This window comes from Larimichthys crocea, chromosome XXI (genome assembly GCF_000972845.2).
Source record: "Larimichthys crocea isolate SSNF chromosome XXI, L_crocea_2.0, whole genome shotgun sequence".
In the NCBI taxonomy this organism is placed as follows: domain Eukaryota; kingdom Metazoa; phylum Chordata; class Actinopteri; family Sciaenidae; genus Larimichthys; species Larimichthys crocea.
The window spans coordinates 16,689,403-16,943,111 of NC_040031.1; the positions used below are offsets into that span (position 1 = coordinate 16,689,403).

At 40.9% G+C, this 253,709-nt stretch overlaps 3 protein-coding genes across 5 annotated transcripts; all 3 read right to left on the bottom strand.

The window, feature by feature from the left end:
- Positions 1 to 24,144: 24,144 nt before the first annotated feature.
- Positions 24,145 to 28,792, bottom strand: LOC104917853 (annexin A2). The gene is made up of 13 exons (XM_010729420.3): positions 28,648 to 28,792; positions 28,009 to 28,061; positions 27,820 to 27,913; positions 26,691 to 26,785; positions 26,465 to 26,578; positions 26,192 to 26,282; positions 26,014 to 26,093; positions 25,865 to 25,924; positions 25,336 to 25,429; positions 25,132 to 25,227; positions 24,910 to 24,968; positions 24,505 to 24,627; positions 24,145 to 24,407 (listed from the first exon to the last, which is right to left on the bottom strand). Exons 2-13 carry the CDS (start codon positions 28,054 to 28,056, stop codon positions 24,348 to 24,350), a joined length of 1,014 nt encoding a protein of 337 aa, XP_010727722.1. The 5' UTR covers positions 28,057 to 28,061; positions 28,648 to 28,792; the 3' UTR covers positions 24,145 to 24,347.
- A 164-nt stretch (positions 28,793 to 28,956) lies between these two features.
- Positions 28,957 to 37,832, bottom strand: ice2 (interactor of little elongator complex ELL subunit 2). Of its 2 annotated transcripts, none has more exons than XM_019272278.2 (15): positions 37,534 to 37,832; positions 36,102 to 36,203; positions 35,635 to 35,992; positions 35,432 to 35,551; positions 35,207 to 35,341; positions 34,925 to 35,041; positions 34,466 to 34,625; positions 33,672 to 33,853; positions 32,762 to 33,572; positions 32,504 to 32,673; positions 32,282 to 32,411; positions 30,956 to 31,040; positions 30,685 to 30,735; positions 29,937 to 30,174; positions 28,957 to 29,327 (listed from the first exon to the last, which is right to left on the bottom strand). In XM_019272278.2, exons 1-15 carry the CDS (start codon positions 37,545 to 37,547, stop codon positions 29,178 to 29,180), a joined length of 2,823 nt encoding a protein of 940 aa, XP_019127823.1. In that variant the 5' UTR covers positions 37,548 to 37,832; the 3' UTR covers positions 28,957 to 29,177. The 2 variants fall into 2 exon arrangements, with proteins under 2 accessions (XP_019127823.1, XP_019127822.1); XM_019272277.2 differs by having other exon boundaries at positions 32,762 to 33,575.
- Positions 37,833 to 39,234: 1,402 nt separating this feature from the next.
- roraa (RAR-related orphan receptor A, paralog a) lies at positions 39,235 to 216,962 on the bottom strand. 2 transcript variants are annotated; one of them, XM_019272285.2, is made up of 11 exons: positions 216,002 to 216,962; positions 100,355 to 100,384; positions 53,615 to 53,700; positions 52,005 to 52,146; positions 49,252 to 49,647; positions 48,493 to 48,614; positions 48,253 to 48,385; positions 47,155 to 47,262; positions 46,026 to 46,136; positions 45,709 to 45,821; positions 39,235 to 45,319 (listed from the first exon to the last, which is right to left on the bottom strand). In XM_019272285.2, the coding sequence occupies exons 1-11, from the start codon at positions 216,153 to 216,155 to the stop codon at positions 45,155 to 45,157; spliced, it is 1,560 nt and encodes a 519-aa protein (XP_019127830.1). In that variant the 5' UTR covers positions 216,156 to 216,962; the 3' UTR covers positions 39,235 to 45,154. The 2 variants fall into 2 exon arrangements, with proteins under 2 accessions (XP_019127830.1, XP_010727720.1); XM_010729418.3 differs by lacking the exons at positions 100,355 to 100,384; positions 216,002 to 216,962 and adding an exon at positions 85,797 to 88,245.
- Between the last annotated feature and the right edge of the window lie 36,747 nt (positions 216,963 to 253,709).

Here is a 253,709-nt window from a genome sequence, read left to right on the forward strand (position 1 = left end):
CAAGTCCATGGGGCAGTTTCCTAAGAATGAGTGGACTTCTTAGGGGGTTCCACTGCAATCCAGTTTCTCTTGTGAAGCAAGTAATTAATTCAAATCTCAGGAAGTCAATAGCTGCTTGGATCAGAGGCACGTAGCACACAGCTGCTGATACCTCCGAACACACTGCTTGTCTTCTCAGGAAGTTGCCAAACAAAAAGGTTACAATGGGCCACACACCCATACACGGCTCAGATAACACTCATTTTAAACTGTGATTTTTGTGTATTCTTATCATGCGCTGCACAGTTCATTAATCCAAATTGTAGTGATGATAAGTGTCGCCAATGCTCGTGGGAAATTGGTTCTTTACGAATGATGTAATACAGCGTCATTAAACAAGCTTTCAAGGCTCTGTAGTTCCTCTAGCCACAATTACTTCATCTCAAGGTGATTATAATTTGCACTTTAAATTAAAGTTAAGAAAACAACCTTCCACCGAAATATCTTGCCATTATGCAAAACTTTAATTAAACTTGGCAGGGTCTCGGTATCCCTCACACTTGATACCAACTTCATATGGAGTTGAGTTTCTCAAAAATGTGTGCAAAGAAGCCCCAGTTTGTCTGGCAGTTTTTGTGATGATGCATTGAAAAAGTGGTGTTTCTCTCATTTTCTACTTTTACTTTTTTTTTTTTTTTTTTTTTTTTTTTTTGGGTCATTAAATTCATTAGCAAAAGTGCAGAATGATGAAATGTGATGAAAGAGCCAGGGCAGCACTTTAAGAACCACAAATGAACATCACTTGGTTGCTGCATTCATCTTCCTTTTTCTGTAAACTGTAAAGTAGAGCGGATGAGAAGAATGAGACACTTCCAGTTATTTATTCTTAAAGTTAGACCGGTTAGGGTTTGGTGCCACCATTTTGGAGAAATTTTAAGAGAAATTTTTGAAGGTGCTGGACCTGAATTGGAGTCTCTTCCACTTGACCGTATGACATCCAAGCTGTTGAGCAGAGATCAGCAGGACAGGAAGGTGCAATGTGTGGAGAGTGAAAGTCTCTGATTCACAGGCAGTAAACTCTCCTCTCCCCTCTTTTCTCGAGACGGGGCAGGGCTGGGATAAATGCCTCGCTGGGCTGCTCCCTACAGCTCATTGTTATCCAACCCATGGAGGAAGCCACTGCTGTGCTTCCAGCCTGTCTCTGACAACAAGTGTAAATAAGGATCTAAATAACAAACAGAGGAATGCAAGCCTGTGTGTCACAGTGAGCATCACAGGGCTCAGCTTTAGCGCCACACTGGCCACCTTAATGACTCAGTCAAAGGGAGCGTGCGATGGTCGGCTAATTTCTTTTCTTTGGCATCATTAGATGGCACTGTAATGGACAAATGAAAAGCAAGGCTTGTGCGTGCGCATGTGTGTGTCATGGATTACAGGCTTTGGCCTTGTTGTAAAGACCAAACAGCTGCAAAGAGAATAAGTCTTTTTAAACATGTGATCTGATATATTAAACGCAGTTTACGCTGTGAATAGGTTTAACATACACCTTTAATTTGAGTTTCCAACATTTAGGTCATTTAAATTCCTTGGCTCCAACAGTGCAACTTGTTCCCACGTTGTTTGCTCATGCCAGTTTGGTGGTGAACGTCTCCTGGAAAATGCAGAATGATTGACACTAAGTTAGGGCCCTGCAGCAGTGAATGAATTACATGCCGTATTTATGATTCAGGTGTTAAGTATCTCAAGTAAGGATGCAGTTTAAAGGTCAAGCTAGACTCACAGCTCTGTCTCATGTTTCATTCTTTACTTGCAAAAAGTGAGTTGCGTTGTGTTTTTGCCGTCTCCAAAAGTTCTTCTTTCTGCAACTCAACAGTTCCCAACACACGTCACTATTGATCTTTCTCGTAAGAGGTAAGTAAACATTTTTATTTGCATATGATTTTTCCGTCTGTGGCTAAATCCCCATGATGTCTCCCTCCACTTGACCTTTGACAGACAGGAGTCCTGCTTCTTACTGCATGGAGTGTGTGTTGTGCAGCTTGATTGAGAGTCCTCCAGCATATCAGCGAGTTATGAGTCTAGCTCTTTCTGACACCCTCTCCAGTTTGGCGAGAGCGTTGTGCAGGGCTGGAAAAGGGCTTGCCCTTCTGGCCACAAATCAGCCGGGAAAGCAAGCTTGTATCTTCAAAGGGTGGGCTCCCCCCTCCTGTGATTTACAGCCCCCACAGAGACGAAGTTAGGCATGGCCACTGTCTCTGCACCTGGGCCTTTATCAAGCGGCCAGGATGAGCCCTTTGCAGAAGACATTCAAATGTACAAGGAGCAGATTAGGCTGACTCAATCTTCTTTTGCTCGGAGAGAGAAAAAAAAAGAAAGAGAACCGGCTGACTTCAAAAAGACCTCTTTCCCTCTGCTTCTTGAATGAGTGAAAGGATTGGGGAATGAAAACAGCCTTGTGTATTCAAAGTGCTAATTCACAACTTATTCCTCTAATACACTCATGAAGCACTTTTAATTGTGTTAGTTCGCATTCCAAAGACATGTTTGTAGCTTTTAATTGGAGGTCTCTTTGAAATCATTGAAATGTATGACTTGTGGGGCCAACTTAAACAGTTCTCATGTGCTTGGCGTGGAGGTTGGTTGGCTTTCATTCCCAGGCTTGGGTGGCACTCAGATATTGGCTTTTTAAGTGGTCCTGAAATATATCTAAATATAATGCTTGTGTTTTTCATCATCATCATCATAGGTACATTTCTGAGAGACAAGTAATTACTGATGAACTGAAAAATAAGTGTGCAACATTTTGTCTATTTTCACCTTTGATTGTTTCATTTAATGTTGATTTAAAAGTTAAGAAAGTATGGTAAAGTCACTTTTGCTGCTTGATTATTGACCCTGTGCTTTTTAAGAACCCGAAACATCACTGCAGCTTTTGTAAACGTGAAACCAGAGTAGTAGTTTAATATAATTTAACTGGATACAAGTGTAATATAATCAATAAACTACATTTTCTAACTGAAAAAAAAGAACTAAAATTAATAGCTTAGATACAAATTTAGCATTGTCATGTTCACAGATTTTTAAAAAAACTTTCATTTAATTGTATTTTATTTTGGAATATTTTAATGTATGTGTGAACTGGAACGGGTGTGTGTCCTGTGGTGGTGTATAGGAAAGGAGGGAGGACTACTGCATATTTCTCTGTCAATCTTCACACATGTCTACAGTGTTCAATACACTTTGGCAACCTCTGCAGGTCTCAGTTACTTTTTTCAGATAAACTGTGGACTTCTTTCCCCCTGAGTGAATTCTTTCTTTAAGCCATTCTGCCTTCCTCTCCTGAATCATCCTTTAATCCAGAGAAAAGGCCCCGAGAACTGGCTGTCATTTAATGCGGCCACTGCCAGGACTCTTAGCTTAAATAAAGTCAGTGTAGCATGAATCTAATTCTGTGGATGTATGGGCCTGGGACGGTGAATGTTGCGTCTGGAGAGCCAGTCTTCCTCAAAACCTCCGTGCGAATGCCTGGCGACTGCAGTTACCCACAGTGAAAGGACCACCCACTTAGGGTTGAGAGGGGATTTGAAGCTTCCCTGCCTGCTCATTCCTTTCCAGGCCTTTCTGATACTGTTTGCAGCTCATCCAATTGTGGCACTCTTAACGTTACTCTATAGCCCTCTGAAAGCAAGCTCCAACTGTCAATCTTGCTTTTAGGATGATATCCGTGCGTATGTTGATACATCTTGAGGGATTTCCTGAGTATACTTTATTCGATCTTGTTAATAGTTAAGTTAATAACAAACAGAGACTTAGCAAATATTGAGTTTAGACTCGGCTCTGACTTTGACTCTTACAAAACAAGTTCTGTCAGGTAAACCTGATTATTGTTGTTTTAAGGGTCAAATACAGAGGGATAAATGTCTTAAAAGAAAAGAAGGTTTAGTAAAAAAATATTTGTTAAAATCAAACAGCACGTGTTAATTTACTGGATCATTTTCTCTAGTTTGAATTTCAATGCTTTCTACACAACGTCCCAGGGGCTTCTTGCTCTGCTTTTGCCAGTTTTCTTTGAGGTCTTGTATATTTGGATTTCCCGCTTCACTGCTCCACCCCAACATGTTCATTTCCAACTGCCCATCTCCATTTACAACCTGTTTTTATCAACTTTTTTCACAAAGCACAACAAAACAGAGGGAGGAGAGCTTCGCTGCTTGTGGGGGGGCTAACACAGCTAGGAACATTGTCCATGAACTTCTCCTCATCTCCATCCCCCAGTGTTATAGACAAACAATCCTTTCCATATGCAGAGGAAGGGGTCATGGCGTTAACACAAGGAGGAATGCTTTGGGGAGAAAATATTGTTCAGCAATGACACAGAAGTAATTTGGGTCTCACTGAGTGATTTCATCAGGGCCTTTTGTTGCCTCAAAGTGTTTGACCCAGAGGTCCCTGTCAGCCCTGTTGTTAATGGGAGCCAGAGCAGAATGACAGCCCTAGAAAGTAAAACATTTTACTACTAATAGTGGGCCTCCAGAGGCTTAGGCATAAATATTTAAGCTCTTCTCCCTTGTCCCAAATACTGGGGGGTCTCCATGGTGCATTTATCTATAATGCAAGAAAAAGAGCAAATATATCCGCTAAATGTTACTATACTGGCTTGTTGGCATTGTTTTTCCCTCAGACTCATTAAACGGAGTAAGAGGACATGTTAACTAACTTTAAGTAGGAAATGCATGAACAGTGCTGTATGTTGTTTTTTAAGCCTCATTCAACTTCTCACGCCCCGCATAACTAAAAACATAAAAATCATCATCGCGGTTTGAGAAGATTTCCCTAATATAGTCCAGCATGAGGAGAAGGTGCCTTCAGGCCTATTTCTCAAAGTAAACTTCATTAAAAAGGCTATGTGGCTTGTGAAGGTGGTCTGACGTGCCTTGAATGATGGTCTCCACAAACAAAGCTGCTACACAAGCCATCGAATTATCTCTGTCAAACTTTGGCGTAATCTGAGCTGATCCTCTTAAAAATATTTAAATGAAAACATTTGCACATCAATGGGCTCCATGGCAACACTGTGTGTATTCTTCTTTGGGGTGCCTCTTTAACACTGAGCTTTAGAAAAGCACATCTCCTCTGTTGTGTTGACAAACAACAAAACAAACAATATTAAATGGAGGAGCTGAAGTTTTTCACATCACTGATGGATAGAGGAATCTGAAAGGCTGAAGGAAACCTGAGTTGAATGAACACTCAAGTTTGAGACACTGGTAATTATATGATTGGTGCTTGGGATGTGTCGTTATACATGGGCTATAAACCAGAGTGAGAGCATTTTGAATAAGATGACCAAGGTTGTGAGAGTGAATCTAATGCAGGACTCTTCATAAGTATTCACTGAGCCGCCTCATCAGTACTTTATAGCTGCATATTATTGCTCTCCATGGTGAGACCTGCGAGGAGGACCTCTCCCCCTAGTGGCAGGAAATAAATCAGCCTGCATGAACTTAAAATCATCTCAGGACTGACTCCTTTACCCAAACAGCGCAGACGCCTTCTGAATACATTATTACATGAACTCGGGCCATTTTTCGTGGGTGCAACTGTTGCAACAAAAATGTGATTATGTTTGTGAAAATCACAGCGCTTCCGTGCTACTTCCTCTGCATTCTGGGAAATGGTATTAATATAGCTTGTGGCTTAATTGGGTTTTGGATGGTAGATTAATTAATTTGTGGCTAATAGGCACAAACATGAGAAAACAAACTTCTTTACTTTAAGCTCAGGGTGTACATGCATCTAAGTAAGTAATGTAAATTATGCAGATCGTGTTGATTATTCTGACAAAGAGGTTTTTGTAAGAGGTGCTTTAAAAGATTACTCCTTCCTGGCATTTTATCAATTGTACACTTCCATAAATAAGTAATGCTGCAGATTTGAATTATTAGTCTGTTTTGCTCTAACAAATATTGTGCAGTGATTAATTACAAGGGTTGTTTATAAGTGAACTAATGTCATCAATTTTACAATACAATCGCATGTAGACAAAATAATACGCCACAAATACACTCTGCTACCAGTTTCTATAATAGAGTGCTGCAGTATAAATATGAACCTTTACCAAAGCACTGAAAGTGTCACTTTTGTCTTAAGAGTTTGAGTACGAGTATTCAGACTTTTTGTCTTAGAGATAATTTATACTTTTCTATTTTTTAAATCTGCCGCTTTATCTCCAAGACAAAACTGGATCTCTGATGCAATACAACAAAAAGGGGGCTCAGTTCAGCCTTGTAACGCTGCTGCAATCCATGCCTACAAACTGATAGCTTACAGAAATAGAGGCCCTCTGGTCCTCGACATAAAAATGTGCTTTAATCAGCAGAACATCAATTAACAGTTGGAAATAAAATGTCACCTTGCTTGTTTCAGGGAGAGAAGGTTTCTCCCCCCCCTCGAGCTTTTAATTTGGAAAACTTTTAAATTCTTTCTTATGGTAATTTTCTGATTGCATTGTGTGCTAAGTTCCATTTTCATTTACTGGGTGGGTGTTAATCATATTTACAGAGTTTTTAAACTCAGCAAAGCAATTAGAGCCAAATAGCAGAAAATATCAAAGTGTTTTTTTTTTTTTTTGCTTTGTTTGTTTGCTTAGTTTTTTCAGGGCTACTGTTAAACTAAGTTTTGTATTAGGAAATGTTGACAGAGATATTTTTTTCACGCAAACCAAGACAGAAAGGCAGTATTTAAACATCCTGGGGAATTCAATATGATTTTAAGGGATATTCATAATGTTATTATTTTAAACCGCTAATCCTACTTTAAAACATGACTTTGATGTACAAGCCCAAACAAACACACAATATCCCTGCAAAGGCAAACTCCAGTTAATTGCTTATTGATGACTGGTCCTTGTTTTGTCTTCCGAAGAGATAATTATCACAAACACCAATTAACTCAATACCACAGAGAATATATTTGCGGAAAGCAATATTTACATGATGTTCAGTATAATACAAATTTCATCATCAGCGCAGATGCTTCAGTGCGAGGTCAGACCACTGTATCTACTTAGTCTGCAGATTTGGTTCAAATAATGGCTTTGGATCCTTTACCCAAAAAGCATGATGGATATGAAACTATATGCTGAGGTAGGACTGTGCAGGCATATATCAGCCAAGTCCTGTCTATGTGATAATTCTCCAAAGTTAAACAGCCATAAAAGGCTTGAGAACTCTGACCTTCACAATCTAACTAAGCAAGAGAAGCCAATGATGTGGAACAGACCCATCGCAGCACTCGCATGATGATAAACTATGCTCCAGCTTTGCTAAAAAATAACTGTATGTCTTCGATGACATATATAGCGCCAGCATTTCAATATGATCCCAATTTATTTTGCACTAAAATGGTTTATTGTCGGCTATAAAGCATATGCAGCAAGAGGCGGAAGGACGTGGCTGCTTCAGTGCAGCGAGTGTGTGTCTCAAAGGCATATTGTTCTCTGTGTGCAGCTCAAGAGCACATCTCAGTGATGTGCCTCAGCTCCACAAGAAGGCCGTAAAAACTATCAAAACTTATAAACCTTATCATTAGTCTGCTTCTTGTCACTCATTCCTGCTACTTAACTCACAGTTAGCTGTTTTCGTTCAACGACTTTCTGCAAACTTATGAAAAACTTCTATCGTGAGCGGGAAATTTTGGCACAACAAGAAATAATTTGATCTCATAAGAAGTGTTTTATAACAACCCCCCACCACCACAACCACCGTCGCACACACAAATTCAATGAATTTACAGACATTTAGGCTCCCGAGCAGTATTTGTCACTTTGTGTCAAAAAGTTATCATAGAGAATCAAATGGGGAAGAAGAAGAAGAAAAAAAAAGACAAGGAAAAGGTTTTGCTTGTTGTGAGACTGTGTCATGATACGGGGTCATTTACAATCCTATAACATATTCAGACAGTGAGCAGATAAGCGAGCGATACATCTTTCACCATGCCTGCCCTTCACACTTGTCATAGCAGCACCATAAACAGCATCCATAACAATTGAGCCCACAGAGGGAAAACCTCCAATATGCAGAGGAGCCTGGAGCTAGGGCATACTTTGCTAAGAAATGGATATGTTTTTCAAGTCATTGTGAAAATATGAAAAACATTGTTCTCGTGACAAGCAATACATTCTCGGCGTGGATTTTATTTTGCAACAAACATCCCTATAATTAATGAATAATGTAGTGTTTAGTGAGAGCGTTCTATTATTTGTATACTTGGTGGAGGAAATCTTTATGCGTATGTAATTAATCATAATTAAGAAGGTTTTGACAAGAGCTTGGGGACAAAGCAGACAAAGCCCTCTTTCTATATTCCCAAGGAGGGCACTATGAAATGATGGGAGAGGTATGCAGGCAGCTAATGAGATACGTTTCCTGTATTGTAGGTCTTGTTATGATCTTTGGTTTCCTCTGTGTTAAGGGAGATCACTGAGGGTTACAACTGCTGGCTGGAGAAGGGAGGACGCACGCCTCCTGGTTTCTCTTAACCTCCTCCTTAGATCTATTACAGTGCACTTCACAAGGCTAAGTACCATTTAATTTAGTCGCCCTCCCATATTTATCTTCTGCTTGTGATTTATGGGGTTAGAATCTATGCGCTGGAAATGTAGGCTATCTCTTCACTGTGTCGGTCCACAGATCTTCACACTATATTGCACAAACAGCTCTTCCTTCCTTTGATTAATTGTTATCTGAATTATGAATGCACAGCAAAAATAATTATTTACAAATTATTACAAGTTATTTTATGTGCATTCTCGTGTTGTTTCTGGTGGGAGATTGGAAAATAAGCATAAGCCATCATATCGTAAACACAAGATGGTGACCTCTATCCTCCTCCTCCTTTAGCCTACTTATGTACATCATTATGTTTAGCTTGAATTTTTATCCTTTAGATGTCTAATCCTTTTGTGTTCGTCACATTGTAATTGTTCACTACACATATTACTTGTCCCAAATTAACCTTTGAATCCTTGAAGATTCCACGCATTTTAAATATTTTCTAGTTCCTTCCTGAATATCAATTCAATTGTTCGGATAAATTAGTATTTTCGTAGCACTTTTAGCATTTAATATTGAATATTAAATGCTAAAAGTGCTACGAACCAAAGCAAAGATGTTTCACACATGAAATACAAGCAGGCTGTTCTGTACTTACACGCAAAAACAAGCTGCAAACACCCTCTCAAGTTATACGGCTTGAGAGAAAGACTAATAAGACAGGGGTCGGCGACCTGAACATTGAGGAAAGTTCCTGCAGCTTGTCAGCACCTGTGCGTGTCTGACGTGACTGAGCTAAAGGTGCGCTGAGCTGACTGTTTGATTAAAGTCCTGACACCTTTAAAGTACAGAGAGTGTGAGATGAAGAGGCGCCTATGTGATGAATGACTTTGTCCCTCAGTCCACCTCTCTAATTCTGCTTTTGGAAATGAAATGGGCTCGTCTTGTGTCTGCACCGTTAGTTAATTGCTCTTCACGAGCAGCGGTGAGAAAGTGGATGACAAAGTGTGCATACCATCTGCAGCAGCTGCTTACTGGAGGCTAATGCCCTGAGAGCATGCATACTGTCCTGACACTGGCATTTCTCACTCTGCGCTGTCCCCCCAGTCAGGAGAAGAAAAAAAAAAAACACCTCAGTTTGAATAATTTAGCCAGCGATCATCCACAAAGACAGCCTGGGAGGGTATGGCCTCGAGGTTGCATGGTTTTACACATGTTCCATTTGGTTTGGATGCTGTATATAAAGCAACGGTTATGTTCACCACCAAGTGAAAGATCAGTGAATTTGACGAGAAGTGACAACAGAAATACCATTTCTTTCTGTAATCATTTATATTTCACCATTATGAGCAATAAAGAGTGGAGATTTGTTGAGTGATCTGGAGAGCTGTCCCACTTGGCAAAGTGCTGAATTGTGTTTGATTTCATAAATAATTGCAGTCATCAGGGACACACATTGTTTTAGGCTTAACCGTGTTGTTTACCCATGCCACATGTCTGAGGGAGAGACACTGTTGTGGATACACATCGCCCTCAAGGAATCTTACCAAGGGCCCACGGTTGGCAAGTGTATTAAAGGCTTTTCCAGTGTGTGTGCACACGTGAGTGTGTGTGTGTGTTTGTGTGTGTGTTTGTGCGTGAATCAGTGAGGGAGAGAACTTAAAAGGGGAGAGAAAAACAACATGCATCCAATACTTGAGGTATTTAGGCGAAGCTGTAAGCAAACACATCCGTAGCTAATGAGGCCTGGCATATGGAGTGATGATTGGAATTCATCATTGCTCACTGTTGCTGCAGTGCAGGACTGTTATTCCATCACTCAGACAACCTCTAAAGATGAGTTTTTTTTAAAAAAACCCAGTGTTAACAAATTAACCGACACATATGTGGGCCAAAAAAGAAAAAGTTGAGAAGAAAGGTGATTGATTGTTCCCTTGTTGCTTTCCTGTCAGTTCAGTTTCTGTCAGCAGAGGATACATGAAAGATGGAAACCATCGATGCCTCTGGCCCAAATCCCACTTTGCACTCACAAACGTAGAAATTCTTCGAAAATAACAAAAAAAAAAAGCAAGAACTTTTCCCGTCCTCATGACCCCAAGAGTTTTCAGAATAAAAGGGGAAAAGAGAAAATTCTTTTGGAAGAGGTGTGCCGCTCACTTCTACATTTGTTCATCAGAGCTTTGTGAGGAAGTCTCTGTGGTGGACTGTGTGTGTGTATTGTTGTGTACAAATGTGTACACTTACGTGTGTGTGTGTGTGTTATAAGAGAGCTGAAAGGTGGAGGCAGTGGAGAGAAAGCGAGCGAGCTGATTAGGAAGCAGTGTTTATGCTTCCTCTGCCTGTGTTTGGTGCCGGAGATGAAAGGGAGCGGAGGTGGAGGTGTGGGTGCAGGTGCTTGAATCTTTATCTGAGTGTCTCCCCACTCAGAGGAGGGACTGCTATGTCCCTATTATGGGTGAGTGTGTCGATCTCAATAGTCCCAGGCACCTCTCAAAAACAGCAGCGCAGTAAAACCGGCATGGTGCCAATTAGGATGGAGCAAGCAAACATATGCCTCTCTCGGAAAAAAAAAAAATCCTGATGAAAGTGCATATTGATGCCATAAATTAGAAGAGTACAATAGATTGTTGGGTGTTTGTGTGTAAATGTTTAATTAACCTGCTTGCCTACATCACTGCTGCGCTTTGCAGCTAAGGAATCAATCTACTTAGCAACCCATTTAACAATACAAGGCCTGCCTTGTATGACACATTCATTGGGGACAGCCGAGCAGTTGTTAATGTCTTCAAATTAACAAAGCCATTAACCCAAGTGATAATGGTCTGTTTCATGTGTGTGAGCAGGTTGTCCAAGGACGATAACTCTGTATAAAACCTAGGTCTAATTTTCTTTATGGCTTCAGGTGAGTTATCTGTATTTTAATGATCGCAGACATGTTTAAATCAGGATGCTAATGATGAATGTGTTCAAACGAGCTGGCTTAAATCAGGAATGAAACAGCCAAGTGTCCTAATACAAATGTTAATAATTATAATTAAAAGTGTTGTCTTATTCCACAGTGTGAAATTGCCATTTATTTTTCAGCATCAGCTCTTAGTGTTCACTAATTCAAATATTTATCCAACCATTTCATCACTGCATGTGAATGTTGTGGACACGGATATCTTTTCGACAAATCTTGATTTTAACACCCATTAAGTTCTCCGCGGTTTGTTTTGTTCAACAGTGGCACATAATAGCGCGCAGTCTGTACCATCCCGCCGTCCCCCCCCCTTTTCCTCCTCCCTTTTTTTTTTTTTTTTGCAGAGATCACAGAACACAGAGGGGGCCATGATGACCCCATCCCAGAGGAGCCTGCTGTTTTGCCTGCAAGGTAAAGAGCTGGGATGCAGAGGAGTTTTTTGATTTAATCACCGTGCTCCACAGTGCACAATGTGTACTAGGAGGAGATGGCAATTATAACGCCCATGCCGGCCTGCTGTCCTGCCCGTGTGGTGATGTATTCCCTGGGGCGTCACAGGGAGACGGTGGCGGGGGCACCGCTACCATGAAAGAGAGCAGAAATCCCCCCTGCAGACACACCAGGCTTATCACTCTATAGCACTAAGAGCCAATGACGAGCCGGATCACTGGGGCGTGCCACACTTAGTTAGTGACTCTGTTAGAGCAGAATAAACACTTCAAAACAAGGTGCAGGGTATTTTTGTGTTTTCTTTTGTGAGTACTTTTCTGCCAATCCAGACATTCCCGGCACCACGCTGACCCAGTTTACCTCCATGCTTCAAATCGATTTGATTACACAGCTTTGTATACAGTGGTTTCATATTTTCCCTAATCCTCATATTATTGCCATTCTCACAGTCCAGATTTAAAGTCCCCTTTTGATTGTATTGTTTATACTAAGAGGAGAGGATACGGTATTATGATACAATATTGATATTGCCATGAATAAGTACTAGTGCCAGCTCTCCCGCATACTGCATTCGTCAGACTTCTTCATACTGAAGAACAACTTTTCATATTGGATCAATCCTACAAGGAATATTGTTGTTTATTGGCAAACATCCTGACACATCATCATACACAATGAAGCGGGCATGAATAATTAATATCCTCTCATACAAAATATTCACTCGCGCTCCAATGGTGTTTACTCCCCTGCAGACATCCATACTGAGGATAACCTCTGCTGTTTAGAGGAGCTCCGCGTCTCACTTCTCTGCCGCTGAATACTGAGAAGTTACAAGAGACACAGTAACAACATAAAAGCAGCAAGAAATAGATCAGTAAATACACAGCAGCACTGTTTAAAGAGTGGCTCGAAAACACGGTGATTGTGTTTTTGGAGCAGTGCAGCCAAGTAGTGATGACTGCAGAGAGACTGAGGCTAAAACCTGAGTAAAGGTGACATGATAATGAGCTTAATCTGACTTTTGGTGTTTAAATAAAGAGAGCTGTAGGCACAGAGGACGCTGTAATAACACACAAAAAGGAAGATTTGACTAGAAGCACGTGAAAATCTTTGGTTGAATTTGTCACTTTGGTTGCAATCATTGAATCATTTTTATTTTCTCGAGGCGATATTAGTTAACGTTGCTTTATATTTGTTTGTTGTGTTTGTTCAGGTTTGGCACAGGCTGTTAACACATGTTTGGATTGGATTTGGGTGGTTTTAGCGGTTCCGTAGATTTATGACCGTGCTCCTTCAGGATACCAAACGTTCGCCTCAATTTATTTTCAGCTGCTATGAATTATGCTCTAGACAAATTACCGTTATTGTTCATGCTTGCGCTGCATTTGAGTACATTCATTTTAAAGGCTGGTTTCGACGAAAACCAACAGACTTACAAGTGAATTTTGTATACCTTAGTGAATGTAACCCAGTTGGGTCCTGTAGATCGTGTACAGCTGAATATTAAGCTGGTGACTGACTGACTGATGGAAGACGGTGCAGCCCTGGGGAGACATCTTTGTGGGAGAAATGACACACCCCTTGTAACTGTCTCGGAAGTCAATGCTATCACACTGTCAAACTCAGAACTTGCTACCCGCATTTCTTTTATTCCCCCCTCCCAATCTCTGCATTCGAAATCATTCCCACAGCCTACAGCTATGAGCGCAGACTTTTAGTGCACGTCCGCTCGAGACGGGAAGTGTGGGGGACGGGGCGCATCCTGGGCCACCCTCACCAGGGAAAGTGACAGCCTGGATAATTGGCACTAATCAAGTGACTGCTTGTATTGAGAGAATGTCGCTATCTGCACAGCGAGAGGAACAGGGTTGACCCACAGAGGTAGTGCCCAAGGCCCTTACTTTCCTACAATAGAGTCTGTCAATCCTGCAGTGTGTGACAGTCATCGTCTACCGACGCAGTCCCTCTTTGGTCAATATGCAAAAAAAAGAAAGCGAAGAAAGTCAGAGATAAAGAAAGAGAGAGGGGGTGGTGTGGAGAGGAGAGGGAGGAAGAGAGACGTTTCCTATTTCACATGAAAACTAGGATGTTATGGAGTGCATACTACATTATTCTTTTTTATAATTTCTCTCACAGCTATTGCTTTGAATTACAGAGGACTTTTTTGTCAAGAGCGAGAAGGAGATGAATCAAAAATTCATCTGAAGAAGTTCTGCATAGGGTGAGGCGAATATACCTCTGGTGGAACCAACATTTGCAAAAGTTCTATCTCCTTAAGCAATTATTAGCGGTGATAGTTTGACATGTACAAGAGTTGTCAACAACTGACTTTAAACAAAGTACAAAGCAGAAGTAAACAGTGCCTTGGGCAAAATTAACTTGGGGGACTAGCCACCTCATGAATTATAAATGGCTATCTATTACTGCAGTGAGTGGTACTACCAGGAGGCTTCGTTCATCGCAATAGACTAACCTATTTTCAACACATCTGACAGCCGAGGCACTAAAGAATGCAGTTCGGGGAAAAATGAGGCTGTTATTTAGTAAACGAGTTGTGTAATTTCTAAATTGTACCAAACTAACCATGGAATACCCTCAGGGATTTGTGTCATCTGTTATACACGTTTGCCTGCTAACTGCCATTCACTTGCAAATTAATTCCCTTCGCAGAGCACATTTTAATCCATCTAATTAGCAAAGTGGCCTATACATAAAAGCCTATGTTTTATCTTTTTAATCCTCACCTCCCCGATGCTGCCTGGAAATAATTGAAATTATGTCAACTAAGATTATATCAAGTCAGGATGATTTTGACAAACTGGACGTGGACTTTTAATTTGTTGTCTTTGAAGATCCCTGCAAATGAAATGAACGCCGTTTTCTGTTGCATCTCTGGAGGAACGGAGTTTGAACCCATCGGCAGAACAAAATCCACAGGTTCAGAGCATTTCCTCTTTACATACCTTCGGAGTATTTCTTTTGTTATAATTCTCAAGGTGGAAATGTGGTACATCTAACTGACCTGAGATGACAAAGAAGAGGGATTAGAGAAGCTCCCAAATGCAGCTGTGCAAGAGCCATGAGGAGTCTGGCTGGTCAACATTGATAAAAGGCAGCAGCAATGTCCTAACCAGGGACTTGTGCCTGCCTGTGCCTTGTGGGCTCTGTCTCAGAAAGGTGTTGAGACGTCTGGATTGGCACATCTCAGGATACGCTGCGGTAACCACCGGAGAACTGTGAAGCCTGAACCACAGAGTCTCCCTGTAGAATAAGTCGCACACCAAAGGCTTCTTTAGACAGAAAATAGATGCTCAATTATACAGAGAACTTTAGAGATATGAGACTCTTTCCAAATCTGTAAATGAGTTTAATCTTTTTGTTTCACGTAGAATCTTTATGGGGGACACTATTTGTCATATCTAGATGATGTCAGTTTCTTCTCCTCACAAATAAGCACAAGGTGATGTAGCCGCAGTGCACACACACACGCATATACACACACAACACCGACAACACGGTTAGATTTTTCCAACCCCGCATCCCCTTTTTTTTTCCTCTTCTCTTTCCTTTTTGCAATTTGCGAGTCTTTGCACAGCACGCGCAGCTCCGCCTCATCTTCAAAAAAGCCCAGTAAATACAATCTTTTTTACACAAGCGGAAGTAAGTACATAGCTGGATACAGTGGGAAAACAACACTGTGATCTAGCTCTACAAACACGGTGATTGGCAGGTGTATGGCACAAAGTGGGATTCAAGCAGAGCTTCACACATTAATTGTAGCTGCCGTTAAAGGATGTTAACCAATATATATTCAATGCTCCCCTTTTTAGACTCAGTTCTGAGGAGTCACTCTTCAAGCATGGCGGCGTTATGTGAGCTGCACCGCTGTAGATTTCAGGAGACTTGAAATACCTTTTTTTAAGTTGGAGCGTCACTGCAGAACAACATTCCCCCCAGCTGTTTATGGCAACCAAATAAACTAAAATAACTTCAGTTTGTTTTGAATTGAAAGTCTTCATAAATGAAAATAAACAGCGCTGCAGCTATGTGCTGCCGAATATTCTTCCCCATACAAATGAATGTATATTTACTTTGGGTACTTTGACACATCAGTATTTCTTTTTGCTTTTGTTTGATTTGATAGGGTTTTGATGACGTCCAGAATTATTTATCACCCTGGACAAACTGAGGCCAACGTTGCTTTGTTGTTTCTGATTAAGGGCCTTCAGTTACAAGTCTATGCTAATCTGGAGAACACAGGATTCGGTGAAGAACTTTACAGATGAAAGTAGCAGTGCCCTGATAAAAAAAAAAAAAAAAAGACAGCGAACACAACACCGCATAACATTAGCAAGGTGGAGATACTTCTACTGACTCATAATTGTCCAACATGCCTGGGAGATACACGGATGAGTTCACAGGGCACCAAAAATCCCTGCCCCTTGTTTTGCATAATACTCAGCTTTGCATGAAAGCAGGGAGGGGCAGGTGCCAGTGATCTTCCTAGTGTCTCCAAGTCATTTTGTTTATCATTCAAATGAAAACCTTGTTCCATTATCCATGAGGGAGTGGGAGTAATGTTTTAATGTCCCTTACTCATGGGCTCATCTTTTGGTCCGAGCTGACAGCACCGTGCCCGTCCATGTCAGAGATGATGAGAGACAAAAAGCAGAGATGGGGCAGCCAAGAATAGGTAATTACTTCATACCTACACTTTTATAAAAGCGACTCCCATCAGCATTCCTACTTTTGTGTATTATAATTAGGCCAACCAGGCCACGGTCTGGGGATGCTTTTGAGGACACACAGACTTTGGGACTTTGATGAAATCTGAGGTGTCAAGCAGACATGAAGGGACCTCAGCACTTGTGCCCATCACTCACTCAGCCTTGTGTTTATGCTGCATGCAGTAAAAGAGTCTCCTCATAGAGATCCCTTTGCCTTTATGAAGCTCTATGTGATTGATTATTTAGTGGAAAACTCCACAGCTCAAATCAGTGTGAAGCCAGCAAATAAAGTCAAATAACAAGGGAGAGTGCAGGTCTGAGGGAGGGAAAGATCTCAAGATGTTTTTGAAGCGAGTCAGAGTAGCCAAAGGCGAGCAGATCTTCACGCTTTCATATCCCCCCTTTTTAATATTTCTCCCCCGTTTTAATGATGTGCTTCCTATCCTTGAGTAAAGTTCTTCATCGCCAGTCTTTTTTGCCAGAGAGGATTTTTTTTTTCTCTTTGAAATAAAATGTAAGTATATATTTAGTCTCCTAGTTTAGAGGCTTACAGGCCGAGGCAGACATTCAAATTTGTGCTTTTATGAATGAGCATATTGACGGTTGTCTGGCTATTGCCAAAATGTTAACAATACATTAATAAACAGTGTGTAAACTCAGCTTTAACGCTTTGCTGGAACAAAGTGAAGCTTCAGTTTGTAAATGAACAAAAATAATCACTTCAATAAAAATATTTTTGGCTAAGTTATAACATAAAAAGATCATTTACATGTTAACTAACATATACAGTATGTAGGAAAATAAACAGAAAGTGTACACATGCATGAAGATGTATATAAGCATTCAGGGTCTTGGCATACAGAAAAATTAAATATTGATGAAGATAGTGGAGAAACTTCCAACAGAAAAAAAAAACAATGAAATCCAAAGCAGCATGCAGCCATCATTACAACACCTATAAGTGTTTGAGGCCCGGGTATCAAAGGCGTCCTTTGAATATAACCAGTCTCACAGAGGTCTACTCCCCTTTAAACATATCTATAATGAAGGCCTCTCATCACACTGTGTCCGTCTCAATTATCAGCCAGCGCCTCGTACTTCCAGTGACAAACCCCGAGGCCGACTGAATATACCTGCATCTCTTTTTTCTCCTTGACTAAAAGACGCTGGGTGTACTTGAAAGGACATGCAGCCAGTAAAGTTGGCACATGTGACATTTCTTAGTCTGTATTTTAAAGCAGCACCAACCGGAAAGCAAAAGAGAACGATAAAGAGAGACACAATAAACTAGATTGGTTATTGTGATAGATTGCAGACATTTACTGTGATTTAAACCATCACGGTATTTACAACAAAAAAAACAACAATCTAAAATACAAAAGCCAAAAGAAGAATTCCTTCACAGGAATCCTGTTTCTAAGTACTTCTCTCACTATATAACGACATCAAGATTATAGAGTTTTAATCATATAACATTTCTTGCCAACATCTCATTTATGAGCCTTTCAGAAACTATAACACTGACAGTTATAGTTTACAGTCTAACAATGAAAAGGTTTACAGTATTGTTGAACCTATTGTTCTGTAACAAAATATTAACAACTTTCCGACAAAGGCGTTGAAAGGGAAATATGTATAGAAACCCCTCCTTCTCCTCCCTCCCCTGTCTTAAGGCAGAGATAGCCATTGAAAAAAAGTGCTGGTTCAGTCTCCCTCTGTCTCTGGGCATAGCTTTGATCAGTCCCACCTCAAGACTTATCCTGGAGGGAGCGCTGCACTACTATTCTCCATGGCTAATCATACTTCCTGTCTTTGTCTTTATGTGCTTTAGACAAGCGTCAGATAGAAGCACAGGAACAGATTTGCCCCGAGAACCTGGAGAATAAAGCCTCTGGTTGTGCTGCGGCTCGTCTTCTCCAGCGGATTTTCCTCATGAATATTTCCACTGTTGTTGGAGTGGTGGATTTCAACCCATTGCCTCTTTAAGAAAGGGTGCTTTTGAGAGAGAGAGAGAGAGAGAGAGAAAAAAAAAGTTCAAGGTAACAGAGTAAATGTAGTGTATGTCACCTGACTGTGGTGGATAGTGTATTTTTAGCTGCATCTACAATTGCTGATGACAGGTGAGGTAAAGGCCAGAGGTTAGACCCTGCCGTACAGTCTTTACTTTGAGCCATAGCACCAAAAGACGAGACCAGGAGTAGTGAAATGGTTAACAAAATAATTTCACATGCACAGCATATTCTTTGGGCTCAGGCAATATTGCTCTGCTTGCCACCAGTGGCACTTTTCACCAAGAAACTGTGCTTTGTGTATTTCAAACAAGTATAGAAAAGACCATTTCTGCCAGGAGCCAAAAAGAAATGAAAAGAAATAGACAAAAATCCTTCTTTCTTTCTTTTTCGGCGAAGCTGAAGGCTATGAAAACCATCTTGTGTTCTATTTTTGAACTGATTTCCATATCCATGGCCACCTGAGGGAGGTCAGGCTGGTCTGGCCAACTTCCTCACAGGGAGAGAAGGATGAACGGTGACAGGGACACAAACCATGCTTCATCCTTTCCAACACCCACGTCACTCACTATCCTCGCTGGCACCACTAAGACTCTCACACGGATAGGGAAATGAATTGCCATAAAGAAACAGAAGACAACACAATTTTTCCTTTTACTCCTTGCTTCTGTTTCTCTCTCTCTCTCTCTCTCTCTCTCTCTCTCTCTCTCTCTCTCTTTCTCTTCTTCTTCAAAGCCTGCAACTCTCCGCTGTGCCCCAGGGTTAATTAACATGAACCAAACAGTGAATGATCAGAGAGAATGGGAAATCTCCAAAGGTTAAGTGTCACATGGGAAACGTGTTGTCAGAAAAAGAAAGCAGTTTTTTCTTCTTTCTTTTCTTTTTTTTTCCGTCTCTACACGTTCCAAATCAAATGAGAGCATTGCAGGGGGAAAGAAATTTGTAGACACCTTTCCAAAACTTTGCATGCAATGCTCCTGTCAGTGGAGGCACAGCTTCACAGTCTGGCTTCAAACAATATCTGTAATTCCATGACATTTTGATGAACAAAAGAACTCTGCAGTTTTCTCTAACTTGCTGTTCTTTCGATGGATTTACTCTCCTTTTTTTTCTCCCCCCTGTATAATATCGTTAAAATTCACTTCAGAGAAGTACACACAGCACAGTTCCATAAAGTGATAAGCAAAAGCTTGCAGGGGGAAAAAAACACATCCATCACAAAGTTAATCACTGCTTTTAAAGACCTACTCATTGAAATTGTGTCTCCTCTTGGTTTATCCCAGGAGGGAAAAAAAGAAAATGACTTCATGATCCACAGATATCCTGGATAGCATGTCTTGCAGGTGAAATAGTATGATTTCTCTCTGTAATAATTAACATGGGCTCCTCTTCTCTCCCTGTGGCTTGCCGCTGACATTTGGTTCATGCTTGAGTGTCTGCCTAGCTGATTTCAATCTCTTGCATGAAGGTGAGGCTCTGTTTGTGTGTGTGTGTGTGTGTGTGCGTGTGTGTGTGCATAGGGTCCAGTGGCCAGTCTGACAAGGACATTGGTGACAGGGCCTGCCTTCAGTCGATGGGATTAAGCATCATGACAATATGGATTAGAGATCCACTCAGTCAATCCCGAACCTCCAACAGGTTAGAGGCTGAAAGCCGAATGCTGAAACACAAATGAGTCTTGTCAGTGTGTTTGTGTTCTTGCAAAATTGCATTATGTAAAGGGTCATATCTCACTTGCTTCTGAATACATATTTTGACAATTCCCAAATTTATCACACCGATCTTTATATAGTTGTCTGCACTGACACGCTGTATTGATTTACGCTGTGTTCCGGGGATGAGAACACCTCTGAATGGTCACCTCACCCGCCGCTGCAACAAGCCTTATTTTACATTATTACATTATGTATGCAGGCTTGAGTATGGATAATGGATGAATCTAAAGCAAAGCAGTTTAATTACCCACCATCATTCTGTCTCACCTTGCTGTGGAGCACACATCTTATTAGCCACGGTGTAAATAAACATTAATATGCCAACCCTGATAAAGACTGTCCTTATCCTTGCAGTTCTTGGTATATTATCACCATCGCTGCAAAGTACACACACCCCAAACTGATCCAGTGGCATGTGCAAACATCCAAGGAGCTGCTGACGCTGGGGCCAGACCATTACAACCACTTCACAGAAAATTATCATTAGTGCATCTGGCTGGAGGCCACGCAAACCCATCAAAAGATTAAACTGTACACACACAGTATGCATACATGCATCCCGTATGATATAGTACAGAAAAACGCTGTTTGTCTGTAATCTTTGTCAGACACTTCATTAAACCAAGTCGATCGCAACAATCTTTGCAAGCAAATTCTTTGTCAGAAAATTCCCTTTTGGACGGCAGAGCGGCGAGTGACAGAATAGATACAAGGGAAGAGGGCTGTCTCTATGGGCTGACTGAAAGATGGGAAACAGTGGATATAGATAGAAAGCGTGTAGGTTAACCAGCCAGAGGGTATTCTCATTCATTCAGCACATGGCAATAGAGAGGAAGCTACAAGCAAAGAGAAAAGTCAGCATCGAGTCCAGCCCTGAGCATCAAATACTGCTGATCGGATAAACTATACAAAAGTCTGCTTATGTCTGCAGGCAAGCTGGATTGTGAGTAATATCAAACATGATTGATTTAATGCACAATTAATAATAGGACGTTATCTTCTTCTTTTATTAAGGAAAATACACCTTGTGTTTTCACTCTGAATCAAACAGGCTGAACTGAAGCAACAGATTCATAGCGTGCATCACATCAAGTAGAATCTTCTTGAAAATCCTTTTTGGCTTCAAGATGACAGAAGCTGAACTCTTCAAAGACATAAATTGTGTTGCGTGTACACAAAGCTCTTTTATAAACTTCTCAATATGTCTTTTTTTTTTTTTTTTTTGGTCTGCAGATGGACTGACTGCAGCCAGAACCCATGAGGAGACAGGCCTTATTCTGCTTTTCTTATGTTGTTTCAATTACCAGTCTACTGTACAAAGGAGGCAGCCTGATGGCATGACGAGTGCACAGCACTCTTCTGCCTGTGCTGTTGTCTTAGTTTGAGCCTCATAAAAGGAAGCGAGCCTGACGATGCCAGAGGCGGAGGATCCGGCTCTGAGGTCTGGAGCAGAGAAACATCAGCAGAGTGTTATTCTTTAGAAGGAGATGTCCTTCAGTGTGGTGCCAACTCTCCCCTGGGGCAGTAACGTAAGACACAACCTCTTATTTACCATATACGTGCAGGATATTCAGCAATCACAGAGACAAAGGCTACGCCTTCACCGAAGAAGCTGTGGTTTTGCTGAATTAAATAATGATAATTAAGAAAATATTAATCAAACTCTGGCTCTCTCAGCTGTGTTGAGGGAGAGGGTCCTCCAGCTTAGCCTGTAGGAGTTCTCATTTAGAGTATGCTTGCGACCTATAGAGCTGCAGGCAAACACACACACACACACACAAACACACACAGATGCACACAATTAAAAGTAGACCTTGGTGGCCTACTACTCTATAATTAAACACCCTTTGGTGCTTCTGCACAGAAATGCTGTGCCGGGGTTCAGATAGTGTCAAGGAGAGAAAGATGAGAGGAAACGTGAAGGAGCTGTCGGTTGTCTAAAGTTGCAAGTTATGTTCAATGCAATGAATTAATAAAAAGCACAAACTAATACCTTCCCGATGTGCAGTTGGTATGTCTGGCGGGCCGGCAGCAGCTACACAGCTGTACTGTGAAACTTTAATGTTGCTGGACGCCTGCAGCGCTGCCTGAGCTTTGTCTCTGAGGTGAAGGGGGTGGGCTTTCCACATGTTCGATCTAACTGGGACAAGTATTAGAATAAGGAACAATCTGACCTTTAAGGATAAAACCACTAAAATTCAGCAACCTGACAGCTGGTAATGGTCACTACTCCCTTACTGGCAATCTTAGATTATCGAAAACATTAAGTGATCAGAAATCTCTCCTCAATTTCAAATGTTATTGGGTGATTATGTGGTATTATTCTTCACCTTTTAGGCTTCAGAGTGCTTGTCATTTGGCTCTAGTTGTTATGGTAATGCAATGTATTCCATCTCCTTCCCAGCATGCTCTGTGTTTGACATTCATGGGGTTAAAGTCCTCTGAATGATGAAGTGCCAGCGTTTGGGACAGTAAATTGCATCGTTTCAATTGAGAAGAGAGTTCCCCTTGGGTTTGCTGGAGGTCCCTACGGGCTGGCCTTGAACAGAACAGCATGTTGTACATCCATATAAAAAAAAAAAAAGAAAAAAGAAAAATATGGTGGTACTTTCCTCTTTATGATGCAGAGATTAATCTGTCACCATATTTATACATAAATCTCCATCCCTGCTTTGCAAAATACTGTTTTACCTTACTTTACACTATATTTTATTTTTTTATTGCCTATAAACATAAACCATCACAAAGGGCTAATGTTCTCATCAATATTATTACAAAATGATCATAAATCCAGCGCCTTGTTAAAATTTGAAGCCGTTTCTCTCCTCAGCTACTCAACCAGTGAAAATATTGGACAGAAGCATTATTTTATCAGGCAATTTCTCTCACAATAATAGATGATCTTCTATCATATTTGAGCCACAGTACACCACTTTGTTTTCATTAGATTATTAAGTCCGTGCGCTTCCCCTCACATCCTTTTCCTCATCGCTGTGTTCAGCAGTACTGATCTTGCCTTTTGGGGCCATTTTTTCTTATACTTCAGTAGAAATGCCTTGACAACGCTGTGGTGGTTATTTCATCCTGAGAGACCACAAACTAAACAGCAGAAACACACTGTATAGACGCTTGTTTAGTGGTATGCAAATCATCTTTGCCAGAGGTAAAATTAACATTTTTAATTAAAATATTAGCACCAAACAAACACAGAAAAACACACTAATGATTAAATCATCTTGATGGAACCTCATAGTGGAAAATGAGGAAGATTTCTTGTAATTCTTTGCGTGAAAAGATGCCGTACGGCTCAGTGTGCTTTCATGAAGGCATTTATCGACACATTTGCAAACAGTGCACTTGAAGTTTGGGATTTAAACATGAAGAATTTTAATTACGATTTTTTAAATTTTCAAAAGCTGCAAAACAGGCTTGCATCACTTACACCACATGCAAATAAAATATGTCACCAGTATAGATGTTTTCATTTATTTTCACTTCATTTACTACTGCAAATAATTCAGCAAAAATTCCGATAATGGAATATAAAAACTGTCAAATAGTTTTAAGATATTTAAATTTAACAAGTGTGCATTTCTTCTGCAGGTATCAGCTATTATAAGGCCCAGAGACACTGAGGAGCTGGAGTCTACAGTTGCTTTTAATGTTACTATACCGCCCTCTAATGGTTCTCTAAGTAAACGACAAGTAAGAGCACACTAGGTGGGTTGCAAGGAAAATCAAAAACCAAACTCCAACAAAGCAACTTTATTGCCGTTTCGGTATAACAAAAGTAAATTGTAATACAGATTCATGTCTTCATGTTTAAAAAAAGATATCCTTGAATGTTGCATTCAAATGTGTGTGCGGAATAAAGCTGATGGGATTTTGCTGCAGTGTTTGTTCCGACTGTGATTTTCAAAAGCCCACCTTTCCATTGCATCATTGATTCATTTTTATTCCTCTGGTCCGCACAGGCTGAGCAGCACCTTCTGGTAGTCTCCCTTGGTGTGTTCCTGCAGAAACAGCGCAGATTAGAGGGGGCTGCATGACAGAACAGGCCTTACTGTAAATCAGTAATAGGCCAGAGGCGGGGGTGTATGAATCACTTACCAGAATGGTCTTTTGCAGAGACTGTCCAAAGTTGGACTTGTATTCAGAACAGATCTTCTTCAGGTCCACCTCGCAGCGTGACACAATAATTCTGGTCACCATCTTCTCTTTGGCTCCTTTACTCTGAGCAGACAAGCATAAGTCAGCACTTACTTAAGTTGTACATGCTCTAAACTTAACTACAGCAGCTGATGCAACACTGTTGTAAGATAACTTTTGCTAACTTTGGATTCTGTGTTCCTGCAGCAAAATAGCACTTTCACAAGCAGATGTACTTCTTACATCTGTTCTAAAAAAAAAAGAAAAAAAAAAGAAAGAAAAAGAAAAAAGAAAAAAGAAAAATACAGTCTGGCCCTCAAAATAGCCACATTTCAACATGAAGAAAGAGAGCAGCACTGTAACTACCTTCATGGCTTCATTCAGTCTTTTGGCAAAGTACAGCTGTTTGTTTTCAAAGCACTGAACTGGAACAAAGAAAAAGAAGAATACATATCCACAATAACACATCTTATATTTGACAGTAAAGCCACACCTGGCCTACAGAGTGAATATTTGCTTCAGATAATGAATTGGTCATAGTAACTATTTGCATTAGTAATATGAATTATTGATAAAATATATATGTACCTAGCACCAGAAAGGACTTCTGCAGGTCTCCTTTGACTTCCTTCACAATGCTCTCCTGCATGTCGTAGGGGCTGTAACTCTTGTACCTCTGAAACACTAACAAGCAAAGAAAAATGATTAACTTTTTAAAAAATTATTATTAATTATTAAAGTAGAACACTTATGTAACAATGATACCAAAAGAAAACAGGGTGTCTGTCTTACCTTTTTGCAGGTGGGGCACACTTCTCTCAGACAAAATGGAGATCCAGGTCGCCACATCTGTTCCTCTTATTTTTATTCCAGCATCATAGAGAGCCTGAATTTAACCAATGAAATATCAATAAACACGCCCATATGTGACACTTTGTGGCTTTGTGAAGGCGGTGTTACTCCTTTTAAATACGAAATACCTATAAGTATTTTTTATTTATAATTTTAAATGTAAAAAAAAAAAAAAAAGACTTGGTAATATTTTATTTTGTGAAGCATTCATTTACTTCAAGTTCATTATGTTCATCTGATGATATGTAAACAGCTTCTATATCAAATACCAAACAAATTCGCCATAATGATCTTAAAAGGAGTTGAAGCACACAACTTTTCTTACATTAAGTCTTTTCCTGATCAAGAACAATTGAACATTTTACATTTCAGAAACACTGAAAACTGAATTAAATGGATTAAATGGATTCATTTATATATATATTATATATATATTATATCATATTCCAAGTAAACACAAGAAGCTTACCCTGGCATCAGTGTCAATCTTTTCATAGTCGACAACAGCGGATGGGTCTGCTCTCTTGGTCTGCACAGAAATAAGACATGACTCGGTCAGTTTTAACAGTATTGTTATAGTTACATAAATCATAAAGACAGACAGCTAACACATCTTACCTGCACCAGAGCCAACAGCAGCTTAGCAAAGTTTCCAGAAGTGTCACCTGACACATCTTTGTCCAGGTCCTTCTTGAACACTGTGGGAAAAAATATTTTGAGTTTAGTCACTTAATTCTCTTACACGTTTCTCCTTCAAGAACATAGATGGAACACAACTGGGATCTTTTGGACTTACACTCCTTATAGACCTTCTTAATCTCCAGCAGCTCTTCATTGCTGCGTGAGCACAAGAGCTCAATCAGTGTTTCTTCATCTGTTCCTAAGCCCTGAAAGAGAAACAAGTCTTTATTACTTTTTAAACATGACACTTCAAATATATTTCATATACTTTATACACAACTAAAATTTAAATCAAGTTGTAGCAAAAAAGCATGTTTTGTCATTTTCCCTGTAGAGGGCAGTGTGACTCTTTAAATGAAGTACCATTGATACCATCCGTGTCCTTTACCTTGATAGATCCTCTGATCTCTGAGGCATCGTACTGGGCTGTGCTCTTCATCAGTCCAAGGATCACTGTTTCCAGAGAGCCAGACAGCGCTCCCTTCAGGGCTGTGATCATGTCCTAGAAATACAGCTGTGTTACCTGAATGTACTGAATGTGTCTTCCAGTGTTAAGGCTACCATAGAATCAGAGCTGTGAAGAATTTGGGATTTTCTGTCAAGGTCTACCGTACCTTCTTTGCCCTCTTTTCATATTCAAAAGCAATTTCTCTCCTTTGTGGGTAGGAGCGCTTTGTTAGGACGTCAATGATGGTCTGTTCATCCACTCCTAATGTCAGCATGAAAAAGACACAAATTCAACATCAGGCGAGACAAAATGGATGCAATTCAACAACAAAATATATTTACTGAAATAAATAATAAAACATATTATAAATATTACTAGTAATTTTGCAGATTCAGATTAGTTTTAAGAAATAAAATCAACAAATAATTTTATCTTATATATATTATTATTTCTGATTAAGCAACCCAGAAGTATATAAATGTGTTCAACTTATTCCTGCTATTATCAGCTGAAATATTAAAGTGATACATAAAGTGAAATACGTATAAAAATCACATTTTACTTTTGGCACTTAAGTCGATTTTTATGCTAATATTTCTGTACTTTTACTACTAAAGTATGTTTTTGTATTGTATAATATATACATTAACACACACTTCACCAAAGGGTACCTCATATTTGGTTTTGACAAAATTATCTGTGATACTTTTAATCTTTAGGCCCAAAGGAAATTTATGAATTTGTTAAGCTTATTATTAATAGACAGTGATATTCAACTTTTACAGAGATAATTTGATCAGAAATACATTCTTACTCTGACTCTAAAACTTTTAACAATGAGGGCAGACTACATGCCATATAACAGGTTTAGAGTCATTGAAAATATAATGTGAATCAGCTCCAAAATGCATGTTGAAGAACAAACACCGCTCTAAGAGGGCCCGGCAGCAATGTTAGTTGGCTTTAACACATGATGTGGTCACAAGGTATCCTCCCCCCTACACACACACATATACCCTCATTAGTAAAAAAAAAAAAACATCACTCCACAAAAACATATTCTCCATTATGATGAAATAGTGGGCTGCTGAAAAGTTAGACTGAATAGCTCTCAGTCACTGTCCAGAACAGAGCTCTGCCAGCAGTGAGGCATAGACTTGGAGGTGATCCCAGTATGGTCAAAACACTTTAAGCCAGGATTCTGACTCACAAAAACCAGATACTCATCAGTAGAGAGGTTGCAGAACCAAGCACTGAATTCTTTTTTAAGCAACAGATAAAGTCCTGTATGTTACCTTTGGTTTTGATAGCTGTTTCTATCCTGGCAGCATCTCTTCCAGGGTCAAAGTCTTTAGCAGGTACCACAGTGGGGTATTTGGGTTCATGGGACTGAGGATTCAAAGCAAATTAAAGTGTGAGCGATGCCATCTTAAAATGAACAATTTTTTAGTGTTTCTAGCATACAAAATAAAGTAAGACATTACCCCGATGTTGAGAGACAGCTGCCCAAGAAACTCTGATACCATCGCCATTTTTCCTGGAAAAGGTGACAAAACAGTCATGTAATCAAATCTCACTGTAATCCTATCAGAGGTCATGTTTGTTGTGTCTCAAGATATATAATCACTGGAGCCACCAAATATTGCAGCTGCAGCTTCTGGTACATATTGAATCAGTGAAAGAGACTTTATTGAGTTTCATCCAATAGTTGCTCCTTTGTTTTCATTGTTACCATATTCACATTTAGAGTTGTTTCTGGTAAAATGGTTAAATGGTCCTGACAATCCACTAACCCTAAGGCTGAAATCCTGGTTCAGCCTGAAACAAATCCTCAACACCAAACCCTTAAGAGACACACCCTGGAAAATGCTACTGTACTCCACTCTGGTATGACAACTTGAGTGCATTCACATGCACATGAGAAAACAGGTTAGAGCTCACACCAGGGAGCACGAAACTATTCTTAAACAAAACACATTTGCACAAGCTGATTACAAAATGTGTGAAATTCAGTTGTCTGAATTGGAGTTTTGACAGTCTTAGATCTTCTTGCAGTATGAAAATCAATTACAGATTCAGTTATTCTACAATAAAAAAAAAAAGTATCATGACACTGAACTTACCTAATTTGTAAAAGTTGAGATGATGTAGAGATTTGCTCAGGCAATGTTGAAGTAGAATGGGTGTGGAGGTTTAACTTTTCTGACACAGAAAAAGACTTCCCTTTTCACCTCCCCTGACTCATACCCTCCCCTTTCCATGCACTCATGACTCCACCCTGACACACAAGAAAACCACTGGAAGCTGAAGCAAGCTCAAAGTTTTGAAGCTTTGTTCAAGTTTTACCACAAACACAAACACACACAATCCTGACTTCACACAGTAAAGAATATAAACAGTGCCCATTACAGACAATAACCATACACACATATATGAATACTTAGTTTATTGTTGATCTGTTTTTACAACACTTTAGCAATGACAAAATATACAAAAAAATATCTCTGAAGAAAATACAACCATAAACGTATAGATTCTATACTGTCAAAGTGCTTCAGCAACATTTATATTTAATGGATAATATATATCCAGAATGAAATCACAGAGACTGTCAGCTTTCCTTTCCTTTGCATAGACACGACTCACTACTTTTTCAAACAGACTTCTGAATCAGGTTATCAATATACTTTTTACGCTTGGCTGCGCGGCTCTTCTTATTCTTTGTCTTGCCTCCTGCATTCGAGTTGTTCTTTGACTGCCCACCTCCACAGTTGTTGGGCTTCGGTGACCAAGTATTCCCTTTCTGGTAGGATAAGAGAAAGAAAAAGCTTGTATCTTTAAATAACTGGGGCTGAATCCATGTAGCATCATACAATACACCCTCAAACAATATTTTTTATTTGTTGTTCAGCTCTAAATGTTTGCAATCCAAATTAGTAGCTAAACATGTCTCCTCACTGTTTCGCAAGTTAATAGATGTGTTCATGTCTCATGGCTGTGTGGAATTTTAGGCATGCATCCAATGAATGTCTTGAGGTCACCACCAATGAAGCATACTGTGCTCTTGTTGATATTGCTATCCTTGCTATTGTCTCTATAGTTAGTTTTGGGCTTGTGCTTGCAGAATAGTATGCTGGTTCAGCCTGTCTGATATGACCAAGTGCTTTGCATTCACCACAACTTAATAGAAGACAGCATTTAATCTATCTTAGCTTTTAGAGAATCCCTGTGGTTATGTGTCCATCTAATAAAGGGTGTGGACATCCAAGGCATTAGCCAATAACCAATTCCTAATAGTTCCTTTTCACTTTATCATCATAATTTGTCCGGGTATGAACTCAGTTGCCTTTATATTTTCTAACAGTGCCATCTATTAACACAGTAACTATGGTGACATAAATCAAGTACAAACCTTTTTAAACGGTTTTATTGGGAAGGTGCAGGGGACACGGCCATGTTTCTGGTGGAAGGGCAGGACCACAGATGGATCAACAGGTATCCAGGGCAGGAGACCGGAGGCCGGGGGGCGTGGGACAGAGCTGTGGATCTGCTGCAGGTTGTACCCGCCCCGACTCCCATTAGCCACTTTTAATAAGGTCACAAATGGTTCCCCTGCTTTGTGTGCAATCAGGTACCGTCCTTCCTCTAACCTACAAAACCAAATCAAGTCATCAAGGGTGTGTCTGAAACATGTAGGATTTTGAGGAACTTCTTTCTTCGGCTGAACGACTGGAATGTAGGTAACCAGATGCTTAAGAAAGCAGAAGGTGACACATCCATTGTGTGCTGTTGAGTAATCGATTGTGTAAACCTCCAACACAAACAGGAGGACAGGCTAACGTCATATTTTCAGCCGGAGGCTGTCAGACCCGACTATACAATAGTTCCATCAAATTCAGAGCTTGAAGACAGGCAATTCGACGAAAGATCCAACCCATCTCCTTCATACAAATGTAGTTCAGTAGTTTTACATGTAAAACATAAAAACAAAAATCAAATACAGAGCCAGCCCATTACAGAGCCAGTATTCTTGCTGCAAAAACTATTTTATTGCATACAAGATTATACATTTGCAAAACGAGTGGATCACATCCTGTCGAGACCTCAACACTTAAAATCTACAAACAAAACAAAGGAAATCAAAGTCCTCAACAACTTACCCTGTTAGCTTTTTCAGTAGGTGGTGAAGTATATTCAGTGACTTGGATGGCCTGCGAATGGAAAAGATAAATCAACATGTTACGGCTTGTCTACTTAGTTAGGGATCTATATTTCAACATGAACTCTGATCACACAACCAGAGGTGATGACAAGATGTGGATTGATAAAGCGATTGAACCTCCAGGTGACAGCTTCTTGAGTAACGTAATCATACAGTGGTGATTAGGTTTGTCCTGATCGTCTGCGCACATATGTTGTAACGACACTCACTTGAACCCACAGGAGATGTTCTCTTTCCAGTTGTCAGGCAGCTTCCTCAGCAGAGCTACTTTTGATGTGTGCGCATTGATGTGAGCTACAGAGACAGAAAGGGAAAGGCGAGAGATACACTGAGAGAAGAACAAGAGCTAATGAGCATGCACATCAAGAGCTTCACTTCATCATCAATGCCCTTCCTAGTGCTTACAAAGTAATTAGTCTGTGATGATTTGCCAGTGTTGTTACAAGCTCGAGTGGGTGGTAAGAAATGCTTGTTGGTCCCATCTCCTTTTCCTGCCTCCCACTCCAGCTTGTAATGCCTGCTTATTTCAACAGGGCCTTCCTTCAATTATGAACTGATTTAGAGCCTGCAGCCACAGCCATAAATACTATATGCTGCAGTTGGCGGAATGCCACATGACAAACCACATGACGAATCTGCGAACCACGAAAGAAGAAAGCCGTATCAGCTGTGTAACAATGCCCGATATTCTATAGTGCTTCAATAAAGCTTGAATGTTATCACCAATTTTCTCACTGGCTCTTCCTGTAACCTGAGACATCATGTACGTTTTGTTGTACTGAAAGATCAAACTCCTTTACATCCACTTTTTGGCACAGCTATTTATAGCAGTGAAGCTGATTATGAGGAACTAGTACACAAGCTTGTACTGAAAATAAAACCTGCCCAGTATGTCAATTATGCCAACAGACCACAAAGGTGGATAATTTAGACGTGTTTTTTTTAGCCAAAGGTCTAGACAGAAAATAATTCACAATGCCGACTAGATAATGTCATACATTCCCAGCCAACACCTACACAAGTCAATGAACGATGAAATCAATGAACCTGGTGCAGAAAAAGGGTGATGCCTTTCCATGAATCTTGAACTACAGGTAAGCAGCCGACAATATGTAAGTCGATAATATGAATTAAGGGAATTTAACTGAAGTTCAAAACAACATTTAGCTGAGCTCTGTATAGTGGGTTCTTTGTAATTCCCCACAATCATGTGTGGCTGTAGTTATGGCAACAAAGTAAACTCAATCACTACACAGTCACAGCAGGATGGTGAGTCATCTAAAGACTATTCCATTGGTCTGTGGGAGGATCTGCCATGTGGATTCTACTAAACCCTGTGAGGGGAGGAGAAGAGAAACTTCTCATTTTTTTATCCACATAAATGTTACTTTGACTATTTTCTTGGCAATTATGTTGAAAAATTAAAGACTAAAAGGGATATTCCAAATTCCTCTAGGACTGAGAGCAATTTGGGAGCTTTTCTCTCTTTTATTTTCACTGTAAAGGTTTGCAGTTCAATGTGGTGAAAGTTTTACCTGTGTAGGATACATTGCTTGAGTGGAGCAATGTCTCAGTCCACAGCTGGCAAGCCTCACTGCTAGTTAGACACTCAACACCATAACACAACTGGTACTCCAACTTGGGCAGGAGGTGCACTGGCACACACTATTGGGTCAGGAAACAGAAATGGGCCTGTTAATTTTATGCTTTAATATGAAAAAATATCAAACTCTGGAGCGAGTGGATAGCATGTATACCTGGTTTTGGCCTTTGACAGTTTTTCTGGTGTGGGTCAACGCGATAGAGCTGCGCACCATGAGCAGCAAATCTTGCAGACTGTAGAGCTTGTAGAGGAGGTTGCCTTCTTCTGGAGCCTTGTAATCTTGTTCATCTTCTGCACCAGCCTGCAGGTCTTCTGACAATAATTCTGCGTGGGGTGCAATAACATAGTGGGTGTTAATTAAGCCCATAGACACAACTTAAATCCACTGAATTAAAATCAAATTAACACTAACTTTTGTGCTCTGTAATAGTGATATTGTGCACTGGTGCAGATTTCTGGGGAGTAAGGGGGCTCTGGTTTCTCTCTAAATATGAAGTCACACAGGGCTTCACTAGAGACATCGGATGGGAGTGAACTGAGGGTCCCGTACATCGGGTGGGTGAGTTGATCTCCTGAGATACGGTGGAGGATTTGGCTGTGTCATTGGCGGAGCTGAACATGGCTGTCTGCATGTGCAGGATCTCGCTTAGCTGGTCTCCAGGTACCTTTGCTCTTTTTAATTGTCGCCGCTGCCTTGCGACTTTTCGAGGGGAAGATGACGCTGAATTTACAGGTACAGACTCAGATACAGGGGTAATCGGGGGGTCTGAGGAGGATGGTGTGTTCTTAGATTTAGGATGTTTTGCAGCTGAAATCACAGAGTCATCAATGACCAGCTTCTCATCATCCGAGTCTTCTGTAAAAGTATGGTCTACATCACTTTCCTGAGGACAGTCCTGTCTCCTTTGTTCAGTTTTTGGTACAGTGGTCTCACTCAAAACTGGCTGATTCGTCTCCTCTCTTCTGGGATCATCCACATTTGTCAATGAGGTGTCCATCTCTTCTTGTGAACTACTGAGATGCTCATCGGACATTTTAGTCTCATTTAAAGGCGGAGAACTTGCGTTTTCATTTTCATCACACACATTCTGCTGCTCATTCGGTCTCTTCTGCATCTTGGGAGTTTTAATGGGCGTTGACTCTCCAAATGTCTCCAGGTCGGTGAGATCCACCTCGAAATCAAGACCGCTATTTTCAAAAGGCACCACAGTTCTTTGTGAGCTCTTCTGATTTAGGAACAAAAAAACAAAGAAATATTATTTTAATGAAACAACACCACATACATGATGCCACACAAGATGTCTATTTATGAATCCACATACCAGTGAGCGTAGCTGCTTACTCATAGGAAGCTCTGTCATTACATGGAACACTTTTACACTTCCATTCTTCTTGATGGAGTGCTTTAAACTCTCCTCGTGGTAGATATGATTCCTCTCTCTCACGGTCATTTCAGTCTTCAGAAGGGGTGAGTCTATGTACACAGTCTTCTTCTGACTGTTGCCTGTAAATAAGAAATAGAGGATGTGTGAAACTGTGCCACCATGAGGCCATTCAACATCAATACACACCGTGTTGTGTTTCAGATGTCGTTACTGCTCCATATTTTCTTCACAAACATGATTAAAGAAATCTCAACAGAAGAAGCAGAAACAGAACTGGATGACTCTCGTTATTTTACAGTGAATGTAATAAATCTATGTCATATGTATAAATTCTTAAAATCTACTCCTTGTGCAGGTTTCTGTTTTTACTAACTTCTCTGTATACACACACACAAACACACTGCCATTTGTATTATTTTTTTGGCATTAATATAGCCATGTGAATCTCTGGAGTCATTATCCTACATTGCAAATCTTTGGTAAAATAAATAAATAAAAATAAAATAAATAAAATAAAATATAAATAAATAAATAAATATATTTTAAGATGTAGATCACTAAGTATAATATTCAGAATCCAAAGATCTATTCTAATATCTGGGTTTAATAGGATAAAATTGGATGTTTGCTATGATTTCATAGCTGAACAACAACTCAAAATGTTTTTAATTGTTGGAAGCAAAGCGTAAAATAACCTTAGATAAACATCCTCAGTGATGGTGATACTGTACCTTTTCCTGGGTTTAATTTGACCAACACAGGTAGTTCCCATTGCTCTCCAAAGTCAGGGCCATGGTTGTCTAGCAGCCTGACAAGGGCATCTCGAGTCAGACACACGTGAGGCTCATAACGAGCACACAGGTTCTCTGCATTGCTATCACTGCTGACTGTCTGTAGAGAAAAACAAGACTATGTTACAGCACACAACATCAGTCAACACATGTAACTATGCAAGTTTACAATTAACCGGACTATGGTAGTACTGTGTGCGTGACCTGACATCTTTCAGAAACACAATTAGCACTGGTTTTGCTGAGCAAGACATGAACACCCTCTGGTGTCTTTTGTGAAAACTGCAAGAGCTGAAATGGAGTTACAATAGACCTGCGGTCATGAATCCCATTCTAGCAGTAAAACATCTTTGTGACTTACTTTATTGGAGTAATTAAAAAAGCGAGACAATTGCTTACAGCGTGCATGTCCTTAGCTTTTTTAGCTGGAGGATTCTCTGATGAAACACTCTGATAATCCGATGCAAGCTGTGTGTCAGCAGGCACCATCTTGTGGTCTGTAATATCCACATTGCCCTGGAGAAATAAAGGTTACAAATATGGACAACAAAAGGCTGATTCTGCAATTCACATGTCCAAGTTGAATGGCTGAAAAGCAGACAATGGCATTTATGATCAATTTAGATGAGATGATAATCCTACACGTCTGGGACTAGAGCAGCCCCTTCAAAAGTCCATTACCATGATCAGCAGCTGTTTTTCAAAGGTCAGCTTCAACTCTGGGTTGAATGTTCCTCCTGTCAAACTAGTCATCTCGTGGATTTGATAGAGCTGAGGAATAGTCTTAATGTGCATCAAACAGCCCCTGAAAAACTCCTGAAAAACAAATCAGAACATTTTTTTTTATATTTATGAACATACATGTCACAGTGCTGTTAACAGAGGCAATACTTGTAGCATCAGTACCTCGGAGTATTGCATAGCTGCATTTGATATGAAGTTGTAGTCGTCAGCACACATTTTGGCCACATCTTGCAGGTATCCCATGAACTGCATTACTTCGTTGTTTACTCGTCTTATTAACCACTGAAATATTAGAGCATAGTGCAGATTAGATGCAACAAGGATCGGCAGAGATTAAAATACTATTCAGGAGAGAATGCTGGTACCTGTGGAGGATCCCTTGTGTTTTTCCTCATCAATATGTCAAGATACATGTTCTGCTCTTTTTTGGACATGCTCGATGTACAAGGGTAGGGCAGTCTGGGTTCAGGATAAGCAGCATCAGGCTCATCCTCAACCGGCTTGGGCTTTTCTTTTGATTCTTCGGCATCCGCGCATTGTTCTGTACCTTCCCCAGAATTGTCTGCACACTGATCATCGCTATCACAGCTGTCCCGACGGGACTCTTCCTTGCTGATGCAACTGTTGTCTTTAAACTCTGCAGCTTCTTTTGTGGAGGCAGAGCAGGAGGCTTCTGCAGCCCCGGCATCACACTTCTGTTCTGTGTTGGTATTCTCTACAGGACTTCGGAACAGATCATGGGGAACAGATCATGATAAACACTTACTAGTCAGCCTCTAAAGATACAGCAGAAATGAACGAATGTATTACTTATTATGTTCATTTGAAATACCTTTGGAGAAAGGCCCACAGTTCTCTGATATTAGGCGCAAGGGAATATGTGTCATACTGATCTCTGGTAAAGAAAGGAGCTTCAGGGACTGGAGGGTCCTCCCTTAAATTAAGAGAAGACAACATGCTATTAGAGGGACCCAATACATCCATAACTCTCTCCGCACTGCTCTGCTTCCTTTAACATGCAAGACAGAGGAAGTTAATAGGTCACTGACCATTAGGCTATGTCATGGAGGAGTCAGGTGTAGTGCTGCTGTCTTACAAAATATACAAATATTGAGTTTGTGTAAAAGTAATTTGACGTGAAATTAATAGAGAAGCTGCCAACTCTGGTATATTACAACATACATCTGTACATTGCTTTACTTACATAAAAAGGTATTACAATTTCACTCACCAAACATTCAGTGACTGGCATAAAGAAAAATCATACTGTACACATTTATTTCAGAATCAGAATCAGAAATACTTTAATAATCCCAGGAGGAAACTATTTAAAAATTATTATTATTATTAATAATTTTCGACTGGATGAGCATCCAGCAAGCAATAGCTGTGCATGTGAGTGAGAGGCACATAATGCCAATTTTTATGTGGTTATTCCAGGTGGAAACAGGTGGTCTATAATATATAGCTACAACTTGAAAACGCTGTGATTAAAATATATGAAATATGTTTTGTGACATGTGATCTGACAGGATGTTTCAAGTATAAAAATGTCTTTATAATAAATGTTTTAAGGACCTCGCAGCTAGGTAGGATGACTCATTTACACGTTTCAAACTGTGTAACTGTGTAAGGGAGGAACCGAGCCTACCAACCCAGTCCATGACAGTATTAGGTCAGACACACACACACACACACACACACACACACACACACACACACCTTATCGTTTGAACCTTCAAAATAAAAGCTCACTGTAACGTTAGACTAACGTCTAATTTAATCGTCGACACCAACAGTAACGTTGTTGCTAAGCTAACTTGTCCAAACAGGATATTTACACAGCTTAGCTAAAAAAAGTTATATAAAAAAATAATGCTAAATATTCCATTAGATAAAAAAAGCCACATGTTTAGTAACTTCCTGTCTCATTAATAAAGCCTTGGTTGAGTCAGTCCACGAGTACAGACTCGTGTTTTAAATATATACCAGCAAACGGTTACGAGTAATAACGTTATCACATAACGGTAATAACGGTAATAACGGCCACGCTTAGCGTACGTTAGCCGACGGTTGGTTAGCATCGCCATGGTAACGGGTTGGCTCGCTGTCGGTCACAATGCTAACTAGCCTGTTAGCTCACATCAGCTAGCACAAAGTTCGTGTAGGTTAATTTGTTGAGTTATATATGTACATACATATATATAAATATATTTATACCACCGTGGCATTATGCAAAGCTTTGAAGTGAATGTATTACTCACCAAACCGGCTCCATTATTGTCACTTCTTGTCACTACAGCTACTAAATAAGTCAGTTAGCATTAGCGAGCTAACAAACGTTTGACAGATGACAGATTCTTCGTGTGGTGAATCTGCGTTGACATTAAAACCTTTGTGTACGTTGCTGCCCCCCTCCGGACATTAACTACAGACAATCTGCCCCTTTACTGCCGTACAGGTCCTTAGAGAATTTTCTTTTTTGAATTTATGAATTATTAAATAAACCAATCACCAAGTCTGTAAAATCAGATTCTGCAGTGCAGAACTACCTGTATCATAACGCTCCATCACAATAAATGATAATGAAACATTAATAATCCCCGCAGGTAAATTGTGCTATTCATTAAAATAATAATAAATAATACACCAGTTTCCCAGAAAGCTTAGAAACTATAACCAGTTATAAAGATTTTGTCAAGTTTGTGTCATGAGTTGAAAAAAATGCTGTATATTTTACATTCATTCTTAAATTGCCACAGATTGGCCATGTCACATATTTTAATATATATATTTTAAATATAGGATTAAATATATAGGATTCATATTTATATGCAGCTCAATGCCATAAATTGTAAAATTGACTGGGGTTTTTGATTGGTGAGTCTTGTAACAAGAACATTAATGTCTTAGTTTATATTTGATTTATGTCATGATCAGTACAATGAAGTTATCTGCTTAAAGCTTTATCTGTATATGTATATGGACAAGGATACATTTACACTTGTACGTTATATGTCTCAAATAAAATGTATCTTTTCTGTGTGTGGTTAATTGCCGTACTTTTGCACATGTTCATGTAGGTCTTAGATGAATTGGATAACATTATTTGTTTATAGAATTTGGAGAATAGTTTCCAGTGAACGGAAGGAGGATACCACGGCTGATTAAATGTTGAAACTAGAAGAAGAAGCCAGAGGAAGAGAGAGCAGACAACAGAGACAGATAAAGAGTCAGGAAATAAAAGCCCATTACAAGCGGTAAATTTTATTATGGGATAACAGCACATAAAGCACATCTAAAATCGATGTGTCCAATGCACTTTTAATAAAGGTAATATTAAAGGTACAGTTTCTAAGTACAATATAACAACATTCATATTAGAATGAAAAGTATTTAAAAGACAACATTAAATTTCTTATTTTTCTTTACAGCTGTATTTACAAAATGAATCAAAATACTTATTTTCATATTTAAGAATCAGACAGGAAGGAGCAAAACTACGTTTGTGAATAGACTACCTGCTAAAGAGAGTTCAAAAGAGCTGGATAAAAAGGTACATGATCATCTGTCCCCATTTTAACATCAGTAGCAAACGTGTGACTTAGAAATTTGTGACAACCACACACTAGTTTCGGCTTTCCCATAATTTGTACTGCTTTTGCATGGAAAAAAGAATCCACCCGTGCTCTACCCACCCTTCATGTTAAGTTACCCCAACCGACTGAGCGTACACTGAACACAGAACATTAAAGAAATCCAGATGTGTTGTATGCCTCTTTTACAAACACATACAAATACTTGATATACAATGCATTAGTAAATCTTCTGTTGTCTGTGAAATAAAAAAAGTTGATATAAAACAAACAGAAAGTGAAGATATGTGGCTTGCCTGTTTTTGCCTAACCACAAAACAACAACAACAAGAACAAGAACAACAACAACAAAAAACTGTGCAGGTGAACTTTTGTGTAATATTATCTGCGAGCATTTATTTGACCATTCGAGATCAACATTGAAACAAACTTTCCAGTTGTGTTTCTCAAATAACGTGAGGGGGTGACTTGTACACTCTAAACGGACCATCGTTACATTAAAACCCTTTAACAAAGCGCCTCAACCCACGTGAAAATGATTAACATCACATAAAGAAAGAATCGGAAAAAACAGTTGAAGCAGGTGAGAGTGAGAATTCATCCTCATGTACAAAATACATAGTCACTTCAGTACACGTCTGCAAAAACCACAAAAAAAGACAATCAAAACCATGTATGCATCTTGTTACACCGAGAGGCACTCAGTGTGATACGTTGTATATTATTGCAAGCATATTCTCACTGATATTTGCTACAGAGTGGAGAGAAAAGGTCAACTTTGTCCTCAAATGGCAATTCTTTCATGTACATTTGTAACACTTCATGTGGTGCAAAAGGATTTTGCCACTGGTCTGAAGAAACCACTTTCAGGATAGTCTAAAATGGGGAATAACAAAAGCATACCGAGGCTCTGTTTAATAAAATCCAAGCACCACTTCCCTGCATCAGGTGAAGAACTATGCAGACGCAAGAGAGGTAAATATTTAGTATCTTAAAACCTGACAAACTATAGCCTCAGTGAGTGGTTTTTACAATCAGACAAAGAAAAAACACAATACTGCTGTTTCAGTTTGAATACTATCATTTTTCCACAAACCAGAAAAGCAACCTTAAATAGCTTGTTAATTAGCAGATACTAGCTTTGCTATAAGTCAAAAGGAAATAAGTGCCTTATCCCAAGACTAGCACACTGATACAGGTACTGGTCGGGTAACTTTACCACTATCATTTTCATTATCATTATTATTTATTGAGTCCTAATATCAATAATACATTAATATGCAATGAAATGAATGGACTAATAGGGCGGCCAGGCTTAGGAATCAATACTTTGTTCACAAAATTAACTTACCTAGCACCACACATTAGGGCAACACAAAATAAATGTCAGCACACCCTATCTCTATCAAACTAATCCTAAAGGAGGGAAGCAAACTAGAAACAGAGTTATCGTACAATATGGTGTAATTGATAAACAGATAAATATTTTCACTGGGTAGGCCTTAGTAGCAGTATTTTCCTCTTACCTATACAGACAGAAATTACAAAGCTACCTTTATACATGTGATCAATAATAACATTAAATATGGTGAATAAACAGCCGAGAATGAGGGAGAGAGAAAGAGAGAAAATAAGATATACAGCATACAGGCCATGTCAAGTTCTTAGTTCTCCACCTGGGAACAGAACTGGTCAAATATACAGATGAAACATAAAAACATTCACGAAATCAACACAAAATAAAACAAAACCGAAAGGTGATAAATAAGAGGTGTATTTACATGCAGATGTTCAAAGACTATTATGCACAAAAGAATCAAAAATAATACACAGACATATATTATTGCTTGACATTCGATTATGGCTAAAAGTTGCTTTTTCGTTTTTTTAAAACTATATTCTTAAATGTATTTTTAATCATAAATCCTTATCAGCTGTGCTTTGGAAAATGAGTTCTGTTAAAATGTGACGACCGACTCATAATTCTGGGTAACACACTGACACTCCAGCACAACTTTTTTTTTAAGCGTGACATAACTCTGATCCTCACAATTTATGGTCACGGTCTACGTTTCTCTCAATTTACAGTTCAGAATTCATTTCAGTTCAGGCCGTGCCGTTTGAACCAGTGATGAAGCATGTTTGCACTGTGAAGCCGGTCAATGTTGCTTCACAGCTTTCTGCAGACCTATGAATTGTTGAAGGCATTATGTCATGCTTTAAGAAAACCTACACCTATTATGGATGGATCAAGCTCAGCATTTCCAAAACCTTTTTTTTTTTTTTTTAAACAAAAGTCCCAAAATAAAATCAAGACCTCCTCATCCACATAACCCTGTTCCTCTGTAATTATTAAAGCCTTGTCTGGGGTTTATTTTATTCACACACTGTGAGAACAAACACATACGCACACACACACACACACTATTGCTTTTTACAAACAGACAACAGAGCAGAGACAGAAGGACCAGCACATTTTACTGAATACTATACACTGATTGAATAGCACACTTAGCATCAATCCCTTACTTAAATCGGGATATCTCAAGTGAGAATATACAGAAGGACATCACTTTACAGGCCTGTGTGAAGGCGCAGTTTATAGTTAGACACAAGTATCCATGTGTTTGATGACCAGCTATCTTGCCAACCATACCAGTACATAAGTAGATGAAAACAGAGTGATGGGGCTTTTTAAAAAAAAGATTTTTTTGTTCTTGACTGAGAGTAAACGTTATCAGTTTGAGTCAACTCGATGAACAAAAGTCAATTCAAAAGGATGACAACTGCACTGTAGAGACCCGTAATTATAACACAAGGCGTATTGCTTGTTTTATATTGTAGAACACGTTACATGCCACTCAACCATTTCAACTTGAAAAGAAATTTTCACTTTATGGAGAGAACAACTGTTTCGGTGGTAGACCTTAGCTGATCATATTTGAGACAATACGGAATTGTTTTGACCATCAGCAATATTACAACAGCTTAACAAAAATGAATAATCATTTTTCAAGAAACAAACCCATTTTCTTTATGCAAACAAATAAATAGGAAATCAGCCAAATCTCCATCTCTTAATCTTTTTCTGAACAGTAAGTGCTGTACTGCATGTTCAGTGCGCTTATGCCACCTCCTCTTATTAATTGAGTGCTTTGAAGAGATTTTTTTTAAAGACCTCATAAATTCACAAAAGAGCTATAATCAAATGCTCTACAACTGTCCAGAGGAAAGTGAGCTGCTTCTTCGGTCTACCTGTTACCTCCCTGAGCGTTCACACCTCATCCTCTTTGCTGCTCTTGCCAGGCCACTGGGCCTCTCAACCTGGATTGTCTAGCAGTTGTTCCAGACTGGGTTTTCTTTTGCTGGGAGACTGAGGTTTACTAGTCGTAGAGGGCTTGTGCATATCCAAATAGCATTGGATCATAACAGAGATTATTACTTAGGTACAGCATATCTACTACAACCCAAAACACAACAGATTTATAGTATTGCATAAGAATATTTGGTTTTTCTAACAAAGAGGGCTATCATTTTTAAAGACCCTGATGACACCATTTGAAACCAAAACGTTTTTTTTTTTTTTGTTTTTTTTTTGTGACACGAATATGCTGTGTACTGATAAAACTGCGGTTTGTAAAAGTGATGGGGTTTGTTTTTTTTTTCACAAATGAGATTCTCTTGAACTCATAGGGGCGCAGTGGTGGTCATTGAGCAACTGGAGGCCCCCTTAAGGACATTGATAATGTAAAATTCGGAACCACTCTGTGATGAATATTCAAATCTCAACGACTTCTCATGGAACATCCCTGACAAAAAAAAACAAAAACATAAAACTAAATTTAATGAGTACAAACAAATGTCCTCTCAAAACAGAAAGCGCAAAAGAAACTCGTCCCTGAGGGGTGACAGCACAAGGCCTTAACGCCTCGTGCAAATTGCACGGCAGAGGAATGATAGTGTGCAAAAAAGGAAAAACAAAAGACAAACAACTGGATTCTATGTAACGGTTGGTGACAGATGTATTAACATGTTTCGTTGGGTTTCTAAAGGGATAACACTTTTTTCTTTTTTTTTCTTTTTTCTTTTTCTCTTTTTTTAAACATATTTCTAGAAGCCGCTACTGAGATTGCTGGAATGTCTTAGGAATCCATTCTACATAACAGACGAGTAGACTGGAAAGCGGAAGCAACGACTACTGTTTGGCACATCCAGGGTTTCTTTTTTTTTTTCTACCACTTTACTACCACACCGACAAGAAAGACACACTCAACGAAACAGAAACACAACAACAAAGCATTCTGAAAATAGCACTTGTCCTACCATTTTTATGCTTCTCCCCTAATCATACAAACAACAGCTATTCTAATTATTGCGGGAATATAGTTAAGTGCTACCTGACATCTTTTTCTCTCCCTCGTTCTCTTTCATGAGTTTATTAACCAAAACATGTTACAAAAATAGAAGCTTTACTACCAGACAAGGCTTTGAATATTCACTTTCCCTTCACTGTTTCCTTCTGTGTCCTGTTGTGGCATTGCTGGGCTGAGGCTGTGGTGAGAAGGCAGATAAAGTTGCTCGAAAACAACAACAAAGTACACTCAAAACATTTTAACAGAGGCTCATGAATGTGCTTTTAGGTTAAGACCTTGTGTCTTTGTCAGGTTTAGAACTGTTAACTTGCTTGCTGTATCTTTACCTTCCACTAGATGGAACAATTGGATTACAGTCTATGTGTGATCTTTCTAGTCCGACCTCAAGGCTATTCATTGTTGGTTTGTAAGATCTGGCTGCGATAATGTTTGATTTTTTTTATGTTTTCTTGTGCTGTTCTTAACATAATATGTGAGGTTTTTCACAGTAAGTACCAAATATTGGTATTTGGAAAAAAAAAAGGTTTAAACAAACGCTGTTCAATCCAGGTCTGTTCAAGATCAAGAAAGAGGCTGTAACATCACTACAAGGTTTGTTGGCTGTTATTTTAAGTGTGCATACTCGCTTAAAAGAGTATCTGAGCTACATTTTGACAGGTGTTGGACAGGTAGTTGTTGAGGTAACAGGTGATAGAGCTTCTCTAACCTGCCTTCTCATCCACGCCTCTTTGTTCACCAACCAGCCGCCACGTCAGCAATCCCAACAGACAGCCCTTACACTTCTAGACCAGTATCATCTGCAGCTCCCAGGACTAGCCTCTGTGACCATGGTTCAACTTGTATTTCTTGTGCACATGCAACACATCACTAGGTAAATATACAAGTCTTAAATTAAAGAAAGGTGTAAATAAAAGTGCCTTATCAATTCAACAATTAAGAATGGTCTAACTACTAATATCATACATGTTATTTAAAATAGATTCTATAAACATTACTTTTTTCTGTATAGTAAGTACTTATGACCATATACCCTGTAGTACATTATAAAACAGGTGGAATGGACCCTTTTCATTGTGTTGGTGCCCTGTGCTTCTCCAGGGCACCTGTCCAGAGAAGGATTAATAGCAGATGGCCTTACATGATTTCACTATGCAACAATGGTGGATGGAGTCTTTGACAGCTAAAATCATTGCGTTTTTCATTAGAATTACCAGAATTCTATGTTTCTTTTTCTTTTTTTTTTTTAAACGATTGTCCACAGAGAGGTGCCGATTGCATCACCATGCCGACAGACCCTCCCTCAAAGTCGCTGTGAGTTTTCATTCCAGGAACTGCGTCCAAAAAAAATACGAGTGAACACAAGAGAAAAAAGAAAACGGCTGAACTTGACCAAAATGTGCGCATTTATCAGCTATTTATTTCAGTTTGGGGGGATATAGTGTATGAAGCAGGTAGGGATTAGACCATTTAAACTTTTGAATATGAAAATGCTAAAATTGTTTTGGGAGTGTAACCTGAAAAATAATACTGATGCGGATTCATCATTACTTATTAACTCTTTAAAATCATAACCATGGTGATGCAATAAATACTGGTGGAAATGAATGAAGTGAATCATGAATCCCATGTTCAAAAATGCGCAAAAGAGGGTCAAGTTCAACCAGACAGAAATTATTTGTCCCTATCTCCTCTTCATGTCCCATGGGGTGTCAGGTCCCACAAGTCTTCCAAAGAGAACTAAATTCAATAAAGTAAACCTTGAGAATCAACTCCCTAAGCCCTCCCCTCCGATGTAAAAGAAGAAGTTGAACAGCGTGCCATCTGTCCACTCTGGTTTGTGCAGGGCACCAATAAAGTGTCTCAGATTCCTCCTCCACATTCCCCTACGGCGGGCACACTGGCACCTGGCAGGGCTGCTACCCGTCAACGGGCATGGACTGCTCAAAGTCTGATCCGAACAGCTCCTTGTATAAGGGGGGGAAGTGGGCACGCACAATGTCTGGGTATATTGCTTTGAAAGCTGTAAGCTTCTCTGTATGCCTACTGCACAGCGCTCGCAGTGTCGACACTTTGCATATCAACTGTGGAGAGAGAGGAGACAGGCTGTTTAGATTCACAGGGAAGCAAGGACATGGAGCAATGGTAGTGAAAAACATTCCTCCCTACAGTCTATTCCGTCTCTCACAGGGGCAAACAGACTTGTAAATATTGAGACAAGCGCTAAGGCACAAGGAAAAGTTGACACTTCATATTATGGAGCTGGTACAATTGATAAATTACCACTTCTCTACTGATAAAAGAGCATTTCATGTAACATTATGAATGGTTCCCCTGAGATCTGTGGTAGTTTAATCTGCACTAAAATTGGTTGATGGCCTGTGGATAAAGATCCTAGGCAGTGGGAGATTACACTGCTACAAGGGTCACAGTCACTTTAAGGAATAATGGTGTGTGCTGCATCGTACTGTACCTTTGTAAGTATACCATCCTCTCTGTGGTTCTTCTGCAGGACATGCTGGAGGGCCAGTTGGATCTTCTGCTGGAGTTTCTCCACCTTCACCTTCTCCTGGAGCCAGGATCGGTCTGGAAGGTAAATTATCACAACTTTTTTATTGCTGTACAAACACGTGTAGGCACCTTAACACAGTCAGCCTGGCTCTGTAATGACACCGTGCCGCTAATATAAGACTTTAATTGATGGAGAAAAACAGCAGGGATACAGCGTTCCTTGTTGTGGTGAATGTGTGTCTACCATTTTTTCCCCTTTGCACTATGAGTGACACCTACCAGCAGACATCAACACAAAGGCGGAGAACAGGGCGATCTCATCCTCAGACAGGTGCATAGAACACAAGTTTTTCCCAAACTCGAAGACGGAGCTGATCAAGTCGTCACAGCCTGCCACAGCAAAGGACACAGAGAGAGGGCTTAGGATGAGGAAGACCAAAGAACAACATTCACTCTTGATCTTTATTGGGAGAGAGGCACACAGGGAGGGGAGAGGAAGGGGAAGGAATGAAAAAGAGCGGCATGCTGACAGCACATGGGAGCGTCTTAAGCAGAACAGGCAATGCTTTTACTGAGTTTTGCCTCCCAGACGAGTCACTTTTGGCAGTTGGGTGGTGTTATGCAAGCCAAAATGAGGTCACTATTGAGGCTTTTAGTTAAATCAATTATCGAGGATAGAAAGAGACAGGCGGATGCCACCGCGGCTCGGGAAGCCCATCACTTTGCCTCCCCCGCTGCGGACCCCTCTGCACAGAACACACAGGACACTGGGACTCTCGAGGCTGGGACAGATACACATGCTCACTCATATGCACACACAAACAGGGAGTTACAAGGAATGGTAAAGTTATACCGCCGAAACAGAATTCAGCATTTTTACTGCCACTATGGGATGCATATCTGTATTTTTGTTTTTCCGTTAAAAGGCAGCTGGAAGTGCGAGAAAATCCATGGTGGAGAGTCTTACTAATGTCATGGCAGTCAAACACGAATGCTATTTGCTTTTATTTGTTTTATGTCAGACTATCAATGATGGTTTTGATAGCGCTCTCCCTAAAGACACTCCGTCTGGCTTTATTTATTCCACAGTTACAGGAGCCATATGCAGCAGAGCCTCACTAACGTCTCTGTTCTACCATAAATAACCGTTGCAGAGACAGCAATGCCAGGTGAGCCAGGGATGAGTGCTCAGAGTTTGCTTCCAGGCCTTCAGCGTTGTGTAGAACAGAACAGCATACTCTAATTTTGGCTATTACACCAAGGAAAGGAGTAAGACACTGTAAGAAACGCACACAAACAGCAGCGCCATGCAAACACACATACAAACACACGCGCAGACTCATTCAAACGTGCACATGCACACACCCGCCCACACACACACCCACACACACCCACCCACTCCACTTACCTAATGACTTGAACACATCAGGTCCGGCATACTTTCCATCAAAATAGACTGTGTTGTTTTGCGAGTCAAAGGCACGGCACATTCTGACAAACACAACTTCCAAAGAGCCTGTGGAGACATACAGGAACAAGATGCTGAATCTGAGCTTTGTTTCTTTTTCTTTTTTCCCCCCCCTCCCCTAACAGTTACACATCAGTCAACGATGCAAAAACACATGATTGTGCTTTGTGGTATTCTTCTACAACATGAGTAACACAGCCACTTTGAAATAAAGAAGGCTGCTGTCAGAGGGGGAAAAAAAACACCTCTGCAGATGATAATATCATAGACAGAAGGCTATTCTTCCACAATGACATGCCAGATAAAAATTGTGCTTCATTCAGTAGTGACAGTGCTTATTCATTCAACCTTTATTTAGCAAGATAGGTACAGGATCCTGCAATTTGTACCACTCTGTGGGAGTGGATAAGAGGATCAAGAAAATGCAACCGAAGCCATTACTGCCTCTGAGGGAGATGCTACTGTTTTAAAATGTCATGTCTGACAAGGGATCTCAGTCTTTATTTCATTATTCATATTGGCTTTACTAATGTAAATAAAACCCAGGGGAAGACCCAAGAGAGGTGTTTGTTTGCTGCATGTGCGGGTATGTTTGTACCTGTGCGAGCATTTGTATTCACGCATAAATCTAGGTGACAGTGTGCACAGAGCCACGGCTGCATTTGATATTCTGCAAGTACGTCTTCATGAGAGCAGTTTGAATAAGCAGACATCATCTGTTCGGGCTAAGAAAAGGGAGAGGAAATGGCAGCCGTCATGATAGGTATTATCTGAGCTCAGGAACACATTGCTTATCTAATGCTGTGTCCATCCCTGCTACGTATGTAACGAACAGAGGAAAATAGAGAGCGACAGAGACAGAGAGAGGAAACAGGCAGGGTTGGGTCTCCTCAGTGTGACACTGTCTGTGCGTGTGAAGAAGAGGGCTTTGTGCAGTCAGGTCAGCTACGCCCTTGTGACAATGCCAGAGGGGGGTGGTGGTGGTGGTGGTGGTGGGTGAGTTTGACGGCAGCAGGCCATGTTGACGGGCTGTCATACCTGCTTTCAGCAGCACTATCTGATCATTCTGACACAGCTCCATGAAGCCGTCGATGCGCTTGGCAAACTCCACCACATACTGAATGGCCTCTGTTATTTTGATAGCACACAGCTGCCACATGACTTCCCGGGGCTAAGAACAGATAGGACAGAGAATGGGTTATCTGCTTTTAAAACAATGGATTTGATTAACTGTAACTGCTGCGGAGGCCAGCACATGCCCGGTCGTGGTCGAGTTACCTTGCTCTGATAGCTCTCCACCTCCTCCTGTAGGAAGGCCTGCCAGGTCATCTGCTGCAACTCCTCCCTCAGGTACTGACATGTCTCCATGTGTGACTTGGAGATGTTCTGGGCCAGGTGTTCTGCAATACAGCCATCGTGACAAATCCAAAAGATCACAGTTGAGATCTGAATGTTACTCACTAAGGCTATGTGAAAGTGAAGACCTCACTGATGAAATATGCCACAGGAAAAGAAGATTTATTTACTGAGCTTTCAAGAAGGAAGAGAGGCGGATACGCGTGGGGTTTTTTTGACTGGGAAAAAGGCTTGTTGACATTTCCCTTTTACTGCCTGCAGGAAGCTCATAACTTAAGGTTGAGGCAAAGCCAATCTAGTTATGACACAAATGCATGAAGAGGAGGAGGGGTGCCACGTTACTCACTGAAACAAAGGTCACATTTTCTCTGAGAGAAATATTGAGTATAAGAATTTAAATGGTTTTGAAAACACATCTGTTAAAAGGAGTTCCTAGACACAGGGGAGCCTAAAAAAATGATTTCCCCAGACGCCTGCCCTGCTGGATCCTGATTGGCCCTAATTAATGGAAACTAATTACAAAAAAGAGGCTCTTTTAATGAGTGTTGGAGATGAGTCTCCAACCTCCTGCTATTTTAAGCAACCTTTGTGTCGTTTGCCCCACGGTTGAGTTGTTCTCCCCCCTCCTCCAGTTTGCTGTCTTCTCCTCTTGTCTCCCCTTGCCTCTCTCCTGCTCCTTACCTAGTTCAGCCATGGACACGGTGGGGGAAGTTTCTCCGTTGGTGAAGGAGCAGTAAGGGAAGAAGCCAGAGCCGGGGGCAAAGTCGCAGATGGGCTCCGGCTTGATGCCGTTGATGTCCAGGCCTGACTGGTCAGGAGATGGCTGGATGTCCAGGTAGAAGCTGCTGACCGCCGAGTCTGGTTTGCTGCCATCAGGGGTGTGACCATCCATGTAGCCGCTGAGGTCATCATGGAGCTCTGTGAGGCCATTGGCTGAGAGGCCATAGCTAGGTGTGAGTGGCTCCGCCTCTCCAGGCTGTTGTTGGTGGTCACGCTGCTGCTGCTGCAGCCTGTGCTTCTGGACCTCGGCGTACAGGCTGTCTCGCTGCTTCTTTGACATGCGGCCAAACTTCACCGCTGTGATTAGCAGGACAAAACATGTGTGAGACTCATTATACATCACAAACAATTACAATTTAACGGAACTGCTGGTATATGTTCATTTTCTATATGTGGCACAAATAAGTAATAACTAAGTATTAAGTCAATATACTGTGAAAGCCCTCTGACTCAATAACTAACCAACTCTTATTCTTGTAAATTAGATTAGATTCAACTTTATTGTCATTGCACAAAGTACAAGTACTGAGACAACAAAATGCAGTTTGCCACTGTTTTACTCTCTATTAAGTAAAATAATCAGTGCAGTGGGATACAAACAGACATGTTTCAGTACTTTCATTGAATCAAACATAATTGTTAAAATTCTAATATTGCAATGTCCCTTCACCACTCAAGAAACCGACACTTAAGTCAAGAAAATGCCTGAAACAGTAGAACTGTTCTGAATAAAAATCAAATTATCTCATGTTAAATTATGGAAAAAAAGGAAAAAAAACAACAACCCTAAATCTCAGTGAGACAAAATGACTTGTTTAGACAACAAGAAAAATAGACTTGGATTTTCTTGGGCACATTAATTCCCTACTATAATCATTCATTTATTTGTCAGTTTGTGCCTCCTCCTCCTCCTATGAGCATTAATTCTCCACGAGCCCTCATGTACAGTACAGTACTAAAGAGTGCTATACTCTTTTAACAGATGACACCGAGGATGAAAAAAGCCAATCTTCATATTTCAGTAATGATGAGGAATTATTACAAAAATGAACATCTTCATAAGTAAAGAGGCAGAGGTGGGAAGGGACTCACCAGCCACTCAAACACGAGACAGGCTAAGTTGCTGCCTCCTGTTTCAAGGTTTCCAGACTAAACAGTGGTGCTGAGAATGAGACTCCTTGGCCAGAGTTCTGGGGGCCTGGCAGTATGTCAGCCGGTCACAGTGTGTGTATGTGTGTGTGTGTGCGTGTGTGTGCGTAGAAAGCGAGTGGAGCGACACAGAGGAGAGTGCGGGCAGATGGGCTCTGGTGTGTTGAGTGAAGGCAAGAGTCACCTTCGTCTGTCCTGAGTGTGTGCGTGTGTGTGTGTGCATGTGAGAATTGTGTGTGGCTACGCAAAAGGCACTAGTAAGTGCTAATGTGCTTTTGTGTTCATTCACTTTCATGAATATGTATGCACGTGTATAAGCGAACTTAAAGCAAAAGCCGTGTGCATAAAGCTGTGCCAGCTTCTGGTGCATGTATGTTCACGTTTTTACTTGTCTCAAAAAAAAAACATAATAGATTTGCTCTGTTCTGACATAATCTCCTTAGCTCTGCCCAGTCTGGACTGGCCCAGTCTGGACCAGCCTGGCACAGCAGGAGCCCTCCAGCACACCATCCCCACCTGTGTGCTCCCATTACTGCATCTCAGCTGCAGCAGCACTAATGACAACCTCTAACAACCTCCTATTTCATCAAACCTAGTTTCTATCACAGCAACAAATTAGTCCCACAGACAAAGCACTCACCTGCTACTGGCAGACAATGAATTGACATCTTAGCATGTGTGCATGTCACAATTTCCTTGGGATATGTCTTTTGTGTCTCTCAGAGAATAATGGTAGTCATTATGTGTGTGTTTTCTTTGTCTCACCGCAATATAGAGTACCACATCAATATAGGGCCACAAATAAACAAGCAAATAACAATAAACACAAAGTAACATGCACAGGTGTTAGTGGCTACTGATAGAAGTAGTTGCAATAAAGTTATGATTTTTTTTTTTTTAATTCTATCAGGTAATATTCCTCAGGCTCATCATGTTTACTGATCTTCTCTGAAAAATACACATATTTTTTCCCAGGAGCAAAGACTTTTTTTGGGGCAAAAAGTTGCATTTCCTGCTGCAGGACAATGCTGACCAGAATACTTTACAGCAAACAATGACCTCTCGTGATAAGCATGGCTCAGAAAATCTCCCAGTGATATAAAGTAAGGAGAAAAGTGGGTAGATAACACAAATTAGCTACTGATCGACCCCTCTAAGTAAAGAACAAATAGTTAAATTACATAGTGGTCGCAGCGTGACTATTTTTTGTGCTTTTTTATCCAGTCTTCCCTTTTAATTTTAAAATAAACAGATGAGTTCCTGGACTGAGTTTTTTTCCACCATCATGAAAATGCCAATTGGTATTTTTATCCTCATGTGGAAGTCTTTCTCTCTTGGCCGCCTTCATAAAAATGAGTCCACAACAGTACCCCTGAAGCACTGGTCCAAAGACTACTCAGCAGAGCAGATTCTTGCCCACACAGGGGCTTAAACCTGAACTTCACCTCTCCGTACTCGCTATGCCACTCTACTGTAGCCACCCACCTCTTCCATCAAGCACTTACCATCTCGTGACATGCCCACTGCCAGGCACTTCTGCAGCCGGCAGTGCTGGCAGCGGTTGCGGCTGGTGCGGTCGATCAGGCAGTTCTTTTGACGAGGGCAGGAGTAGGCTGCATTGCTCTGCTGACTCCTCCTGAAGAAGCCCTGCACAGGAAAAGGGGCATAGAAACACCTCCGGTTAGTAGATAGAACACCGTGGGTGGAAAAATGTTTTGGAATCGAAGGATCAATTTGTGCCTTTATAGTGTTTTAGTGCGAGAGACAAAATGAATTCCTAATTGGTAGTGATTTGTTGTATTTCTAGTGGTGATATTTTTATTTTACTTCTGCCAAACAGATTAGATAATAACTAATAATTTTCCTGGCTGTTACGCTGTAATATCTGCCATTCAAATAGCGCCGTATTTCACCAGTGTGTACAGCAGGAGGGTGGTGTGTTTGGGTAGCACTGATAACAGTAGATGGTATTTTTCTTCAGCGGGGTTATTAGCGTTGATTAACGCAGCACTGGCATGTGCAGTGCTAAAGGATTGCGAATGCACACCGACTGGATTCCTCATCCTTTGACTTAATGAATTGATTCCAGCACATCATTAACATGCCCCACTCTACTGCTCCATACACATATGTCTTAATTAGCTGCTCATTGGCTGTTTAATTACAAGAAAACAGCTGACAGCTGCCAAGTTGCTTTATAATGGAAGCCATTATGGAAACAGGCTATAACTGCCAGTGACAAGCAGCACTCTTTAATAATGCTATGATTTATGGTCCAAACTTTTGTACTCGCACATATCATTAAAGGCCTCTCTGCCTTGGACTAATTAGCAATCATTAAAGATAGATTTCAGCAGTTTATTCTTTAGTGTTTTGTTCTTTGCAGCTCCTGTGTGAGTGAGAGGAGCACTGGGAAGAAGTGCTGAAAGGAACCTCTCTCTCTCTCTCTCTCTCTCTCTCACACACACACACACACACACGCACACACACACACACGCACACAAACAGCAAAGGTGCAGGCTGGCTGAGGAATGCTAATGATGTGCCTGGTGACAAGCACAGGGACAAGAATACACTCTAAGCACAAAATTCCCCTCACTGTGAATGGCTGGTGCATTTGAAACAGTACAAAAGGCGGCTTCAATGGAAGCAACACTGTAGCAAACAGCCAACAATCTGCTATAATTCAAAGCACTCTCCTTTTGATCATTTTATTTCAAGAAGAGAAGGCTGCAGCAGAAGCAAAAAAAAAAAAAAAAGAAACAGTGAAAGACATGTCCCTGGGAGGGAAAGGCAGAGCATGGCAGAGGAATGACTTTGTCCTACTAATTGTAGGGTGGTTATGTGTGATGTCCTCTGTGCTGCTTGACCACTTTAATGATCATGTTCTGTGTGCTGTTTGTTTACACTTTGCAGCCCCTCTCCAAATCATTGTAAAAAAAAAACAAAAAAAAACTTCAGCAACATTTTTCAAACGTTTTTTTTCCTAGCAAGCAACTTTTCTTTACATCCTCAATTTTCCCCGTCTTCCCCCTCCTCAGCTTTCCTGTCGCTCACGAACATGCACACTCACTATCTCCCGTGACACAAACAGGTTCGGTCTCTTGATGCTTACCTTACAGCCTTCACATGTTATCACGCCGTAATGGATGCCTGATGATTTGTCTCCACAGATCTTGCAGGGAATTATTTCGATTTGAGCTGCAGAGAAGAAAAGGAAATGAAATAAATAAATATATATATATTATATATATATCAACATTTTGCTGTCACAAGTCACTGTACAACACCCTCACCAAGGATCCATGTTGGTACATGAAAGAGCACTGTGCTTCTAAAAACATCTCATCCGGTGGCTTTTGAATCCTCACTTTCCACAGAGCATTAGCAGTATATTTACAGAGTTTGTGTGAGTGTGTGTGTGTGTGTGTGTGTGTGTGTGTGTGAGAGAGAGAGAGAGAATGGAAGGAGGCCATTTTAAGTCCTCACAAACAGCTAATGTAAACATGGTGTCAATTTGCATCCAAAACACAACTTGCATGAGGAAAAACCCAGCTACCCACAAACCCTTAATACACCACAGTAGCAATAATACTAAGCCTTGTGCAATGACAAAGGCTGATTTGACCCCACAAGGCCACATATTCCTTGTTGAAGAAAAAAATGTTGTTATGAAGACTCTTAACTTAAAAAAAAACATATAAAACCTCAGGAGTAAATCCAATGTGGCCACAAAGAATCATAACTAGCCCATGGTATTGGTGGCAGTGACTGTATTCAGTTTGTTTGGGGTGGGTTGGGGTTGGGGTGGGGGGGGAGCGGGGTGGGTTTGTGTGTTGTTGCTGTTGACAGGCCTGTGATTCACCCGCCATAGAGGAAAAAGCACAGAGAGGACAGGCCTCATCCATCGTTGGCCTTCTCTTCGGAGCAGACCACAGGGCCAAACAACAAGAACAGACAGACACACAGACTCAGAGACACAGAAACTCCCAGCTCGTCCCACTGCTCTCAGCTTTATCACTGCAGCCACTGATGCTACATCCCTCTCCACCTCCACCCCCCCTCTGTCTACTCCCCCCCCACCTCTCTCTCTCTCTCCCCCCACCCCCAGAGATCTCTATCTTACAGCCCTCCTCCACATCTCCAACATCTCAGTCCCACCATCCCAACAGTGCACTGCAGTGCCAGACGAACTCCGCTATCTGATCTAAATCGAGGAAAGATCACCGCGGGATATTTTCTCACGATGTAATGGATTTCTCCAACCAGCCATACGGACGAACCAATCAGAGCGCATGGAGCTATTGCAACACAAGTCTATACCAATTAGGGAAGGAATATCGTGATTTTGCCTCAATAAGATGCAATAAAAATGATAATTTAAAAAAAAAAAAAAAAAAAAAGTGGTGGTACATTCACTATGTCAAAGTGTTACATCAGCCTCTCCCCCTCTAGCCAGGCCTAACTGTCTATGATTGAGCCTCAAGTCTCCTCCCAAGACAAGAAGCTTCACATATCCCCTGTACACCTTTAACAACCAACCTCTTTAAACTAGTTTGATCACATCAAAAGTACTGTTGCTCAGGTTCAATCCAGAGATCCCTGCCCATTTTAATCATCTGCCTAGAAGCTTGTAATGTGTCATGTGGATAATGTCCTTGTCCCCGAGGCATGCCCGGGAGAGGCCCTTAACACAGAGCCTCTAATCCACTAACCCCGGAGCCACACTCTATTCATTCAGGAATCTGTGTCTGTTCTCCTCTCACTGTTGGAGTCAACAAGACCGGCCCATGTTTACATGGAATTAGCCTACATTTTAGTAAAATGAACAAAAGGGAGTGGTAGAACATGCACAATTAATTCTCCTCCAGACAACACCTCCTGCGATTTGTGATTCTCACATACAATGGAGGGCACTGCACCTCGTCGGCCCGGATTAGAGTGAAATCCAGGCAGGAGGCGGGCTTTGACAACCTAACTGAGAGGGTTAATTTATAATTAATCTTTTCCTTACTGTGCACAGTTGCTTGTTATTTCAGTTAGGTCTATCTCTGTATGAGTGCACTCTATTGTTTGTTTTTGTGTTCTCCCTGCATGAGCATTAGCAGTGCAGTGTGTTTCGACTCCTTTAGCATTTTCAGCCTCATTACTTACATAATTTGTTCTGACATGCACTCACAACAACTGAAGCGTGCTGTAATTATGACTAGCTGTGGTTATGGTGAAGTAAAGGTTGTAGTGACAAGCCCCAGCCATTGGGTGGCAGTGCAGGGCTGTGGCTATATGGTTGTCTTGCCAAGTTAAGCCAAGCTTCCACCCACCCCTATCCAGCCCACAGGCTTTTGGCTCTGAGCTCCAGCCTCTGATAGCTCCAGGCTTAGGCTGCTGCTAGCTTCCCCACCCCCACAGCATAGCAGAGAGATGCCTTCATCTCTCCTGAAGAAGCGGAGCTGGCTGGGTGCTCGCTCAGGCCTGACAGAGGCTGTGCCACATCAGGTGAAAGCAGTGGGAGTAGAGACGCGGGGGTGCCAGGCCGGGCAGGGCATACACATACACAAGCATGCCTCACAAAGCCCTATCTGCAGCAGGAAGGCCCCGAGTGCACACAGCCTCACCAGCTAACACCCTCTCACTCCACCGCTGCACAAGCCCCTGGATGCTCAGTGCACTCAACAGTAAAAAGGGTTTGTCTCCAGACTGAGACAGGCTCTGTAGTTTTCTTGTATGAGAAAAGACCTCAGTCTGAACATATAGTTATTTCCACACGGGGATAAGCTGCTTTCAAAAAGATGTGCAGAGAGTGGGGTCAAGGAGGATAAATACAAAGCAATGACACAATGGAGACCAAATACACCATGAAGTCACCTGCACCATCAGCCTAAGTCAATATTTGTATATCCGTATGACAGTGCAAGTTGTTAAGTGACTGGTCATGGGGTCCCCTAAGCTGCACTTCAGACACTGAGGATGATTTAAACTGAATTCACACAGGAGAGTCAGTCAAACAAAAAAAAAGGCCTGCGCTTATAAGCACTCCCCAATCTGGCAGTCAATATCTATTGACATGAGCTGCGGTGTTAACTGCCTCTTGGTGTGAAACAGGCAGCTGCTGGCTCGCTTGAGCTTGACCAGCGCAGTGCCACTGATCCCATTCACCGCGCCTGCCTGCCTCCCTGCCTGCCCCGCTTCCCTGCCAGCCAGCCCTGCCTGCTCTGTTTACGACATCAAAGCCAGGCACAGTTAGACGGGCAGCCATGCTAAAGCCCATCCCCAGCAGCCTGCCGCTCCTCACAGCACTGCGAGATGGCCTCTGCGAGCAGGCCACTTCAAAGACACCTGCTGAGACGCCAAGATTATGTTTGAATCACACTGCAAGCACAATCACATCACGCGCGTAACTGTAAGTGCCGGACAGCAGCTCAAGACTTGATTTCCTGTATGCAACATTGCAGCCTGGCGTGGGTGTCTTGGAGAATGAGCATGGCAGAAAGAGGAGACAGTCAAGCCGAATAGTAAAGCTTGTTCTTTGTCTGTCTGTGGTTGAGCAGTTCAAGGACACTGATTCACCACCCTAGCAGGCCCTTTGAGGGGATGACGTGTCACTCAGAGCACATGTGCAATAGGGCAGCGAGGCCTCTGCATGTTCACCCAGTGCCCTTCACTGTCTTCTCCACAGCTCGGAGATCAACCCACTGCTAAACTACACTATATTATCAAAGAGCTGGAAAGTGACAGTCAAATATAAGCACCCAGAAACAATTTGTCAAAAGCACACTAGCAGCTTACAGGGTCCCTGTCGTAGTTTATTTTATTATAAGCACTGAATAGACAGACACTGTCAGACAGAAAACTTCCTCCCTGTGCAGTATTGCTTCATTCAAGAGATATTCACATTGTGAAGCTGAGAAATATACTGACAATTTGTTATTTGGCAAATAAATATTTAGAAACGCTCATACTGTGGTGGTCACTATGCAGTGTAAATTCTTGATGAAAAACAATTAGCATGCACAGAAAAGAGCCTGCTGTAATGGGTTATATTCTTGTCAGATGAAAAACAAACATTTTATTTGGTTCCTGGTTATTATTCTTTCATTTTTGTCATACTTTTACATTATTATACTGTTCAGATTTCCAGTATAGCATGCTTGTAAGAAAATGAAATAAAACTGAAAGTCCTACAGCCTTGTGCAAACATGGAAAATCACTCATAAAAATCTCCTGGCTGTTCCCACTGAACCCTTGGACTACTGACATAACGTCGAAGGATTAAGATTATCCCTTACATTACAGACCCATGCACAGGCCACCATCATAATACTGAGATCTTAACCCATTACTCGATTGGACCATTAAATCATTTCCTCATGGCCTGATGATTCGTGATAGATGTGCACAATAAATGAGCCCTGAAATAGAGGCTTCTATACTGTTCTGTATACGCACATCATTTTTTCATCCATTGGCTCATTTACAATGCACATCACTTCTGAAAAAAAAAAAAAAAAAAAAAAAACATGTTGGAGGAAAAACACATTTGCTTCTCATGGGGGTGTGTGAGTGAATGTGTATGTACAGTATGTGTGTGTGTGTGTGTGTGCATGTCGGTCATGATGCCTTGACAGCTGTCAATGACGCAAGCCAGTGGGCTCATGTCAGAGATTATGTAAGGAACTGGACACGACACAGCATTATGAACAGACTAACAATCCTTCTATCATCAGACAAACTGTGTTGATTATTACATTTTTAGAATATTTTGTAACAAAAACAAACAAAAGCTTATAAGGATCACATGTCTTGTTGTCAGTACAGTTGAACAAAAGCAGATTTTTTTTTTTTTTAAATGGCATTTCCACATGGTCGACATGCAAACACCCTGGGAACTGACTTGCATTGAGCAATGTTCCTCCATCATTACATGCAGTGATTCATTTTGCGACACGAACTTCCCATTTGGCGTTGGAGATCAGCTGTCGGTTGATAAACAGAGTCTTCTCTAAACAGATACCCACGATAGTCAGATCTAGCTGTAGAGAGACGACAGCCTAACAAGAGCTGGAATCAGAATTCTGCCTCTTTTCATCTTGCCAGGGCTCTGCCGTCATGTGAAGTCGCACAACAACACAATACTTTTTTATTCCCATTTATGCCGCGGAAGAAAGGTTATTTGAATGTCAGCGGCAAAGGACAGTCATGGCACGGAACACAGGCTGAATAGTATAAATGTGTTATTTGTTTAGGGATCGGAAGCTGCTGGCATATTACCATAGAGCTGTTTCTAATGGCATTTGCTGGTTTGTAGCACAAAGAAAGCACACAGTGGCATACAGAAATTCACCTGCAGACCAAAACTCTATATATCATCACTTTAAACAGCTTCCATTCAACCTGTAAACACGCTGAAGTCATCAAAAAATATACTGACCAGAGGGATTAGAGCAAGGAAGGACATAACTGACACATTTTGATGTCTCTATGCTGCTTCTTGCTAATTCCCCCCCCCAATCATTTAGCTGCCTAAGCTGTGATCCCCTTCACTAGAGACCAGCTATATTTGAAGAGATATTTCTGTTTCAAAAGATGAGCTCTTTAAGCCTTTTTCCTATTATTCCTTCATCGCAGTGCAGTGACTTTGCTAAAGCTCAGGTCTGGACCATCGCCCTGGGCTGCTTTTAGGATGAACTCATGCGTACATCTCTGTGTTTGTTTGTGTGTGAGGCCTATTAATATTTCAACACTGCCCAACTCCAGATGCCTGTACAACACAGCAGTGTTTCTCTCTTCATGTCTCTCCCTGTATTTACTTGACTGTTTTATTGAAGTGCATTCTGACACCCTCTATGAGGGGGAGCAGGAGAAGGAAAGATGTATTCCCAAACCGCAACATAAGACATCTCTCTCCATGTCTCTTTCTCCACCGGCGTAACAGTAATTTGGGCACTAATTTATGTGCTGTTGTGGCAAAGATTGACGAGCTTCCTGACTGGGAGTCTGCGCGCCTGCACTCTAGGGGAAACAACAAAAGCCTGGGTTTACCGAGCAGACGAGCACCATGAAGGGTAGCATGTGTGCGGCGCTCCTCTCCCCTCCCTTGTCTGCCCCACCTGAGCTCAAATCTCTCTCCCCATCACTGCTTACCTCCCTCTATCCATCTTCACCCCCACCTATTCCCTTCTTGTCTGCGTTTGCCGTGACAAGTGAAGTTGTGCCCGGGTGCTGGGGACCGGAGGGCACGCCCCTTCTGTGTGTGCACGAGCGTGTGCATGCAGGGCGTACATGTGTGCCAGGAGGGAGAAAAGCTCACACTGTTTACTCTGATGGCAAAATACAATCTGTAGACAGCGTTTGCTTATGCATTCTACCAGCCCCCAGTTAGTCATAGAAAGCTATGAGAGCTAAATAAAAAATGTGTTGCAAATATTTACATGCTTTGTCTGACTATTTAGATCATTTGGTTTGAACCCTTTCTTAAATTCAACTGTGATACATCCTTTATTATAATGACATTAATTTTTTAAAAAGGAATATTGAAGTTTTTTTAGTCAGTCTGAGTCAGAGCTGCTTGTGCATTGTTTTTCTTTACTCATACCCTGGCGCAGCAACGCATTGGGATGCACCAAAATTCAAAAATCACTGAGGCTGAAATCACATAGGACCGATTGATTGACTGGCGCAGGAGCTGCTGTTTGAATTCTAAGATTTAGCTGAGAATCATGTGATGCTTCTGAAACCTATATTCTGACCACTTGAACTAAGCAGCCACCGGTTAAAGCCTCAATTTATGTACAGTGCCTCAGTTAAGCACCTCTCAGCCCTCCCATCTCCCTGCAGGGACGGCAGCCTAGTAGGCTCCTTTAGAAAAACACAGGAATATATAAATAATGAATCCTTCAAAAACATCCACTGCAATTACACACAGAAAACCTCTACATAACAACAAAGAGCCTTGTTCCATTGCACCAGGGAATTTGCTACTGCCACACTGTCCAACTTCCTTCCTCCTATAATTGCTGTATTTGTATGCGTTTCTGTAAGACAACCAGGATTCTTGCTGTGGGTTTTTGAACTGGATCTTTCTACTGTTTCACACAAAGAAATCAAAACTCACATCAATACAACTTCCTGCACGGTCTTTTTTTTGCCAGAGGGGTGACAGAGTATGAGCATTTTAGACATTTGCAAAGTGCATATTTGGATGCCTCAGTTATGGTGGATATTGGGGAGGGGGGGTACTTGTGGGGGTGTGGAAAAGGAGGGGAGGCTGGAGGTCCAGTCTCATGCTGCTGCTCAGGGTCAGTGGGTCAGAGGCACGCAGCCAGAACACACATGGAGAGCAGGCTGAATAGTTCAGCTGACAGTAATTGTCCCTCTGTGGTCTCTTTAGGAAAACATGTTTCCAGACATCGCAGACTGGCTGCACGGGCCAGATAGTAATCATGATCTTGATTTGCTCCATCGAAGAGGGAAGGCTCAGCATAAGCCTCCCTCCAGTTATAGCGCGAGTCAGTATTTCCATTGGAACTGACATCAGCCGAAGCCAGCGCTGCACACGTGTTAATAGATCAAGCTGTGAGCTTCATTCCAAGACATTTGAAATCATTTTTTAAGAAGGAAGAAAGAAAAAAAAAGCATGCATGACAGAAAAGTCATTATGCAATATCTCTACAAAGAAGAAATTGTGGAGGAGTCATAGTCTGTGTGTGTCACTTAACAGTTATACTTAAAAAATCGTGATACCTTATCTTACAGTACGACGTTGGGGTTAGTGTGTAAGGTACACCGAACAGCGGGTAACATTATAACGATACAGATGCTTTCTGCTCAAACCGCTGCTTCACATCATGGTGCTCTTTCCTGTCAATGTTTGTTACACACGAGCACATGTCACCCTGAATTATTCCTCATGTAATGGATACCAGATTGTGGAAAGAAATTTGAAATACATGAAAGCTTTTACATCATATTGGATTATGTATAATTTATTATTCTATTGCAGTTTAATCTTTTTTTTTTGTACTGGAAACTCCCAGCTCACATAATGGCAGCAACATTTTACCCCAATACCCGTGGCTAAATAAACTTTACCAGTAAACTAAATCAGTGGTAGAATGTATCTAAGTACATTCACTCAAGTAGTCCAGATTTGAAGCACCCATACTTGATTTGAGTATCTCAGTTTTATGCCTTTCACTTGCACTACATGACATTTTAGAGACAAACTTATACTTTTTAACCCACTTTGATAATTTTCATAATGGGTACTTTACTTAATTATTTAATTCAAGCATATTTGATGCTATTACTCTTATTCTAACGGATCTTCAATAAAAGATCTGACTACTTTTCCACCATGCATACATAGATTTTATTTGTACCGTGGTTTTGTGAATGAGAGAGATCATATCATTTTAGTAACGCTGATTGCTCTAACGGGACGGTCGAATGTGTCTGCTCAGATGCTGTGTACTGAGTGAGATAAGGGATAAAAACAACTGCTCCTAGAAGAGCCAAGATAAAAGAAAATGTTCTCACCATCTGATGATGTGTTAAAGAAAGTGAACATTCGGGGTTAAAAAAAATCAATCACAAACATGTGCATGTCTGTCTACTTTAAATAAAATCTGTGAAGTTATTGTGTAAGTTTTATGAATGCCCCACACAGCACCTCTGTTACTCAACAGTTTTTATGGCTGGGCTGATGAGCATTTTTTACAGCACCTCTACCATTCTGCTTGAAGGTCTTGGGTTTTCATCAGCTGAAAAAGAGCAGGCAAGGACAGGGAAGATGAATGACATCAATGGCCAGCCGATACTTCCAGGGACGTGTGATTGAGACAAATGAGCCTTGTTACATTAGCTGGGATACTGAATCCTGCTGCTCAAAGATCCAGAGCTTGATAGAGCTGAAACTAGAGGCACCCAACCTTTCCACAGATCACCGGTGTCATGGGGCCCCAGAAGAAGAGCTTTCTCAAAGAGCTTATTTCACCGGGCTCACTCTTTCTGTTTTTTCCCACTTTTTTTTTGTTTTCGCCTCATGTGAGAAACACACACACACACACACCTAGCACTACTATTCCACCTTGAACGATTTTGTAGGCCCTCTCCAGGTGCAGAGAGCAAATTAAAGTGAGACAGAGAAATTATCTAATCCATATATAGTGCCCATGGCTATTAGTGTCTTAATAAGTGACTGTGAACACTTCCATCACACATCATTTATCCTCACCGCCACTAAACGTTCAAAGTGATTTAACTGAAATGTTATGATCGTAACCGTGTAAAATATTTACTTGTGATGAAATTTTCAAGACATTCCGCAAATCAATCTGTTTATTTCATTTTGCTCCTGGCAGCATCAGGTCTGTGATAAGAAGACTGAGGCAATGAATGTCAATGGCTCTTTTAAATATGTCAGTAGACTAATATGTCACTTTCTCACTAATCATGTAATATATGTTATGTTTGATGGGAGCAGATTACAGTTATGTATTATATAATTATGTCTACGCAAAGTACATTTACTGTTGCAATTTGTACTTACTATACTCCTCTACACTTCTCTTGCTGTTTCAGTTACTAGATTATGTTACTTCATCTGATCAATAAATATAGTTAAGAGTATTTTTTTGATATCCTTCCCATCAAGGGAAACCATGTACTTCCAAATTAGGTGATTCTGAATTTAATTTTAATTTTTTTTATAGATAAAATAAAGCATCAAGTGTTCTTTTATTTCTCATTCTTCTTAAGACACAGTTTAACTATTTAAATCCCACTGTCCAACTGGAAAATGCATCGTCATAAAGCTGGTCTTAAAAGACAAAATACATAAAAGAGTTTAGAAATATGGTTATTACAGGACAGTGATGTTATACACATGATGATTTTACAGAATATGATTCATGGCTGTAGATTAAACTGCCTAAGAGTATATAAGTTGTTTAAATTTGCTCAAACTTAAACATTTCCTGTGATTACTTTTACTTACGTATGGTTTTGAATGCAGGTTCTCTTCTTGTAACAGAGTATTTATACACTATGGTATTGTTGACCTGAATACTTCTCCTGCCACTGAATCTACAGTATGTATGGTAGCTGTGCAGTGAAAACAGTGCATCTCCCGGTTTAGTGATTATAACATTTTCAAGTAAATTGAAGGATTACCTGTTCCTTTATGCTCCCCCTCCTTGAGGCCATAAAACCCATTTTTAAAACCCTGTGGATTTTCCCAAAAATGTATTGCGACTGAGCTTAAAAGTCCATCTATATTAGTTTCTAAAACGATGCCTGTTTGGGAAACAAGTTCAGATTGAATAAAAAAAAAACATTCTTCTGCAATGATTTCTGCTTTTACTGTGAAGGAGCTGCACAGCAACTCCACCGACGTCCTCGCTCTCCCTCTCCAGTCGAGCAGACCGTATGAAAGGCATTCCTAGACGACAGGGGTGCACGAGGAGTGTCTACTGCCACACAGAGTTCACAGACTGCTTACAGCATGTGATGCACATTCCCCCTGCACTGCTGTTTTCACAGTCCTACAAACACTGGCCTGGTTTTGTTTAACATGGCAGGATTAAGCAGCCATGCGCAAAGCATGCTTCCCTCCTTGCACGCTTTTGCTTGCAGTGGACCTGAGCGCTCGGTGCTACCTTCTGGTGAACCAGCTTCCCTAACTGCCGGTGAATGCACCGTGGTGCTCTAATCCCAGGCAAATAAACAAGTGCCAAGATTAATGATTACATAAACACATCCCAAAAGCCCCGGAATAACAATCAGCTCTGCTACCATGCAAAGGCTCAAAGAGTCAGCTGACTGCCAGTTTGTCCCTCTTTCCCTTCCTGCTGCCTCACAACAGAAAGGAATATTGTCTGTGCTTTGTTTGCTTCATTAAGGAAGCTGTCAATATTTTCCACATGACAGTGGGTATTTGCAGCGCTGCACCAGAAAGGAACTTCTAAGCCAGAGCAGGGCATAAGGTCTTGCACAGTTCTTCAGCTCTTCTACTACACAGCACGTCTGGCCCTCTCTTCCTCACATAATGCACATGTCTGTCTGAGGCCATAATGGAGACAGCATGGTTGGAAGAGAGTGGAGATTTCAACGCAGTGCTGATCAGTCTGTCAAACCATTCCTCAATTTGAGGTCTAAAACAATAAATTATTTGACCTGTTGTGAAGAAGGCAGTCAAGTAGACATCTAGGAGAACATTAGAAGTGTGTGTACGGCAATAAATCACAACCACAACAGACCAAACAAGGCCATTAAAAGGACATTAGGAGCATGGACCGTCCTCTCATCCCTGTCATCCCTGGTCTGCGACTATAAGACGAGCTGCTTTGTGGCGAGGTTGGAAGTAGTGGAGACAGGGAGAGATGGAGAGGGAGAAAGAAAAAGGAGACAGAGAGAGACAGAGAGCAGGAGTGGTAGTCCACTGGTCCGGGGCAGGGGAGCGTGGGACGTTCAGATAAAGTGGGAGGCCCCTCTCCAGGAGGTTGCTCCTCAGCATGAAGGCAGAGGCAGCACCCCGTCTAATGAGGGGTGAAGTGGAGCCCCCTGTGGGACCCCCTCAGGCACATTCATTAGGAGATGAAAAAGCGTTTCCTGCGGCAGAGCAAGTGCCTGACTTGGCTCGGACATGTTTAATTTAGGGCCATATGAAAACACAAAGCCACACTGGCCAGGTCTGCTTTTGTTGGTCAGGGGAATCAACAACACACAGGGCCAGCGAGCCGGAGCTTGACTAAATGGCTGTGTGCAGAACTGAATTATTAGTTTTCTTTTTCTTTTTTTTCCTTGCAAAGGTTGAGGGTATGATGGGATGTTTTAAAGCATATAACATTTAGATTATTAAAGGTCAAGTGCAGCGATACTTGCAACTATACGCAAGGAGTTAGAGTGTTGTCGATGGGCTATTATGGAGAAAATGTGCGGCTTATTACAAGTTTCATTCCCTTCAATGCGTTGCATTTTGTTGCATCTTTATGGCTCCAGGCAAAAATAATAGATTCATTTAGCCAGTGGTGGTTTGTGGAAGGGAACCAAGGATTATGGTAATTCAGCACTGAACGCTGCAAGCAAAGTACAGTAAAAGAGCAATTGCTGCAGTAAGAGACACAGGAAGAATATCTGAGAGGTTAATTTATAAGATTGCACAAATCTGCGTTCACAAATGCATCTCAAAAAAATCTCATATCACAAAGGGGTTTGCTGTTTGTGAAGACAATAGAAGAAAACTGTCCTTTTGTCTGTTCACTGTATGAAGAAGGGCATTACAGGGTATCACTCCATGGTGATTCGAATACATGTCCGCTTATCACAGACGCTTATCCTTGTTCCTGATGAATCCTCACATTTATTAAGGCTGTCTTCTTGCCTTGTTAGATATGTATAACCAATCTCCTGTAATTAGCAACTGCTAACCTTTGGGGTGCTAATCCCCCATGAATTGTGGATTTGTACATCAAAGCCCACACTCTCCCATATAGCTGGGGCTTGAAATTACACTCGATTTGAAAACCTGCAATTATTTGTATAGCATGGATGCAAACAGTCTCCTCTTTTATGTCTCCCAGAATCCCGTGGGTTTGCAGTAAAGAATCCTTAATCCACTCCAGTGGAATCCAAATATAGAGTTAACACTAGCTCCCTAAAATTTAGATGCACAGCCAAGTGCCTGCCGTACACGTAAAGTGGAAAAAGCTTCCCCCTCCCTCCCTCTTTCTCCCTTTTTCTTTTTTTTTTGCATAGTTAAGATGAGATTTCTTTAGTGGCTTAGATGCATCATAAGAAGCAAGCAGGATTGCCCGAGGGGGGGAGTATATAACACCAGAGCACGGCCACGTAGTCATGGTCCTGTCCTTTTCACGAGCAATAATTGAAAGTTAATTAAATAATCAATGGTCTTGCCCCTTTGTTTAATGTAATCACATGTCCAAGCCCATGTCAACAGGGTGAATGCTCTGCTGTTTAGAGTCAGCTGCAATTTGTACTCTCTCCCATTCAAGGCCAGGCTAAATCCATTGTGCAAGGAGGGAGAGATTATAGAGAGGGAAAACAACTGAGATATCTTCCCACACACACACACACACACACACACACACACACACAGGCATGCGCGTGCGAGCACATACACAAACGTGATGCTTTTGGAGGGAGGATGCCTGAAGCATTTATTTTCTTTAATGAGAGACATGAGTCTCACATGTGTCAGTGATGCACAGCATGGGAACAATAGGGAAGGCTTTAATTCCATCAATCTACTGCATTTATCCTTGTATCACATCAATACCTGTCAGTTAGGCTGGATGAGATAAATCATGTCAAGCAGACTGAGCTCAGTAAATATGCAGACTTAAAACTCGTCTTCAAACTCGGGGGGTGAATGCGGCTGCACGCAGGCAGTGACAAATTTAGAGCATGGGTCTTAAGCAAGGAAATACAAGAGATTACCTTGTGAGACAACATGACACAAAGATCATCCTTCCTGCACTTACTCTAGTAAGTGATTAAATAGCTATGAATTAACAATGATGTTGTTAGGTATTTAGAGGAAATGCTACACCTTCGCTGTCACCTAAACCTCCCATGGAAATCTCTGTACTTACTTACTTACAGTAACAAGGATCTCACAGTTACACTTCTTTTTCCCCATCTTAAAAGACGAGCTGACACCCCACCTTCCAACACCTGACATGAAATGCATGCATAAGTGGCCAAGGTGCTATTGAATGACATGGAAAACTTGACTGTGACAAGCAGAATGGAGATTCCTACAGCTCATCCTTGCATGTTTATAGGCTGCGTACGCACGTGCCTGAACTCGGATGCATGTGAGAATCTGCCTTTATGTACGAGCGGAGCAATAACAGACAGCGGGATCAAAAGTCGTATGTGGAATAATATTAGATCTATCGTCAGATAAAAAACAACAACATATAGAATACTTCAAGGATTGGCTTTGAGCGATAGCAATAATCCTGCAGGCGGCCAAATTATGATTTATGTACTTTGGCTTGAGAGTGCACGGGGCAGTAATGTATGTGTCTATGGTAGCTGGGTTTCTCACTGTAGCATAGGAGCGACTCAGAGAGAATACATTTGGTGTAAAATTGCTTCATCTGTTTACAATTCCATTTGGAGTTTATGAGAAAGACAGGCAAACACAGCCTGATATATTGCCCCTGTGTCACGGCATGGCAGGAGCATCCACACAAAGATTCATCTCTCACTTAGAAGCCAAATGATACGTCTAATTTGCTGCGAGCACAGTTATTTTTAACCTCTCCAGCTGTCAGATAATGGAGCTTGACTGTCAGCGCTGGTGTGTGTGAGTGTGTTAAAAGGTTGCAAACTCTTTTCAATTTACCATTCTCTTTGAGTGAATTACAAAATGCACATTCCCATTAGTTCACCTGATTGACATTGCTTTTTTCTTTTATCAAAACCAAAAGGGGTGTTTTAAAGAAGAGTTGACTGATTTAAGATGGGAGACTTCCAACGGCAATCTAAATCTGGTTTTCACATCTTGTCAATAATTACGATGCCTTGAAAACATCTCGGAAAATGCACGGAAGTGCGGCTTGTTTTCGTCTTTAATAATTGGACAGGGTGATGTGTTTTTATGACTTCCTGAATGATCGGAGTCCTTTTGTGTGGCATGCTACAGCACCATGATGTACAAATCTGCTACACTGCCTACCCTCTGCAATTGTTCCTACATTATTCACTCCCAATTCAGGAAGGTGAGTCACTGGGTTAGAAAAAAAAAATGTGGTGCTTAATCTTGGTAGCTTTTATTTCATTTAGGCATTTCTCTCTGACAAGAGGAAAAAAAAATGTATTTTACAAATGGCCCGTCTTGCCACTGACAGGAGAGCAGCAACACTGCTGAACTAATGCAAAGGGCCAGTTACATAAGGCCATTGGAAACTGTTCTTAATCAATGAGCTGGCAGTGGACAGCAGGCTGGTGTCAGTGGTTTGGCTGATGTAATTTAGATGGACACTAATGGATTCCCCAGCCTCTTTTCATCACACACAGGTGTAAATCATTGCGCCTTCATTGTTAAGGGACATCAGACATTTCTAAAAGACAGCACTGGTTAGACTGTGCTAACACGATAACGTAATAGAAAAACATTATGTCCTCAAGGCATGGAAAGATCCAAAGAACATAACAAAGGACAATGGTAAAGAGACATGGACTGAATAGAAGTCACGTCACTCTAGTTTTACAAGCTTGTACATTCAATATGCAGTATGAACTAAAGTCATACACCTGAAAAAATTGTCATTTTTAAACTCATAACCAATGGCAGGAGGAAAGCCTTTGTTTGCCTCACACAGCAAACTCAGTTTTCTACTGTAAATAGTGCTCCAGTGAATGACTACATTCCCACTGTCCCAATAACCAGCTGACCTCTAATGTTTGCTAACTCCAGCTTAACACCACGTTATGTAAGAGAAGTGAGAGACGAAGGGAGAGCACGCCGGGACTGAGATCTGTTCACTTCGGCCAGGCCAGCAGAGGCAGCCGCCTGCTTTGCCTGTTTGACTTTTTGTATCATTGTGCTCTTACGAAAGGTATAGTATGCTTTGAGTGAGCACTGACACTTAACACTAACCAGGTCTGACTTCAGGTCTGTGAGGTAACTTGAAATACAAACCATGCTCATGGCACAACACCAGCTGTTCTCAGCCTTGTGCTTACATGACCACATTGAAGCTCAAGTGAACTGTTATAGAATAGTTCCTGACCTCGGTGTTAAACTATAATCTGCGCTTGTTATTGCCTCCAAATCTCCTTTCAAGGTGTAGTATCACAGCTAAAAAGGAAAATACATCCACAGGAAATTTCAGCAAGGAAATATTGTAGTAATATGGCAAGATATCTGGTTGTAATAACTTCGCATCAGTGTGCGGTTGCAACGTGATGTCAGTCAAGTGGAGCCTTGTTATTCTGAGACAGAAATTAAAAAATCATGTGCTGTGCTTGGAAGTTAATGTGCAAAATAAAAAGGATCATCTTTTTTTTTTTCTCCCTTCAAAAGATGCGTGCTTATCAAAACCGATTTTTTTGCAAATAGGCTGATGCAGTACAATGCTGTTCTTGCTCCAAAAAACCTGCTGAAAAAGCCTTTATGTATTCTAACCAAGCAATCACGATTCACGCTGTAGCAGGTGAGAAGCCACCGTATTGTTAATATGCTTCCACATTGGCAGCGTCTCCTGTCTCACTTCATACTCAGGTGCCAACAGCGGTGCTCTTTAAGAGTTACAAAAGGAGCAGCTAATGGTGCTGGGCCAGTATTTGGGATCTAATCCTCAGGGGACAATATGATCCACAACAACAACTTTCTACATGTTGATCTGACCTAGCAGGAAAGGCGACACTCTTTATGAATCGAAACAAATTGCATACAGTGGTGACAAGCAGGAAGAATGATTTCTCTCTCTCTCTCTGCTTTTCTTGACACACTAGATCCATTTCTCTGCCTGTTCAGTTTGGCACGAACATCGCTCCGTTACAAAAGAACACAAGGCTTGGGGAATTTTTCGAGAAAACCCGTTGCAATTCTCCTCCATGCTAGTTAAATTACAGAAGAGGTCACAGCAGGGGACTTCGGAACACAGCTACCAATCAACTGCAACAGTTCTCCTGGTGTGTTTGTCAACATTGCTGCCTGGTGTAATTGGCATAATTGTCAGGTTAGCGCTCAGAACAAACTGGGCGTCCTCTTGGCGAGCGAGCGGCGTGTCATTAAAGGGACATGTTTCTGGAGGCGCTCCCGGAGACACATAACACGCAAGCATGTTGGAGCGACAGCTCGCCTGATAAAATGGCTGCCTCTTATCTCTACTATGCATATGAAAGGCTTATGCCTTCTCCATGACAGATTCTACGCCTCATCACCACAGGATTTGCCCAGATACACCAGAACAGAAGCTCGGACAAAAACAATGTATCACATGTATAGCCTCATCTTAACACTGTCAACTGATGTTTATGTATCACATGTATAGCCTCATCTTAACACTGTCAACTGATGTTTATGTGCATATGTGTGTGTATCCTTGCTCGTGTGCATACACATATCTGCGTAAAAAAAAAAAAAGAAATACAGAGATTTGATTTGATTCGCCGCTGCTTTCCTGTGGATAACAAAGTGTGTGTTTTTCTCTCCCGCACAGTAATTTCCAGTTTATTGGCAGCACAGTGAACTTGGCAATCCTGGAGCAAGCTTCAATTATCTTGATAATCTGTAGTGAATACTTGATATAATAATGATATAGTATCTATAATTACCATGATGAGGTGGGGTAGAGTGTGCTGAAAAATAATCGTTTGTATCATCACCGCTGGGTAGCATCATTATTAATCTGACAGCACTCATAAAGCGCTTTGTTTGTTTTCTCTGATTGCTCTTTTACTACCAAAATAAACAACTTGGCTCCTTTGAGTTACAGCGGTATAATTTGCTGGAACAGCAAAGGCATTTATCTATAAATTTATTTTCAATTTGAGGTAAGCTGCAGTCATGAAAGCTAAATCACTACCAGGGAGAAGATTATTCTAATTACTAACCAGCTGTCGCACATGCTGCATGAGCACAGGATGTGTCAGAACACAGTGCAACCAGTAATCAGTTTCACAGAATCATTTGAGCACACATTTACATCTTGAACTAAATGTTAAACATGAAATTGTCTTCATTTGTATGGTAATGTGGTAAAACTAAAAGAAGCATATGCTATAATACAGCGTGACTGAATTTAGAAACACAAATTTTATGGTCAATTTGTGATGCAATCTTGAAAAGCTGAGTGTTTATTTGCAGCTGAAATAAACAGACGAACTGATGGTATTTTCCACTCAGATTATCCTGAGGGATGCGTTGACCAACTGACAGCACAGGAATGTAACTCATATACTTGGACTAATGTGGGTATTTTAAAAAAGGGAAAGGGAAAAACAAGTTCAGAGGTAGAGGTCTGTGATTTGGCCATACAGCGAGGCAAAGAATTTTCTCATATGTCTTTTCCAGGCTATATCTGAATTAGACCATAATGCTAGCATGGCTTGGTCCCTAGGGTTTTCTTTGCCATTTGCACTGCTAGCGCTGCAATCCCCCTGACAGCCCTGTTTACGACTGCTGCGCTATCAGAGGGCTGAGCGGAGCCAGGGACGAGCCTTCATTAGAGATTAAAGTGACCGTCACAAAGTCCAAAATCATCACTGCTTCCCACAGCAAGGCGAGAGACACTGAATGGGCTTAAGCTCACGCATCGACAACAACTCCACATCAGACGGATCCCAATGCTTAACAGACAAGTTCCTTTAAAATTTCAATACGCATTCACGAGTGACATTTAAAGACTTTTCTTAAATTGGCTACAATCAGTCTCTCCGCTGGCAAATAGTGTCGGATTTGTGGCTTGGTGCCATAAAACAGAGATGCATTTTGGCAAATACCATGCATGACATTACCTTCTAAAAACAGCAGTATTTGAAGTAGGAATATGTGCACTTCAGCAGCAGACATTTATAACGGAAAAATGAGAACTGTACTGCATCATATCAAGATCAGATACAGATTCTTGCTTATTAGAGGTATCATACATGATTTCTACTGACCGCGGAGGTTAGGCTGAGTGGAGCTTCTCGCCTTTAGTGGTAAAGCTTATCCATCTCCCGAGCCAGAGCCGCTGAATATTATTACAGATAGGAATAAATAATATGAGACAGAATATGTGCAGCTGGATGGAATTTCTGGCCTTCTGACCATAACACTGACCATAACCACTCAAGATGCCTTCCCCTCCCAGGCATTATATGCTGTGTACTCGTCAGTCTCTCCCAAAACCCTCACAGGATTAACAGAGAGGAAGATGCTGCTCTCTTTTCACGCTGATAGTCTTCTGCAGGGAAAACTCACTGATGAGTTTAAATTTCCCGTTCCAGTTCTTTTACACCTACAATATAGGTAACAAAGAAAGGCGTAACGCTGTAACAATGCTGCCCGGAAATAATGGCAGATGGAGGTTAAACAAAGCACCAAAGCTTTTATACACATTACATGCTCATTTCTCCTTCCATCAAAATTCTTGCTGTAACTCCAGAACAAAGCGGCTATTCTCAGAGGAACATGAAAGACAGACACCTGTCAATCACAGCTCCTGTGACTCCATATTTCTTGTGTCAGAGGCTGCAGGATGGAGAAATGTGCAATATTCTGATAATATTTCATGCAAACTAATGCAAGTCAGAACACTTCCCTGCTGGCCAGAAGGAGGGGAAATGAGAACAGGTAATTATCGGATTGCCTCAAGGCAAGAAATGATAGAGATTGCAGAGAACGGGGATATTTAGCCCTGCTAATGAAGGCCCATGTTTTGGGAGCACCAGGAAGAGGGAGCAGAGGAAAGCTAGGCTGTGGCTCAGCAGGAGGTAGAGCCTGATAAGACCATCTTACATAATGGCCACATCCAGGCCTGGCTCGCTGTTTGGACTGAGGCTCCCTGTCCCTCATGTTTCCTACTATCCACTCAGCATGGCCAGCTAAGGGAGCGTAACATTGCCTGGGTATTCCAGTTCCCTAAACATGACCATTTAATATGTTAATCCACATCAAGTAGTAACATTTACAGTGTTGAGGATTGGGGGTTGGGTCCTTTTTACAAATGCAAGGATGCAGTAGAATAATGGTTGCTATGCAAATGACTACTGCAGCATGCAAAATCAAATACGGTGTCTTATGGTAAGTATATCGATACTAATTAATTCAATTGAAGAGAGACAAAGACTTGAGAGATTTGTGTAAAGGATCACCCCCCCTACACATACACACTTGGCCTGGTCCATTTAACCCTGTTGAAGGGTTTATGTTTGCTCATCTCAACAGCCTTACTTAAAGTGCTGAAAAATAAAAAGAGATTGCTTATTTTGTATATGCAGCACTTCCCCCGGACGGATATGAAAGTTTAATCATGGCATTAGGATTCACAGGCATTCCCTTGCCAGACCTGCTTGCAGACATCAGAATTGCTAATTTGCTGGTTTGCCCAGGAAGGGCTGGCTGGTGGGTGAGGAGGAGATGAATGGAAACAGGAGTCTGATTTGTTCAGATAACCTTGAACCCCAACGTTCAGCTTCCTGTGGATGTACGCAGCTCAATCAGTCCCTCTTTATCATGTTGATCTGAGCCGCTGTCCAGTGCAGCGGCCGGCACACTCGCTCTTACCTGACTACTTTGAGAGTGTGTCATTAAGCCAAAATCATTTCCTGCTCGCTTTCCTGCCTGTTCTGACACAGCCATTAACTTCTACTGAAATGTCATGAATGAATAAATACTGCAAAATAATTGCTTTGAAAGGCAGTCTTGGCTGTGCACTAATGTCCCGATCAGATATCAACATTAAGCCAAAACAAAGCCTTTGACAAAAATCACAGTAATTGCGGCTCGGTTTCTAATCTGAATAATTAATTCCTATTGCTTGTGATGAGAGTCCACCGGAGGCACAGACATGATAAAGAAGAAAGGTCCTGACAGGGTTATGAGTCAGCAGAGATGTGAAATTCAAATTGGCCAGGCTAAGCAGTTTGGAAATGATGGTGATTTGAGTAGACTCACTGGTCAGCCCTACAGTACAGTACAAGAGCCCATGGCTGAAAGATGGTGGTTACTCATGGGCACAGGTGCTTATTCAGCAGGCCACATCTGAAGGGATGAAGCACTAATAATTGAAAACATAATCAAATGACGTTCTGTACTATCTATGCCACGGTAAATTATGAAATATCTTTATAAAAACTACGCTTTAAAAAAAAAATGAACCGGACACATCTTAGCTCATATATTTAGCTCAATCTGAGCTCAAAGCAGGTGGAATTGCTGTTCATGACTCCATCATGAGCACTGGACTCGTGCTATTAACAAAATTAAAGCGGAGATCTATCATTGGCAGGGGAAGATGAAGCAGCAGGAGCAGAACTCTCACTGTTTTCTGTCACAGCCTCAGCTGTGTGCACACACTCTCCTTGCACACTACCATCTTTCACTCAGCCAGGCACTTGCCTCCTCGCCCACTGCGCCCACCAGGCCTAGGCAGCACATGCCACTGCCAAACATCCATTTACTCCCTGCAGGACTCCTGCGTGTCTGAAGTGGGCCTGTCATTGAGACCTGTTTAGATTTTACTGCACTGTTTGCCCTGCGCACAGGTGAATACATGTGATTTGGTCAGCTGCACAAACGTACACGCTCGCAGAAACACACACACAATGCACGTAATTAAATGCTTCGTTTAAAATCAGCTTCGATAATTTCTCCGGTAACACCTTGTCAAGCTGACCGGCTAGACTCGATGGAGGGTGGTAATTGCATCCCTGTAGAGAGGGCCTGTAGCCTGCAAGGGTATGTGTGGAATTACTGTGCCATGCTGGATTCAGCCAGCGAAAGCTGAAAAACACACACACACACACCCGCACAGTTGCCATAACACACAGTAAAGTGTGCAAGTCTTTGTGTACCTATGTGTTCATAGGTTCAAGCTGTGTGAGCAAACACACAAACATTAATTGGCTAATATATGAGCAGCATGACCTGATGACCAGAGATATGTTCTCTCAACAAAGAATCCCACCTCCAACATCTTAGCCTGGAGGCAGGTTTAATGCTTACCTGCAGATGCTGCCTTTGTCTTTGAAGTGGAGCGATGGATGCAGCAGAACAGATGGAGATGTTGGATGCTTTCAGGAATTATTAATGGCACGCTATGATCCCAAATGACCTTCAGCAAATAGTCTCCCAGCACTGGAGTACACAGGCAGCCCTGCACATCCATATTGTATTTAGACAACACACCTGGGTCAATGGAGAACCACCGAGCAATCATTACTGCACTTCTAGCTCTAATCCAGTCGGGAAAGTTTTCGTCCATTTTCACTTCAAGGCAATACAGTAGCATCCAATCACATTAAACGCAATCGTACGTTTCAGGAATAGATTTGAGATTTATGCAGTGAACACACTAATTCCGCAAAAGCCCAATTTGTTTCTCCCACAATGAGAACTGTACACTGGAATTAATCTGCAGAAAGCCTTCCTGTAGTTTTAAAAATAAACCCTTCGTCATTGGAGGCTTTTGTGGCTCCTCGAGGGATATGCTATTGTGACATCAAATCTATCTTACAAACATACATCAGTAACAGCCATAAAATATCTGTTGCCTATGGATAACGTTCAGTTTACAATATAAACTGAACAATCACTGGATTGCCTCGGAAAGAAGCTGAGCTGCTGAAATACACCGCTGCTGCTTTTCCCTTTTGTGTGATAGAACCGACATAAAAAACTCAACGCAAACCTGTTTATGTTAATGCATGTTTGTAGGAAAATAAAACATTCACAATGCCAGAATCTTTTGAAAATTCTGGACCAAACAAAACACATACATGTTTCTAATTTCAGACCCAATTTTTAGAGTGCAAGATTTTGTTTGGAATTACAGTTGTCTAGCTCTTGAAAAAATATTGGAAATTATAAAATAAACTGTACATCTTCTGAAATTGCGTTGTGGTTTTCATGCTCACAGTTAGCATGTGATTTACAGGGAAGCTACTAATCACTCAACCCGTGACTGAGACTGCCCCCCAGGCACATTCATGTAGTAACAAAACTAATTTACAATGGCTGCAATTAGCCAGCAATCAAGCTTTCTATATATGATGATACGACTGGTAGGCAACCACACCACTGCACTTGGAATCGAAATTATTTCGACTACGCCACCATACGGGAGAATTTATTTTCCCATTGTTGTTGGTATGTAGTAAAAACTGAATTTATCAACTGGATAGGAGAAAGGGTGGGTCATCAGCTAACTGCAGGGTAGATAGTACAATTGCCTTGTCTGCATCCCGGTTAATCTCAAATGATGTTCAGAAAGTGAATATACTATATTCATTTATGAATGTGATTACGCCCGCTAGCATTGCCAGATTTTTTTAATGGTGAATTTCCATGTGAAACTGGACCTGCCATTATCTGGTTATGTGCGCAATCCTCCTTAATGCATATACAGTACATACATACATACAATAAAGAGATGTGTTTTCTCCTGCTTTTATAAAGTTTAGTCCGTTGCCTGGAAAATAGCCATGGCACAAGAAAAGGCACAGAAAGCTTAGTTTCTGGCCTTCTGTATTATTAGTGTAAATACCTATAGTAGACCATTTTTTTCTGAACATCTACAGTAAACTGCAAGCTCTGAACCTAACAGAAGCTGCAGTGCTGCGACATCAAACAGCAAATTGAACGTTTTACACCTGGGTTTAATTGGCTTTATAGGGTTTCTATATTTAGGGGGAAATTGTGTGCTATTAGGATGAGGCAACAATGCCCTGCAATGTTTGTACAGTATGCAAGGTCTGCAGCCTTCATTTTCTAGAGAATAAATACTGTGGGTGTGCTCTCATAAGACACTGCATGTCTTCAAAGAGCTACATCTAAGGAAGGAATTGATCAGACACTTTTTCTCACACTCGCTAAGAGTAGAAAGGAATAAATTATTTGAACGATGTCTATCTCCTTATATACCGCAGTCTCTGATTAATTACCTCAGGGCTTGCTAATGAGAATGTGTAAATGAATACAATGTTAATCTGCTATGTACTGTATACTATGTTTACTCAGTTTACTCAAAAAAAAAAAAAGAAAAAAAAAAATTCCCTTATGTATAAATTATAATAATCCCACATCAAGAGGGGAAAAAAATCCATGCTGAGATCAAAGCTGAAAGGCCCAATGTAATCATGTGTCAAAAGATAAAAAAAACAACTTCCTTAGTGGGCAAGGTATGTCAAGCATACAGTAGGTGTACTCTGATCATCCTCAGTTTGATGATCTCCCATCACACCTTTGATTGTTTATCCTCTTACCTTTAGTTTATCCACAGTGACAGCTAAGATGATCTAGAACAATGAGGCTGAACGGAGTATGTGATAAGAAGGAAATGCTAGGAGTAGGAATTTGTCTGTGTTTTGTGTAACAAAGAAATGTCACTGAAAATACAACCTTGACCTGTGGCTGCAATTCAGTCCCTAAAAAAAATCACTTGAATACTACAAAGCAATAGATTTTTAAGTATTTTACATACACATTTCCTGCTTCATAAAAACAAAAATCAAATGGTGTACCCTCCAACAAACACACACAGTCTGGGAGGAGCTTCCCACGCACCACCTCTCAGACACTGTGGTTTCTACTCTCACATGGAGCATGTTTGGTGGCTTTCATTGCAGCAGTGTAACACCATAAAACGTTTCATTTACACACGGAAGAAGCGCTCAGACAATAGCCATTTGTTTACTGGGACTGATGGTGCTATATTTGTAACTCTATTATCCTTCCTGTTGACTAGAGATCCAAGAATGGAAACATATCATAAATAATACCGATACAAGACCGAATGGCAGCTTTCTTCTTCGGTTTATTAGACTTTGTGAATCTGTCTTTGCGCTTTTGTCTTTACTGGACAGTATTGACTGTATTTTCAATGGCTACCAAACATTTAAGAGTGTAAGCTATAAGCTGTAAAACTGTGGGTGGTGTGTCTGACAGTGGGATGTCATTAGAAGTGGGCTGTACAAGCTTTGACAGTAATTGAGAATGCTCTATTTGGGCAGATCCCTCCACTCTTGCCCCAAGTCACACATTAAAGGCATTAAAACAGCCATCAGTAGGAACACAACTGTCTTCCTCTCCCCTCCAACTATTGACAAAAACAAAACTTAAGGACGACAGCTGCTGATTTGTAACTAAGCGACAGATCCCTGCAAGCAAATAAAGCCACCGTGCCAGTCTTTTTGCTAGAAAACTGTTTCCTTGCGACAGACATCGACTGAACGCCACGTAAACCCTTAAAGCTTTACATGAGGATACATTTTCTGAGGAGCTATTTATTTCAATTTATCTGATGCCTTTGTCCCGTTCATTGGATTGTGGGAGCTCTGAAAATGAGCAAAGAGTTTTTTTTTTGGTTTTGTTTTTTTCAGAGATGAACATCCCTTTTTTGCCCAAATTAGGCTCCTGTAAGAGGGTGATCATAAGCACATCCTGAGACTTTGAGCGAGGGTCTATGCTGACGCTGCTGTTGTTGAGGCTGGACTAGGCTGAGCTGAGCAGCCAGGTTGACAAGGACCTGTGCTCAGCACTAGGAAAGCTCTCATCCAGAAACAAGAAGCCCAGGGGAACAAAGACAACAATATGCCAAAAAACCCACTTGAAAACAACAAAACAACCCCAAAAGCTTCCAAAAAAAAAGTCAGTGGTGGGTGATTGCCAGCTGCACTCCAGATAACCAGGCTCGCTGAGAGTCTTTCAGCAATCGCTGAGAGCTGTAGCATCATCTCCAGCTCCTTAATCAGTTCAGCTGGGGAGGAATGGATCCTGACATGCAAAAGGCTCAGCACGATGGGGAATAAACTCATAATCAGCAATCAGATATTCCACATTGCTAGAGGGGGCGGGGAGCTCATCTCAGATAGGTCAAGGATCTCTCCACAGCCAGTTAACCCCTTTACTCCAGCTGGGAAACATGCACACACACACACATTGTCTAGGACACACATTGTTTAGTTGGCTCTGCTGCCCGATTCTTTGAATTACTATGTCGAGCCTGACATGTGCAAAGGAGTGCATCTTTTTTTTCATAGTATAAACACAATTTCGCTTTCAATACATCACATAAATGGGGTTAGATTTCATTTTAGCATGTCCCTGAATAAGCCATGTGCTGCTGCGCCTTTAAACAAAGTTCATTGCCTTGCACATTCTACTTCCTTTCATCTTGGTAATTAACACTGAAGCAGCATTTCTTTTATTTCAAATGAATGCATGTGCATAAAAAAATCAATCTTAAGCAGCTGTTCTGGCAAGGCTGTTTTTCTTTGTTATTTATGATATTAAGAATTCCTTTCATGCGTCTTAGTTGGGTTGAGGAGGACCAATTGATGCTAACCTTGAGAGTTAGTTTTCACTCCAGCCTGCACAGGTTCCTCTGGGAGATTCAAACATGCTCCATTTTATTGTGCTACCTTGTAGCAACATGGAACCAGTGTTGGCAGCAACAGTTATGTTAGGAAGACTGTAAAAAAAACCTCTGCAGAACTGATATCCATATTATTTGGCTTTCTTGAAGAGCACCCCCTAGTGCTCGCGGATAATTCACACAATCTTTGTTTGTTCATCAGCACAGACAACAGATCAGATGAGTGTAAATGATGCCATCCTACAAGTAGAACCCCTAATGGCCTCTGCTGGGACATGTAATCAAACGCCTCACACACTTCTCTCCCTTTTGTAATCAAGCGGCAGAGCGCATGTTGTGACGATCTTTGTTATAACGCAGCCTGTTCCCTCATCTCATCAAAATTCCGTGCACCTCTCATTTTTCATCCTTTGTTCCCGACCAGGGTCCCTAGATGCCACAGTTGCTCTCCATGGAGCAGAGGGGAGTGTGACTTAGTATGCTGTGACCTCTGACCTTTCTTAATTCCCTCACTCTACTGCATACTTTCACTGCAATCGTCAGCGCCATCACTATTTACAGTCTTTTGTCTTATATAAGACTTTCACATGTGCGACCTAGGGAATCATTCTCAAGAAAGTTTAAAAGGCACATGCCTTTACCATACGTCCGCAGAATGAGTGCTGAGTAAGCCGTACTAGTGACAGCTCTTATCAGTGGCTGTCACCGAGAGCTTCTTTTTAGTCACCCTAGGTCACATTAAAACCAGAAAAGTACTCTACTCTCATCTCACCTCTGCTGGGCTGACACAGGAGGAGGATAAAGGTGATAAACCACACAAACAATACTCCTCTTCTTGCCTGCTGCTGGCATGCTTGCCTAGCAGGGAGATCTGATTACAACTGAGAAGAGAGCAGCTTGGTGTTTCATGGAAAAGCAGGTCAACTGGAGAGTGCTGTCAGAGCTCGGGAGTCACCGGCCTGATGGAAGAGGAGGAGGAGAAAAAGCTATCCGACGTGGCGGGGAGAGACGAAGGTCTCCTGCCGTACAGTAATGGGGCTTTATTTACTCCACCATTAAGAACAGAAAGGAGAGGGGAAGTGATGGAAGCGCAAGGACTGAGCATACGACTCTAGGGAAAGATGTATTAGTGTTGTCTGGTGTTCCTATTCACCTTCTACCTCTTTTTGGTTGCTCCCCCCTCCCGGTCTCCCTCTGGCTCGCACTCAAGAGGAGCTGCCCCACTGCCAACACCTAACTCCTTATGTGTTTTTCTGTCCTCGGTGTTTGAGTCAGACAAAACGCAAAATCAATAATGCTTTTTCTCCCCCATTTCCTCTTTGATGCAACTTCAAAAAGCCAATGGACAGCCCTCCAGAGGCCCACAGAGGAAAAAAGCCAATGGTACGAAACAAGCTCAGAATGAAAGTACAGGGGGAAAAAACTTCACCCTTCACTCTTTTAAAACACTGTTAACTTCTGAACCCCAAGTGGAAAAGACTATGAGGGGGAAAACACAGGGCATGTGAGGCTGGGGAAATGTTATTTATTTATTTTCATTATTAGTCTGTGTATTTGTTCAGAATTCTTTTTTTATAATGCACACAAACATAAATCCATTCATTTGAATGTAAAGCAAGGGTTTCTGTGAACTACTCTGTTCATACACTCTACAGTCAAAGCTGGAGGAAGAAAGAGGACAGGAAATGAAAGTAAAAACGTTCTTTGACTCCATGGACTGTGGTATATGATTATCTAAGGAGTGCTGACAGAGGAAGTATTCTATCAGCAGCTAAATGCTGCATGACAGGGAGATACTTCAAAGGATCTATAAGTGACTCCTGAAATACTGAGTGAAAGTAAAGTAGGAAATTACTCTTAAGTTAGAGGCATTTGACTTAGCCCAGCTCGGTGTTTTACCTGACTGGGGAGACAAATCGAGAATCTTGACTCAACTCGGTTGCAAAATGTTGCAAAATGAACCGATGGTTATCTTGAGCTGCTGATGTTTGTCGTACCCCGCTGTTTGATTGGGCATAGGACAGGAGAGTCATTTAACCTTGCCTGTGATTGGACTAATCCGTCAAAACCACAAGGCGTGACTGACAAGACAAGATGATTGACAGAGCTGTCTGGCACCCTGGTAATGGCTTCGATGGAGTTGCAGATTAATGTTTGTACAGTATAAAAACTGAAGTCAGACATGGCTGTAAAAACACTGTTCATTTTCACGGTTACAGTCTCCTCTGTGTACTGTATGAGGAAATCAATTCCACAGTGATCAATACTTCCATGCTGAGAAGCCATCCATTCTGTATCAATACCTTTTAAAGAATGGACAGTAATTAAAGTAAAATGATAAACAGCTTTTTATATTCATTACTTGTAATTCCTTCTTCATTTTATTTTGTTGTTTTTCATTTCTATTTATTTTATGATTAATTGTATGATTTATTCTACTGTAGCAGCACATATGTAATTGGTTATGATAATCTATTATGTGATTTATGTTATTAAGTACAGGCAGGGGCATAGCAGTTAATAATAATTTCAGAAGACCTACTAGAATTATCATTAAAAAAAGTCCTAACATCATATAAACAATAACTAACTACTGGGAATTCAAAACAAAGAACAATATCAAATTCAGAAATCCGTGCCCATCACTAGTCTCCTCTCCTCCTCTCCAGAGTCCCTATCCTCCCAACTTCTATGGAGCCAAATCAAAAATCCATGCTCTCAATGGGCAGTCAATATCTCATTAACCAGTCCCTCCACACACAGTCAGGCAGCCAGGATGTTCGTCTGAGTGTGCACAGCGCAGACTGGCACACCTCACACACTTTAATAACCTGTGGGGACGCCATTCCACTTCCTCAGCCAGCTAAGAGGCAAGAGAGAGGGCTAAAGCACACCATCCGTCTGCCAGAGTGACTCTTGTTTGTCTTGCCTCTGCACAGAAGATTTTTTTTTTTTATTGTAACATCTAAGTCCCTTGAAGAGGGTGAAATTAAATTTGTGAGATATATAATTTTAGGGCTCTACAAAATTGAATTTTATATTATTAATCATTACTCATGTTAACATTCAAACTAAAATTGATTAATCACAGACTAAATTAAGAATATAACGTCAGATATAAAAACACTTCTTTAAATATTCTTTCTTTGTACTTTTTTTTTTTTTTTAAATCCTTGCAGGTGACTTGTTATATTACCATTCCCCTTAATCTGTGGCGATTTCTCCTTTGGCTCTTCATGTCCTCAGTCCCTAACTGGATAATAGCCAGTCTTGTTAACCTCTGCTTTAATGTGTGAGAGCCTGCAGCACTGGGTAGTGAGCACTTCAATCGGCCACTGATAGAAAGAGACAAAGAGTACCAAATCTACAGCAAATATTTACAGCCTTGTTAACATAGCCTTAAAGCACCTATCAGAAGAAATTTGGCTTTACCTTCTCTACGGCCCCAGAACATTTTTACAGTCTTGCACACACTCACACACACTGACAGCGAAATCACATATTCATGTGCAGTCTGCATGCACTGTAGTGGCTTACAGGGCCTTGCTTTGGAAAATTTTAAAACACTTGCTGCTAGATATACCATGTCTATTTTTGAAGGGTTAATTATATGTACTATGGATAAGACTTTAAAAAAAATTTTTTTTACCTTTTTTCTGTTGATCCACACATCAAACAACTTTCTTTAATTATGTAATTGGAATTTTCATCTTAATTGTGCTGAGTAGGCTGGCTAATTTGCATGGGGTAATGAGAGGGATGTTTCCATTACAGGTAATTAGGTACTTGAGAGGCAGTGGTGTGGTAGAGAGGCTGAATAGAGAGGGAGAGGTGGGTAGAGGGGGGTGCAGGGGAGAGACAAAGCCACAGAGACACATTGAGATGTTTGGTATAATATATTACCATGATTTTGTGGTGTGCAGTATGAAAAACAATTAAAAACAATTGTCAAAAAATGACACGTGCGGTATAAACATGTTACAATATTAACATAACGATGGGGAAGTGGATGTCAAGGTAGCAAATCATTGTGCTGTTTCACTGAACATTTTCAGGAAGAAATCACTACTGCCGTTGAAATTAGTTTCTAATTATACAGCTTGTTCACATTTTAATTTAATTTCTGACATTGTCACAATATCCTGTCATGGCACGAGCAGCTCATATCAAACTCAAAGTACCACTATGGGGTAAGACAGAGCTAAATGAAGACTGGCAAATAGAAAAGGCAGAAATCAGCTACTAAATAGACAAACTGCTGATGACAAATACAGAAAATGTCAGTATGGCTCACCTTGAATCATTCGTCTGAATTCAATTAAATCATGAAAAAATGAAAAAAAAAAAAGAGGTAGCCTACACAGAGTCAGGAGACAAATGAATATACACATTAAAATGCCGTGTGCACACCACACTTTCAAAAAGTCATAGAAAAGCTACACAGCACAAGACACTCGATTCTGTCTTCATAAAGCACTTCACTATAAAGTGCACATAAAAGGACAATAGGTCAAAGGCCATTTTTCATATGTGTCTCATTGGAAATAAGACAGAGGACTGAACTCCCTCTCAATTTCACGAACGACTGTGAGCCACACTTCAAAAATTAATTCTAACACACTGTGATCAACCGGGGGGAAAAAAAGAAAAGGAAAGAACGCTGGTCAGAGTTGCCAGTCTCACACAAAGAGGAAGATTTTAAACAGCATCTAGATGGAAAATTGTAAATGTAAAAATATAAATTAAAATTAGATACGCTGTTAAGGATTACTTCCAATATTACTAATATTAACAGTAATATATAAATGTTATATTGCACTTTCCCCCCCCTTGATATATATTAATATGTACAGACTGTAGTATTTTGAATATGCTCCACTGCTGTTTTATCTTAACAGTAAATATGTTTTACAAAAAAAAGCACAAATATACAGATACAAAATAAATATACACATAAACAAGTGTATTATTTGACGAGGGGGGGGGGACAAAAAAAAAAAAGTCAAATCAAATGATCATTACTAAAATTTTTCATTCAGCACAGAATGACAGCTGCCTGTGCCTCATCCTGGTTATTGGATTTGATTGTATCATGAGTGTGTGTGTGTGTGTGTGTGTGTGTGTGTGTGTGTGTGTGAGCACATGTTTGGATCTGGCTGTTCACATTTCTCCCTAAGGAAGAATGGGAGTGTGTCCATATGTGTGAATACCACATATGATTACTGTATGTGCATGATGTTTGCGTGTGCATGCATGCATGCATGCAGAGAGAAGTGTGTGCAGTGCTGCACGTTTGGACGCACTTTTTTTTTTTTAGTGTCTGTCTGTGTGGATGTGTGTGTGCGCGCATGTATGAGCTGTATGATGGAGGGGGAGGAAGAGCTGGGATTAAGCATACTAGATCAACATCACAGCGACTGGGAGGACCCAGTCCTTGCTCTCATGGCCACACATGTAAACTCGACTACCCAAAAAATAGGTCAGTGGAACACAACACACTCGCACACACAGAGATATACACACACACACACACACACATGCACCAGTATCAACTCAAAGAATCATAGTCTGCCAGTCGCGCCTGTGCCTTGTCGCCTTGTCTGCGACCCACGTTCAACACTGCCACGCACATCTTCCCGCGGAACAGACACGTCCTCTGGACTGGAACAACAGGATTAAAGAACGGGGAATAAAAGGAATAGCGACAGTAACCCACCAAACCCTCTCTCTCCATCTCTCTCTCTCTTTGCATGCTCACATCTATACCAAAAAAAAAAAAAAAACTTCTGCTCTGAAGCTCAGTTCTTGTCAGAGACGTGCAAAGATTACACCGGCTGTGGTTTCCACAGCATCCCACACAACAGTGGCAGTGAGAATAAAAAACACGCACACACACACACACAGAGAAAAATAAAAATCAGAATAAAAAATGCATAGATTAGTACAAATTAAACAATTGCAGCCTAGTTTCTGAAATCAAAAATAAAAATCCATGAGAAGAAATATTAGAAAAGCTTAAATCACATGCATGCATTCAGAAGCACTGTATTACTGTATTTCTCCCTCCCTTCTCTCTCTCTCTCTCTCTCTCTCTCTGTCACACTCATGCCTTGCAAATGAAATGCAAAGAGTTGGCAGGCTATGAATAGCGGAGCCGTACTTCCCTACTTGTTACTCTGGGTGCGGGATCAGCATGCATTTTTTTTTTTTTTTTTTTTTTTTTTTTTTTTTTTTTGCTCTTACCTTTCATAGCTGAAATCACAAAATACATCATTAAGCTTCGAGTCCATAAGAGAACAACTATCACCAGCGCAAAGCCCTCCACTGCTGTCTCAGCAGCAGCTGGCCAGCACAGCTCTGTCTCTCAGCCTCCGAGCATGACCACACCAGAATCCATGTGACTGTGACATCAGTGTTCATGTCTGACTGCTCCCCACCCACTAGCCTTTGATTGGCACAGCATGCAGCCAGTAGGGGCGCTGAGAGCTCAGGCAGGGAAGCTGGCCCTCTTCCCACTGATTGCAGTCAGAGCCTTGTATACCAGCTTGCTAGACACAGCACACTCGCTATCTTCTGTGGCTTATCTTTTTTAGTGCAAGGATAAAGTCAGAAACCAGTTCTAGCAGACATCAGTTTTTCTTGCTCCTCTCCCTCCCCTACCTTTCTACTCTCTTGTTTTTTTTTGCTGCTTTTAAAAATGGTGCAATGTCAAGGATAAGAAAAAAAAAAAAGTCAAAGAGGGGGATGAAAGGCTAGACAGGGATAAGAGAGGAGTGGACGAGAAAAAGAGCTGAGGTAATAACAGGGAAGGGAAGCAAAAAAAGAAAAAAAAAAGGGAGATGGATAAGTGGGGATCTGTAATTTTTCTGTGGCTCAAAGATCGAAGCACTTCGCTCCTTCTCCTCCTCCTCCCTGTCTGTAGATATGAGTGATCAGTGTGGGGCCAGATGTCTGTGAGCAGCGGTGGGCCCTACACGGAGAGAAGATGAGTGGAGCCCCAGCTTCTTCCCCTGACCTCTCAGAGGACCCGCATGCTCCTCTCTCTCTCTCTCGTTCACACACACACACACACAAACACACACACACACACACACACACTCTGACGGCTCTCACACACTCTTTTTGACAGGTGAAGAAGGGTAGATAGTGAGGGAAGGGTTTGGATGATCCCCTCCACCCCACAGCGACCGGGCGATGAGTTTCTCGCTATCATTTCTCCCGCTCTCCCTCCTGTGCCCCTCGCTCTCGCCTCCTGCTTCCCATTCCAGTCCCTACTTCTCTCTCTCTCTCCCTCTCTCTCTCACTCTCTCTCTCTCTCTCTCTCTCTCTCTCTCGCCGTCTCTCCTCCCCCTCTCCTCACTCATCCTCTCTCATATGATAATCTGTTCTGACTCCTAACCAGCTGCCTCTCTCTGATACAATATTCTGGTTTTAGTGCAATCCAGCCTTGGCCAATAACCACGTTGCATTTGGCATTTCCATGAATAAGCTGGCGCTCATATCCTCTACAAGACAAACATCATACAGCTTCGGTTTCAGGCACTGCAATATTTGAAATCTAGAAAATAAAGGAACCTTTTTTAAATTTTTTTACACATCTCCTGTATTTCAAATTTTGGTATTTTAGAGGCTCATTTTATATTCTCTACAGTTGTTTAATACTAACAACACTACAGCAGCGTCGTGTCTTTGCCACAGTATTATGACACCTCCTCCGTGTGATTTCTAAGATACATTTTGTATTTATTCCTGTTTTACACTCCGAATATCTATATTCATTTAAGCCCATCTATCGTGTTCTGTTCATTGAATAAAGTTACTTCTAACCACATATAAAATGGAAATGAGGACTCAGCAGCTTGCAACATAAATCTTCCCATGACAATGTTTCATTAGGACCTCCATGATCCATTAGAGACACTAAACACATTAACTCACGTTGTGTCAACACTGGTCTCTTATTGCACACCGTCTAATGAACAAAATATCATTCAGAGGCTGATAGCATCAAATGGAGCGTGCCTGGGATACAAACTGTGCATACAGGCTCTGGCAAACTATTCAAAACAATGTGATGTCAGAGACAGTGCAGTTGTCTCATTTCGATGTTTGGCGTCTCCCCACAAAGATCATCAAACTTCACCAGATGAGTCAGGGCCAAGGCCCACGCAGGAACAAGTTTAACTGCCACTATCTGTGGTTGTCTCTCTGAAACTGGCTTCTGTATCACTCTCTCAAGAACCGAACGGTGGAGCGATACACTGTGGCTTAACACTGAGCTATGGTTAAGGGAAAAGCAAAACAAAACATGATAGCAGGGGTTGAGTCTGTTGCCTGGTTATCCGAGAACATCTGAGAGGAGGATAACATTCATGTTACGATCTGAGCATGAGGGGAGATTTGGAAGAACCTCATGTTTTGTCTGCCTACAATCTATGTGGTGCATAAGTGGAGATTTCAGAGTACACCCTACAGGTTAGGAGAATTAAGGTACAACTAACGGACTATATCCAACAATAAAAAGTGAAACCTGTAAATCAATGTGACACACAGAAGACAAGTCTGCTTTTTTTTTTGCATTTTGCAAATAAATACAAAAGCACAGAGAACTACAGGTCTAACAAGATCTCCTGTGTCCCCTAACTTGTCTTCTCTATTCATACACTTTGACGTTTAAAGAGTTGGTTCACCAAAATTACAAAAAAACAAAAAACAAATACTGTCTAACACAGTCCCTGTTGACAGTTCTGTAGATTATCCAGAGTAACTTGGACAGTTTCTGTGGACAGAAACGTTGAGGCTGAATTTCTCATTTTGAACACAGACCATGAACCACATCCGTGGTTCAAATCTGCCAGGGGATTTTTTGTTGCATGTCATACTCCATGTCTCTGTCCCTTCATTTCCTGTCACTTCTTTACAGTTGCTGTCTAATAGAGGCATAGATTGCCCAATATTTCTTTTCAATACTGTCAGCACCACAGAAAAAAATTCATTCATCTCCATTGTATTGGGTCGGCAACACAAATCTCTGCGTAGCCAGACATCACTAGTAAGTAAGTGAATAAATATATTATCTTGTAAAAATAAGCAAATTTTGCTGTTGTATCCTTTCAGCTCCACAACAAATAAAATGCCTCCGACTGTATATAATTGTGCTTAAAAGCCCAGGCCTCCCTAAGGAGAAATGTTTCCAGCAAAGCTGCTTCATTTGCTCTTGATCACACTCTCCCTTGACTGCTCCACATTACCAGTGACAGTATGCCAATACTGTGCTGATACTTGTTCATTAGGGCATTGATTAAGCCACAAAGTCACTGATGGTCAAATGTCTGTGGATATTTAAGGTCCAGTGTTTAAGATTTAGCAAGCTTGATATATTATGTATAACTTTCATTAGTGTATTATCAGGGTATTTTTTTGTTTTTAGCATTTAAAAGCCATCATAGTGTAGTTTCTCTTTCACGCTAAGAAGTAGAGGGTGAGGCGAGAAGGCTGCAATCAGAAACTACACAGATGCCACTAAATCCTACATTCTGGTCTGATATACAGCCATCAGTCACACTTTATTTTAGTCAATCATTTCTTTATACAACCTGAATGTGAAAATCAGAAATTCACAGAAAATCATGATAGAAATGTTTCAGTGACTCCAGGAGTGACAGAGTTTCCCACAACACACTCCCGGTACTGAGCTGAACCAGCCACGACACACTAAATTTGTGCATTCAGACCAACCCCAGTCATGTGTCTCGCACTCCTCTTGGATTAATTGAAGCAAATGTATTTACTGTAAACAAGCCCTGTGGAATGGAATTCAATTGAGATGAGGTGCAGAGCATCCACTGGTGCCCCAGGAGGAGAGGAGAGGACCAGAGCTGATAATGGCCTCATTAGCAGTCTGTCAGTAGCCATTCCATGCACATACTCACCATTGCAGCTGATCCATGTTAACTCATACAGTTCTGGACTGGCCTCAAACCTGTAGTCTGCATACTGTTGCATTCTGACCCCAACAGAATAAACAGTTACGGGCTTTCTCATTTTGTGTCCCAATCTTGCTGTGAGGTACTTTATAGAGTTGAGGCGTATATACCAACACAGAGCCACCTGGGTGTTTGAAACAGCACCACCAGCCTCAAGCAGCAGTAGAATTAACAAGCTTCAACAGGCGCCCCATGAAAACAATACAGATCAATTTAATATAGATGCCAAGGAGTGGAGGGCATAATATTAGAACCATAACAGCACCGGCCCACACCACACAATCATAAACCAATTTAGGGCCATTCCAGGCAATTTCCTGGGGGCTTCCACTTGTGGGAAGACTTCAATAAATCACACAGACAACAAAGGGAATATCTATTTCAGTGAAAATAGAGGACACTATTGGGTTATGTCCAGAGGACTGAGGTGGGTTGCATTTAAAGACAAGTTTGAATAAGAGAAGTGAGTTTAAAACCACACAACATGCCACAGCTATGGCTAGATTTTGTGGTTTAAAGCGTAGCTACAGGAAATGCCTTTAACTCATTATGACTAATGGATTTTCCATCTCCTAGATTTTAACAATTTAAACATTCACACGGATCAGGTGACTATATACACGCCCCCTTTACATCCTATACATACACAACAGCGCAGCACTATCCTCTCTCTGTCTGTCTATCTGTCACTCAACACACATAGACACGAGTGCAATATTTATAGCACAGCAGGGTCAAAAGGAAGTGATATGAAAGCATATTACTCCTACATAGGTGAAGTGTGCACCTGTCAACTGTCATGTAATCAAAATCAACAACACAGTACTTATAGTGAACGGCTGACAAGGCTGTAGCCTTTTGTTTTACTTCCACGGTTATTTATAGAGCTACATTTAAATCTTTTCTGTGCAAACACACACAAAAAAATAAGAGCCTCTGGTATTTCTTAATCAATGAAATTAAATGTGTTTGTCAATGAGAAAGAAATTACAAGTACTGTGTCACCATGGTAGCAAGGCCAGTTTGTCCTGCATGGACACACATCGTTTAAGGCAGACTCGCATGCCTGCGTCACATTAAATGACCCCTCACGGGTATATGAGTGAGGAGGTGACAAGAGGCTGTGAACAATATGATAAGCACTACGCTACTTCAGTGAAAAACATCAAACACCCTTAACCGCTTTGTAGTCACTATTTTATTTAGTGGCAGTTTAGTTCTTGCTGCTATTTCTCTACTAGATTCAAACTAAGTGCTTATCTGTCTTTGAGCATCAGAAATGTTTACAGTCTGCCCACTGGAACTGGATGTTCGGTTGATTGATAAAGCCTTGGAAAAAAAAAAAAACATACATTCGACAAAGAATGAATCTATTCATTTGGTTTATCAGATGAAGAGGAAGTGGTAAGGAGAGATCATCAGCACTGCTGGAGCGCTATCATATACCTCACGGAACAATTTTTCAATAGATCAATAGAAATCAGATTTAACAATGAATTGCACTGCATCTCTTTTGTGCGAAGCTGCCCTTGGGAACAGAAAGGAAAGGGATAGGAGGATAGAGAGAGAAGGAGCGAAAGGGAACGAGCAGGGGAGATTATCGCAGGCATGGCAGCCTGTGTGAGAGGCTTAGCCTGGCTAGGCAGGGAGGTGGAACCCTGTGAATTCTAATGAACTGGCAAGACTCCCCCAAAACCAGCTCCATCTCCATGGCATGAGGACGACAGGAGGGAAGGAGGAGGTGATTAGGAAGGCGCAGCCCCTCTACGGCAAACCAAACAGAGCAGGTCATTTTCCCTGTGATAATTATGGCTATAACCAGGCATGAGGGATTGGTAATGGACCTGCTTATTCTTCATGTCCTGCAAAGGCAACCACTGAGCCTGTCAAGGGGAAAAGCATGATGATGTATTTTTTTTTTTTTTTCTGTTGGTAGGGTGACTCTGGTAAGAGTTGCAATGGTTGTTGAAAAGGGCAGCAGGGGAACTTGGCCTTTGAGGGAGAAGTTAACGAATGAACTTCATTATTGAGGAGCATACCAGGGAGACCCCCCGGAGTGTGTGATGTATTACCCAGCGTCAAACTTACACACTCCCCCAACATCACCAATATAGCCCGACATCAGCTCTGGGGGGAGGTAGGCGTGTAAACTAAAATAGTTAACCTTCTGGCTTAAGGCTAGAAGAAAAGAAGAAAACAGACACAAACTGTGATGTACAAGATTTCCATTGATACGTTTGTTTTCAATGTGAGGAAATACTATTTTAAAACTGAATAACTCAATATTTCCTCCTTTTTTTTTTAGGCTGAACAATTTCGCTATTATTCTGTCTATTGAAACAACAAAGTGAGTAATGAGGCAGAGCGTTTTCTTGTGACTGCTGAGCGCAGAAATCCTCCGAAGAAAACAGTTTTAGCTTAAACTAACACATATTTAATGTTCTCTCTGTGACTTAAGGTTGGTCCGGTGAGGCAGTCCAGATCAACGCAATGTAGATTACTCTCATTTATTAAAAAGCAGCTCTCTTCAAGCATGAAAGTAACTTTTACTAAGTTCTATGAGCTTTATAAATACAAGTAACCCACTGGAGGGAATAATGTTTTCCTTAAGATTGAGGGAGTTCTTCAGGCTATGCGCGACGTGCACCACTTAGCCTTCCCCCTTCCCCTCATCCACCGGGCCTGAATGGAGTTTCTCTGTAGTGGACGGGACGAAGGAGCTCTTTTACTGAGCGCACTCTCAACACTTTTACTCTTGACTTATGAGGATGCCATGGGTGCAGGGGAGTGATTCATCACTGGGTGTGCTCCTCTTGCACCCTCACACATTAGTAATGTGGTCCGCTGAGGAGGAGTCCTGTCATCAGTCTGTACCTGGACCCTCTGAACAAGGTAGGTCAACAGGAGGCAGCAGTGGCTGGCCCACTTTTAGTCTTTCACAGCACCTTTAAGTTTCCTCCAGCTCTGCCACAGCTGAGCCTGACGGACACACCAAGACCAGCCTGGTCAAGGGGAGACACTGCCTCGGTGCTGTAACTGGTGTACTCACTATATCTGTTGACTCAGTGAAGCTTGTCCTCCCAGTGCCCGAGTACAGCAAGCCAAATGAAAGTTGGCGAGAGGTTAAAGCAAGGGGGGAATAGTATACTCATTCAAAATATTACAGTGTGAAAGCAAAAATAATAATAATAAATAAAAACAAACAAGAAACGATTCACAGTTTGGATGAAAAGTTACCAGACTTATATATCTGAAACTGCCTGAGGGAATTTCATCACAAGACGTCCTGTTCTTCTGTAATACAGCCGCAAAAAACAAGTGGTGAACACATGACCGTCTGTTCTTTCACAAAACGTAGAGCCACCTTAAGTCAGCATAAGCCTTTGACCTTAACAGTGCAGGTAATGCACATTTAAATACCTTCCCTCAGTATTCATGTTTGTCATTTTACTTGTGAAGATTAGGTGTAAAAAGGCTATTTGAAACCAAAACATAGGATTAAGGGATAATGCTGCTCTGTGTCTTGTGAGTCGACCTTGATTCTGTAATCCAGCACAATACTGGAGAACAGCATATTTCTCTCTCTTGTACATTCAATACTCTCACTGTAGAACAGCTCATTCTGATGTAATGGCAAAAACATAATGGCACCACGCTGAAAGAGAATATAATCTGAATTAAGTAGAACTTCACTGTAATATCTGTGTTATAGAAATGGAAATAGCATTACAAGATTTGTACAAAGAAAAATATTATTGTACACAGTACCTTTGCATTGATTAGATATAAAATAAGAGTCCATGAAAGTATTAGAAGACACACATAAGGGGAGAGTAAAAATGCAGACAGTTTAAAGAAAACAACAACAAAAAAAAAACATAAGTGAATTGATTTGAATTACGCAGACCTGCACCTTAATGACCATGGTGAGAAATGAACTTGATCTTTAAAGTGAACCAACCTGCAGTCAGCCACGGTGTTATTAAGGAGTGTGCCACTTAATCAGAGAGGACGCCAATTTAGCAAGGAGCTAACTATGCAGTAGGGACCCACGGTGGCAGCAAACACATTATAGAGCATTGTGTCATCTGACTTGCGCAGGTACGTATACATGCTCTCCCTCCCTTCTCCCCAGTTCGCCTTATTTTCCTCTGACTTCATATCTATTCCTGTTTTTTTCCTCCCTTTTTTTCTTCACCGTGCCGCAGACACAGTAGAATGAAAACCTGCCTTTGATGTCTAGGATCCTATAATGCTGAGCAGTAGAAATCCGCATGCCTGTTATCTGTAGAATCTTAATGATGACGGCTAACTTCACAATGGGTTAACCACATCTCTCTGTTCTCGTACTGCACACCCACAGAAACACAAATTAATAGCAACGGGGGGGAGGAAAAAAAAACAGCATTTCTCTAATAAAGCAGATTCAACAAAATGTGCCCAATGCGATCAGCACAAATGTCAATGTATAATATCACCAAAAGCTTTTGTGAGCACTTCTGCTTTCTTCTCTGTAGATGTAACTTTTTTTTCTGTGTGTGTGTACTTCAGTTTCTGAATAATATTTGTTGGAATCATACAATCCTCAAATTTATCTAATTGACTTTTAACAAATATTTGATGCTCGGTATATAAACAGTGTAGTTTGTTAGATTTTGTTCCAACGTATTTTTTTCCCCCTTTGATGCACACTGTGACGACTATTATTGATCTCAAAATAGTGCCTACAAGATATTTCAGAAGAATTTTATTATATGGGACATCTTACTGTTGCATGGTTTATTCAACAACATTCTTCTGAATAATTCAGAGATTAAATTATATATGTTAATTTTATCCGTCTTTATTCATGCATGATATTGCATCAGAAATTTCAGATCCTAAAAAATCCATAATGGAATATTTCTGATAATAGATTTTCTTTTGTTGCTCTGCTTCACTGTAGTCTAATTCGTCTCCAAGTGCACTTTAATGAGAAGTGAGGATCAATATCCGATACAGTACATGTCGGTCAGAGTGATAAGCTCTGAGCACAAGAGGACTGTCTGTGTATGGCTGCGACTAAGGAACTTGATGATGGCACAAGGACATTTAATTATGGCCCCCATCTTAAAGCTCCCCCCATCAGCATCAGTCAAAATCATATCTGGAGGAGCTCTATGACCTCCGCCTCTGTCGCCCTACATGAATCAAACCTTTCATTACATGCTGACACTCTTGTCCTATGCTGAATGCGTGTACACCATGGGAAAGTGATGAGGCATCGGAAACCTGATGAGTGACGGATAACCCGCGCTCGTGGCAAAGTCTGACTGGCTGACTGTGTGCTGTAGCGAGCGCGAGGCCGGCCGTGCCCTCCCAGCCATGCCAACTGTTTCGCCTGGCAGATGCCACCATCTCAGTACAGCCCTCGCTCCCTGGCCCCTCTCACCTGAGGTGGCAGACAGCCGGCAGAAGAGAAATCGCCCACAGCAGATGGGGCCACTTTACTCTGGCTGGCTCATCCAAGCATTGTGTCCTTGTCACATGTCACTTACTCTTGTTTTCTGGTCTGACAACACTTGAAGACAGGCCCTTTCAGTTTTGGGTGAGACACAAAAGAGAAAGGGTGAGGAAAAGCTGACGAGGCCTCTCTTCGCTCCGGCTCAAATTCTCTGAAAGGGCTGACACCAAGAGAAGAACCAGATTAAGAGCCAACAAAAGCAGCACCCCCACAAAAAGCTGCTGCACACCCCTACGGTTCCCCCTCACCACTCTCCTCCTTATAAAACACCCCAGGCCCCCAAGAGATGATAAAAAAAAGCGTCCCTACCAACAGAAACATATGCAAAGAAAGTGCATGTACAAAGGCCATCTGCAATTTTACAAAATGGCAGACATAATGCTTTTACTGAGAAATGAGGCTCTGCCATATTGTGCTGGAGAAAAAAGTATGGCAGCAGAGAAAAAATGGAGAAAAATCATGCTGGCCTGGTTTACGACAAATAGATAGCTCTATTGATTTCCCTTTTACAGCGACTGTCCATCCCTCACTGTTGTGATTACACTGACCTATTTCAGTAAAAAAAAAAAAAAAAAAAAAAAATAGCCGTCTATTATAGATTAAACCAAAATGTCCAAAAAGAAAATACTCTTTTTGTGGAACAAACAAATAAAGTAAGATGAAACATAACCTACAGTACAGAGGGAGAAAAAGATTGTGTCAATTTAAGCGTTCAATGTTGCTCTGGGAGAAGAGGAAACAACGAGTTCTCGTACCACGCTGGGAATCAAATAACTTTCCACAGAAAGAGCGGCTGTGCTTAGTGGGGCCCTGCGTTGTCAATTTCAATTCCAACAAAAAGGCGACGACATTAAAATGATTGCAATATTGCTCAACCAACGTTTAAACATAATGATGCCAATTTTACAAACCTGGGATCATCTTTAGTAAGAACAACAGAGTATAACATATTTGATAATAATCTAATGTACTGTATGTGCTTACTGTATTGTGATCTTTACTGTAGCACACTACAGCACGGTTCAGTGTTGTATGCTTTGTGCTGATGATTCCTCTGCGTCTGTGTGTATTGCTGTGTGTGCTCGTCCTGCTCCACTATGTCTGTGCTGCACGTCTCACTAGACTATCTCTCTCCGCGTAGCTCAGGGGACTCTGGCTGGCTGATCTTCATTATCAGCCCTAGCTTAACAATGTACTGGATGCACTTCCCACATGAGTGCAACTAACAAATCCCCACAGAGCTGAATCAAGGCAACAATGTGATGAAATACCTTCAAACAACCACTGAGCATGGAACACTGAGCTATGCAGAGACAACTCACACTGCCCCGGGCGATTCCACAGGAGTGCGCCTGTTGCCAAGCAAAATTAGACAGCAACTGGGACATATTATTCTCCTAAATTGGCAATGTACAGCCCTATTAAGGACCATAAATCTCATGTTTGATTAACTGAAAATACCTCAACTATTACAGCCAACGCATTAGCATTCTACAAATCAGAAATCCAAAAGGGGATCTGCCATGTCATTTAGAGGTAAAACAGATGCTTCACAGGGGTGAAAGCTGTCATTGTGGTGTGTGAATACAGAGAGTGTTATTAGGATTAATAATGTTGTTAGCATATTTTTTCCCAAACACACAACAGTCTACTTTCATGGGAATGCACAAAGGCATGAAATCAGCTATTTCTATCTTCATAACTTGAGTGAGTCTCAATGAGTGATGACTAATTTCACTGTAACTCTGCACTCTGTTTTTCTAAGGCAGCGCAGAAGAATCTTAATCATCTGGTTCCCTTAAAACAGATTGGCTGTACTATTGCTTTGTGAGTGCAGATCTCTGACAAGAGAAACTCAATACAAGCCGCTTGCAAATAAATGAAGATGCAAGCGCGAGGCCATGTTTCTCAATCAGTGTAAGGGGTCTGTCACCACAATGGAGATAAATATAGGGTGAAAAAAAATGGGACTCTTTCACCACGTGTCTGTAAGACCGAAGAGAAAAAAAAACCCCTCATCTGTCTGCTTTTCTCTTTTCCTGGAGTTACATTCGTACTACTGCCTCCCTCTGGTCACTCTATTCCCAATCTACACTCAGACATATACATTAATAAACATTAATACAGAGGGGTTGGCGGAATAACACCTGTGAAATATAACAATGCACAAACAGGACCTGAATAGTGCCTTTGTGATGCTTACATTTTTTGTTAAGACTGCAAATTCAGCTCTTTGGTGATTTTTGAGGACACAGCTTTTGGTGTTCCTGCATTGGATTTTATAATCATATTGTAATGTGTTTCTGTTATTGGGACATATTTGCATAGTGTCAATTCATCTGGTATGTGTTGTCTAATCTTTGACAAAGTAAACTCGCAAAAATATGCAACCTAATGTACAAATGCAAGTCTTGTTGTTGTTGTTTTCTTGTGTGCCATAGTCTAAACAGTCAGTCAGACAATCAGTTTATTGTACTTCTACAGCTGAAGTGGAGAGAGAGAGCGAGAGAGCATTAGCTCTAGGTAATCAGGAGATCTGCTCCGTTCGTGGAAGAGCAACTTGGCTACACGACCTGTGTGTGTGTTTGTGTGTGTGTGTGTGTGTGTGTGTGTGTGTGTGTGTGTGTGTGTGTGTGTGTGTGTGTGTGTGTGTGTGTGTTAGCAAGCTTTCTGCTATTCGAGCTGTGAGACAGAGCCCCAGACTGCTGATGGTAGATTAGAGGTGAGACGTCTAATCTCAGTGTAATCAGCTGCTGCATCTGATCCTCTGCTCCACACCATCTCTCTCAACAGGTCCAAACAGAAACTCATCTCGCATCAACAGAGTCTTAGGAGAAGGTGACGGCGTATATCTGGTGTCCACCACTGAAGTAAGGAACGAGGGAAAAAAAAAAAACTCAACTACGACGCAACATTTAAGCCCTTGATCTTTTTCTGTCATCTCTTTTTGAAAAGGGGGGTTTTAAGGATATGTCAACTGCTACTAAAAGTCCACATAACAGAGAATATGTACAACTGTCAGGGAAATGTACAGGAAAACCACAGCTGACTTCTTGCTGAGAATTATAGCCTTGTGGTAAAAGAAAAGTGTTGGCGTGGGGCCGCCCCTTGTGGGGAATGAAGAAAAGAGAAAGGGGAGACAGAGAGAAGAAAAGACAGGGTGCTGCCACAGTCAGTAAATCTATTGTAAGTCCTTATAGCAGCCAGAATGGGGAGAGGACGTCACAATCATTGGCACGGTGATATAAGTATCTGTTTTCATCTAGAACACTTCACCTTCTGATGACTCAATGATTAGTCCAGTCGGGTGGATGAAAGAGGGAAAGAAGGGGAAAGAAAGAGGAGAGGAGAGGAGGGGAGAGGAGAGGAGAGGAGAGGAGAGGAGGGGAGAGGAGAGCAGAGCAGAGGAGTCTGCCAGTGAACAGCTGCCCCTGTAATTTATATTGATGAGGGGACAGGCATGGCAGGGAGCTTCCAGCAGTTTGATCACTCAGGCAGAGTGGGGAGTTAGTCAGAGACACGGCCCATCCCTGTGGTCTGGGTTGGACTGGGAAGACCTCCTAAACACACACATACGTGCACACACTTGCACACACACACACGCGCGCACACACATTCAAGCAAGACTGCCAAGCTCACATTACGAGTGGCAGTGCAGACTGGTGTAGTGGGGAAGCCAATGTTTTCACTCCGAGAACAGAAATAGATCTACAGCCTGACTATAACCATGTAGGGCAGAGCAATCTCCCTCATTATTACTCCACCAGCCATATAATCACCAGCTTCACCGAAAAAAAAAAAGACCTTCCCTCCGCATTCTCAATGACCATTAACCGGCCCTTGAACGTCTTCTTGTGCACACAGCTCTGACGGGGGTTCTACAGCCTCTTCCTGTCTGTGAGGCACAGCAATCAACTACTTGTTAAAGGGGCTTTACTTTGATTTCCTCACATGGACAAGACATTTGAATATTTCTCACTGAAATGAGACAGCGTAGTCCAGTCTCTGCCCAGGGCTTTGAATCCAAGACTCTTAAATCATGCTCTTTGATTTGAGCCCCCTTCCGGTGTAGAGGTGCTTAGCGCCACACTAATTAAGATAGCGGGGCGGTGGATGGTGGGTCAAAGTGTTTCTGTTCTACCTTGAAGATATCCTGACATAAACACGAACATGCTCACACACAGCCAGAAAAAGGGGAAAAGGGAAAAAAAAAAAAAAACATAGGCCCTGCAGACAAACAAATAGCTTAACACACAAGCATGCTGCTGCTTTGACGGGGCTGTTTGAGTAAGGTAGAGCGGTCTAGCATAGAAGATCACATCCTTTGCCCTGCTGTCTGATGAAAGAAAAGGGGGTGTTTTACAGGGCGAGATGTAGCCTCTCACAATCTGAAGCACTCCGACCGCTCTTACAGAAAAAGCCCTCTGGCCGTCCCTCTCCACAAGTTTCATCAGAGTGATCGGAGAAAAAGGATAGCCTTCAGGGCTAGTTTCTTCCATTCGCGCAATGGGGTATGAACACACGCATAGATGCACGCACATACAAAGACACACTGCAGTAGACAACACAAAAGTGTTTTTACATGTCTTTTCGATTGCACTTCAACACATGTCAAAATACTGTACAAATCTCTTGGAAATCATTGATTTCTACAGGTTTGGCTGTTCATCAATTCTTCATGAGCAGACTGAAATTGAAAAGGCAGCGGTGGTTAGAAAAGGCAACGTCTGTGTACTATTGTTGTAGTGCACAAAAGAAGTCTTGCATCTCACATGTGAGACGTGTGTCACGTACTGTGTCTGTATCTTTCAATTTCAGTGATACGATCTTTACTTGAAGAATACAAACTCCAGTTAATGCAGCCTCAGAGGTTACAAACCACCACACAACACCACATCCGCGTTGTTCAGCTGCAAGGCCTTGCAGAAAACAAAGAAGTGCTTCAGCGCGCTGTCTGCTTCAACTGTGCATGATTATCAGACAGTCATAAGACTGCATAGCATTTTAATTTCCTCTCCAGGGTTATCATCATATTTTCTCCAGGATGGAAAGATATGACAAAGTGCAAGTGAAGGGCACATATCTAATTGAAAGTATTGATTTAATACAATACAAAAAAACGGATCAACGTAGATAGAAACTGATCTGATCGTCTGTAGTGTACAGTACATGTGGATGGTGAGCTTGACACTAGGTTTGTGTGCAATTTGACTCAGAATTAAATGCAAATTTTAAAATTGTAGTGGAGAAACAAAAACCAGAGTAATAAACTCTTTGTATATAAAAATATATAGAGAGATATTTGTACTCACAGGTATGTGTCTTCTTTGTTACTGAGATACCTGTAAAGAGAAAAACAAACAGATCAACATTTGAAATTTGATTAGAATTTGCAAATTCACAGCATAAACCATTTTATATGAAGTTCTGCTTATACAGTAGTGATGGCGATGAAGAGGTAGACCCTGTGGTCCAACAGACTGTCACTGTCCAAGGTCAGTAATGTGGCAGGCCCAGGGCAATTATGTGTGTAGGTTGGTGTCTGACCTACGGCCATGCTAAGTCAACATCCGCGACAAGGTGGCTGAAACTCTATCCTCTGCGGGCGATGAATGAAAAATTATACTAAAACAAACAACATTTGGAATGCTAATGTGTTGTGCAGCCTCAGTGATTGGACCCGGACACATGACTAAGCCTGTGGCCCAGAGCAGGATGGGGGCACTTTGACCTCAGTGGCAGTTGGTTAATCCTTTATTTAAACAGGTAGTCTCAATGATAATAGGGCCTTTCTTTTTTTTTTTTTTGTAAGAGACTGTGTAAAAAAAAAATGTAAAAGAAAGCGTATGACAGAATTATTATTTAATCACAAATTAACATGAACAACACCAATTAAGTAAGAATACAAAGAAAACAATAACATGTACCAGCATTTAAACGATCTAAGCACATTGTCTTCAACAATTTTAATTAGTTTGTTTGTACATATCATTTGTAAATATCACTGTATTTAAAACTAGATTTAGAAAGCTCCCAAGGTTCATTGCACGTGGAAGTCACCAAGCAGCCAGCTAACATAGAAGATTATGCTTACAAATGCTTGTATTCAACTAGAAATATTCTCATCACTTTGATTTTGGAAATAGGAAAAATGTCAAGAACATTGTTGTCAAATATAAATAGTGTGCAGGTAGCGATAATGTTACCTTTGACCTCCTAAAACACCCACTACAACAGCACAACATAAAGCAACATTGAAGATGAGCTATTTGTGAATGCTTGAGCGGTTAAACAACCAAAACTAGTTTTTAATCATAGACAAAAGTCTACATGCAAGAAAGAATGACATAAGATTGTGGCTAAATATGTGCTGGATGAAATGTTCCCATGATTGAGTTTGTCTTTTAGAAAGAAAAACTACTGGTCACTAACAACAGAACTACTAAACGACTAGCCAGAACTTTTTGTGATCCATTGCAGCCCAGTGAAATTTGGTAGGTGTCCATCTTTCATTCATTTTATTCAAGATTTTTAAGACTATTTGTGCCTGTCTAGATATCCTATTTTTATATTTTTTTAAAAGACAGCAGTCATAAAGCCAGTTCATTAAAAAATGATATACATCCTAACAAGATAACTTTTTCAAGAAAACGTCCATGCTGTCTCTAAAAAAGCGGTGTGTCTACTGAGAATGCAAATATTTTAGCCAAGCAGGTATTTTTGAATTAGATAGTCAACTTTGCCAGCATCCTGTACATTCGTACTGGATGTAAAAATAAGGTGAAACATATGAGCAAACGATGCTGCAATTCTAATGAATACTGAGAATTGAAAGGTTTGATAAACCACAAATAAGATACAAGCAGGTGTCCCATCTGATTAGTCTGAGTCAGACCTGGCAAAGGTGCAGCTAGGCTGCCACTGCTAATGCTGGCCTCCCTCGCCCCTTTGGGTGTCAACTCATCGAATGAGCCACCTCGGGTTCTTGCTATGACTCTGGCTTCTCCTGTCTGCAACATTGCTCTAATGCCCCAGGAGCCTGATGCGGACGAGCGCACATCCAGCCGTGGTCCCCAGTGGCCCACTGGATGCTCATTCTTTGCAGGGCGATAGCACACTAATAGATCCCACTTGTCATGCGGAAGCAATGGCTAATTTTTCTACAGCTTGCATTTGAAACTCAGGGGATGGCGAGCTGACATGATTCAATAACTCTCTGTGAAAAAGGCGTCTGGCCGAAGATAACAATGTTTCAGACACGTTTGAGGGGAAACGAGTCAAAGAGCAACGAGGGGGAAAACAAATAAGCCCTTCAGCCTCCTATAGACATACACACACAAACACATAACTGATATCAACTCCACTGAGCAGAAAGAGGGAAATCAGTCACCTAGGGGCCAACAGTCTGTAATGGCACTGTAGCATTGTTCTAGTGCTCTGGGCCAATAGCTTCTGTTGTGTCCAACTGTGACATTATGCAAGAAGAAAATAAACAATAATCCAGTGTTAATTCTACACTTCAGTCAAATGGTCTATTGAAGAGCAGTGGTGTCAAAGTGCTGCAACACAAGGCAGCTGTAAAAGCCTATACTGATCAGTTAACTGGCTTTTTGTTTTGATGGGTAAGACGTCTTAGACCGCGTAAGGAACATAACTGGTGTGCTTAGTGGAAACTGTATTAAAAGGAAAGAGCAAATAAGAAATTCCTCTTCTTTTTTTCGGACCTTACACTCCTACCTCTACAGACACGTAAAACAGGATTTCTCAAAGTATTTAAGAGGAAGGGGAATATACATGTTCATATAAAATGTGCACAACATACAGAAGGTTAAAAAGTGACAGAGTTACAAAACATTCCTTGAGTTTGTCTTTTCAAGTGTTAACAAGCACGCCTTTTCCTGACCACAGATCTTCGAGTTATAAACAACCATTGTTTTTCGAAATGTTTATGACAGCGGATGTGAAAGACAGTACTGTATACATGTGCTTGTGGACGGAGGTTACACGGACCACACAGACCACAGTGATAATGTTTATGAGCTGTCGCTGACTCCTTTACTGAGAACGTCGAGAAAGATCAGTTCCCCTCTTCTGCTGTGAAGGCAAACTTTTCTCAACCTTTAGATTCAAAGAGCAAAGATGCAGAAATGAATGAACATTATTCTATAATCACCAAATTACCTATTGAATAATAATATAATATATATACACAATATAAATTTGATTTGAACTGTTTTTATCATCAAGAAATTCTGATACAAAGCAAACATCTGTTGCCTAACTAGTAAACACGCTAAATGCAAATGTGTCACAAAGTCTATTTAAGAAAGGATATTTACTGTAAAGGTACTCTGGGGAATTTCCAGTGTAAACAAACACAGTTTTGTTTACTGGACTTTGGGAGTATCCTTAGGGCCTAAAAAGATATTAAACACATTTACAGCCTCATAAAAAAGTGCTAATTTGTATTGAAACCTGCATTGTTTGAATCATCCCGCTGTCACCTTCTTACTGCACAGCAAGGACCCAATCTCTGCAGTCAGCAGAAATGTGTACCACATCAACACTCGTACTTGTGGCGTGCGAGTATGTCCTCAAGAAACTCACACACACAGAGATAGCATTTGAAGCTTTGTTATTGAGTGAAACCAGACACACAGAAAGACGCAAGTCACACCACATATGCAAAGCACAAACTACAGCGGCAGAGCAAACACATCAAGGGCTTGCATTTGTGTACTCTTGCGCGTGTTTGTGTTTGTGCATGTGTGTGTGTGCGCGTAATAAGGGACCACACCAACTACAAATACCTAATAATCTGAAAACTATCTCTTCGTTCATATGTACTCAGGTGCAGAAAGGAATTTGGTCTTTTACACCAAAGGCTCGTTTGGCCTGTTGTTATGCAGGTTTAGAGGAAGCAGGGGTGGGTTAGTGGGCCCACTTCCTCCTCTGTGTGTCATTCAGAGCCCTGTGATTGGAGGTAGCAAGGAGAAGGGGCCACAAAGGCAATGAATGAGTCAGGCGGTGAGAAAGAAGGCGTTAGCTCTGGGCACTGACATTGGCAATGCCTGCCAGCTCATGTCTTCTCTACTGGATGGCAGGTTCAGAGGTTACTGTGGAGGTGAGGCTCTCCTTGGCTGACAAACAGGCTGCTATAAACATGCTTACAACTTGAGGATCACCTTTTATTAACTATGTGCTTTGAGGGTATTATTTAAATAAGTCATAGAAATTGAAGCCTGTTGTCTGTATATTTTGCAGCTGAATTTCAACACTGCCATTTGTCACAATGGGAGGAGGGACAGTTGTCACTGTGTGGCTTTTGATCAGTTATATTTCCCCTTGCAACGGTAAACAATTCAGCACATGTCCTCATCAGACTTTGCCTATGCTACAGAGGAAGAGAGGCACTGTGCAGGCGACTGGAAGTTAACCTCTACCACATCTATCTGCAGGGGGGCACACATCCTGTAAACATGCCACTTAGACAGGAGGAGAGTGAGTCTGGGGTTTGGCAGCCACGTGCTACAGCCGGCTGTGGAGCACCGTGCCATCGCAGGCGACTCAAAGTGACAGCACTGTAATGAAGTCTGAGGCGCATGGCAGGCTGTACGTCATAATTTCAGGTTCCTTAAAGCCTGACAGGGAATGATTATCATGGATGGTTATTGTCACCCTGCCTCCCTGGGAGACGAGGCGTGCTCTGGGGTTGTTGCACCGTGACATTCAAAGTTACAGTCTCCTTCATATAATGGAGCTGTCCTCTCAGCGCGCTAATGGGAGCGATCCATTTAACCTGTGCCAGAAACACACAGACGAGGAAGTTCCTAATGCGAGGCCTCTCCCGTGGGGACGTCACACTCCCCCCCTGGCTGCTCCCTTCCTGCTGCTTGATTCATTGACTGGCGCTCCTCACTTATCCTCATTCACTGTTCAGTCTGGGGAGACAGGGAGGCTCGCTTCCTGCCGCCTGCTCCACATGCCACTGCTGCACGCCCGCCGCACACAAGGACACAGCCGGTGCAACAGACCCAGCTGTAGGAAGAGCCAGTGAGGACCCAGTGAGGGATGGGCTAGACACCTACCTACTGGAATTACGGGTCAATACCATAGGCCTTGGGAATGCTGGCAGTACGCACTCTCTACTGTTAATAAGGCCTCTTAGATAGACAAAAAACACCAGATAATAATGAGAAGGTTTGGTTATTATCCTGTCTTAATGATGGCAGTTGTATGGGACTGTTAATTTTAGGCTACTCCTGAGGTTGCTGGTTAATGATGGTGCCTAAGCCATGGTCATCTTAAGAATGATCGATGGAGCTACATTCAGTAGTCCATCTTTTGACTGCTGCTGCCTGCCCGACTGACAAATTGCTGCTAGATTCCTGAGAGGAAATAATTAGAAACAATTAATGTGTTTCTCTTCTTGGCCATCACAAAGCTCCAAAAACAGTTAAAACTCTTTAGGAAACAGGCTTTTCTGTAATCTATGGTGCTGTTTATTTAAGAAATTCAACACATGCAAATTTAGGCTTGAAGCAAACTAGAATATTCAGGAGGTGACTTGTTTAGATAGTCTGCCCAGGAAATTCATACATTTATTTAACAAACATCTCTTAAAGCCATGCAGTGGGTCACACAGAGCAAAGCACAGTCAAAGTACAAAGATATGATGCAAGGTTGCATTAATGCTCATCTCATCAAAAGTCATAAAACAAGATGGATGAGCTGATTCAAGGACCTCTGTGCTGTTCTAACTTTGGCAGTCTTTGTGAAGGCCAAGTTTCATACACAAAGTCATTTAAACAATCCTCCCTTTTGCAGTGACATACTTAGCCTTATTAGCTATTATACTGCTATAAACTATACGTGCAAAAATCTAATGATTAAAAAAGCACAATGATTCTAATCAGCTGCCCCCTAATATACTAAAACACTTAATCCATGGAGAGGCCAACTCTCTGGGGAGGCTCAAGAGAAAAATGACTTCTCTGTCTCCAGGCGCTGTTATTTCTGGTCATTTCTAATTGGTTTTAACTAAAAGCAACCACTCCGAGACTCCACAGGTTACTCCAATGCATCGCTATGGAATTGTCTGCAAATAGAAGATATACATCCAAATTAGTTTTAGAGGACACCACAATTGTCTTTCAGAAGATGAAAGGAGAAAGGGCAGAAAAAAATAAAAGCATACATGCCTTCCTGAGAAAGACAAGAAGTTGGAAGATCCCAACAGAGAAGCGATGTTATCAGGGTGACCCTGAGATCATAGAAGCCCTGGCTGACTTAAGGTACCATGTCACACGCATCTCGCACCCTACAAATGTCTCCCAGGCTTCATGTACAACATCTCCCTCTGTGCAGTTCTGCATTACTGGGCCTGTGAGTCTCCAGGTGAGTCCTCAGCGCTGTTTGGTGGCTCGTGAATTATACATTGCAGCAGAGGAATTGACGTGGCCCAGGAGGGCTCGAGAAACAGCAGGCATGGCTGGGAGGCAGATTGAAGACTCTGACGGAATTTTAATTGTACCGCAGGGAACGCTGCGATAAGAGCTATTGTTATTGGTAAGACACTGCCGCACAGGTTCACTTAGATGAGAGCTTTAAAAAAAATGACAACATCCAAAATGACTCGCTTGTACAATGTCTAAAGCTTTAACATGGCACCAACAGCCCTATTGTTAATGACTATTCTGGGGAGTATTGTTTATATCACAGTTGTACTAATATTTATCATTCACCATTGCAACATGCTCAGAGGACCAGTGAAGGTTAGTTACGGCAAAGAAGGAGAAAATCAGGAGACATCTACAAACTAAACAAGAGACCGCTTAACCAGAAACCACCGAGGCATTCCATTCAGTCGTTTTATTGCACGATTCAGTACAGCACTGCAGGTGAAAAGCCAAATTGTTAGGGTTTCTGCTGCTCTGATGTTGTTCACTCTGATCCTGGCTCTAGCTGTACTATACAGTAATTCTCCTCTGAGTGCAAGCCAGTCCCAGGGGGCCTGACGGATGCAGGAAGGCCCTGAGCGCTGGTCAAAGTGAGGCCAGGGGCACAGGCAGGCCTCTGTGTACGCTCTGCGCTGGCGGTTCCCAGCCCAGTGGTAATCTCCCAGTGATCCAGCCTCAGCCACACATGAAACCCAATAGCGTTTCAGCCCGCACCATAAATAAAGACAAACCACATTCAGCAGACCACCCTGGCTTACTTTACTGTTATTGAGCTACACTGAACAGCAGTCTGAATAGGCCACCACTGGGTGTGTTTACACACTTATACATAAAGAGATTTGAAATAGATACGTTGTCGGGAGACTGTTTTGTTCATTTCAAGTGGTGTAATTAAATAAAAACATTATCTACGCCTTTCTATATATTTTTTTATTCATACAGGAAAAATACATTACAATTCTCATTATTACAATGTAGAGGTTGGAGGTTCTCTCTCTCTACTAGACAACAGTAATGCCCCCCAGAGACAACACTTGTGAATTTCTATTCACATTACAATACATTACCTTAGCCCTACACAGGTTAAAATCTAAAGAGGGAATACAATTACCTACAGCTCCCGAGGCATACACTCCCTTTATGCACTTTTTTACAATAATGGGTTGTAAGAGTATTACAGTTGGCCAATAGAGAGGTGCCCCCATGGGCTAACCTATTCAACAGAGCTTAAATATTCACAATGCACAGGACACTACAGTTAAATAAAGAGGATCTCAGATCTACAGTTGGCTTGAATTCGCTCGTTCTCACTTATTTTGTTTTTTCCTCTGTTCACAGGCTATCTACTTCAGGAAACCACAGCGGCAGGCTGCTTTTGCAACGAATATGTGTCATTTTATCAGATGAAGTGCTGCTCGAGATTTGTTTATTCAACTCCCCTGTCCGAGCTCGGTATGCACGTCAAGAATAGCAGTGATAAAGCATGGGATTAGAATAGGCGAATTGATGTGTGCTCTGACAGTTGGTGACAATCTGTTACCAGAGCTGTCCAGGTCTGTCAGAAAGACTGTACACAAAAGCCATGCTTGTATCATCACCAGGAGGATGGGGTGGACTAGAGCTCTGATGACAAACTAATGTCAGCTAATATCAGCTCTATAAAGGCTGACTCAGAAATATATTGGAACCCTTTCATTACCATCACTCATTCAGTCTCAATTCTCATCCAGTAAAGTACAGTACAGCAGGCGCTTGTCTAATGAACAAGGGTCTGTGGGGATGGATCACTCTGTGTGAGTGTGTTGGAAGTCAAGGTCCCACAACAGTGGACTCGTGGCTCTGCTGATAAGGACTTGGCTGTAATTGCTCAAAAGGGAGGGAACTGCAGCCCCATTAGGTCTGGTCTTAGCACTTGCCAATAAGCCAAACTGCCCCTCTGAAGCCTCCCATGTAATGAAAACTTCCTCTGAGATGAATTACATGTCTGTCAATCCACTAATTAATATCATGGACTTGTCTTTTTTGCTTCTCTGCAGTAACGAACTGAGTCAGATAGATGGGGACTGAGGCATTTCTGAGCACTGGAAGACATAAAGGAAGGAAGAGCAGAGGCAAACTAGCGAGCGAGCGAGCTGCCGCTGTGATTCACTGCAGTCATGGTCGGCACTTAGTGCGGCATCTATTTTTCATGTATTTCATAATTAAAACCTGCGAGTTCTGTAAGCCCTCCGTGCTCCATGTAGATCAAAGGTAGTCCTATTAGCAGGGAGTTCATCAGTGGAGCCACTCTTCCATTTCCAGGCAACAGAGCCATGCTTAAAGCACAAATACCCTGTAATTACACACATGTGTGATAACGGGACAGCCACGGAGCTGGACTATGATTAATAGAACACAGATCACAGCTTCCTCCTCCTTTTTCAAAGCTAACACAACAGAGGACTTTACACACGAGGATAACCCATGTGTAGCAGATAAAGAGGTTGATGAAAGACTGAATACATATTTCACGCCATCGCCTCTTGTGGTGCAGGTGGAGTGTGCTTCAGTTTGTTGCCTTCTCCCTCCCCGCTGCATTCACTATGTAAATGTAATCGGAGGATAACACGGGATAAAGCTCTGCAGAGCAGAGACATGATGCCTCCCTTCTGCGGGGATAGAAGGGTACAAACCTACTTCACATGGTGTAATCAACTTGAGCTGTGTTGCGTTATTTATTTGTCCCATTGACTCTTAGGTTACTTGATGCCCCATGGTGAACTGTCTGGATGCTCAAGCTGTGAGAGATTCTTTCCACCAACACTGTAACTAGACAGCTGATAAACACTGCAATCCAATCTGTTTAAAGACATACACAGTATATATAAATATACACTCTATATATAAATATATGGTGGTTCCAAATATTTTTGGCTTAACTGACTGATTTGTTTTGTTTCTGTTCAGCCCCTTTTATTTTAATTTATTTTGGTTGAATCGTTCATTCATTTCGCAAAAGAAAGGTAAATATTAGAGATTAAAGGAAGCAGAAACACATTTGATCTGCTTTGCTATGCTCCTAATCAGACGGTGAGTCTTCAGAACTGTCTTGTGACTCCATGTGAGGGTCATGACCCCTAGGTTCAAACCAGTGATATATATGATAACAACTGGGAACAGTAATGCATCTTGCGAGGCTAATATCATAATGATTTAAAGCAATTTTCTGTTTTGGTTTTGAGGTAATAGATGAAGCATTCATATCAAGTAAAGGTAGTAATATCACAGGGTCCAACAATAAGCTCATATAGTGATTTAGAGGGTATGAATGAATAAAATCTGTATCTTGCTGCTACAAAGCTTCCTGAGGATGATAGAGTTATTCTTATGCTATTGCAAAACAATGTCAGAAGAGGAATTTGTGGTGAAGTCATATGAAAGAGGAGCTATAATTAGCCATACTAGTATTTGCACACTCATAGGAACAGCGATTGAGTTGTTTATCCTTTCTTACTGAAAGCATGACAACTCTCCATTCCAGAGCCAAGTTAACGGTAGGGAGCAAAACCGCTGCACTTCCTCCAGGCTCATGAGGTCAGCTGCAGTTCAACGCTACAATTGCCCTCCACTAACAGCTGGACAAGGTAACTGGAAGGGCTGTCGGTTTATCAAGTAGGAAAATGACAATCCTAATATACACTCCTAATGTTACACAATAAAGAAAAAAAAAAGAGGGCATTCATCCAGAAGGCACAGCAAGATAACACATCCTACATCCAAGCCAGGTTACAGAGAGGACAGACAAAGGGCAGGGATGTTGCACTTTACGCTAGGGAAACATGGAATCAGCATCAGCAATCACAATGCTGCCATGTAACAAAGGCGGTTCTAACCTTCCCTGCGGTGTTTAGGACTTTGTGGAATCTCGCCCATTCAAGGAAATGTTTCTTTTATATCTACATTACATTTTTTTGTATGGAACTGTCAACATTGTGATGTAGACGGCCAGACACATGATATGAAGAACATTCAGAGTACACAAATGGCACCATAACATACGCCATGCAACATATACACAGACCGATGCTCAATGCAATTACATAGTCAAGAGGGGTCTGAGGTTGTAGAGGTTGGAGTGCATGTATACTGCAGCCATACATTCTCAGCATTATGAAAGCTTGCAGCCGTAGCCAGCAGTAATAATTAATAGCATAGTCTATAAGCATTCCATTAGGTGCAAGCAGCTGTCATAAACATCTTAATTAATTTACAAAGCAAGCAACTAGGGAATTATGGCGACGTAAAAATCTGCTTCTCTCTGCCGCTCCATAGCACTGGAACAGATCGGGCTTTTAAATTTTTAAACATGCCTTTCATGTTCTCTAGAGCACTAAAAAGCCTTTGAACAGTCAGCTTGTTAGGAGATGCACCTAGCAGCCCAATACCTACGGGTCGTCTAGCTATTCTTTTCATACGGTGACAAGAGGTTTTGGGCTTCTCTTTGCTGCTCCGGCTTGACTCAAGGAATCTCTCCTCTCTTCCGGTACGGTATTGGCCCTCCCTCATATATTTTTTTGGTCACAGTGACATAACTACACTGCTTTTTTTGTTTTGTTTTTAAACACTCCATCTGAGCTCTCTCGTTTTTAAGAGGATAAAACAACTCAATTTTTAATAAAGTACAGATTTCAACCTGAAATCTAACAATTTAACAGCAGAATCTGTAATAAAGGCTTTCAGATCAGAGACAAAAAACCTCCCACTGTGTGCCTTACGTAAGAGGGACATCCTCCTCAGGATACTGGATGGTGGAACGAGGATGCCACTCTTGCACTGCACTGTAATCTGGACTGTAAAGTGCCAAAGCAAGGGTCAGAGTGTTGTGGTAAAAACTCTCTTCCTTACCTGCTCTCACTCAGAGAGGCCAAGATTAGACTGGCCACTCCATTATAGGAGAAAGGCTTAAGGGCATTTCCACTTTCAGAGCTAGGATATCAGCAGCTTCTGACACTAAGCAGGGCTGACCCATCATTTTGTAGGGGGGCTGAGTGGAGGGGTTTCAGCCGCCGGCCCAGCAATGCAGCTGAGGAGTGTGTAGTATATTTATACTATAGACTATACTACAAACTATATAAATGAGATGTGTGTGTATATATAAATATAAATCATATGTGTATATGTATACATATATTATGTATATGTGTATATATTCACTGTCTGCAATTATGAATCAATTTAACTATGCATAACATCTACAGTATGCCATTTACCAAGCGGACATTGAATTTTAATGTGCCCATTACTCTCTGATGATAGCCAGGCATCACATATCCCTTTTTTTCCCCCCACTCCCAGTCTAACCTGTCTTCCTCCCCATCTCTCTCCATTCCAGCCCATGCCATATTTGCTTAACCCAGCCAGTGTGACAGCACTCAATGCTAAAGCACTCCCAAGGCAGATGATCAAAGTCAGCAGTCAATTCACATTACAATGCATTGATTTGATGTTTCCTAACCTCCCAGGCCTTTTCTCTAATGCTGCCAAGGACCTTCAGGATATTTCACAGCGTACCTCCTTTCCCAGCTTTTCTCTATCTCCTCTCTCTCTCCATTACTCTCTCTCTCTCTCACTGTAACAAAAATATGGTTGACAGAGATGTTTCCCTGGTCATGTCTGCATATATATTCATTTATGTTTAGAAAAAAAATGGATGGTTTAAAATAACACACCCGACTCAGAGCTCAGCAGTAATTCATGTGGAGCCGACCACTTCAAAACCACCTTCCCTTTTACAATGTAATTATTGTCCCTCATTCACCTGCTGTTTCAAATATTGTTTTAGAGTAAATCACCCCCTTGTTCTCATATACCACACTTCGTTTGCTTCTCATCACTTATTCATTTGCAATTCTTTATTGAGTTGGCTTCTATGCTTTAGTGATTGCCATTTCCCTCTGAGGGGATGTTCAGAGCACTTCCATGTTTTATTCAATTATGAAAACCTAATATGGTAGAGAAAGGTGTGCACAGTGCTCACTCATAACCATGCATTATTTCACACGTATTTATTCAGCCTCTCTGTCTGGAGGTGGTGTGGGGTGAGGGGGGCAGAGACTTGAACAAGCAGCCTAAACAGATGCATGCTCTTTTGTTTCTGGTGTTGACCTGCAGGGGTAATAAAGGTCACAGACAGAAAAAGAGACAGATAGTTACCATATTCACGTGTAACAACTGAATCTATTGCATGTGTCTGGCTTTTGGAGGGTTACTTTGTTTTTGTTTTTTTTCCCCCCACTCAGTGGTTGTCAAAATGCATAAGCATCATGGCCATGGCACAGTGACACACTGACCTACAAGCACAAAGGAGAACTTTGTCTGCCTTGATAAACACACACACACAAACACACACACACACACAGAAAGAGCAAGGGCGAGGAAAAGGAGAGAGGGAGTGAGTGTGTGAAAGAGAAAAAAGGAGGAGAGAGAAATAAGAACTATTGATTTATGTAAGAGAGGCATCCCTTAAACAGCATTAGTCATCATGGTTGTGTGCAGTAAGCTGGCTCTTTAATTATTCCTCAGAAGCCAGACAAACTCAGCATGGCGTGAAGAGCGCCTATTGATTTCTGCCTGACAGATGGGACACACTTACTTATGGCAATTCACAGACCGTGTGGATGATCAGAAAGACAAAGGTGGCACTTACCTCCGATTCAATGTACAGAGCAACAACAGAGCAACTGTTAAGACTGGCCATTAGGCAGTCGAGGCGGACTCAAGAGCATGTCAGGACGTGCTACTACAGAGGTAAGAGAACCTGTTGTTTCATGCCGACTGTATCCGACAGGTGAGCGGCACCTGTTGTGGCATATCACAGTTAGAGGTAAATAAGGAATAAGAGGAGACAAGCTGCATGTTACTAAGCTGAGTGGGATAAATGAGATAGGTATAGGGATAGGTGAGTTATTTACATGTGTAACTAAGAAATGTTTTAATTAAATAATTGATTAGCCTGAAAATATCAAATAATAAGGAATTAAAAGATAAATATTAAATTTTATATAACATTTAAAAAAAGCAAATGCTCACATTTGAGAAGCTGGAACAAAAAAAAAAGAAAAATACAAAAAAAAAATTGATACCAAATGGTAAAAAATCTGCTCAACACAGCTACATACACTGTGTTCTTTATCCAGAAGACAGCCTTTCATGAACAAGAAGGATATTTAGAGGACACAATCAAAAACTGTAAGAACATTATCATTTAGGCTGCTTGATACACTAAATCTACAGGATATTAAAATGTTCCAATTAAATACAAATAGTCCATAACGAATGCAAAACACACATAGAAAGATTGAGAGGATTGAGATATGAAAGTCCATCTGTCTTGCTAGTGTGCCTTTTTCTTTGGAGTCGACTACTCTTCTTCTGTTAGGCCTGCGTTAAGTGCTATTCTATTGTTATTTCATGAGGAAGGCTGAACGCATCTAAGCTGTAGAGGGAGAAATTCCCCTGCATGGCTACACAATACACAGACAGCACATTTAGAGATGTCAGCCCCTAACTAGAGAACAGTCAGTGAGGTGAACCCACTAACCCCATGTCTTCACCATGTCTAGCCAGGCTGCTCTGGAAACCCCAGTTAAAAAATGCATTTGGTGTAGCTTATGCAGCGGGGTAGACCATGCAGGGAAAGCTAGTAGGCTTGCATGTGCGCCTCTCACAACCCTGATTAGTGAAATGCCTCTACTGTATGCCTCATCACTGCTGCTTCCCCTGCACTTACATAATTTACACAAGCAAAGGGAGGGGAGGACAGCAAGGGGGTTGGTTGGTTGGTTGGTTTGCTGAGGGGGGAGGCTGAGCTACGGGAAGCTCACGTCCGATTGCGTTTGGCCATGTGGAGAGACAAATGCGGCAGTATGAGGGGAGCTGATGCCACAGCAGGCTTTGATGACTACATACTGAGACGCCCCTATGACACACTGCTAGACGATAGAAAGACCCCACCCCTCCTTTGCATTTACGAAGCCAAGCGGAATATAGACGCAACAGGAACAAGGGAGAGAGTCTGAGCACATTAGAGGTGCACTGATCCAAGACCATGGCATGGTTATTTATTAATCAGCTGAGCTTAGCTAACTGCCTGCTTAGATGAACAGCACAAGTGTGTGGTACACTGCAGCATCAGCCCCAAGACGTCTAAACATAAAATACATGCTGCGTTAACGTCAGATAAAGCTAAATATGCCAGTGCAGTTTTGTATTTCCTTATGTTTTCATGTAGAATGTATCGTTTTTCCATTAGTGATCGCGGAAAATGTGAAAATAATACAATCTGACAGCGAACAAACAATCTAAAGCTTAGCACTGTAAATCCATTTGAGCTTATTTGGCTGCAAAAACAAAACATTACTATGTGATCCAAAGTAAATACTGTCAGAGTGTACAGCAAACAAAGAATGTTAGCCCATTTGCACATTATTCATCTCTTAGGGTGAAGTCAGTGATGAGTAACGGCGTGTCGATGTTGTCAGTAAATACACTGGAACGTACAGAAAATCACCCCTTTCATGTTGTACTTTCGGAGTTCACTGGCACCACAACACCGCGTGCTGACAATGTTTTTTGCCAATTTCAACACCTCACAGTTGGGGTGTCAGCACATTGAAATGGTGTTGAGAAACATAGCCTTTTAACTGAGACGAAACATCTCTTGAATGGGATGCAATTCTCCAGAGTGTATCCCCCTCATGTCTCTTCCACTGTTTTTTTGGCAGGCCGGGTAATACACAGGAAAGCACTGGCACACAACACGCTCTCTACCTGAACACAAAGGGAAACATCTCAGCCTGGAGTTTGGGCTTCAGAGACTAATAGGAGGCATGCACATCACCGGAGGGAAAACAAGCGATAGGCTCTCCATTGGTTTGTACTGTTGATGCAAGCTTCATAGGCTTTAGTATTTTTTGCTAAGTTCTCCTTTACTTCAGGAACCATTCAGGGAGGTGCTCATGAAGGAGCGATGGAAGCTTCTGAGAACATTTGGGGGACAGTAGAGGTAGAGAGTTGGTGCGGTCATTACTAGACACTTCCTTTCATCATTTCTGAGACTCTCTCTCTCTCTCACACTCTCTCATTCTCCCAGAGTTCTGCAGCACTGAGCTGAGAGAGTCTAAGCCTCTTGGACAGTTCATTTAGGATAATGCAGTGATGAGAAATGGGAATGGGGGATCCGTGTCTGTATGCGTGTGTGTGTGAGAGAGAGTGTGTGTGTGTTGTGTGTGTGAGGGTGCGTGTGTGTGAGAGCGGAAGAGAGAGAGAGAGAGAGAGAGAGAGAGAGAGAGAGAGAGAGTGTGTGTGTGTGTGTGTGTGTGTGTGCGCAAAATCACGTCTGATAAATGTATCTTTTCAAAATGTCTCCTCCGACTCAAACGCATTTCAAGTGAAATGCAAAACACGTCAGCAAAGACAAGGATGATTATTTTCATAACCTGCTAAAACATAAAAAGGCAATCTATAGTGGAGACACATAATTATTTTATGATTTCAAACAACGCAAAAAGGATATTTCAAAGAAATTTTCACATAAAAAAAGATGGAACAGAAATTATCTAGGGGCTTTTTTCCCTTTCTTCAGACTTCAGAAAAGAGAAATTTATTTCTGCCTTCATCTCCAAATTGGATGCAATTTATTGCCTCTCCAAAGCTCATTTTTCACTGGCTTGCAGGATCCATGGGCCATGGCAGGCAATGCGTATCTGCCCGCCTCCCCTGGCCTCGGGTGCTAATATGTGGAAACTGGCCTGGGGATATGGAGCCCAACCAATGGAAGAGGAGGCAGAGGGACAGAGGAGAGAATCAGTCCCTAATCGCTGAGGAGTAGGGAGTAGGAGGGGTGAAGAGGAAGTGAAAAGAGAAAAAAAAAAGAAAAATCAGGAGAGAGAAAAGACAGAAAGCAGTGTGTTTACCAGCAGACATTTGGGTGCTGTCAGCTGACTGCAAGAGCTCTGGGATGTCAGAGAAAGAAAAAGGGAGTTATATAACCAGGCTGTTATAGCAGGGAGAGAGTGAGAGAGACAGACAGACAGAGACAGAGACAGAGAACGAGAGAGGGACCAGAAAAAAACCAAAAAAAAAACCATTGCCATTTAAAGTGACAGCAGGGACAACATGATCAAAGCAAAAACAAACATGGTACATGGATGCTGCCTGCACAGACACCAGACAAGAGGCAGGAAAGTGTCCAACGGGCAGACTTCTCTAGTGAGTAGTTAAAAATGCAAACGCCACACAGACGTAAACACGGGTCACAGTTTATCCTATCCATCATGTATGCATTATCTTAGCGCTGCACTGAAGCAATACTTGGATGCTCCTGCAGCCACACGGTTGCCTGGTTACCTCTAACACTTTTTGGGCTTCGTTCAGCTTCAAGGAAAGGAATTTCAGATAATCCAAACCACACCACAAGCCAATACTCACTAATAGCCTTTAAAAGTCCACTCAGTGCCCACTCATCGACTACCATTAGCTTTGCACTTGAGCTGGACTCCCATCAATTTGGCACATGGCCTACTATGATATAACACATAATATAATAGTGTCATTTGTGGAGAATGCAAAATAAGGGCTTAATTTGAGAAATCTGTTCTATTTGACACCACACACTGTGCAGCCACACATGAACATTAAGTACAGTTAGCTCAAGGTGCATTCTGTCCTGTGACCTTGCTGTTACACTTCCGCAGAGCAATGAATAACTATCGCATTTCTTTGGCTGACAGCTGACACCAAGAGGCCCAGGTGATATACGAGACATGACAAGTGATTCTAATTAAATGTAGAGCTTGTGGATGTAAAGTGGCAGGAAGGGAACAAATCCTGTCCAGGCAGCAAGCGGCAAAGCGGCATGCCTTGCTCCAAACGAGATGAGCCGGGCTGTCAGGGCTGCCTCAGCTGTCCTGTAAACCTGGGCCCAGCTCCCCAGGGGGACTGACAGGTTTCAGCTGGAGGGGAGAAGGCACACCGCAAGCCTCCTGCCCTTCCACAACAACAAACACATGACACACAAACAGGCAGTTCTGATGCAAAACAAAAGCCACGTGGACCATGTGCATTTGTCACATAACTGTGTACTAACAAGGTGCAAAGCATGGTCATCTGTATCCTGAGCATAGATGAAGGCTGTCATGTTGGTTCCGGTGACTAGATAAAAAAAAAAAAAAGAGGCTACAATCACAAAGACTCAATAGATACAGGAAGCAAGACACCTCTGTTGATGCTGCATCCCACTTGTATTTTCACCATGACTGTATTCATCCAACTCAGGTTGAGAACAAAGGACTAGACATGGAGAGAGTTTTTTTTTTTTCTTCCTCGCAGACAGCAGGTTTGTTTTTTTCAAGGCCACGGCAGAGGACCCAATGGTACTCAAGGCAAACACGAGTGTGTCAGTATGTGACACAGGACTGCACTTTACAGAGAACGCTCACAGGGCCTTCAGCTTCTCAATCAGACCCCTGGAGGCGACCTTCACCAAATCAGTTAACCTTTGACCCATCTGGAACAACTTGGGTCCCGAGAGTCACGGTCATTCATCTGAAAGACACTCTTTTTTTTTTTGGTCGTGTTGGTTGGCACCTGTCCACTCTGGAAAATGAAGGAACAGTGGTCTATCATGAGCCCATCTAATGCTGGCCAGGAAATATTTCTTTGATAATACAAAGTCACGGCTCAGTGCTTTCTATTCTCTCCAGTAACAGGCCTGACTTGATACATCTGGCTTACAACCTGCCGATTTTTCCACTGTGGTGGTATAATATATCTTCAGCCCGAGTCTGAAAATGATTTAAACACATCGTGCATTCTATTATATGCACTTTGGAGTCGTAGTTTGTAGTTGAAAAATGTTTTAATCCTGGGTATCTCTCCTGTGAGTTATACACTATAATGAATTGTGATGCGCTGAATTTGTCCAACAGATGGTTGTTGTTTTAGGTCCATTTATTATGAGTCCACAGGTCTCCAGTTGAACAGAGACAAATTTTGTGAAAATCTGAAGCGCATTCACTAGAAAAGGAAACCTTTATCTCAGCAGACATTTTGACATGTCATAGCGGGAAATGCATAGGGGCAATTAATACCATTAATGAAGGCGGCATTCTATTTATATAAGACAGTACCGGGGATCTTGTACTAGGCATGCTGGCTCACTAGAAAGGCTTACTGGGACATTTAACATAATTAGTTACACCTGTGCTTTGCAGCTCAGTATGAAGCGAAAAGCTCACTCCAGCATCCAACCCCTGTAAAATAAACATAACAAACAAGGTAATGTGTTAATTAATGAGCCTAGAGGTGCTGTGAGGCAGATTTTGTTTCCAGTCTCTATCCTATGCCAAGATAATTGGCAACTGGCTGTAGTCAGGTCATATTTAGATATAAGATTAACATCGATCTCTTCTCATCTAACTCTTTCCAAGAAATCAGCGTATTTCTCCAACAAAACAAACAAACTATTCATTTACATAATACAGCCATCCCCTCCGAGATTCAAACTCATAATAAGGTTCAGAATGCAAGGTGGTAGATAATAAGAAAAGAGAATTGCGTCCCATTTGTGTTTTAGTTGTAGTTTTAGTTCATTTACTTTCTTTGGCCCACGACAGCTAGACCCCTTTAGTCTGCCCCACCCCCTGTCCAGCCCACAATCCCTCTATTTTGGGTGTCTCACAAAGCCACTGATGTGATTAGAGAGGATGATGATTGCAGTTACATAACAGAATCAAATTAATTTGTGGCCTGAACACAGCGGTGGCAGCAGGAAATCACTCAAGCTCTCAAATCTCCCTTTCTCTTGGTTGCTCCTGTGTTCCCTATCTTCGCTCAACACCCCCCCTCCTCCTCCTCCTCCTCCTCTTTCCCTGCTCCCGCTGCCCCCTCCTAGAACACACAGACACACCCCTCTCTCCTCCCTGCCCCTCCCTCTAGTCAATTAAAGTCACATCGAGGGATTAAAAGGAAGTAGGTCAGTGGAGCATTGCTGGGGGAAAAAAAAATGCAACAAACCACGTCAGAAGTCAGCGTATCGACCTTGCGAAACACAGACCGAACTAGTGGCGGCTTGTGATCTCATCATGCCTCGACCAATGCTGGGGCTCCTCACAGAAGCCAGGTTCAAACCCCACAGACCACACTTTGCCCTCACCTTGATTTCTCTTCAGCTCACAGGAAACCCCCCTGGAGGTTAGCCTTGGGAACTGGGCTTTGGTGGTGGACACTTGATACCCTCTACAGAATGCTTTGTTTCCAGTCCCCAAACAGATCCTCTTCAAATGCAGGATTATAGCAGTGCTACAGGCAATGAGAGCCCCATAGCTCCACTGTGTGAAGACAATGCCAATAGCCACTATCTAAGGCAGAAACACTACACATGCTGTGACACATTTAGATCCTTATTGTACAATGCACGCATGTACATACGATGCAGATCTATCAAATACATGTTCTGACTGCCTTTGATCCATTCATACCGTTCTAAAACTGTATCCCAGGTTAATCTCTTACCTTTACTGTTTACAGTCTCAAAGCTTGAACTTTATTATATATGCATACTGATAAGTAACATACTTAGTATTAATCACTTCACATAATGTGAGTGGCAAGTGGCATGATCTCAGTTTTTCAACTACAGATTAAGCATTTTTCGTTTGTATAGTTATAGATTTGTGGATGTTAGATACAGATAGCCATTGGTTTCTATTCTGTTCCATACTGTGCAAACTTATTGTTTTAATAAACAAGTCAGACAATAATTGGCCTTTTCGAATTTCCGCTGCAAACAGCTTCCAGTGAAAGGATCCGGTTACCTCGCTGAGAAGTTGAAGGTGTGCAGCCTGTCACCTGCAGGTCTTCATCTAACAGATCACTATAGCTGCTCCTTCTTGTTTCATTACTCCTTGCATTATTTCAAACCGATCCGCTGACAGTAATTACAGAAAATGACTCACTAACAAACACATTGCATTCCCTGCGAGTACTTCATCATACAATCTGACTAATTGATGGTTGTTTGATGCTTTTAATGTGAAACTGCAGATAGGAAACGTTTGATTTGCACTAGCAGTAACTTAATACAGCTTTTCTTCAGGAACGTCGCCACGGACTTCCTGTTCTTAATACTGCAAATATATAAATTAGCCAATATATAGTGACTTAACAGACATTTATTTAAATGAAAATCTTCAAGATTGCCACTTTAAAGCTCTGGTCTCATTCCTTCATCATGCTTGATCTCTTTCATACAAGCAGAGTGCTCTCCTTCTTCCCCTAACTCTTTTAAATGAGCGCCTGGAGGGTTGGTTAAATGTTGTTTAAACATATATAATGTATAAATAAATATAAACGCCAGTTTATCAAAGCACTCAAATGTGCATTGCTCTATTCAGATCAACCTGCCCAACTGTTTCTGCCTGCATATTAATAAAAATACATTTTCGTTGTAAAGTGCACTTCAGGGTACTCAAAAACATTTTACATAAGTTAAATGTGTGCATGTAAAATGCAGTATTAGAAGTGGTTTCCACTGTGCGGTGAAATGAGGGTGAGGCCTTGCGTGGTCTCTGCCTGACAGAGTGGTGCTGCTGTCAACATATTGTTCTGTATTTGTCCGACTTAATCAGCTTCACATTCAGCACACACTATGGAGGACTGAATAATAATGGGAAACAAAGCATGTCATGGCTTCACATTAGCAAGTGAAAATTATCTTAGCTAGTTCCACACACAGCAGCTGCGAACGACTTGACAAATAATGTGAAAAGGTTTTTTTTTTTTTTTTTTTTTTTTTTGACAGTCACAGAGACGAGATGACACATCTAATTGTTTGGCGACACCATGTACTGAGATGACAAAGGGTTTGAAGTGAAGGGACGCTGCTAGTAATTTGTTTACTTTCTTGATAACAGCCAGACTACAGAACGACAAGATTAAAAGGCTGGACAAAAAAAAAAATGAAAACGTAATATGATAATAATGCAATCCAATTTTGACACTGTAAATCTGGTTATTGAAAATGTTGTTGATGTATGTAGTATGTTTGAGTATTGGTCTGGCTATTTTATGTAGTTTACTGAATAAAGAATTAATACATGTGAATAAATTGACGTGCAGATATTTGTTAATTAACACGTTAATTTTACTGAATGACTGCATTGATTTATTTCATTTTCCCATTTTCAGAAAGTCATCTTGTGTTTCGTCACAAATTCACATCACAGCTGCTTACAGAGGACTCTTCACCTGTGTTGTGTGTTATGAGACCTAACATAACCAAATATTCAAGATTTAAAGAAACACAAGCTCACTTTTTATATAATATGAGCACAGCCACCTTTAACATGTTTCTTCTTTTGCAATGAACACGCTCTGTAGCTTGTTTTTCAGTATTTAGACAAAGTATAGTTCAGTCAAGTAACATAACACAATATTCTCTCTAGTCCTGAATATGATTTTTTTTATTTTTATATATATATTAATCCTGTTTAAGGTTTGTAAATGCAGAAAATGGTTTCAGAGAGATCTGAGATGCTGACAGAATGTAAATACTACTGTACATGTTAGAAACACTTGCAGATGATCACTATAAATATGGAGCTGCTGCACTGACAAATCTCATTACCACTAAGCTACCTGGCTTAGATTCATTGAGTGAAGTCAACATACCTATCAACATCATATATCAGCCACACTTGGATATACAGTTGACTTAAGGAATAGGCAGACAAGCAAAGCAGAGGGATTTGCAACACCATGTCTAAGGCTCCCTGATAACCACTAAAGGGTCTAGATAAAGGAAATGAAATAATACCTTTTGACATCAGATAGTCCAAAAGACTTTCTTAAGCTGAGCTCATAATGCAGCTCTCTTAGTACCCATCCACTGTAACTCATTCCAGCATGCATCTGCAGTGCCACAGCAACACAAAAGCATTATTGTTTAAAATACCATCATATGTGCTTCAGTGACGTTCATAGTTTTTATTAGTTATTAATTAAATTATACTGGATTTCTATCAATAAAGTCAGATTTTACAGTGATTTTTTGTCTTTATCTGAAAAACATTACTGAATAAACAGCCCAGTGTTGTGTAATTATTCCGGATGATGAGGCATGAAGGAATCAATACTTCCTGTGACAACCTGCTTTGAGTAAACAGCGGTGTTTTGCTTGTGAGTGACCACACTTACGTAAGGCCTGTTCCATTATTACATTTAGAGCAAGAGAGAGGATAAGATAATATAAGTTAGTGTAATACACTAAAACATATCTTAAAAACAAGAACAGTACGCATGATTTTCCTGAGAGTAAATAAAATAAAATGAATATGTAATAAAAATAAATAAAATTGCTTTAGGAGATAGGACAAAGTTTTCCTCATCAAAGTGCAATAAGTTTAAAAATGCAATTGAGGTACTTACATTACGTACATACTTACATTTGCTGTAAGTCAACTGCCATGAAATTATTTTTATCCACAGATGCTTGGTGAGTTTCACTGTGATATGAACAAACTACAAAGTTCTTCATTTTTCATTTCTTTTTTTGCACAAATAAAGTATTGACCTCACTCCACACAATGTTTTTACCATTCTATAATCCGTTGGGTGATGATAGGATTCAGTCTGTTGAGGAGTTTGATCTTTGGATTCTCTTTTAAGAAAACGTTTCCAGATGTAGTGAATGACAACAGGATGCCTGAGGACGCGATCTAAAAGCCCACTTGTTTGCTGGACTTGTTAACAGGGCTATATCTCAGCACAAAGCTTTCATTAAGGCATCAAAATAAACAGCCAAGCAGCGGTACACTGGGAACAATGTAGTTGTAAGATGATGATAGGCTAATCAGCTTCAGATGCAACTGGAGACACACACACATACACACACTGACTCAACTTCACCTCTGCCTATGTGTTGTAGGATGAAATACTACACTGCTGGAGACATTGATTTCTGATAAAAAAGTGGTCAAGCCTGCCACATCAGCACTACATCAAGGCAAAGCCCTGGCAGGGATGTTGGCTCGAGTCCATCTCCTCAGACTTTCTCCATAATGAGCATGTTATCGCATCCTGATTTCAATTAGAGCAGGAGACAGATCTAGACAGCTGCATGTTAAAGTGTCTGCACCTCAGGATTCCCCATCGGTTATCAGATGAGGAGATGACTGAGACAAACCTGATTGGTTCTGTGACAAATCGCCGCAGGTCGCGGTTTAAAAACCGACTTGAGGATCCATTTGTTGCGCCTATCATACGAATAAATCACAAGATTTGATGATATGAGAATTTTGATTAGATAAATGTTGTCGAGGATAACACAAAACTAATCTAGACTTCTAACGTCTTGCTCTCTGTGAGGATGAAAGGCCCATCCTGCATACAGTGGCTGCATTCAGCCTTTAATTTAAAAGAAGGTTGTTGATACAAACTCACAAAAGGGTTATTTCTTATTCCTTGTGATTTAATATACAAAGAAAGACTTGTTGTGATGCTCCTTCTCATCCAAGATGAATCGGTACATAAACATTTTTAATCAGAGCATCCTCAACAAAAAAAGTTCACATATATTCTTAGAGGTGAAACCGAATGAATAAAGCCATATCGCTAAGTGAGATTAGCCAATCTGACCCTTTGTAGAAATGGTTGTGACAGTGTGAAATTCCACAGACTCGTCACTGCGAGGATGAAAGTCTAAGAAAAGCAAGGGATGAAATCTGCACCCCTCCCGAAAGAGCCTGCTGCTGCTCTAATCTTTGCATTGTGAAGGCAAAAGACGAGTGAGTCAGATTTACGTCACTATTTGTTTGCTCTTTTTTCCACCCACAAATTCCTCTTCCTGCTTCCTCTTTCAGACTTGCCTTTAGGAGATGAATCGTTTTACAGTTTAGTTCCTCATTTAAATGAAGTGGGCGGGATGTGGGGAGGGTATTTTAATCACTTATATAAATATTTGCATTCACATGGGCTGACCCTTGGAATAGTCTATTACTTCATCTCTTTCACCCGCTGGCCCCCACCTCTCATCCAGACACGCTTATTTACCTCTTCTGCTCACCCATTCAATAAGACTCCAACCAGCCTAGAGACATTAGCATAGCCACACAGCTCCACAGACCAGACGTCTATGCAGCTTTGTTCTCCGCTTTGTTCTGAAGGGACAAATAAAGCCTGCTATGTGAGACTAGGAGGAGAGGAGGAAAGGGGAGTAAGACCACTGGGGAGACTGGCAAGTCCTCTGTTTCAACCCTCTAATGCTTTGACAGCGAGTAATAAATTGATCATAGTGTTGGGCATGATGCCGACCTTGAGATTTTCTCTTAAAAGTAGTAGCCGGGCAGAGGAAAGAGATAGGTGGTCATCATCCAGCTACAACGTGTGTGTGATTTACTGGGAAGAGTCAACGATAGTGATCTGGGATGGATCTCAGAAGAGACAGGGCTCCTGCATCTTTAATTGTTCAGAGGAACAGAGCCTCATCACAATTATAGAGCATTCAGGAAGCCTCCAAACTCATTTAGCTCTCCTCATCTGGGAACAGGAATCCACTAAACACAAATTCCTCTTCTGCAGCCTGCGGCAAAAAGCCGTCTTTTTTTTTTTTTTTTTTTAAAGATTAATAAGATAAGAGATTTAAGAATATCCAAAAGACAGAGGAAAAAGACTCATTGTTGAAAATGAAACATCTCAACATGTGAGAGGGAAGGAGAGATGGACAAAAAAAAAAAAAAACCTTGACAACATTCTTATTGTCCATTTCATTACTTTAATTAAAACTTAACTAAGCTCTAAAAATATACTTTTTTTTTCTCTCTCTGTAAAAAATACTCTCATTATGATGTCTGGTCTTTTAGTCTGCTCATTGTCTGCCTGTCTGTAGTGATTACACAGGGACAGTGAGTGAAACACGAGCTCATGAGAGGAAAAACATGCACAAGGCAATACACCCCGACATTCATTATAAACCTTCTCATCTCTCCATGCACTCATAATCTACTTCCGCTTCCAGTGCACGAGGTAAATTATAACCATAATTGAAACATTGCACATGCACAAATGTGAGCTCTCTCATCCATAAGGAGACGGAGGTAGGAGATGCGTTAAAACGAATAAACTAATCAAGTCGATGCCGCGCGACACACTCGTCAAAGATAAACACGGAAACAATTTGTGCTGGTGGGAACAAGAAAAAGAAAAAAAGAAAAAGAGAGAAGGTGATGTTGCAGGGAACGCCATAGGCTTGTACACAAGAAGCCAAAAGAGACAGAGTCTCTAGAGTGATACTCTGTCTCATCTTAATGGATATATGGCTGTATACATTGTGGCCATTGTGATGGATGTCCCTGGGCACCGGCAGTAAGTGCACTCTGATTCCTCGCATGGCCCACGGTGAGATGCAGCATTACAGAGTGAAGCCCACAAAGCACAGAAGCCTTGAAAGGTGTGGCCAGGTATCTCTCCCTCTCTCTCTCTCTTTCTCACTCACACACACACATGCACGCACAACTATATTTGACCCCTTCAAGCCATCCACGTTGAAGCTTTCAAGGGCCATGAGAGTGTATAAATATTTGAGGTTAAGTAAGCATGTTGTTCGACCATGCACATTTTTAACGCTGCCACATACTGGCTCACCACTTTATTGTTCCTTTTTTGGGAGAAATAATGTTTACAAGGAACCCCTTTACCCGAGAAGCCTTTACTGATGTTCAGCTTCATGTGACTTTAAGCTCTGAAGACATCTGTCTGCTGTCTTTTGGGAGTTCAGGTGATTTTGTCACCATAAATCAATGCAATTTTTATTTTATTTTTTTAAATAAAGCCAAAAGCCATGGATAGTTTTTGCTCTCCATCAGTGACAGCAATGATTTAGTCAGGAGAAAAGAAAAAGAATTCCACCCAAATACACCTGTAGAGGGCATTGTGATGCATGTATGGAGCGTTGCTATGTGCCTCCGTGGAGCCGCTGAAGAAAACACAGGCATGGCACAACTGTCACCAAAGTGCGAGTCTCCCTCTGCGTAATCACATCACCCTGATCACGGCTCTTTAGTCATCATGGTCATATGAGAACGAGGGGAAAAAGAAGTGACATAATTTCCTCCATTTCAGCACATCTGTTCCACATCTGACAGCCATCCAGACAGATTTAGTGAGGTTTTCTGCCCCTGCTGTGGAGATTGTAAACAGGCCATTCAGCTTGTGTTGTTAACTCAAACAAGATGTGAGGCCCTGGGCCAAGTCTGCGTGCAACCTGGAGCCTTCTGATTACGCTGGACTCGGGACAGATTCGGCCCCCTTGCTGAATGTCAGCCTAAGCCACAACACCTGGTCTGAGATCAGCGAGGGGAGCAGAGAGAAGGCGCAGGCTCTGAGAAGAGGGGTTTGTCTGCCGGTAAGCCAGGGCTGCTGCGCGGATAACTCAGTTGCGTAACACTGCCCACTTCAACACTAGCCTTAATAAGGAGAGAGCCTTTCAATTCGCTTCACAATGACGAGCTGTAAAGGAGAGTGAGAGAAGAAAAGCACGGGGCTACAGGAATCCCATTTGTATTTTCAAGATGAGCTCTCTCTCCGACAAAAGGTGTCGCCCGTAAGTATCACTGTGTAATGTGGCTAATCTCACACCGAAGATATTGTAAATGACTGCTTAAGACCTCTCACTCATCTGCTGCACTGCTGGCGCTCATCCATTTGATCAGCATCATTTAGCACGTAAACATGCTGCCGGTGACAGGCATCAGAGCTGCCTCTCTAATCATACACATACCTCAGCAGTGTGGCATGTCCTCATCTATCTCCCTCTCCTCAGAGGCAGCACAGCCTCCCAATCAGAATGGATAATACCCTGTGGACCAACTACCACGGTCTACACAGACAGAGAAACACACTGCAGCCAAAAAGAAGACACAGCCAAGGCCCATTTAGCATTGGTGTGTTGACACTAATGGACACACGGACTACACCCTCATGTTTGAGAATAAGGATATTATGCAGACGTCCTCCCTAAAGCATAAGGTGGCGGGGGAACAATTGGTTTCATGGGTGCTGTGGGGTATCATTTGGTAACGTCTCCCTGTCTCTGCCTCTACTTTGTGAGCTGGAGCTGGTGGAGTTTAAGAGGAAGGGGTATTATCTCAGACTCTTGCCAGCCCAGTGCACTCTTTGGGATAATGTTCTTATTGGGCGTGATCCTCCGACTGCAGAAGTCATGCTGTCTTTACTCAGAAAAGCAGGCGGGGGGGGGAGACTAGAGGTGGGTGGCTGGCTTCGCCCCAACAGATTTACGAAAGAAAAAAAAAAATAAAGTTTCTGTTACACTTGCTTGAACCCACATGTTTGCAGAAAATTAGAGAATCAGTAATAACAAGGAGGGTGGTTCGTACTGCCATAATTACTCCTATAACCGCATAAAAAAAGAAAGAAAAAGATATTTTAAATAAAATAGTAGACCTTACTAGTAAAATCAACTTAAAAATTAGGATTCATTATTATATTTAAAGCAGAATTAAAAACAAATCAGAAATTTGATCTTGTTTTGAACAATTTCAATTTTACTTTTGTGGTGAAAATACACTTAAAAAAGACTTCCTCACCAGCAGTCTTTGTGCACCTGCTCGACTCTGTTCTTGCTAAACAAATAAAGCACTCGGGAGGTCATGTGGACCAAAGAGAGAACACTTCATCTGTTCTCCACACAGAAAACTTTGAAGACATTTTTTTTCGGTTGTAACTATAAACTATGTCAATATTTGACTCAGACCCTCACAGGATGTTCTGTGGAAGGCAGAGGGATATACAGTTCCATAAGTACATTATAACACAGGAATGCAATAACAGTTTGAGTGTCTAATAACGCTGTATAGGCATACTGTAGACACAGGTACAACCTCAGCAGACCAGAACAGGATCATAGGTTTGATGCCTCAGATTGTCTTTGAGTTCACAGAATTAAACATAGCATTATGTTAGCATCGCCCCCTCCAGCGTCACATCAGAGAGTCTTTTGAAGAATAAATAAACAAAATCAACGAGGCTTCAGGTGACAACGTAACACACTGGCACATCCTGAGCATCTGATAAGGTCCATCTCTTTGCCCGTGGTTCACAATCGGGCAGATCAATTTCAATCTGGAGACGTGATAAAGAGAGTTGACAATGCGCCCCTGCAGCTGTAAATACACAATGTCATCATGTCTGAAAATAACTGATGAGAAATGATCTAAGATCAAAATGTGCATTGATTTCATTGCCTCGGACTCCATCCCATTCCAATAATTTCAACACATTAGTTTTGTCGGCTGTGCAACTCCCCGAAAAGAAAGATAAAAAAAAAATAAATAAATCAACAGCAGAGCACTCGCCTCAAAAGCATAAAAAGATTTTCCTTCCTGCTAACATATGAATAAAAGATATTGCATTACACTTGGTTTTTTTTCTCCCCTTTCCTGTGTGGTTTCCCAGTTAGCTAATCAAAACGATACAGTGTCATTTCATACAATAAATGTGTTCTTTATTAACAAACAGACATTCTAGTCAGACTGCGCTGCTCGCCAGACGGAGGTGATTGTGTTATCTGTGAGGCCGGCTGTGCAACTCTCCGCTGGGCTCCTGCAGCTCGAGGATTGTCCCTTACCTCTCCACTACCCCAAGCACTGCTTCTCCCCTGCACTCTAATTGCCTCCATTACTGTATCTGCAGTCAGATAAAATGCTAATTTCACAGCACATTAATTTCTCCAGGCTGAACAATAAGCAACACAAAGCCCAGGCCGCCTGTCTTTGACTGGGCAAGCACGTCTGCAGCGCTGGGCTCCTTCCCAATGGTAGAGGAGTGAGAGCACCATTATGCACAGGTCAATGAAATGAAGGAAAAATCCATCGATTCTACATTTGAAAAGAAAACACAGGAGAAGGGCTGGGGCAGGGTGATTTATCAGTCTCAGACGGAGTCTGGCAGTCAGGCTGGAAAATGCTGAAGAGAAATGCTCCATCCTCATTGGCCTCCTTCAGCCAAACCATAATACAGTAACATCTGTCTATGAACTGATATAGCTTTTCAACCTTCATCTGTAACATGAAAGACTTTTTGAAACGGGATCGGAGTTGTAGAGACAAAACTGTAGGTTAACTGAAAATGATCTGTTGTTGACATTTTGTGGATTCTTAACAACTATATCCACGATCTATTTAGAAGCTTTACGGGGTGATTTAGCTAATTTTACATCCATCATTTTCTTCCCCTGGAGTTCATCGATCATCCCTATTTCTCTTGCTCAGAAGCACCCGTCTGTGTACATCAACCTAATGTTCTCATATTATATGCATGGCTTATTTCCTCCCTCCAGCATCCCCAACTGTCTCTGGATTAGCAAGTCCACACACCACTTCACAAATCAAAACGTTTAACATAATAGCTCCTATCCTCTAATGGCTACACAACACACTTCATTTATTCAGCAGCAGTTTTTAATAAGTCATTATCAAATTCTGCTTAATTCTATTCACCCCTTCAGGATAGCGAGAACAGTGAAGGAAGTGCTGTTAACCCTATGCAAAAATTGAGATTTTTGTTTGTGTGTGTGCATGCGCTTGTGCCAGGAGCAGAGTGACTCCTGACCCAAGGACAGTCTCTCTTTCTGAGAGAGGCGTATTTCCACCCTGGAGTAAGGCTGGCCTCGTCAACTCACCGATAAACCCTTCACATGAAGAGTACCCGAGGGCTCACTACAGTGTGTGCCGACATAAACAAGTCACATCAAGTCACAATTTAACTCTGATTTTACAGTATATTAAAAAAAAGGCTGCTGAAATTGTAAAACTTTACAGGTTGTTTGTAGGTTGGGGTCAAATGAGGCCCAGGTGTCCTTCCCCATGATCCTTCATTTCCTTATCACAATCCTGAACAAGTACTTAAGATGTCAAAAGGGAGAAGATAAATATTTTGACACTATATTCTTGTGTTAAAATGACCACGCTTACATGTATAGTTTGAAAGTTCGTGCACTATGGTGATCCCTTTTGATGCTTCATAAGAGCATTTTCCTGTTTTACTGTCACAAACACAGCCCCAATCCTCCACCACATCAGAGAGTGCAGAAAGCAGACATGTACACAAAACAAAACAGGTTATTGATGGAACTAAAATAAACTTGTGAGAAGATGTTTTCTTCCCTACAGCGGAAGATGTGTTCAGTGGGAGCCAAACTCAGGTCAGTCAGTCAGTCAGACAGCACTGCTTCACTTCTTATTACAAATGATCTTAAAGGAGGTGTGTAGGATTTAGTGTCATCTAGCAGTGATGCTGATTGTGACCCCCTCGTCCCACCTGCTACTTTCTAGTGTGAAAGAGAAACTACTGTGGCTGCAAAGTGTGTTAGGAAAGGTTCTATCAAGAGCCAGTGTTTATTTTGTCTACTTTAAAACCATGGACTCTGTGGAAGAGGACCTGAGGCGTCTGTAGATATTATTAAGGTAACAAAAAACATAACAATTATTAGTTTGTGAGGTGCTTATACACTAAAGAAAACATAGTTATGCTACAGTATGCTAAGCAGTTCTGTAAACAGAGCCCCCTAAATCTTTAACTCACATCAGTTTAATAAACAGCATTTACATGATGATGATTATTTTGGGTACAACAAGCTAAAATAACATTTGGATTATGGTTACAGCTACAATATGCCATAGACAGGGCTGTAATGTGCTCGTTAACAAATGTTTGTAATGCATATTTCTGAATAAAAATAAAGATGCAAAGAACATAATGTATTATTATTATTATATTTTTTAAAACATTTGGCAGATGGAATATGGTTTTATCCACATGGTTAAAGGTATCTTTGAGGAGTCTGAAAATACAGTTAGAACAATGGTATGTGTAGCTTCTTTTTCAAACATCCGGTTGATTTTCTCTTACATAAACCTATGGTTAACCCTGTAATTTGAATGTATGCTTTGAGAGGTACAAACTGTGGCTTTTTCGTTACCACAGCTCAGCAAAGCATTGAGCCTTACTGGTGTTTAAAGCAGCTATTTTTACAACTGTTATACAAATGACAATGCGATAACAATGTGTCAATGTGAAAGCGACAATGTGATAGTGATGAACACACAGAGAAACAGCAGCTGAATCTGCAGCTCTCCTTGGTCGTGTAGCAAGTTACAGCTCACTGTGTAGCTGTCCGGTGTACGACTTTTGGTTTACTCTGAACACTCTCATCATGTGGGAAAAGCAGATAGCGGTTTTCAGTGAAAAAGCACTAAAAGTACACAACCTGCTCAGCACCAAACAACAGACAAACACACTCAGCGAGTGAACGCCATGGAGCATTTAGCAGCTAAAGAGCCAGATATTTCCCTCAGGAGTTGATATGAGACCAAAATCTACATTGAAAGAAAGAGTAAAAAGTTTGCCAAATCATCTTAAAAGGTGATAATATGTTAATGCTGTGCTCACTACTTGTTTCTAATGCCCCCAATTTGAGAAAATCAGCTACTGCGGGTTGAACTTCAATGTGAAAATTACATCCAACAATTTAATAAGTGTATTCTTAAACTGGTATTTCGCCTTAAAGTTGCACCTTAATACAGTGCCAAGAATAGTCAGTGGCAATATACACTTTGCACCTACATAAGAAAATGTAATGTATTTGTAGTGCAACCTCACACAACCATTTCTGTGCCACTGGAAATCTTTTTCAAAATAACTAATTGAGGGTCTAAGAATATTGGAAAGCACTGAATGCAAAATTTGTAGTATGTAAATGAAATTTACTTGACTTTGAACTGGCGCTGCAAAGTGTTGTTTTTGCTGTTGTTAGCCCATAGTCTCTTGTGAATGAAGAAAAGATGAAGTCAAAAAAAAAATAATAATAATCCCACATGAATGGGTGAAATCACGGGTTATCCAGTCAGACTGCTCACTTACTGCTTCCATCACTATTTCAAAATGCTAACGCCGCACAAACAATCTGCCTATCTCAGACACTCAAACTAAAAGTCCAACAGATGACAGGGGTGCCAGGGCCTTAATACCAGCAAAAGAAAATGGATGGATCATAAACAATTCCTAGATTTGCTTCCTCTTTGGCTATGATGCTATGTGATTTCAAAAGATACGTTTGACTTGCACTTGTGTAATTTTTTAGACAACTGAATTGGCTAATTTACAGCAGCTAGATGCTCTGCCAGACAGCAGACGGTATGATCAAACTTCATTATACACACACACTGAGCAATTGGATACAATACGATGGTTAGACAAGGTTTTTATCTTTGCACTATTAAGAACAAGTCATTCAACACTCAATTACTCAATTACAGTTGACCTGTCTCCAAAGTTCTGGATGTTGATTAAAGAAGAGTGCCAAGCTTCAAACACGTTGTAACCTCAAACCATATTTTCCTTTTTGTCTGTAAATGCCTGAGCTCTGAGCGCTAACTGTGCAAACCAACAGTTTTTCCATTGAACAAATTATCCTATTTGTTCTATGACACACAGGTAATTTATTAAGTATAAATTCTCATTTGTTCATTTATAACCCGAGATTGTCATTTTAATAACCTGAAAGTTATTTTAGCAGCTTTCCAGAAAACATGTCCTACTCTGGCAAGTCATAGTGGTTTGAATAAGTAGATGGCAAAACACATATAAAGTGATTTTCATCATGATGCTCTTCAAATAATGATAATATACAATAAATATTATCTAATAATGATTATTATATAATGTAACTATAATTATTCTGTATAGAGTGTGTGCAGCCTGGTGGTTTAGACCACTGAAATACAAATGGAGGTTTGTGTTTCCTCATATAATAACAGAAATCCCTCAATGTCAACTGTAAACCTGCACAGTGTTACAAGTGTAAACATTCTTACTTAACAATTTCAAAATGTTTACTATCCACATAACTGAAAAGAAACTATATATGTCTATTAAAAGACAGGCGGCCAGTGAAAGGCTTAAGTGTGGCAGACCGAGTTACATCATACTCTAGCTGGCATTAACCCCTTGTTTTCTGAGGCCTGTTCTGGCAAGTCTGTATGGTTCCTCCTGTTTCCATTCAAACACTCGGAGTGCTGTGGAAGTGTTGACAGACTGAGCACGCCCGCACTGGCTGGCTGGATGGCTGGCTAGGGACTGGGTGGGGTGGAGAAAAAGCCTGCTGGAGGGAAAAAAGAAAAAGGATAGGAGGCTGGGGCCACAAGCTACACTGGGGACAATGAACAGACAAGCTCTGTTAACTCTGCATCTCAGTATGCATCAGCAGGCACAATGCTAACAGCTTAAAAAGATATCAATCAGATAGCGTTTATAAAAGAGTGTGGAGGACTGCTGATAGACTGAGAGGTGTCTCTGGTGGAGAAAGTCACTTGGTGCATGTTTGAGAAGTGATGGCAGGTGGGATACCACGATGCCTGCCTCCCCCTCCTCTAATTAAACCATTACTGCAGGGTGTGGAGACTTGGAGGGGATTACATAATGCACTCCAATGTGCTGGAATGGGCCAGTCCCAGTGGACAGCAGGCAGTGAGAAAGACAGACAGAGAAAGAGTAGAGGAGAGAGGCATTTGAGGCATTTGAGATTAAGTCCCTTTCATCTTCAACCAGACTCATATTTCCTAAAGTTAAGTACTAGATGAAGACTGTGCGATTACTCTCTCCCTCTCCGTCTCTCTCTTTCATACACTTTTGCACACACACACACTCTCTTGGTCTCCTTCGCTTTTTTTTTTTTTTTTTTTTTTTTTTTTTTTTTTTTTTGCCTTTAGTAGAGGACTCACGAATTGTGCATTCAAATGGATGTGGAAGACTCAGGCTCCCAATCCCCAGTGCTAAATACAGAAATTTCTAAGAATCACAGTTCAAAAAGGAGACACTTAACTATCTGCTCTCACATTTCACAAGAGAACCAGAGTCAATGACTGGGCTGGGATGCTTATAGTAGATGCTTCAACATGGAGTGCTACAGTGTTGCCGAACCACATAATAAGGGATATTTACAACCGTCCTTGTTGTTACTTTTTTGGACACGTGGAAATAAAGTGTATGAGTGTCACAAGCGATGTCTGATATCCACCGGGAAAGTATTTTCACTAATGTAATCAAAAGGGGGAGGGAAAAAAAAAAAAAAGACCAGATGGAAAAAATGTGTTGCAGCGGAAATACAGGCATGTGCTTGTATTTAGGGAAGCATTTTTCTGAGTTGCACAGAACAGACGCACGTTACTCTTACACAGTCTTTCAAATATTCTCCCATCCTGAGCAAACACTTTTTTTTTCTCTACCTCCACAGCTCATAAGTCACCCTGTAGGTCACGACTAAGTGAAGCAAAAACATTGTTTCCTAAACTGGTTCCCTGAACGCAGCTCTCCGTCTGTGAGAGAATGACGATCGCTCCACATCACCATTTACATTTCTAAACACTGGGATACACTCTGATAGGAACAAACAGCCAGACAGGTTACTTGTCAAGAAGTAGATGGATATATTGTTTTAAATCTCATGTGTGATGGAATCGTTTCAGCCAGATACAAGGCAGGGGACTAAATCACTATGATTGCTCACAAACAGCCAAATTCAGCCGAGATATGCTCAGGTTGGGGAGCTATCACTCAAGCCCCGAGAGACAGAACACTCAAATCCGCTCTCTATGAGCCCTCTCCATGTCAAGTGGATGAGAAGGGGGGGTATCATGACATGAAAAATGTCTATTCTCTGGCTCCAATCACATAGGCTCTCACATGATTAAGGCATTGTGGCAATCAAGCAAATTCCTGCTTGTGTGTTTGTGTGAGAAAGGGAAAGATCTCCACAAGGGCAGGGCTTCTCCACTCAGCAGTGTTTGCTGAAATAAATCCTGCATCTCCAGTGGTGCCAGACAGCAGACGCTGTCTTTGCCAGCTGTCTGCCATGCCGCTCTGCTCCATTCTACTCGCCGTTTGCTGCCGTGACTGCTGTCCGACGCTCAGCACTCAGCCCCTTGTTTTCGTAACAATTCCGGCACGGACGGCTGGCACAGCTGTTCTGTGGGTCCCCACGGCCTTTTAAAAAAGGCAATAAATCAATCTAGGCACTCAATACAGGCGGGAAATTGACCAATTAGAGTGGCCCAAGATGCTTATGTTCAGGCGGACGATTTTACAAATTGGCTATCTATTTATACCAACAGAGGCACTCCGCAAGAAAAATTCACTGGCTGCAGTCAGTGCATTAATGTTTTTTTCTTTTTTCTCAGGCAATAGACACCGCACTCTTAGTATTCTGTTTAATCACACATCCCTCATTCAACACAGCCTTTGTACAGCTACTATAACTCCCACTGTTTCTATTGGAGACGCGAAGATATGATGTGATCAGACATGAAATGGTGTCATTTTGTGTTTGTTTTTACACTTTATATGCAAAAATAATGGTCTTGCCCAGACCTTTTTAGCAGAGAGGTCTTAAGCTTCACTTGCTTTAACAAAGCCTAATGAGAAGAGGTTGCCCAAACTGACTTCTAAGTGCTACTAAGCATGTGCTTGAATCGCATGCGAGATTTGCACTCACTGGGACTATATGAGTTGAATATTATGGAAAGTATGCATCATTATATCTCACTGTTATTTTATCATTTTTGAGCGACGGGCCTGTTGCCTGTCTTTTCTCTAAAACAGAAAATGAACTCGATTAGGAGCTACAGGTGCGCTGGCATCTGTTAGCAATCTGTCTGTGTACTGGCTTCTTTTTTTTTTTTTCTCCTGCTCTATCTAAAAAGCATCCAGACTGAACATCATTGTGATGCCTTTGTTGTATGATTATCAATCTCTAGGTAACAATCAAATAACAGGCTGCTTGCACCTGTACGGCTGCATCTCCATATGTTGCTCTCATAACAGGTAACACTATAAGTTAGCATTCATTCCCCTCAGAACTGGCTGATGCAACACTCAGACTAAATCATGCACAAGATCCAAAAAAAAAATGAGCCACAATGGTGGTTCTGTAGAGCCGCTGGCTAAACGTGGTAAAGCCTAATTAGTGCTACTGTGTAACAAAGTCCACTGACTACGTTCTGAAGAATGCCATGAGCACAAGCAGAAGTCCCTTATGTTATGCTAAGTAGAACTCCTGAGCATCATTATCATTCATAGTCTACTTGCCCGCAGACTCATTTATGCTTACATGTCACTTTCCCTCCATATAGTCTAATCAGCTGATTAACACACACGCGCACGCATAGTGACGACTTTAAAGGTTACTGTCCTTTTCTGAGTACTTAATCTAGATAACCCTGTGCAGCGGGGTGAGTTATCTGTATTAAAATACACAGGAAACGAAAACAAATAGGCCTGTGTTGTTTTTCACTGCTATTCTTTCTCCAAAAAAGGATGGCCTGTGGCTCTTTAGCTGCAGCAAGGGAGATAAACGCCACTGCTGCTGCTATGACTCAAATCTCCTCTGCTTGGCACAACTCATCAGCCAGTCATTTGTGACTTTTATTCTTTCCTGTGTCCATGTAATGCCGTTCACGACTTTGTTTAAAGGGTTAAGATTTGTACTCACCAATTTTTATCACTTAATAAAAAGTGAGGATTGGATTAGCTGCATTTTTAGCACATAGTGTAGCGGGGTTCAAACACTTCCATTTTGATGCTATCAATTACCCTCTTTATTCCTCAATTCCAACCTCTTAAATATTAATATGATTCCATAATGAGGCTGAGTGGTCGGAATCACTCACTGTCCCTCAAGGCAGCTTCGCAGTGGACGAGTGCACAGACCTCGCTTGATGAATAAAACCATCCCATTAAGCTACACTTCACCACTCATACATGCCTCTGTGGAAATTTTGCCTTCCTCTTTGTCGCAGGAACAAAATAAAAAGGCTCCATGCTCGGTCTGCAGGTGCTTCCTCTAATAACTACATTCTTCACCTGGTGTCTCTTTGAGCTGCACACTGGCAAGTTAGATTTAATAAATTGTAATAGGTTCATGTGTGTGCATATGTGTGCTTGCATATGTATATGTACGGTTTTGCAGTCTCTGGTAAGAGTACTCAGCTGTACAAGCACATAAACAAAAACAAATATACGACCATCTTAAATAATAACCCACAGGATATTTTCTCCTTTGAGCCTCCTGATGGGCTTGAAAAACTGTTTTCTTCATGCTTCCAAATGAACTGCATGATAAATTCTATGGGGTCAGTGGTTTACAGGAGAAGGAGGACCTTTCAATTACTGCCTGATGAGGCCTGAAAAGAGACAGTCCTCAGTGGAGTGCACAGAATGAGAAATGAGACGCTTAAGATCACTGAAATTGTTACATTTCAAAAAGCAATTTTCTTAAATTGCTGAACAAGTTACTAAAATCAGACACCCAATTAGGATCTGATTTTTGAGAGTGGAATTAAAGGAGTGGCTCTACTATCATCACTGTCTGGGGCGGCGGGCAACCGTTGCTCATCTACACAGCAAAGCTTTTATGTGTAGGACCCCATATCATGCAACTCACACAATCTAATTAGCTCCTCCCGAATGGAAGAACACTCATTTTGAAATGTGGCTTAAAAAAACGGCACAAGATAACTTTGGCTGCTGTTATTGTCGCGTTTATCGACAGATCCTCCCTTTCATGTGTCATGAGGAAACGAGTAGCTATGCTACTGAATCATCACTATTTAGACAGTTAGCTAATACACTGTGAAATGAGCACCACTTCACCATCACAGAGCAAAATAAATCATGCTCTGAATAGAGCCTTTGACAAGAGCGTTTATTATTTCTATAATACTAGCAGTGTGATACTTCTTGTAATAGTGTATTAAGAAATGATCCCCTCTTGGAACTGCACTGACCTTTCACTGAGCAACTTAACATAATATCCTTCAGAGAAAGTAAGTGACAGCAGAATCTGCTCCTCATTTACAAATGCAATAGTTACATAAAGCCCTCCCCTTATGCGAATGCATGTATATGTATGTATATATATATATATACACACACACACACACACACACACACACACGTGTATGTGTGTATGTACACTCAGAGGCATACAGACAAACTGAGATGTGCGGATTCACCCAGACTCGCGCACACACACACACACACATACACGAGCAGAGACGAGGCAACCAGTGAACCATGAAACATCTTCATCCATCTCTGTTCCCATGGCAACAAGTGAAATCATATTCCTTTTACAACTTTGTTCTCCACTCAAAAACGTAACCATCTGCTAAAAACATATAGTCAAGTTATGTGATGAATATTTTAGGAGGGGCTTTGCTAGAGGCTGCAGGCATTATGGTCCCTGGCCAACGTCTTCCTTGCAGGCAGAAAACAGCCACATCCTCCCCCACTGTGGATGATGCTGAGGGGGACGTCCTGGCTGCTCGCACTCCTGTACGGCTATAACTCTTCCACCAGAATGGCTCAGAATTATAGCTGACCTGTTCTTTTTCCATTTTAAGCCAAACACAATTTGTATCGCGGCCTATATATAGTTTGAGGTTTATCTTTCTCTGGGGTGACTTTTTGTATGGATTATGTGTTGTGATATATGTGTGTGATCACTGGACATTGACCTATATCTTTTTTTTTTTTGTCAGTTTTACAATATCAAGTTAGAATTTAACAAAAAGCATCAAATTATGTATACATGTACCAGCAGGTTAAAAACAGATACCAAAAGTTATCCTAAACATTTTCCCCATGTAGTATTGTAATTTATTTCTCATGTTTACTTACTTTACTTTTTTTTTTTTTAAACACAGTTTTCATTCACAAAGCTGATTGACAATCATGCCATCCGGTTGTGAATAAGCCTAATGATAACAGCATTTTTATACCTGAACAGTCTTGATGATGCAAATTTCACAGAAGCGTAGTGATAGAAAAAAAAAGTCTCCCAATAGCATCTTCATCTGTTCTAATTGGGAGCAGTTACTTTGAGTCATCCTCTGAACCATGAAATGATCTATTCTTTGCTATTAAAGACATTTTAATTATGTTTTCCAGAATCTTTACAGCACATGTAACAAGCATTGTTCTGTGCACCACAATAGATTGTCAAACACAGACATTTACCTCTAGTATAATTCAGCTATCTCTGCTATTCACCACTTCCCTTGTAAAGTGTAGCTACTAAGAAAGAGTCAATCCATGAAACCTATTTCAATCGTAACAAATATATATTACCCTTTTCAGGGTAGTCAAGTCGTTTTGCTTTAGTGTAAAAATTTCTTTATTTATTTCACATTAAAGCTGCATTTCTCTTTTTTGCCATTTGGGGGCAGCAATAGCTAAAAAAAACACAGAAGTGACATATTATCACTTTATAGAGTTGTTTTTACAAACGTTAGCCAACAAGTACCTATCTATATGTATATGTTGGATCTGATTCGTCATTCACTTGTTGAGTTGTGACGACTGAACGTGCATGATACAGTTTTTCCTCACTATAACGCGGTTCACATTTCGCGGACTCGCTGTTTCGCGGATTTTTTTTGTGTAATTTTACATGTTTTTTTTTACAGCGTACAGTATGAACGCGCATTGTGTTCGGCACTGTCAGAGGAACTGTGAAATACGCGTGAGTTACTGGTAATAATTTCTTATGTGTCAAACCTCGTAGATTAATCACTAAAATTAAATTTGTTAAAAATGTTTGGGCTTGAAAACAGGTTAAATCTGCGAAAGTTTGAACTTTGAGAGTGTTTAAATAAGAGAGAAATGTGAGGAAATGTTAATGCCTGTCTGAGAAAAGTGTATAAAAGTGTGTGGTTAGGGGTTTTACGGCCTTAAAACATGTATAATAATTGGAAAACTTACTTCGCGGATTTCGTTTATTGCGGGTTATTTTTAGAACGTATCCCCCGCGATAAACGAGGGACCACTGTAATCGTATTCCTTAAAAGTTACAATGTTCCACGGTGTGTACCAGCTAGTTGCTAACTTTGTCTGTCTGTCATTTGGAACGTGGCAGGAAACAAAAAGACGGTTTATCAAAGCAGAAAAGTTAACTGGAATTTGCATTCTGGGAAACTAAAAATATTTACTTTAGCTTCGACACCAAAGTGCTCCGTAGAGCTGTGTTAACTGATGAATTTGTCACAACCGACTTTTCACATTACCGTACACCAAAAAATATTGATAAATGCAGCATTAAACAGCATATGCGAACGATACTGTTATCAATTTATCCTGGAATAAGTAATATATTGAATTATAGAACTGAAAGTAATATACTGCATTGGAATTAAGGGTGTGTGGCTTAGCATGCTAATATTATCGAGCTAGTAAATACAGCAAATGTTGGTCATTACTTTTAGATGAGTCCTGTCATTAGTTAAAGTGTTGAAAACAAACAAATTTTGCAAAGGTTGAATGAAAACTTTCAAACTGAGTTGTAACAAGATTAATATGATTTTGTATGTACTGATGATGTCCTAAAGCAAATTCACATTTAAAAGCAGATTACTCACGTAAATAAACTATGATTTCATGTATCAATTAATTATGGGAGGGATGGATCTTTAAAATCTGGTCATTAATATTAAACACAGTTTTGAAGTTTCACTTTCTTCAAAGTCTGTTTCAGGTGGTCTTCTTTTATCTCTTTACAAAAATGAGGATAATTGAAATACATTACAAAGTGTATTATCACCATAAGGGCACCTTATTGATGGCGATGCTATACAGCAGAGAACACGTCTCAGACAACACAGCTCACTGCGCTCTCACTCTCAGTTTGGACCAGTGCCAGGGAGCTTCAGATGGGTTGAAACCCCATTGTGTACCAGTGGGTTCGCTCCTCGTGCAATACATCACAGTAGGACAGGACACTGCCGAGGAATAAAAGGGACAACTGAACCGGTATATTAAGTACAACAGCATCCAATCCATAAAAGTCAGCATTAATAGCCAGGTTGGCCATTTAATATTTCATCTACAATGAGGCCAATTTAGAAGTGTTGAAATGAGCTGTTGGAAAGATGCCCATTTTTTAGCACTGTGTCACAAGACACAGCCACATTATTTATTCCCCTCTCTGCCCCCTTCACCTGCCAGAATTAATGGCTCACAAAAAAGCTAATTATCCGGTTTAATCTGGATTATAATGTATGTTCTCTTGACCAACAGCAACAGTTTGTGAAGCATATGTAGCGAGTCTGCGGTGTTCGGCTGACCTCGTGTTGAACATTACTCTGGAGGACTGACACTCTACACACCAGATGGGGGAAGACCGAGCTCACTGTGTTCAGGATAGTTAAGAGTCTGGCTAAAACAACTCACATTAACACCACAGCCAACACATCTGTTTCATCCTGTGGCTACACTTGAATTCCACTCGTTTTTTATCCTGCCACTTTCTGGTTGTCTGAAAGCAACTTTCAACACGACTGACCCGGGCCCAAGAAACAGCATGTGGTCCAGAGGAAATGTTTGCCTTATTTTCTTTGAGAGTAATGAGAAGTTAAAGTTCAACCACAGACATGTAATAAGCACTATCGTGAATTTCTGAGGCTTTTTTTTTTCTTCCTTTCTTTATTTGTATTTTGAAGAGTTGGAATTTGCATTCTCTCTCGAAAAACACTGCAACCTAACACAAACTCTCACCCCTTTTAAAAACCCCAATCCAGCTGACTGAAAAAAAAAAGAAAAAGAAAAACAGAGCTTTGTGTCTGGTGATTTCATAACATCACAAAAGAACTTGGACTGAAATATAAAAGAAAACTTGGTAGTTATGAAACAAGTTTAATTCACCTGTTATGGGTGCAACATCAGTGCCACCTGTTGAGTAACCATGTATTGAATTAAATGTCGCTTTAAGATATGACAGTGATGAGAGAGTTGTTTTAACTGTGACATCTTTTTTTGTTTCTCTAGTAGTAACACTGACACCTGCTGGGAGAGGAGTAACTCCTGGCTAAATTTGGGGACAGGTAGAGGAGCCATCAGTACCTCAGAGGAGTGAGTCCAGAGTCTTCAACCTACTAACAGAAAGGTTATACTGTTAGACGAAGGATTCTCTGCCTGTAGGTGATATACATTTTTCACCTCCTTTATTCACTTTGTCTTAAAAGTGTCCAAACTAATGGCATCATAAATTCATGCAAACCCACCAGTGCTCATTCTGTAGACAACAAACTGCGGTAGGATGGAGGTTGTGGTAAGTGGTGGGCGCAGGATTTTAGCTTAAATACAAATACTATATCTATCCTTCCCTTGTTGACTGCATCCCCAGGCTTAGGGACAACTTAAAGTAAATCTTACCCCTTTCCGCCACCCCTTTACCACAGCTCTGGAGAGTGGAGGTGGCAGTGGGGGGAGGAATAAATCATTTGGCACTTGAGGCCCCATGAGGAGACCAACTTTGCCTGTAAAATAATCACAAATACAAGTGAAAATGTTCCATTTTGAACAGCATGCTTCCTAATGTAAAAGTGGCAGGTGGCATATTTCAAGTGGGCTTTGATTGATCCCCAGCTGTTTGTAAAATTGTCTGTCGTCACAGAATTCAGGTCAGAGTGATAAGCATTGTGGGCACTCCCTCTGGGAATGCTGTTCACATGTTCTCGTTCAGACGTCTGCGTGGCACACCGCACCACCATGGCAGTGGCAGGCCGGCACTACGGCACCGAACAGAGTACTGTGAGTGTACACAGAGGATGGAGAAAGAAAAAAAAAATGTTTAAAATGATATATTATTACTTCTTGAGAGAAAAACTTTGTTCTGTCTCGTTAAACAACCAGCATCGTCTCCAGCAATTTATCTAAAAAAGCTTTAAAAGTCAGCTGCAGCAATATAAAAAAAACCCCAGATTTGATTCTTTCCAAAATTAAAGTGTGTGTTTTCTACAGAGGTAACCTGAGGAAAAAGAGTTGCCGCCACAAAAAAAAAAAGCGATTTTAAAACAAAGTATCACCAGGAAAAATGGCAGCTGTAATTTCTGTATTTTTTTCCCCCCTCCATCATTTATTTTTATTTTTTTCTGCCAACCTGGAGAATAATCAAAGCCTCCGACAATAAAGGAAGGGGTGGTTGACGGGGAGGGGTGCAGAAAAATGAAATAAAAACTACATGAGCAGTCATACATTTCTAATGGGCCTCTTTTAATCTTGCAAGAGAGACTTTCAATAGTGAATTAGTCTTTTTTTGTATTCCTTTAATGCTTCCAAGAGAAATATATGCAAATCTCTGGCTAATGCTAACAGCAGTGACAAAGGAGCCAGCTCTTCCCTGCTACACTGTGTTACCCAGCCGGCAGTGCAGCAGTGGCCGGCATAATGCCTCCAGATTCCAACAAGGCCTGCTGGATCAAACCCAGTAATGAATACATGTGGATGTTCTGCGCTAGACAGATTTCTATCTTCTACCAGCCAGCACCTTGGTCAAGGCTTCCTGTGTTTTTTTAAGCCTCACAAGGCTATGATTTTAACCACTAGTACTTTTGGACAGAGCACACATCTCCCGTCTTCCTTTTTCCTCTCCTTTGAAAAAAAATACACATCTCTGGAGTAGTGAAAAGTCACTGTGCTACTATTAAAAGAAAAAATAAATTGTCAAGAAAGTGACAGGTGCCTTACCTTTAAAATAAAAATAGCAAATGTGAATTTTAGAGACTTAAAATAAACATGCAGTTCGGAACAACGTGATAGACAAATGTTAAATTGCAAATATACCACAAAATTCAAATATCATAATTAATATTCACCTGCAAAATGCAAAGTTGATTAAACTCTTATTTTTCTCTTGTAGTTTGTTGCTATTAAAATTCTCATTACATTGATAACTGCATTGCTACATGACGCTTGATGACACACAATCAAAACACATTGATGTAGGCATTTGAAATCCATCTATTTTCATTTTGAGGGCCTGCCTGGCAAAGTCTAAACGTGGTTAACTAGTAGAGGCAGAGTTAATCCTTTTATCTAGATCCCTGCTGCAGGGGATCCCAAACACACTCTGATTAAAAAAGGAAACGTGGGCAATGAACAGTTTAAGAATCATGGGCCCTAAACAGATAAAGGCGGAACATCTTGTTGCTATGGCAGTGCATATGGAATGACTGGCGACAGTTCTCTCCCCGTCTAATATATTCACATTATTTATGAAATATTTTATAAGTAGCATAGCAAATGCTAAATATAAATCCCAAGGAGATGCTCTGTGCCTTTCCAGCTGGAGTTGTGGAATGCCAGTGCCCGTGTTATACAGCATCTTCTTTGGAAAAGGCTGGGTGTTTGTTCACAAGACACACTGCTTTTGATTCCCCCATGCCTCCTATTCTTCAATAAGTAAAAAAGAAAGAAGAAAAGAAAGGAAAAGAAAAAAGAAACCTCGATCTTTTTACATTGGCAGATAGAAACCATGAACAAAAGAGACAATTTGATCTGTTCATGTGGGAAATCAGATTCTCGTCTGAGATTTATCCAATGCACTCCAGGATCCAAGTAAAGTGTCGTCCTAAATAAAAAATAATATATAGAAATACTGTAAGAAATTATGATATAGAATATGTGGCCTGCAGAAGAAACTGTCTCAAATATCCACACAATTATTATTCTTTAACGGTAAATAAAAAATAGTCTACAGAAGCAGAGGATAGATTTTTTTTAAAGGCAGTGTCTATATGAGAGTCAGACAGATGTAAAACTAGATATCCAGAGTATAGGACACGTTACCCCCCCTCCCTCCCTCTCTATATGCTGTGACAGAGCAGGACAACTGCACTGCTATTTCTCCTGTCAATACTCTCCCAGCATCCATTTTCACCTGGCTGACACCTTTTACTGGTCAAGGGATGAATAAATCACACTTAGTGTACTCCCCTGGTAGTTTGACTAAAAAAAGGATATCAACATGAAGGAGGACTGCAGTGTTTTCCTGTCATCGCTGCCCCTGAGGTACGGTGAAAAATTACCGTTGATAAAATATCATTTTTCAAAGAGCCTTATTGCTCTTTTAATCTATCCGCCACAATGGATGGCTTCTGGGATGTGTTTCATTTCATCTGAACACAAACAATCTTTCAAAGGGCTTAATAACAGTTACACAAATGAGAGTCATTAATTACCTGCTAATGGAATAATAGATGTGCCATCTAGTGTGGCTCTACAACAGGAAAGGTGTGGGGCTTAAAAAAAAAAAAAAATTATCTAGGACTCCACTTGTCTTTGAGCTTCATTAGTGCTCCGACACAAGCACCATAATGCAAATACAGGCACAAAAATATGCTGATCATATTCTCCCTGATTCTGGTTATCTGTTTACATAATGATAGAAAAATTCACGAGTGGGAATCATTCCAGCTGCATAGAAAGGGCAAGGTAAAGAAATAATGCAAAATGTGCTGTGCTCTGAATATTACTGCACAGATTCCTAAGAAATGTTTTATTTCTGTTTTTCCTACATTTTAATGTATTTTATAGATTTCCAATATTAAGTTGTAATTGCAGTTTAAATGCATCCTAAGCAATAATCTAAATACATTACTTGAGTCTGGGAAAAAAGGAAAAAAAAACGTCTTTTTGCAAATGATAGCAACTGTGTGCCACTTCGGCTTCTAGACGACAACAAACTCTTCGACTGAGGGGAGAATTTCACTCGGATTATCAAATCAGATCTGACTGATGTGACATACTTGCAGTCAAAAATCGCATTAATCTTCTCGCAGAATCAAAAACTAACACACAGGTATTTTTCATCCTAACCTTACTGATAAAACTAACAAATAGAGATGGATTTAAGGGGAGAAAAGAGTAGTTAATGGATGATGAATTAGAGACGAGGGGAAACATCATAAATTCTGACAGGGTGCTGTTGTCTGCTAGATGATAAACAGCACTGTTGGATGGAATCTGCCTCTCTGTGTATCTCTCAGATGCTGGCTGCCACTTTATCTCTTCCATCCTGCTAGATTACACCTCCAGGGTTCAGGTGGGAATCAATCATTGCTATTATTACCTGAAGTCACAAGATGCATCTATCACCACTAAGGTTACCATAACCTCAATATTAACAGAGGAAAAACCCCTCTAATAAACAGCAGAAAGGATGGGCTGGCTGGTGGGATTTCATCTTCCTTTCACTTTTAATAAGGCACTCAGAGGAATAAAGATTACAGGCCATATTTAGCATGCAGAACAAATCAGGCTCTTCCAGGCTCTTCCTCTCCTCCACTTCTCATTCTGGTTAGTCATTAAGACTGAGGAGGAGGAGGAGGAGGAGGAGGAAGGGGGGGGGGGGGTCTAGTGTGGAGAGGCGTTTCCTGGTTTAGCAGTCGTACTGCCGTGCTCTGTGTTCTCCTACTGCCTGCAGCTGCTGTCAATGAGACACTTCTGAGGCCTAATATGTGTAAACTTAGAAGAGTGGTGTCTAAGTTGCCTGGTTAGACCACTGGCACTCTCAGACCTCTGTAGTGCACCGCCAGATAGATCCGGTGGTGGAAGAGTGGTTAAAGTCCTGGGGACACAACCCTGTTAATGTTCATCCTCTTTTATAAGCCACCATTACACAATGGTGTCTCTGTAAAACAAGATGCACTAAGAGAGTGAGCATCAGGGCAAAAAATGGCTAAGCTTCTTTGAGGATTAATGGAATTTAGTCAAGTAGGAGTCTGTGAGTGCATTAGAGTAGTTGACATGGGGTCATGGCACTGCCGAGTGTTTTCACATGCCACCCCTGACATGAATCATTCATTGCCATTCAAATGAATATCATCAGCCGAATGAAATATCATTAACCACGGCTAAAGTCATTCCATAATAATATACCTCCAATTAAACTATGATCAGAGCATCAAGCCTGATAATAGATTCATACCAATTAAGTTAGAAATATATTCAAAGGACTTTTTACTTTGAAATCAGTCTTGTTATTCCCCCCGACATCCAACAACAGCACTCATTACAGTGGCTCCAAAACTAGAAATGTAGAGACCATGTAAATATTTAAAACCCCCACAAATATATAAATATTCATTCCAGAATGATTTGATGCGCTAAATAAATAATCCCTTGTTAAATAAATGACACCCTAAATAAAACTTTAAAAACAGGATCTGGGGAAATGAAGATGAGATGAATCAGAAGGGGAGGATTCTGGAAAGAGGGGAGTTAAGGGGGAAAATGTCAGCTATCACTCCACCCTATTTGAATTCCTAATGGCAGCCATGCAAACGAGACAGGCTAATTAAAGTCAGCAACCAATTAGATGAGCTTTAGTTGAACCTTTTGGGGAGGTACTGAGGCTGAGCCACAGAGGGGGGTATCTGTTTGGGAGGTGGCGTTACGTGGTCCAAAGTAAATATTTCTCCACTTTTATTTTTCAAACAAGCTAAAACGCAGGTTATTATTTCTCTCCGGCCTCTTGGATCAACCAAGTGCAGCGTTATGCAAGATGTGAAGGAAGGAGGTAGAAAGGGAAGGGGACATAAATAAAACAAATGTGAGGAAGCTCAACTGTTTCGTTTCGTATTTAGTCTGAACAAACTTTTAATAAAGAGCCAATTGTGAATAATGTGTAATCTCTTTTGGAATGAGCAACAGGAGGAATATTACTCATTATGCTTTTACGTCACATGCTTCCTCTGTAAAGCACGATATTACACAACCGTTATCGCTTAACTTTTCTTGTTCTCATCATGTGTTCTGAAATTATTACTGCTCTATTGCTTCGCCCCCGAGTCTGACCTCCTCTGATAGATGTCTGGTCCTACAGGCCTGCGTTCTCCCCACACGGTGGTGGAGACATAATCTTGGGTGTCGCCTGGCCTATTCTGCTTCCCATTTGACTGCCTCTTCCAGCCTCCTGGCTCTCTGGAGAGCCAGGCCTTTATGCTGCCGGAGCCTGTCCTATCACACACTGGGCTGCAGGAACAGCGCTTTTGTGATGGCTGTGATTAGTCTTTTGTGTTCCCAGGTAGAATTAAGATGAAATTCTACAGGCAGTCATTGTGTTCCTATCTTCAGGACACTCAAAGAAATATGTTGGGTTTTGAAGGGGTGAAATGAAGCCCGCAGGGCCTTGGCAGACCTTGCTCTGTGGGGAAATACACAGAGGAAACACAATGGGAACAATCTTGTCCTTCAGTTTCCTTTTGTGCTCTGCTGAACCTTAGTCAGTGCTGCCCATTTACTGTAGCCTCTTTTTAACAGAAAAGTATTGTCTCACTCCAGTCTGCCTTTCCCTTTTTGCTAGCTTCTGAGAAAGACCCAAAGGCTGATGAGATGACAGCCGCGACTTTGCCAGAGTCTGGGAGACCCTCAGGGTTTATTACCCACATTCCTCCAAGTGTTGGGTATGCAAATAAAGTTTGGGATGGCAGCTTTCAGATGTGATAATTATGGATTTATTTGTAAGCTGTCACTTCCCTTAATGCTCAGGGACATCAAAATAAGTTCAAATGCAACCATCAGAGAGGATCACATTTGCTAGTGTACCAGAGATTCAAACAACATGTGATTCTCATGACACCAAAGGTCTGTCAATAACCACTCATTTAGACAGCAGCGTGCTTTGGAGACCTTCACTGCATGCAGTCCCGCTCAAAATGTCTAGCAGAAAATATTTACATTTTCTCATTCGGTTAGATATTCCAACATCAAGGCACTTTTATCTGTGGGTAACACACAAACAAAGACTGAGAGCAAATTTTTATTGCCACTTCATCCCCCTGAAACAGACTAGAGCTGTGTACAACTGTTTCAATCAAACCTCTGATTAAAAACAGAAGAAGCTTTTTGAGATTCATATACTGAGGATCGAGCCAGTTGGCTTCATGTTGCAGCAGTCTTCAATAAATACCCTTACCCTTTAACATCTGTAGATTACATCAGCAAGCTTCTTGAGAGGAGGACAGAAATGAACAAACACGTAAAGGGATCAAACCCCTAAAAGGGCCATAACTATTTCAGTCCTGCCAGATGTCTGAGAAAGACAACAACGTGCCTCACAATGAATTGCACATCTATTGTCTTGCGTCAAGTGGTGCCTAATGGGGCAAGAGTGGGTGAGGGTTTCCAGCTGCTGTTTCAGCAGGAGTGGAAAAGGCAGGGCTGAGCGCTGAGCGCTGAGCGCCGTGCCTACCTGAGAAACAGCCTCGCTGCCAGGGCTGCCTCACATCACAGACTCTCTGATGGAAGAAAATAGCTGGGCCCGGAGAGTGCTATCTCCTTCCAACTCAATTCTCAAACATTGGTCTGTCGGCCTCTAGGAGAGTTCTCTGTCATTGTATAAGTGCATATTAAGGTCTGATAAAAAACTATGGAATCCGGCCATCCGTCTTGATTTGACGGTGTTAGGGAGAAGGGAGTATGAGCACTGAATACCTGCCACTCAGTGGAAGAATACTGCAACTGTAGGAGATCGGTTTTATACAAAGATTGACACCTATTTACGCGGGTCCTACAATTTACAAATGAATCAATGGGGTTATAATTATTATTATTTATAATGATTATTGCCACTTTTGCGAGGATGTGCAGGGATGAAACTGAGGCTAAACATGAACTAATTTAACCCTATTTTAAATTCACTGCTACTTCCCAGGAACACAGAAATTAATATATATATCTGTATTCATTTATATGTCAGATTAAGTATAAAATAACATGAAAACAGGGCCAAACATGTAATTATATGACCGGTTGTCTCCCTGTAACTTCTGGTTACAGACATTTAATATGTGACTGTGTCATTCAGGGTAATCTGATCATGCTGCAGGAGAGTTGTCCACTTACCTTGTCTGTCTTTGATGACTTTGGGTATATACATTTCAGGTTTAAAATAAAACGGTGAACACAGTTAGCTACAGCCAAAACAAGAGAAATACACCAACCCTCACAGTGCTAACATTTCATGCAATCAAAAGCTTTCCTGTTGTTGCACAGTGTGTAGCTGATGTATTTCAAACACAAGCAGTTTAATTAACAAGTCTCATGTGTGGTCAGCACTTACCTTTTAAAATGTGATGTGATGATTAGACGAAGAGAGCGCACAAGGAAGGACGCAGCACCGGAAAAAGAGACAGACAATCAGTATACATAGAAATATCTTTTCCGGACACACTAACAGTTGTGACAGCTTATATTAAAAAACATCATTTTCAAATTATACGTTCAATAAATCCATTTTTTTTTCTATGGGGAAAAAAATATTATGGATGACATTAAAATTGCACTTTAACAGCACAGTCCACACATTGCAGTAAATCATATGAAAGCTCACGGAGGACAAGCCGTTGCATTGGAGACAAAGACCTTAAAACACGTCTGTATTAGCCCTCTGCTGGTTACTATCAGGAATTCAGATGATAAACGATGCACAAAATTCATCCTCTTATTACAGCACAGTCTGTTCATTTCAAACTAAATTAAATGTAATGATAAGAATCAGTGCAATGACAAACCGAGGTTAAATACTGTACCCTACTGGCAAATACGTGTGTTATACTGATAAATAGAGCTCGTTCCCAGAGTCTGTCTCTCGGCCGGTCTGTCTGTCTCTCTCTGTTCCTCCAGCTCTCTCCATCTCTCTTACACACACACACACACACACACACACACATACACACAGAAGGATACACAAACACACAAAGACAAACACAGATAGACAGAACTCACACACACATGCACACGCACTGAGACTGTGGCTCTCTAGGGGCTGTTTCACAGTGGTGCTGGGCTGCCTCAGAGCACATTCTATCACCAGCGCAAGATAGCATCTGATGACTTGTGCGATGTAATTGAAGTGTAGATTACTATCTCTCATGTGCTTGCCAGATCAAAATAATAAAAATGCAGGGAGGGAGAGATAGAGAACGGAACGTGAGCGGGCTACTCCACTGTGGCAGAGTTGTACATGCCTTTCCACTGCTGGAGACAGAGAGAAACCTCACTACACTTCTCAGGAGGACGTTATGCCACTTAGAAAATTGAATCCCACCCCCCCTCCTCCTCCCAACTCCCTCCTAAACTGCACTGTGGATGAGTGTATGACAGGCCAGGACATGTTTCCCTCATACAGACTGAGACGGAAGCCTGGGTTGTTGAGAGATGGAAAAGTGTTGGAGGACACGGGCGTCACTGTGAGTTGACTGACAGCTGTGACAGCACTGCGATGTCAGAAGTGGGCTTTACAGGAGTCAAGCAGTTCAAGGACGCCAAAAGGCTTCCAGACACATGATAACTGATTCTGTGGATGGTCATCTTTATAGTTTGGGGGATATGTGGACAAAAACAAACAACATAAATGTTAAAAAGGGTAAATAATAACTAAAGATAAAGAGCAGCTAGGGTGATAATCCAGTGCATGGCCGAGGAAGGGTTTTAAATCTCAACTCAGCTGAAATAAAGAGGGGATCAATGAGAGGAAATCTGAGGGGAGCATTGGAGTAGGTGGAAGGAGATGAGAGACCGAGAGAGAGGAGAGGAGAAAAAAAGGGGGGTAAGAGTGTGAGGGGAAGGAAGAGAAACAGAGCAGCCAGAGAGCAGGAGACCGAAAGGAGCGAGCGCACACAAAATGAGAAAATGATCAGGTTCACAAGAAGCGAGGCCACCAAATTTGTCGTTGTGTAGGAGAGCCCCTCATTACCGCACCTCATGGGCACTCGGCGTGGCCTTTGAAGTGCTTTGAGGTACATCATCCCATGAAACGAGCATAGTTAATCCACTTGTTAATCAAGTGTGCTCATGAGCTTATGTCTGAAGTGGCTCTTTCTCCTTGGAAGACTCAAAGCGTTCAAAGGGAATCGTGGTGGGCCAGAAAGACGAGGTATCGGAAAATTTCAGACAAAATCCGAGTGCGGTTGTGTCAAAACATGCACCATATCCTGAACGTGTAGCACAGATTCTATTCTGCAACAAGCCCAGACTTTAAAGCAGCTGGTGTAGTTACATTTCTTACAAACCAATCATAATCTTAAGTTTCCTTCGACAATACTAAATTGTCGTTTTGAATATTATTAATGAACTGTCTATTTAAGATAAGCTTCTCTCATTTATGATAATAAGCGTGTAGCGTTTTCACTCCTCAGGTTCTTGTATGCAAAGTGAAATGTTAAAGAGGCGATTGGGATGGGTGGAGGCTGGCTTCTCATACCTGTCTTCCTCTTTCACTCCCCATCCATTGCTGATGAATGGGTTGTCTCCCTTTCGCTCCACAGCAAACAGGAAACAGACAGAAGTGAGAGAGGGATGGCTGCCTCTCTCTCTCTCTCTCTCTGTCTCTCTCTCTCTACCTCTCTCTCTCTCCCCCCCAAAAGCCTGTGGGCCGCTCTGAGGCACAGCCACGGAGGCCTGGCGCTGCCTCCCCCTGCTGCGCCAACAAGTCTCCTTTTCACTTCAATTAATGAGCCATAAATAACCCAATGAAGGTGTCAACAAAGAGCACCATTTATCATGGCTTTCACCAACTCCACTTCATGTGACGAGGAAAGCTCATTCCCAGCCTTACAGCTCGCCCAAACAAAGACAATGCAAAAAGAGAGAGATTTATTCCTGGACGAACGCTCCAACCTAGAATTCATCTTGCGCAGGGACTCTCACAGGTGCAGTGATTTGACAAATATACCGGGAACAGTGGGCCCGTGCCTTTGTTAGATTTCCACAGTCAGACTAGCAATAAATTTGGTTAAGAGTGGGGGGACAACACTCTCACTAAGCTCCCAAGAGGCTGCCAGGGAGCCCATGTTAAAGACACTTCTTTCTGTCTCAGTCTACTTCGGGGCTGTGGATCACAAAAGGCTGCCTGGGTCTCTTAGAGAAAAAAAAAAAAGTGAATACAAATGAATGAGAAAATCTGTTGAAAATACCGGCCTGGTCTGAGCAGCAGGAAGAATTGCTTTATCAGGGTGTCCCATAAATGTCACTTTGAGTCAACAATGAGGAAAGAAAATACGTACAGCACTGAATCATAGACCCTCTTCTGAACTGCATGGCTCCTAGAATCATGCAGCATGCAGAAGGTACAGTACTATAGTGAAGTGCTTCGGAGAAAAGATGAAAACCCCTGAATAATATATGACAGCTTGGGTTTTGAATCCGACATTAAAAGTGATGACGTGAGTACAAACTCAGCTATGCTTCATCTTGGATACACAAATCAAAACCTAAGGCATAAAAGTAAACGGTAAATAGTCCATCTTTAGAGTGCAAGCGTTTAGAGCATAAAAAAATAATATTAATAACAACGAGCAGGAGCTTTTGAATACATCTGAACGCAAGCATTTTCTGCCTTACAGCTAAGCCGGAACTAGTGTCTATATGATCCTGCTAAACCAATTAATGGTTCCTGTTTACCCACTCATCTTTGGGGAGGATTGTCTTTCTAAATAATACAGCAAGATGTCCCCTATCCACCACGCAGCCCACACACACGCTCTGACAAAGACTAGCAGATTGTCACTTGAATCTGGGGCTCCTCTCACACCACAAACACACACTTCAGCTCATAGATTCTGCACAATACGGAGAGCGGTGGAAGTCTTTGTCTGGGTGCGGAGTGAATCCCCGATCTAAACGCCTCCACATGCCAGACACTTTGATGGTGTCTGATACACGGCTTCATAAAATAAACTAGCAAGTACAAGCATATGACGTTGTGACTATTCAGACAAGGGAGGAGAGGTAAGGGAACAAAATCAAATCCATTACGGCAAAAGGGATATTAAGTGGCGTTATCACAGAAAAACATAGCATTTGTACAATTTTCCAAGCCACCCCCAGTGATATAAATGTCCAGCAACCATAATCAGTCTGGGTTACAGGCACGGCCAGAAAGCTGCGATAAATGACATTTCCCAAAATCACACTGACATTTTCTCTTATCAAGCAGCAGGCACTGGCATGGTGAGAGCAGGCTTGTCAGTCAGAGGCAGACAGGCCTCACACCTTATCACAAGGGCACTCAGCCTCTCTGGAGCTAATGCTGAGGCTGGGGATGGAGTTTAGAGATGGGGCTAAGGGGCAAAGACCGATACTGAAGCCCGAATCTGGAGACGTCCCCCTCACCCAAAAAAAGAAACCAGACAGTAAAGGTAGTTTGGGTCTTGGATCTTTGGGGGGGGCGGTTAAGAAATTGTAGCTCGTAACTGGGCTTCAGATGGAGCAGATGTGGAAAACAGTGCCGTACTTGTGCTTTGGTTGGAGCTGACTTAAAAGTGGCGGATGCAGATAAGGCTGATGCTACGGCATAACTCTTTCCACCACCACCACCACCAGCACCACCCCGGCCCCCTCCCCCCTCTCGCCGACGCTGCTCTTCCAGTCAGCCTCCCTCGGAAGCAGACACAGAGCGGAAAATTAAATATTTAAGGTTGATAATGACGCTCTTCATTAACATGTGATTCTGAATAAAAAGTGGAATACATAAATAAAGAAATAATGGAACGCCTATAAGCGGACATGTTGAATGAATTTCGGTGGCGATAAAAAGGGAGCGAGCGAGCGAGCGAGTGAGCAAGAGAGATTTCTTGGTTGGGGAGAAAATGACTGAGGCAAAGGGGAAGAGATCAGAAAGAAATGGCAGTCTGGAGGGAAAAAATGAACATATAGTGTGCATTACTGATTGTCATGGTTTTCCTGTTAACTCCATATAGATTATTTTGCCTCTCTGTATTCATTTTTTTTTTAGCTATGGCCTTGCTGTATTATATTTTTCCTCTCATTATCATATAGTAGTTCAATTCCTTCATTTTTGGATTCCAGATGGTACATTTCTCACTGTCAAAACTACGACTGGACTTTAAAGCAGCTGGCTCAGCTTCACAATGTTAACAACTGTCACCAAGACACCTCTCTCCTGACAACACGCAGTCACCTAACGTGATACAATGTGAGAGAAAACCCAAGATATTCTCCCTTTCACTCGAGGTGCTCAGACTGCAGTCAACGGTCTGATTGGCCTGTGTTCATGAGGTAACAGACTCGAGGGACAAGTTATGTTTTTCTGTGTGACAAGGGATTCGGTTTGGAGATGGCTGTCTGAGGCTGCATTGTGGCAGTGAGACAATAAAAGTGGGGGAGAAAGCCTCTATCCCTGGCAGCACATGTTTGAGTCAGAGCAGTAGATCCTGCTAAGCCTCAGTGACTCACAGCACAGCTCGCAGTGCGAATCATCAGCTGTGTTTCTCTGGTGTGTAGGAGCTTTTCAAAGTCAAAAGCATTACTTCAGGAATGCAGGGTTAAAATCTGCATGAAACGAAAGACTAAGCAAGCAAACACCAGTGTTTATGAGAAGAGCGCATAAAAGACTTACAATGTTATGAGGAGAACATTTCTAGAACAGTACAGATGAATACAGTTCATTTTTTTCTCTCCCGTAGCTGAACAGCACTGGGATCTCAGCTTGTTGTTAACTCTATGCAGGGAGGTGATGGATGGGTTAACAGGGTATAAATTATATAACAGCGGGGTAAACGCAATACGCTCATTAGATTCCAATGCTTTTATTTTCCCCAGGAGTAGCTACAGTAATTGATGTCTCGCTCTTCTGTCTGTTTGTTTTACCCTGACAGAATCAGTGAGATAATTCACACTCATCTGCCATACTGGCACTAAATACAAAGCAACAGTGTTTTCCCTGACTGCACGGAATAAAAGGCGACTCTGGAGAAAAGTAATTTGGGATATGATGATGAAGCATGCACTCATAGCACTCATAGCAAATAGAGGTCAAACTAGGGGATTTTTATTTTTTTCTTTTTAGGCTGAAAAATATCCTGTGACACTGACCATATGGACCTTACCACTGCATCAGTGTACATGGTAAAATATATAAAAACGACTGTTAAATATTTTGTACAGGGTGTCCAAATACAACGTTTTATACAGTCATTGTGAGAGAAAAATGACAAAACAACAAACTATCTGTGGACTTCCGGTCTGAAATCCTTAGCTGAGTGGGTCACACAGAATACACATGTAATGAATCCAAATTCCAGCGGATTGAATTTCTGTAATGACCCAGTGTACTGTAGCTAAAGGCCCAGTTATGGTAGGGCATACACACAGGAACATAATTATTTGTTTACTCCTGGCCGTCTCTGGAGTCTATGCGCTATCATGGTGTTTATGCTCCCTTTGTGCAACAGTGACTTCACTGCTGTTGTCATCTCTTACAGAAAGACACACAGGAAGAAATTATTTATGACGCTATGTGAATGTGTCCATGGCCAGCCCCTGCATATCTGAAGAGAAACTCCAACACTTTATATTAATATATGCTTTTGTTTATCATCATCTACTGAAACTGTCTATGACAACAACAGAAATGACAGATTTGGTTGAATTTTACTGATCCAACATTTCAGTAAAGGACAAATATGTACTACAATGAAGAGGATTGAATTAAAAATTAAAGAACACTCTTGGTTTTAATGTACAGCATGAGAACACTTGTATACTCTTATGCCAGTAAAATCTAGCACAGCTCTCAGCCGTTATCTTTGTTTTCCCATTGGTGGTCTTTAATTCACTCTCTTCAGTGAAGTCATCATCTCAGATAGACCAAACATGACAAGACAACAACAGCAAGGAGTTGTTCATATTGTTTGGAGCGTATGGGCTGCCATCTCTCTTTACGATCTTCATGAAAGTTGTCTCTAACAGTCTATTACAAGACGTGGGGGGGGCTACTCTAAACCCCCAGCCTGTATGCAGGGAAGCTGCTTGGGACATAGGTCCTATTTATTTCCCTCTGACATTCTTTCTTCATTATGTAGTGTGCTGTGCCTCCAGCCAGTCAGCTGACTCCCTGTCCACTATTTTAAGTCTCTAAAGGGGGCAGCACTATTGAGAAGATTTGAAGGAGAAAAAAAATGTAATTGGGACCATAGCTGAAGAGTGGGACAAGACATAAACAAGGCTGATCAGACGTGATCATGTCAAAGAGATTACATTATTGCTGGAGAATCACGAAAAGAAAAGTTGACATTTTCTATTAAGAGCGTACAAAAACACGTGGCTATGATGGTCTATGTGAAAGAGAGAGAAAAAAAAAAGTAGCGCTGCCTACGATCTGACATTCATTTTTCAGCGAAGATATCTGACGCCCAGCCCACTAGCTGTGATCAATATCTAATCTGGGGAAATAAATTGCTCCTGTTTGTCTTTCATCTTTGAGGAAATGTATAAGCATTCTGACAACACCATGGAAGCATTAATCAAATAATGAAATAATGATCTGGGGAGGGAAAAAAGAAGCATACTGTAGCCTGCTCTGATATTCACTGTGACCTAGCGCTGTTGACATCCTTGCATCTTGTATCACATCTTGTTACTTCAGTGCAGTCGGAGAGGCGTGTGTGTGTACGTGTGGAGGGGGACTTCAGCAGAGATCATCTCCTCTCTTTGTCACAAAGCAAAGCGATGAATTGGATATCTAAGAAAAGGTATTGGTCCCCTGTGTACCACTGTGAATAATACACTGTAACATGCATGGATGTCATACACTTGTGCTTCTGACCTTCCTCTATCTGACAGTAAAGAACTCTCTTTTTTTTTCCATTTATTCTCAGCCCTTGTCTTTGCAATTACCATGTTCCAATCTTGCCTTGTCCCCACAGTCACCCGCAATACCCAGAAGGATCGGCAGTCTTTCTTCTGGTGCAGCAATTACCACCCCTATCTCTTTGAAACAAAAAGTTTGGTGTAGGATATTAGAAAATGTCAAATTCAGGTTATATTTCACTTAAGTCCAAAGGCGATGCGGTGTGCTCTCAGGAAACACTATTTTCACAGTCCTTGCATTATGCATGAACCTTGAGGTCCATCATTATTTTCTAGAAGAGGCAAAGGAGTACTGTTTGTGTTCTACATGTTGCTGATAGCAAACAGCAGGTATTAACATTGACAGAAGCATGTCATGTCCAGTCAGATTCAGCAGCTCAATTAGCAAAAGAAAAGTGACTGACTTGAACATGTATTAGACTTTTATTTTTTTTAGCCAGTCTTTATTAAGTCTCACTTTCTGAAAGTCGAGTCAAATAGTTCCTCCTTCGCTGATATGCATGAACTGTGGCCTCTTATCACAATCCTGCAGGACAGACTAATCACATTCCAGTCTTTCACCTGCATGCCTGACATGCTTTGCTAGAGCTCATGATGAACCTTCTCAGGCAGGCATGACACCACTCTGTCACCGATGGTGCCAGACTTTCATCTGTAGAATAAAATACAGCCATCGCTAGGTTCTACTACCACCACTGCTGTCACTAGCGGTTGTAATAACACTGATGATAATTCTAATAATAATAATTTTACCCACCACGAATTGCAGATAAACATTTTGTTCTGGTTGTCACAGTATGCCCTTAAATTAAAAGCTCAGAAATAACACATCACTATGAAAACACTCAAAAAAAAAAAGTCCCTGTGGCAATGTATTTTTAATCAGCAAGTTAACTTGATCAATTCTACAAGTTCAGGAGATCTAAGAGCAAGACAAGTGTCTCAACTAACCTAATAAGTGGTGTTTGCGTGTGTGCTGATACAATAAATCACTGTTAATTTTTCTTTAGCGTTGATTTAATATGAGTCTTGGCTTCCCACAATGTTTGTAATTATATAAGTGTCATATTCTACACCAGACTGGCAATTTGCTTTAAAAAGAAGCAGCAGCTGTGCACTGATCTGGTTTTGTTTTGGATCTTTCTTATACCATCGGCACGTTTACCTGCTGTTGGTGAACAAGTGGGAAGACAGTGACACGGAGGCAAAGCTGCTTGTTTCTCCTGCCTGATGCTGCTTTTTCTTCCAACAAGGACTTCAGTAAATATGATTTTGTTCCAAACATGACATTTAGAAAAACAGGAACGGTTAGATGAAAGGATTTGAATAATTTTCTTATTATCTGAAGAAATATTTACATATTTCTATCATTTTTGTCTTCCTGAATTCATGTACAGATTGGTTAGCACCATCACATCAAAGCAGGATAACTCAGTTTTCATCCAATATGTGCAGGTCAGGTGGATTTCAGATTCTAAGCATCACATACAAGACCTATCTCCATATGTAATGCATACATGCAAGTATGAGGAATATATCATTTTTAATGAATTTTCTAGATATGATGACTTTGCTTCAGGCTTTTTAAAGTTCCTACCTTGTTAAAAAAAAAAAGGTTTAGGCCAAATATTAACCAAAAGTTTAAGCCAAACTTCTGTTAAATATTTTAGACCAAAATCCTGAGTCTGCTCAATGACTCTAGCAATATGAGTTTCACTGTGGTGAAGTATGTGTGGCCTGATGGAAAAGTGGAAAAGTCTGGTGATGTAACACCCTCTGAGGCTGAATGCTCCACACCCTCTTCCTGCCTCTACTGCCACTGCGAGCTTCCACGGGACTTCTTTTCCTCCCTGTTATACCGTCGTGTTTGCAAACACAGAAGCAAAAGCAGAGCGTCACAGATTGATCATTTCATTTTGTTGTTGTCTATGGGTGGCACACGCAACGTCTGCTATTCAATTAAAAAGCCTTTGTGATGAGGTCACTCCTCAAAGTGAAATTTGAACCTGCCTGGGAAAAAAAAAATGTTGATGAAGTGTTACGAAAAAAAAAATAAAGCTGTGTAACAAAAAATTACTTTGGAGTGGATCTGGCAAACAGTCCACAGACATCTGTTTTCTACTAGTTTAGCAACTTTATACTTGTTCATGCTTGGTATGGCCAAGTTAAGAGCTGCAGTTGCTATAGAAACAAAACAGGATGGACAGTATTGTCGGTACTGTGGTTGAAGGTCTGGGATGAATAGACTTTCATTGTGTTCTCTGGTTGGCAATTTGAGGGAGTTTTAACTAAAAGAAAAAACAGTAATATCCTGTTTTGGCGGTAGTGTAGCTTGTTTAACCTTTGACCCATCACGTAATTTGTCAAGAGGAAAATGAACAATATCCCACCAGCCGACTCCCAGTTTGGGACGTTGCAGATGAACCTGAAAACAAAAAGGGTCCTAGCCCAGAAAAAAAATGTACTCCAAAGTCAAGGTGGACAGATGGTGGAGCTCCAGTTTGAGCCTCATCATTTTAAGTGTAATCATGCAAAAGAAACAACAGCTTTCCCTCAAAGGAATGCTGTTAAAAACAAAAGAGAGACGGGCTGCTGATTTTATTCAAGTTAGTTCAGGAAGGGTTTCCACAGAACAAAAAAGAACATCTTCAAAGTCAAGTTCAGTCCAGAGATAGAAACTCACCTAAGCAAAAAAAACAAAAAACAAATCCATTTTATTACCTGACCTCTGAGATAAGTTGTGTACTCTACCATTAGTGAACGCAAATTCAATTGCACAGGCTTGAAACAGCTCCAGGGTGCCGAATGGGTGAAGAGAGCCAGAAAAGACAGAAATTAAGCTTGTTACAGGCTGATTTTCAACTTCACTTAATTCAGCTTGCCTTTACGGATCCCCTCCCATACTCTAGCAACCCCCCTTACTCCTCAACATGGAAGCAGAATTTACATATTGCAGGTAAACTGGGGAATAAAGAATGCAGATCCAATTAAACCTCTAGGGAGCTAATTAGTTACAATTAAGTTTCTGCTTCACTTGTTGTGTGGGATTATTTGGTAAACACCTACAGAATGTTGAAAGAATCTTGGCCTTTTCCCTGAACTTGAGAAACACTATTCATCTAGCGAAAACTTAGCCTTTGTAAGAAAAAAAAAAAAAGTATCACATTAATTAATCTGTGAGGATCCTGTGGTGAGTTACTGACATCAAAGTTGATAGAGACACGTTGAAGGAGCAGAACATTCAATCCATGGCTTTTTAAGGAATCTAGGAGGTAAACGAGATGCATAATCTGAAACTGTGAACACAGAGACCGGCCAGTGTTATTATCAAAGAGGGTGAAGGAGTCGTTGTACAACCAAGGCCTGCTTTGAGTTAATTGCATGCCGACATCATTAACCTTGATGCTCAGTATTAAGCACCACTTCCACACTCCCTCATTATGCCTAGACCACGTCTTACAGAGAGAAACCAAAAGCGAACAAATAGCGGACAAAGATAGCAGAATCTTTTGTATCCAGCTTGCTGCTCAGTTGAACTGATAGCAACAAGCCAAAGAGCAATGTCACATAACATTAAACAACAACGGCTAAGGCATTTCACCTGCCTCTGCAGACTAGCCTGCAGCCAGTCATAGGTGTGTTCAGTGGCTTTGTCCTGTCATCACATGTCACCATTCATTTGTGCATTACAAGGTTCCACACAACACGTCCCTTCCTGTTACACCGCCCAGTGAGTGACAGACAAGAGTTTCATGTGGCCTGTCAAAGAGTCCCATATGCATCCAAGATAAACAGCAGCAGAGACGACTTGCATTAGACCAATGTAGGAGGCTGGGTTAGTGGGGACACATTGTTTAAAAGGTGCCAGTGAGACAATGAAATACGAGCCAGGAAATACAGTTGGAGTAACAGCCTAATGTGTTTAAAGGCTCATCAGATGCCAAAACACTGCACAATGGTTTGGCCAACACTTTATTTGGATAGTCCTGTTATAAATAGTTGAGTATTTGCAACATTTCAGCTGTTTTATATTGCCTTTGTCCACATTGGTTAAATATATTTTAAAAAATGTTTTTTTATCTATGAAACAGTACAACTGTTGAATCTAAGCTAATGAGCTGTTTTTAAAAAATATTTTTTGGGGGCTTTTTGAGCTTTATTTGATAGAGACAGCTGAAGAGTGACAGGAATGTGGAGAGAGCGAGAGACGGGGAATGACATGCGGGAAAGAGCCACAGGTCGGATTCGAACCCTGGGTGACCGTGGCAGACACTGAGCCTTTGTACATGGGGCGGATGCTCTACCGACTGAGCTAAACGACATCCAGCTAATGAGCCAAAATAAATAATAAACTGTTACCACAGTTTGTAATACTGATCTAACAGGAATGTGCACTGGTATGTATGTGAGCTCTATTGTTGCAACAATCGTTGAGCTAGGTTAAGTTTTTATTTTTTGCCAGACGACCCTGCTCTGCTTTGCTGTGCATTTGCACTGACATCCCCGCTACACCGCCTGATTGGAACTGCGATTTTTCCACACTGCTGTGCCACGTCATGGGCTAGACATTGTTAACGGTCTCTCTTTGGAGTAACGTACGCAGGGCTAAAATAAAAGATGGGCCTTTACTAACAGTGTCTGTTGTTGTTGACGCTGTCTATGTGGACATGCCGAGTTACATGATACTATTTTATATTCATACACAGTCTGAACAAAAAAGGAAACTGCTTGGAAAAAAGTAAGTACGGAAATCGGACTACCTGTAGGGCTGCCACAAATGATTATGTTTGATAGTCGACTAATCACCGATTATTTTTTCGATTAGTCGACTAATCAGATCATATGTAAATTGACTGTCCTGGAGAGGGGCAGGTGGGTGGGCGCTGTAAAGCTCGCGGACAGAGCCGTGAGCCACCTTCGCCACCGAGTCTTTCCATGCCGACTCAGAACCGCCGCGGAGGAAATGCGCCCGACGGAGGCCAGCCAGCGCCAGGGAGAGGTCCCACGAGGGTATCCTCCCGCACCGTGCTGCCGTCCCCCGGGCAGACTGCGCAGAAGTTGCGGAAAAATTGTGGTGATTGGTTAAAATTGCAACACCGCCCTGAATTCACGGGGATTCACTGAAATTGCGTTGAAGTTGCAAATCGTAAACTACTAAATTAGTTGTCGACGATTCTGTTTGTCGACATAATCGTGACTAATCGCGGCAGCCCTAACTACCTGTAAGTGCTGAAAATATGTATATGTTACATATGTTGTACTTTACTAAGAAGTTGCAAGGTTTAGTATCCGTCTCTGTCTATCATCTCAAACAATCTTCTTGCAAAGAAGAGGGTTCAGAGAGCTGATGCCATTTGTTGAACAATAACAACTAAAGTAAAGAGAGTGCCAAATGAAATTAGCTATAGGTGGCTGCAGATGAAAATGTAAACTAGCTATAGCTTTTTTTACCAGCTAAATTATTGAAATACAGAAATGTATTAATGTTGGTAGATTTTTTAATTCAAGTCACTCAATGCAGCACAAAAATTATGATAATGTTAAATTCAAATTAAAACATTTTCGCTTGGGTGAAAATTTGCTACTACTCGAGTACTTAACAATAACAATCCTATGCCAGAACTTGAATATGGAAATTACTTTAAATGGCTATCCTTAGTTCAGTACAGCAACAGAACAAGAGATTTTTTTTCTCTCTCATCTGGGTTGAAGGACTAAGGAAAGACGACAAATATGAGATTCTGAGCTATATAAATAATAAATACAATGACTTTATTTAATGTGGAAAAAAAAACAGAAATAGACAAAAACAACAGCTATGTATCTTTTAGAATCTGTGTGCCCGTCACTTTGTTAAATCCACAGAACACACTGTCAACAGTTTTCACTGGAAATACTTTCTTCCAAAGAAATAGTCCCAGTGAAAACAGTTCACAGTGAGGTCAGGGATTTTTTTTTTTTTTTTTTTTTTTGGAAAGAAATATTGGTATTGGATTGAAAAACAAGCTGTGAAGCAACACCCACTTCCACTGAATTTGGGAGTACACAGAAATCTCAAGGACCCATATCTAAAACTTTGAGCGCAAATTATAGTTCTTTTGTAATTCTAGTGAACCAACCCAATATTCAAGATCTGATAGAGTTTAAAACATCACCCTAATAACAAATGAGCTTAACAAGTAACACATTACTGACCCTCTTCCGTGTGGTGCAGGAGGATTTTAAGGAGTAGGTCTGTGAGCTACATACTTAAGTTGACATTGGCATTCAGTGCGCTAGCAATTCAAAGTGTTTCATATTATGGCAGAGAGGGAAATGGCACCTGCTGGGCAAACACGCCATATATTGTAATGTAGCTTAGCAGCACTTGCCCAGCTCCTTGCACTACAAAGCAGTCCATCAAAGTGAGATCTGAGAGGGAGAGAGAAGAAGATCATGACTCTTTTCACACCTTGTCAGACTGACTTGCCTCTGCCAGTTCCACACCGGTCAGTAGTTTTCCTCTGTACTAGACGAGGATCACGAAGCTGTGATGCAGCCAAAAAAAAAAAAAACTATATACAGACTTTGGGATAGTTATAATCAGAGCACTTTTTTAATGTAGGGGAGTGTGTGAGTGGTGTATGTGAGTGGAGTCTATTTCCAACTTTATAACCAAAATAAACACTGATGCATGACATTTGTTTCCTTTTTTCTGTGGCAATACCAAACCTTGTTTAATTCATTAAGTCATTTCAGGTGTGCAGTGCTGTTTTTTTTGGGGTTTTTTTATGTTTATTGTGACAGTGTGTTCATTAGTGTGCATTTATGTGTTGATGCGTGGTGGAGATAGAACAGAAATGTTAAAGACACGCAAAATGTACAGTCTGCATTCATTTATATTTTAGAAACACTCATTTTATAAAGGGATTCTGTGCAAAGCAGGATAAGAATCTACCCAGTGACCTTACAGTACATAACACTTGAGATAACTTGAAAAGTACAAAGTCAGTGTAAACCTGCAGAAACATTTGGCTTTTCACTGGGCTTGGAAGAGGTTTGCAATAAAGCTAAATGAGGGTAATTTCCATATTAATGACCTGTTTGACGAAGCTCATTTAAATGATAAAAAATGTTGTGGAAAAAACCTCATCTCATTTCCTCCTAATGAATAAAGGAAGGTGGGGTTGTTCGTATAGTTTGGGGAATTTTTCAAACCACATCCTGTCACTGTATGACATACATACATTTTACTGGCGATAAAATGAACTGATACTAATAAAAAGACAACATGGAACACCTGAAGTGTACAGCACAGTACAGTGCAAATGTCTGCTCAGATAACTCTTGATGTTTATTATGTATTCTTCATGTATTTAGTAGTGTAGTTTATTGTTGGACTGGGCTTTATATATATATATATAGATATATATATATATATATATATATAGATATATATATATATATATAATAATATATATATAGTATATTGAGTATTTACATGAAACCCTTTCTCAGCTTTTATGATTTTAAAATCAGTTGTTGTCCATACAAGCTAGATTTGTTTTTTAAGAGTTAAAACACTAAACTCATCTCCACTAGAGAAAACTCACATACAATGTTAAATATCCTCCACAACAGGCAGATTATAAGCCATACAGAGCACCCCTGCTGTGCAAGGGCCTCATAAATGTCACAGGAAAAGCTTTGCCACATGCCAAAGGCACTCGTCTCCATTAACACTGCACCAGGGGAGACTTACTTAGACTGACAGGCGGCAACAATACTGAAAACTCTCCCAACTGTGAGAAGAGAGACACAAAATGAAGAGAAGTGAGAAAAATGAGTTTGGAACTTTCATTGTCCTACGCCTTCCCTCCGCACAGATGCGCAGCTGAGCCAGTGCAGCTGGCCAACTGACAAATGGGAAAAAATAGTCCAATTTGAGCTGGTCGTTAGCAGTCGGAGCGCAGCATTCCAGATAAATGAGCGGCTGCCTCAGGTATGGCAGGAGATCTTCCTGAAGCATTCCTGGGAGACCGGTCCGTACCACTGCAACCCCTTAGCCATGCCTTCGATCCGACAGGCCCGACACTACAGCAGAGGTGACCTTGCAGTGCCGCTCCTGCCGGGCTTCTTATTTTTACACTCCCCCTCACAGCCCCCTCTTCTCCCTTGGCCTGCACTCCTCTTTTTTCTAATCCCCACTTAAAGAGGCAGTGTGGTGGTTTTTATATCATTAACTTACCCCTTCCCACTACTATTTGTACAGACAGAAGCAACGATCGAGAGCGAGAGAGCGAGTCAGAGAGAAGTGGTAGCGTTCATCTGGGCTGGATCCAGGGTGGAGGAAGAGCCAACTCCATTAAAAGTGTCTGTGAGGGGTTGAGCTGAGTCAAACACTTACTACAGAGGTTTGGACTCTGACCCTCCCCTTGTTGACGCTATGTAAGTCTGCCTCTCTCGCTGCAAGTGTTTGTGCGTGTGTGCTTGTGTATGTCGCTGTGTGCCAACGTGCGTGCCACTGTGCCTAAGTATATATGTTTCAGTGCCAGCTGCCAGAGCGAGGCCACTTTCTTCTGCACACCCACTGTGGCCTGTGGGACCGTAATCTTTGTCAATGCCACACTGGTTACGTTTCGCAAGAGCCCTGAACGGAGTGAGCCAAACAAACACAGACATGGTTGATTCCGCTTGTTTTTCACTCTATTTTCGGGACACAGCTAGTGAAACCCTGATCCAGAGGCAGCATTACCAGATTAGAAATGAATCAGAAGCCAATTTAGAAAGTGGTTGGATGCCCTCAATGAACTGTCTGCAGATGCGAGCGCAGACAGCGAAACAATAAAATATATATGAACATAAATTTTTCACTTATTATATGTTCAAAATATTTTTTACATCAGAAGGCAATTTATCTCCTAATGCCACCAATAATCACTGCATCTGCACATTACTCATTCTTGGCTTTGGTTAAAACAAAACCTCTCTGTGGACACTAATACGAACCAGTGTGTGCCTCTCATCAGCCTCTCCACACTTCATACAACCACTTCCTGACAGCTACTTCATTGAATAAATCATGACTATTGATTAACATGCACACAACAGTCTGCGCAGGCACATTCTGAGGTTTGTTTCTTGAGTGCCAAGCTCATTTAACATGGGCTCTTCCATGTGAGTAATTGTGCACGCTTCCAGCTATCCACAAACCCCCCCCCTTCAAATAAAAAAGAAAATCCCACAGCTATTCCTCCTGCAGAAATTAGTGAATTGCGATGAGGCGAATTGAATCAATTATTGCCTTAAGGTCAGAACCTATTAAAACATCGTCCCCCTGTTGCCATCAATTATCTGTTCTGATGTATGCAATCTAATTTTGTGCGCTAAAACAAAGTGTGACACACCTTGTGATTGTAATTATCTATTAGTATTCATTGTTCCTTTTCTTGAAATCTGTAGAGTTCCTCACTGCATTAATAGCTGACTTGACTATGATTGCATGAATCGATGCTTTGGTGAGAATTTCTGTCTCATCATGTCATGTTTCTTAACAGACGTATCTCTGCAAAAGCTCCATTTCTGAGAAACATATGAAAAGCAAAGTATCTCTTTATTAAAAAACATTTCTATCAATAATGGTTACATTTTTAATTTTGTCATTAGAGGACATCTACAACATTGACATCATGTCTACAAAGCGGACATTAAATGGTGATAGTGGGAAATCATTTTATTTTTACTATACACCTCTACACCCCTGTATTAGTGCACAAGATAAATGTGCTGTAACGATCTGCAGAGGGAGTGGTGAGAGGAGAGGAGAGGAGAGGAGAGGAGAGGAGAGGAGAGGGTGCGCTCCAACTGTCACAATTTAGAAAAGGGATCCCGGAGACAAGGTGCGCTCTGGGACTTGTTCAATCACCCCAGTGCTACGGTGAGTATGTAGATCCCGTCAGCCATCCATAGGTGTCCCTGGTCATCCCAGCCAGTCCCTCCCTCTAACCAACAAATGAGGCACCACTCTGTCGGACAGGCACACTCATTATAAATGAGGATGTACATTTTTTTTCTTGGTGGTGTTGGGGGGGAGCCAAGGAAGGAACACCAGGACTTTCCTCACACTCTATCCTGCTCTCTCCCTCTCCCTCTCTCCTTGTGGAAAGCTGAAGACCGGTAGAGGAGGGTGAAAGCATCTGGATCATGACCTTTCCTCAGGCGCACTGAGACAAATTAAAACCAGACATCTGATGAGAGGAGACTGAGGAGACCTTCCAAGCTGTTCCAAGACCTGCCTCAACGCTTCCACACTTTCAAGTCACTGCACATAGACCAGGTTACATTGTCTGGCTATTTTAATAACAAGCCGATGGCCTTGGGTGCAACTTACAATTTTTCACCAAAAGATCACATGGATTACTGAATTATTATATTCTTTGATATGTATATAAAAAGGAGGTTTAAAACACAAGCCTTTAACTCTAAAAGGAACTACATCCTTTCGGTTAGCTCCCAATGACACAGCAAAAGCTGTGAAGACTCTAAGGCAGAATCCAACCACACAACACACTACCTCAGCTATGGAACTAATTGTTTCCATTTCAAAGCCGATTAGCAGCCTCAGGGAAACTCTGACAGTTGGACACCACAGAACCAAACATCCAGGAAGAGGATCTGTGGCTGAGACTCAAGCTGATCACCCAGCACATCTGCTTCTCAGCACCCTGGCATAGACAGAGATTCACTTAGCATCACGGTCCACCTCAGTCAAGACCAACAGAAGCTACGCATTACAGATTGGCTAGACTAAATAAAGCGCTCTCCCTGAGGTCTAAATGGAAAAAGACTTGTGGAAAGCCGTTTTTTTTTTTTTTTGTCTTAATTGCTGAGGATAACCAAGAGACAGAGAGGCTATTGCTTAATACATCAGAAACAAGTGCAGAGATTGGCTTGACATAAATTTAATTAACCGTGGATTCAGAGTCGGCGAGAGGACCTGCTATGCACAGTAACAGAGCATGCAGATTTCTTCTTCAATTTTCAGTGGAAACTGACTGAAGTAATTGAGCTCAGTGCAAAAAAGAATTAGGCTGATGAAACATCCTGGGAAAGTTTTGGAAATGTGTTAATGTTATTGTGATGGGTTTAAATTGAAGCTCATGCTCTTCCTTTTCTATAATAATGAACCCACGACGACAAATCCTTCAGAGAATTTTAGGTTTCACTTTATCCGTATGAAAGATGCACTCGAGAAATACAAAAGGCATGCAAACTTATGTTTTTGGAAGATCTAAGACTTCTTTTATGCACACAAAAGGTTTCTCCCAAATTTTGTTTCACAAATTTGTTAAAATCTGTGTTAGTGAGCACTTCCCTTTTGCCAAGATAATCCATCCACCTGACAGGTGTGGCATATCAAGATGCTGATTAAACAGACTATGACACAGGTGTGCCTTGGACTGGTCACGATAAAATGCCACTCTAAAAATGTGTATTTTTATCTAAAAAAAAACCCCCCAAAAAACATTTGTTAGCTACTTAACTATGGCTATTTCTCATAGTAGAGATACCTTCTTTTGTTTCCAGGAGAGCAAAGTCATGAACCACCATATTCAGCTTCTGATTGGTTAGTACTTGTTGCCTTTGTTGGCTGATCAGAGTCAGCCAATCAGAAGATCTTTTACTTGTATTCATAGAAAATAATATATACTACTCTGAAAAAGGTAGAAAGCACACTGTATATACATTGGTGGATAGCCGCAATAACTAAATGTTTCATATGTTGCTTGACAAAATTACGGAATGAAAAGCTCAAAAGTGAAACTATTATTTGTAATTAATATTGGAAAAAGTTAACTTTGCCAGGCTTGAGTTACCACAGAGATATTTTATTAATTTGTGGGTGGGCAAAGGATTAAATGAAAACACTTTCTTACCTGAGGTAGTGAAGGAAGAGGCCACCATGAATGGGACAGCAACATAAGGAATGAAAAGAGAACATTTAACAATTAGGCAAGCTGGGGTCTATTTCTTAATTAAACACATCATCAGTTTAAATATGTTTGGTCTGACAGCACTTATAGAACAATACAATGTAAACAATCTTCCAAGGAATACAATCTGTTACTGTGCGGTATCTACCAGAATGCATTCTGACCAAACAGGGATAAGTGCTCTCATGAGATGAAGTCTTCAAGATTCCCAGGGGAGAGATGGGAAACATTTGAATTAAAAATTATAATGTGTAAGACATAAACTCCTCTTTGCCTCCCTCCTATATCCATAAATCTATATAAGCAATCACAGTGGCAGGTTACCACATTGGAGTTAAAGTCGATGTAGGGAAAACACTATTGTTTGAAGTACAGATTATGCGACGAGGGCAGTTGTTACACTAAAGTAAGGTTTGTAAAGCTGTAATGGAGGGGATGTCTCTGCAGGAGAGCTTTCAGCCAGGACTGAATACTGATGCATCTGAATGATTGCCACGTCTGTGGGATCTAATTTGAAAGGTGGACAGTGATGAATGTCTTTCCTCCACTTACTGGCCGTCTGATGTATTATGCATCCCCATCTGATCAGAGAGGCTGATGAGGCGCGGGGAGATGGGGGTGTCCATGTCCGACGCACCCTGACATTGGTTATATAAATGACTGCACCTCCACGCCTTTCATTTCCCAGCTCACAGGTCACGGGAGGAGCTAATAGGGCCATCGTTAATAGGGGATGACTGACTTCAGCTGGGGCCGCCCGTGCATTTTGATGGGCTACACATTTGACAAAGTCTCTTAACTCAGTGGCTGAACCATGCTCCCTGTCAGCCTGGAGTCTAATTGTCAGAGACACAAACGTGGGCAGCAGCCGGAGGATAGTGCTATCGGCTGCCCAACCGCCACTGTGATCATCTGTCTGTGTACATCTTGGCTCTGCATGAGAAAAGGTATGCTCAGTTGTTTCGCAGACAGACGTGGAGGAAAAGGGACCCTTATTGTTACAGGCTACCGGACAGTGTATTGTGCTGCTGACATGCCAGCTGTATAACTGCGTAGTGAGTGAAACCCTTCTATTAGCCTGTAGGAAAAAGCCTGAACGCCGTACAATGTTTTGTTCTCTCCCCAGGAAAAACAGCATTAGTAATTGTGCCTCTGCTGAGGGAGTGGAGTAGACTCATTCTTTGTTTAAGTGTCCACCAGGAGAGCACTCTCTGACACAACCAGGGCTCCTGAGCGCCCATCAACTGCACATTTTAATGTGCTGAAGCAATATTAACCGCAGCGGCAAATAAAGAAGCCCCAGCCCTGGCGGGCACGACGTGGGCCCTAACGAGTTTATGGCTGCCCTAATTGAGCCATTTTCACATCAGCTGCTGTTTTTTTTGTCAGATCAGGAAGTACTCTCCCACTCCCAGCTGTGATTTTCTCTCCAACAGTCAGCTCACGGCCCCCATATCAACCCTGAACAATGCAAGGTCACCATTGGTACCTTTTAAACCCATTCATAGAGGCCCACACACTGACACACCCCGGGAAGCATTTTGTAGTAGAGAAAACATCTCCTGGAAATACAAAACAGGACAGGCGTGATCATTTCTCACCGCTGATAAGAACAAGTATGAAAGTTGACAGTGATTAAGAGCCGCATCGGATGCCACATCCACACTTTTCAATGTCTTCCACTTTCAACCATTATCTGAATTTTGAATGTAACCATGGTACTCATTTGTATAAATCCGTATGCTGATTATGCGGCAAACAGCAGTGTTTACCAGCCAGAGAGCAAGGAAGCCATCTTTAATTCATTAGAAAAACACACTTTGCAGGAAGACTTTCAGCAGAGGCTTTACATTACTCTGCCTGCTTTAACACACGCTCAGTATGCAGAGGAGGTCCATATTAAAGTAGTGGATAATAGTTGAAAAAAGGCTGGGTTGAAATTCAGTCCTCCTCCAATGAGCCATTAATTAGTGCTGAAGGAGGTGAACGACGTGTTCAAACGCTGAGGATTCTTCATTAGTCATCCCGAGGCTGCACACTAGTCATACAGACACACAATTAGCCCTCCCACCCCGCCAGCAGCAGCAGCCTCTCCTCTGTGGAGAGAGCCATAGGGTGGGCATCATCACAATTTGATGGACACGACGAAGCTAATGTCCACTCTGTCCGTACACGGTCTGAGTGTCAGCGTTACTTTCCCAATCACCCTCCTTTGTCACACAACCGCTTTGATTTTAAAATACATGTGTTCCATTATGGCATATCTGGCCGTTATAATTAGACGACGGGAGCAGATTTCACGAGGAGAGACACTGCATGTGATCTAATTAGCATTGTATTAAAGTGCTAAATCAAAGTTGTAGCGCATGTGCTTTTGTTTGAGAGTTCTTTCATCTTTGGGGGATTGTTGTAAAGATTGTTCATGTCATTAATCTCTCTTCAAGACGCTAAATAAGCCAGAATATTAAGTACATGATTGACATGCTGTAGCCCATCCGGATTTGGTAGACATGGTTTATGAAGATTTATTGTAATCTTTCAGGGGAGGTTTTTTTTTTTTTTTTTTAGTATCAAGTGGGGGCAGCAGTTTGTTTTTTTAAAGCAATGATAGCCACTTTTAGATGAGATGGATCAGTCATATAGCCATTACAAAGCTCTTATGAACAACTACTCACTGCAAAATAAAAAATAAAAGACTGCTTTCACTGTGTACAGTTAAACATCTGTGGACCATTTTGTTGACATTAAAATCTTCTATTTACAGCCAGAATGGTTCATTCAGCTAGACAATTTACTACAGCCACAAACAGAGTTCTATTATAACAGCGTGGGTGTTTTCCTTCTGACCGCTCTGAAATAAATGACTAAGTGCGTTCTACCTTGGCAGTGTTAATGCTTTTTGTCTCTAACCGGTGCCTAGTATTTCCTTTTAGCATCACAAATTATGAGCAAAAACAAACTTCAAGTAAGGTTTAAAAAGGTTTAAAGAGAGGTAAGCCTTGATGGTAAACTTCAGAAGGCTGCACTCTGGACAAGTGTGAAAGCAGCAGAGACAAGAGCACCATGGCAAAGAGGAAAGGAGAAAGAAAAAAAGACTGTTCTGCTGCTGGGAAGGCGACAAGCTTCTCTGTGCAGAGCATATTCTTCCACGTTAATGCAAAACACATGCATGTGCACACATACACGCACACAAAGCAGGTTCGCTCTTAAACAGGCTCCCATCACTGATAGCCCTAAAACTTATTTTTTTGTGTGAGCTTCCTGTCGTGATACGCTGATAAGTGGCAAAGAGACCAAACAGTGAAAAGTAAGAAAACAACAGCAATATAGTCATTTAAAGGGAGTCTATTTTGAGTCAGGGACAGCTTCTCTCTCCGTTACTGAATTAATCAAATCCAAAGGACATCATCTTCAAACTCGACATCCCCCTAAAGGCGAGCATCTCATTCTGTATGCAGCTGAGGAAGCTTCACAACATCCTAAAAATACAGCACTCCTGGAAGAGAGGTGCTCTACCAGTCTGAAGGGAAGCATGAAGAACTAGCAGGCCCATGGGAATAGACATTGTGATTAGATGCAAAAACTCTGCTTTCATAAACAGCATTAGTTCTTGTTAGACATCCCACCCCTCCCACAGATGCAAGCCCTCTCTGTTTTGCAAAGCAGGGAGAAGGCATTATTGTTTTATTTGCATTTTCTTTTCCGGAGCTCTTTACCCCCACATGTTAAACACCAGTGGGCAAAAGCTGTTGCTGTCAGACAGGTGTTTGGCCCGAATGCTCAGTCCGTGTTCATCATCTGCTGGTCCCCGTTTCTGGTAATGAGGATTTTTTTTTTTTTTTTGCTTTTACCCGCTGCCTCTTTGAACTAATCAATTTGCTTCAGGCTATTGCTCTCCTGTGATCATATAATATGAGTTCAATAAAAAGGCCTAATGCAGCTCTTGGACAGGGCATCCTGGCATCCCATTAATATTTTATTATTTTTGCAATATATGTTATGTGATTCAAAGTTATTATTATGTTATGGATATGTGACTTAAGGTTTATTTAGGCCTATTAGAAGATGCGTGCCAGACACATATTTTCTATTTGCTTATTGATAATCAATGTCAGGTAATGTAAAAATTGCCTTTTACTGTTAAGTAAGAGCTGCAGCAATGAATACAAATGATATGACTAAACATGTATTTCATTTCCAAAAGGTAATGGGAGCAGACAATTTTGCTTCCCATCGCTCAGTGTCAGCGCCAGTTATCAACAAATTTGTCTTTCTGCCAGGTTGTCACTCTCTGGACTCCCCCATTACTCTGCAGCCTAAATTCAAGAAAATATAGAATTTCAGAAGCAAAGTGACACTCTCTGAAACTCTAACAACAAAGGAAATATGACTGCAGTTCCAATATTATGGTTTATCCAAATATAAACTACATTACTGCATAGACTTATTAATTAAAGTCCCCCAGAACTAATGCTGCATGTTTTAGCTGCTTCACAAATGTACTATTTTTACAATATATATTTTGTTTTGTTTTTTTATTTCCAGAGTTTCCACTCAGATTCTTTTTTTTATGCACAAATTGAAAATGTGCTTAAAAACATGTGGATGGAAATGCACTTAGAGGCTCCATCATTTCCCAGCTTCCCAGGTAAGAAGAAATTATCATTACTGTGTTATATGGGACCCTTTTCAACATGGAGTGGGAAAAAAATATATATGTGAAAATTACTTTTAGGCTAGTACTGTTCTATCTCCCCTGCATGTTGTTGAGTTGAAGTTACTGTACAATAACAATTTATAAATGCATTGAAATGTCTGTCATTTATGCACATGCACATCACATGCTAGAACCCTTTGGGCTACATCCGTACTGTTTCCTGTGAGTTCATAGCTGGACATAAAAGAAAATATCTTTAGCAATGTTTCAAAACAGCCAGAAGGAAGACATGTTCAATTCTATAATGCATTTTGATTACAATGTCTTTTCATCTAACTTTAACAGCCATTTAAACAAACATTGCAGTGCTTTCACACTGAGGCGGTGATAATGGTCTAATGCATTCTGAATGGTAAAAAGTCGTCCTTGTAGTAGCCTGCAGTCAATACATGCATGGTCTCTTACATTACAAGAATCTTTCATTTGTACATTAGAATGAAATTTAACAACTATCAATTTATAACACATGACCATCAGTTAAAGGAATTATTCTATTTTAAAATAAATCTTATTAAATTGATATTTTAAATGGTAATCTCCTTTTGTAAAAAAAAAAAAAAAAATCATCATCACAAGTGAGCAAAGGCAAAGTCTAACTGAGTCCTACTTGAGTTTTCGAGTCTTACTCAGGACAGTATTCAAGAGCCAGACGTTTAAAAATATCTGATTCATCATGAAGTTAAATGCAAAACAGATTTCAAACAGACCTCTAAGTATGATTGGAGTGTCAACATGAATATTGGAGTGTTGTAGATTGTTTAATTCTTTCCTACAGTTTAAAGGAGAAACTTATTTCTCTCAGATTACAGTGACTGACTCCACTCCACCCAGAGACATCTAAACTTTTCTGATACTTTTGTTGCTTTATTGTCACGACCAACGAAATGACTGTTGCAGGTGATTTCTAAATGTGAACGTATCCTACCAGTGACTGTAAAAATCCCTTTGTCCGTCACTATTGACAGTCTTCCATATGGATATGGATGAAGCCATTTTGTGAGCATAGTTCTTGTAAAATGAAGTGTATATAAAATAATAACATGCAGGAGGGTCTCCTCTCTGCACCATGAATGAGTCGCTCCTGCCGTGGGGACTTGGTGACATGATTGTGATTGGACGAGACACAGAGAATCCAGATCAAAGCAATCTCTAGTGTTTTGGCCCCCAGCGCAGTGTAGAGCAGGCCCACACACACACACGCACACGCGCACGCACACACACACTATACTGTATAGAGACACACATGCGCACAGTCTTGCACTAACACTGAAACACATGCATCCTCTCTACCTTTTCACTCTCACACATGTACACTCACACTTGGTGTCACACATTTATGCACTATGCCTCACAAATTCAGTCGATCTCTCCTGACACATTCACACATGTGGAGCCGACACTCTAATGCACTCAGTGGCTGTGGACTGTTGCTGAAGGACACTACCATGTCTTTGCAGAGCACAAGATATTTAAAGTCTTATAAATAAAATTGTATTATTTAGAATTAAGTGAATAGTATATAGATACATTTGTCACCATTCTCCTTTTAAAATGGTATTTTAAATCCTTTTCTGTGTCATTAGTGTACTTTGTATGTGTTATTTACAGTATTTCGTCATCTACATTTATTTTTATCTAAAGTATATAAATATACATACCAAAGCACTTCATATGTTTTAACTCCAACAATAGTAACTACTTCAAATCTCAACTCCCATCATATTAGGGCTTCCTTGTGCATCTTTGCACCACAAAGTACGTACATTTAAAAACACATCCATTTTACAATTCCACTTTAAGGCTTTAATTAAGTAAACTAAATAATTGCTAGAACATTTTAAGATATGGTTGCTGAATTTTTGCAGCGAGAGATTTTCTTTCCTCCATGTCAACGCCTAATACAGTACAACTCATCAACTGGTCTTTTGTTTTGCCATGTAGAGTTGGATTTATATTTTCAGCCTAAAGCTACAATGTGCATTACAATAGCTGTCTTGAGACAGGATGTAATGTACTGCATGTTATTATTTCCTCTTTCCTTCCCTTTAGTTAGTCACATTTCCGTCATAACATGTGTGCACAGTTTTAGGTCTCAGGATAAGTTTTGCGATGTTCTTTATTTTCCTTATCACCAACACATCCCATGAAATGACCAAAATCATCGCAGAGCTGTTACGTAAAGTATATATTTGTGACCCATTTTTAAAAGATTTACACCTTCAGTAGGAACAAATGGGTTTGGGGCTGACAGGACAGGGAAGTCGGAACGTACTGATAGACTGACAGACTGTTGGCTTTGGTATTTTCAGGGGATATGTTGACACTATAATAAATATATAAGATCCCCGCACTTAGCTTTTAATAAGCTGTCTACATTAAAATAGTACCATGCCTTACACTCAGGAAAACACAATAAGCATGACATTCACTTTGTGTTTACCAAGCCTCGTCTGCTACTTTTAGTTTATTTCCCACCAGTGTTACAGGTGCTCTGACATCGCATGTGTTTGACAGACAGAATTACAGTCATTGCTGCCTGCAGCCATCACAAAAGAAAAAAAAAAACCTGTCCCGATCACTGAAATATTTGTTTTATATTTTATGTTTTATTTGACATATGAACACTGATGGTATTGTACATAGTGGCTAGTCAATACCAAATGTGATAACTTCACTATACATTTAAAACTACCAGATATTTGCAGGTTATAGTCCTCACAAATTTGATTATTCTGTTAAATCCATAATGAAATTTAATGCGAGTTGCACCCCAACTATTTACTAGTTATTTATCACTCATGTGCTGCTTCTTGCATTTTTACAGGTCCATCTCATGTCGCTGCTTCTCAGATATTTGGTCTAAGGAGCTGAGGTGAATCTGAGGTGATGATGAGGAAATGCACTGCCTGTGGCATGCAATAGCCGCACACATTTACCACACTGCTGTTTTAGCTCTGCTGCCTGCCTCTTTACTTGAATTGACTATTTAGAGTATAAGTATAATTATTTGAAAAAATATATTTAGCGTGGTGGGTGATGATCTCACTGTGGTGAGCTGCCATGCCACATAAACACAGCGTCACAGTTTGGAGGATTTGAGTAACATCATCAGATGTTAAGTGTGCTCTGGTGTGCATGTAAACAGTCTTTGTCTCGTCTGCACACACACTGTCACTTTGTCGCATTTGTTGTGAACACACTCATGCAAATTCAAGTTCTCTTACTGTCTCTGTCACACACACACACATGCAGGCATGCATACACAAACAGAAACTCTCATCCACTCATTGGCTGTAGAGTGTGGGTCTGGCTGCTGAGGGGTGGGGTAACCTGGAGCTGAATGGGAGGACGTAGTGCCTTCTACGTGACCTTGCTGGTGACATCAGAAAGAGAGTGCGTGTGTGCTGCGTGCAGGCAGGGACAGTTTCAGACTGACACAGGCACGGCAATGAAATAAGAGAAGAGAGTGGTTACAAGACTCTCAGTCTTATTTCATACTTTCCAGTGGTAACAGTTAAATTGACATTTTCTGTTCCCGCCGTCCCATAAATGGAAGCCTCCGTTTAATTGCTTTCATATGGTTAATCCAAATTAAGCATGCCCACAAAATAAAATATTCCATTTCATTTGGATAGCTGATGATTCCAACAAATCTTTCTTTTCCTTCTCCGTGCGCTCGCAATACCAAGACACTTCTGAATGAATAACTTCAAACCTTGGAAAAGACCCAATTTTGGGCAAAACTGTTTGTACAAGACAATCCTCTATATTTGCCATGGCATGAATGCTGAATACAGCAGTATTGAAGTGTTATAGTGGCTTAGAGAAAGTACATTTCAGTTGGAAAAAGTTACTTAATTGAACCAGATACCCTATTGTGTAACATTCACGTTCCTTTCTCTAAAACCAACAGAGCAGAAATGAATGTGTGAAACAGCCAAAAGAATGACGGAATTATCTTCGTGTCGTAATTCATGCAGCTCTTTATGCCTGCTGATTTATCTCAGCAGTGGTCGGATACATTTCCTCCTTCATAATCAGTGATGAAGAGGGAATTAGAGCTGCGTTCATTAAAAATCAAACAATTTCTTTATTCTAGCCCTACTGCTGTGCGCCTTGTTTGAGATTCCAGAAAAAAAATGTATAGATACTCCAGAAAAAAAGTGCATAGATGTTGTGGAGAAATACTGTGACTGTGTACTTTTATCCCATTTCGTTATATTTAATAGTCACGCTTGCTGGGCTGTCTCAGGTGAAAAATTCTTAAAGTGTTTCTGCAGTGTCATATCTTGATCTTTTTTCTTTCTTTTTTTTCTCTGCATGGCTTATATCACTTAAGTAATCTGAATGCTGAAAAAACTGAGCCAGATGTTGGAGTAACTGGAGACAAAACAGAGTTCACAGATATTTGGAGTGCCTTTCTTTTGTTCCAAGCTATAAACTATTAGTATTAGTTCTGCTGTCTGTTCTGTCTTCATTCTTACAGGCAAAAAAGTGGGGACCTTTTTTTCTCCTCAGAGAGGACTTGCACTGTCACACAGGGAGTGCTACCACTACTCAAAAAAGGGACAGGGCCTTAAAGTCGGAAAGTACTCCCTCCCTCCCTCGCCTCTTTTTCTCCCAGCTTCACACTTGATTCCCACAGGGTTCCATTGATTCATGTGGTACAGTGGTGATGGAGAGCAAACAGATATCCTCTTTTTCAGTCTGCATTGCTATTTTAACCTGTCTACTGATAGAATTTCCTGGTTTTGAATCCTTGGCATACTCAGCGATAAAATAGAAAAGGCATCCCCTCATATTCTATACAGAACTCCTTCATCCCAACCATAAAATCAGCCCTGTAAGCACAAACATTCGGCCAGTATTTACACTACTGTTGAAGTGTAGGGTTGAATGAGAACAGGGTAACAGGGGTAGAGAGGTGCTCTCCCTTATTCTGTGGACAACAGGAGAAATAACATGTATCTTTACTAAACAGCCTCGGATTGATGAATTGTTTGGACGTCTACAAGTCATTCTACTGTCTTGCACAAAGGGAGTTTGTGCAGACAAGTCGAAGAGAAAGCCGGCGAGCCAGTCTCAGGGTGACTCAGTTTACAAGTTCAAGTCAGGACACACTTCAACAGCTGGCTCTACGGGAGCTCTTGTGCAATTATCAACAGCAACGGCAGGGAAAGGAAAGAAGGGGCCAAACTTTATGTCATCCGGTGGGAGATCACCACAGCCAATTCTAGTGTCTGAAATTTATGATGAAGTGTATTTGAAATGACCATTTCAACTTGACCAAAAACCTGGTGCTGACTCATCTGGAGAATAAACATCTTTTAGAGACTGTTTAAACTATCCAGAATTACACACATGGTGAGGTACTTTGATAAACAATCTCTATGGTATCTTTATATTACCAAACAGTTACACATTCAAAACCGATAAGTGTAATTGCCTTACATTAACTCATTGCTGATCGAGACAATGCAGCACAAACTTTGGAGGGTTCTCGGCTCTTATCTGGTGGGGCTGCGTAGTAGAGTAACAGCAGCTGAAAGCCATCTGCTGTGGAGGAAGAACTGGCTGCCTTAACAAGTAGGCAAACTGTCAGAGAGGATTAATGCTCTACCTTAAACCTGAGTTAATAATAAATGGGCTGTTTACTTGTTCAAGGGGGAGGCCATAGATAACAGCATTCAAAACCCCTCCTCTTACTGCCAAAAAGATAAATTCTGGTTAAGTGGGGACCTGCCTGCATTGTGGCCTCCAGTTCCCCAATCATTATGAACAAAACAAGAGTTTTACTCTCACTTACTAATGGAAAAGGTCAGATTTCATGCATGTGTACAGCATATTTTGAAAAACCTTTGGGATATTCTGTTCATTGTCATTGTCCTCTAGGCTGGACTGGACCTTCTCAAAGTATGAAGTATATGGTTAATTTTTTTTTTTTTTTTTTTTTTTTTACTGTATTAAACACTAGGATCAATATTGTGATTTGATCATGATAGATTCATTATATCTGACCACCAGCGCAGCACCCAGCACTGTCAAACCCCCAACGAAGGAGCTTCAATAGACCACTGAAGGCGGTTTCGAAACTGGCGACGTGCATCACCTTCTTAGCTGCTGATGCATGCAAGAAAATGTGGGAAAGAAACCCCTGAGAAGGAGTCAAAGAAATGTCTTCTTCTCTCCCCCTCTCTCCTTCGCTCCTAGAGGGCTGTATTAGCCCACGGTGGGGATTTAACTAATGAGCCTAGCTGCTCTCCACTGAGGGCATCCCAAGACAGCCTTTCTCCTACAATTGGTTCCAAAGGGTTTAAATGCGCTGGTCGCTGCAAAGCTCCAGTCTGTCCAGGAGATTATACGGTAATAAAATAGATGGAAGAGATGTAGTAGAGGGGTAACTTTTCACATTATTTGCTGTTACGATGATTGCTGGGCATACAAAAGGCATACTGGTAAGTCAATAAATTTGATCACTGAACAAATTTTAGACCTGTATATCTAATTTCTATCCCCATCTTGGATGCATCATGAAAACAGAAAGACTGCAGAAAACATTGCTCACTAAAGTGCTACATACTTGTGTACAGTGTACAGAGGAAGAAAGAAGTTCATATTCATCTATGGTAAAAAGAAGTGGAATACTCATTGTTGGACTGACTTTTACACTTGCACAAAGTCCTTTATTACCATGTGTGGTCATTTCTTGGAGCTACCAGCACTGGACTGTAATGACATATGTAGCCAGTGCGTCATTTCCTGTCTGGCTAGATTCTGGCTCTTTCTAATTCTGGTCAACTAAAAAAAAATGTTCAGCTTCTCTCTACAACCATGAATTAAGTATTTCTAGTAGTTTGCTATTTGTGTGTGCTGCTAGCATCACTGCTGCACTACAAAGATATTAAAACTGCAATATTCATTTATTTTTTGCCACTTGGGGGCAGCGGACCAAGCTGTAAACATACAACTGAATCACACTTAACTTTATAAAATTGATATGACAAACATTTTGGGAAACAATTGCTTATTTAGACATCCAGCAAGACCCAGATCAACATTAGCTTTTCTGTTGAAGCTGGAAAGGAGTTTATTCAGTTAAGTTGCAAGACATGAAATCAAAACAATTAGCTGAAGGATACTAAAATGCTCTGTAGTGTTGAGGACAATTACTTTGTCAGTATGGGCGACGCCTTTTACATTTAAATTAATCATTTGATCTACAGTGAACATAAAAGTATTGTTCAGTGTAGCTTTAAAGATTCAAATAAATTATGTTTTGTTATGTTAGCATGTCGTCTTTTCCATTGACTTTCTATTGGAATTTTTGGCTCTGGTGACAAACAAACATGGCAAATCCAGTCTCAAATTGAATTCAGAAATCTATGAGTGACATCACAGACGCTAAACCCTTATTTTTATTACAGTCTATGATGTCATTCCATTTCAGCAAAAGAGCCTGACAAAGTTGCTGGCCACTGGCAGGCTGCAGGCTTTGTCTTTTGATGTGGTGATCCCACATCTGTGGCATTACAGAACACGCTGGAAACTGAATAAGCATGGCCATTTTCCTGCAGTGATGTCAGATTTCACTTAAGTGGATTTTAAAGACAACCCAATTAGGCGTTGTTTCAACTGGACCTCATTACAGTAGGCAAGAGAGCAGTGAAAAAAACCTTCTGTGTGCATGACACATTGACACCTTACTGCACAAACTGTAGTTTATTATCGATTTATGGTGTTTAGGGATTATTAAATAGTTGCAATGCTTGAGCCTAGAAAGAGGCAATAATGACAGTTGGCACATAACAAAGGAACAGATTATTGTCAGTATCACATTCATGCTAATAAACAACTACATCAAGCTGTGAATTGAGTTATTCTGTGAGATAAAGGCCCAAAAGCTGTTTAGTGTGATACCATTTGTCTGCCACTGTAAACATTCAAATACAATGCTGTGCTGCACCTCATCTCACTCCTGAGTGGCACCAGTGCACTCTGCATGCTGGTGGTGACCAACACAGATGGGTGACACTCTGAATATCTGAATAAGAATTCTGACAGAGGTTTCAGACAAACAATGAACAGGATGTTTGGATGCAAACAGCAATAATATGACTTCAAACCAAGAGCTTGTTCAACTATACCCATATGGTACTGTTATCATACAATAACATTAAGTATTCTACACATGATTCCTGAGATCAGATGAAAGATATTTTCACCCAAGCATCCTTATTGGCAAACATCCATTCATTCAGAAGGATCTATTTCAATCGCGTGCCCAATGTGCAAACAAAATCTGCTATAATCCTGACTATGGCGCGTGTGTGTAAGGATTGGATTCTCCTGACTCTTCCTGTAAGATGAACAGCTGACAAAGAGCTTATCACGGAGGATTAACTACTGCTTTTCAAGGTGTTTTTCACATCAAAACTGAAATTTTTCGCTCCCCACCAAAGAACATGGGTGTGGCATGCAGCAAATCCCCCTTGTGATGGTCGAGCCTTTAGACAAGCCCAACATGATAGCTTGTCAAACAGCAAGCGAGGTTACAATTACAAGTATTGGGTAGATGAAATCGTATACCCACCACGATTAGTATGTATATACAAAGCCAGTGAATATATTACCCCGAGGAATCAGAAAAGAAGTCATCTGATTCTAAGTACAGATGTGAATTCATCCACAGTAGTTCTATCATCACTGTACAATCATAGCTGACATTATCCAAACTGAGCTGTAACGTGGGTGTGTCCCTGAGCAAAGATGTCTATTCAATAGCCACTGCTTTGTGTTCATAGCAACCAATAATAAATAAACCTTGAACACTGACTCATTCTTCGCAAGCTCAAAAGCTTGAGTTACTCAACCTCATGGCTGAGGTGATAGCTTAGAAAACCGAACTGAAGTGTTTAGGTTGTCTCAGCAAACTAGAAACAAGGGAGTGCAACCTTTTTCTCAAAACTGGCATCATTTTCCCCGACAAAGCCAGCAAAGGGGCATCTCTTCACTTTTCACAGCTCCTCTTCCGCCCATTAGGCATCCAAGGGACACTCATTTGCAACACTGAAACGATGCCGTGAATATCACCCTCAACTGCTAATTCTCAGAGGTCTTTGTGGCGGTATAAATCATTAAGACAGATACTCCTCAGAGATGCTATGGTGGTCATATACCTCTTGCGCCAAAATGCATTTGATTTCATTTGTTCTATGCTCTGTCTCTGGCAAACCGCATAACAAGCTGGGTGATGTTAAATTTAACACCTTGTTGAGATCATTTGCATTATTTTCAGCTAATTTACACACCATAGCAGGATCTCGCAAAACGAGTGTTGGGGGTCGTTTGGCGAAGGACAGTATATCAGATTAAATGATACATAACGCGTTACTTGAGTCATTTACAATTCAGAGACTGAGGAACAAACAGAGTAAATTCAGTCTCATTCGGATGCTTATAGGTGAGCCTTCCATCTGCAGCAGATACAGTGCTATATGGAGGATGCTCATTGTGAGGGAACCATTGTTCTTCTGCTAATCCTGGCTCAGCTTCTCAACCAACCAGCACTGGAGGCTTAAATGCAGCAGCCCTTTTAATTCTCCACTTTGTGTTGCTGTTGTTGTGCTCTTCTCGTAAATAATACCAAGGCTCAAGAAACAGGCCTGCAATTGAATATGAACCATGTCTGTAGAAATGCATTGTGACTTGCAAATTAAGGCTTTTTTTTTTTTCTTTTCCTCGACTGGCTCGTGTCGTCTGCCAGGAGATGTGCAGTGGCAGAGATATGACTCTGGTGTCGAAGAGCACATCAAAGACGGGGCCTATGAGAGGTCTGCTTTACCTTTGAACATAGAATAGGATTGGAGGCTGCGCCAGCTCTCTGCAGGCAAGGCTCAGGCTGATCAGAGGCTGCCCAGCGCAGCAAATGCAGCAGCAGTGGGCACAAACACTCGTACTATAGTCAGTTTCAAAGGAGCCCTCTACCCACCACTGATAGCCTACACACAGAGTGAGCGCAAGCTTCACCACTGAGAGAAACTGAGAGTGTATGCCAAAGCACAACACCCTGCAGAGCTAAGGCGGTGTCATATGGAACAAAGTTACTGATTCAACAATCTCTTGCATAGTTCCTCCTAAATACTGCATTTCCCACTACGCCGAGCCAGCATGAGGAAAGAAGATAAGTGCATACTTGAATGCCGTCTCTCAGAGGGGAGGTTCGGAGTGTCCACAACATTATTCAGAAAAACAAATCACATGCACACCTTCTTTCGTCTGTGCCAGCCAATGGGGATCGGATAACAGAGATAAATTCAGCTTGCTCCTCTGACCTGTTCCCAGGGATTGATTCAATTAAAATTAGCTTTATGTTATTTCCTTCTTTCACTTCTTCCGCACAAAATATTAATTACATGAATCATAGTTCACAGTCTCTTAGTTAATTGTTCAGCAGTAGAGCATTTCAAAAGGGCCGCAGCTGAAGGCTGGGAGATGAAAACAGGAGATGGGGAGGATGTGAGGGGTTCGGGAAAGGGGGCAGGGGCACTAATGCTTTTCCACTGTCACTGGACTGTAAAACACAGATGGGACCCTCATCATGTGTTGCTTGCTCAGCAGTGAGAAAACCACCTTCCCATCTAAATGCACATGGTTATTATTCATGTTAACAACTATACTATATTAGTTAGTTTGCCTTTCCTGCCCCGAGCGAGATGTCGCTGGCACAAAAATAACATTTAACTGGCTTCAGCAGTACAATAAATGTTACTGAACTCTTCCCTGCTCCTAAAACTCTGATTTTATTTTCAGTAAACGTGATAAAGTCCCTAATCACAACGAATGCTTTTGTCACTTCGGAGCAGCATGATTGTTTTAAAAATCATTTGGCAAATTATCTCATGAAAATGTGCGTGGGCAGAAAAGTGTTTATGAGCACAAACGATTATCAGGTTAAGCAGAAGAAAGCCATGAGCTGGCGGTTTGCTTGCTTTGTAATCTCTACCCCCATATCTTTGTAACAAATTTAGTGTGGACTCCACAGCTTACAAAAAAAAAAGAAAAAGAAAACGGCCGTATTCTGGCAGTAGCCCACCAATTAAACAGATAATTATGCAAATGTAGCCTTTACTTAGTCAGCGAGTGGGTAGCAGCAGCAGCCAGCGCTTTCTACAGGGCAAAGGCTACCACTGCACTCACACAGGAGAGTATATAGTTGAGCAACATGCTCATGATCTAGCTTCCCTTTCATTTACACACATACACACACACTTGCACACACACTTCACCTTTAATTATCAGAAACAGGAAGCTTACAAGCTGGAGTCAATGACCACAGGGAGGAGAAGAGACACCCCTGCTGACTTTGCATGAATAGCATTTGAATGCCACAATACTGTAGCGCTGTACTGAATCAGTAATGGCTGTTTTCCAGAACTGATAAGGCAAATTTCTTTTTACTAAACGCGCATTATTACTTGTGTCAGTTTACCAACAGCAAACCACTTGTCATGATTCCAATAAATGAGGTTTAGAAAACAAAGCCGAATTGCAAAGTGACAAAAGTGCCAATGCAGTTTTAGTATGAAAGCAGCCTCATTAGTATTGGATGTATCGCCTTTTTTAAGACGCCTGCCAGATTGAGCGGTTCTAGAAGCGTACCGAGCCATTCAAGATGCACACCACAACAAAATGCTAATGGAAGACACAAAGCACTGTGCTGACAGGATTTCGATACGGGGATTGTTAACAGTCAGAGAGAGAGAGAGAGGGCTGGATGCCCGAGTGCTCTAATCCCACCTGCCTTTTTCTATACTGGGGGGGGGGGGCGAAGCCCCCAGGAAGTTCAATATCTGCATCTGCTTGACCACATCTCAGCCGCCTCGATGAGAAGCAGTTTCTTTGTGGCAAGGTAAAGCAGCATGGCTCGAGGAGTGTAGGATTAGGCCAGACTCTCGAGGCAGACCTCACAGCACTTCACTGAAACATTCATAAGGTTGCCAGCATGGAGGCACGGAGACAGCGGCCAGCGTCTGATCCATGGGCAGAGCCCCCTGCCTGAACCGGACCCCCAGCTGCTCCTTAAGCAGGGTGAGTGTGACAAGCCCTCTCACATAGCCCATCAGCCACCGGCTGTGGGGCACTGTAGGGACTTTGGTGGGCTCTGCAGGTACTGGCCACTAACCAGGTCCCTCCTGGGAGGGTCTGGTATAGCCACGCTGAGGTGCTCTTTAAGCTGAGAGGACTCACACTCCGGAGGCGGAGGTTGGGGCTTTCCTTTGCTACGCATGTGTTTGTTCCTTAGTGACTAACAGAGGGCTGCTTGTGCCTGAGGAAAAGACACGGTGAAGCTGACATGTTTAGATTGGAGAGCAGTCAGGCCTGTCTACATAGTCGCAGTGAAGCGACAAAGGGCTATAGAGCTAATACTGACAGAGGAAATAGCACTGACTGCAAAAACCAGGATGTTTTCATACTGTAGCTAGGTGCTCATGGATACTGTTAGAATAACAGAAAGGTCAACATTTACAGTAACTTGGCAGTAACACTAATTGTTACTGAAGTCAAACCAAAACTTTTTCCCAGCCTGCAGAGCCTCTACTATTGATTCTCCTCCATCAACGTCTCCATCAGGGTCTTAACTGGTGATTGCCTATTAAACAATTTGTGGGATGCCAAATCATTTCCTGTAGTTTCCACAGTTTACCTGACCTTGGTGAAGATGTGCCAGACATGTGTCAATTAAGAGTAACATGAGTCATTCCTGCCTCAACACCAACAGCCAGCTCTGAATATCTACCACCAAATCGCTCTGCTTTGTCTGCTTTTATTCACTATTAGAGTCCTTGTAATAACAAGGCTGACTACAAAGCAGCAAGCAGTGAAAGGCATGCCTTGACCCACACAGTGTAAAAAAAGACAAGATACAACAAAGGAGGATTAAAACCGATGGTGAGATCTGGTGATCTGCAGTGAAAAGCATTTTGCAACTTATATTTGACAGCAGGGTGGCTTTAGAGTAATTTTTAACCGTTGTTTTGGCCTTTGCTTAACTCTAAGAAACATACAGGCAAAAGAAAGACTGATATATTACATGATAATGGAAATAATTGTCCCGACTGATGCAAATTATTTAAAAAAAAATAATCTAAATGCCTTAAAAAATAACATTTTTTGATCATGTGCTCCTCTGATGACAGTGTATATTGCAGGTAAACTGAAATCTCAGAGCAGAGGTCCCTGACAGAGCGAAGCACACACTAAAGTATAAAAATCACAGCGTCTCCGTTACCTTGCCACTACCACTCTGCATGACAATCACAGCAATACAGACATAAAAGTTGGGCTGTGTTAATTTGAGCACTACATATCCACAGGCAATCTGCAGAAAGACACCAATTACACAGAGTTTTAAAGTGTCTAATTGAGGCCCTTCAGTCTGAATATGTTATTGCCAGTTCTGATTCAAGGATGAAGACAACATGCTCAGCTGCAGCCTGCTGCTTACTCTTCAAGGGATATGTGGTGTTAATAGGATGGATGCTCAGCCTTTGGTTCAGCGTCCTCCTCCTGAACCAGCACGCCACAGGGTGATAATCCTTATTTTGTTGCACTGGCTTATTACAATGCTAGCAGTAAATTTTGCATTTAACCAGAGGCCCTAGCTGCTTGATGTGAGAGCAACCCTCTGGAGAAGTGTCAAGTCTACAGCATATCACGAAATGGCCTATTATGCTGTTAAGAAAACTTAAAATAAAAAGTAAAAATAAAATTGTGCTTGGAAAAAACTAAGCATTAATATTGAGGGAAAACTGCAGAATGTTCTGATTTCTGACAAATTATCATCATCATCACCATCACCCATCATTCTGATGTTACATTACGTTAAGAATAACAATTTAAGTGAAAGATTATAAGACAGACGAACCTTAAAAAGACACAATGCAGTGACGGCTGTGAACCATTTCCAGAACTTGAATCAAAACTTGTCTAAATTGGAGTGCTGATTATATCTTGATTTTTAATTTCACTTTCACTGCAACATAAATGCAAAGCTTTGTCCACAGACCAGAGTACGGGGTCACAGTGATTTCCAGGACTCTAACTCCAAAAACAGCCACCAGACTCTCATTAGGAACCCCATGTTGGAGAATATGAATAATGCAGCACACTTAGAACACTGGCCAGCGTCTGTACATTCACCAGTGTGTTTGATCTTGTCAAGTTTAGCTCACATTTCTGCATTTATTCTGTGGCGTTTAACTAAGCAAGTTCCCCGAATGCACACAAGGGTGTCGCAGGCAGTCACTGGTATTTGATGGGTATAAATATAGGAACGTTTGAAGATTAACCCAAAAGACTAATGCCGCTGTAACACTTGCAACGGGTAGATCAGCTAATGAGAAGCCAGCCCTGGTCTTTGGCATCATAAACATTTTACCAAATGTATTCCAAAGCCCCCTGGAAAGCATCTTGAGAGTTCTACCCCTTATGTACTGTACTTCATCTCATTACTAGAAGGAGTCAAAAACATCGGAAGGAACTTTGAAGCTCTGAGCTTTTCTGCAAACCAGAAGGCACAGAGGTGAGAGTGGGCATATTAAAAAAATATATATATAAAAATAAAAACTCAAAATAGTCCCTCCAGTCCACCCACTGAGGTGATACAAAATAGACTGCAAGTATATACACCCGACTGGTGCTATAAAAGGCAAGTTCTACATGAGATTACTGTGTACTGTGTACACAAAAGGGTCACACTTAACAATCCATTTATCAATCCGATTATCATCTTGGTCTTAGCTTCTCAATCACACCTAACTGGATTCAAAGAGAAAGAAAATTTTTTTTTAACTTGAACTTACAAAAACACAGTTTGCTTTTATGTAACTTTTCCCTGCACGGTATTCCAAGCAAAAAGCAGGCGCATAATTAAGGACACATCCTTGTAAAACACTGACAATCTACTCAATCAGAGACAGCAGACGAAACAGTGGAGGCCTCAGTTTATACTGTGTCTAATACCTCATACACACGCACCACTTATCTAAATCCTGATCGACTGAAAAATCGTGTGGAATGCACATCATTCAATAGTTCAATAGTTCACTCCGAATTATTCGTGGTGAAATGGTAACACGATACGGAATGAATCTAGTTGAAACATTTAAGGAAATAAAAGTAATTTGAAGCGTATCATCCCAGGGAAAGTCCTCTGAATTCCAGCAATAACAGACCTTGGAGAAATGTAGGAAACTGATGGAAGTTAATACCACACCATCATGTTACAAACCCGCTGATTTGAAAAGACTTGAGCAAAAAAGAAGGGGAAATAGGCATGTCAAGCTTAGCTTTATTGAAGGTCAGAGTAGCCTACTTGCAGTGTGGGCAATCTTCCCCTTAAGTCATTTAGCTTTAATTTCCACATCTGATATCACAAAACGTGCTCCCTGTAAGAGGGATAAGCTTAGCATTGGCCAGAGCTAAAAATAATAAGTCTTAGATGTTAAGAGACCAAGGTTTGTTCTCCCAAGTCATTAGCTGAGATAGCCGCTATACTGACTTTTATTCCCTGAGAGGAGCGCAGGAGGAATGGTGCACTGCCCGCTCTTGCCTTCAAAGTCATTCCAAAGAGTTTGGTCTCCTCGAAATAAAACAAGATTGTCAAGAAATATGATTTCAAAATAAAATTATAGAAAAGACTACGGACATGATCGCGGTCTCCTTTCTTGTTTGAGCATGATGCTGAAATAATGCTGTTACAAGTTGCTTATTTAGTCACCGAGTCAGAATCTATCAAGTCAATTTAATGATGATTATCCAAGTACACTCCCCAGTGGATGACAAGCTGCATCAGCCGCATAAAGATAAGAGCATCTTCAATGCACACTGGGGAGATAATATCAACGCCCCTGTGAAAGCAAAGATGAGAAAGTTCAGCAGAATCACCGAGTACTCGTCGAAGAACTCAATTACAGTAAACAAGAATAGTTAATTTATTGCCAGCAGATAATCAAACCGGATTAAGCTGATAAAAACTGATTTTAAGGTGCCGTGGCAGTGAATGTAGCGTGTGAGCCAAAATGTTTCCAGTTTGATAAGTCAGCCGCCTCCTCCTTAAAGCAACACATTGGTATGTTTGATACACAGTCACTCATACTGCCTCTTTGACAGCAATAAAGGTAAAAAGTTAGGGGCTATAAAAATGATATACATGACAACGGCATTTCATCATGTGTTGTACCAGCTCCCAGATACTCGCTGTTAGCTCAGGACCCAGAGGAGCTTCTGTATCTCCATGATAAACTCATCTGGCATGATTTATTAACTAGTGAATCACACTCCACTCTCGCTCTGTAACGCAGACACACACACACACATACACACACGCACACACACACACGCACACATGCACGCTACAACTTCTCTGGAACAGTAAGCCTTTCCACAGGGACAGTCAAAGTCATTAGCACCTCCAAACTTTCTCCATGCTAATTTTTGCTTTGATATACTGGGTAGCTCATTTAAAACATAGTTCAGAAACAGTGCGCCGATGTCGAAAACTTTCACAACCAATACAACTTCTTAGCACTCTCACATTACAGAACTCACTTTAAATTGTGAAAACTTTAATAATGCTTTTTTTGGAAAAACACATTTTTCAAGTCTCACAATTAAAAAAAAAAAAAAAATGAATGAAAAAAAAATCATGACTTGTTTCACTTTCAACTCATCCGTCTTTCTGTGAATTCAGGGTGCCTCCCCTCATCAGCGCGTTGTTCTACTCTGGCCAAAATGACCTTGTGGAGGTTAGGCTAAGGCAGCTGTCTTATCACATCGGCCCTACACTGGTCTCAAGCGGTCCATAGAGTGCACTGCTGGCACCGGACTGCACAAAGAATGCTGGCATCATTTCATTCTTTGAGCCTCCATCTGCCACGACTCTGACCAAGGGGCTACTTCTTATTTTAGACCATCTATTCACATCCCCGTGTCCGTGTCCGCTCATACAGACCCCCACCGGCCCATCACCCCCGTCCCATTTACCCCTCACATCCACTCTTCAAACGCAAAAAAACTTGGGCTCCCAAGGCGGAGCTAGGCTGAACTCTATGAAGTAGACTGGAAACATCCGTGTCCTTTCCCAAACTTTGTCAGGTGAAGGATAGTGGTTCTGCTCTAATGGACAGAGGAGCAGCTTTGCCCTCACACTTACACAGCACTTAAAAAAGGAAATCCCAGACAGCCAGTACAAAAAGCAACATACAGATACACTAATCACTTTGTAATAAGTACAATTTATTAACAACGTGGTCATTTTAATATCTAAAAAAAATGGTGCATTATATTTTAGCAAGGCAAGGTTTGCACGTACAGCTGGGCACAAATTGGAAATCCATATACTCATTATAATCTATGAATCTGTTTTCCTCATAGCTTTTTGCCTACAGTTTATGGGTACTTGTTATGGCTTTTTATTATTACTGATAAGCAGTCTGAGTATCTTAAATATTCAGGCTCTTACACAGTACAGCATAGATTTTTTTTAAATACCAATACTGCTTAATATAAGTCAAAAGACATCCTGTCGTCTATCCAAAGAACCCCGTTTCTCAGTATTACTCATTCATTGTTCTTGTTCACTCACAGACATACATGTAGTACCTACACATACACACATCACATAAAAAAAACACACACTGCGCATATGGTGCTGCCTCCGTTAGGAAGTGCATCACGTTTTCATGACTAACGGCCTTGACACACCAGACTGGAGACCACAGCATCTTGTAATGATGGATGGCCTTCATATTAAAGATATCAAAGTAACCCCAAAAGAAATACATTCTAAGTGACATCTATGTATTAGCAAGGGGGAATGGTTGCACATAATTGACTTCATATGTGGCTGGAGTGAGATCTGGCATGCAGCTGACAGCTCTGCGGAGATAGTGAAATCTTACACTACACAGAATCTCCTGTGGAGGAGGAGCACATATTTGCTCAACGGACTTGGTGTGTTTTAGATTCATATTTTTCACCTTTTATTTTACAAGTTTGTTATTTATATCTAGAAATAGACCTGAGAATACGAATAAAAAATTCGACTAGGTTGTTTTTAGCCACATACTAACACGAGAGTAAGTCACCTGAAATGAGTTGTAATGATGATCTGACACCTCCTGACATTTGTGCGCCTCAACATTGTTGCTTCTTGAACCACCTTGTTGGCTGAGCTGGTACATGCAAACTCAGAGCCAAGTCAAGTAGCGAGAGATTGCCAAAGACATGTCTGGCAGAAAAAACATTTCTCTCCTGCTGGATGAATCTCCACGGTAGAAAAGTACACCTGAGGCCACTACTGTACCAGAACAGTTGACTTTGACTTTTTTTGTGTTTGTAGTCTCTCAGGTGGGACCAAATTAACTGTAATCATACCCAACTTCTAAATTAATACACCTCTGCAAGCATAAGCGACATACGAATTAGATATCAGAAGGTTTTCTTCATTTTTTTAGAATGGCCAAAAATACCACAGCAAGTAGCTCAACTCTATCTATAGTTTTTAAAGCACTTGGGTTCTTGGACAAAGCCATACTGAGCAGCTGTCCAGCTTGTTGCTTGAACATTATTATATAGTCCACTAGGAAGGATAAACTTTGCTGGGTTTTTTTTTGTCCACTTCTTGAACTTTTGGCTTTGGAGCTTTTGTTCCTTGTGTCCCTTGGCTGTACTGTGCTTGTATATTGTCTATTCTCCAGAAGTTAGAGTAGACAGGACTTTGGTGAATTTGAATTGTTCTGTGTTTTTTACGATTACTCCCCAGGGTGTGCATCACAGCCCTACACCGTTTGTTTGGAATTTAAAAATGAGTACAGATTAATAAATCATAATCCCGAACTCAGCACTCCTCAGTCACCTTTTTTGTTATATCTAACACCCCAATTCCCGGCAGGCTGGGCACAGAAAGGCATGTAAAAGATCTGTGCTGTTCAGGAGAAGGGAAACAAACAGGTGGTGTAAACCTCGGCGGGCCCAGCGTCTCCAAACGAAGCCTCCCTGACTCTGTCCTATCAAAGCAGGTTGTGAGACCTTGCTGCAGTTCCCTGGTAGTCCCTTGCTATGCACACTTAACGGCCTCTGGGAAAAGCACTCCAGGTGCTCATTGACTTGCATGAAGGCTGACTTTAGTTCTCACGCTGGTGCATTCGAAAGACTGATGAGCTGCTATTGATCTCTTGCAGTAGATGCTTTTTCTCATGCACAAAGAAGATTATATAATAAGTAATAGCAAGAAAGGGATTTCACCAATTATCTTCGCTGGATATTATTCTGGTAAGCCTGAAAAAAATTACATCAGGAGAAACAATCGGCATCCTTTTCACCACCAACCTTTGTTACCGCTACCAGCAGAGGAAGCATGTGAATCAGCCTGATACAATGTGCACAGAGTTGGGAAAGTAGACTGCTATTACCCATGAGTGCTGCAAGATGCCCAGCATAAGTGAGATGCGGTTTGCTTTCAAGGACACTTAGGATCCCAAGGTACTTGTTGAAGAGGAGGAATATTATTAACCCCAGTGGCATGGCCTCCCATTTCTTTCTATTTCACAGGCAGAACCGTCAAACCATTATATTACAACATTTCTTTGAATGGTGAAAGCTAATTTGACTTGGGGAAAATTGTTCTGCGTAAGGTCAAAACAATGCCACAACAATGGCGGAAATGGGGCATTTTAAAAATAACTAGACAGGGGAGGAAACTTCAGCAACACAAGCTGTTCTTTTTTTCTAGGCCAGTGTGCACCAGCTTGCCATGACTAGACACTTGTCTAAGTAAAAAAAAAAAAAAAAAAACGGGAAGTAACACACTTTTACTTTAGAGAAAAGCCAGATGAGAGTTGATAGATGCACAACTTGCTTTTAGATTTTCGGTTTCGACGTTCACTTTGGGAAACTTTGTAAAAGACCTTGAAAAAATTCTCAGATGACAAATTTCTCTCTCTCGTAAACCTATTTGAGCTTCGATACTAGCTCTGGTTGGAGAGGCTGGAGCCATTGGATTAACAGAGAGCATTCGGGCAAACAGAAGCAGTGTCTGAAATGACCTTTCTGGCCCCTCTAACAAGTGCTGATAAACTGAACAAGACTAAATGATGTGTGATGCCCCACTAATAGCCGCAAGGAGCTGCAATGTTCATTATACCCCACAATACAAAAGGGTTAGTGACAAACATGCAGATGGTCTTAGAGCCTTGCTGCCAGGGGGGCGAAAAATGTAAAGTGTGACCTCAGAATGGCACTGAAGAACAGGTCATTGAATCACAAAGTTCAGATGTGTTTTTCCTGTGAAATTATGAATATCCACAGAAAATATAATGACAATCAGCCACAAAAAACTATATATAAATATCTAAGGGAGGTCACGACAGGAAACACTAACAAAATTAATTAAGGTTTATCTTCTGGAAACCTTGAATATCCAAAGCAAAATTCAAAGTAATATGGCCATCAGTTTTTTGTGTGTAGAACATTGCTAATTTGGCACAAAGATGGCACTGGAGAAAAGGTCATAAAATGACCAAAATGGACAAAGTTCCTCTGGGGAGTATGACAGTATTCAGTAATGTTCATGCTAATCTGCCCTTTACATTTTGAGGACGCTATGTACAAGTGGAAATTTTGGCCTGAGGGTGGTGGTAAAGTAAAGGTCAAGGGGTCACCACAGTGAACCATGAATGTCCTCTCTAGACCATGGCAGGAGAGGGTGACAGTTTTCCTTTGTATAAGTGGAAATGTGCTGGCTGTGCATCTGAAATCAAAGAAATATATATATACATATATATTAAAATAATATATTTTTTTGCATTAGTTTGATAATAGCTTTTAATATCTTTGAGCTTATGCTAACACGGATGTCGTTTCTTTGGTTCAAGTAGATGTTTGGCCTGATGGCTGTTGATGGGAATCTTGTCATGACACTTCAAGATGTCAAGGATGAAAGTATTGGTCAAGGAGAAATTACCATGGCACCATACAATAGGTCAAAGTATCACCAAAATCATTAGAAACCATTCTCTGGGGACCTTGAATATACACGAAACTTAATTGAAATCCTGCCAGCAGTTGTCAAGATACCTTACTCTGGACTAGAGGTAGATAAACTAACAGACTGGTGGATATCAGTATTCAGAAATACGTTTCAATCATTTCTAAAAATTCCAAAAGTTCTAAACCAGGCGTTTTTTAACCTGACCATTGTAAGTGTTGTAATGTTCTTGTAGAGCAATGCCAAATCTGTGGAGTGTTCTTTTAATTTAACTATGTTGAAGAGAGGTGTAGACGAGAGTAGCAGCCAGGGACAAAGTCTGTGAAATCTACAGCTTTGTTATTGTCTGAGCTTTGAGAATCTCGAGAATGTATTTTGCCAACCCATGTGTCAGAACAGAGTCAATCACCAGATATGGAGAGCAATGCTTACAGTGTAGAGCCTGGCTGTCTAAAAAAGGCTGTAAAAAAGAGCAGTGCACTGCAATACTATCAAGATGAGATAGACAAAATACAGTGAAGAGCAGTAAAGACAGAAATGGATCTATTAAAATGCAAGAATCAGCCTCAATACCAAACCTAAGGACCGGCTCAGGACATCTCTAGTGAAAAAGTTGAGACAATACACTACAAGTAATTTCATCTCACAAAAGTTACCAGTCAGTGTACTGGGGTATTATTACTGATTTATCCACCAAACACACATTTTAGCAGCCATTTGGCTCTTGGCAACTGTTCAGTTCAGACCTGGCGTGAGATGACTGTGGAAGAGAGAAAGGCTGCAGAAACTCTGGCTGAGCAGGTGTGCTCTTACTCTTGTCTTTTCTGTATAGGACATGGCAGTATGACAATATTCTGTCTACCATCCTTAGTGACACAAGACTCTGGAGCTCCCCTATAATTAACCCTGGCTGAGCTCCAGCCCAGGTAGTGCAGGAGAGAAGGCCCACTGACTGCCAGCATGTCTGGCAGACACCATCCATTCCCCAAACCTGGAGATGATCCTGCACAGGAGACACTTTGACACTCTCTACCGCATACACGGTGGACTCAGCAGAGCTTCAGCCAGCAAACCCATCTGTGGAACTCATTATTAGATCACTGCTAAAGACTCAAGCAAGACCCTCCACAATGAAACTGAGGTCTGCAGATATTTCTAAGCTTCCTATATTCAATATCACTATTCCATCAGCTCATTAATTATAATCACATTTCCTCCTTACATATTCCTCATTCACATTTTCACAAGATTCATTCACAAGAGTTGATGCTACATCTAGGTGTTGGCCTGCCTGACAAACCTGGAATTCCTTGTTTGTAAGGTATTAAGTAAATGGAAATAACAGACTGTGAAAATATGCTCCTTGTAAGATGAAGAAACATTATTATGTTAATGATGTATAGCTTGTGGAGTTCCAGCTACATACTCCATGCAAAGCGTGGAAACATTTCCACAGCACCCAGAAGTGCTGAGCTTTATTGTGCATCAGCATTTCTTAAAAGGGCCCATAAGAGCTCTAACATTCTAGGTATCATCTCAGTCGTTGTTGGATAAAGAGAATCCATAAGCCCCTCATTGTTTGCAGTTTGACCAGGTGCTTGGCACATAAAACCCCTACATTCATCTGCCAAAAACTGCTGGCTCGCACACAAGACTGCAAACATCTCCCCTTGCTCACTGCTCTGAAAATATTTTTTTCAAGAAACTGCTCTCTATGTGGAAACACAAACAGTTTATGTTCAGATATCTGTTTCAAAAAAAAGGGAGAAATTAAATAAACGTTTATCTAAGCGGTGGATAATGGTTTTTTAACAATGAAACATTATCTTCATCCGTTTATCTGTCTTTTGTCATCATCTGTTACTCACTTCCAGTTAATGAAATGCATATCATCACACATAAATCAAACTAATCATACATGCCATATTCTGTAATGTTCACGTACAAAAAAATACAAGACAGCCCCAGTGCAATATAGTTTTTTTTTTCTCTCTATTGTAATGAATATGAACCTGGGGTTAACCTGTTCCTACAAAGACCAGAAATCAATTAATATTTAATTTGTCTGCAAATTAAATATTGAGAAAACAGGAGGGCTTTTCATAATGTCTCTGCAAGTTTTTTTATTAGATTAATTTGAGTGGTTTTCATCAAAGGTAACGTTACACCAATGCTGCCACATCCCCTTTCCTTCCCAGTTTTGGCTGCACTTTACTTTCAAAATGATTGATTCATGAATGGATGACTGCACAGGCCTGGTGTGCAACTCAGTGTTTCTGCCATGCTGCTAACACAATCTGGTTTTAAACATCTTAGAAGGTTTTCTGGTATAATATTTTACATACACCATATGATAAGAATAGATTAGGTTCATGAATTCAAACACAGACGGTATTAAACTGTACGAGGAACAAAACCACCATTATTAAGTTACATCAGATGTGATCGCGTCTTTTCTTAACACAAAAGCTTCTTGTCGAACAAACTCCCTAACAAGTTCATCATTCGCCGTTACTAGACTTATTAAATACAAAACACACTTGGAGTAATTTAACATCATTAAATTCTCAATTACAAGCTGTCACTTAATAATGGTCAGTGAGCAATTGCACTGTTTTTTTGTTTTTTTTAAAATGAATAGGATCCACTAAACATGCATGACACTAATTACTCCACACAAACTCTTGAGTCAAGCAACACATAAACATAAGCGACATTCATGGCATGCATATCCACGCTGCCTCACACTCACTCAGCAAGCTTCCAATGTCTGATGGTTTTGATGTACTTCAGTCACTTTGATATTTCACCTGTTTAGACAACCTGTTCTGGTTTCATCATGTAAATGTCTAAAATCTTCCCAAATAACCTCAAGTGTCACATCCAGGATCTCAGACACAGCTAGAGCTTTCAATTTGAATTCTAGCCTACAAGCATGTACAAAGAATATTAGAGCGTTCTAATTATTAGTTCGAGGGCGATCTATGCCGACCTTGTGCCATCATGACAGTTGTAAGTATAATTCAGAGTTTTTGAATCACACACAAAAGACAGACGATGCCATCTGATTTGTTACTAAACAATTAAATTAAAAGCCAGCAATGAAGCTTGTTAAGCTTCAACATGTTCAGCATATCCAGCTGGCAGACCATCGTTACACAAAATCAGACTTGCTGGCAACATCCTCTCCAAAAGATTTGAAATGATTGTCGTCTCCTGATTTAAATTCTCATATTTAAACTATCATGAAATATTGGAAATGTAAAATATAAAACATCATTAGCAGATAGTAGTTATATCAGTGATTGAATCTTATATTCTTCATATGGGTTAAAAATTAAATGTAATTTCACTTTTTCCATTAAATACAGAGTGGTATAAATCATTTTATGGAATAGATGGTTGAACCTGGGCTGTCGTTAAGGGTCAAATAATATCCAAATGTATGACACAGGTTGAAACCACCCAGTGCTCTGCAAATCAGCTGGGCACAAAATACCCTTCTGTTCCCACTGTCACCTCCTGGTACCTTCACGCTTTGTGGATATATCTGGGAGGGAGGGGGAGGCAGGGGAGAGCCAGAAACCACGGGCTGAGGCCGAGGAGCCTGGATAAATTAGCCAAACCACTTAGGTGATTTCAACTAAAATTAGCAGTGCTGCCTGTGGGCTCCATCAATTCTGAACTTGCTCAAACTCTGACAAGCATGGGGGAACTTTTTCCCCCTGGCCCCGCTATCTAGGAGCCCCCTTTGTCTGGCTCTCTCTCTTTCCTCCTTACACCCTCTGCTTTCCCTGTACATTTTTACTATAGAGAGCCCCAATTAGGACTCTCAGCCACTTTACATGACCACTACTGCACATCCCGACATTCCAATATATTATTTTTCTTTGTTTCTTACCTCAATCATATCAGAGGCAAGAAAAGTGTTTCAATTTGTGGGACATTTCCCAAGGTTTGCTCTACAATCTATTAACTGACAGCGCCATGGGGTTGATAAAAATATGAAATTGAACATTATTTAATTTTTAAAGCACAAATAAATGGTATTAGTGATTTAAAACTGTGCTGTGGTTAATTTTCAAAGTTCATGTTCAGAATTCAGCCACATAGTCAGAGGTGCTCGTAGTATCCGTTGACACACAATGCGGTAGCTGAGAAACCACATGATCTGAATAGGGTGATACACAATGAACTGAAATTTCAAAGGGCTCCTTTTGCAAAGTTGTAATACAAATATTAGCGACAGTTAAACAGAGGTTTCTCTTTTTTTTTTTACATGCAGGACACAATGCACGTATCTCGTTTAATACTGCAGAACACTGTACATAAAATCAGAGAATAACGTAGCAATCATTTATTGGATTAAGCATTTTGTCCTGCAGGATGAATAGACAATTTCCTTTATAATCTGATGACATATGTGCAACATTTATCTACACCTGGCTCCTCCTGGCACCAGGTTTTCTCTCATGGCAAAATTACCAGTCTACCTTATGTGACAGGTGGCCACCCTGAGATGAAAAAAACACATTTTGTATTTGGTCAGTGTCACTTGTCTCTCTGGAAAAGGTGATTCCGAACCATTGCAATATCACATGTTGTATGCTAAACAGAGGTTAATGGGGAAGAAATATAAGATTACACCTTTAAAAAGAAAGAGTGAATCCTAAATGTTTTTCATGGACAATAAGAGTGAAAAAGAAAAAAAAAAACACTATTTAAGCCGCACACAAACAGCATCCACGCAGCCTGAAAACATCACAAAAACCACATGTTTGGTTTGGGGAACATTTCTGTGTCCACATATGTTCATGAAATCAACCACATAAATTTTAAGGTGATTTTTATTAGCGTAATTAATTGCTCACAGCAGTACAAGCTGCGGGGTGAACAACGCTTTTCATTGCTAATCAGACAGGAACTTATCAGCAGCCAGGCGGCATGCGTGCTGAAACAGAGCACAGAGGCATGAAAACCTAAACACATGTGTACAGTACGCGCACCACATTCACGCAGCAATAAAAACAGAACGACAACATTTAAAAGTATACTGCCATGGCTCACTGAGACATTCAATCAGACATGTAAACATGCATAAAATAGTGATGGATCATATTTGCTGCTCGAGTGACTGCCCGTGCCCACAGAGCCTGGGCAGACGAGGACAAAGAGATTTTATAGAAGAAGAAATGCACGGCTCCAACCAGCCAAGCAGACTAAATTGACCTATTCCTTAATCGCTTTTAATGAAGGCAACGTGATCCCTGAGTGCTGCCGGGACCCTGAGCGCTGACACTGCCGCAAAACTGGCTGCCACATAAACAAAACAGAGCAACTGATTTTTAATTCTAAATTGTGAATTCCAAATCATCTCTCCCTGAGATTACCTTTCCCCCAGCAGACTCTCTCTCTAATTTGTTCAATTAATGGGAATAGTGTTCCAATTAAAATGTCATATCCAAATGAATTTAATTTGAGATGAAACTGCTTGTGACAACTGGTTGGTGAGAGATCTGTGACAATGGAAATGAATAGAGCAGTTATATTAACCCTCAAGACTGTGTTCAGAAATAAACGAAATAGAATTACTGTCGTTTACGGTCATTAGTTGGACCATTTCATTATAGAAATACACCTTCTTATGAGAGCTGCATATTTGGATCTGACTGGCTCTTGTCTCCATTCATCCTGACCTGTTGGATGACACTCTGTTTTGTAAGCTCCTACAAAGAGGCAGCTCAGAGATACCACTGAGACAAAGAGGTCAGATCAAATTAAACTATTTGATCACACCGCTGTACGACACCACAGCCGGCTGCTTTTTTTTTTTCCCCCCCTTGCCATTATGCAACTGCTAACATCTGTTACTTATTCAGACATTATGTGCAGCCTAATAAAGCTGCAACATTATATGTTGGATTCCCAACAGGAGCTTAAATTTACATCAACACAAAGCTGAATACGATAGACTAGCGCAGACCATTTGAGCGTTTAATGACCAAATCAAATATCACAAGGATAAAGGTTCCCACATGCAAATTGGATGACTTTTTCAATCTCCCAGGTGAAATAACTTATTTGCTCACATGTTAAAATGAATTCATTTTGCTTCAACCTCCATTTTCTACTGGGCCAGCACCGGTAAAAATGTATGCAGACAAATGTTCTCATCTCTTTTGGGAATGTCTGGCGGAGGACATTTCTCTGGGAATATGCGAACATTCTTTATTCGGCATAACAGCTCCTGCAAACCTATTGTTTTGAGTTGACAAGGTGCTCCACAGAAGCACGTCAGCTCTTATATCAAATTCGCCATTTCTGACCTTCACCCTAGTTTCAAGTGGGAGAGGGGAAAAAAAAAAGAGTGCATGTGAAACAGAGTGGGAGAGAGAGAGAGAGAGAGAGCGAAGACAGGAGAAGTTACAGAGAGGAGACTTCCAAGGACGACTCCAACTTCCTAATGGAGTCTCCAGAAACTGGAGACTGGTGCGCCAGTGAGAGGGCAACAGTTTCCTCTGGGGTGAAAAGACAGGACAGTGGTCAAGGGTACAAGTTAAGCAGTCGGAAAACCTGCAGCTTCACTGATCCATCAATTGTAAAAGTGAAGCACTAAGACAACACATCCATCTATCATCTATAGCAAGGCTTCTCAAAGTTTGTATCCGGACAAAACAGCAAGTCAACCCGGACCCATTCTTTTCTCTTTTCTTTTCTCACTTATCCGTCCAAGAGACCGATGCCATCCGTGATCTATTAACTACTCATTCTCCCCCCTCCTGTAGAGTCTACTGACAATCACACATGCCAAGCAGAGAGAGAACGAGACAGAGGAAGAGAGGGAGAGAGAGAGAGAGAGACAGACTTAAGTCTTCTTCACACGCGGTTCACCTGCTGTTGTTGAAAAGAGAATTGTGGAATGGTGAAAAAAAACGTAAAGTTGTGTTTTTTTGGGTGACTTTGACAGAGAAAGTCAACAGTGCTGACACTATATCTGTCTGTCCCTGTATGATACAACCAGAGTGAAACAGAAAGAGGCAGGGTGGGGCAAGCCGCTGTGTGTGCAGGGAGGTGTGTGTAAGTGTCAGAGGCGTAGGCGCGTGCGCGGATGTTCAAATCCTAACACTGAACACCCGAATATCAATCCGACAGAAGAAAATCCAAATAGTGGTATATTCAGGGTTCAGTCCTAATTTCACAGCGATCCTTTCGCCAGATGAACGCGCTTTTAATGCAGCTTTTTTTCCTCCTATTGAAATAGTTGTCATGGCAACGTAAACCACTGGAGAATGTGTGTTGTTGCTGTCGAGTTCACGCATTAGCGTACTGGAGAATCAGCTTCAAGATCGTAGATACAGAATGTGTCTCGTCAGTACATGACATTACTAAAACTAGTGTAAATGTTATTTTTTGTAAATTCAAGTGATTCATTTTTTTTATTTTTTTATTGTTCTGTGAGCGGATGCGCATTTTTGAGTAATATGTTTGAGAACCCCTGATCTATAGTGTAGATATCTTCATAAAAAAAATACTGGCCTAGTCCTCTCTTCTTACAGTATCTATGCTCTTGTCTTCTGACTTGGTTTGTGTATATTTCTGAACTATAGAGGACTAACAGCCTGTGAAAAGTATACAAACTGTCAAGGGGCCCAATTTCAAACACAGCTGCTTAATACAGACCTCCCAGTTTTAAAGTTGTTTTAAGAATACATCTCAAGACTGCTGCTGGAGTTCTTCTTCTGCAGCCGAACAGTAAAAATACCCTTTCTTAAATAAAACATGAATGAGGGGGATTTAATTCTTTCTGCTTCCTTTTGCTTTATGGCAAGTTGCTACATTAGCCGATACAGAATCAGGTGTTAAAAAATCTTGTTGACGCTAATGTAACGCAGCCTTATCCTCAAACATATTTTAATATCCATTGCAGGTTTCGTTTGTTCACTTTACACATAACTACAGCCACACAATTCTTTATCAGAGGATACAAACAAGTAAAATGACAAATCTCTTCTGCCTTTTGTTATTTCTGACAAAGTGCTGAAATTGTAACACTTTGTCCATATGCCTCCAGACATCATCAAAAGACTATTTTTACTTTTTTATTGGTAAATCATCAACTTTTATTTGAAAGTAAAACAAATGACAGACGTTTCAGCCCCTTGGCGCACCATCATGCGGGCAGGACAGCAAAGCCAGGCAGCCTGACGAATGCCCAGCCAAGGCAAGCTGGAGGGAAGTAAAAGACACTCCTCAAACGGGCTCGTCAGCTTTCAAAGAAGCAGCCATTAGTGAGTGCTCATCAAGCGGTAGCGGGGGCCCGTCCATTCCCCTGGTGAAGCGGAGGAGACGGCAGGCCACAATGCTTCTACGGGAGGAGGGAGGCGGAGGACTACAGAGATGAGCCCTGGACCCAGTGGTGTTTCCGAGCAGAGTCAAGCCGCACGTCCCAGGCACACTCAATTCCCAGCCCAACTGTCACTGCTGGCACTCAATTCAGCCCCTTCAAGCACATAATCTGTGCTCGTATGGCTGTTAAACACCACACACTCCGGTCCTACACTCATCCCATGCCATGGTATTGTTGTGTCTGCCTTCTTTCTTTCTATTATTGAGCCATTAAAGGATTTGGACAGAGAACCATTTCTCAGCATATGCTATCTTGATCAGCGACAAGGACAATAGATTCCTTGCACATTTAGAAACTGATCCTTTTTTTGGTACCATACATAAAATGTCACTCGATGTATATCTGTAGTCTGCTTTTAGAGCATGCTGTACCAGCCACAATCATTTGCTCATTGCGCTTCATGCAATGAGGACCTGTGTGCAGCAGCGCTATCACCGGGAACAGGTGAGAGAGCTGACTGAGATTCTCGCAAGTTGGAGAGAGAATCATTGCATTAATCTCAGTGAGCACAGTGGGGTCTGAGGTGGCACGGTGCCATGCCGGAGATTCCCACTTACGGCCATCTCTCCCGATGACAGAGCGATAATGTCACATGGGTCCAGGTGAGCGAAAAATGGCAGCCTGCTTGATGCTCAGTCGGCTGCTTTAATTGGCTAAAACAAAGTAATTTGAGAGCAGTATGGGGGGCACGAGGGGGTAAATGATGGGACAGAAGGTCATTGCTTCTCTTTTACTCTGCTGTGTGCCATCCACCAACACTCCCAGCATGTGCTACAGTTAATATTGAGATCTATTATACACTAGCCTTTCACCATCTGCTTCACACACTGAGAACCTGTGCTGCACACCTTGTTTTTGAATTTAAAAAAAAAAGAAAATTTGTTTTTGCTGCACTGTATGTCTGTTTGAGGATGCAGCAGCATACTTTGATTTGTGGGGATCATAAGACAGTCAGATGTTACTGATGGTTGGTAAAAAAAAAAAAAAAAATCAAAACAAATGATGTAACAGCATCAAAAGAGCTTTTAATGTGCAAAGAGCAGAGTATTTCTAAAATTGCCCTCAGTATCCATATGCCACAGTCAGAGCAGGAAACAACCAGCATGATGGTATTATGAAGACTATTTTTTTTTATATTCTACACTTCTACTAAATGCGTTGACTGATTATTTTGTCTATAAATACCAGAAAATGGTGGTGGTGGGGGAGACCCTTCTAATTTTCCCAGAGGCTAAGGTGATGTCTTCAAACTGCTCAATTTTCATTGATACAAAGGACAAAAACAGCAACTCCTTATATTTTGAAAAGGTGAAACTAGAATTTGTTTTTGCATTTTGCTTGATAAACGACTTTATTTTACAAATTTATTGATGATCACATTGTTGCAGATTTTTTTTCTGTTGTTTGACAAATCTATTAAACACAAAGAAAACCTAAGCTTATTCAAAATATGAATCAGGGTTACATACAATACAAATCATAAAATATCAGTCGATATTAAATACTGATGCAGTATATTATTGCAACTATCGTACATCACACTCCTTTGAATTTTTAAAGCATTATTTTTTATTACAATAAATTCCCCAGTGGTATTTTATCAAGACTTCCAAAACCGAACAAGTAATAAAGTGACAGAAACAACAGGTCATAACAAAAGGTGCGGCACTGAAGACATTTTTCCGATATATAAAACCACGTGTGTAGACAGCATTTCATTAACACTTGCACTCTATTTGTGCATGTGTGCATTCAGTCGTACGTGTGTCTGCTCAAGTGTGTGTGTGTGTGTGTGTGTGTTTGAGTGCGTTCAGATACATGATGCACCTGTGTTAAACAAATGACCCCCATGCCTGTGTGGGTTTCTCCCAGGTGTGGCTGATGCATGGATCATGTGGTGCAGAGTGCTCGGGGCCACATTGGCTCAATCGTCCTGGGATCAACTCTGAATGTGGCCCTGAATTTGCATTGAGTGAAGGAACGGTTCACCTCCTCAGCACAGCCTTCGACGCATCTGAGGTACAGGGGAGGAGTGTGCTAGACCAACCCCCTGCAGGCAGAATCAGGTGTTATCTGTCTGACTGGGGACACCACCATCAATCTCTCCTGTCCACTTTCCTTTGCCCAGAATCAAATCAGCACAAGGTAATACATCTGCGCTGACGACGTGCAGACAAGATAAGCAATCGAGTATGCCAAAATTTTGCCATGTTTGCCTGATGTGTGAGAGGAGTAGTGATAATGTATTTATCATTAGATGCAACTGGTTTAGCCTTTCCACTATCAAAATAAACTGTGATAAAATGATACACTGCTGTTCTGACACTTAATTCTTCAACTAATTCCTCAGGTTTAACTTTCAAATTAGGGATCCATTGTTAACTAGAGCACAAGCAGCAACGGCGGTGCAAGGTTCTTATGAGTCAAATAAGAATCCTCATTTTTTCAACTTTTTGTTACTTTGAGATCTTATTGCAGGCTCCGACAATGAACGCAGCTAAAATTGACCCGACTAAAATATTGGGTCACATTAAAAAAATAAAACCCAACACTTTGTATTCAGTTCAGTTTGTACTGAACCTCTTACCATTCTCCCATCCTTCATCGCACATTACCTAAGCTGCTCTTCAATGTTCACTTTTATGCCCCATCTTATTTTCTATTTATAGGATCACACTTTTCATATCAAGAGAAAACATTTCCTCCTACTGCTGCACTGACAATACACAGATGTAATGCACCTTCCAAAGGCCAATGACTTAAAGAGCATAAATACTCAATGTGTCAAGTTTTCTATACTGCACTGGCCTGGAAGATGGAACAAATTGACAATTGTGTGCTTTCACTTCCCTGGCTCATTCAAAATTCAACAGTTATGCTTTTAAACTGATTCAGACAGACAAAATAACATCACTCGAGTTCAGCTCTTTTCGCTGGTTACCTGTTGTACGTGAAGAATTGATCTGAAGAGTTCACCGATTATTTTTACAAGCATAGTGAGGTCTGGCCCCGAGCTATACTACAGACCTTAAAGCCCCCTGTGAGCTAGCCTGCAGCCTCAGATTCTCCTCATGGCTGTTGCAAATGTTTCTGTACTTCAGACTACAGATGACCAAGCCATTCCTTTAAACTGAGGAATGATTTTATACAGGCAAATTTCACACCATCTGTTAAATCACTTGACTTGAAACATTTTAATCTCCCCTTGTTTTAGAAGTTGTGTTTTGTCTGAATGTTACCCTACACAATAAAAGCTCCAAAGTCAAAATAACAAGTGCACTTTCTTGTAATTAATCTGTAAAACAAGACTTTATTATGCCTTGAGCCACTAGGCGGCAGGGAGTAAAAAAAAGTATCACCGCAGCGAAAATCTAAAAGTCGACCAAAAGATGCCGGAGAGAGCAGGAGGGGACTAGGGAGGTAAAAAACCTCTGTTGACACCTGGTCTGTATGATAATCTGATCTGTGTATGATGGCTCAGAGTTTGAAAGGCACTTTGTCCAATTAGAAGTGTGCAGCAAATTTCCACCTGCCCCTGACAGAGATGAAGTAGCTCTTTCAGAAGACGCTGTGGCACTGAGCCAGCAAAGAGAGCCCAAACACTGCAAGTGGAGCAAGCAGAAATTAATGAGCATCACAAGCCACACTTGTTTAACACAAGATGACATCGAATGAATATTCCCTCAGTTAAACTGTTTCGTACTATATTTCAATTACTCAAACAAGTGTACAACCCCAACAAAGGCTGAATAAAAATAGTTTAGAAAGAGAGGGGAAGTCGATGTGTCAACAGTAATTCAACATGGGCATATTTCTACATTTTCAAAGACTTTCATGTGTGTTGGATTTGAGCTTTTATTTACCTGGAACTTTTCTGAAGTACTAAACTGAACCTAGTGATAACTTTTTAGTCATTCATGGCAAAGCAAAGAGTTAGAAAGTGAAGAATACCTCGAGTTTGGTGCATTAACATAACTTGAAAGCAACAGGGATCATTCTGTGCAAGTTCATAGCTCAGTGTATAAGGAACGTCTTCATGACACGCCGCTATCAACATCAACCAAAGGCCTTTATCTTCCTATTTCTGTATGTCTATTTCTGTCTGTCACATAAAAATAGGCTTTTAACAACCCAGCGTGGCGTTAATTATTGCCTCTTAAGTACTGCATTAGTAAAATAAAGCTGCAAATATTGATTGATCAGATGATATTTGTCAGTGAGTGAGCGCAGGATTCGTCTATCATACATAGTGAAGAGTGACTTTGTCTTTCAATCACTGTCAGAAAGCAGCACAGCAGCAGCATTGCTGCATTGATTGAGCCCCATCGTGCCACACTCTGTCTTAGTACGCCTCCTAAAGCAATCAATCCACAGACACGCAAGAACCAAATATTCATTAGTGACTTATTCATATTCAAAAGCTGCCTTTTGAAAGTAACAAAAGAGCAGAATTGTCTTTGACAGGCACATTACAATGATTCTATGACATACTGTGTGAGGCATGAACAATTGTGATCATCTTCTATTATTTTATGAGCAAAGAGTTGTGTTCATTATTGTTGTCTGCCACATGAGAAAAATCTGTATTAACAACTAGATTATCCAACAAAGATTATAGTGTTGAGCTTCATCAGAATCAAAATGTTACACCATGAAGCTTCTTTGATTCCACAAATATTCAATCCAGAATTCTGCACTCCAGATTTGTTTGTAATGACACAAAGATCTGTAAAAAAAAATGTAAAAAAATATCCGTGTTTGGACAGCACTCAGATGAGCATGAGATGTTTCAATAAGAAGAAGCTAATAGTTTCACACAGAGTGATTCAACATGATTAATACTTATGGGTATTGTTTAACTACTCCAGCCCATTGGCCCTCTGTAACTGGCAAAAAAAAGAGAGAGAGAGAGAGAGAGATGGGCTGCGATGTTAATAATTAGTTGGTTCTGCGCTCAAAAAAATTCTGTCCAACCTCACCAGATTTTAATCAAAGGCTGAAAATAGTAGCTGATTGTAATCGGCACTCAGAAGTCACCAGGGGTGTTTGAAGAGCCCGTCAAGCCTGAGAGTGGAGCTAATTCGATTAAGTGGCGGCTGTACCTGGAGGGGACGGATCTGTATCTCTCCCTTTTTTATTTATGAGATTAAGTCGCGCTTGTTATTCCAATATAAATAATCAAGCCAACAGAAATGACACTGATTTTCAAGTTGTTTCATCTCCCTTGTCTCCAAAAGTTTTTTGTTTATTTCAGGTGACAAATAAACTTTGCCGAGTAATATTGATACTGAGCAGTACTGATGTAACGAAAATTGCAGCGGAGGATGTGATGTGCATGCTGTGCCTTCCTCAGTAGTATTACCTTAACCCTCTGTATGATAGCACCAAAGGAAAATCAAAGTATAGGCACTAGAAAAAAAAACTGCTACTGCAACTATATTATTCGTCCCATTTGTAAAAAAATTGAAGATGGATTTGTGAAAATGAGAAACAAAAAATGTGCATGTGGTGAAATAATGATGCAGAGACTTACAAGAAAAGTTAAAACGCACGTTCTCCAACAACAGTTTTGAAAACTGTTGTTGGACATTGTTAAGTCACGTTCATATGACTCTAACCAAAAGGAGAAATCCTATGGATTCTTCTGCCTTGCTTCTCTTCATCTATGCTAGACGATTATAATATGCAGCTCGTATTTCCATTTTCATCTTTCATCTTTCATGTCGTAGTCCACCACTCAAAAGTCCTTAAAACAGAGCTACCGTGAGGGCCATTTTGCCCACAGAAAGGAAGATAAATAACAGTTAAGAGGCTCTTGAGGTGTGCCGCTTGAATAACACACTTTAGATTTTACAACCTTACCTCTTCCTGTTTTAAAGCGCGCACATGCACATAATGTCTGGGAGAGAACCTCCGTTGCCGGGAGATCATCCTGATATTCCTCTCAAGTGTTCAACACATGTCAGTGCTCTGCAGCCTGCATGAAGCGGTAAAACCTCTGTGGTAAAAAAAAATATATATATATTTTTTTTTTTTTCTCTCTCTCTGAGTGTGCAGACACTTTTGGTTTCACATGATTTGACACACATGACATGAAGCTGCATGAATGTATATACATGTCCAGCATGAGTTTGTTCAAAAGCGTTTTGAGAGATACTGCTGGTCAAAGTTCCTGACTGAGCGCTGGGATTTTCAGTGCGAGGGGCTTACCTACCTGCTCGGGAGCTTTGCACCCTCCACACTGGTGGGGATGTGAAAGGCTTGGCCCTAGATGTGACATAAGAATTCCTCTGAGTGATCCTTTAGACCCCTCTCACTACCTCTTTCCCTCTAGGCCTCTTCTAAGGGGCCCAGTTCATATCAGAGAGGCACAGAGCAGCACGGAGCCAAGCAGCACCAGTACTTAGGTCACAGTGTACCCACATTAAATTTAGACGCCTTTAACACCCTCCAATAATGCATCTGGAGTATTTCCGGTCATTACTATTCAGACTTTTCTATCTAAGATACAAACTTCTGTAAATGGGCCATAGATCTGAGCTATCATTCACCACTGGAGATTTCACATCAAATCTGGTATCTGTCACTAGTTGAAACTTTCTCGCCAGCCCCAGTTAAGCCACTGGTGATTTAAACTCCAAAATAAATTGTCCCACCAGAATAAAACTTTCAGATTTGGTCTAGGGTAAGTTTGACATTTCTAAACTTTTTTTAATTAATATAGGGACCTATTAGGGATTGCACCACGTTCCCTGCAACATATACTCGATAAATCTAAAGGATGGCTTACAAGTTGGAAAAAAAAGTGCAGCTCCATCATGTTGTTCTGCATCCTGAGCTGTGTAATGAACTGTTTGGTTATATGCCAGCACCAGTTAACAACTTGTACAACCATCGCACCTTAATTCAAATTCCTGTACTGATTGAAAGCACATGGACTCAAATAACTTCAACCGTAACAAAGTTTTCTGCTTCATATCAAGTGCCGCAGAATATAGATGATGAAAACGTGTAAGCAGTTAATATGAATGCATTTAGATTTCAGCATGGTTAACTTTGAAGCTATCGGCCTAAATGTTTAGACTTACAGAGAGACGTGTGGGTCAAGTCATGCAATGGTATGTCTGCTAACAGCTAGCAACGTCCTGTCAGTGTAAATTTTCACTGGCTGGTGAGGACCATCAGTGTGTCTACAAAGCAGTTTCCTACAATAAAATCCACAGGAGTCCTTTCATTGCAGCTTCCCTCATACCAAATACAGAAAAACCTTCCCCTCTACCCTCTACATCACAGGTTGTTGCACGGTTCTTCGTAAACCCTTCGTGTCAATAATACAGCAGATTAAAATGCTCCAATTAGAATTAAAAAGAAAATCTCAAAACTCTGCACGGATACACCAGACTAAAAAAAAGTGGTGAACCGCCTGACCAGAAAGATGTCATAGTTGCCTCTCAGCCTTCCACTGTTGCTAGCAGAGCTCTCTTTCACTTCCACATGTCTCCTATTTAAAAAAGCACCAAAACTTCTTATTTAATAGGTCTCATAAATTGCTTTTGTGGGTTGAGGCTCAATTTAAATATCTGAACATGAGTTTCTATGAAAATTTGAGCCATATATTAAAAAGACAAAGTTTCTGATTTGTGATTACTTGAGTACTAATGCCATTTAGCTTTATTGCAAAGATGAACTTACAGATTGTATATGATGGACAATTTAGTTGCAAAGCTCCAAAATCAAAGATCACATTTTTATTTCACTTTTATATAGTTACAATGCATCAGCCGAACAAACTTTTAAAACTTTACAGGATAAGAACTGGTTTATGATATAAGAATATCCCAAAATACAAAAACATATTTTTGGCATACGACGATGGATAGCAAAACAATCCACAGAGAGAAACGAGCTAAGAAAAAGAGACAGGGGGATTTTTCATTTCATGGGACCTAAAAAGTACAGAGTAATTCACCGAGCTTTACAAATAAGTAGAACAATTTGAGCCAAAAGAAACTTTTCATTATTTTGTTACTTGTTTAAAACTGACGGCAAGCAAGAAGCGGCCCGACATCTGATACGACAAAATCTCAATCCGTGCTCATTTACCTACTAATCCTGATGTTATGTTGACATTCAGAAATACATCCTCGTAGATAAGCATGCTGCCACTTAATTTGACCTTTGAAGCTCATAACAAAAAGGTAGTCGTGCCAAAGTCTAAGCTGAGAGCAGATGTCACCGTTTATGCAACAGCTCGGTGTGTACCATCAAAGAAGCACTCTTTATCTTTTTCACTTAGACTGGCTGATGTTTTATACTGTTCGTCTGAGAACTGAATAGATCAAATACTTAGTTTTGACTTCAGCGAGGCTGATTTTTAACATTTAACAATGTTAACTGCCTGACAGGCACCAATAAAAGAGTTCAGGATATTATCACCTCACCCACACACACAAGAATTGAAAATGCAGGAGGACTGGAACTCGATATTATGTTACAGGCAGCCAGCCAGAAAAAAAAGAGACACCTAATGGACTTCCTCTCCCGGATCTGTCCGAGCTGAAGGCTCAGCTATAAGCCTATACCTGTATCTTCATGCTCTCCAGCGGGCAGAGAGCCCTAATTCATTGAATTTGAGAATGCCACAGCCTCAATAATGTTGCTGTCCACTCGAGTGGCGTGCAAGCCCCGTGCCAACTCCCTGCTTTCTGAGATTTTGTGTAAAACCTTTTTTTAAAAGCCTCTGCGTCCCTGCACCTCATCCGTCTTGTGTCGACAACAACTAAATAAATGCTGCCACTCTAGCCGAGAGCTCTCATTTCGCTGCCCAAAAATAAAACTGCTGGATGAAAGTCTGGTTACGTGTTCATTAAGAGAAGCCTGAATATTTTTATGCGGTGTCTTTTTTAGTTTGAATCAGCTACTACAATTGTGGTGCGTTTTAAAGCCGCACTTTTTTTTTTTATCTTAAGAGAATGATAAAACTTGTGACGAGACGATAACAGGTTGAAAGCTGTGTATTTTAGTATGAAACCATCAAAGGATATGACACTGTAGCAAAGCTATTAAGCAGGACACACTCTTATGTGCTCCACTGTAGGAAACTTTCTCAAGGTTAAAAAGCAACATAAGCAGACAAGCATAGTGGCCACTGTCATTTAACAAAGTTTACCACTACAGTACACAGCACATACTGCACACACACACTTTCAACACTCCAAACAAACTCATGTTAACAGAGGATCCAGGACACCAGGGCACCTATCAGACATGCGGCTTCAAAGCTTCCCTGAGGTTTCAAGCCTCTGCAGAGACCCTGACCTTACGTAACCAAGCCATTAATATTGATTGTTTCCAAATTTGCGAATGGATGGATCTTGCAATATGAAAATACCACCCTTTCTTCTTTTCCAGTAATGATATCCACAGCCCTCCAAGGCCTGTTCTCTGACCCACTCAAGTCTTACAGCAGAGCTTCTGCTGAAGTAAGCCCTTTCTACTTAAAAAGGTATTAGCACTCAGGGTTAAAACAGTAAACGCTCTGCATGCAGGATAAGAAATGTGCATCCTCAAGAAAGTCTAATACAGCTGCTGTAAAGAGGGAAACTGCACTTGAGCAAGTGTCTGCAGCCTTTCAAATGTTGGTTTCTGCGGCTGGCCTGAAAAGCCAGAGTCTGAGCGGAGAACTGTAATCCTAAAAAAAAAAAAAAAAAACATCTGACGAGTCTGTAAAACAACTGTGTGTGTGTGTTTTTTTTTTTAATCGTTTCATTTTTTTGAGTAATCCGACACTAAACTGAGCCAACGCAATAAAATACAGCTACTTCTTAATGGAACACTTGTAGATTATATCAACTCTTAATTAAATAAAGCAATTAAGCCATCATTTCTTTTTGAAAGCAAACTATTCTTCCGATCTCCTGCAGGGTGAATGTACTGAATATTTCTAACATTATTTTACATTTAGAAATAATCTTCCCTGTGAGCCCGGGTTACGTGTCTTTGAAAACTAATATATGCAGGACTGTTGCAGTGTTAAAACACCTTATTAAAAAAAAAGGCAATTTCAGACACATGTTGACTTGTAAGAAGTTTTTCAAAAAGTTCTCGAAACTTTTCAGCAAGCTCTCTAACAAACACTGTTATTCTTTTCGAAAGGGTCAAAATGAAGTTTGTGTGCAGGGAAACTCCTTTAAAGCTGCAGAGATTGTCCCACTGAACATGTGTTTCTTTTTTCTTTTTTTCCTTCTGTGTGTTTTTTTTTTCACCCATTCAGCATTACATAACAGACCGAAGGCGTTCTTTTTCCTGTCTTTCTCTTTCCCAGACGCACTTTAATCCTGTGCATAAAAGGGTGGGGTGAATATGGGTCAGCAGGTTAGGAGTGTCTCAAAGTCAGACTTGCGAAAAAAAGAAATCAATCCACGAAGCTTCCCAACTACCTGTCTTTGCCCCGCTATTACATAAGTGCTCCGGCTGAGCCAACCCACAAAGTCACACAGTTTCCCCCTTCAGTGGTGTATAAATTCTCGCTGAAGTGCAGTGAGTTTTGTGATTTTTTTTATTTATTTATTGTAATTAAACGCACCGTAGTGATCTAGGGGAGTGGGTGAGCTCTTGTATGAAGTGAAAAAGATCTGCCATGATGATTTCTGCTCTCAGTTGCGCGCCTCTGTTTATGGCTAAACCTGTTACATAACCAGCTTACATTCCACATTCACCATATCACACTCTAAATATACCCCTTGCGCACAGGAAGAGTGCGCACACACACACACGCGCAAAAAGCACCGTTGCGATGAATTAATTGTCACGTTTGCCTCGCTGTCATGTTTACACCAACTCTGCTTGACAAGAATGAGCCAGAGAAATCACTATTTCTTTTGAACTTGGTTTGAGCCCTGTTAGCCTGTTCTGGAGACAGCCGAGAGGGGGTGTGGTTAAATACTGTCTGTACTGTACAACATGGACGGGACGTGGTGGATAAATCATGTAAAATGAACTAGTCCTCAGCAGCAATGCAGTCAGACTTTTTTTATTTGTTTGTTTGTTAATAAAGGCCTGTTTTTTTTAGTTTGATTGTCTGATCATGTGGAGGTTTTGGTCGTTTAAATAATAAAAAAAAAAGGCGTGCAAAGCGCCTTCATGCCTTGCAACAGTGTTTGAGAGCTGGCACTAAACAAATTCCAGCTGCCGGGGCGTCTTTTTGCACACAGGAACAGCCTAAAAAATCTGTGAGCTGGAGATGTTAGAAGAAGAAAAGAAAGAAAAAAATCCACCCAGACGGCGCTGTGTGCTGTATCAGGAATAGTGGAGGACACGTCCCTACAAAAAATAAGGAGAATGAGGACTGATCGATACAAACTAGCCCACAGTCTTCCAAAAGTTGCACTTTTGACACTCTTGACAATATCGCGTTTTGTGCGCACAGGTTGGCCTGTTTTGACACCGAGAGACGCTTGTGTTGGTCAATTTGAAGTTGCTGGGTAATTGATTTATCTTGCAGTGAGAGTAAATGTGACATCTGTGACCGTATCACCCCCCTATGATTTGAGCTGTCAGTGAAGCCTGAGCACCAGCAACACACACCGAGGCGCTAATTACAACCGAACGGGCAAGAAAATAAATAAATAAAAGACGCGGTGGTGCTAAATAAGAAAAGCCGTCTCTGCGGTTGGTTGAATTTAGACAGTGTGCAGTTATTTATGGGGAGGCGATTTTAATTCATTTTGAAGTTTGATTTTTTTTTTAATGCCTCGATCGGTGTTTATTCCTCACATAATCAAAAAGCGAAACACATTCTACTTACCTCTGTTAGTGCTTGAACAGGTCTGCCTTCGAACCGGGGCTGGATGGTCCGCTTTCCGGAGCGTCTCCAGGTTTACCGGGGTTTCCCTGACCGGGGTAGCCGGCTCCGAGGCGCTGTTGCCCGGGTCGCTCGCTGGATCTGGAGGGGACTCCATGTTGAATTTCAGGTTTACTGTTTGACTACCGCTAGTACTTAAAACTAATTCTATGCGATCTGTGAGCTCCGACACTACGTCTTGCTATCTAATTTAGACTAGAAGTAAGAAATGAGAAATGCGAGTGTGTCTGGAGGTGGGTGTGTAGGTTTGATTGTCCACTAGCAGCGCTAGTGAGAGCTCCAGTCATGCACACTGGAAAGGGAGAGGTTGTCAATAGCCGAAGAATAGATGTAGGCCTGAAAGTAATCCATGCTGATCGACCCTGCGCAGTTTTTACATGCAAATTGCAATATTTTATAACTCTAACCTTGCTCAGCACTTTTCAATACCCATGTTTTATCATGAATTACATGTTGGGCAAATTATATAATAATACATATAGGCTGTTATTGTATTTCAAACTGAAAAATCCATCCAAAAACACATGCATGTGCCTCATCTCACGATATAAGCCACGTAAAAGGCTATTAAACTGAAAAACATGAGTATATTTTGCATGAGATCTGCAGCCCGTGTGCTTTAATCACAATCACCTCACCATCTAAATATGGCCACAATCATCCACATCATGACTATGTGTTGACAATACACACAACAGCATATCTCTGTTTGCAAGTTCACAGGAGTCATTTCCTCACTGTGGATGTCACTCCCTGTCTGCAGCATGATCAGTCTGTATGATACTCTCCAACATTAAATAACCTTCATGTGTAAGAATTTAAACAAAGATTATTTTCATCAGCATCATCATCATCATCATCTTCACCGTCCTGTGGGAGGAGCGGGCTGCGTTACTGTGCAGCCTTGCTCCAGCTGATGAAAGGACTTCTCCCCTTTACTCGCAGACTAACCTGCGTGTCTCCGCTCTGCCTGATAAAAGTTAATGATTGACAGCAGTTTTGGAGAGAATACGCTTTAAGACACGGTGCCGTGTAAAAAAAAAAAAGGCTGGGATCAAACGTCACTCTGGCAACCGGCATCCGTGCACTGCTTGTTGCGCAGCATTTCCAAACACCATGCGTTCTGCATGTGTTCATCGGCCAAGCTGCGTGCAGGAACCCCGCCTCTTCAAAAGCGGTGCACGTGGACTTTGACATGGCCCTGCCCAGTTTAGTGATAGAAGAAAAAAAAAAATCACTGTGCCAAAAAGTAATGAACTTATAAGGTGATCAAATTCTACAGGGAAGGCTTGATCTCTTTAAACATGTAAAATATGTGAACATATGTAAAAAAAAAAATAAAAAAAAATAAAATGTGGGTGACTTTACAGGGACTTTTCCAAATGTGATTGTCTTAGTGAGAATTATTATCACTCATATCACAGTGAGAGTTTCCCCTTTATCATGTCTGCCTTTACACATAAGCAAATTTAACCTCATTTAATGCACAAAGTATGAAATATTTCATTGTAGAGCCTGACCGATATATTGGTAGACAGATTTTATTGATTATATCGGCCTGTCACAGGTATATGGGTGTATATGTTATCCAATGTGCAAAACTTTTATCCAGGACATAATGCAAAAATAGATGCTTGGGGTCATGTTGATCTATTAATTTTGTTCTATTTGTATTACTTTTATTTATAGTTGTTATGTTATTAAATTCACAGTGTTTACTGTTTCAGTGCACTCATGTCAGTTTGGACAATAAAGTATAGTATTCTTCCTCCATTACAAGTGTTTGCAAGTGTTATTGCAAAAACAGTATGTTTATTTTCATCTACTAATTCCCATTAATATATCAGGATCTGAATTTTCAACCCCCTAATTGCTCAAGATATCTAGTATCAGTTAGGCTCTATTAACTTTATATTCTATATACGCAGTGTTTGCACCAAATGTGATCAAGAATACAATTTAATTCCATGTTACTTTCTTTGTTAAATAAAGGATCACTAATGTGAATAGCACAACAATGCCAAATGACCAAAACAACGTGCATAAACATCACTCTATGTGACTGTATTCATATTTAACAGCCATAGTACATGACAACCACAACATACAGTAATGTACTTTCAACAGAGTCCTGTTGATGTATTCTATTTTTTTTTTTAAACTGTGATGCCCTTTTGTCCTGTCCTTTATTTGAATTCACTGTCTTCACTGTTTAGTGTCAGATTTACTGTTTAGTTGAGAAAATTATCAGTAACTTCACCTAGCACCTTTTGTACTTCGTGTTGATCTTACTTTTATTTGTTTGTCTTTAGACTGAATACACAGTTCATTCGTCTATTGATGTAATTTACATGAAGGTAAATGGTGTCAAGAATAGCACTAAAACACATGCAGTGGTTTACAGTGGTAATCTTAGATTTACTGAGCATGTGCAGGTGCAGATAATTCAAAAAACATGAAGGCAATAAAATAGGTATTTTATCCATGTAAAAATACAAAATGCACAAAATTGTTATAAAAGAAGACAGGCAATATTTTAAGTTTGGACTCGTCCCAGGGAGGTACTTTGTCAAAAATTATGTGTTTCCATGTTTCCAGTGCAGCGCTCCTTGCATGTAACTGACCAACAAGAGCATGATATAACTTTTGGAGCTGTGCTGTGCTGAAGGACTTTTTGACAGAAAGCCAAAAGGAATTTCTCACTGCCAAGCGAGGAGGCCAAGTTCCATTCCTTCTGCTCAGCTTCAGCTCCTCCAAATTTCCCTGACCTCCTGACCCACTGCAATTTGACCGCGTGAACCCTACACTACCATTTCCACGCCTGTTGCATGTTCACCATCCAAGCTGAGAAACCTGAACTTAAGAGGCATATAAGGACACATCTGAAAAACACAAAACAGCACACGTGTGTTTGCTTCTACGTGTACACCTGTACTTAAAGCGGAAAAGTACATTATACACAGGTAAATCTAAATACTCCTTATGCGTGTGTGTGTGTGAATTTCCTAAGATAAGAATGATTTAAAAAAAATAAGATAAGAATTCATTTTCTAGAAATGCAAAAACAAAAGCAGCATAGACACAGACTCAGATCAACACACTGTGCTGTGTTTAAACCAAAAGGATGCAAGGACACGTTTGATGCTGCCTGTTTAATTTTTGAGTTAAAATGAATTATGCTGCTGTCACATTGTTGAGCAGGGGAAGGATGTGGTGGATGTGAAGCAAGTAGAGTAAGCATGCCTGCCTGTGTTTAAAAATGATTGATTAAGCTGACATCAGCTCAGGGGTGCAACACCGCTCTATTTTTCTCCCTCATTATGTAAGGCTATATTTCAAATCAGGAGTGCACTGGAGGAAGACACCAGAGACACCAGACAGGACACCCTTCAAATAAAAAAGTTTATCAGACAACAGCCAAGGAGACTGATGAGTTTCCCCTCTAATCTTGTCTTGGGAGTGGCGATAGAAAAGAGAGAAGAAAAAAATGTGTTTGTCAGACTGCCGGGTGATCTTTAAACAAAGCACACACAAAAATAAGTCTGAGGCAAGCCTAGTATTCTCAGTGTTTGTACAGGTAAATTTGGGAAAATATTTGCTTAAATCTAAACTCACAGTCAGGAGTACATACGGCTAAATGTAGAATATGAGTTCATGAGAATTTATTTTCTTTAGAAAAGATAAGTTCAGCTGTGTTTACGAAGGAATTAATTCAAAATGAGTGCATGTTGCACCAAATTTAAAGCAGATCTCTGAAATGTACTGGATGAAAGTTACTCGTCTCCCCTTACTGCATTAAATATCTATTTAAAAAATGTGAATTCTCAGAATTACACTTTTCCTTTGCAACGCGGACATGGTGACATATCTTTGTTGCCTTACAAATCGGACATCAGAACCCGAGCCCAGCAAACACGCAGTTCTCTGCCTGCTCACGCAGTGCAGAGTGCCAGAGTGTAATGAAAGAGACATATTAATGGCCTTTCACTTATTCATGTGTCGGAAATGAAGAGGCACAGTCACATTTTGAAACGGTTGACAGAATAAAGAGCCAACATTGGGGAAATGATTGTATTTATGATTTCTCTCTGACAGATGAAGGTATCAAGAGAGAGACAGAGTGACATGTTTCTGACAGTTCAAAGAGTTAAATGATGTGATGTATGGCAACATACTTGAACACGGGGGCACCCGCTCTTATATGTGTTCACTTTAAGAATCGACGCCTCAGGAGTGCAGACCTGGGAGGCAGCTGAAAAGTCATTGCTGTTATTTCAGTAAGCATGCATGAGTACTGCTTATTGGACATATAATTCATTAGAATATAAACATTTAACTGCAGGATAGATACGTACCAGATGAGTTTTCACTTTTACAATCTGGGTAAATACAGATAAATCTACAGTGTTGCTTCACTCTCAATGTTTAGTTTCTTCCCTCAAAGACAATGCTACCAATAGCACCACCTAGCAGCAGCTTGACCACAGTAAATCACTGTGTCCATACTCAGGCCTCAGATTGAAAAAAATTGTCAACGTGTGTGTATAAAGAGGAATTCCTTTGCATGCTAAATCATTTGTGTATAAATGTAATTCACTACTTAAATCTGCCATTTCTACTGATTCTTTCAAAGGCCATATCAACAAATATGTAGGAAACAGGAGTGTTAATGGTGCCTCGTCTGTTCTGCCTATCTCACATCAAAAGCTGATGACAACTGACATGCATTTCATGCAGTTAAATCGTTTCTGTATTATCTGCAGCCGGAGGATTAAATAATGGTATTTCTTCTGTAGCAGCCTTAGTCTTACTGCATGTTGTAGCCCTATGACAGTTGTCACACTGCATTCGTTCATGCCCAACACTTACAGAGCAATGCATTCAAACATACAGTTTAAAAATTGGTGGATTGTGCACATTAATCCAAAACGTCAAACTGTGAAAAACAAGATCCTAGAAGACAGAAGAAACAAAGATTGGCGGGTTAGAGTGAACTCCTTTCTGTCAGAGCCAGAATTGACTCATGGCGTGTGCGTAGAGTTCATATGACTGGGGACCGGAATGATTTTCTCAGTTAAAAATCAGGAGGTGAAAAATGGCGTGGTTATTTGTGCCTGACAGAAGTTAAGAGCTTTTCCCTGAGGCCCGCTGCCTCCCTGCTGACCGCAAGGCAGCCTTCTCCTCCAGCATCCACTCACCTTGTGAGATCACACCTCTACACCGGCTGCTGGGATAGTCCACGGCAACTCAGTGTCTGTGCATTTAGCATAGGGCTTCCTTTTGTTAAATTTTTAATTTGTGCATCACTGTGTCTGTTTTTGTTTGTGTGCCTACAGAAACAGAATCATGAGGCGACGCACAGAGGCAGGTAAATCAAGTGCAAGGTCAAGGTTTTTGTACTTGTGTAATTAGTAGTGTAATTGTTGCCTGGTTCTTAAGGCTTATCAAAGAATCCAGTGTGGCACAAACAGGTCCCACAGGAAGAGATCAAAGCAGTGTCTGGGGATGGAGGATCTCGATTAGAATTTATGTTTTAAAGGTTCAGAGGATAGAAAACATCCCTATATCCAGGATGGAATATTTCATATGGGTGTACGTGGACGTACAGTACATGACAGCAAGGGGTGATGTCTCGTTTCTTGGACCTCGTTGAATTAGTTGTAAATGGGAAATTGAAGCCTGCCTAGGTAGAGTGAGTTACAGTAGTCCAACCTGAATGATATTTGTGTATGAATGGGTCTTTCTAGATTAGCGTGTGATGGGAAGTTCACCTAACGCTACTGCAGAGTGGTGGTCCACTCTGCTCTTTACAGAAATGGGCCACAATAACAACATGCTGACAATTGTTGTGTATGTATAATTCATTTGGATTCTAACTGTATCTCAAATTACATAAATATGACTCAGGAATATAAAATATGATCTAATGTCCATATAGGTTATATATACACATCAGAATGCAAGCAGAAATATGTTATATTTATGGAACTAAAGGAGGCACAACATGGTAGGAGTTTGCAAATATGCAAATATGGCATCAGATAGCATGCTGTCAACATATAAATCGCACCGAATACGAAACATTATTTTGACTCATCAGTCAACAAAGCTCCATGGTGGCCTGCCCATACTGTTGCATGCGATGATGAAAACAAGACAGCAGCACAAGTGTCTGTGTCTGACAATCCTCGCCCATCTGACATTACTGCTCGGGTCTCTGATGTTGGGCGGCTGCTAATTTAGCCTTTAGCTCCATGGTACCGTAAATCACAACACTCAGGAAGACAAATGTCAGAACACATGTTGCCAGACTGTGTCTTTGAGCAGAAGATTCCTTTAATTGGGTGTGCAGGGACTAGGTCCAATCCCCAGCACCCTCCTCTTCTTCCTCCTTCCTCACTCTCCCTCTCTCTTTGCCTCTCTCAACATACTAACAAAAGGCAGAGAGATGAAAAAGACAGCGCCAACCTATCCCTACTTTGTGCCATTATAGAACAGACACACTAGGGGTAAAGAGGTACGATGCTGAACATCAAGGAGAGCTTTATATAACTCTCTTTTTATTCGCCTTGTTTCATGTTTATTTTACTTCTTCAAGCTATCATGTCTGATTGACACTGCTCCCTGTCATAACAACCATTATTCATCGAACCAGCTTATGGAATACAGTGATAGCTTCTGGATATATTTGTCTGAGTTTAGGAAAATGTGTAAAGAATCAAAAATGCTCTCCAAAGTATGTTCGGTGTCATCTCATCATCAGTGTTATGATTCCACCCTTCCCCTTCCTCCGCACACGCACACTCTGAACTTCAGCAGAGGGAATAGAGATCATAAAGAATAGATATTCAAAGGCTTTAACACAAAAAGACTTTCCTCAAAGCCTGCCTCTCTCTGGATCCACTGGGCAAGGGAGGGTGAAATGTCCACACTGAGAAATCACAGGGCTCAAGTCAAAGTCGTTTTAATTCTGTTCAAATGTATTGTTCACAATTTCAAGATATCATTTCCTTTTGAGCAGCAAATGTTTATTTTATCATTTGCTAACAGATCTGAAAAGTGTGTACAAATGTAAAATTTACAATTTTGCCAAGGCTGAAGCTGAAAACCTCCTAGTTATCATAACCCACACTGTGGAGAAAAAACATTAAAACAAACTTATACAAATGTAGGACCCCATTGCCTCATTAGTTGCAATAACATACAATCAAAGATTGGAGGAAAAACTCCGGACCAAGCTGAATCACTTTAGATGGTATCTAGTTACCACAAAAAAAAAAAACTTTTAAACAACACAGGACCCATGTTTAATTATTAGATATGTTTTTCTCCAAGTAATGCCTTCCACAAAGTTGAAGGAATTGTACTGATAATTATAATAATTCTGCATTTCTTTGCTAAAAGTGTGAGTTAATTCAGTGCAATTATTTGTTCAGTATAAGATCAGTTTGAGAGTCAGGACATGCAGATTTAAGACTGTAAAACAGGATAGATGAGTTTGCGATGAGTATGAGCAGCCTGAATGGAGATGCTACAAATATATATATATATATACTATGAACGATACCATACATCATGTTCAAGATGTTTCATAATGGTCCATAATATAAAGTGGTGGGATTCATAGACTATGTTTATCTTAGATTGCTGTAATATTCCACTGAATCTGGTCTTTGGTAGCTTTTATAGAAACAATAGTCACAGAGGTGGCATAGTTGGACACAACAAATCCTGTTCTTATGTATAATTTATTTTATCAAACAAAAACTCAATAGAATGACCAATAGTCTGGTGTGCGTGGGGCACTAACTCTTGGTCATTGGGTCACTAAAATCAATAGGTTTCTGCCTTTTAGGTGTTTTAGTGTTAATAAAACATAAAACGTAGGTTCTAGATAACTATGTAGCCAAACTGATGCTAGACTTTTGGACATTAATATTTGAGAGGTTAAAAAAATGATGAAGATAGCAACAGTCTGAAGTGACTATTTTTGCAACAACACATAACATTTTTGATAAATGTCCTTTACATTTGTGTTTTTTTTTTTTCAACTTTAAAGATCATATGCACTGAACAGTTGAAATCTAAACTTATTGGTGCAAATTTTGTGATGCATCACTATTTCTGAATGAATTCTGTTTGGTATTTCTGTACTGAAATGTTTTGTTATTTATCAGCCAAATGTATGCAGATAACAATATATCTGGACTAGGCCTTTATTGGCTTAGCTGATTGATTGGTCTAGGTCTTGACTTCTCTCTGACCATATCTAGTTCAATTATAATACTTTACATATCACAGGTTGTATCTGAGGCTAGTGTAATTTACCTGAAAACAAACTGCATGTAGACTTAAAACTTTATTTTAGCTATACAGTGTAACAGCTGGGGTCTAATAGATTATGATGGGTAAGTGTGAGTTCATCACACAAATGCTAATCCTGTACATTACTTTGCACAGCTTGAAGTAATGACTGATACAGTATGTGCTGTGAATTGTAACATCAACACTAATTACAATTAGTGATGCACCGATCCTATCCCATCTGATCTCTAGATATTCAAGAAGAGTACTAATACAATGATTTATGATGTAGAACTAACTGGCATTATTCCAATACAAAACTTAAATAATATCTTCATTATAACTTCAGACATTCATACACAAACATTCATTTTAGGCTTGCGCAAATTTTAATTATGTTTATCTTAGCAAATATGGAACATTATATTGTAATATGTTTGTAATGACAGTGACTAAGAAACAGTATTTCATCTAAATCGGTCATGTCTGGCCATTATCTGATCCATTTCTTAAGGTCAGTATTGGTGCAGATAGCGATCCGGTGTATCAGATCGGTGCATCACTAATTAGAATTAACATATTGAACGCTCAAAATGAATCCTGCAAGAGCTGAAATGAATCAGATGTGAGTTTTGAACATGCAACAGGGTAACAGTGCTGATAAGAAATTTCAATAAACAGAAATAACCTTTCCTGAACCTAAGTCGTAGCTCACATGTACAGTGTATTGTGTTTCAGACCCTGAGCACTGGAGAAACTCTTATTCCCTGCAATAAACTGACATGTGATTCACATCATCTCTGTTTGTTTGGGCAAGGCCCTGCATAGCAGTGGGGAGCGATGGGCCATGAGCTGCACAGCGCCACTCTAATGAGCAGAGCTGGACACAGACAAAGAGAGTCTGGACTCTGTTCAGCATCTCTGCCCATTATCTGGCTCTGGTCCAACACACAGATATTAATTCCTGTTCCTTTTAGCGACTATGGTTTCAAGTGTATCACTCTATCCACAAAGGCTATACAAACTTTAATTAATATGCCTTAAATCAATATGACTTTTTTTTTCTGTGCTCTTGTAATCTAGAGAGAGCACTGATTTACTTCAGTAATTTTACAACAGACAAGAAAGAAGCATCTATAAAAGACTTAATAAATCAGAGGACTGGGATTCATGTGCATTCCATGTAATCAGGGACTGAGTGAAAACACCTGAAATATAAACAAATTATTTAAAATGATTTGAAGACGTGATCATGAAAAAGTCATCCAAAAATTGTCTACATTCAAGATTTCAACACTATCATATCATTATTGACCAAGCATGAGGATGTCCCATAAGGACAATGTACATATCAAAACAATGTCCGTAATGAAGGAATGCAGCCATGAAATACATCTTTGTGAACTTCATGAATGGACCAGTGTCCTAATTCTCTTAATAATGTGTTTCTTTAGTTTAAAGTGTGACAGAACTTAAAGTTTTTGAAACTATGTTTTGGAAACTGTGAGTTGCTAAACGTCAGTCTAAAATTCACCAAGACTAAAATAGACAGCCTGTAAAGAAAATTACATAGCGACAGCCAAAGCTGTCGTTTTCCCCAAGGTTTTCCAAAGCCTGAATTGTTCACAGTAATGTTTGTCTTCAGCAACAAAACAAGTCTCGTCTCTTTTTCCTAGGTGGGTTTTTTATTCCCCCAGCCAGACCCCATAGTGAGCAGCAGGCACCTTTTATTGATCAACACAAAGTCCCAAATAAATGAGCGCAGAATGAGAGCTATGCTCCAGGGAGTTCAGGGGAGCTGGAGCTCCATAGGTTCCCATCAATTTTAATCACTCCACTAATGAAGAGGCTCCTCTCTGTTGGGTGTCCATAACTCACTGTGCCAGAGCTACCTCTACTACCTCAATCAAATCATTTCTACACAGCCCGCTCCTCTTCACAACTCTAATGACCTTTTCAAAGTAAACAATGCCTGCATTAACAGAGCTGAAAAATTGTTAGATATGAATAGAAAAGTTAAGTGTTTTACAAAAAGAATGCATGCAGGACAGAGTGAGTTAATCAGGCTCACTTCAACTAATGCGCCAAGACACAAAGCCTTTTTTTTTTTGTAATGCATTCACAATAAGTAAACCACACTATTATTACTCGCTTGCAAAATATTCATTAGTTGTAACAGAAAAATCACAATATGATTCAAGACGCACATTTTAAAATTTGGATTATTTGTTAAAAGCTGAAATAGATAGTCTACGGGCTGTAATTTCTATCATGTGATTCATAAGTCCACAGTTTTTTCCTTTCACAATATTTCAACAACATTCCATATGGCCAGTTTTAAATATGCTGCTCGTTTCATCTGCGTGCTGCTGCAAATTATTTTTGTCTCTGAAATTCAAGCCAACAAAGATAACTTAAGAGATCTAGGCCTTCCTGGGAAGAAGCTCCTCGTGCCATGATGGCATGTAATCTTTTCGTCTCATCCTTTTTTTTTTCTTTCTTTCTTTCTTTCTTTTTTTTTACCCTCCAAGTATTTCCGAAGTTATTGAAACTTCAGAACTCTGTGAACTAGTGTTTCGTGTTTCGTACACACACACACACACGCACACACACATACTGTACCTGCACTCATATTTTACTTCTTGTGACGTCCAGAATCTTTCTCCAGCATCTGCTCCGCTCACTGTAGGTAAGGGAAAAAATCCATCACCTTCCCCCTGGGTTTGCATAAGCCTCTCAAAGAGGTGAGTCACTGCCATTGGGCTATTTGTTGCCACGTTCTGGGATTTACCCTGTCTTTTCAAATTCGATATCTGAACTCTCTCGTTATGGGCGTCTTGCCGAATGCTCAGGTTCGACCCAGGGTGATGAGAGGCATTAGTTATTTGTATTAAAACCTACTCCTTCCTTGAAAATGTAATATGATTTTTTCTATATTGTACGACTTTTACAGTATAAGTGTAGTGGGACTTTTTTTTTTTTTTTAATAACCAAAATGTACACTGTATAGCTTTAATATAATGCAGCACAGAGTCCCACAACATAAAAAGAAAGCCATTATATGCCATTTCATCCAATTCTTCTGTGGCAGTGCAATAATGTGTACACTATTATGTGGAGACACATTTTTTTTATATATATAAAAAACAACAAATGCACTGAAAACACACAGTATACTCGAGTACTCTCAGGGTGATCTCTCAACTAGAACACATTAAATTCGCTGTGATTAACAGCTTGCTCGGAAAGCCTATGGTGAACATTGATGTTTGATCTTTCATTTGTGATGTAGCACATGGGGCACTCTTTGTGTGTTGTTGTTGTAGCCTGTGGGCACACTGCGCTGTGTGCGCAGGCAGGGGCAGTGGGCCAAGTGGACAGAGACTTTGCTCTCGTCTCCGCAGCTGGCCTGACCTGCTCATACATCCACATTAAGAGTGGACGAGACCAGCTCCAGCGTTGCTCTTTAGACATCGGACTGGGAATACTCGTGACACATTGTTGCGCTGGAGAAAAACGGGGTCCTCCTGTAGATTCAAACACCAAATAAAAAATAGCTTTATGCCGGTAAAAGTTACACTGAGATCTAATTTATCCAGAGCTAATTTTGCTGTTTTATATGTCTCCCACAGCTACAGATGTGTTACATTATATGCCTCTAATAGACAAGGATGCAATATTTCTCTAAACTAAAATTAAAGTGTAAGATGATGAATGCAAGCTGATGAATGAGTGTGTATGGCAGACATGTCTATGTTAAGATGCGTTGGTTATTATCGATCAAACTAAACAAACTGATGGAGCTGACTGAAAGTCACCTTGATATAATTCTGGCTATCAATCATTTGGAGTGCACTCTTAGTCATGGTTGGCAGTGCCATTAGCATCACCATGGCATTGTTTGGTAAAGACGACAGGGCTGTTCCACTGTGATTAACACAATGAAGAATCATATCCTCCTGTCCCGCTGCAGCGTCTATTGTTTCCCATTTAGCTCGCTAATCTCCTCTGGATGCTTCATTTCTGCATTATAACTATTCAAAAATGTCTCAAATGTCACTATGAAATTGTTTGTGTGTGAGATACGGTGCACTTGCTTTTTTTTTTTTTTGTATTTTTAAGCCTTGTATTGTCAAGTAGCTGTATCACAATGAGGAAATCTACCATGAATAATTAGTTGAGAATAAGGTGGAAGCCAGGAGATTGCTTTAAGTTTTTTTTTTTTCAAACAGACCTCTTAAGCCTTTCTTTTTGCTTTTGTAAACAACCCTGAATGTTAAAAAGGCACTTACACTAAATTAAATTAGCCTAGACCTAAAGTACTGCCCAGATCAATTCCCATACATTTGTGCTTCATCTAAACAATTACAGTATCAGACCTGAGCTACTGTATATCCCCAGCAAAATGTAATCAAGCTCTTCACTACACCACTATTTACAATCGAATAGCCCTCTAGACATAAGACCTGGCAATGTCTTTTACTCATGAACATTACCTTTATTATACACCATCATCCAATTATTAGCTGTTTTGCTGCCAATGTTCACAACAGAAGCACAGAGAAGTAACTCGCTCAACACCTGGTCTGGGATCAGGGAGCAGAACACATTTGCCCTCTGGTCTCACATGGACTGCATTTGGAAGCGAACTATGGGCTTCCTAAAGGTTCTGTGTGGTTGGGAGACATATGGCTTAGCCTGGTGTTATGTAACCCTCAACCCTCACCATCTGCCTGGAGGCCCAGGTGTGCAGAGCCTGCCAGCCTCCAACTGGATCCAACACCACTGGAGCTCTGTCATTCATGGCTTTTTAATCTCGCCACCATCCCTTCCCTTGTTCCAATTACCAGACATGCACGTGTACAAATAAGCTGTATTAACAACCGTGGAAGCCCTTCCCAATTTGGCTCAACAGAGGAAGGAAGCACTGGAGAAGCTTCCACTGTGGATGTGGGAGGGAAGGTGTAGGGGGATAGTCGCACTCGCCGTTTGTTGACAGGAGGGCCCAGTGCACGGAGCAGGCTGGGATTTATTGGAAAATAAATCATAAATCATCTCACCTCAGTGACAAGGAAAGGTTCTTACAGTGCACATCTCCTGTGTGGCCAGTCTGACTTCGTCTGATCGCCCGCTTCTGTAATACTCATGCTAATACAGCTCTAACGAGTATGCACACGCCACACCACGGACGGATCATTAAGGAGAAGGGCTGAGACGTGGATGAGGAAGGAAAAACTTGAGTCCCACTAGCAGGAATAACTTTGACCTCTCTATGAGCACCACTAAGAGTTCATCCCACAAACTCTCTCTGTTCCCATGAGGCATCAATGCTTGTTTCCACCCAGAGGTGATTTAGCCAGCAACTCATCCCTTTGGAATATTGGGGAGGGGGGGGGATCTATAGTGGGACTTGAAACACTGTGGGTGGCATTACATCCAAAGCACTGACAGGCTTGTAGTCGGAGTGCAAATGCTGCAAAACCAACAAATGTATTTGCCTTTAGAAATACAGTGCATCCAGTTAGGTGATCGAGCCTTTAGTAAATATCGAATGGAGGGGTGTCCCGGCAGCGTGGTCTGCAGGTTTATCTGTAGAGAGGAGTACAAAGATGAGCCCCCATGAGGATTCAGAGAGAGATGGCTTGTGTTTGATCACCCATCAGGTGTCAGCGATGTTTCGGCTGTTAAAAACACAGGAGAGGCTGCCGCTCTTGTTTGTGCCAAGCACATCTCTTCAAAGAGCCTCGGAAGCTCTGTAGCTCCTCATTTAAATGGGAAAGTTTCTTTCAGCTGATAGCGAGCGCTGGTGGATCTCCTGTTGACACAGGACATTTTTTCCTGTGAAAACACATCACTGTTGTTTTTCTGCCTCGTGGTGAGAAGGTGATTAATGACCAATTTTGAGATTCTATCAAAGCAAGTGCGCTGCTCTGCAAATCCACCCTAATTACTACACATTGTTACAAGCGTAGGAGAAAGAGAATATCACATAAATGCTGAGACTAGAGGAAAGAATGACTTTTTATATAGGAAATATATATTTAAAACATACTTTATACAATGCTGAATCATTTCTACCTAAATAATAACTTAATACTTTCTTTTAGTGATGATTTTCCTTCTTTTTTTTTCTGTATAAATCCAACGTAAGTGTGCTCTCAACACATACTTGATCAATTTTAATTGCCACAGTTCCCACACCTACAATATAAACAGAAAGTTGAAAGTAAAAGTAAGAAAAAAGAAAGAATGAAATGTATTCTCGCATACTATGATATGGTAAATGTTAGCGCCTGCTGCATCGCACTCCATATCACTTCGCTCCATATGAAAAATAGTTTGCTATTTTGGAACCCCCTGGCAGCCATAGTGGATCACCACAGACCCAGAGCTCATTTATCTTTTGTCAGAGATGAAGCCAAACTAACGCCATCTCCTGAAGCTGCTAAAGAATGAGGAGGGACGTAGGGAGGGTAAAAATAAACCCGGAGCCCAGGTAGCTACACAAAGAAGTCACTCTACAAGTAATGGGTGGCTTCTGAAAGTGGAACTCTGTTTGGAACTGTCTCTCCGCTTAGAAATGATACTATTTAGTGTCCAAGTTTACTCAGTTACCTTACCCACTTTTATGAGATCGGACGTAATGAGAATGGGTGGGTGTAATAACAACGTTACCTGACTAGATAACTGACCAGTTAAACTGTGATTTTTCATTTAAAAGTCCCTGCAGGTATGAGCTTAGGAGACAAAATAAAGGAAGCTTCTATATGTGTCATAATAAAGTGCTGCCAGATGAGCTCCGGAGCACCTCACATTCAAATGAATCATCCAAAAGAAAATACACTACGGATGTATAACCCTGGTGTATGGTGCCATTAATGCTTTATAAATGACATAATTATGGGAAGGAGAAATACTGCTTTCAGAATCTTTAAATTATGATTTAGGTAAGTATTTAAATTCTAAAAATATGATTATGAGCACTTAAATTATAATATTCAGAATAATATTATTTCATCTAGATTATCATTATTTTTACTCTTTAACAGTTCAGTAACCCTTTATATTATAAACAATTGCATACACAATCTACAAAATCACAATCTACACAATCTATCTATTTTTATGACCCTTAAACTCTATTAATGGAGACACAGCTGCAGGAACAAACACTGTAAGACCACGATATCTGTTGACTATTTTTGCTTTACTCTGTGACTCTGTTTCTTAGCAGTACAACACATGTTGCTTCACTATATGCAACCAGAACCCCTCAGCTAAATTATGTGATAATAGGGGCAATTATCTTGATAAAATCATATTAAAAAGAAAAAAAAGGAGCCTGACATTTGAAACCTGAAATTGCATAAAACTACTTTAAAGCATCAGATTCAATACATTTCCATTATAATAACCCCAAAATGCAATTTTTCCCAATTTACAGTAGCCGGGTCACACAGGGGATTTGAGACAACAGCAGACAACATTTGTGTCTCTTCCTCATCTCTGCCCCTTCCCACTTCCCGACCAGGTAAATCATCATCTTCTTATAGCACCAGTAATGTACAAGGAGCACACCTGCGCAGCACAGCGCAGCACAGACGACCCAATGCATAAAAATTGTATTTTCATGCGCTCAGTATCCTGGCTATCAACCACACTCTGCTAAAAAAAATCTTACTTTGGCTTTAGCTGTTTACACAAACCTTTGATACCCTGCAAATGTATATTCCTGTTGCCATGAATAAGCCAGTTGAAAGAATATTCCTTTACACCTGTGGTGCCCCAGATAGAATGGTCTGCCAGCAAAAAGACGTAGCCGCCAGCTACAGCCTCCTCTTTGACTCAGCTCTAGTAGACTTCTTCTATTACAAGGAAAAAAAAAGTGATGTACCTTGTGGTATTAGTAATAGTAAAAACTCCACACCACAGAATTTACTCATATACACGAGGCATTTCAGTTTCCCTTGAAGATAAAGTATTAAAAGGGAATAAAGTTAAATATTTTAGTTACTCATTTATATTGATGTGAGACATCTTAACCGGTTTTCCTATTAAAGATTACGCTCTAACCTGGTTACTGCAGTTATGACATTTATATAAGTCTAATTATAATATTCTTGTACTTGCATAATCTATATTCAGTGCACACACTGTCACGTCAACATTTTTAGTGAAAAACCTTCAGGCCTCCATGTTCACATTGCAGCAGGCTTATGGTCCTTTCAGACACAGTGTGATGTGTGGTGCACTCATCGCTGGGTTCAGTGCACCCTGCGGCCAAAGGTCAACCTGGTTGAACTTTGGGCGCAAGCGCACTGGCAGAGCACAGAGCTGCTATTGTTGGGCCATTAAATATTTTTCTTTAGGGGCTTGCATGGTATAGATAAATGCACACATCAGGTCTCAACTGGAACTGACAGTTCAACAATAAAAGCAATGCCTCAAACCTTTATGGAAAAGACATGAAAAATTCTACCTAACAGCACTATTCTACTGTATTTGCTCCTGCTTCTCACTACAGGTTATAGACATAAATGGAATGGCTTCCACATGATAACAGTTATCTGGGAATAGCAAATGCACTTGAAGGAGAAAATGTCTAAAAAAAAAAATACCGTACGCCACAGTATAAATTATTCTCTGCATCCCACACATTCACAGGCCAAATGATTAGCCATCCTGTGCATCTTCTCAGCTCGCTACATGATTGACCAGATCTGTGGCGCAATAAACTGTAGCTGTAGTATATCTCCCTGACAAGGCAATGATGGACCAGTCTATGTCTACTCAGAATGAGCCATCTGTGGGTCCTGGTGCTGGGCTGCTTTGCAGACAGTATGACAGTCCTCAGGTATATCTCTCAGCATGGCGCATGCTGATATAGTGTAGTAGGCTGGTGTGATACACTGCTTGGTTACTGTTACAGATGAATGACCCTGATGTGTCTGACTCGCCCTATGTCCTCACCTGTGTCTATCTGTGTACCTTGGAGAAGTTCCACAGTGGACTAGACAAACGTGTCCAGGACCAACACACAGTCAGTGGGCTTGTCATTGGGAGAACACACCATGACTAAAAAAGGCCCAGCTGTGATTGCCTCTCCATGCCTGATGTGGTCTGATGATGGCTCATCCCTGGCCCGGAGATGAGAACCTGATGAACTGTCAGGAGCCAAACAGCCTTAAATGAGAAATCGACAGACAAGAGCTGCATATAGGGAACATAATAGACGCATTGGGATGCTTGGGCATCTCCTTGCAGGTGGTAATATGATGGCTTCTCTGTGTCTCCCTTAAACATACAACACAGTGCTATACAAGACTAACAGATAGTGTCTTGTATCCTCTCTGCTTAGATACAACAACTGGCCATATTTCCATCGCAGCGTCTTGTTAATTATAAAACTGCTGAAACAGACTATGCATTGTTTCATGTTGCACAGCTATTATCAAAGACATGTATTATTCTTTCTCGCAATAAGATTTCATCACATCTGCGGCGCTCGGGAGCCGTTTGACTTTGATCTTAACGCCTCTTTTTAATCAAGTTCCAAAAGAGACGTCTTCATTGTTGCAGGCATTGGCCAGACAGCACTGGGAGACATATGCTAAGTTTATCTTCAGCAAATAGATCAGCAGTGCTTTAATATTTTTGCTCTATAATGGTCTTCTTTCCCATTGCACTGGGCCCATTTGGCATTATTTGCTGCTGGGCATGACTTCTTAATAGAATCGGAATTCCAATTTGACTCTCCCGCTTAGCAGCCTAAATTTGAAGACAGGCTGTCCACAGCCTTGGAAAGTGAGAGGCAGTAATTTGAGCAGACCCCCCAAGCATTACCACTGCTGCATAAAGCATAATTCCTGGTTAAGGCTCTTTGAAGGCTACAAATGAAATAACAGCGTTTTTACTGTTTCCACATCTGTTCAGTAAGATTAAACTGTATTGTCTTGTGATATAGGAAGTTCATCCGTTTGCTTGCCTCCCCCCTGCAGAGTGGTCAAGGTACAGGGTCAGCAAGAGAACAGCGGGGCCGGGGTTGGTTGAGATTCACACATTTGCTCAAGGACACTTCAAAAGGATGGATGTATTCTGTCATAGGGTCTGAACTCAGACCTTCTGGATGAAGGACAGTCTACCAGATGACAGAACGTCTAACTTCAGAGTCTTGTAATTCACACACAACGGAGTCCAATAAGATCGTGCACCTAAGCTGCAATAGCAGGGGCATCAATAATAAAATATTAGCTTTAAGGCAACAGACACAAAGAGGCTGCTAATTGAGTGTATAATTACCAGAACATGAAGGGAAGAAAAGTGGCTCATCAGCGCACTAACAAGCATGTGACCAGTGGATTCTTGAGAAATCATCCCTTACGCTTACCCTGGAAGTGACTGCCTCCTAATGGTGCATGTGAAGGGGAGCAAAAAGAATTTAAAACAGGGTTGAAACATTATATTTTATGCACATTTTATTATAAAAATTGTATTTGGATGTTTTACAATACGATATAATGAATTAAACTTGAGTATTTAGAGATTCGGATTCAGCTTCCACATTTGAAGAATGTTATCTTTTTTTATCACTTAAAGATGACTTATGCTACCCATATTAGGTATACATTTACACGTAAGAAAATAAATGTAGTCTCATATGATTGCAGTTGTGAATCTCAAAAAAAGTTGAGCTCAGTGTGTCTAATGTGGATGGATAAGGTGGAAGTGTGGAGAGATGAAGAGAGAGATGGCTGCCCAATCTGCTGGCACTCAGACCCAGCTGGGTTATGGGAAGGCAGTGGCTGCCTAATGAGCCTCTCTTACCCCAGAGAGCTCACCCCACTCCTCCCCCTAGAGTCCCTAATATAAGGATGAAGGACTGCACACACTCCATCACTATCACATGTGTTGCTTTTCCAACACACAGCAGGGGAGCCGATGAAAATGCAATCTTCATCTATAAAATGGCTACTTGCTCACCAGTTAGCGGCATGTCCGTATTGCCTTAAACCACAGGAGAAACAGTGATGTCAACACAAATACGAACACATACAACTGAGCCGTTTTTTAATCACCTGTCTTTTTTCTTCTGTGTCAGCTTTCACTAAGACTGTGTTCATGAAACGTACTCAGGGGATCTGTTTCACCATAAAAGCAACATAATGTCATTACTAATGACCGCCAACACTGTTGTGGCAAAGATGGAGCCTGCTTTATGTTTAACAACACTTTGAACACATTCTCCCTGGCAGTTTTAAAATTCATGACTTATACATGAAGTCCATCTAGCTTTCTTGGGCTTGTAAAAACGCCACTTAATGGCCTTTGCTTTGTAAGGCCAAAGCCATAGTTCAACCTCTACAGAGGAATACTCCCCAGACAGTTGTAAATTCCAATAAAAGGTTCATGCCAAAGTGAGCGTGAGTGAGTTATTCTGTTAAGGAGGGTGGTGGGCAGAACTCCAGTGGGCCCTCTTTCCATTACCACAGCTCCCCAGCGCCTAATGGTCAAGGCCCGTCTCCACTGGGTAAATGTTTACCCTACAATAAGAAAAGAAGAGGCTCACCACAAACAAGAATACAGGGGCCAGCATGGGCAGAGAGATAATGAGCTACTATCACCCTCCCTGCCTCGGCCACAGCCAATGCTCATTAGAGCCTGGGTGATGGGCAGGAGAGTTGAATGCGCTCAGTCAAGTGGTTCTCCACTGTTCCACAGAGAAAACTGCCTTCATATTCAAAACGAGAGAGACAGAATCAACAGTAAAAATATTTGAACAATCTATTCAAACACCTTGTGGATTGTACTGGAGGCAGGCGGCCAGAGAGCAGTTGTTGAGAATGGGCAATGAAGAGATGGCGAAGACTCGCAGGCAGTTCAGTGGGTTTTTTGTCATAGGCTGCCAAAATGGCTTTGATTTACTGAGGGACCTATTGATAATTAATTGTATCATCTGTTTCCTCCTCCATTCAAGCCAAGAAAAACGAACCCCAACTCTTCATCAGAGGCCTGGGCACAATTCATACCATCAGAGAGTGTGATTGGACCGAAGCTGGCTGTGCAAGCTGTCAGCAGATGGCAGCTAAAACTACACAACTTCCCTCTCAGCCCCGAAGAGAAGACAGACTCATGAGTCCAGAACTTTGCCAAGGTGTAGAGGAAACAATTAATAGTCTACTTATAAATCTACCACCTTGGATACTGCATACCTAATTAAATGAATTGGAAGGTGGATGCTACCTCATTCCTAGACCCCAAATTAAACTGTAATGGTTGGCACAGCAAACAGGATCAGTGTGTCGGATTTAGTGGCAATAGCAGTGTAGTTGTGGACTGCAGTCATGTTTCACCCTCTCCTTCTTAGCGCTCAGAAGAAACTAAAGCGGTCCGAAAACAAGAGAAAAACGTTAAATGCCATATTTCAAGCCAGTGTTTGGATTGTCCGTTCTGGGCTACTGTAGAAACATGACAGTTCAACATGGCAGACTGTCAAAGGCGATCTGCGACATCAGAGCACTGCACGGTCAGGCCCGTGCATACATGGCTGAATTACTTCACTCGTGCTTATCAACTGGCCTCTTAGGTCAAATATATTAAATTAGTTTTCTGTCCCAAGCATCTGCCTTAAGACCTGTGGTGACCGAGCTTTTAGGACCGTGGCACCAAAACTATGTAAAGCTCTGCTTGCACCTTTACGATCTGCTGCTTCTGTGGATTTTTTTTTTTAAAGGGCAACAAGACATACCTGTTTAGACAGGCATTGTATGCACCTGGTCCACATGTATTCATCATGTATTTCTATCGTGCATTGTATTTTCTTTTCTTTTCTTTTTTTGCAATAATATGACCTTTTGTGTATTGCCCTTGTGAAGCACTTTTAGATCTTTTTATATCTGCACAATAGTAAGTAAATAACATTTATTTAAATAGTGTTTTTTCACAGATTCTAAGGTAGCGAAACAACACTTCCTATATTCAAATGAAATTATACTAATAATATACAAATGAAATTATACTAATGAAAACCATTTCTTCCTTTAGTCAGTTAAACATAGCATTACAGGTTCATGTTATCATCTACAGTTGTCGGCATCAAGGCTTTAATAGTTCCTGTCTGTCCGCTGTTTCACACAAACACAGATCTCCCACACATCTACAGATCAGGCGCTGTCTACAGAAAGCTACAGTACATGGCCGTATATGGAACATACTTTTAGCTCAATAATTCATAATCTTGGAGGGATGCTGAATAATTGAAGTGAGTGAACTTGGAGGCCTTTCAGCTCAGCAGAGCTTTGCATGTAGCTGATGGATCTGTGGGATTCAATGCACATTACAGAGTGAGAGGGGAAATATAGTGCTAAGCTGTGTTTCTGTTTTCACTGCACATTCATTGATCAATTATTCAACCGGGCCCTCTGACTGTGACCTGCAGTTCTGAGCAGAGGCCCGAGTCTTCTCAGCCTAAGACGGGTCTGTGACAGCGTTAGTTTCTCTTATTGTGCTGCATTTCATGCTCCAGCCATCATACTCTTATACAGTGTATTTCGTAGAAACACACACTCAAACCTCTCTCTGAAATGCTCTTATGTTGTTCAGCTGCGGTGGACAGTGCTTCAAATATTACAGTAACTGTCTTTCATCTTCTTAAATGAGTAAAAGTAGTGAGGCTGCTTATGAAATGAGAAGCATGGCCACTTAAGGCAACTCTGTTCTTTTCTTGTTTCTTTCCTCTAGTCTGGAGAAAGAGGTGAAAAGGGAGAAAGGGGGAGGGTTGCTTTTAGAAAGCTGGGGGGGTCCTCCGACTGAACATGGCTTCATCACACAGGCCTTCTCATGAGTGCTGGGTCTTTTAATCAAAGACATTATTTCATAGCAAAACCAGCCTCGCAGCCAACATGACTGGGGCTGTCTAATTAACACAAAAGAAAAACACTCTGCTTGGGCAAAGTCTCTGAAAACGGCAATCTTCATCAGTGCATCAGAGATGTTTTTTCACGGTCTGATAAATATATCCAGTGTGGCCATTTTCGCATGATGCGCATAACTCAGAGGTTTCTATGCAGACAACAAATATTGCATCGAAAGCTTAGTTTGTTGAGAATCAGTCACAAGATCGTTTCAATACGAAAAATAACTATTATGTACACTGTGGTACTTGAGAAATGGCGCGGCACACCCTCACTTTTCGATCTGAAAAGTACAGCAAGAGCCGTTGGACAAAACCAGAGATTGTTTGTTATGCAGAATCAGTCCTCTGGGATTAAGGCTGCATTGTACAAAGCTCAAATAAAGTAAGTGTACCTATTGAGGCCAAAAGACATCCACACTGAATCAGAATAGCCTGATATACAACCGTTTAGAGGTCAAGCTGAGCTTTGTCTGCTATGATTTATGATCCACTTGCTCACCTACAGCTGTAGGGGAGAATACATGTCATATAACATTGCTTTGTTAGAAAAACACAGTTTGATACCATTTTGATAGATGGATTTGAAGTTACCCGGGCTTTCTGACATGAGCTGAGTGTGTTTTAGACAGAGGTGTTTAATCTTCATCCTGACTGGTAGGCTCCTCACGTCCCCTGAGCTCCTTGTTTTCCTGTATTGATTAAAATCTGCCCTATCCACCTTCCTGGTGTAAGAACTCCTTCAAAGAAGGCTCAGTGGGATTATTCACTGAGAAAAACTTGCCCCAGTCTTTGTTCTACTGGTTGCTCTACCTTGTTCAATGAGGCAAGTCTATGGGCCAATATTGGTACAGAAAAACATGTGAGTGAGCCCCTTTGTGACTGGTATATTTTCAGGTAATTTATCATAATGCTACATCACAAAGCTTATTGGAAGGATCCAAACTGCAAAAGAGAGAAAGACAGAGGTGACCTTCGTGCAGTATGGGCAGCTTCTCTGTTATTTCAGTTTGACCCTTGAAGCTGTGGTCTGCACAGAGCAAATGAAGCGGGGATTGAAACAAGGGATTAGTTTGGAAATGAGCCCTGCCCTATCTTTAAACACGGACTGGCTGAGGACTGGGTAGCTTACCTCTTATCTTTTTTTCATTGTTGCCGGAGCTGAGGAAATAATTTGAACACACACATTCACAGGTCCGTGTCTGTGGGTATGTTCTACAAAGGTACGATGGCAACAACCACTTAATTCGTGATTAGGGCTTTATTCAAAGGCGTGTTTATTCTCCCAGGAATTCATTAGATTCAGAAGCTGCTTCATTTTTTTTTTCTTTCCTGCGACTCATTCCCCCAGTGAGGTGATTTAATGCTAGTCTCTCGGTGATAAAAAACTGAAGAGCATGACCACAAATACACTGAATACATTAGCTCTTTTTTTCCCAACCAAACACAAGGAAGGTTATTCTATCATGCAAATTACCCAGTGCACCAACACATTCCTCTTGCGTCTCATTCCACAGACATCAAATTATTTTAGGTTTAGTGCCAGGTGACTTACCTGTAGTGTTTTAATGTTGCCATTGAAAAAAAAGAAAATACTGCTGTTGTTGTGGCAGCTAAAACTATTTGAAAAAACACCGTGTGCCATGAACTTTTCAGTGAGGATTAATGTAATATACAGGAGAGAAAGTAAACACTTTAAAATCCTAAATTCTGAGGTGATACAACTTCCCAGTTGCAGTAAAAAAAAGAAATCCCTTTAACTAGGTCCGATATAATTTCTTTTTAGGTTTTAAATTTTGACTTGACAAATGTTGGCATATGAATAGCCTATTTACTACTTTTGTATTTGATTAGAAAGACAACTTCTACTTGTAATATGCATTATTTTAATGTGTATTATTTCTCTAAAAAACTTTGTCAACAAGAGTTTATACTGTACCACTATAAGGTCTGAACTGAAGGTCTGATCACTACACATTCTTAAGCATTCATCTGTAGTTTAAACAAAATCATTGCTTAATCTAAGATTTGAATTGTCAGTAAGCAATTCATAGTTTCAAAACGATATATACTGATCTGAGATATACGGTCAATTTGTTTACATCATCATCTAACAAAAATATACTGTAGTAGTGATATAGTATTCTGCATTAGGCCTTAACAGTGTCCTAAAGCCTGTTCATGGAGCTTAGACAATTTCCTTTTAATGCATTCTAACCAGAGTTTGAATTGCAACAAAAAAAGTGCCAGGACTCAGCAGCTGCACAGCATACAGCTTTTATCTGAGATAACATATATTCTGGTATGACTAGTGTACATCCCAAGTGAAATCTATTTCTGTATGCAAATACACATACAGCACATCCAAGAGGAGCATATGGGAAAGTAATTATTTCTCAAATAATGAAATGCAATAAATTTCTAAGGTGTAATTGCAATGAGAAAGACTCACTGAAAGCAAACCACCGAAGGCAATGCCAGAATGTTTGGGAACACATTTGGGACTTGGGACCGTGAAGTGCCGCAGCTGCCGAATCCAGAGCAGAACTTTCTTCAGTAGATGGTATTTTACCCTATTTTCTTCCACTTGGTGAGCATCATTATAAACAAAAAACATAAGCTGGTATGCTGTTATGAGGCATAAGCTGTTACATAGAACGTCATTCTAAATTTCAAGATCTAAACACCAGATATGTGTAGAGGTTGATACAGTTATATATAATATGTGTAGAACACACTACACACTGTAGAAACAGTTTTCTTTCTTTAAAGCTGCATACAGCCTGGCTTACTAAGGGGTTGTTTATAAGTGTTGATTTAAAAAGTGTAATGATAAAATAAACTCTTTGTTTCAGTTTGAAACCAATTTGGAGTAAATTCACTTTGCACCTGTACAGTATTAGATCTTGCCTATGTTAGGGAATGATATGTGTGCTGTGAAGGCTATGTTTCCAGACAGCTTGAGCTGAGCTGCAGTGCACCATCTGTAGCAGCCAAGGGGACAACTGTTGCTCATTAAATTAGCCAGTTCCATCATCCTGATGCATCAGAGGAAGACCTGGGATCTCTGTGACCTTTCTCTCCCCCACAACCAAGCCCTTTCCTTCACTAATATAGATGCAAACTCAAGTAGGTCAAACACCAGGTATAAATCTTCCTTGGCAAGCCGCTGCGGCGTTTGCCAGGTATGCACTGCAGGCTGGCGTGACGGACTGTGAGTGGAGGTGTGGCTCAAGCATGAAGTGGGCACGCTGTTGCTGCTGCCAGCAGGCTGGGACCAGCTTGCCGCTGGCCGAAGGGTTTGCCTCCTACATGGGGACCAGTTGGTTGCTACAATGTGTTTCTGAAAACAGATATTTGTTATCAGAATCAGGCTGACGGTGCATTTATATGAGCAGTAGAGAATATAGTGTTGCTAAAAAATGCTATACTAAACTTAAGTTTCAGGAAACTAAAACTCCTAAAAAAGAATAATATATACATTTTACACCTATGCAGTAATAGCAGGAGCGAGGTCAAGGTTATGAGTTCCTTTTAATAGATGGCCCTTGATATGAGAAAATGAAGAACTGGCATGGCTATGAAGCTTTTATACTAGTTATACACCCCATTTAACACTACAGCAATTGATTTTGACCTTTGAAGTTTTACTGTCCTCACTGGGTGATAATATAACAATGAGGAGTCCATAAAATAATTGTAATGCGCAGTGCTGCGGGAAAGAATTTAAATCCGTAGAAGAGGTGAATCCCCTGTGTGATTTAAAATCCTACAAAGCGTGCTACAGAATATGGAGTGAGGATGCTCGTTTACCAACAGTAAAAGCCCTTTAAGATGTTTAGGGGGCCTTTTACGACAAACCTTCCTTCTACAGTGATATAGCCAGCTTATCAACTAATGATTTTAGCCAGAACATTTGATGACATCAGCCAATTAAAAATCGAAATAGCAAACAGTACAACGCTGAAGGTGTTGTACTGCAGTGTAAATAATGGCGTGACCATTTAAGCCTTTATTTATCTTGATGATGTGACATTAGGCGTAAAAGTCTTAAAAGCTGTGTTTTATTTAATCATGCTTTCGGGTTATTAGTCAGACTAATTTGCTTATTAATTTACCACAACACCACGTATGATGATAAAAGATTGAAAGCATAGATGACTGACTGAAAGGGACGGAAACTGAAAAGGGACCGAAAGACATTTTCCTTGGAAAACATTTTCAAAACGAAAGCCACCTTTTTGTCAGTTTCTTCTTGTCTTGTCTCACCGTTGTTGAAAAACCTGCATTAGTAATGCCTCAAAATGGTCTGTGCACACAGAGTTTCTTGCACACACACCATGTAGTCCTAAATTTCCAAACCTCTCTGGGAAAACTCATACCTGTGGCAAATTCATTCTCTCCTCTGCTCTATTACACTTACATAAGGGGCACAACAAAGCCCTCAGTGGTATATGGTAATGCTTGTTGGAAAAGCAGTGAGCCATCTCCACTTCAAACTTGTAGGCTTTCTTCAATAACTAAGGACATTGTGTCTTAGCTGTAAATTGTGATGTTTCTAAGCTACGAATGTGAAAATGGCTTTATGTATATTTACTTACAGTAGTAAAATTCAGCTTAAAAACCTAGTCCAGTGTGAGGTTTTAATAAAGGTTCAGCTAGTAAGGGCTTTAAAAGTCCCAAAACAAAACTGGTATACAGTATTAAGGCTTCAAGCTCAGTTGAAAAATAATAAGGTTTCTCTTTAACTATTGGTGTCACAATATTCATTTTAGATCCAAAATCTTGCCATTACAATTATTGAAATAACAGTACTCCAGTTATTGCAGGTGACCCAACGTTGTAAAGCGCCCTTCTGCCATCTATTTTCTTTGAGTCATTAAAATAAATTATTTAAATATGACCATATGACCTTAATATGGAACATTCCAAAAGAACATGGCTATATATCACACTTACACACAAGATATACTTAATTGATCCCACACTGGGGAAATTTGCTTAGACTCATTAGTCTATCAATGCCGTCATTCAGTGCTGAAAAAAAAAGTGAATTTGGAGAATTATGGACCCCCATTTTCACCTTTCTGTCTAAGTAAGTAATGGGGACAACAACTGTTGAAATTGGTCTGGTAGTGAGGTGAGTTACAGTAGAGCGCTGCAGCCACAAACAAATTGGAATGCGTAAATCTATCAGGGCGTGCTTGATTTTGCCACTGACAGGCTCAGATTGTAATTAGAAACGTCTGACAGCATTATACAAAGGACCCTGAAGAGATATATGTTCTTGCACAAGTTCCTTTTTGTTTAACCTGCAACAGTTGCTAAATAGGTCTGTTCAAAGCAACCAGACTACATAAAAAAAAAATGTAATTTTATATTGCAGAACACAGGAATTTATGGTCTACTAGTGCCATTAAGTTAGCTTGTTTGTGTTACTGCATATTGCAACAAAGCACTTTTAGTGGCTGTACATTCATAAAATTGTAGTGAAGGATTACACATTGTAGCCCGTTCACGGCTGCAGCACTCTCGCTCAGTAGTTGACCGATTTTTTTTTAAATGTTGTTGCCATTAGTCACTTACATATAAAAACATGGGTATTTTTCAACCTGGACCCCATTTTTTCCAAGTTTCCCACTGAGCAATATATTTCCATTCTGGGTCGCAACAGGCTGCAAATAATATTCTGACCATCAGTCCACTGTATTGCTGTTGTGCCAAGTTACCACATAAAGCAGGATCCCTAGTCCTGACTCACAAATACTTAGATCATGAAAGGAATGCTTTGACTCCTAGTCTATTACGACATGTAAATGGTCACCTGTTAAAAAATTGTTTAGTCAAAAAGTGGTAAGTAAACATAATACTTGTCTCATGATAGCCTGCAGATACTGACCAGTTGGTGAAACTGGCTTTTATAGCTTTTTTTTGCTTTTTTTTTTTTTTTGCTCTTTTTGTTGTTAACTTTTTTGCATATTCAGTTATATAAGGAACACTTTAATTGCCCTCATTTATTTCCCATTTGTGCAACTCTCATAGTAGGAAATACACAAGGGTTGGTTGGTTTATTGCAATTTATTTACAAGAAATGTAATAAAAAATGAGGATACACAAGTGGAATCGAACACTCAACATGCTATTCCTCTTCGAAACAAAATATGATGCTAATAATAGGATAATGCGTAATTATAACCTATAATATGCTTCACCTCCTCACAACTGTAGCTATAACGCTTATCATTCCCTCCAGTGTGTTATAGTGTGCACTTTGTTTTAGTTCACACTTTATTAGGCAAAAACCTCAAAAACTCCTTGCATCGCTTCATGCTATGCTAACCCTATTGTAATGTATCACACAATGATATAATTTTAAATCCCAAAAAAAAACATGGGTCAACTATTAACCATGAACAACATCTTGGGGTACTGTGGTTGAATGTCTTTTTTTTTTTTTTTTTTTTCCTGTCCTGTCTCACCTGTAAGCCATCTTAGAAAATGCATAAAACGGACCAAAAACTTCTTACTTTTTATGATTTAAAGATGGTTTTATGTGTCTATGGTAAGACATTAATCTCCATGATGTAGGCATAATGGTGGCAGATGGCTTTCAAATACAAATTTATTTTAACCATATGTACACTAACAGATATATGAGCCTAATAAACAAATATGTCTTCCCTTTTAAGTTTCTGAACTACCTTCAAAATGGAACACTGACACAAATAAAACATGTCTAGAGGAGTGCACCCTGAGTTTCAGAGGTTGAGGAGAGTTAGCAGAGGTTGCTGTGCTTAGCCAGTATAAAAAATGGAGGCCTGTATTGAGTTTGTAGGCCTGCAGCTTCAGGCAACGGTGATAAATCCACCTGTGAGAGAGCTTGTATCAGACAGGCCCAGGCCACTGGCAGATAAATCGACTGGCCCGTGCCCTGACTGGGAGACGCACCCCTGTGGGCTTCCCTGCCGCTGAGAGTTATATTTCCAGCTCTGTCCCTCGTAGGTTGGAGCAGCGCTTCAGGATACGAGCAAGCTAAATGAAACACTAATGCACCAAGTTTCCCATCAGAAATTTCCATAATTCATTTCCACACATTTCCTTGAGAGCACACTGTGGGATTTGAGGGAGGGGCTGGGAATCTAAATGTACCAGCTGTGTGAAAAGAGGTGTCTGATCAACAGCTCAGTGGCTGGGGCCTTATGTTGAAAGCCAGCCACCTGACCTTACAGGTGTATTCCCTATCTTTCTAACAAGGAGCGTTTTTTTTCTTTTCCCCCCCATTATAGTGCAGGCAGAGTTAGTGTAGTCAAAATGTGCTCTGCCTCCTCCCCCAATCTCTTTGGATTTAGAGTTTATACAGCTGAGAAAATCTATTATTTTATGTTGCACATTTCAAAGAAATCCCCTTTCTCAGCCATTTCATTTTCATCAATAAATAAGCCAGATTCTGCTCTTTCATTCAGTGCTTGAATCTATGTTGAATGATTTGAAGGGCTTAAAACTGCTTCAGCGGTTCGCTTTGTGTTCCTGGTTAAATGTTTCCCTCCAGTTTGTTTTTGTTGCTGTTAAACTACTTACTAAAACCATTTGTTCTCTGGAAAAAAAAATAATTCTGTCTTGGATTGCGGAGCTATGAAGATATTACTTTTGATGCTGTTCTCTCAGACCAAAGGCTGTTTGTGTCTGTTGGTGTATTGAACCAAAGCTTGAAATGCCCAACATTACATTCTGTTAAAAAGACCACTTTATGATCTGTAGCTGTCCTCACCTCTTTGTTCATTATTACTTTTCTATTCTGCATCCACTTAGAAATTATGTAAACTAATGATGAAAGTGAATTACTTTTTTTAGACTTCCAAAGAGAATGCATATTGAAAATAACTAATAATTTGTTCTATAACAATAACATTTAAGATGGGTGCAAGAATAATGGAGCAGTAATGAGGCTTTGCAAGCATTGTTGGATGGAGAACAAATGGTTTGTACCAACAGTGTTTAGAACACAGAAATAGTCTGAACACCAGGTGCTGTAGAACAATATTCCCTGCAGTGTGATGAATTGGTTGACTAAAGAGGGTATTCATCCAAAAGCACCATAGTCTGCAATATGTGATTGCTAAACCTGACAAAGTCTAAGAGAAATGGCATGTTCTTAGAATTTGCCATACATCAACCTTATTCTGAAAGACTATAATGACACGTCTATTTCACACTGTCAGGAGCAAACAAAATAATATTTTCTATCAGTTCTCAACAATCCCCATGATTGTCACCATAAATGTTCATTATCAAAACCAAACAGTAGAAAAAGTCATGCGTACAGTGGTGAATGATGGGATGTCACTGTCTTTTAGCAACATCGTGTCAAAGCCACAAACAGACAGAGAGAGGGCTTTGGTGGTAAAATTAAGACAAGTTTACTCTTGTGTTGCATTGTCTGGAAAACAATCCTAATAGTCTTTTTTCCCTTGGTTGGTAAAGACCGTAGAAAAAAAAGAAAAAACAATCCTCCAGGGGAGCTTTTGCCCGAGGTAAGACACAGGTGGATGGAGCCCAGAGCAGGGTCACAGTAAAGATTTATACTATGTACAAAGTAAAGAACAGAAGAAAAATGGCTGTTCATGTAGCGTCTCAGTGAAGCGAGTGAAACAGCTGTTCACGGAGTGAGGAAGTGGTCAGGTAAGACAGGCCTGGAAATAATAATCACAGGCCCATCTGCTGACCTGGGACTGCATGGCCCCCGGGCTCCCAGCACAGGCCCTCCGTATGGAGCACAGCACAACCCTCGCCCCAGGAAACCTGGCCATGCCGCACTAGGCTGCTGACACTGCCACATGCTCTCTTTCTGTGGCCGGGCTAGCCTGCAAGCCTGTGTACTCTGTCTATATGATGTAGTCAAGTTAAGGTGCCACTGCAGATACTATCTATAACCGACTGACTGATATTAAATATAGTGCATTCTAGGATCCTATTTATACTGAATACTGCACCTCGGGGAGGATGTTTAAACTTAAAGGAACAAAAGATCCCTTACAAACTGCTGTTAGGGTTGATGATGAATTGTTGTTTTACTATAAAGTTCCATTTTAAGAAATTAGTTCATTAGATACGAGGACAAAGTTTTGAAGCAAAATGACCAACAACAGGGGATCAAGGGCCAGTCTCGCTCCAACTGCCAAACTAGTTAATTCTGATCATTAATTTAGTGACTAATAGCAGTGTAAGATGGCATTTTAATGTAACGTTGGATTAAAACACATTTATCATATTAGAGAGCATATCAGTGATTTCCTGGCTGTGCATCCTTGATGGTTTCTCCAGGAACAAATCAATATTGCGCTGTAATTGAGCGATGAGGAGGGTGAAAAGTGTGAACAGCCTAATCATAATTAAAGAGCGGGCTGCTGAACATGAGGGTGAACTAAGGCTCTGAAAGATAAACAGTGTCATAGAGAAGAGACACTGCATCACAAGGCGTGCTTTGTTACAACTTTCTTGCGTTGTTGTCGGAACTTACATCAGAGACTAAATTAAAAAAGACCCAGACTGAAATCACCCACCCTGGCAACTCCGAGAAAAAAAACACTCTTAAGTAGAGAGCAAGTTAAGGCTGCTATGGTGACAAACCCTCAATTTATGAAACATTTGAAATGGGTGAAGTCATAGAATCAAAAGGGTAATGATATTCTTGTTATTCTGTAGTACTATACAAACACAATATTAAGACTAATCATAATTAGTGCCCATATTCACTTCACAGACTGAAATGTGATTCAGATAAACTTCAAAACCACTTAAAGGAACCAGATGCTTCCTCAAAATCCACCTGCTCACACTTAAAGCAAACGCATATAAACAAGCTCCCACTTAATCACTCTCTGCCTTTCTGTCTCTCTCACACATGCACGCACACATCACACACACATATTCTTTGCTCTATGACATGCCGTCAAAGCACACAACACAAAAGCAACTTTAATGTATTGGAAGAAAAGTGGTAAACAGATTTGCATCACTACCCCACATTATCTGCTGACACCCAGAAATGATTTGTTTTATGCACACTTGGCCTTGAAGTTTGCAAGCAGGTTGTCAGTGATGATAGAATTGAGGTAAATGGTGTAGACTGAGAAAACAACAACTTTGCTGAGGTCCCCACTTTGAGTTGGAAGGCGAACTGCTTAACGCAAAAGGCAATTTTAATTGTATCGATTCAGCCATACAAATGTAGAATTCTCTTCAAAAGTGTGCAAGTCAGCAAAGTTTCTGTCTCCTAATGCAGCCAAAAGGAGCTAGTTTATTTTGTAAAGCCCCTCAACCCAAGTAAACAGCACACAATCATAGGATGGGGTTTTAGTTTCGCATGATCCAACACAATGCTCAAAAGTTATTTGACAGAAAAAAAAGTGCAGATTGTTCAAAGCCCTGTTTAAATATGATCAGCATTGCAAAATGCAAACAGCAAGATAAATATGAATTTATTTGCACTTGCAATTTTATGTCATTTGCCGGGTGGGGAATAGCAAAGTGGCCTTTGTTGCTCTTTTAATAGCTGAAAAACATTCTTTTGTTACGGTACAAATGAAGAAGCTTCAAAGATGTGTTATCAGAAAATAAACCTTGGCAGAAAAAAAATGACAAAAGCCGGACAAACAGCCTACAATTATGACTTCACGCTAACAACTTCTTGTGCATTACAGAAAATTCGATTCCTAGTTTTCAGTTGTACATTACTGTAATTCACATGCCAATAACCTTTGCCTTGTTTTCTACTCTATATTATGTGTCAGATGGTTCTTCAGCCTCTGATAGATTGTCCAGATACAATCATGACAATTTAATGCCTCAGCCACATTCAACAGGAGTCGCACAGTAATCACACGGTGTATTAGACTTTGATTACATAGAAGAAACTGTCCATTATATCTTTTTATGATCGTGGGTTTGTTTGTTTTTAAGAATGCACGTTCTTGTTAAAAAATACCTAATAGACATTTACCATTAGTACCAGCAAGCTACTTACTATTACTATCAAAATTCAGCTGTTCAAAGTACTAATATAAAAATGAAATAAGGACAAGTGAGAATTGAAACTTCATTTCCAAAGTCAATAATGGCAAATGTGACAAATGACCAGTGAAGTTATGAGAATTTAGCAGTATAAAAATGTTCAAATACAAATGCAAATGAACACACTTACACTGTAAAAAGTGGTTATTAGTTACTGTATTAATTAATTATTAATGATCATATTAAACTCTGTGAAAATGAACCGCTGTTAATGGTAACTGCATTGGAGTTTTCAAAATTCATGAACAAATCAGTTATGTCACTAAGAAATGGTAGTTAACTTTGACATTTGGAGTTCATAAAGGGATTTGTCTTATTATTTATTAAAATATATTTTTTTAACAGCCAGCAGTAAAACGGGCATTGCCAGAGCTACGCAGGGATACACATTCATACAGCGCTGTACAATGTACTTCACAGTATTTGTACATTTACTCTGTCGTTATGAGCAATGGAAAATTATGGTTTATCATTAGATCGCTCACTGCTGGAATTGTTGGGACTTTTTTTGTGTGCATGTGTTTATTACGTGCTCTATGTGTATAAGGATACAAGTCTGGGAATGTTTGTGCCTTTGTTTTACGCACACACAGACTATCTGACCATACAAGGCTGCCTTACATTGACATGTAGTAGATGACAGGCCTGGTCTGATGGGGATGGTCATTTCCCAGGTAGATCTGGGCACACCGTGAGGGATGGGTTCTGTGTGGCTGTCACAAGATATTACCAGACGGCACATACTGCTCCACACACACCACAACCCCATGAAGATGATCACATTTGATACACAGATGACATTCTACCCCTGCTGTGACAACACGGGCTCATTTTTCTGCTCTGACATCCGTTGCTGTGTGGGTGTTATTCAAGTCAAATCTATCATTTTAATGGAGAAGTAGTCAGACCTGAGGATTATTTGAGGGATAAATATATCATCGTCTGTTCGTTCGGTATCGACCGAATGTCGTTGTGCCCTGACTAACTCTTTCAAGACGAATGTCTTAAGATGCCATAACATACATAGATGCAATAGGCCCCATACAATAAAAAAAAAACATCAAGTGAACAAGAAGTAGCGAGCTGTAGAACTATTTGCACAAGCTCAGATAAACTCTTTAACATAACCACAGAGGGATAATGACCAGAGTAATTATCTTATCCTTAGTGAGTACAAAGAAACTATAGACCCATCAATTATAAATCCTCAGGACTGTTCTTGTTTAGCACCATGAGTGTAACAAAGTGAATTGTCCTCCATGATTTTAGCTTTTTGTAAATGTCTTTAGCAAAGTAGATCTGATGAAACTCCAATTTGCCAGTAACCAGTGCATGGGGGCACAATGGAGTATTCCAGCATATTGCTTAAACCATGGCCTCTGAAAGCACCACTAATTGCATCTGGGATTTGGTTATCCAATCCCACAGTGCATTGCAGCCGGGCGAGGAGCAGGGGGGTGAATTAGAGGCTGGCGGGGTGAAGCTTCTGCTTGCTGAAGCCTTGACAGTGCTTTGTACTGAATGATTGTTCTCCAGACAGCTGACGAAGGTAGCGGCGCACGCACAGTTGTTTGAAAGCCCAAAAGGATATGCGGCTGCATCATCAAAGTCCAGCAAGTCTTCCATGTGTCAGGGAGAGATTAAGCTCTTCCAGAGAGGGCAACGCCTCTGATCACTCTATTCAATCAATGGGATTTGAATAAAGGAATAAAAGATCAGGCATTGTGTATCTGGGTGCTGTGCAACCGCTGGATAGGATTAAGGCATGTTGGAGCTGTAACAGTGACAGACGCCATCAATCACAAGTTCCCTACACTAGTTAGCTAAAGTTGATATTAGCCCTAAATAGGACACATCTGTTTGTTGCTGCACACACTCTGACTTTAATTAATTCTCAAGTCATTTTATTTTTAGGCACGGGTTTTTATTTGTTGCTGCTCTTGTACATGTGCACAAAAATGTAAATTGCATCCTTCCTTTGCTCACAGTGTGGGGCTAACATACACTGTGATACTGCAAATTAAGCACGCACACACGGGTTCACATGCACGGCGGAGCGCGCGTGGACACATGCGCACGCAAACACAAACAATATGAAAGTCACTGTGCAAACAAACTTTGGTCTGGTGGTCTGCTTCGGCCTCATTTTCCTGGCTGAGTTCTCTATCATCGCCCAGCGTCTCCTCCACAGGCTGTGTCAGATAATAGCTTCCTTTCTCCACTTTTCAAGAGAGAATGAGTCTATTCCCTGGGAACTGAGTTCAAGGGCAGGTCTGTGTAACCCAGAGAGACAGACTCTTGCCAAGACCTTGGCTTCAGATCCTGGAAATGGCCTAGCACGTTTTATGGCTGACTTGAACATGTATGCCGCACTGACCAGGAGCCCCAGCTCTCCCACATCAGTGTGAGGTGTGCTGATCCAGTTCAGGTACTTGGACTGTCCTTGCCATCTTAACCTCTAAGTCTAACCGGCCACTAATTGTTCTGACTGTCATGCTCTTGCATCAGAAAAAGTGGTAGTTTCTTAAGATGGGGTGTGCAATACCAGTTCAACTGATGCTCTCACTTGGGCTGTTTTTTCCCCCCCTCACTATTGTCTTCTTTCTCTTAGCCCCATCCTCTCCGCTTTTCACCCATCATGTCCCACAGTGGGGCATAATTACTAGAATCCTTTGCCTGGGTATGCTCTCCTATTATTAGCCTAGCGTTTAAGCCCTCTCCCTGGTCAGATGGTCAATGCTTGAGGGCAATATGTCACACTACATGGGCACAAAAGGTAGCCAAACAATGCCTATTGAGGACCAGGTGCCATTGCAGTAATACCATTTGGCTACCATTCACTATTGTGGTGCACTGTGCTTGTTGATACAGTACATTAATTGCTAGTGGTTTAAAGCAGCCATCTTAATTAATGCAACCGTGGACAAGGTGTGTGCACTCGACTGTCTATAGAAGCTATTATGACAGCTCTCTGGATTAGCTAGTTGGCATCCTTGAATGACTCATAAAGACACAATGACGGAGAGGAGAAAATATGACTGCACTCCACATAAAAGAATACGCAGTAGCATGGTTGTAGCATCATTACATTGGCTTTTCATCATTATGCTGCATGAGAGAAATGGCCTTTTTTTTTTTTTGCAAAGATAGTCTTTGCAATCAAGTCATCCTCTTTAATGATGTTTTGGAGCTTAGTGTTCACTGACAAGAATGAATTTGATTGGTATTTTTGACTTTCAGTCTCTTTCTTTCATTTTTAATGGGTCCTCTATTCACAACATAGTATGACATAAAGCATCAAAAATATTCTACACTTTATGCTGCAACAAATCTCTCTCTCTCTCTCCGGATCCAATTTAAACAAGAATTCAACGTTTCCAGACTAATGTGGCATGTTTATTGGTTCATGTGTAACAAGTGAAGAACCACACTGCATGTATTATGTCTGCAACAGCAATGGTTATTTTCTTTCTTAGTTTTTGATTTATTGATTCATTACCTAAAATAAAGAAAAGTTCCTCATAGTTGACAAGTTAAAACAAGATTATTTTTAGTGTTTTAGCGCAAAATCTTCTTTGTTTTTAACCTGAATTATCACATATCACTGCAAATATAAATATTTTACCTTATAGGACCCAGAGCTGGTAACCTTAAATACTAGGGTTGAAGGATTTTTACATACACTGTTATTCACTTATTGTTGTTGGTTTTTTTTAATGCTTAATGGTGACTGTGGATTTGCTGATCCCTCCATAGGCTCTAAAGGTGGACACAAAGGTGGGATGAAGAGGATAAAGGCCTCTCTAGGTCCAGGTCAGGCCTCCTGCAGCAGAAGCTTGCCTTCTGGACAAGAGCGGCAGACCCCAGTCTCTTTACTTACAGCCCGCTGGAGCAAGAGGTCGACACACACCTGAACCCTCCCTAGCACACAGTGGGCCGCGGGGCCCGGCAACACACAGGACAGCCGACCTGCTTTGACCTCTACTCTGCTCTGGGCCCCTGGGACCCCCGCCAATAAGCTAAGGGACCACTCACAACCTCTCTGTTAGCACACTCTGCCCCCTCAGCACCTCAGCCAGAGAGCGCTGCACTATTCAAAAACACACACCCACTCAGGCACGTACGCTGTACACATAAACAAAGAGACACACTCAAACATTATACGGGCATCACATACTGCCTCATGCAAACACAATCTGTCACACACAGCCATGTAGTGCATCTCTCCCTCTGCCTCTGTGTCTCCCTCACTCACTCACCCTCTCTCTCTCTCTCTCTCTCTCTCCCCTGTCTGTCTGTTTCATGTGGAGCCAGTTGGTAGCTCAGCGTTAAACTGGTGAATATCTCCATCTTGTGGACAATGTTTGT

Bases quoted from the DNA above. Each gene is read 5' to 3' on its own strand.
- LOC104917853 (XM_010729420.3), bottom strand. From the start codon at position 28,056: ATGGCGATGGTATCAGAGTTTCTTGGGCAGCTGTCTCTCAACATCGGG. The intron at 27,914-28,008 runs GTAATGTCTTAC...TTGAATCCTCAG, and splicing joins AGCTGTCTCTCAACATCGGG to TCCCATGAACCCAAATACCC. The intron at 24,628-24,909 runs GTAGTTACAGTG...TTGTCTGCTCAG, and splicing joins GACTGAATGAAGCCATGAAG to AGTAAAGGAGCCAAAGAGAA.
- roraa (XM_019272285.2), bottom strand. From the start codon at position 216,155: ATGGAGTCCCCTCCAGATCCAGCGAGCGACCCGGGCAACAGCGCCTCG. The intron at 49,648-52,004 runs GTAAGTGCTTGA...TGCTAATCACAG, and splicing joins AGTGGGCATGTCACGAGATG to CGGTGAAGTTTGGCCGCATG. The intron at 47,263-48,252 runs GTATGACAGCCC...ATGTCTCCACAG, and splicing joins GATAGTGCTGCTGAAAGCAG to GCTCTTTGGAAGTTGTGTTT.
- ice2 (XM_019272277.2), bottom strand. The intron at 34,626-34,924 runs GTAAGCAATTGT...TTTTCTCTACAG, and splicing joins AAGCTAAGGACATGCACGCT to ACAGTCAGCAGTGATAGCAA. The intron at 29,328-29,936 runs GTTTGTACTTGA...TTATCCTACCAG, and splicing joins CAATAAAACCGTTTAAAAAG to AAAGGGAATACTTGGTCACC.